At 36.7% G+C, this 268,669-nt stretch overlaps 5 protein-coding genes and 1 long non-coding RNA gene across 9 annotated transcripts; 2 read left to right on the forward strand and 4 right to left on the reverse strand.

The window, feature by feature from the left end:
• Positions 1-460: 460 nt before the first annotated feature.
• Positions 461-133,563, reverse strand: LOC129372795 (membrane-associated guanylate kinase, WW and PDZ domain-containing protein 3). 2 transcript variants are annotated; one of them, XM_055050303.1, is made up of 22 exons: positions 132,606-133,563; positions 48,183-48,299; positions 37,858-37,977; positions 29,803-30,009; positions 26,588-26,747; positions 25,566-25,645; positions 23,509-23,566; positions 22,381-22,487; positions 15,645-15,836; positions 13,662-14,309; positions 10,741-10,772; positions 9,902-10,067; positions 9,700-9,794; positions 8,561-8,768; positions 8,195-8,368; positions 7,805-7,990; positions 5,885-5,981; positions 5,316-5,421; positions 5,043-5,180; positions 4,265-4,403; positions 2,462-2,548; positions 2,215-2,309 (listed from the first exon to the last, which is right to left on the reverse strand). In XM_055050303.1, exons 1-21 carry the CDS (start codon positions 132,910-132,912, stop codon positions 2,502-2,504), a joined length of 3,384 nt encoding a protein of 1,127 aa, XP_054906278.1. In that variant the 5' UTR covers positions 132,913-133,563; the 3' UTR covers positions 2,215-2,309; positions 2,462-2,501. The 2 variants fall into 2 exon arrangements, with proteins under 2 accessions (XP_054906276.1, XP_054906278.1); XM_055050301.1 differs by lacking the exon at positions 2,462-2,548 and having other exon boundaries at positions 461-2,309; positions 132,606-133,562.
• On the forward strand, positions 89,910-91,032 carry LOC129372800 (uncharacterized). The gene is made up of 3 exons (XR_008607291.1): positions 89,910-89,986; positions 90,211-90,354; positions 90,846-91,032. It is a non-coding gene; the product is annotated as an uncharacterized LOC129372800 (long non-coding RNA).
• A 1,474-nt stretch (positions 133,564-135,037) lies between the features above and the next one.
• Positions 135,038-160,104, reverse strand: lrig2 (leucine-rich repeats and immunoglobulin-like domains 2). Its single transcript, XM_055050304.1, has 18 exons — positions 159,442-160,104; positions 158,929-159,003; positions 157,238-157,372; positions 156,719-156,862; positions 156,370-156,513; positions 155,757-155,900; positions 155,376-155,519; positions 153,429-153,509; positions 152,057-152,128; positions 151,802-151,870; positions 151,253-151,416; positions 150,714-151,025; positions 149,755-150,036; positions 148,075-148,512; positions 147,182-147,334; positions 146,138-146,278; positions 139,022-139,246; positions 135,038-138,163 (listed from the first exon to the last, which is right to left on the reverse strand). The coding sequence occupies exons 1-18, from the start codon at positions 159,624-159,626 to the stop codon at positions 137,931-137,933; spliced, it is 3,141 nt and encodes a 1,046-aa protein (XP_054906279.1). The 5' UTR covers positions 159,627-160,104; the 3' UTR covers positions 135,038-137,930.
• Positions 142,242-144,559, reverse strand: LOC129372799 (GRAM domain-containing protein 4-like). The gene has a single exon (XM_055050310.1). It carries the CDS (start codon positions 144,047-144,049, stop codon positions 142,787-142,789), a length of 1,263 nt encoding a protein of 420 aa, XP_054906285.1. The 5' UTR covers positions 144,050-144,559; the 3' UTR covers positions 142,242-142,786.
• A 1,406-nt stretch (positions 160,105-161,510) lies between the features above and the next one.
• Positions 161,511-175,909, forward strand: padi2 (peptidyl arginine deiminase, type II). 2 transcript variants are annotated; one of them, XM_055050308.1, is made up of 16 exons: positions 161,511-161,801; positions 164,489-164,660; positions 164,835-164,910; positions 165,925-165,986; positions 167,012-167,129; positions 167,987-168,139; positions 168,282-168,469; positions 169,152-169,255; positions 169,495-169,606; positions 169,842-169,949; positions 170,363-170,514; positions 171,544-171,691; positions 172,067-172,160; positions 172,250-172,329; positions 173,378-173,512; positions 174,137-175,909. In XM_055050308.1, exons 1-16 carry the CDS (start codon positions 161,650-161,652, stop codon positions 174,368-174,370), a joined length of 2,088 nt encoding a protein of 695 aa, XP_054906283.1. In that variant the 5' UTR covers positions 161,511-161,649; the 3' UTR covers positions 174,371-175,909. The 2 variants fall into 2 exon arrangements, with proteins under 2 accessions (XP_054906283.1, XP_054906284.1); XM_055050309.1 differs by lacking the exon at positions 161,511-161,801 and adding an exon at positions 162,198-162,413.
• Positions 175,399-200,875, reverse strand: rap1gapb (RAP1 GTPase activating protein b). Of its 2 annotated transcripts, XM_055050305.1 has the most exons (24): positions 200,622-200,875; positions 199,071-199,106; positions 197,558-197,605; positions 195,120-195,158; positions 194,809-194,994; positions 193,689-193,792; positions 192,363-192,441; positions 192,225-192,278; positions 192,049-192,132; positions 191,857-191,957; positions 191,380-191,509; positions 186,274-186,429; positions 186,128-186,199; positions 185,960-186,046; positions 185,628-185,777; positions 183,601-183,732; positions 182,464-182,541; positions 181,608-181,717; positions 180,536-180,652; positions 180,304-180,433; positions 179,818-179,911; positions 179,335-179,441; positions 178,799-178,846; positions 175,399-178,146 (listed from the first exon to the last, which is right to left on the reverse strand). In XM_055050305.1, exons 1-23 carry the CDS (start codon positions 200,718-200,720, stop codon positions 178,838-178,840), a joined length of 2,202 nt encoding a protein of 733 aa, XP_054906280.1. In that variant the 5' UTR covers positions 200,721-200,875; the 3' UTR covers positions 175,399-178,146; positions 178,799-178,837. The 2 variants fall into 2 exon arrangements, with proteins under 2 accessions (XP_054906280.1, XP_054906281.1); XM_055050306.1 differs by lacking the exon at positions 182,464-182,541.
• Between the last annotated feature and the right edge of the window lie 67,794 nt (positions 200,876-268,669).

Consider the following 268,669-nt stretch of genomic DNA (forward strand, 5'->3'; position numbering starts at 1 on the left):
AGATACCATTTGTAAATTATGACACATTCAAATATGTATATATATATATGTATATATATATGTATCTATAATATAACATATTTCACAATGACACATATTTTGAGAGATTGCAAACATTTGGTACAGCAGTTGTAGTGTCTATACATTTCATGAAAGTCTATGATAATTTCTAACAATGAAGTACAATAGGAATCAGATGAAAGATCTGATAACTTTAACTTTAGTAACTGGGGCATTTTAGTCTATATCAAAACATGGAATGGTTTGGTATATCTATATCTATATATATATATAGATAGATATATATATATCTATCTATATATATATATATAGATAGATATATATATCTATCTATATATATATATAAATATATCTATATCTATATATATATATATATATATATATATATATATATATATATATATATATATATATATATATATATATATATATACATCTGTCATCTCAATAAATTACACGCTCTGTTATTATACACATGGTAAACAAGATATCAAACCACAAGTTTCTGGTCTTTTTTAATGATGCTGAAAGAGTGCCATAATGAAACCCTCAGAACAGTCAGAAGTAACCATTAAAGTAAACACTTTTACACCAGTATTTCAAATCAGCCCAGTGCTAAGAATGAGAATTATAAACAAGGAAGCGGTTCATCCCGGGTGATATGTAGAAAACGTGCAGTAAAATAAATTTAGGAATTAACAACATGCACTTAAACAAGCCTGTAAGTAAAAACAAACAAAAAAATAAAGGTAGAAATGTCCACCAATGAGGCAAAATTAAACCCTACAATAGCCATAATGGGTGTTTACTACAAATCAAAGGCAGGGCCTTGCTCCTTTCTTTGCATATGGGTCATTGCATTGTTATGTGTGGGAATGGTCGTTATTATTCCACAGGAGTTTGGCAGGATTGGCACATTTTCACATTTTAAGTTGTCTTTTCTGACAAGGCCCCAAGCGTGCCGCATGTGCTGAAGTCCCACACTGAAGATGCTGAAGCAGCGAACAAGGCAGAGGAAAGTGCTACATGTCACGTGATATCAAACTACTCCCAAAATATAAATTTGACCACAATCTAAGGATAATGACTACGGGTCAGCATGTTGCACATCTCTGTTTCATGGAAGATCTCTGACAAAGAACCCACTAATATGATGAAATTGTAAAGATTTAGTAGCAGTTTATGTCGGGGTGATTTAATGTTCTGTCACTGAGGGTCACGGAGGACTTCTGCTTTGGTGAGGATTTTGGCAGAACTTGGTACTTTCCAAGGCCCAGGGCCAACAGTTCCCTTTTGACTGTGAGTGGTCCCTGGAATGCTGTCTGTAGAGGCCGCTAAGTCCTCTTTATTACGGTGTTCTTTGAAGTTAGATGATTTACCATCTTTTCCTTTTGTCACCTGTGGTGAAGTTTTAGAGTCCTTTCTGCTCCAAATGTCTTTAAAAAATGACAAAGAGTCTCTTTTGTTACCAGTGTCTTTGCTGTTAGTCTTGTTTTCTGCAGGGTTGCCATTAACTTCTCTGAGCTCTGAGTCTTTGCTTCTACTTGTTTGGCTCTCCTTCACTGTAACAGACTGCGTCCTGTGACGAAGAAACTCTCCCTCACTTCTTTTAAAGCTTTCTTGCTCCAGGCCAGGCCTTGTTCTTTTCTCATTTCCTAGTGTGTATCTTCTGATCTTAGGAGTTCCCTTCTCATCATTTTTATTTTCATTACATAAGCTCTCTCTACTGAAAGGATCCTTTGTTCTCCAGTGATGCCCTTGTTGATTCTCCATCTGCTGCAGGTTTGATACTGATTGAGGCCTAAATCGAACCATCTCGTGGTTAACGGTTTGTATTTTTGTATTACTCATCTGAGGCATTTTGCTCCTGCTTGGCGTTGCCTCCTCTGACTGGCTCACAGTCATTTTGGGACTCTGATGTTGCTCTTTGGCTTTAGGAAATGTCTCCCCTGTTTTCTTTGGGCTGCTTAGCTCTCTGGAGTCTGTTATGGACCTGGTTCTCTTGGAGAACTTCAATTCATCATGAAGAAGGGGAGAGAGCCTGTTGATCTTCTTTTCTGCCCACTCATCACTCTCTTCCAATGAGCCCAAACCCCTGCTGTGACGGGGCTCATGGCCTTGCAGGGATTTAGTGCTCCCGCTGCGAGAATGTTTCAGTTTGCCTGATAAAGTTGAAGAAAAAAAAGCGGAAGCCCCAGTGGGATATGGAGAGGACTGAGGTGATGTGTCAGAAAGAAACACCTCCTCAGAATATCTTGTGGGTGAAATGGATTTTTGATAACGTCGATCTGAAAGAGAGACAAATGTTTTTCTTTTTTACATGTCAGAATCAGAATACCTCCATGGGGCATACAAGAATTTTATTTTGAGTATGTAACAGAGAGAACTTCAGTCACTCAGGTTAGTTGAAGTAGGAAAATGTGAGTAAAAAAAGAATTACCAAGGTTAAAGAGAAGAGACCAGCTTAAGCAGAGATGGTGTTAGTGTTGGTGCTCAGTGTAATAGCACGCAGTAGAAGCTGTGTTACCTGCAACAGGAGCAATGAAAGACCCAGAAGAAGCAAGTGATTATAAAAACAACAATACATTTTTCTTTCACTCAACCTTCTATTAATGTGCTTGTATTCGATTCTCTGTGAATAACCAGCTTCCCTAGTTTTGACCTTTTGTGACCGATCACCTTTGCAGCAGGTATAAACAAAAGTAATAGTGTGTGAGCTATAAACCATAATGTTTAAAATAATACACTTGAAATATAAATCTGACATCTGTGTATCATGTATAATGTAACTGAACTGCTAAAATAAATGAACATATTTTTATTAGCATTCTAACATGGAGGTGCACCTGCAGTGTCACACAGGGCTAAACCTTGAACCTGTTTGTGTTCTACATAGTTAATCTGTGAATCATCTGTGTTTTTAGCTGGCATGACACACACTTACTTGCATCTCAAATCATATGTTGTGTGGTGCTACAAGACATTAAGTCTTCAAGCAATTGTGATAGTCTTTGATATATAACAATTATCATTTATGATTAATCTACTTGTTTTTCAATCAAGTTCTACTATATTTAATTAAATGACACAGACCAAAACCATCACAATGTAATTTCTATTCAGTTTATTGAATTAGCAAGACCAGTGCATATCTGGTAACATTTGTGTCATTAGAATGCTTCATACACTCTCTGTGACCTTTATCTTGTATCTAAAGCCCAGATATCTCAGGGCGTAAGCCTCTGCAGCAAGATTCTCTCCAACAGACTGAAAATACCATCGGTATGCAAAATGTAAAATCATGACACTGACATCTGAAATATACCAGCCAACATGTCACATTCTAAACAGTTTTTGTGATTTTAATATTTTGCTGACAATGTGATGGTAAATGAATTTCTTTTTACCACTTGCGTAAAATTTAGATTGTTATCTGTGAAGAAACACTTGAGTTTCGATTTAATGTTACAGTTTGTTTAAAAATAAAGACAAAGACTATCTGAATGGATGATAGGAAGTGAATCCTCATAGAAAGAGGGTTAAACAAATCACAAAAAAATGTTTATATGACTGTTAAACAGAATAAACCCTCATTCCTCTTTGTGTATCCTCCAGGTTAAAGTCCAGGAGAGAATCAACATTTATTACTGCGAGTTTTGCTCTTGGCAAAATTTGAAAAATGGAACAGCCTCTAATATAAATCCAACACTAGTGCAAAGATCATCGCCATGTTTGGATACCTCTGTCACCTGATCTCTTCCCTCTGGTCTTGTTTGAAATAAGTTCAATTACAGAGTCTAAACTAAGAAGACTCTCAATGCACAACTGCTCTGGGAATGTTTTCAAACTGCACAGGGAGAGATTATAGAAAGCTTTCCCTAAATAACTCAGTGCTGGCAAGGTGGAAATTGCAAAGCTGTAATTTAAGCCTATCGTGACAATTTAGAAGAAGATGGAACATTAAACATTTATGCTGACTTGAATGATGGCATTTGGAACTAGTGCTTTAATGTTCACTGACATTTTTATAAGAATCAAATTAAATGAATTTGAGTTTTCATGGAAAACCTTGCACATTTTTATAAACATTGTCATTTATTAATTCAATTCAACCGAGAGAATAAATACCAAAAGTTCCCAACTCTCTGTTAATGCTTTTTCACCCAACATGGTATTAAATGGCACAATAGAGTTCTTCTAGGCACAAAGCCTGTCCAAGAGGAAAACTGAATATATTACTCACTTCCGTCCTGGGCCAGGCCTGCACCAGGTCGCAGCAGCAGCACCACTTTGTTTCCTCCAGCCTGAATCAGATCAATTGCCCGTGTATGGGAAATGCCACGAGCCGGCTCCCCATTAATCTCCACTATCTCATCTCCAACCTGTCAGCAATGCAGAAACACACCAATGAACAGCTAACATACTCTGCAGAGTGTTTGTGCACACTGAGTCTCATTATCAGCGGATCTAAATTTATGCTGCATGCAGATCCAGATACACCCTATAGCCACTTTCTTTTAGTGAAGATGACAAAATAACTCTGGATAAAGCCTGTAAACATGTCAGGCTGCTTGGCTTTAATCAACACTGACATTCTTCACCATCCTTTGAAAGGCAAAGTCATAACCAGGGATCACAGTCTGGCAGGCTGTAAGACAGCTTCACACAAAGAGGTTCTTAGTTTTTTTGCACATTTTAGAGTCTTATCCAAATTTTGATAATCTAATAATTTCTTTCTTAATTGTAAATTAGATAATGAGAGAAAATATATAGTGCTACCTTTCTGGAAATAAATTTAGTTAGTTGCATCCCTTATGCATTATGACCTTTCTTCTCATAAGGTTTAATTTAAATTGATTTATGCAGTTTTTCTCTTCCAGCTCTGTGTCGTGTCATATTTCACCCTTGAGAAGATGACTGTGCTAATCAGATAAAAAATCCACATGAACTATAATTTCATGTTGAAACCAGTAAAACTTGCTCATATTTAATGTGAAGACTAAGATTCTTAGAGCACTTACATGGATTCTTCCGTCCAGCTGTGCTGGTCCATCTTCTGCAAGCCTTAGGATATACAGGCCCATATTGTACTCCGTGCCCCCGCGCAAACTAAAACCAAAGCCTCTGGGGCCTCTTTCTAGCTCCACAGTCAGACAACCCTCCAATAAAGAAGAAAACTCTCAGACTGCACTTAAATACAACATACAAATGCAGTCCAAATATCGTGCATGCATTCATTACACATTGTTGTGCAATTTGTGGAATTTCAATGCACTCAAGATATTGATGGTTACCTGGTTGGGTCCTGTCACACACAGTGTTCCCTGCTCACCAGGTGGAAGAGTTTTATGGTCAGACCAGTTGAGTCCATCCCTTTTGTCCTCCATGTCCAGGTTATAACTAAAAAAATATTGTTATTTATGTTATTTACTTCAAATGGAATGCATCACGAGACCAACTCAAAAAGCCATTATGTAAATTATAAAAGTGAATTTACTCCTAGATGCTTGCTGGAAGGAACAATTATAATGGGTATAGTGTTTTTTGTTAGTTCTTTTATAAATGTATAATAATTATGTCTCTTTGCTGACAATCTTCAGCTTATTGGACGTGTACTTAGATTTTTGCCTTTTTTTGTAATGGGGTTTTGTTCAGATTAATATCTCACAAGTTATTGGAACAGTATTTCAGTGAAATTATAAAACCTCAAATGTATTTTTATTTAACAAAGTAAAGTTCTTTTCTGTTTTATTAATATTCATAACTGGACAGTCTTCTTTGCATGAACAGTGAATAACAACCTTTGCTGCAATAGGATATTTTGTGAGTTTTTTTTTTATATATCTTTCCTTCTGTACCTTACCGTTCATCATGAAGAGCTGGCCTTTGTCCAATGGGCCTGTGTTGAAGAGCTGGACTCTGTTTCGCTGAACTTGCTCCCGATGGAGGGCCCTTGTATTCTGAAATACATTTTATGTATACTGATCAATGCCTAATATTTAGAAAAGTTGAAAGTCATTTCAGGCATGAATATCAATAACTTTAGTTGTAGAGATTTAATTTATACCCATATCAACCAAACACTAAAGACTACATGTTGCCAGTTACAAAAAAGCAAACTAAGTCTATAAAAGCTGCATGCAAGTTGAAATTATTTCAGGGTAACATATATGAGAGCAGCGAGATTGAATAGTGTGAAATAAATGTCATGTGACAAAGTTAAAAATGGTCTTAAATTTAAAATGAAATTAAGAACTTGAAAATTAGAGTCAAAATTTAATTTATCAGCAGCTTTGATGGAATGATGCTATGAATGATGCTATGAATGACTGGTATGTAGTCAGTGTTATTGCAGCCTTCCGCACTATATTCTGAAAGGTCCTTGGGCAAAATGCTAGCCACTCACATCGCTCCTATTCTGCAAATCAGTGTAAAAGGTTGTGTGTGGATGGTTGAATGAAGCTTCTAGTGAAAAAGCCTTTTGAGTGGAGGGCGAGGTTAGCAAAGCGTTGCATAATGAGCGTCCATTCAGTGTCCATCACCTGCCTATGTTGAACATCTTAAAAGGCACCATTATTTTTAATGTTTTAAAATAAAATAACTTCTCACATCTAAACAAGATCTTTCTTTCAAAAGCCTATCCACGTTTCAACAACACAAATAAAATTCTAAAACTATTACAACAGCATCATTATCGTAAACATCCTGAATAACTGCATGTCATAGATTTCTTTGATCTGCTGGAAATATTCAGCTCCTTATTAAATAAAGATGCCAATAAAAAACAAATCTCCACCTAAGGTTATAAAAAAATTACATCAGCCAAGAACAACCATTAAAACTATTTTCAGTTCCACAACATTTCCACAGTATTGCTTGAGGTGATGCAACAGAGTGTTAACATTATCTTTTCAAAGCCACACTGCTGACCTCAGATTTAAATTGAGCTTTTAAATACAAAAGTAGAACTTTAGATCCAACATTTAATTTTATTTTGCTTTATCCTTTTCACCTGTTTATTATCCCAAGATGACATAGACTCCAGGTCATTTATTATTATACTTTTGTATTACATGGACACACAATTACAATTTGCTTATTTGTTAAGATTCTTTTACAGGTGAGGTAAAGGTTAATTTTTAATTTTCTAAGTATTTTAGTTTGAAATAACCTTAGAACACGATGTTAATGTATTTCGATATTCTGATTTGGTCAAAACCTGATTACCTTAATTCCCTTATGAACCTGGGATAACAAAATTTTAACTTCCAAATTTTTATATTTAGGAGCCAACTTTAACAAAAGGCAGGGATTATTTTATATATATATATATATATATATATATATATATATATATATATATATATATATATATATACATATATATATATATATATATATATACATATATATATATATATATATATATATATATATATATATACATATATATATATATATATATATATATATATATATATATATATATATATATATATATATATATATAACAAAATTTTAACTTCCAAACATCAGACATCTCAGTCCAGAAATGTGCAGTCCTTGGCACAGCCAAGATACTGCGCAGAACCCTCAAGCTCCCAGGCCTATGGTAGAGGACCCGAGCTCAGAGGATAAGAACCCGCGGTGGGTGAGAAGGGAATTTATATATATATATATATATATATATATATATATATATATATATATATATATATATATATATATATATATATATATATATATATATTTTTTTTTTTTTCTGTGCTTCAAAGATATTCACCGTCTTCAGGAACCACAGTGAGAGTGACGACAGTGCCAGCTTCCTTGATAAGCTGAACAATGTCATTGTGAGAGAGCTCAATGATGGAGCGGCCATTGACTGCCGAGATACGATCCCCAACGTGAAGCAGGCCGCAGCGGTCAGTCGGACTGCCTTCAATGATACGTCCGATTTTGTGAGGGATAACTGAAATGACGGATATGAAAAGTAATGAGACATTCAGATTAAACTCAGGTAGCCACATAAGATTTATCTAGTATATAACACTATTGTTGTTTGATACTGATGGTTACAACTTCTACATTTATAAAACGTATTTTTGTAAACATCCAGGTTTCAGATTTTAATAGATTTCTCTAAAAAAAATAAAGTTTGAAGTTTGATCCTCACCACCATATGGGGGTTTGCTCTTTGATGTGAGGATAACAAAGCCAAAGCCCTCGTTCTCTTTGCGGTGAAGTGTGATATCGAAAGACTCGTGGTCCAGAGCGCTAGGCATTGGTAGGCGAGGTAGCTTTGGAGAACCATTTACCAGCACAGGCGTCATGTCTTCATCTGTTGCTTCTGAGTGGAAAATAACAGATTTTAAAGCATTTGTATAGTATGCAAAAAAAAAAAAAGTTTTAGAATGTTTTAGGTTCTATTTTACAAGATTGAGTACTGCAGAAAAATGTTGAATAAGAAAGATAGTTGAGGTAAAAGCCAAATCATGATGTCGATACAACCTCTCAAGTAAATTTGTGTCTTTATACTAACCTCTGTAGATGACTTTCCGACGAACAGTCAGCATGACTTGACCGTTACGGGCTGCATTGGTCATCAGGTCCAAAACTTGCTTGTGAGACCGACCTTTGACCATCACTCCGTCGATGCCAATGAGCTCATCTCCTGCTCTGAGACGACCATCCTTCTCTGCAGCTCCACTGGGCACGATGGCCCCAATGTAAACCTGGGGAAACACATTCTGATATTGGGTTAGGAAGGAACCAATGAGAAGGCAGAAAATGTTGCAGCTGTAAATGCTATGAAACAACAATTAGCATTTAATTTGAGTGCAGTGCACTGCACTCAAATTCTGACAAAGCATAAAGATCTCAATTTAATCAATTCAATTTGACTGAGTTGAGATCTTTTTGCTTTGTAGAAAAATGCATTATCCTGCTGAAACAGGCCACAGCTATCTGGGAACTGCACTCAATGTGAAATAAAATAAGACTCATGAGACAAAGCTTTCTTCCATTGCTCCACATGCTCCAGTTGTGGTTCTCATGCTCTCTTTTAATGGTGAATAGTGGTCCTGTACACAACAAACAACGTTGTGTACCACCTTCACACCTCCCTATCAGAAACAACATTAAGTTCTTCAGTTATTTGAGCAACAGTCTCTGTTGGACTGGACCACACAGTACACACCAGAAGCACCATAAAATAACAGCAGTTTTTCAGAAGTCATCTAGCCATCACAATGTGATACTGGTCAAAGTCGCTATAGTGCATAAACTTGTCTATTTTTAATGTTTGTAACACAACAGCTTTGAGAACATTTGCTCTCCAACTCAGCTAATACAGAAACAGCTTCCTCCATAAAGTCAGAGCCTCATATGTCACAATTTTATGTTTTATCATTGTAGAGCAAGGTCTTTTGAACAGATAAAGGAGCACAATCAAAACGCTGTCCAGTGCTCCCCCCTCAGAAGAGAGTAGGAAATATGTAATTGGAAGCACATAAGCAATGCCACCAAGAATTAAAAGTACTATATTTGTTTTGAATTAGTTAATTGTTACAATTCAAACAATGAAATAACTTAAGAAAAACAGAAAAAACAGGAGATGTAAATATTTGTAACAACTTTCCATTATTTTTTTTCCCAAAGTAAGCTGGATTTAAAACTTACTGGCTGTTGTGGGCCTTCTCCTCCCAGAACTCGGAAGCCAAAGCCTGTTTCAATGTCTCTCTTCAGAAAAACATCTATGTCTTTGGTGTGAGGCTCTGTGAATGAGAAGAATTTCACCATCACTTAGTTTCAGTGTAGGATCACAGAAAAAAAATTTTATAAAATAGACAAATAAAAGCAGCTAATATCAGTCCACACTTACGCCTGCTTTCCAGCAGGGCTTTGGACTTCAGGTACATCTCTGTGGCATCTCGCTTGGGGGAGTCAGATGAGCGTAGGGTGCTCGTGTTGGAATGGTACGGCAAGGCCTGGGGAGTTGCGTCTGCGATGGTGTCCAAGGTTTCTGTGCTTGCAGTCATGTCTTGTCTCTGATGACATACACAGAAGGCATCATGACCACATGCTGCTTTATGATTAATTATTACAGAAAAGGACAAGCTTTGTGTGTAACTTTTTGTTGTATTGTTGAATTCTATTATATCACAAAATTTTAATGAAAGTCTGAGCACCTCATTATCTTTGACAAGTGTCTGGGCATCAAACAACGTTAGATAACAAAAGCTGGAAAGGTCATTTTTAATAACGTAGACCAGTTTTACCTCCATATTTCTTCTATTGTTTTGAGGGTTAGGCACTGGGATCTGAGTGTAATATAAAATCCAACAGAGAAAGTAAAGATTTCCCCAAGGCTGGGATAGGCCCTCTCCGCATGAAAAGGGCACCCTCTTTATCTAAAACTGTTGTATTAATACCACCAAATCTAAAGAGGCTCATCCAATCCTCATTACCACTGCAATCCCCAGACAATAGCTCAAAGAATATGAAAAGCGAAGGGAGGTAATTAAGACTGTTTTTGAGAACAAACAAAAGAAGGCGGGCTGAGAGATAATCAATATTCAAATTTATTGCTATCATTTAATTTGATGCAACAGAGGCTTAGTGGTTAAGCTGAAGGACAAAATGTTTTGAAATCAAATTGAAGGATATGTCTCCATGGGGAAACAATGGGTAAGAAAGAGGGAATAATGCATTTATACTCACAGGCTTCAGAGACTTTACAGGGGATGTCTGACCTGTAGTAACAAAAAGACAAAACGAAAAGAGTTCAAATTAATTATGTTCATATTTGGAACAGCAGCTCACACCAAAGCTCCAGCAGATGTCACTGTCTCTCTGACTAAGAGACAGCAGCAGGAAGTATAAAAATAAACCAGTGAGCCTCTCAAAACTCAAGAGGTGTGCTGGCTAAAGAATTCTCCATTAGCGAATATTTAGCCATCCATGAGATTAAAGATACATATAGCATATAGTGTTGGTTCATCACATTCTGAGCTGAGAACATACAGCACCCCAACCGTGGAGCTGAGAAAGCAGGTAAAGACTTTCGCGTTTCATGCATATAATTCCACAGCTGATAATTGTTCTTTTTGCTTTACAGTACACCCACATGTTTCTTCTAACGCACTCAGATACTTCCCTATAGACCATCTCGCACAGCCCTGCTCCCATCCTCCTCAACTCTCTGCATTAATTGAATTAACAGATACTCCTCTGAAGCTTGCAGCCCTCAGGGCAAGGGTGAAAACTTGGCCTCATCTGAGGTTAATGGAGCCTGATGCACTGTATAGAAGAAGATATTTTTATGCAACACTGTAAAAATCCCTCATCCAACACCATTGTTATCAAAATCTGAAAATGCAACGTTTGCTGCACACCCAGAACACACCCTACTGCACCCTGCTTTTACCTCCACCCAGCTGCCTGATCTTTTTGTCTTCAGTGAAACTCACCTCTAATAAAAAAAAACTCTCCAATTGTGAGCCACCTCTAAGCTACAGGCCATTGTCTAATGAGTGCTAAAGAGGACATTAGCTGTTCAGTTTAGCAGGCTGGGTGAAGCCAAGCCCATATATACTTCAACAGTGGGAATCATGCAGTGGAGCAGGACATGATGATGGTGGCACAGCAGTTAGTGCAAGTAGCATGGGTGTTTGGGCAATGAGGGAAGGCGGTTCAGGCGTGGCTTGGGGCAAGGAGGACCCAGCAGACCTCCCCTTCTTAGCAGTTTAGCCATGGATCTTTTAGAGGCCACAGATAAAGAGGCATGCAGAAATCCCCTGCGCTCTGTTGACGATCAAAGCCAATCTAGGGTTCACTGACTCGCGCAGTGAGTCCTTTCGGCAGCCATGGAGAGATGTAGGAGACATTTGAAGGGTGCCTTCCCTCCTCCCTCAACGATGTGGAGTCAAGCACATCCCCACACTTATGTAATTCCCTCTCTCAGACTTGTAACAGAGGCATTAAGCCCCTTTACAAGTTGTCATAAACAGTGGTAGATTGAATTGAGGTGCAGAGGATGATTATTGGAGAAATACTTGGGATGTGCAGTCTGTATATGGAAGTGGTGATAAGAAACAAAACTCTTAGGAACTGGCTTTAAACTGCGCCTGCAGTAGTCACAGTGGAGAAGTTGGAAATATTTAGCAAAAAGAGGACACAGCTTAAAGCTTTAAAACACACTGGAGACACAGTGGAACACTATTACAGTGCAAATATGTGTTATCATTCAGTGCCCCTAAACTAACCACAACACCACCTCACCTCCCATTAGTATCAGCACTCTGACCTCACCCCCAAGCAGCACTGCAGAAGTAGTATCAACAATATCAACAAATTATATTAGATAAAAATTGTGAGAGGAGAAAACAAAATGAAGGCACAAAAGTGATGAAAACAGCCCAGAAACAGAATAACAGCAATCCAACATCTTTAATCCAATCAGTCATGATTTCTTGTAAAGATTAAAATTTAGAATTTCGTAAATACTTTACTAGTATGTAGTAGAGTAATAGCATACCAACAGATTGTGGAGCTCACTCCCTTGAGGAACACCTGTGAGGTGTTTCTAAGGTTTCTAGTGCCCCCCATTTTAAATCAAGGGAGCAAATGTTTTATACATGCCGGTTTTTGTGCTTTCCTGCCCAAGAATTGGACTAATTTGATTGTTTTAGAAAATAATACAAAACAACCAACACTGTGAGTGTTGGAGTACTCACAGCAACCTGTGAGTTCACCAAAAATTAGATAATGTGTGAGTGAAGATTAAGCTGTTGGCAAGAAGCCCTCTAAGAGTCTCATTTAAAAATTAGATGAACTTGAAGTTAAATTTTGCCACAGAGTACAAAGAGAAAAAGCATATAATTTTGTTCACACATCACACTGTGAAGCATCGTTTTTCAAGCATCATGGTATGGAGATTTGTCTTACACTACGGTGTCAGGCCTGTTTATTACATGTGAGGGATCATATGAATGAATACATTAAAAAGAGGCAGCAATGCATTAAAATGTGCTTCAAAAAGACAAATGGGTTTCTAAGGGAAAACTGAGAAAAACAGAAGAATAGTGCCAGAAGTTAATCTACTATGTCCACACAGAAACTTGGGTTATACAACTAAATATTGGTTGAGGGCTATTGTAAAATATTTGACCTTTACTGACCTTTGCAAACACAATGCTATTACTTTTAGCACATTAGTCTATACTGGGCAGTATGGCGCAAAACTTTTAACCACGACTCGATAGAAGTTTTTCTTTTAACTGAGGAGTATTCACCCATTTTTTGTCCAGTCCATGAACACTTGACCATGAAATACATGCCGACACTTTGTCTGTGAAATGAGGAAATTGGAGAAGTGGAGAATAAAAATAAGAAGCATAAAAACCAGCTACAGCTACATGAAGTCTTTTTTTAAGAGAAGAAGTCAGGTAATGGTCTGAATTGAAACAAGTTAAATTCTGTTCAGGTTGTTTCTCAGGATCACTTTGAAAGATTAAAGGAAGGTCTAGCTGCATGGAAATAAATGAGGAATGACTCAAAATTTCTGGATAGGACAGTATACTACCTAAACATCCAGATGGACAAATCAGATACAGAAACACCTGAACGCTTTAGTCTCTCACCTCCTCTCAGTACCAGCACGCTGACCTCACTGCCCACAGGAAAGTCTTTCAGGATGTCCACCACTTGTGCATGACTAAGACTTTGAACATTTTGCCTGTTGATCTCCTTGATTACGTCTCCTTTTTGCAGCCCACGGCACCATTGGGCATCCAGAATCATTTTCACCTTCTGGCCCAGAGGACAGTCAGCAATGGCGAACCCAAATCCTCCAGGCCCCTTTACCAGTGGTACGCTCACCAGTTCTGGTTGCAGCATTCCTGTGGCCCCCTCTCCCTGGTCAGGCTGTCGCCCATTGGGCAAGGCAGCAACAACAGGCCGACCGCTTGCATCGGTGGTAACATAATGCAGTTCCTGTGAAGAGCCATGCAGGACATCGCCTTTGACTAGCAGTGGTTGTCCATTAATGAGCGGCACAGCTGTCACTACCTCCCCACCGTGGAGAGGCTGCTGTGACTGAGTAGCTGGTGGAGGGGGTGGTGGAGGAAGGGGGTCGTCGTTGTTCAGGTCTACATCCGGAGGAAGAGGGTACCCGCGACAAAGAACCATGTCTACGTATTGGTTGATGGGGATGGACTGGAACATCTGCACCACCTCTGGATGGGTCTTTCCCAGAACACATGTCCCGTTAATTTCAACAATCACATCCCCTGTGGCAAATGAAAAAAGAAAACAATTAAAAGGAGGTCATTTTTTTCCCTCATTTTCCATCTAAGAATTATTTCTCCACATCACTTTGAAAAGCACTTTGCATTTTCTTTGTCAGATATGTGGTTCCCAAATCTCCTCATCTCTTACCTTTTTTCCCATTTTGGCAACTCCCTTTACTGCTTTAATTTCTTTTTATCTCATTCACTCATTTTTATCCCACCTACACTTACTACAAAAGAGCTACGAGAGAAATAGATTTCTGTCACATAACACTATTCAAATGAATACACACACACCTTATCAACTTGACAGTTCCTGGTGTCACAGGAACCAGTCAGAATGCCTGCTGATATAGTCCCTATGCGTTTGACAGACAAATTGATGTTTTTTATTGTACTACTGAACCCATGGGACGATGTTAGCTTAAAGAAATATGAAAGAAGCAAAACTAATTCAATTAAATTGTATTCATGCAGTATTTAAAAAAATAAAATAAAAAAATCAAAATGTGGGATTTTTAAGCCGCTTTTTGAAAGGGATCATTAAATCAACTGTCAAAAGCATTTAAGAGAACCAAGAATAAAAACAAATACTAATAATTTTGCCCTGTATTTTTTTGGATAATATAACAATTAATTTATATTGGAGGATCCTTAAGCTTGACTTACCTATTTGTCAGTCAAATGTACCATTTGAACATAACTACAAATGTACGGTACATTATCTCAATTCAATTTAAAGTGAACACTTTGACTCGGTCACTCCAAAAGCATCAGGCTTTGCTCTTCAGGTAAAGCCACAATGATGACTGGGCATTTTCCTCCTGGACCTTCTGGCACAATGCAGACTTAAAGGTTGTATCCATTACTGCAATTCATGCAGGTCAAGAAGCAAAGCAGCTCCAACCAGGCATACTACCACCACCTCCACGTTTGACTGTCAGTATGATTTTTCTAAAATGCTGCTGTTTTACATCAGCTATGACAAGAAGCACAAAATGTTACATTTAGTCTCATCAATCTAAAGAATATTATTCTTAAAGCTTTTTTACCAGTCTCTTTACAATTACAAAAATGTGAACTCTTGACATGAAGACAAGTGAGAGCCTTAGTGCTTTAGGTGTTGTTTTGGATTATTTTGTGACCTCATTCACATTTTGTGAACACACTCTTGCTGTAGTTTTGGTGTACTCCTAGAAGAATACACCAGTATTCCCCTTTTGCTTTATTTATACACTATGTGGCAACAAATTTGTTTTACAATTTGTTTATATGACTTCATTTCTTCATAACTTATGAGATTTTAATGTGCATCATTTTGCTGGATTTTCTCACCAGACGCCATCTTGTTGTCCTGGGCAGCAGGGCCATCGCTGAGAACATTTTTCACCTGCAGGAACTCGTCTGTGCGGTCGCCTCCGATGATAGTAAATCCAAAGCCCTGGGAGCTTTTCTTCAGAGCTGTGTGGTACATCTCCCCCTTCAAGTGGCTGGGGTCTGCTGTAAATCCAAACATACTTCCCTTACCTGTGTAGAAATTGGAAATGTAAAACCGTTGGTGACACGTTTTTAAGAACAAGAACTGATGCACAGTAAAAAGAAAGTGTGAAGAACTGCAACCTCTGCACAGTGCAACACATCAGTTACACTGTGCAGACCAAAACATGAAAATATTGACATTCCTTTTGAATGACTGCGAAATCCAACCATGTGTGCTGAATCTTAATTATACACACTACACTATGTGGCAACAAAATCAACACATTAATCAGTCATTATCCAAATAATAGACATGATGTGTTTAAGTACAACAAACCCATCAAAACGTTTTTGTGTGGCCCTGTTGAGAAAGAAGCCCACACACAGATGAAGTGATAAAATTATAGCTTTTGAAGTTAATTTACTTGCCTCCTTTCATTATAAAACTATAGAGCAGAACATGCATACAGTACCTCTGACACTATCTAATTTAGCGTATTGTCCTTTTATCCCCTGCTCTATTTAATAAGTGGCTGAGGAAAAATAAAGCTCTGAGACTGTTGTGATTGCAGGCTTTATATAAGTTGAGTAAGGAACACGTAAAGGTCAGCAGCGACATCAATAAGAACCAGCAGCTCTGTTGTGGCATAAGCAATACATTACACATCCAACTCTCAGGGTTGCACTAAGCTGATGATCTTCCTTATTTAGCAGTACTGTAGTATCAGCACTTTAGATCTTGGATCATTTTTTTTTTCTCTCTGGCTTGTGGTCTGCAGCTTTGGTGCATCACTGCTGTTGCTCAAAAAGAGTAAAACAATAAAGGAACCCAGTGATTTTTTTTTTTTTTTTATCCAGCTGGATTCTGCAGTAAAAGACAGTATTGAAGATGTCAGTTCCTATGTCTGGGAATGGTATTCATACATTTTGAACTTTCTCTGTCATGTTACAACCACAAACTTCAAATTATTCTATGATAGTCCAACACAGAAAAGCGCATAATTATCTGGTGGAAGATAAATGATACATGTTTTTCCATTTTTTATATAAATAAAACCCTCAATAGTCCAGTGTACATTTGTATTCAACTGCTGTGATTCAAAACCACCTTTTGCTTTTACTCCACCTGCAAGCCTTTTGAGTGATGTCTTTTCAAGCTCTGCACCTTTAGAGACTGACATTTTTAAATTTCTTCTTTGCAAATCAGCTCAACCTCAGTCACACTAGATAAAGAAGATACATTTTCAAATCCTGACACATTTTGATTCACAAGTGAATTTGTGCTGAACTTTGAGAGATTTTAACACATAAATTTGCGTTGATCTAAACCATTTTATCATAGCTGTTGATATATTTTTAGTATGTAAGTCATGATGGAAGGTGAACCTTTTCCGGGCTTCAATATTATTGTAGTTTCTTACAGGTTTCATTCCAAAGTGGCTATTTATTTAGCTCTATATGTATGTCTTAGAACCAGTTTTGTATGGTGACCAAAATGTAAATTCAGTCTAATTAGGTCAGAGCACATTCTTCAACATATTTGTTTTGTCTCCTACATATATTATAGCAAAGTGAAAACAAAACTTTTTATTGTTTTCTTTCAGCAATGGCCTTCTTGCCAACCTTCCATAAAGACTGGATTTGTGGGATGCACTAGTAATAATTGTCAACAAATTCTACCATATGAGCTGATGATCTAAAATGGAGAAGTGGAAACTCTACCAGAGTGACCATTAATGTGCCCGGGTCCTTCACACAAGAACTTTTCTATATAGAGATTAAATTACATACATGAAATTATATTGTGTATGTGATATCATACATACATGCCATTCGATTACAGATATCTCCTTGAGATGTACTCAAGGAGATTAACTGGTGATGTCTGAGGCAAGTGGTTGCACTCAAATCTTAGGAATATCAAAGAAAAAGACTGAAAACATATGCATGCTATACTTTTTACTGAACATAAAATGTGTCTACTTCAAAATTATGAATTGCTTTGTACTTATAAATCAGAATAACATACACTGAAATTTGTGGTTTTAAAATATAATGTGTAATGTGCAAAGCACCATGTGTAACATCCAATGGGAATAAATACTTTTGCAAATTACACATTAGCTAACAATAAATACAAAAACAAAATTTAATTAGTTTAAAAATGTAATAATTCCATCTAAAGCTTTCTTCTAAGACTAGTGTCTCAGGTAGTTTTACATATTCATGCACAAACATTATAGGATAATATGCCACTCCTCCCTCTTTTAACAAAGCCAGCATTAGATTCTCCTAAGCCCCATCACTTGTACTGAACATGTAAGCTTGTGTATACATGTCACAAATACAAGGACTACAAGGCTGAAGCATTAACTTGAATAAATCTGCATCATTCCTTGCTTTAAATGTCAGTAAATAAGGAAATCCATTACATTTTTAGGTTCCTTACTGTTGGGGGACCCCACAAATTTGTGGTTTAAGTAAAATTTCAGAATATATGCTTCAACTACTACCATACTGGAGGTGATAGCTCCATATTTGTGCTGTTTGGTTTGGTATATCTGTTTCCCTGTCCTGAACTTGCTTCAAATTAATACGAGCTTTTCCACATTTAGTTCCCAACTTCCTGTTCTGGCTGGTCTAAATAACAACTCCACACCTCCTGCTCACTTCCCTCAGCTTTTATAAATACTTCATAACTTTCAGAGTGTGAGAGCAATTTAAATGCAGACACTCAAACTCTCATGCAGTTCACCAGGCTAAAAACATCCAGAGCCGACAACTGCAAGTGTAAATTATAACAGCCAGTGAGGACTCCAGATGTTCGCTGCTGTTATATGGATCATGCAAAGCTTATTTACATAATTATATTGAACCGGCTTGATGAACTCTTTTTATCACTTCTCACAAGAAGTCCAGAAATATATTTCTGAAAGGACATATTTGTATGAACAAAAAAGGCAGATGTAAAAAAGGGTGACAGAGAAGCAATTTAAGGAATTTAATTTAAGGAAAAAGGAAGTCAGTGTGACTTGTGCAAGCCTGGACTTGTGTAGGATGGTTCACAGAAAGTATCTTGGTTGAAATATGGAGATTATAAACAGAAGGCAAACAAAACAGTATTTCCACTTTGTCAAGCAGCCAAGCAGATTGACTGCTTACATGTGAGAAAGCCAGGGAGTAGACCACCATCTTCATTTATCATATGTGGGAAAATATCCACTGACAATTTTCTTAGAAACGCTTATTCAATTCCTTGTTATCACATGGTAAATAAGTCAATCAAACTATAGGAATTCAATGCATTTAGACATCTAGATGTAAAGATTTGCTTAAGTTCAAACCAAGCAACAGAAAAAAAAAAGAAAGATTTAGGTCACTTTGAATATGGCATAGCTGTTCCAGATGGGTTACTCTGATAATGTCAGCAGTTGCTAATCAACAGGGATTTTATTTGCTTTATTAACTGAAACACAGCCAACCAACTCCCCAGTCTGCAGGTCCACTCTTTTTCATTTTACAATATAATAAAATCAATTCAATTTCAGAAATTGAAAAATAATTTGTCTTCTGCTTACAGAATAATAATAATAAAAAACAACCATTTTCATTTATTTTACTTTGAAGAGTTTTTTGTGTGCTACGCCATAATGATGCTGTACATTTTACATAAAACGTGTATTTATATTAACCAGCTGTCAGCCAATGAATATTACCTATGTAAACAAACCTATACTTAAAAAAAAAAAAAAAAAAAAAAAAAAAACACAGAAAAGTTTCTTGGTGTGAGTTGCCTTAGGTGTAACCGCTGACTGCCAATGTCTTGGTTTTATCATAGCAACCGTCTGACGGCTCAGCAGGTTGCGTAATCAGTAATCAGCAGTGAGATGGCGGTTTACTCAGTCCCAACACACCTGAGCAGAGAGACGCCTGATTATGCTCGGCCTCTTTAACGGGATGTTCCACCAGCTGTTGACACATGCACCGCTAAAAGGCGCCCTCCTCCCCTCGCATTCCTTCTTTTACGGCTCTGAAACCCTGCCAGCACGATGAGCTCGTCTCACTCAGCACTGATCAGCAGTTTGATCTTCCATAACATGTCTATTGTAACGGAAAGGTTTTCTCATGTTTATCAGGTGAAAAATAAGTTTAAAGAAGTGTCATAACTGGAGTCCTTACAAAAAAAAATAAAAAATAAAAACAAAACATTTTCTTCATATGTGAGGTTTCCAGAAGGCTGCTCTTCATTGTTTCTGGGAAGTATATTCATCACAGATGGCTGGCACAGTGCAAGCAGATAAAATCAAATTGTTTTTATATTTTAACAAATTGAGCTAATTCCAGAATCCACAATGATAAAAGTGAAAACAGAAAAGTGAAAGGAGCGAAAAATGACCATAATGAGACCAAAATTATTGATCAGTAAATTATTTTTACTGGTTGAAACAGTAGAGATAAAAAGAGGTTATGCTTATTCATAAAGACATTTTAAAACTCTCATAAAAAAACAGCATGAAGTTGTCTTAAATGAGTCAAGAATAACAGGATTTTCCAGATTTAAAAAAAGACAGACAATGGTTGTACATGTTAGAACTTGTGCTGAACTAATTATGAGTAGACATGAATGTGCAAGTCTTAAAAACCTGAAGGTGTTGTCGAGGCTTAACAGGTACATTACAAAAGTGCAATATCTTATAGTACTTTTACAGACTGTTGTCACACCCTATTCTACTGTAGAAATGAAAGGACAAACTTTGGGGGGGAAAAAATGAAAGCTTAAAGAAGTATTTATTTAATTTCCAGATTATCTCAATGTAGGGTGGGGGGACTGGAGCATTACAGCAAGTTCTCAAAACAGAAAAAGCTAAGAGATTATCTGCGTCAGGCTCTACAATTATAGAAAGCTGAAAGAATTTTTTTTTTTTCAAATGTTTAAAGTATATTGCCATGGTTTATTTGTGACAGGTGCTTAAGAGAGGAATAGTCTCATAGTATTCCAGCCACTGCTAAATGGCTGGAATACTGCTAAATGCAGGCTAAAGGTAGTGAGTTACACAAGTCAGTATCAAAGTGACGCTAGAAGATTCAGTTATGGAATAATGATACTACAGTGTTGCTGAATTTTGTTTACTGCAACGAGGGAGACAGCAGCTGGAGACTGCCTATTAATACCAGTTCATGCCAAATTCAAACAAAAAAAATCTCATGGAGCTAGAGTCGCATCAAAACGTAATCCTCTTTAATTTGTGTCATACTCCACCTCCAGAACTATCCAAATAAGTCTATCTGTTGCTTTTTAAAGGATGTCTGCTGACAGACATGCAGACAAGAAACTGGAACAAGCTCAAAACCCAACTGGGAATGAATATAAAATTCATGTTAATGAACTGAACAACAATGTCTTTACTGCTACCCTTTATTACAAGCAGAGTTATTTGGAGCACTTAGTCTGTTAACAAGCAAAGTGAATAAACATTTTTAGAGAATAAATTATATAGGGAATGTATGCAGCAAGCTCTAAGTTCTTTTATGGTGTAAATTACATTTAGATAGTTTTATTCTTATTTTAGAACCTTGCTGGAACAAAACTTAATATATATGTCCTATTATTTTCTAATAATTACTTAAAGTAATGATTTGGACATATTTTGGCTCTGACATAGTATGTTTCTTCAATTTGTATTGTTGAGAAAGAAACAAAAACTGTAATTTCAGTGAATGTGTGCTCATCTCAGGCAGTTGTGCATTTTATAGATTGGAACAACACCGTTTTCTTTTTTTATGCAGATGTGGAACATGTTTCTACTTTTCCACATTTCTACTCCTATGGGATGTAACATACTATAGAGGGGATCATCCTGCAGGATTATTTTAACATAAACATTATCTGCATTGTTGGCTCTGCCATCTCTAGTTTTCCTCAGGATACTACTCCATCTCTCTGATGATCAGGTCAAGGGAGACCTGATTCTGATGTAGTCTCTGATTTAGGAGCAGTTTAACACAGGTAATGAAAAGCACAGCCCACGTCCAGAATACATATGGAAGATCTTGCAGAAAAGGCTCCAGTTGCAGCTCACACTTCACCAAATCTGTCCCAAATTTCTGAGTGTGACTTGTTTCATAATGGTACAGCTATCATTGTTGATTGTGCACATTTTTCTACAACAGGTTTTTCTTCCACTCAACTATACAATAATATGCTTGTAGCACAACATCATATAATAATATTTTTAGCCATGAAAAACTTAATTATATGATGCTCTGCCTTCTTGATAATAACTGCCTGGTAGACAACTATCTTTCCTGAATATAATAAATAATATTACACAAAACAAGTTGTATTGTTTTGTGTAATATTAAAATTTTCTGAAAAACAGAATTTTTGATTTTCTTTAGTTGAAAACCATATCAAAGCTAACAATTTGTTTCACTCAAATTCAAAGTGAAACATATCAATTTGAATTTTAATTTTACTTTTCAAACTGAATTTCTGAAATAAATCAACTTTTTGTTACCTGATTTGCCTACCAGTTTTTGTAGGTATAGAAAATAGAAAATGTAGCTAGATGAACAGATCTGATGTTGCTACCTTGAGAAGATGCAGTAGCAGCTTGCTGAATCGAACCAGTGTCCTTGCTTAGCTTCTTCTTTGCCTCCAGAACTGGGTTCTCAAACTGGGTCCTCTGATTGATGTGGCTGAAACAAACATGTTCAGTGTTGAATGCATCAGTTTCTTGTGGAGGGATGCTGAAGCAACACCCACACCTTTTACAACTGAAACATATGTAGAAAACGACTGGACTGTGTCACATTGTTTACTGTGGAATGGCTTTTAGCCACCTAATATTCCAGGAAATGAAACTCAGACTGTGAGAAACATCCTGTTCCTCAATAAGAAGGTAAACAGCTTGTTCCCCTCCTGGCATACAAACCAGAATCACTGTTTCAAAGGGAACTCATTTCAAACTAAACACTGGCAGCTACAAGCTCCATCAATACGGCATTGACTTTCCATGTCCAAACACTGCAAGTTTCTTCCTCTTGTCATTTCTACCTTGAAGGTTTTCATCTGCTACCTGAGCAATAAAACAACACGAGCTTTTCTCTTCCCTGTTTCATCACTGCAGCGAACAGGCTCATCCTTCAGCCCTCATTCTGCTATTTCAATGTGTTCTGGTTAAGAATCTCTCCATTTCATTTCCCTCCGTTGAAATGCTAAACTTAATGGCTTCTTCACTCAATTCCAACTGTGATGCTGAGTGCAAAAACATATAACACACATTCAACCATCATGGAATAATATACTCTCCAAGTATTGCTCCATGTACACAAACTGACTGACACATAACGCAGCGAGAGTTCAATCAATGTTGTGCTTACAGGCAGGTCACAGCACAGAGTTTCACTTTGCCACCCACTGATAAACAAGAGGAAAATCCTTATCAAACTCTTTCAGGTAAATGCTTCCTCTCTTCATGTTACATAACTCAACGTTTTCTCACCCAAGATGACACTACAGCCATTTGTTTTATTTATAGACGGAACAGATTCCTGCCAGTTTGCTCTTCATAAACACAAAGCAGTACAATTATTGCACATGCTCTCATCCTTTATGTTCACCTGAGTGTGATAGGATATAAACAAACAAAAAAAAAAAAGAATATGGCAAAAAAAATAAATAAAATGAATTACAAAACCCAGGATTAATTAAACTTACTCAACGTAGTATGTGCCATATTGTGGGTCATCAATTTCCTCCCAGCCATACGGTAGCTCTGGAAAAAGAAAACAGTGTGTCATTATTTTGTGAGAAATGGTGGTTACAATCGAGAAGGATGAACTGAATAAATAGATGGAATATTAATGACATGCTGGGAATTGCAACCAGTTCAGCATAGTGATCAGGCACAATTTTACACTGTCAGATAAAATGTTGATTATTTTCATCCCCTATTGGTTTAGTCACACACTTTTTGAAATAAAAATACATATTAATTTGGAAAAGATAGTCCTACCTTCCCTTATTGGCTTTGTATGCGCATTTTCCAAATATATAAAACTTTTTCTCAAAGACTCAACTTTTTTTTTTAAATTTCTGTCAGGATTTCCAAAATTGTAATATAATGTAAATTTCAAGCTTCAACTTCCTGGCCTTCAAACTTTCTTTGCTTATGAATAACAACAGTCCCTTTAACAGCTTGAACAAGCATCTTTACCAGGGCTTTTGCTTTTGTTCCAGTGGACATTTCACATCAAAACACAGTGGAACACAAAACCCGCCTGTTTCCTGAACTGTATGATGTCTGGACTTTCCCATGCTGTTTCCACTTGACTTGATATAATATTTGTATACCTTTTTTTTAACAAACTGTGTACACTTCAGATGATTTTTGCCTTAAAATAGATCCACAGATTCATTGTCAGATAACTAGAAGCCTGTAAGGAAGACTTTATGCAATTGTTTACAGGTAAGCACTCTTAGACTACATACACTTCTGATTTTGAAGAATGCAATAAATAAAAGTATCTGAAAAAAATGTTCTCCTTATTCTGACTTTTAGCAGAAATAAATGAAATTGGGAGATCTAAATATCTTTAAAAAAGGAAATGTCTTCTTTCTTGATAAAAAAGAATAAAATCTTGTCTTTTCATACACTGCATGTAAATATCTGATTTCAGTTCTTATTTTTATAAAAAACTTGTCTGGACTTACATTACACATGATTTAGAATCAAGTGTTTTAAAAGTTAATTTCATTTCATTTAAATGAAATTAAAATTTTCTGTTCCTAATTAATTATTCATATAGTGTCCAAACTGCAGGAAAAAATGTCCACCAACACAAAAGAGACTTTTTTTTATTTATAGAAAATAAAACCATTTTGTACTCCACTGTAGGTTCACTTCGATTTATCTCAGAAACATAACAAACACATCAGAGCGTGTGCCAATGACTTGTGGTACTCGCTGGTGGAAAACTGTGTCATTAGGGAACAGTTTTTCTGAAAATAGCTGCTAGATAAAATGTTACACTTAACCTCACCATGGCAACCTGAACTCGTAGCAGATGGACAGTTGATAATCATCAGCGTTTCTCATCTATGTTCTGTTTACACAGAATTTAATCGCTACAGATTAAACTTTTCAGCGTTGAGGAAGAGAAATATGAAGTTTCTCAATTCTCCAGGAATGACATCTCCAGTTGTATAACTATGTAGCAGTTAAAGTTTGCGTTAAGCCTTTTTGCAATTTGCAGAGCACATTTCTATAGTTTGTAATAAACAAGTAGACTGGAATGAATGATGCATGTAATTTCCTGTTGAAAATATAAGCCAGAAAGAGAGAAAAAAGAGAGAAAGGACAAGAGCTCTTAAGGCAACAGAAAGCTTGGAGTTGCCTTTCAGAAGAGTCATGTAGGTTTTTCTTGTAAAAATCCATTAAAAACTTGCTTAAGGGTTCAACTCTTTCAGAAGAGGCCTCTGTTCATTTCTGTCTGCACTTAAACCAACACAATCATCCTGGGGATACAAAAAGAACCTCATGTCTGATATTTCTTTAAGCCCTGTCTCCAAATTTTAAGATATTTAGGCCACGTTCCTGAGGATAATTTTAAGTGGTCAAAACATTTCAAAATTAAAAATGTTAGGTTGAAATGTTAGGCATAAATTTTATAAGACATATAAATAGATATTGGCTACTACATTTTTCTGAATGTATGTGTAGAGGTTAACAGAACTAGTTATGCTTGAGTAAACTAGAAAAGCACAATACGTACCGCCGTCCTCACATTTCTCTGGGGGCTTCGCCTTTTTCGCCAAGCGGGGGTCCAACCATGTGGTTGTCTTTGTATTGTGACTGTGTACCACAAAAACAGCCGACAGAAAATATCAACAACAATATTACCAGAAGGAAAAAAAGAATCTGAAGCAAGATAACTGACTGACAGTCTCCAAGCTGCCTGCATAATATGCTCTTCCGGACAAGTCTATTGGTTTCTGTTCGCCTGCTGCTGTGTTTATGTCAAGGTGGCCTTTTCTTGGAGAAGGACTAAATCCTCTGAATGTGAAACATGTCTTGTTTATTCTCAAATGGATTAAATATCTGGAGTGTGTAATCAACAGAAAAAAATCACAAGAGTCTTCTAATATCTCCAGAGATAAGCGGCTTATAACCAAATATGAATGAAAGACAACACTAATAACTAGGACTTAGAAATGTATGTTTTCTTTTCAATAAGATGAAAAGAAAAGAAGCTGGTTTTGTACTCAGAGCTAAAATATCTTCATAGAAAGTCCAAAACCTATGTTGTGCTGAACTGAACAAGAACAAAAAAATAACACTGCAAGGTCTGTTTTTTTTTTTTTTTTTGCTATTTTCTTTTAGAATCTGTGAAATTCTGAGACATTCCTTTGCTATCAAGAACAAAAGAAAGTGAATTTACCAAAGCAACAGCTCTATTGTTGCCAACCTAGTGATAACACAAAAGCACAATTGTGCAGTGGCAATCAAACCTAATATCTCATGGCTTCTATGACATGTCAAAAAGTATGTTTGTACTGATACGTTTGATGTAATGCTTATCAAATTGTGAAAAGGTTAAAATAAATCAAATACTAAATTAGATTAAGTACAGAAACTAACAAGTTTATATTAGTTTCTCTCTTGTTATATGAAAAGCAAGATAAATCAAGCATGTACACTTTTAAAATAGCTCTTTTTTATTGACTCTAATCAGTCTGTTAGATGACTAAAGTGTCCCTCAGCAGGCTATCCTCACATCAGTGCTGTCTCACTTACTCTATGAAGTAGACCATGCCAGTTTCGGTGTAAGCCATCTCCCAGTTAAAAGGCAGGGGTTCCAGGCTGTCATCGCGGGGGAGAGAGCTCCATGTACGGAAGTCCATGGTGCTGCTGGACTGATTGTAGCTCGGCACCGTTTTCCTCCAGTCCTTGTGCTCTGGAGAGAGTGGATGGACATGATAAAAAGGGGGAACAAAAATAGAAAAAGACAGTTAAAGGTTAGCCCGCAGAAACACAGAGGCCAGCTACTTTATATTACCTGCTGCAGGGGAGTAAAAGAAGAGGATATTCAGCTCATAAGATTTGCATGGAAGTGATGACGTGTGCGTGTGTGTGTGTGTGTGGGTCTGCCAAAGGGTTGTTTTGCATTTTCCACCGCTTGCTGTTAGTTATTTTGCCTATGTATATACATTTGTATATTTCCCACAGTTCAGAGTGATAGAGGTGAGAGTTCACACAGGTAGACCCATTTCAATTACTATTTTATAATTCTTCCATGCTGTTTACACTGTAGCATACTCCATTTTTTCACTAAGAAACTACATCATAATGAACACGAAACATGCAACAAAGGCCCAGCTAATTCACTTTGCACTCAGTCCTTTTCCTCAGAAGATGGTTATAAAAGATGAAAGACAAGAGCTTTTTATCCTTTCCTTTTTATGTAGAGCCAGCCTCCCAACAATAAAAAATAATGTCAAAAGATGTAATGTCCAGCACACACCAAAAGCATTTCAAAGCATTCATGTTTGCGAAATAAATTGTCCCGCGTGAACAGTAGAATTAGCTTTAATAATCTGAACACACTGTTCTACAGCAGCACTCTGGTAATGAGGCACTGTTTTAACTGGTCTCCTTTTGCCTCTCAGATCAAAAACACACACTTGTGCTTCATCTTTACAGATACAAAATGCACATGGCATGTTTGAAGATGTGCGCTTGTCATGTAGACACTTAGAGAACCAGCCTGAGGGAATGGCCCACGGGAAAACTGAGTTCATCAGCAAGGTTCAAAGCAAGGTGAGGGACCACTTGACAGTAGGACTGTAGTTGATAATGACAGTTTGAGCTCTGATGAAGAGCTTAGAAACACAGAGCTCACATTTTCCATTAACCTTCCTTTTTCATTCCACCATGCATGTTCTGTCCATCTATGGCTGGTCTGAGATCGCTCTGCAGCAGTGCTTCAGCAGGGCAGTCATTTGTGACCAGCTTTCTTCCATAAAAAGAACTCCTGGATCATTTAGTGTTTGATTTCAATATGACAGAGCCGTTGGGTAAACAGACATTGGATCTCTGTGAATCCTTTGTGCAGCTGAGCAAGCAGCGTTGGAGCAGTTTCTGTCAAAACAATGTTTCATTCTTATTTTCAGCTTGGACTTGATTCAATGTTCACCCCAATTCTCTCACAAAAAAAGGCCAGGTATGTTACAAAGCATGTAACCTATTTCTGTCACAGGAGTTTTCTCCTTGAAAGCTTTAAGGGGAGATTTACTCTCTGGAGAGACGAGGAGCTGAGCTGATTGAACTCCAAGTCTCTGTCAAGGTGACCTATGAAAAAGTGAACTGGCTGGACACAGCAACAGCTTTGTTAGGTGTAGAGATGCACAAATCATATTTTTCCCAAAGAATATTTATTTCTTGTTTATTTAGAGATCTGACTTTCTAATTGAGCTTTTGCTGTTGTCGCTGAAACCAATTAACAAATAAAACTGAAAAATTCAACAAGTTCTTTGTTAGAGGAACGTTTTAATCAAGTTTAATCAATGTGTAAATTTGAGTTTCCACTGAACCCAGCCTGTCCTTTTGTGTTTTACTATTTGAATTAATATTTTATAAACATCAAACTGTGTTTTAGAGAACCTGTAGAATTATACAGTTAATGTTTGAAGAGTAAGTATCTTAGAGTTGCTGTCTGTCTGAGAGCAATTTTGTTTGTTGTTCACTTTTACCAGTTCCCCAAGCTGTTCCTACTTTCCGCTAGACAAGTCAGGCTCACTCCGACTGAGCAGTGCTTTGCCAGAGGGCCTTTAGAGTTACCGTCACAGTTTGATGTTGGGAGATCTCGTGAAATGCCTTTTCACCACATCTTTTCAACAAAATGAAAGAGGCACACAATTTTGATAAAGAAACCTAAATTCTATTTTTTCTCGCATCTGTTTTAACTTAATCCAAGTCCACAAAACATGTATATTTTTTGACAAAACAACAATGAAGTTAAACAAGAATCCCAAACATTGTCCACTGAGCTTTTTTTTTTTTTTTCCCCACCAGGGGGCTTTTTGCGGGCTCTAGTGTCCCTTACATGACAGTATGCTGACAGGAAGGTGGTAAGAAGAGGGGGGATGATATGCAAAGAATATCGTCAGGTCTGGGAGTCGAACCAGTAACGGCCGTGAAGAGGATTCAAGGCCTCGAAATGTGGGTAGTGCTATCCCCCATGCCACCACAGCACGCCCCCACTGAGTTTTATAAAGTTAATCTATTTTCCTGACTTTCTTTTATGGTAGTCCTTCAACTTGTACTCAGGTGCGATCTTACAACACACCTTGTGAAATATTAATTCACACTGACGGACAAGAGCCAAGGAATAAAGTATAAACATTACCATTTACAGGCACTTTCCTTAACAAGTTGAAAAGAAGATGTGCTTCTGGAAGAGCCAAGAGTTATGCCTGGAAGTTGCCAAGGGATGAATAGAAATGTCTTTGCAGGTGAATCTACTTGGTGTTGCCACTTTAATCAATGCGTAAAGCAGTATCACTCTGGATTTACAATGCATGCATCCCTGTTCCTCCCCAACAGCAAATTGCAGAGTGGAGACATGACTGACCACACTGACTTAGAGAAAGGACATCAGTGTGTCAGAAACTGCCAGCAGACCTCCAAGCTTTGGTTGACAGTTTCCATAAGTTCATTGAAAAGCTGGTACCTGAACCCAACATGTCACCAAATTACCAATGTTGTAAACTTTCCAAATAAATGCAATTTATATGTTTTTTTTCCTCTTCACGATGCATTTTTTGAAAAAGGCAACTTACAGTCCAATGTGAATTGATGATGATACTGAACCGAGTTCAGTCGAACACACAGCAGACATTTAAAAATGTGAAAGAAAAATAGTTACAAAAACCTATCTTTGTAACAATAAGAAGACAATGGTGGAATAACTGCTGTTTAATATAACATGCTGTGCTTTGAAATGAACTGACCAGGCAATCCATTAACCAGCGGGGGCCTCTCATCATCATCCTCCTCCTCAGGTACGGCGCTATCCTTCCTATCCATCTTACTGACTGAGGTGGTGCGCTTCCTGGGAACCTCGCCGCTGAAGTCCTCATCAAACAGCACCTGATCCACCAGGTCAGGCTGCACCAGGTTGGGCTCTGCTGGAGGCTTGGGGGTCCCATAGTAGTTACCTTATGAATGAATAAAGAAAGAAAGATGAAACAATAAAAATACAGAATTTGGAGCTCTAATCAACAAAAAAGCAAATGCTAAAAAAAATATTTGTGGTATATTTACTTGTCAATGACAGGTGAGATATAAACCAGTACATCTAACATTAATCAAATAAGCTGATTATATTTTCAAAATGTCACACAGCAGTACCTCAGACTCCCAAGTTCCTTATTCCTTATACTTCCTCCTCTGCATGATTTTCACGTCTCTTAACCTTCTGCTTTGTTTCCCTCAATAACTGCACCACAGGGCGGTCATGACTCATGTAACATTAAAATCACTTCACTTGGAATTTGCCAGCAACTAATTACACTGATCATTGAATACAGCAATTATCTATCTCTCACTTCATGTTTTTTCCTTGATGAAGAAAGACCTTGTGTATACTGAGCATAAATATCCAAAGAGATCACAGCACCCTTAAAGAGAAGGGGATGAAGTGCAAAACTTTGTTAAATTATTTTCTCATTTAACTCGTGGGCTGATCCATCTATCTATGGGCTGGTGAGCAGTGTGTGGAATGCAATTTCGGCACAGAATAAGTAATTATTCCACCTCCATTAAGATTATAAATAATGTGCCCACTAATTTATACTCAGACCATTTATTATGATTATTTGTTTTTTTTAAGCATTGCTCTGTCAGATGTGTTTACTCTAAAACCACCAGATTATTTTCTGGCAATCCATTTGGAAGATAAAATATTTACATAGTTCTTACAATAAGCAATCTCGGCTAAAACAAGGAACATAATTGGATTAATTAAAATATGTAGAGAAATACCACAGGGAAATGGGAATCTCTGGCAATTTAATTAGTTGCCATCAACTTGATCATACTTTAAGTTACTCCCAGTTGTGAAGGAGCTGTGATACGCTGTACTTTTGATGTACTTAAGTTTTAACGCAGCAACATAACAAATGCTGTTTTTGTGGAAGCAGCATTTATCAACTCTAGATCTTTTTATAGCATGAGGGAAAAGAAAAGAAAGCTGGCATCAGCATAAAGTGCAAAGAACAGAGAGCTCTGAGGACAACATCACAATCATTCCAGCAGCTTTATAGCACTAACACCGACACCACAACTGCTTTTCTGATAAGTAAGCTCATCTTGAACCCGGCCTCATCTCGGCAGGCATGCTAACGACAATACAAAGCGAACTAGGTTAATGCAACGATTGCCGATCTCCCTTCAAAGCAGGAGGAAGATTGAGGAGGAGAGAGAGGCTGGATGAAAGCCAGCCCCTCCTCTGTTGACATGCAACTCTGTGTTTACTAAATGACACTCATCCGCATTTGTCAAAGATGGCTTCATTAACAGGAGTTGCATAACGATAGTGGGTAGAGATTGGGTGTGCTGTCTAATCCCTGCCTGTCTGCCACTGCACGCTGACATTCATCAGCCAGACGCTACCTCTGTGATTAATTACTTACAAACATGTGTCTTGGCCCCTGATAAATGTGGGCTGCATATAGAGAAGTGTGTGAAAGCAGTGTGTCAGTGAAGATTTGTGGCACCATTTCCCTTTACAAATGATGCCAAGCCTCATAAGCAGATGAGCCCAGGAAGCTTGTCCGGCGGTACTTGTGAACCTCGTGTCACAAGGTTGATGAGCCGGGGGAAGAGTGAGCCGACTCTTTCAAAGAGTGTGCAAGCCATTTCATGGTCGTGGGCTCAGCTAGTGGAATTGAAAAGATTCCTGGCGTCATTGACACTCTGTAGAGGCTGCACAAGGTCATGAGATCCTTCATCTTGCTACAATCAGACAGACTATACAAATACACAGTCAAACAACCATGCAACTATGACCTAATGCTCTATTCACATTCAAATCCAATTTAATCTCCTTTCCTTTATTCTGTCTCATAAAAGTGTGACTCATTAACGCCACAGGGGCTCCAAAGCAACTCGATTGGAATAGACGTCCATTTGGGAAAATGTTTGGATTTCTTTGCAGCAAATTACACAGTAAAACCCGATTAGTTCTCCTTACTTAAAAAATATATCTATATATTTTTTGCGATATCATTGCCCCAAAATGTTTTAGGTTTCATTAATTTCACTAATTGAGCAATGTAACTCGTACAGTTTTAGTCAGCATTAACTTAACTTAATAAATCAGTGTAGAGATCAGTGAATGAATGAATGTCAGTTTTCCCTGTCAGCTGTGCCGTTAGTCTTCATCAGGACTAGCAGGACTAGTCAGTTATGGTCCACTGGCTTAGTTCAGAGGGACCGTCAGAAAGTCCCGCTGTGAGTCCCTGGCACAGATGGCTTCCAATTCTCCTTGCCAGAAAGTATGAGAGCCTTCAGCTCAACTAGCCTTTCCAAAGTTAGCAACTTATCCATAACTGCATGGACATAAAAGTAGATCTTTTGAATATTTATGCAAAGGTACAAAGCTGTATAATAAGATGAATGTGTGGTGCAGTAAATGTTATTTTCACAATTTTAGACAATAAAATCCCAATGTTATGTTTTCCTCGATTATTAATGATGATGATGTTACCATTTTACATTCAAAATGTAGAACAGCTTTCAACAGACAATTTGTTTGGGTCAAGGAAAATAGGGAAAATGTCACATTAGTGAAATTTTCAAGTCTGTTCTGTTCATTCTTTTGCTCGTTGGCTGTTTGATGTCAAATTCATTTTACTTCACCTTAAAACCTGCCCATTGGTCTACACTTTGCTCTGCACAGAGGATCTTGCCTCTCATGTATTGACAAACAATTGCTTTCTGGAGGAATGGTCTCTGTTCAAGGAATAAATTTTACCCAATCGCTAATGTTTGGCTGTAATGTATGCAAGACATATGAACCACACCAGAAATTGCCTATGCTGTGAACAATCATCCTCCACTGCAAAGAGAGAAGTGTCACTACCATTGCTAAATCTACATGTATAAAAAGATTCTAAAACAATTCAGAGAATCAACGTTATTGTTCACAACTCCTTCTGTTCGCTGATTGACTCAGTAGAAATTCTACCAGAGAAATTGATATAAATCGGAGAAAGCCCGGACGAGTCGTTAAGGCAGATTTGAATTGAGTGGATTTGCATACTCACCTCAGCTTGTTTGACATGAGAAGGTTTCTTTGCTGAGCACAAAAACAAATTTCAAAATAGCAAGAAGCCAAAGCAACCATACTGACACACGTCTCTGGGAATTTTCACATCTTTAGTATTTTCTTTACTTCATTCAGTAATGTACGCAAACATTACTGAATGAAGTAATGTTCAGACATTACTTTGCATTAACACTCTCATTTCACATGAAGAGTGAAGAACCTCCAGATATTCCAATCCGAAGCAAACAAAACCAGTGATGCTTTCCTTTCTGAAAGTGACCTCTGTTGGCCCCCAGAAGCAGTGCTGTCATCTGTGGCCAGACATGTCTCAGGCAAAGGGATGGTCGACAAGGAAGCTGCCTGTTTTTTGGGATCCTGCCAGTTCCTTGGGCAATTGATACTACAGCCTGTGTTGGACCTAAAGAACATTTTGCCTTTTGCTTTAAGCAGATGCTGATGAGATTATGGATGGATTCTTTGTGTCTCTTCTCTTTCCCATATTATCTTTTCACATATTATAACTATGTCATCATTTCTGAATCAGCCCCTTAGACAGAGCCTTCTTCTTGACATCTAAATATTAGTCAGCTTAAGTCTTGACTAGAAAAAGAGCCTATGCGGCATTTTCATGCATTTTAAGGGAACTATTAAATCTTTATGTTCTATTATTTAATATTAGACTTAAATTTGTACAAAATATCATCTTTTATCTTTTAAAGTGAAACAGTAAAGGTCAAGAATCTATCTTCACCTGAAATGTCTGTTAAAGATAAATCAAGAGACAGATCTGTTGTTTGATCACCAGTGATATTGTTTGGGTTATTTACATTAAAATCACTTAAACTAGCAGACTTGAAATGTAATGGCTTATCAAACGCTTCATCCAAGCGTGCTTGTGAAATTACACACATTAATTTTGTGAAGATTACTGTGTTTCACAGAAAAGGTAGAGTTAATAGGACCATTTATGAAAGGATCATTGACAAAGAAGGATGAAAATCACATGTGACATGACTGCAATAAAATATTTTAAAATGGAGAAAAAAAATCTGTGCAAGATCCATTAACATAATCAGCATTCAGGCAAGCCATTTGGGACTATTAGTGGAAGCATTATGATTAGCTAAGAATCCCATTAGCTCAGTACCTTGAGCACAACTCACTTACTGTACACTAATAAACTGAAGGTAATTCATGAGCTCTTCAATGAAGGACTGAAGCCCATGTGAGCCATAAAAAGGAACAAATGTCCTTGTTTATTCCTCCCTTTTCACAGAAAAATGGGCCACACTTCAAGCACTGCTAAATGGAATAAATCCCATTCCCCGGTCCGATTACTTCCAGCTCCTCTTTAAGTTCCCTGTGCAGCTGGGAGATCAACACTGTCTTCCACAGAAGCTGGGCAGTGCCTTCTGCTGACTGGGCTTATGAGTAAGGGTAGAGAAAGGGGTAACTGCTACCAGAGTATTCCCTCACAGGGATACTGTACCAAAATCTCCTCACTTTTCAGGGCTAATCCACACGTCTCCTCACAACCAGCCAGTCCTGCTTGCTCTGCTTTCACTGGAGTTAGAGAAGCTCAGCATCCTTTCAATTCAGCTACTGTATGCTTGTCTGCTGTTTGCTCTCAATGTCTCTGCCTCTGCCTAATGTCAACATTTTACAAAGGTGGAAACCCTCCTGGCTCCAGTTAGAGTAACATCTTCTTGCTGGACTGTCAGCTGCTGATATTTGAATTTTTAGATGATTTACTCAAATGTAAACATGGATTTATGATTATGTTATAATGTTTGATAAATGTAATGTGTTTTAGTCACTGAATGTAATGTGGTTACTTAATTGTACTATAAAATGACTACGCGGCTGGAAAACACATTATACTCCCTTTTAAAATTGGCCGATCGCCCCACTGGTCATTTTATCTTTATATATAAACTGGTAGAGATTCAGAAATACACAGAAGAAGAAATGCAGCTATTCACATCAAGCACCTAACTGATTTTATCTGTGAAGCTCCTTCACTTTGGAAAAGGATTAAACTTTATCTTTTAATTTCATAACTTATAAGCAGCAAAAGATAGGATATGATAGAACAGTGCAGTAAAAGTACATTTTGATGCAACCGGAGGTTTCCCCCCACAGACTTCTGGAAAAATCCTCTCCCATTTCACAGCAGCTTGGATTTGCCTCCAAGAAGAATGAGCTTAAAGAGAATGGGAAGATTATTGTGTCATTGCCATAATCATTGTGCAATGAGATAAATCCTCCTTTCCAGTTCCTTTATGAAAGAAATACAGTGAGACCATCTGACTTTCCAAGACATTTGAATCCTGAGAAAAAGCACATGTTCAATTCTATTAAAATAAAAGATTATGAACGAGACAGTGTAACATAAAATATCCCTGGTTTTGTACTCTTTACTGTAAATACCTCAATGAATGTTGTTAACTTTTAAGATACAATGCCTTAAATTGAATACACTGAATACAGAATGTAATACAGAGTACTTCGAATTAACAGTTTAAGTGGTAGTTTTATTAATACATTCTGCCACAGCAGGCCTAGAGGACATACATGAGCATCATTTTTATAGGCCTACAATGAAAATGAGTTTAACACCTCTGGTTTAGACCAAATCATACTAATGTGTTAGAATGACTCAGCCAAAATTTGAACCTAACTCCAATTGAGAATCTGTGCCAAGAATTTAAAGTAGAAATTCAAAGAAGCTCAACATCCAATCACTTTCTAGATGTTTATTTTTAAAAGAAAAAAAAAAAAAAAAAAAAAAAAAAAAGAAAAACTTTGTGTTGGTATATCATGAGAAATAGATTTAACTTGGTGGTTGTTTTCTGAAAAAAAAAAAAAAAGGATATGAATACTTTCACACAAAACTGTATATTGTGTTTACCTCATCAAAGTGCTGCCTTATAAACATGTATAAACAGCTTAAGGTGAAAAATATGGGGTACCGCTCTGAGAGCTGATGTTTTGGACGTCTGATGATGAACTAAGCATACTGGTTGTGTTTGTCAGCGAGGGAGAAAAATAAGGCTGCTGATTTACCCCATGAATAAAGCATGACTTGAAAGTAAGAACGCAAGTGTGTCCTGATGTGTGCCTGTGTAAACAGCCGGTGGGATCAAGAGGTTGGCTGGTTTACAGAAGGTCACCAGCAGGTGCTACATCTGCTTGCATATCCACACCTTGTCGACTGAATGTTAATAGTTTATGGATCAAATTTTCACTTGAACATGCTGACACAGATAATAAATATAAAGATAAGGGCTTAAAACAATATATGAGCATGTGGGTCACAGGCCTGTTAGGATACTGTGGAAATAGAAGCAGGTGTGCATGATGTTACATCCAAAAAAAATGAAATAACTTTTCCATTTGCACCTCTTTGATTCCATTTTACCTTCATTAGATAGTTTTGATTAACATGCAACAAACATCTTCTTATGCTGTTGGCAGAAATTATTGTTCCACCAGCACAACACTTTCATCATATTAAAATATTTCACCCGCGCTGTCGCAGAGATTTTACAGAGGTCATGCAGTGCTGTTGACAACTATCGTGTTTGCCTTGGGGTTATGACTGGAAGGGGAGAAAGGGTGAAAACAACTGAGAGAAGAAGACTTGTTTACTCTCGCACTGTGTCATCATCTGTGAATGTGGGGTTGTGAGAAAGCCACAGAGAACCTGAGAAATGGAGAGAAAAAAAATGTCTGATAACAGAGTGATGCTCAGAAAGAAAGATCATTGCTTTATGGGATGCCATTTCCAATTATTTTAATTATAATAAAGTTGCAGCTGTTTTATCTTCTCCTACATATATATCAGTAGTTTTAGCAGCAGAAGTGACTGCAACACCTAATTTGGAAAAGACTAGATAGCTTCCTAGCTATTAGATGAGGCCCTTTATCATCCTTTGATTTAGCAAAGGATTCGATTCGCTGACAGACACAGTCTCTGCTCAGTGTCAATGCCCAAAGTCCTGTTCACAAAATACTTCCAGGTGTCTCTGTCCTTCTCCAAGCAATTACTGAAAGAACTGGGACAGGACTGAGGGTTGTAGCAAACACCTTTAGACAGCCAACTAAGGTGGTATACTTTCCACTTATTTCAGTGGTTAAGACTGATTTCATGACTTAAAAGTATAGTGTAGCTTTGATGTACCTTTTGTGTAATCTGTGCATAATTACTTTAAGAAAAATAATTATCAACACATTAAATTCAAAGAAAAAGAGAAAAAAGAAAAAGTAATTCACTGACAGCCAAAAAAAGAACTGCAGCTGAGTCGATCTGACTTCACTCAAATCAACTAATTGTTGCTCCAAATTGGGACTGAAAATTGGTCACTACTTAAAAATTCTTGAATTTAATTGAATAGTTCTGTTGTCAGGATACAAAAGTTTAGTCCCACTTTTATTACACTATAAATTCTGAAATAGAGCCGCTCAAACGCAATGCAAATTTCTTAAAACCAGAGTAGCCTTTTCTTCAATTACAAATTGGAAAGCAATTTAATGGATAGATGTCCACATATTTTATGAACCATGCTCCATGTCAACATAATGCATCATCATCTTGGGGATGTGGGTGTCTGGACTGCTAATTCATAGTTTTTAAAACGTCTGCCACATTTAACCATGTTGAATTACATAAAATGTATAAATCTATGCCATAACTTAAATTAGAAGGTTTCTCACACCGAACATATATACATACCATCATAGGTCCCACTCTCCAGAAGGAGCCCACTTTCCTCCAGGATCCTGAAGTCTCCAACACTGATGAAGTTGTAGTCCACTCCAGGCACTTCCCCCTCTCGAGGAAGCCGTGTGGTGCCTGGAAAAGCATAAAGATGAGACACAGATAAACATGCAGTTCTTGACATGTTTTCATATAAGAAATGGAAGTGCAGACAAGAGACCATTCAATAATGCAGCTGTAAGATGCAGAGATTGTGCTATTTTCATAAAACCAGTCACTCAGATCCAAACACTTTTAACAGCCAAAAATTCCAGAAAATCAAACACTTATATATTCTTGTACTTCGTCTCTGCAGAGATAAGACTTGCGTTTTCGTTGTTGTTCTGCATGCACAGTAAATACAAGGTCACATCTTGTTTTGCAGATCAGTGGTGTCCAAATCTCTAGTGGATGGACTCAGCGTTTCATTTTAGACAGACATTCTTGGAGTTTGATGGCATATTGTAAAAAAACTGACAGCTCATAAAGCCCTGTGGAACACCAACAGACCTGGATTTTTTCATCTCCTGTGAGTGACTGTCGTTTTTACAAATTATTGATCTCGATATACTGTATGTCGCAACAGCTAAAATCAGAAAACAGTTGTGTTAATTATAGATGAGAAGTGTGATGAAGTAATGATTTGTGTAACCTCCTGGTGTGATTGAGGTTCATTCAGTATCATAAAGAGTAACCTGAATACAAATGACATGAAGGTATTCTGCGAGCAGCTTTTGTTCCCCGGTGAAGCCACAGATTACATTACTGTTGATGGGAGGAATCAACACCATTCAGATGTTGTCAGATTTTTTTGTTGTTGTTTTTTGCAAGGGAAGCAGAACAGTGCACACAGAAATAAACAATTTCTCTATGCTTTGTTTAAACCCTTCATTTGAGCTTCTTTACTTCATTTAGCTTGAATTATTAAGAAATGCAAGCATGTCACTTCCTTTGCAGAGGCTTCCTCTTGATGTCACTAAATTCAGCATAGCTGTATTTATTTTGGCTCAAATTAATTTTGCAGACAATATTTTGCACAATGGAGTAAGTAAGCAATATTGCTACGGCCTTGATTTTTACTCCATTTTTTTTTCTTTTTTCATTAGAAACAACAACAAACACTTGATTGAGCCAAAAGTTTCAGTGTTCCCTTGTGTAGTCATTCATTTTAAATTCTGTTGACATTGAACAATGAGTTTGCTCAAGCCTGGAAATAAACAAACCTTTATATTTTTGTTTTTAAATGCTTGAACAATGAAATTGTGATCTTCCCCTTTCCATCTTGCTGTGTTTAAGCCTCCTGTCACACAAAATGATACAGAACATCAGCCAGAACATGGATGGTTCAAAGGGGTCTTCCATAAGACCATAAAAACCCCAAATGTATTAAAATGTAGTAAGACCAATGAGGTTCATTACATCAGCATATTTAGGGAAGCAGGATGGAGTCTGCAGCAGTGGTAGCTAATCCATAATTTGTGACTCAGGTCCTAAGCCATTGTTGGGTCAACTTACCATCAAAAGCAGATCTGATAACATTGCTTCTACCCACACTGGGAAAGCGGCACTCCAAGACCATTATACACACTGAGTTGCTCGTGGATCTCACTAAGCATTAGAAAAATTAACATCCATTGCCTGTATGCCAATAAATATAGATTGAAAAAAAAGGAGAATGATGACAGGAAAAAAAACAAAACAATAGGTTTATAACATTTGCTAAAGTTGGAATGTTGATGACAATGTGGCCTTGGTGTGATCAGCTCACATTAATCAGGATGAAATTATGAAGTTTGGATTTTGGCAACTGACCTGTTTTCAATCTCATAAACAGATGCACCTTGGGATGCCACAGTTATTGCACAAGATGACTGAGACATTGATTATCATTTGCCTTGAGGAAGAATTTCCAAACTTGGTGCAGGCCAGTGAGGACAAAATAGTCACTTGGCCCTTGGAGATCACCAGTCAGTCTTGATCCGGTGTGAATAGGCTCTTATCTAAATTTTAAAAGCTCATCCTTCAGTGATTTCATGGCACAAAGGCTTGCAAAACATTGATTGTCATCCGAGTGTGGTGAATTCAGAAAAATATGAGTTATAGCTTATCTTTTTTTCACTTATCAACATATTTACTGCTGTCTAGATAAGGCGCATATTCTGGTAAATATATAAATGCAACAACTGGTCTGTGGAACTGAAAACATGAAAGGAAACCAGAGCTGATCAGTCAAAATCTCTATTCTTATTATGAATTTCTGGTATATGAAAGAATTTTATCTAGTCTGAATATTCTCTTATGTTCATTTCTAAAACATGTTAAGAACATGTAGGTGGCAATAAGCTGCAATTTTATATTCTCCTCATGCAACAAAGATTTTTTTTGATAACACTTTTTTATTGATATAACCTTAAGTGGCATTCAAGGCTTATGATGCAACTATTTTGAAATCTCACTGAAAGAAGCAGCAGCATCTCTAAAGTTGATTTTTTGGAAAAGTATAGAGTTTGTGCCAATTAGCAGTGAACAGACTTCTGGAGGCTCGATGGCCTATTAACCAACTTTATGTTGCTGCTTTCTTTTATTTTTTTCCTCTTACATTTTGTCCCTAATTGGACTGTGACAGCTCCTCTGCTCAGGTACAGAGCAGCAGAAAAAAAACAAAAAAAAAAAAAACAAAAACCACACAGGCATACAAAATCCCTAACACTTTCGTTCAAAGTTTATCTTAGTAAAAGCAGGTAATTTTACTTTGTGTGAAAGAATGCCTCTCATTAACAACTTGTTTTTCTTCTGGTGATAACTAAGGTACCTCAAAATGCCTCTAATAGGCCAATTACTTGTCAAGCAGTTATGTATCTGTCAAAAATCTACCCCAGAAATCTTCCTAAATGTCAAACTGATATTTACCATAAGCTTCTCTTTGTAGAGTTGTTGGTGAGGGCAACATAAAAGTAGCACACTTTGAAATGGCATTTTAAACATGCTGTCATACTTTCACCTTAGTACAATTGGATTTTGAGGCAAAATATTCCAGAGTGTTTCTTTAAATCACAAAAAACTCAATTTATGTGTCAATAGAGTGTTACTGCGAGACAAAGGGAGCCGAATGTGCAGGTGGGACATCAAAAAGAAGAAATATTTTCATTATGCATGGTGGTGGACTCATCGGGTAATGTTTCAGTGTAGCTCCTCTTGAGTTAATCAAGATCAGTGAAATTCATGTCTGGAGATCACTGTTATGTGTGGAAACTTACCTGTTTTCATCTGCATAAACACTGGAAACAGATGGGCAAAGCTAACTTGTCTTTTCAAAGAACCTGCTAAAGAAATGTTATGTTTCATGTTTTATTTTTGAGGTATCCAAACTGGTTGGATACCTCAAAATCCAGTGGTTTTGAAGTAAAACAGTGGTTGGCAGTTATCCGTACAATAATGATGAGGCTTGGAAATAAATTTAAACTCTGATCGGAAGTTTTCCAGCTCGCAGATCTCCTGGGTACTAGAAAGAAAAAAATATTTTTTTTCAAAAACTGCACTCTAATTACATATTTGACATATTTGTGATTTTCATGATTGTTTGGATTCAGGCCTTGGCTACATTTTCATGGTGGTAAGGAGTTATTGAGAAATCAGGCACTTAACAAACTAAAAGAAAATGAAGCATGGGTGAACAACAAAAAATCAAGGGCAAACTAAGTGATTACACTGCAGAAATGCAAAATCTTACCAAGTATTTATGTTCTAGTTTTCAGCTTAAATAATAAACTTGAAATAAGACAAAACTAACCTACAAGTACCTTTTCAGCACGATATAGGAGCTTGTTTTAAGTCATTAATTCCTTAATATCGATGAAAATGAAGTGAATTAATCTGCCAAAGGAACAGGACATTATTTCCATATTGTAAGTTAAAATGTTTTGTTCCACTGGCAGGTTACTTCACTTATAACTAGTACTTTTTCATCAATATTAAGGATAATTCATACTTAAGCTCACTTATTGTGCTGAAAAGTTTTCTGTAAGTTAGTTATGTTTGTATAAGAAACTAGACCAAAAATATTTGGTAAGATTCAGAATTTTTGCAGTGTAAATAATGACGAGGAGTGATTACTGGAATAGCTTACAGATCAGGTAATAAGCAGAATGGTTTTGAGCAGAGGAATACTAAAGCTCAGGAGATCTGACTGATGATAATGATGTGTGAAAACAATACAAGCCAACATGGGGGATTATCAGAAAAACATGAACTAACATGAACTTTAGTAGAAATACAACTGAAACCAAGTTGGCAGTCCACAAAATCAAGACACCATTTCATTCTATCAAACCCACCATCACTTATGAACATAAAAGAAAATACTTGAACTTATTCATGAAAAACATACCAATGATTTCAAAATATATGTCACTTTGGCCCTGAAAGGTTTCACTGCAATCTTTTATAACTATCTGCACTGAGAGAATGTCAAAACAGGAACATCAGAGCCAGTCAGTCAGAAGAGGCAGGCAATAAATTTAACATGTGGGATTTGTGCACAGTTTCATGATGGTACTTCAGAAATAGAGACTCAGGACTTTGATGCTGAAAAAATTAGAAAGAAGTTCAGATGGTCTTTTTTAAACGACTTTTTCTGAAAAAACAAGAAAGCCATTGTCAAGACATTCAACATCTCAATGTTGTCCTGTAGATTAGATTCCTTTTATTTTTAACCAGAAATGTGATTTATTTGACATATATACCATATACAATAGTCTTCTTTCATGATAGGCTGCAATAATTATCAAATAAGAAAGGGAAGACAAGAAATAAAGGAGATGAGGAAATTATACTGTATATGCAGCTCTCCATTTCATCAGGAGAGTGATCTTAGCATAAAGATGTATGACTGTTTGATGTGATTTTCCCAGTACTGCTGAGCAGTTGCACTAGTGCAGTTTGTTTAAGTGAATGAGTTATTTTGAGGTTAAACTCTTCACACCAATCTCTTATCACAGTGGGCAGCCAAACGACTGCATGTGACCTTGTGTGCTCCCAGTTTCTAAATAATCCTCCTCTTTTTGCCCTCTTCTGGTCGGAATACATGAATCTGATCCCATTCGCATCAAGCTAACAATTTGCCACATATGGACAGTATTACACTGCAAAAACACTAAATCTTACCATTTTTTTTAATTAGACAAAACTAAGTTACAAGTAACGTTTCATTCACATACAAGAACTTGTTTTAAGTCAATAATTGCTTGACAATAAATAGCACTAGTTCCACTGACATATTATTCCACATATAACAAGCTATTTTCCATTATACAAGTGAAAAAATCTGACAAGAATTGAAACAATGTTCAAGAATTTTTTACTGAAAATAAGCTCCTATATTGCAGAAAAGTTACTTGTAAGCTAGTTTTATCTTATTTCAAGTGCATTAAGATATTTGAACTAGAAACTAGACAAAAATCCTTGATAATGTTTTGTGTTTTTGCAGAGTAGACTTCTTCTTTATCACTGACTCACTGAATGCACAATGTTGCTTCTTACTGAATAGTCTTATTTAGTGTTTCAATCTTGATGTAAAAGCCAGAAAGACATTAACTAGGACTTTGGTTCAGCAGAACTGACCCTATGGTGTCGGTAGAACACCAACACAGACAGAGATATGTTACAGTGATATGAGAGGACGACAGTGTGTAAAGTGGACCACTGGCACAGCGACACACACCAACCCTGCTAATCCTCTTGCTGTCTGCATGATTGTCACAAACATTTGAGGTTAAATCCATCTTCACATCGGCTTGTTTATTATCAGTTTTCATTTTCGACAAACTGTGTGAATTGCTTTGGCTAGGACTTTGCAATATAACGGCAGTCCATGACTCCCTGAACCTGCCTTTAATACCTCTAAAGAAGACAGACAGGTATTGATTTGTCACAACGAGAAAATGACCACTCGAGCTTCAGCACACGAAAGATGTGAAGTTGGGCCTTTTTCCTGCAAGAGCAAAATGACTGCCAAGCATGAGAGGGATTGAGTTTTGAGAGTTGAATGTAGCAACCAACACCCCCATTTTCCAAAGAGTGACTTGTCTTGAGGCTGTATTAGTCCACTCCACTGCTGCCAGCTCGTCACTCACGGATACTTGTTACTGTTTCATTCGATTTTTTTCTTTTCTACAGTCAACACAGCCATGAGCATTAATTCTCAATGAACTGGAAAGTCTGACAGATTTGAACTCAAACCTCTCAAAGCCATAAAATTGCAAACATTTTCTGCAATTAGTCTGCTTTAGAACTCTTCAATATGGTAAACGGATTAATGGAGAAGCTGTCATGTGGTTACACATGTCAAAATGTATTGTTACATAAACTACTGAGTTTCACATTTAGATTCAAAATGTAATGTGAATATTTAACCAAACAACAGCTAAAACTCATAGGTCAAAATCAACCAAATATCACTCTGTCAGAATAGAATCAGTAGCCAGGGCTGGCACCATCTGTTCAAATTTAAGCATTGGTCACTTTCTATACACGCTTCTGAAATATTCAAAAACCAGATGTCTGCATAAGACTAATGAGAGTTGGGTTTGCTCAGTCTGTTCCCAAGTGTAAAGTTTGAAGAACGCACAGCAAGCGTTTTAGTGACAAGAGCTGGTAATTGTCCAGAGATTTTACGGCATGCAAGTGTGTCTGCTTCCCACTAGTGTTGATATGGCAGGTGTGCCTTTATAAATGCCCTATATGATTAAGCAAATTTAAACAATGTCATCCAACAACCTTTAAGGGGTCGTCCATTAGAACACTTTTGCTATAAAACCCATCCATTTATGTGCTGTACATTAAAATATTGAGAGTAAATTTAGCTTTTTGAAATATTCTTAAGAGACTTGATGTTAAAATATGTACTTGAGGGATTACTAAGTGGGTTTGAATGTGATCCTGAGGACTCCTGACAGTGCATGGCCAATGTCACTTTCAGGTGCAGATGAGAATACTCTGATAATAAACCTCACTTCAAAGATACAGTAGATGACATAAAAGCCTAATTTGCATTTCTGCATAAGCAAAGTGATACACTTACAATGAAAAGGAAATATTTTCAATGTCATGTTGAGAATTTCAAATATCAGAACATGATAAACATGATATAACTTGTTGTCAGTTTCTAAAATAACTTAGGCCTCAACTTCACAAGAACAAAACAGCTTAGTTTGGAATATGTTTACAAAAATCTGGATGTAAAAAAATAAATACATCTTTAATTTAGTAACTTGAAGAACCACTGTTAGCCATGATAACCTGAAAGAGTTGTGACTTTTTCTGTCTTTCACATTTTTGCTTCACTACCAGACGTTAGCTTATACACAACGTCTGTGTATAGTCAAAGCCTGCCTAGCCTTTAACTAGGCAGGCTATCATAACGCTTCAGTCCTATTTCAGTTTTTAAAGGTTTTATTTTGCTTGCATAATTAGGATTTAGTTGATAGCAGTGCCAACCTTTGATCAAAGAACAATTTGATTTATTTATATTTAATGTTCCAAATCTCAGTCATGCCATCATCCTTTCTAGGTATCAGATTTTGTTATTTTTCTGGCAAAGGCTGAGCACTAGTTCAGCCTTTCTCTATCTCTTCTACGATTAACTTTAATATTTTATGTGGTAACTGAAGCCTATAGAGTCTGGGAGGAAGCCCTTGTCCTGTTTTATCTTGTGTTGAGTTTTTCTGACCATTGCACATCTGATGTCCACTCTGGGGCAAGTTCGGCAAATGGTTTCCTCCTGTAAATAAATACTCTCTCTTTGGAATGATTGAATTCCAGTTGTGTGGAAATCCTAGCTTGAAGGGCACTCACAAGTATTAATTTAGGGAAGTTACTAATTTCCTTTCAGCCTTGTTTTTGAACAGATCTCCATGTTTTAGAGCAGTAAATTTATTTTTGAGGTGATCAAGATGATCAATCAAGTAAATCTGATCAGCAGAACCTGGTGGTGGCCTTTCAGGATTAACTTTTCACACCCTTTTCTATTTCTGCTTTCCTTTTGTTTAATACATAATTTAGAGATGTAATTCATTTTAGAACCAATTAATTGACAATATGAAGAGATCATTCCATTAAGCTTGTGACATAAAAGCCAATAAATGAGGGTATTCTATCTTTTTACCAAGTATGCAGTTGTATAGTGTGTTTATGTGATTGTAAGTAGGATGCAATATCAGGCCACATCAGTTGTGGAGGAGGTGATGCTTCTGATATCGCCACATAATGACTTTGGAAGGTGGAATACACTCAACCTTAAAATATGTCTACAATCTCATTCGTGTAATCTTTTGTCTCTTTAAACAGTTATTAGTGCTTTATGCAAATAAAAGCACCATATTTTTCTAGTTACTTGTATTTAATATATAATTCAGAGGTAGAAGTCACAGAAAGAAACAGTGAAACTGAAACAGAGATGTATGGAAGATTGAAAGCGGGGAGTACAATGATGGAGGTGCCGTCACTGTGCAAGTCCCCTTCTCTTGCTCATTAAGACAATAATTGAAGCAGGGGATTAGAGAGCCAGACTTGTGGAGTTAGCCCACTGAAGGCTGCTGATGAATAGTGGTTAGAGGCCACAATTGCAATGAACAGCCATGTTAGAAGTAGGAGATACATGAGCAACAGAAGGCAGTATGTGCAGGTGTGTTTAAACTAAAGAGGTGAGAATGACAGGCAGCAGCAGTGGCAGAGAAATCCCTCTGTAATCATGTTGTGTCCAACCACTGTAACTGGTCCAAAAATACTCCCTGTGCAACTGAGCTTTAAGAGGAAAAAATCCAATAACTATTCAGTTTAAAGCCAACACCCCAGGAAACAACACAACTCAGAACACGACTCACAGGTATACGAAGGCAAAGGGGACAGACAGGAAAACAACAAAAAGGTAAGGAGAGAAAGCAAGGATGGGGAAGAAAGTGACCAGTGTTTGCAGAAACAATTCTCTATTAGGAAAATAAAAGAGAAAAAAAATATATAAATGGAACATAATAAGATTGTTTTGTCAACAGATCTCACACTTGTACATACAAGTTATAAATATAGCATCTTAATGTCCAGAAAAGGCATGAGTTACAGTAACAGTACTGTGTACAAAAGATGGCCCACCTTCCCTAAAACCTTGGAAATATGTGGGGTGTGCAAAATACTTGTGGAAGTCTTTTTTCTATGAAAAGGACTTGTCCAGGTTTGACTGGACAAATCCTTAGAATTTAGAATTTAGAAACAGAAAGTAGATTATTTTCTTTCTTTACTCTTATAACGGGAATCAAATTTAAAATTGAGTTTAAAATCTTATTAAAAATATTTGAAATGTGGAGCAGTTAATGGGCATGTATCATACCCTATAACTTTCATTGTTTCAGCCAGTGGAACTGTTCATTTGGACTTCAATGTTACACTTTATGCTGATGATTTCTATGACTCATTTTCTTTTAAAATATTGCATCCCTAAAGCCTGGAAAAATAACATGATCAGTATTTTTGATGAAAGTAATACATTTTCCATCCATTTGCGGTGTTCTACTGATAAAATTTTCTTCCCTAAGAAAAAGGGAATTGTATATATTGTTAGACCCTCCAAACACTGTGCCATCAAGCAGTATTTCTATGTACTGTGATGAGAAAAGGAAAGTTTCATTTCAAAAAAATTGGAACCCCATGGTTGCTTTGCAACACCTTTAGCAAATGGAAACTACAAACACATTTTCATTAGGCATAAATTACAGCCAACAACACAGCTGCCATTCTTTGCAGCGCTTCTGTCGGTTCCCAATTTCAACCTTATTTAGCCCTCTCATTATTGATCTCAAATAAGAAAAAATGGCGTTGACCGCACAGAATACAGAGTCAGCAAAGAAAATGACAGCCAGGCATAAAAAAAAGAAGTGCTATTTATGGGTAAAATGTGACTTTGATCACTGTGATGATACCTTATAGAAATAAATAAGTTGCATGGGGGTTCAAGAGGCTGCGTTGCTATAGTGATGTGTAAGTGTGTGCTTTTTAGTGTGCGTCATAAGGAGCTGTGGATAACAATGCAGGGTGACGTGTGTGTGTTAGTGGTTGTGATTTTGCGTATGTGTGGAACTATTTAATGGAAAATGAGTGCCAATACAGATTCTTGTTTCCCACAGCATCTTCAATATTCCCAGAAGGTGCTTTACGTAAAAGCATACATATGCTGAAAGTGGGTTAGGATGCACATGCCTGGTCTGCAGCTGCGTTTCAAGAGCCTTGTGTAGGAGCGTGCTTGGGGTACTTACAGGGTATGGTGCGTAGGTAGAGGTTGTCTCGTATGATCTGCTGGAGTTTGTGGTCGAGCGAGCCCTTCTGAAACTGCAGACTGAGGTAGTGGCGCAGGTCTGTGTTCAACACTTTGCCTGCAATAAGCAAGAGAAGGGCAGGAAAAATCAGCCAAAACCTAAAAACATTTCAGGTGGCACATAGCAACATCTATAAAACACAATTCTGTTTTAAATTTGAGCAAGTTTACACAGGAAACTTGTTGAAGGATACCGGAAATATTTAATCCAAGCCAGAAAGTTTAATAGGTGATTCCACAAAATGCCACTAAGATGAAGGTCACTTCTTAGTTTGAAGAACAAATCTCTAAGACACTTCAATAGTTTTCCTTCATTTTGTTTGTCATATATTAGTAATTTAGACACTCTAAAACACAAAATGAGCTTTGTGACTATTTTTTTTTTATTGTGAATGTAAATATCTGGTTTTAACTGCAACTTTTTTGGGGAATTATCAAGAATTTTGCACAACTATTTCATAATATAAGGAAAGTTTCATCATATAAAACAGACATTTCAAAATAAAGTTATATGATCTGCATGTCCTTATAAAAATGACCACATTTAGATATCTCAGGAGTTCAGTCCGAAATGCTTCACTTTGGGCTCTTTTTGTCAGATTTTAGAGGGTTGTTAGCAGGCAACTACTCGATTAAATGAGGTCTGAATGATAAAATAACCTCAGATGATTTAGATAAACTCCCACTTCCCCAGTAAGTGTCCTCTCCAGTCTGATTTTAGTCTTTTCACCTTTAGAGTTTTATTTTATGGCTTTCAAAAAATTTTGAAATATGAAATGGGATTCAAATTCAAAAGAATAATAAAAAAATGCTGTCCAACTAAGTGCTAAGTGCTCCAAAAAGACATTGAAGATTGTTTTTCTCTCTGACTGCTTGCACGTTGGAAAAAAAAGAATAAGCTCGTCTGAGCTGAATTTATTTCGTTTCTGCCTTCTTATGGCACAAAGTGAATCTAAAGCTGCTAAGTAGCCATTGATAAATGCTGAGTTCATACACAATGAACTCAGCATCCACCTTGCACAAGACAACAAAAACAGCTTTCACAGACATGTGCAATAACACAGCCTGTTAAGCAAAACACCACAGATTTTCATGCAGAAACAAAAAAAGATATCTGAAGAGGATTTGCATCTGGTTTTAACTCCCAGATGTCTTTGTAAAAACAAAGGAAGATCATGCAAAGCTTGATGCAGAGGGAGATTCTCAGAGCTGTCAAACACAAGTGGGAAAAAAAGTTCATGTATTGAAGAATATGATGAGGAGTTTGGAAAACATGGCTTCATTGTCAGCTTCCTTATCTCTTGAGTGAAGGGAAGAGGAAGCTTTGAGAAAGATTGACGACGGACAAAGAATTTTTCTTTTATCATTTCTCTTCTTCGTTTCTCCCTCATCTTTTTTGCACTGAGACAAAACTCTACCAAACAGATTTCTCCTCTTCTTAAAGAGGAGAAATATACTGGATTAACTGATCCCTGAAAACTGAAAAAATTGAGTAAAAAAAAAAAAAAAAAAGAAAATGAAACATTTTCATACGCCTCCCGAGTCTTTAAGGTTTGAAATATTTTTTTTTTCTTTTCCACTCATGACATGTTGGTATATTTTATTTAGTTATCCTCGACCTCTATGTTCGGTTATTGTTGCTTATCTTTGGAGCTCTGCAGATGCATCATTTATAACTATAGGCATCATTCTTTACATAAGACACAGAGGACAAATCCTGTACCTAGCAGCTTTACAGAAATAATCACCTGTGTCTGAAGATACTTTTATTTGCTGAAGCTGTGAATGGTTGAAACATTAATTATAGTAACTCAAGTAATTCCTGTTTTGCCTTGTTCTGTCTTGAATCGCATATTTGTAAAAACTCGAACAAGTTATTCAAAGTGGACTTGTGTAAAAAATGCTAAAATAACAGTAAGAAGTCAGGACATGCACTGACACTTTGAAAGTATATTCTCAATCTTTTCGTTAGGTTTTTGGTAATGTCTTCTGATTTCTTGTCACTCAGATTTTTTAAGTCTTGTTCCTGAGTTGAATCACATTCTTAAGTGAAAAGAGCTATTATGTAGCAATTTAGTTTGACTTCTTTGACAGATATGGGCTTGCAAAGCTTTTTGAAGACTTTTTCACAATATGTTAAAGTTTAAAATCTGCCTGACTTGATTTTTTCAGTTTTTCTGAATTTATTTGTTAAGGCACTGGAATGGTTTTTGGAATACTGTAGGTATGGAAATTCAGCCCACCAGTCCTAAATACCACAATTTCTCTTACACAGCATATCTAACTCCAGAATAGAGAAGTAAATTTAAAAATGTATGCATGCAATGTGACATAAACACACTGCAGTGCAACACAGTGAGGTCTTTGTAGTTTCCTGGGTCCTGTCAGAGACGGTTAGTGAGACCGTCACATCAGAGAAGTTTCTCATTCCTCCTATCCACAGATAACACTGCTGCTGAAATAGGACTCATTTTTCTGTGACAGTGCCAATTTTAGCTCCTCATCTATCCACTTAGTTATTGCTTTTTGTTTTTTTAACACCCAGCTCAGAAGAAGGCAATGAGGAATATAATTTGGTTAATTTGATACTTTTTGTTTATTCTATGCTCCATATTAAAAATACTCTTTAGAAAGCAAATAATTAAAAAAAAAATATTAATTATACATTTTTTGTCTTTTTATTCTACCTTGACATTTTTGCAGCAAGTAATGACAGGGAAAGTGTCAGAAAGGAACAAGGTCACCCATGGGAATCCCTTAGCAACATGTTGCTATTTCACTGTGTATTAGCAGCACTCTTCCTCCCTAAAACTGGAAGCTCAGAGAAAATAGCTGCACTCACTCTGCAGTGATGGAGGCTTTGCCTGGCACCCTTTTGTGAAGCGACAGACTGTTAACATAGTCACTTAGACCAACACCTCACTCCAGAGCCACAGAATTAGACTAACACTCGAAGCTGTGGATTTAACTCCTTCTCGCATGCATGTATTATTGATCTATTTTGAGACATCTCAGCAGAAAGCAGCCACCAATTTACACAAAGGAATCATTATGTAACACTGAAAAAAACTTGATGTAAGGTATAGCTGAGATGCTACCACAAGTTACAACAAAAGAAAAAAAAAAACTTATTCAGTCTACCTATAATCATTGCTTTATTTGCAGATGAAAGTGTTGTTATTGCAATGAGAATGTTCATGCTGAAAAGGAAAGTAATTTGTTTGGATCAGAATTACACATTTTAACTTTTTTTTCTGAAGAAATTAAATATGATTTTAAGTTGTTCTCTCCAAAATACAATGACACAAAGAACAAATAAGTTATTTTGTAAATGGAAGACAGAAGGAAGGTTGCTTCATTTATTTTATCACCAACAATAACAACTGCTGGTTGTAAAGGGCTTGTATGCCAGACTGTTTCTTGGACCATGTAACTGTGATTTTTCTCACTTTCCACAATGAACAGGTGCACAGAATTACTTGTCTCTCTGAACTTTTTGGCATGAAACAAATTAGCACTGATGCCAGCAATCTCTGTGAATGTATTTTGTGTGCATGGTTATGCACAGCAACTCTTTCTCTCCTCTTTTTGCTGCTTTCTTCAAACAGTGAAATTGGAGCAAACGCCTTGTGTCAATTTTGACATTTTATTCAGAGACATTCTCCCTCAGGCAGGTGGACATCCACCGGGAGGTCATTATCTCTGTTGTCTGACAGTCAATTAACAGTCCTCTGAATAAGGAATCTGTCTGGTCTGGATATGTTCCCTGATATTTCTCTCAGTGCACTGAACTACAGCATAGTCAGATTGATTTCAACAAATAATGTCTGATATAGTGGGGATGCACCATCCATAAATATAAATGTTTATGCAAAAGACCAATGTACAGCTTCCTTTTTCTCCCTAATAAACACGCACAAGGGACTTTGTTGCAGCCGCTGTGGTTTAACAGTCATGGTGTCATTTTTAGGTTATTGGTTTTGAGTGGAGAAACAGATTATCACCCTTGACTTTATTGAAGGAATGTGACACAAGGTTCAGCAGAAAATATGTCAATTTTCACTAGTATGAAATCTGTCAGACTGGTTTGTGGAAAATGTATTAAAATATTCACAACATGCTTTAATTTTAATGAAATGCTTCTGCAATAAAGGATGAGCTAAATCACCACTGGCAGCTTCAGTATGAGATCTGGACACTGTCATTGGTGGACAGCCGTTTTAAACAGCCAATCTCGTTAATGATTTACTTTCAACTGAATGTGTTTTCCAGATGGCAAAGTCATAAATCTTGTCAATATTTACAATGTGCAGGGCACATTGCACATGAAGCATATGCAATAATTTTTTTTTAAATTTTTTATATATATATATATATATATATATATATATATATATATATATATATATATATATATATATATATATATATATATATAATTAGTACTCTTCTAATTTATGATATGCACTCATATATGCACATGGATAAAAGTGTCATAAGATGGATAACACATTGAACAGCTGAAATAAGCTTCTGGCATTGACTGGCAAGCCTTAAATAAATGAGGAGCTCAGTCATCTACAACCTCTTCCCCCACATCTCACCCTTGGCTGCCTCCAAGGATGAGACCAACCTATGCTTTTCAAGAAGTCATTGCAAGCCTTTAATTTCCTCTGGAGCTCTCAGGAGCTATGGTCTGCCTGTTTCAGTCTCATCTGCAGGAAAAGCCTGGAGAACATTCCCATCCCAAGACAACTTCAGCTAAGGAGTGGACTAAGAAAAACAGGGTGACCACACCAAGTTAATGCCGAGGTTACCTCAAAAAGAAAGATTTCTTCTTCACAAAGATGACCAACTAAGGACATGCATACAGGGCAGGGAGTATTATTAGTTCTTTTTCATTCAAAAGTCACATTCTCTTCCAAATATCCATTGTTCTCTATACCAGGTGTATTAAAACATCAATGGATAGAACACAAGGTCTTTAATGCAAAACATGGTTCACCTTTTGTTCTGGTTCAGGTCAGTGACAAAGAAAATTAACTTTGCTCATTTTTATAGGTTTAAGTTCGTGGCTAAGAAAAATTTACTTTGCTCACAGAATTAAATGCAGTTTGGCTCAGGAGGTGTTGGTGCTAAAAGAAGCAGGTTTACCAAACAGGCTGTGTGAAACTGGAAATGCTTTTGGAATCGTGTGTATTTGATTAATTCAGCACCAGATATTGTTTCAAACTATTTCTTCTCACGCACATGTTCTTCAAAAGTTACCACAACAGTAATTATGAATGCCTGAATGCACTCCAAGTTCACGTTTTCAGTTACCAAGCAACATGTTTACTCAGAATCAATACTCAAGGCAAAATATCTTTAAAAATAATATTCTGATCTGACTGCAACTATTCAATTAAAAATACAAATAATGCACGCTTAAGCAGCATCTGCTGTTGGAGGTTAAAGTCAGTCAACCTTAAATTTGTTTTGTGTTTCTTGGTTTTCATGCTTTATGATTCATAAGAGACGCTACCTGTCTACGTCACAGCCCCTATAGCAGGTCTCTGGGACTTGCCCTGACCACCTGCTGTCCTCATTTTATCATGTTTATTCATGCATCCTTTCTTTGTTCCCATATAAAATTTAGCAGCAGGAGAAATTTTTCCAATCATGTAACAAACCAATGCATCAAATGCTCTCTTACCCCCTCATTTAAGCAGTCCCCAAAGTTTTTGCATTGAGATTCAGCTTCAGCCCAAGCAAAAATGTTTTCAAATTGTTTCATACTAAATAAAATAGATGTTCTTCTCACTGACAGTGGAAAACAGGCAGAAACAGCAAGTCGGGATATCATAAATTATTTTTTAACTCTACCAGTTGTCACACATCCAGAAATGGCTGTATCTGGGACATGTTTTGTTTTTTTATATATTCAAATTACTCTAATGAGGGTTGAAAAGCATGGGACTTTATTTAAGTGTTTATTCCATAGTTGTGTAAACTGCTCTTGTCTGTATTTTCAAACTGAAAATCCAATCTAAACCAATTAGACATGCTGAGAATGCTCCTTTTTTGCTCTTACAAAGACCTCCAATCAGTCAGGGGGCGGATGCCTCACTGTAGAGATGTCTGGGTCCTTTGTGTCTGGAGGTGTGACTGGTTCTAGGCAAATCCAGGGATCCAGGATTTTTCTAGCAAAACTTCCATTGTAAGAAGTAAAACAGAATATCAAATATGTAGGTTGTGCTGTTCTGGCTGTTCATTATGTATAGAAATGCACCAATCAGATTCTAAAATCTGTATTGGTCATGATATTGAATATATATATATATATATATATATATATATATATATATATATATATATATATATATATATATATATTCTAATTCATGATATGCACATATCATAAATTATATATGATATATATAGAGAGAGAGATCAGGGATATTGTAACAATATCCCTGATCTATAAGGCCAGATCTTTTAAGTCTAATTCTATGCTTTATGCTCTGAGCAACATCATATCTGTTGTTTCTGTTATATTTAGAATTCCTAATTGAACATCTTTACCATTTGAAGGAAGGTTTGTTCCAGTTAATTTTTACATGTTTAACAAATTTAGTCATTCTATTGTTTATGTCAGTTTCAGTTTCTTTATTATTTATTTTATATTGGCTGTTATGCTCCTTATTGCACTGACTGAACAAATTAAAGTTTGACCAAGCTTGTGAAACTATTGGTTTATTTCAATGTGATGTACTGGTGCAGATAATCCAGTACATTCTGTCCGTGTTTAAACAAAAAACCAAAAATATTTTAAGTCAATTTAGATGTTTTTCTGTATCAGATTGGAACTGACCAATGCTAAGCCTCAGATATCTGTATCGTACTGGAAGTGAAAAGAGTCGATCAGTGATTCCATTTTATAAAGCTTAGATATAACCAGAGAATTTTCAAGTCTCACCCAGACAGATTTATTTTCTTATTTTTCTTAGCTTTAAATATCTCCTGTGCCCATGCTGCAGTGAGGCAGACAGATGCTGCTTGCACCTCAATCTTGTCCTCCATCGACATTCATCATGGAGTATAATGACAGGTCACAAACATCGCCTTTGTCAGGGACTGCTCCTCCCCTGTGGCGCTCAGTCAAGCCAGGCACCAACACCTCTAAGACCTCCGCTTTGACTCCTTTCATCGTTCTCCTCGAGTGACAGCATACCACCTTCCTCTTTCCATCCTCCTCTAACCTTTAAGCTTCATGTGGACATTTTAAGGGGACAAAACCGCTGCAGGGTGGACACCTTTGCATGAGAAGTTTACCAAAGGCTCTCTGTTCACATTTTCAGACAGCTGAACATGAAACTGGGATCAAGGAACACGTTGCTGACTTCGTCGAGAAAAAGCAGAGTGGTGTGCAATAAGCCTGGTTTATAATCTCACACCTCACACAGCGCCGTCAGATGAATTCTCTTCACTTATATAACTGGCATGTGGAGTGTTACTGTGGCTGGAGGCTTCTGCAACAGAGGAGTGTGATGGGCCGATGTTGTGTTTTTCAGTCTGTTTGTTCGGCTGGGTGGACACAGAGCCATGCAAACTTAAACAAGCAGTGGCCTAACATGCCTGAACCGCTCACTGCATACTTCATTTCCTCTCATTTCAGCAGCAAGTCCACACTGGGATATAAGTCTGGTGAAACCATCTTGGATGACCAAATAGAGATGCTTGAAATTCAAGATAAAAACAGATTATTTTTTTTAAAAGGACAGGGGGAGTATTTGAGTGCAACATAAATGCATGACCATTGGTTCATGTTTTATCAACCTTTCATTAAGGCTGAGCAACATGGCTTCCAAATAAAACACGCTTGTTAACCAAGATGGGGGCCCCTGAGCCATGGAAATCAAAGGAATGCGTTTGTGGAAAAATATCCAGATTTTCCGAAAATCTGGATATTCAAGTGCCAAAATTCAATTAATTGACAAAATCAATTAATGTAGCTGTACCTTTAGTGCATGATTAAATTAAACATAACATATAAGTTGATGAGATATTAATCTAACTTTATCCTCATTGTAAGCCACAAATGCACAGGTCAGAGCCACAGCCCCCTTGACATTATAGACTGTAGATATGTCCTGGCATGATCATAGCATAACACGTTTCCAGCCCACTGATCTCTAAAGAACCGAGACATCTGCCCTTGCGTTGAAAGTTAACTAACCATATGTTCTTTTCTCCTCTGCCTGCAACCCCTCCCCTCTGTCCATCACTGCTCTGGAGATGAAGGATTGACCTTCTTCCTTTAAAGTGGAGCTGGATCTGCTCAAGTCAGCAAAACGGAAGCTGTGATGCAGACAGAGCAGCATCAACTGCAGTGACACCAGCACTGCTGTGACAACCAAAGCTATGTCCACGAGCCACAAAGACCTGAAATGTAAGAATCACCTTCAGGTGCTGAGTCACGTCTTGGTTCATTGTTTTTAAATCATTTTGTTTGTCAAATGTGCAGATCGCATCTTTGTTGTTGTTTTTTTGTCTTTTATTTTAACTTTTTATGGTTCCCTTATTTATTTATTTATTCTTCTTAAAAGCAACACATAAATATCACTGCCATTCTAGAATTTATGTTCAGCTAAAATAAATTAACTTGATAACAGAAGCAACCACCTTCACATCCCAGTTCACTTCATACTTAACATCTGGTTCTGAGAATGTGCGTCACTACCAGAGTATTTATCCAGCCACAAAAAGGTGAAGTGAACAGTTAAGTAGTACATGTATAGCTAGAGACAACTTCTTAATTTGGTGTTAGTAAATAAACTTAATTTTTATTTTCAACAGCATGAGATTTGTGCACAAAAATATTAATTAAAATTAGTTCTGACTGGTAATTGACAAGTAAAATCCTGAAAAACTGATTTTTTTTCTCTGGAATAAGCACTAAATTACAAAGGAGCACCAACTTTTTGGTCTACAGCTGCACAAACAGCACAATATGTAATGTCATTTGTTTTGAAATCAAATAAATAATAAGCCACTACTCTTTGATGCATGAATGAGAAAAATAATTAATGGACATAATCTATTAATTCTGCTGGATTTAATACATTCTCTAGCAATTTTTTATTCTCTTATGATCAATGTTTGTTACTTTTAAGTTTAATACTGAATTGTCCTCAAGCATCAAAAACTAACCTTTGAGTTATTTTGCTGTAGCTTAGCTAAGTAAAATTTAAACAATAGGTAAATTTAATTCAGACCTTTTAATTCATATCAATCTGTTACAATTGAGTCATTTTGACAGATTTAATTTCAACTGCGTACATTCCAGTTGGATTTTAGTTATAATAATACCTGTGCCTCTCAAATAGAAAACACAAAATTCAGAAAACCAAGAAAGTCAACATCCGAAAAGTTTTCTTCACAAATTCAGTCATTTTCTTCCCAAAATAATAATAAAAGAATGTCTTCTCCAGAGAGTTTTCTATGACAAAAGAACTGTATGTGCCAAGTTGTGTTCAGGTTGTCTTGAAAAAAATAAAACTCGATGGCCTTGCAAACATTGCAGCAGTTTTAGTTATTTATTTTCCCTGAATGATTCACATGCTTTTAGACTCCTTTTTTATGCAATCTACATGTTTTGCTGTGCATCTTCTCGGCTGTAGACCTTTCAGTTTAGAAATAACTCTTGCGACCGCTGAGCATTTCTTATTTACTCCCACTCCTCACTTTCACCTGTTTCACAGCCAACAACATGTTTCACGTGGAAAAGAAATGCCGCAAATGCATCCAAACTGTTTCTGCGAGGGAAAGAAACAACTTTTCAGGTCATATTTAAAGAACAAGTGTGACTCAGTCGGGCTGCGTTGTTCTCAGCTTGCAAAATGGTCGGCTTAATCCCAAGCTTGTTGTCAAATCATGTCTCCATAAAAGTGAAGTCATGTTTTTTTGGGGAGGAGTGAGAATCCAACCAGAAGTATTCAATTATTCAAAGTGAGAGAAAAGTGTTAAGGAGGGGAATGTATTAGGAGCTGAAAATAGGTGGAAGTGAACTGCCATGCTCATGCCATGCTTTTCTTTTAAAGTGGGAGAAAGATGTATTTTCCAGGCACACAGTGCCATTTCAAAATCAGTTAAACAAAATCAGTAAGCGAAACAAAAAACAAGTACATTTTCTTTATAAAAGTAAAAGCTCTGTGCACACAGAGCCTCAATTGGGCCTCTGTCTGTTTAGAAACTCCTGCTCTGTCTGAAACTTTGCCTTCAGGGTACAGGAGGAGGAGAATTTCTGAAATAATCAAGGCAACACTCCAGGTATGATTTTGATGAGGGAATAACATTATGACATGATGCAAAGCTCAAAAAGGTCAATTTTATTTAATATTATCCCTGTAGCCAAACCCTAACTGTCCCATCTGGAACAGGTGACTCAAAATGTTTTAATGGGAGGGAAAATAAAGCCACTTAGTTGATGGCTTGAAACAGAAAGACTTTGGGTTCTATTGTAACAACTAAGTTCATCAGACAACCTTTTAGATATTTAATAAGTCTCCAATGAGCAAAAGGAGCAGAGTCATCCTCCACCTAAGATGGCTGGCAAGTGTCGTAGTCTGCAGCTCCGCCATTAATCACACCATCCACTGGAGAGAGATGAAGAAAAATAGGCTATTGCAGTTATCTACCTCAATTGCAACTGATGGGCATGAACCTACAAAGTGCTCATTAGTGCCTACAATCACACAGCAGAGGCAGAGAACATCTCTGGCTCGCAGTTTATCTGTGAGGCATTTAACCGATTGATAGATTGATGCTGGGACATGATATTAACAATTCAACCAAATACAGCATTAGGCAAAGATAACCTTGGAAAACAACCATAATTGTTGCTGTGGGGCTAACACGTGCTAGCCTAGTTGTTTTCAGACAGCAGCTGCTTGGCCAGATTTTGCACAGAAATAAAATGAAAAGGGCTGCATGCGCCAGAACACACGAGCAGCCCTATGGAGAGTGTGAATTTCTGTGTCACTCAGCTCTCTTAGCTCCTCTATTTTGCAAAAGATCTCTGTCGGATGTCATTAAAAGTTATTTTACTAGGTCTGCCATTGTATATACACTGAACAAAAGGTGCAAATCACTTCAAATTTTACTCTCCAGAAAAAAAAAGCTCCAATTCTGTTTGTCTCTTTTATTACCATGGTCTCTCGGATGTCTTTTCTGCACAGCTCAAAAGCAAAGCCAGTCCATTGCTCCCAATATGATGCAGTTTATTGTTGAGTGAGCAAAGAGCATCCTGAGGGCAATAGGGCATTTTATAAAAGTGCACAGTGCTAAGGGAACACAAAGCAGATATACATTTCACCCAATATACACAAATGCACATGCTGAAAACTTTGCCCTGGACTGTGATCAGGAAGAATATGTGAAATCATAAACGTACCACTCTGTCTGCTGTGATGAGGAGATACAGAAAAAATGTGCTGCCTCTGCCTCATAAATTTACATTTCATTAAATTATGATGAGCTGAAGAGAGTCCATTTTGAAATAAATAAGAAAGGCACTGCCATGACTGTGTTCTTCTGATATTATGACCAGATATTCAAAGACAAGGGATTCCCTGAGCATTGGTTTCTGACAATGGTAGCTCTTTACAACTGCAGCCTTTAAAAACAGTAAACTGCAAGAAAGTGTAGTTTAATTACGCATTAAATATTTAAAATGTAGAAATAATTTAAAAAGAAATTTACCCTAGATATGAGAAACAACCCCCCACAAAGAAACTCAAGAAAACAAATCAACACAAAGCAATCTGTATATAAAGTTACTCATAATAAAGATAAATTACATTTGGAACAAATATTGAACACAGAAAGAAAAAGATGCAAAAAGGCATAAAAAGCTAAGAATTCCTCCAAACCATATAGCAATTTAGAAAGCTTCCCTTACCTCTAGTTTAAACTGAGGTATTGGTCAATTCAAATGCTTGTCATTACCAAGGAATCACAAAACAAGCACTAAATATTGTGCTAAATCTCAATGTTTCAGCGAGGACTATCATCATCATAATACAGCCAGAAACAGGCAGTCCGCACAAGATGTCTGACAAAGGAGTCAAAAGAATAATTAGAATGTAAAAAAATTAAGACAATAAGCAATGCATTCAAACATGGACCAATCCTGACAACTTATTTATCCACACAATATTTATTCCCTGCCTCATGCCACTTTATTGCACCCAAATTTATAGACGGATTACTTTATTATGATTACATCATATGTATGGATTACTTAACATCATGTTAATCAGCCTTTTAGAAATTTAGTGAGAAAATGATGATATTTTAATTACAATATTTTTTCTGCTTTAAATAGAAGTATTAAGCAAATAAATTGCAATATTGCTTTTGAATATCAAATATGCAAAAGCATCATAACAAACACATCAGCAAAAATGTCTTTTTATATTTTTATGTCAGATTAATTACAAAGTCATGTGGAAAGAGATTCAGAAAGACTTTGGCCAATTTTTGTGTTTCTTTCAATCTGTAATGTTGTTGAACGCTGTTTCAGAGAACAAATAAAGCTCTTTTCTTTCGCAAAATTGTCAAAAGATACATAACACACGCAACATCTTCCTAAAGCATATGATTACAGCAGGCTTATTCCAGCTCAGATAATAACCCATCATTATGCTTTGCAAACTGCAAGAAAACATCAAAGTAAGTTTAGAAATGAAGATGGGCAGAGCTGCAAAGGTTCAGACAGCCTATTTTAAAGAGTGACACCTCCTGTACAGCAGTGCTTTTAATGGTTCGCAGTCGCGTGCATTCGGCAACTGCTGCGTGCAGAGCTGCTGAGGGAGCTTGGAGGTGATAAGGTCATGATGGGAGATCCAGAGGATAATGATGGCAATTCCAATAACTCTTCTTGCTTGCTGCGCGCCCACTCGCTCATGAAGCAGAATCTTAATCCTGGGCTATAATCCTGCTGACTGAGAGGTCCCACAGAGCCATTTATAACAATGAAAGTAATAAAAAAGGAAGCCCAACATCCATCCACCCTGTGTTTATGACAGGACACTGAGATTAAATCAGCTCTGAAAGCGGAAATATCCAAAGAGGAACACAGATGAATCCCCGACCTTGTTAAGTTCATGTTATAACCTGCCAAGATTATGTTTCTTACACAGAAAGAGGAATGTGGTAATCTTTCCACATTGTGTTGTGTTTCAAACGAATCATACAGTGGAGGCAGCTTTTCTGATGTCATCAATCTGCACATAACATTCAAAATCATTAGCAACGTTAGCAGAATTGACTGCCTTGGGGTTTTTTATGGGAATGCAGAAACATTTGTGTTCTTGTGTTTATGATGTAAAGCACTTTGAAATGCCTTTCTGAAATGTGCTATACAAATAAAATTTGATTGATTGATTGATTTCACCTAAAATGAACGGTATAAAGTCATTTTTACATTTTCTGAAACACTCATTGGGTTCCAGACTGAGGAGGAATCACATAGAGCTTTTGAAGCTTGTGTTTTTTTGAGTGTTTTGGAGTACTCTGGTGAAAATGTGACACTTCACCTCAGCTTCAAATCTAACAAGTTCTGGAAAGGCTTTTGTTTGATGATTTCTTTGCATTTTCCTGCATATTCTTTGGCATTTTCCGCAAAGATATCCCTGACAGAAAAATAAAACAACATAAAATGATTTGCAAGCTTCAAGTTTAAGAGCAGAAGTTACATTAGTAGGACGTTTTCTCTGCACACACACTGGTAACTTTGTTGTAATTGTTAAATTTGTCATAACCTACCCTACAAAATTTCCTTCTTGTGGTCTGGAGGCTTGTATATGTTTTCACTTGTGCTTCGGTCTTCAATAGAACTTTTGACTTCCAGCATAATAACCATTAAATTGGAGTTTCTCCATGTGGATGTGTGGGTTTTTCTCTCAGTATTCCACTTTCCTCCCACAGTCGAGAAATACACATGTAGGTTTATTGGAGTTTCTAAATTTTCTTAAGCTATGAATGTCTGAGAAAACGGTTGTCTTTTGTGGTTCGTTCTGACACTGGATGCAGTTGGGTGTATGGAGGGTAAAATCTATCAATCTGTTCTCATAAAGTCCAACAAAATGCGACTTTCTAAAATAAAGCCTTCGAGAGCACAGTTTGAATGCTCTATATCATACTTTTCCATAAAATTTTTTTCTAAATCTTGACCTGATTATTGTCCCACCAGGTTGGCATCATACAACCACTTTACCCAGACAGCAAGTAATGAAGAAATTTAACACAAAAATCCAGCTGGTTTTCATTAGACATTGGAGTGTGCTTGCTGATCTGTAGCCTGGGATTAGCCATTTCCACCAATTATAAGTCTTTATAGTTACAGGTCAGTGTGTGGGAAATTGTAGAAAAGAGGCTTGGAAAAAAAAGTGCTTCAATCCTAATTGGTAAAAGTAATTTGTAAAACAAAGATGCTAAATGACAGAAGTTCTGCCAGTAGCTTTGCAAAAAAGAAGAAAAAATGAAGAAAGATCCCAGTTACCTAGCTTAGGCCACTGTGAAGTTTTAGGTCCTCAGGAAGAGTAATAAATGAGCAAGTTGTTCATTGGCAATTGTTTTAAAAAGAATAGTAACAAATCCATGCTGCTCTAAAACACACTGAAATTTCATTAAAATTTACTCACAAACGTGTAAACAGGAATTAAATAGTGTTCATCCCACTTATACTCACAATGGGAAACAGCTTCAGTGAGACCTGACTCATAGAGCACCAGACACAGTTGTGTTCACCAACTTGGCAAGAGGGCTGACATTTTTTGCGGCCAAGAACACAGCTCCGCTGTTAGTTTTATGCTTAGCTTGATTTGTTGACTGTATTTACTTTGGGGTTTGGAGCATATGGCAATCTATTTTTTTCTACTATTAGAGTCATAAAAATGTTGTTGGTACATTTGTGGCAATTTCATTAATGGACTATAGATCATAATCAAATAATACAAACACTCAAAATAATGGGATCACATTTGTAAGGATGTCAACTTTGACAACACAAATTCATGCATAAATTTATGCAATCGCAGTAAGCCTCTATTTTCAAGTGGCTTAGTTTCATTTCATCTTTGGCTTAGGTAGCATATAAATTCAAACCAGTGAGCTGAATTAAATGTAATTTAATACTTTTAGAAAGTACGGATAAAGAGAACTGCAGTTTGCAATGAGTACAATCTTTTGTGTTATGGTCCATCAAGCCAGCCTGCATAATGTTTAGAAGCCTGGCAGCGTGCTTACATAATTTACACATTAAGCAGTACATAATAAGCCCCACAGAATAAACCTTCATAGAGGCAAATTAGCAAAAGGTGTCTTTGTTTAACTTCAGTGCAGAATAAAATAATTCACAACAGAAAAAAATGCTTCCAGAAATAATTTTTTTGTGAGGGAAGATTTTTCCTTAGCCAAAGAAATTTCTTGTTGAATTAAAGGAGAAAATGACAGTTTAGATAAATGAGCTCACAACATCACACTGACATAATATGCTTAGTTGGACCAAAATTTTGACAATTTCTTGAAAAATGTAGAAACAAATATCTGAGTTTCAATAAATTAAACTCGACACAACTTACATCTTGTAACAAAACTTTATGTATTTTTTTAGAATTTTTTTCTTTGTTTTTGACATCCTTTAAGGTATTTAACATTCTTACATGTGATACTTTGTTAATCTGGAAAGTATTCCAGATGTACTGGAAATAACAATCTTTTTCCAAACAGTGTTATTTTAATCTTATTTCTCATTATTCCATACACAAATACCCCAAAATGACAAGCTGGAATAAATCCTTTGAGATTTCTGCAAGTTTATAAAAGACAGAAAACCAAAAAATCACCTGTAGCCTTATTCCTGGGTACTTGTCAACAGGAATAAGACTATAATATAACAAAACATGGAAAAAAGTTAATCATTGTAAATATGTTGTGCTGTATTCAGTGCACTGATATGAATTTAGCACCCACTTTAGTTGCAATTACAGCAGTAGTACTTTTAACATTTGTCTCCAGCAGCTATACATCTAGAAACAGAAAATGTTTGTCTTTGAGTAGCAATTTTCTGTTTTTTCAAAAAAATATTTCCAAAAAATAAATTTAGATCTATGAACATGACTTCAAGCCATTACATTGTAGTTCTGGCTCTATGTATAGTGCTATTCTCCTGGAAGGTGCATTTCTTTCAGGCTTAATTCTCTTCCAACTTCTAAGATATTTTTGCACAGGATTCCATTTTGTCCAGCTTTATGCATCTTCCAGCAACTTGACCACAGAATGCATAAATTTGCTTTAAATCTGAAAATTAAAAACTTACTGGATGAGGTACTGCTGCTGGCCAGTTGGCAGATTTTCTTGAGCAATTTATTTGAATTCAACCTTGAAACTTTTTTAATCAATAAGAGGCAGCACAGTTGACACAGATTCAGTTAACCTGTAACAGTGAAAAAAAATATCAAGGATGCACCAAGGATTCTGGGGTTTCATTCCCAACCTGCATAACAAGAGGAAATACTTCAGTGCTACAAGAGGGGCTGAGCACAGAAAGGACAGGAGGGTATAAATGGATAAGGAAGGAGAAATCCACAGAAGAGGCCAAGAATTCGCTGTCAGTTGCATTTTGAAACTTATTAGGCAAGAAGTCAACGTCGATAAGCATAGAGGGTAGGCTTTGACATGTCTGTGGCTTCGAGAAAAGTTCATTTTCATACTCTCTGTCTGTCAGGAAAGAGGGGCATATGAGTCAGCAGAGCCTGGAAATAAACTGAAGATGAAATAACATGTGAAAAGAGGAAAAGCTCTTAGAGGTGGCTGGGGATGTGAGGAGTACCCATGACATTCCAGCGACAATCTGGCTCAGGTGTGTGCTTTGACCTGTTAATAATCACACATGGGCTCGTTGTGAAAAATGGGAGAACCTAAACATGAGCTTTTGGCAGCATGAATGCAAAAAAAGTCACATGAAAGAACATGAATGTTCTTAAAAAGCTTCCATATTTTACAAAGAAATGTGAACAGAGCAGAAAAGTCATGTAGGGTTTTGGGATTTTTAGTCGCTAAATTATCATTTAGATTTTCTGTTACAGTTTATAATTTTGTTAGCATATCAATCTTTGGTGAATATATATTTTACTATAATGGTGAATATAAATTTTTTTGTGAATATGGTGAATATAATTTGCTGAGTAGTTACTCAGCAAATTATTGAACAATACAATTTTGAAGGGAAGGGTCTGAAAATGTTTGCATCCATGTAAAGGACAAGAGCACTGACTCACTACACACACCTCAAATAAAGCTGCTAACAGCAGTGATCTCTGAAGTAGAAACAATGTGTTTTCATAACCTCACTAAACCAGCAGCTCTGCAGCTCTTTTTCCTCCCCTATTTGCACATGGCCCACTTCAAAGCACATGCAAATCTACTGCAATCTGAGTGCCTTCTCTGTAGTTAACTGTGAAATCTGCAACAGATACATTGATACTATAAGACAGACAACCTCAGGTAAGTGAGCAGAGTTAAAAGTAGAAAGAGAGAAGAAAAAAAAAGGAGGCCATGTATTTCCTGCAGACAAATTATGTAACCGTCAGATCACCGTATCCAGACCTGAGAAGCCAAACCTAAAAGGCATTTCAGGCAGGATGTCTGCTCAGCAAGTGGATCATGATGTAATGTGATGAATCTCTGGAGACGTGGAGTACGGATGGTATAGAGGCTGCCATTTTTCACAGAGTAAACTGCACTGCAGCAGGGATGCATGAGTGCACAAAACTTTATATTCACCATTATAGTAAAATATATATCACCAAAGATTGATATGCTAACAAAATGTTCACATGTTGTTTTCTTAATATTAGCTGGGAAAAAAAGCAAGCAGTATTTCATGCACACAAAGAAACAAATTAGTCCAAAAATAATATGGAATAAAGTGGAATGACATATGCAGTTGCTGAACTTAAATTATTTAATACCAATTAGACAATGCTCTTTGGGTAATACTTTAAGATTATTCTTGTACTAAAACCCTAGTTGCATATATTGACAAGATGTGATTTTGATCAGTGTTTCAGAAAAACTTTTAAATCTTGGATGTTTTCTGACAGATTCCTCTATACATTATTAAGTTGTTTTTTCTCCACAGATTTTCAATTGGATTCATGTCAGGTCATTGGCTGTTCTAGCAGCTTCATTCTCTTTATCTGAAACCATCTGAGTTTCCATCTATGCATTCGGAGTGATTCTCTATCCAACCTCCATTCAATTACATGAAGAGTGGCAGTACTATATGCTGAAAAAGCAACCGTCACCATTAAGCTTCCACCTCTGACCTTCACTGGTGTTATAGTGTATTAAGACGGATATGCACTGCAATTACTGGGGTGTGCAATCATACCTATAGAAATCAAAATTGGTCTAATCATATCAGGTTATATTGTATTTCAATAGCTTTTCTTAAATGGTCAGCAGGATATCTTCAATCCTTTCAACTTGTTTTTTTTTTTATCATGTTGACATTGTGTGTTCCTGCTATACAAAACCTCTTGTATAGCTCTTTAATTGTGCATTTGACCTTGTCAGAAATCTTTTGAAAACCACCTTCTCTGAAGATTTCATGAATTTATCATGAAATCTTTCCATGTCTAGATCATGGTTCCAAGGTTGCAATTCTGAAACAACTTTGTAAAAATAATAATAAAAAAAAAAAAGAAAACCTTTACATGGTTTAAGATTATGTTAGTTGATGATGACTTGCTTTTTAAATACAGGCCGATTTCAACTGTCTTTTTGGCTTTCCATTAATTTCTTGCTACTTAGTGTGCTTAATTATTGCTCCGTGTGTTATTCTGCTTTATTACACATTATTAATGAACTACTTTGTTTTAATTTCTTTGCATGTGTGGATTGCTGTGTGAGCTGTAAATCAGCCTTCCATTTAGAAATCAGTCTGAGAAAGCATCAACATGTTCAATATTTAATGTTAAAAAGTTTCATTGAGCTTTTTTCTAATTTTTATGAACTAAAGCATTATAAAGCAAACATAATATTCCCACATTTCCTTTTTCCAAAACTTATATAAATATTTTACCACCTCTTGATTAATTGAAAATTTCAGACGCTTCCAATAATCACACTCAAGATGATCACAATTCTAATCCCCGAACTAGTGGGGATGATGTAACCAATTGTTTCAGTAAAGTAGTTTCTCTGCATACTAATCACACACCATAAACACTATGGTGGGTACCCCCACTGAAATGACTGTAATTATTTTCGTTGAGAGGAAATTCATTGAAATTCACTCAGCAGATGGTAACTTTTAAGATTCTGCCGTTGCATAAAAACAGGACACATTCAGTGCGCATCGCTTTCAAAGAATGGTCCTGGCTTGAGAGAAATGGAGATGGACGAATGGCTGTAGGCAAGGAAGTGGGAAGTTTATTGTCTTCCCAAGGTTATGCTGTATCCTATTCACCTGTGAAGCTTCATTGACCACACTGCTCTTCATGGACTATAAGCAACAAAGTAACAACTGCCTGTTGGCAACACACTCACTCACTCACACACACGCAGGCACTCGCTTACACACTAATTCCCCACTCTAATGTGTTCTGCAGTGGAGGCATGACGCATGCTGACACCTCTGTATGAATTATAAAAGCATGGACCAAATCAGGCATTAGTCTCTGTCAGGCTGAACAAAAGGAAACATGGCCACCTCCAAGCAATGCAACGGTGAATAATATGCAGAGGCTAAATTCAGCCGTCAAAAACTCTGCTGCCACCTGAAAACCGTCAGATTTCCGCTGTGCCCACTAAAGCTCTGCCAATGGTCTCACAACCCACCTCTGCATCCTAAAAAGCAACTACAGCATACTAAATCAATTACAGCAGAACTATGAAATTTGAGGACATTTATTTATCTCCAACAATATCCACAAGGAAAGTCCATAAGGGGTTTTGGAGGACAATGATTAATTTAATCAAGTGTGAGTGAACTTTCTCCAAAAATCATGCTGCTCCGAAAGATAATCCGCTTTCCCTGAAACGTTTCCAACAGGATTAGCCCCTGAGGGAAGCTTGGATGCATTTTACAGGGAAAGAAAGGGAGCAACAGCAAGAGAGAACGAAAGTAGAAACAGAAAAGGAAACAGAGTGATGGAGATGTGAAGGGAAAGGTAGACAGCTGGACAACAATGGAAGAAAAGAAAACAAATGGAAGAAAAGGAATAGTGGGTAGAGAGCTACCAAAGACTGATTGTGTCTAAATTGTGACAGGTTGCATAATTTCATAATTTAATGTGATTTTTTTTTTTTTAATTCAGCTCAACTTAAAGTAACAGTGGCCCTCGCTGAAGCAAAAGAAGTTAGTTTTTTGAGCATTAGTTGTTAGCAAAATGTGAATATCCATATTTTGTACTAATAAGCACTGCCTTTATGGACATAATTTTCCTTTTTATTTCTAAAAGACCTATGGACTAAATACATTTGACAAAACTGTAGAGTTGAACTCTGTGTTCATGTACCTAAAATTTAGCACATGAAGCAACAAATTAGACTTAAAGGAAGCCCCAATAATTAAAGACTCTTCTTTGGGAATAACAGTGAAACAGTAACAACAGTAAAAATAAAAAAGAGATATGGATAAAAAAAAAAAAACAGCCTTATCATTCAATACTGAAAATGTATTGAATGATACTTTATCAGTATCACACTTAAACAGCATCATATGAATGAAAGCAGAACTGATATGAAACGATAAAATGAGATGAAGTACAAACCCAGTTGTGTGGGGTACTGACAATAACCCATCACTAAAAATTCAGAAATTCCCTTTCAACAGCATTTTGGCCAGAAATTATGCCAGTTTTATATGAACAAGTACATCTAACAATCCTCTATTAAAAAAATTTTTTTTTTTGTTTCCCTAAATATAATCATACCAAACTGTGGAATTTGTTGGATCATAATTTCAGTGAAATGTTAAAACACTGTGCACCAAGTGTCAACTTCAGATGCTACTTAAAATTGGTTTATAGTCCAAATATTTGCGTGCACTTGAAAATCGTGCAATACCTTTGTTAATTTTAGTCTGGCACATGCAGACATTTTCCACGACGCTTTCACTTTTCTTCTTGCATGTAACACATGACTGATTCATCTTTATCATCTGCAATCTGAATTAATTAGTTCCTGACATTTAAAATTGTCTAACCAGGCACTCTGACAGTACTACGCAGACCCTCTGAGATGTTGGCACGTTATTTTCACAAATTTTTGTCTGTGAAAAACTGATATTTTAAAAAGACAAATAACAAATTTGCTGTATGGTCAAGAACGTGGATGAAATGAAGCATGTGGCAAATTCATAGTACAGTAAACAGATTGTCCAATTATTCCACTAAAAGGGGTCTGTCTTTGTTAGACAATACATCTTCCATTAAAAAACAGTATAAGAAAAATTCAATCTGATTCAGAGTTAAAAGTTGCTTTTTTTTCCTTTCAGCGTCAGTGTGTACAGAACATTATGTTCTTATTATTAAAAGGGTGTTTTGTCTGAATTGAACTTCAGTCAGAAGAGTCTGTCAAACTTTAAAAAGCTCTCTGAAATCTGCCTCTCGCCTGATTGTTCAACCTTCGATTTAAGATCTCCGTTGTGCCAAACTTGAGGTTACAACTGCCAGTGGGTTGGTGCTTAGCTGCTGCCTTTGATTAAGTTCTGCTTTTCCAACCCTAATGCCCTGGCTGTGAATTATTCACCAAGTTGGAGAAGAGGGGTTTGTGCATACTCCAAGCTTGCTAAGTGTGTTAGACAAAGAAAAAAAAAGAACATAATGCACTAAAGCTCATCCATACATAATGGTTCAACGACCGAAGCGGGGCACTCTCTGTCATAAGACGGCAGAATTAAAGAGAGAGGGGATCAGGGAGGCAGATGATGATGCCAAATTGCCGTCCTCCAAAGCCAAAACCCCTCCTCTGCTTTCTGTTTCCGTCCATCCAGCAGAGCTTTGAAAGAAGTAGCACTTCTTCCAATTTCCAGGGAAATGACAAGTGTAGGACATTCCTAAACAAAGAACCATAGAGTCACCAGAGGTCACAGTGGAGTAAGCGCAACAAAAAATGGATAATATTCAGGATTTTGTGGGTTTAGTAATTTGGCAACCTCAAGCAGGATCATAGAACATTTTGCTGGTTGTAATTAATTCTAATACATGGATAATCATCTCTGTGTCACATGACTGCATGCGGCGCATTGTGTAATCAACATGTCTCTGGTTTTAGCATGCCAACACAGCTCTTCATATTTACAATTAAAGAACTGATTATCCCTGGGGTACTGCGTGTCATGCACGCTCATGTGAGGCTTCCCAGTGTGGCATCACTCTGAAAGTGCAATTTACACTTTCAGCATCCATCACGAGAAGTCTGCAGATGCTTATGATGTTCAAGGTTAAACAGTCACTAGGCAGAGTCCTGATGATTAACTTGAATTAAGCCTCAGAATCGTGAGTGTTCTTGCAAGAGATTCAAGGATGTCATCTTTTCTTCAAAAATGATGAAGCATACCAGATTATAATTCTCAAAGCAAAGTAATTTAAGAGACTTTAATGTCAAAGAAGAGTCTAAACAACCTATTACCTAAGCCTCAAAATACAAGAACTTAAAAGTGACCTATTTTTTCACAATAGGTACCCTTTATTATATTCTAAACCTTTAATTATTCTTATCATTTGGGGGGAAACTATATGCTTTTTTTTGTTTGTTTTACATAGCAACATCAACACACCATGCAGAAAAATGGATCCACCTTGTTTTATTTAAAGGTTTTCAAGTTTTAATTTGTTTTAAAATAAATTTGCTGTCCTTTAAACATAATACATTTCCGACAGTAAATAATTATCAAAACTTAGACTTTTCTCAAAACTTGCAGCTCTAAGCAAGTTTTATTTAGCTGGACTGGGGGCAAAAATGGATTTTTGGATTTTTGAGGTCACAGATCCCTAATCTAGCACATAAAGTCTTCATTAAATACATTGAGAATTGTGACTACAATGTGACAAATTATGGGAAGCTTAAATATTACAACAATGGAGTGCATAAAAGTAACCCTGATGAATCAGCTGTTGAGTGCTGAAGAACAGGATGGACAACAGGGCTAATTGTACTTTGATGTTCTCAGTGAACACTTTGTTGAAATCCAACAAAAACACAGTAGAGAGAATCTATGATTTCCATTTTGATTTGTTGAGCTCAGGGCAGAAATCTTTCAGGAAGCAGAACGCCCCTAAATGTGCCGTTTAGTGGCTTTGTTTGACAAGTAAATGTTTGACAGCACTTACTGCATTGGAAGAGTCATTGCTGTGTCTCAACAGGGAGACGCTCACAAAAAGAAGAACCATTTTCATTTCCACTTTCATGCCTGTGTCCTTGAGCACAACACTTAACTTCACCGCCAATCTCACATTGTATAAATTTAAAATGTAATTACCCTTTTTCTGCCTCTTTTCTGCACCAATAAATGTCCTGAAACCAATATAAAATGGTTTTGAGAATATTTTTGTCTGAGTCAAAACTGGTTTCGATTTGCGGTCTGAGGTCGGTGTGGAACAGAAAGAGAGCATTATGCACACAGATACAGTGTGTAAATAAACTACTAAAACCAAGCAGAGTGCTGTTAAGCATGCATAAGCCTTTTGAATTAGTCTTCCTGATCTGCCTTGGATGACAGCCGCTCATGCCGGCAGAATACAATATGAGAGCATATCACCACAACACAGACTGCTCTCTTATGTCTACTCTTCCGCTCCACACAGAAAACCATCTTTGGCATTAATCACTCATTATTCCACGCTGCAGCAAACATGCAAACTCAGACAAGGCTGTGAATTTTTTTCTTTTAAATCACCGTGGTTGGACTGTGGCTGAGTGATTTGAAAAGGAGGAGTGATGAACTGCTCTTATCGAGACACACTGTCCCTTCAGGGTTTGTCTCCGATGCCGTAACAGTAAATTTCCTATCAGACACTTTAAAGCTCTTTTTCTCTATGCGCTCTGTTCACTACTAGACAGCATGTAAATGGCTTCAGGATTCATTAGACATTGCGTCTCATAAACCAGACCTCTGTCTTTTTACAGTTGATTTACTACTGATGGGAAAGTTTTAAAGCCTTATCTACATCCCTTAGAGTCCCTTATGAAAAAGGGGAGGGTAAATCTCCATTAAAAACTAAACAAAAGTGCTACAATTAAATATTCAGATAATTTTCTTTTGCATAAATGAATAATAGATTATTTCCACTTGAGGTTTTGTTACTTTGCTGTGATTCAAAATAAAAAATGACAAAAAGGTCCACAAAGGTTAAAAATAGTTAAGAGTCAAGGTTTATTTGAAATGCACTATAATGCACTTGTAATACACTTCTATTCAGCTGGCTGAAAGACGGCAACTATACTTTTGTCTTGCTTCCAAAAAAATAAATATTCATGTGTAAATATTACCAGTGGTGAAATTATTTACACAGAGGTCACAGATTTGGTACAAAAAAGACAAGTGGTTAACCTGAACAAGTCGACAAAGTTCATGTCTTCTTCAACCTTATAAACATTTCCTTTGGACTTTGCAAATGGAATACCAACCATGGGTCGATAAAAGAATGAAGGTTTTATTCTAGTTAAAATGTTAATATGAACAGTTCTGATAGTTTCTCATGTTACTCTCACGACAAGAAGAGATCCCACTCGGGAAATTTTCTGCATGGGACAGAAGAGGAGGTTTTCCTTTAATGGAACAATAAACCTTTAGGTTGTGCAGCATGTCCCATGGAGGCTCACTACTTAGAGATGAGGCAAACCTACAGACTAAGTGCCCTCATTTGTGCAATGAAAATGGCTTTCAACGGGAAAACATGGCAGTTTGCATCCCATTTAATATACTTAGAGGTCAATCAGAAGGGAGGCTTACAGAAACAGGTCTCAGCTTCAGACTGTGATTGTCAACCAGTCTACTGGAAACAATTTGATTGAGGTTGTCTAAGTCGATGTTTGAAGTAATCAACAATAACAGAAAGTCTACTCACTTCTGAATCAGTTTTCCTTTGACGGATCTCAAACTTTTGAAAGATAGATTTGTTTAAGGGGAATTTTGTCTCATGCTTCTGAGCATCTAATACCAATCCGTTGTCAGGACATCATAATTTGTTGGACTGAAGTGTCTCATAAAGGAGAAAAGGGAGGAGGAACAGATAAAATGAGCTCATAGCGAAAGACCTATATTTCCTGTGCTGTGGTGGTGATGTTGTCAGACAAATGTGGTTGCCAGGCTGCCCAGTATTTGTCACTTGTGGATGTGTGCAGTGGGGAGAGCTGGTGTGTGACATTGTATTACGCCCAAAGGGGAGGAGGGACACACAAGGATTTAAAAAGTCGTTATCTTTGATTGACTGCGCATATTTCCGCCACTGCAAGTCATTATGGCTGTTTATGCTAATGTTTTGTATAGAGTGGGTGAGTTTTCCACATTTGCCCTTTGCATGTTTGCGCCTCCGTGAGTATGTGTAAATCATGGCCTGCTATGGGGCCGTGACACAGCATGTCATTTTGTCACAGCGAGAGCCCGGCTGTTCCGAAAGAATAGCCCCAAGAGAGGAAACAAGATGTCATGGCCTGTCAAATGTTTAATCCTCGTCCTACTGGCCAGATTCACTTTTCCAGAAGAATGGGAAGAAAATCCATCTGTTTACCTTATTGCTTATCTTACAATTTTCCCACTTGCAACGGCAGCAGTTCTTGCGTATTGAGTTATAGTTATTAAGTTTCATGATGGATAATCCATATAAATAAAAGAAAAAAACAATATCACAGCTGGTACAGGTGATATGCTGCAAACAACTGACCTTAGATTGCTAAAGTGTGATGGAGCAAGAGGCTGACAGCCTGTGGGAGAAAGTATAGGTCCCCAGAAGGGACAGGTTGTCATCATGCTTGTGTTTACCATCTTCATTATGAAAAATCTAAAAAAAATAAAAATCTCCCTTCTCTTCACAGCCAGTTGGTGATATAATGGCACAGAATGAGTGCAATGGACGGGTTGGCCAGGACAAAGACAGAGTGAAAACAACTGTAAGAATAAGACTTATTTATTCTTGCACTGTCATCATCTGGCTGCATGGTTATAAAACAAAACATGGAGACAGATGTTGAGAAAAAGACAGTGTGAACCGAGGAGCGGCTGATAATTAGTTTCCATTTGATACGCATTGTCTTCAGACAATCAAATGTTGGAAATAATGTTTTATGTTCCGGGATGTATTTGTAAAAAAATACCTGAAATCTTTAAAAGGAGAAGAAATTAAATAACAAGACTGGTAGTAATTTATAAAACATGCACAAGTCTTGAAAATGTATGAATTCTATTCATTTTAATTTTCTATGAAAAACATTTATGAAAACACATCAGTGGGAAAAAATTGAAAGAGAAAAAGAAAGCAAAACAGTTGATGAGTAAAGTCATTCAACTGAGATAAAAACAAATGCAGTTTAATTCCGTTTTATTTGAAGGAGATTTTAGCATTAGTTTAAACTAGAGAATAATCAAGGTTCAAATTCTTTTAGATGCCTTCGATATGAGCTAATAATTAGTATGTCTGCAGGTTGTTTTTATGCAACTGTTAGAGAAAATCAAATTAAGCTTTTCAACTTCCCTTCAAAATACAATGTGCAGAGGAAAACTAACATCACCCAATCTAGTTTTCATGCAAGAGTGGCAACATTGTTTAATTGCTAGGAAAGAGCTAAAGTGTTCTGGTCAGATAAAAGAAAAGAAAAAAAAAACTTTTTGGGTACATTTAAAAGGCCATTTGCTGAACACACCATCCTCACCATAGACCATGGTGGTAGCGTCATGTGAGAATATCTTCGATTAACAGAAGCAGGGAGGCGCTTGTGCCATCTTACAAGGAGCAAGGAAGAAAGAAAGCAAACATCTGCCCTTAGGAAGTTGCAGATGAAATTATAGCAGAAGGTGGTTCTTTGAACACTTTTAATTGAGGTGGCTGAAAAAAATGCACATCTCATATATTTTCAATTTTTTTGTATAAATTTGATAAATTATCTGGGTAGTTTGGGTTCATCTCTGTACTGAAGAAACTGACAGAGTTTAAGGGTTATTCTAATTTCCTGACTATAAGTCGCTACTTTTTTCACACATTTCTAACACTGAGATCCGGCTAATTTAAAGATTTATACCGATGGGTTTTTGAAAAACTGGGCTGCTGTGTGATGAAGAGGACAGCACAAGCTCAAGAGCAAATTTACCTCGAGTCAAATGTGATATTGAAAGTGACAATGAAAGAGAAACTAAGGAAGTAAGGCTGTTGAATTTTGACATTGAAGAAGATGACTAGTGGTTTTCATGTGGAGGAGGAAGATGGATTTTCTCAATGACTTTTCCCAGAATGCTATTGTATTTTCTTTAAAGGAGGCACTGTTTGGAAGATAGCATTTAAGGTATGTATTTTGTTTGCTGCCAGTATTTTATTAAAAGTTAATAATAATAAATAATAATGATAATAATGATAACAACAATAATTCTCTGTAAAATCTTTTAGACACCTGCTTCCTATAGACAAATGTAGCCTATGCTTATAGTCAGGTGCGCTCAATAGTCCAGAAATTACAGTAGAAGATTTGGAAGTCACTGTGTGTGCAGTTCTTTCCTCTCCAAACACAGAAAGATAAACTGCTGAGTGGATTTTAATGGATTTCAGGATTGACCATAGAATAAAGAGTGTTAAATCCCTTTAAGTATCTACATGCTCCAGCAGTAAATTGTAAAAAAGTCATAAAGCAGGGGAGGTCAGCCTCGTCACATGTTAGAAAAGATTACTTCATCTTTTCTGTCACTTGCTTGAGGGCAGAAAGAATCAAATTTAGAATCTTATTCACTTTATCTTTTTAAACAAAGTAAACTTTAAATTTCATCTCTGTATTTTGTGCTGTTATCAACATGGATCAAACGGAGTACCACACTTATGCTACCGGTATATCAATAATTATTTTATCTGGGTAGTTTGGTACCCTTGTTTCACTGATGTCATCAAGGGTCTATGATATTGCCTTGGTGTTACACATAGGGAGCCTTGCTACTGACCTATATTAGTTCTTTTAAAATACATTTTCTCTAAATTTGAACATGTCAAAGCAGCCAATATTAAAGAAGCCAAAATCAACAAACCGTCAGTGTCCATGCTAGATCTCAACAGAAACGTGTTCAAGTATTTTCTAAAATCAATCAAATTTCTGTCTGCTACAGAAGCTCTCCCCGTTTGAGACGTACAATAAATCATTACACGTGAGGCATGCAGCACAACAAAGGACTGCAGTGCTGCACTTTAACCCAACCCCATCACACAAAGCAGTTGGCATCGCTGCAGCTGGCCTCCTCCCTCACGCTTCCGCTCCCTCATCTTGATTAGTAGCAGCGAACCTTACGTGCTTGTGCTTCATCATCATCTGCAATGGCCAGACATCCCTCCTCCACTCCTCCTTTTTCATTCTCTCCTCCATCCCTTCCACCTTTAAAGCCCTTTACTCCCCTCCATTACACTAATAAGGCTAATCACCCCTCCAGCTGGTGAAGCCATGGGCCTGGGAGAACATGTCAGCAAGGAGAGATCAATGGAGTACATCAAAGGGCCCGAGCAACACACAAACCACCCCAGCACAGGGCCCTGAGAGATAAGACTGCTGCTCCCCTACATTTTTCATGAGATTATCCACTATTGCTCTGTTCTTGCCTGTGGTTTGAGCGTAGGGCGCTTTTAATGAGCGGGGCTGCAGCAGATACTACCCCCGATGGTTATATGCAACAGCTTGGAACCGCATGCGTATAGACATGATGACGCACTTGTGCATTGGATGTGGGCATCCGCATGGAGATAGTACTGCATGCATGGCTGATGCAGCCTGATTCACTCAGTATCTGCGCACAAACCCACCCACACCCACACAGGGACGGACATGTAGTTAGTTCCACAAATCCATTAGAAGTTCATCTATAATACATCACTTGCTAATTAGGGGATAGTTTGCTGGTGCTAAAGTAATGTTGTGGGCAGCAAGAGGAGTAAGAGTAGATGATGTTGCCAACAAGCTCAGCATCCCACTTTCAGCTCCACTTTACACTTCACGAAGGCCGAACAGGCATTTTATGATCCTCTGAGGCTGCAGATTCAATCTACTTGAAGGAGCTAGCAGGCTGAGATGAGAACAGAACCTGAACCAGAGGCTGGTTTCCTTCTGTTAAGGGCTAGAAATGAGGGGATACAAGCAATGCTTAAGCTTTTCCTCAGAAAAATCACAAAGAGAAGCAGGGATGAATATGTATTAGGGGATTTGTTATGGACGTGACCTTTAAGTCTGACTAAGGTGTTAACTGGCTGATACTGGCTCAAATGGGCTGGGACCCACACACTGCATGTTTTATGTGACATTTTCTTTTCCAGCAGACAAAATAACATCTATTAGATATAAGATGTAAAAGGGTGCATGCAGCTTAAAATGCAAAAATGTTATTTTTATGCATTTTTTTATGTCAAAGAACTGCTACTTACAAAATTGTGACTATGCTCTGTCTAAACAGCATTTTACTTCAAAATGATGTACCAAACTGTTTAAAGTAGCATACAGAGCACTGTACATGCGGTCTGTATCTCAATCAATTACTCCTGTCTGCCCCAAGATGCTGAGGAAACAACAGATAAAAAGCTGTGAGGAAAATCCTGTGCTCCACCAAAAATAATCCAGCACAAATAAATATGTCTCACAGCAGCGGTATCGACTCCCTCAAAACAACATTTATCATTAACTCTAGAGGGTGAAGTTTGAACAAAGAGAGGCAGAAACACAGTTTGATTTTCTTTGGAAATAAATTGAGTCATGCAGACATAAATGTGATATGCAAGATGAATCTCCAATATTCTGGCAACTTTGCCTAAACATACCTCTATCAAGAGAACACAGACAAACAGGTTGCAGAAAAATAAATGAAATTTCACAAAACAAGCATGATAAAGAGGTGAAAATTTGTCAGAAAAAAATGTATCACTTCTGTTATTTTGTTTTGTTTTTATTTTAAATGTGCTACATTTAGCACATTTGTATATATAGATATTCAACTAGGTGACTAACTATTGGCATCTGTAGCAGCAGAGCCTAATTCTTTCCACATGAAATCACAATTATTTGTTTTTCACTGGCATAGCTACTGTACATCTCTGAAAACACTCATTTACAGAAATAATTACTCAGTAAGTGTAATATGTTCCCCTTTTTAATCTTTTCTCTGAGATTTACTTGTTCCTTCTCTTCACATGATGAGGAGCTCTTGTGGTTTTTGTAAATTTTCTCTTGACTTCTTCAGCATTTTGGTTCAAAGTTACTTCTCTTTGCTGCTACAGATTAAAGAAAATAATGTGAACACTTTCTTTCTCTCTGTAGTACTACACAAGCATCAATATACGCATCCCAAATAAACAGCTCTAAAGCAAAAAGTGAGCTATGCCTGTAGAGTGAAAAAACTGCTGCAGTAAGCAGGTGAAAATCTTGTTTGGAGTCTTTATCTTGTTGCCTTGCAGAAGTGTACTCAGGGGTGTGCGCCAGTATGATGTGTACACTTGTTGGGCACAATTACAGGTGCAGTAGAACATACAATTTACAATAACCTGCAATCATGCTGAAAAATAGGCAATACAGTGCTGGTTAGTTTTGGGGATTTTATTAAAATCTTGGCTGGACATTAGAACACATCTATGTGAACTTTAACTTCATATTGTTGGTGTTTTGTGTAAATCTGCAAATATGTTAATTATTTTTATGGGATGCATTGTGCTCCTTTCTTGATAATATTTAGAAAACAAAATGTCCCTTTATAAAATATATAAACTTACCATGGCAAATGCAAGTTCATAACACTTGCTATATATTAGCCAAGAATTATTGCAATATGAATATTTGGTAACACTTTATTTGATATTGTGATTGTTTAAAACCTTTGCATATCTTCTAAATGGTCAGGAATGAATTCAGTCTTCTTTCATCTTCTCTCAAATCCCAAAATCTGCAGTCCACATTTTCACTGTGGTGCTTTTATAGGTAATACTTTGTATATGGTATACCATCTCCTCAGTCCAGTCTCTATCTGGTTTTCAGCAACTCATCTACTTTGAAAATACAGCTTCATATTCGCTCATCTTTACAACACTGCAGAATTGAAAATTGGGCCTAACCACAAGCTCTACTGACCAAAGCAGTCCACTTATTTAATGGTATTCATAAAGGCAACAAAATAACAAAGAAACACACAGGTACACACACACACAAAACAGAAAGTGTCTAAAAACACTAAAACATACCCTTAAAGCATTGAGCCATAACGCTCGCTTTTTGTGGTAATTGGAAAACATTTTTCTGTACCGAGGATCGAACCAAACTCATTTTTTGTGACTTAAGTTGAATCTGAATTTATTATTTTCTCACTCTCGATGCATGACCTACTTTCTCTCTTTCTCTCTCTCTCACACACACACCGTTCAAACACCCATACGTAGACATCTGCCATTACAGCAAGGTGCGGCATTTCTCAGCGTGTGTGCGTCACCTGTAGACGAAGGCTTTCCCATTTGTGAAAAGAGAGAACAAGTACATGCACGCCGCCCTCGTTTTTCTGTGCTACCAGGGAAAGTAGCTGTGTATCTCCCGCAAGGCCTCTCCTGGGACTCAACTACATGCTCATATACACACCCATGCGCCCACACAACACACACACACACAGACAAACAACTGGGAAAAGCAGTACTTAATATTGCCTTCAAAGCTTCCTTATTTGCCTGTCACCCACATTTTTCTTCAGTTGCTAACAATAATTGTGGCAAAGTCAGGGTTTCTGAGAGACAGAACAGGATAAAAAAAAGAAACCGAAATGAAATATGCTATTTGATGTCAGAATCAAACTGTGCATTAAAACAAGAGCATTAAAAAGTCTGAACTGTTTAATTAAAGGTAGATGTGTAATTGAAACAGAATGACATTGAAGGTAAAAGGATTTTTGTCCTTGATTTCAAAACGGCATTCATGGGCACTAACGTTAAAAAAGAATTATATGAATGGGTTTGCATATGGCTGACAGTTCAGTCCAAGAGAGAGTGTATTAATGTATAGTATCTACATAAACTGCTACAATACTGAACATTCAGTTTTGATGTTGCTACACAAAATGCTCAACGCAGGTCTTATTTTTTTGTGCTCCTTGTACCACATCCGCTCATATCTCCCACCATCCTCTCTTCAAGAAGTGGACCATGACATTATCCATCTGTGACATTATCAAAAAAAAAAAAAACACAGAAATGCACACGCACCCACCACCAACCTATCACCATCAGGAAAGCCATATTGGCTGCCGCTCCCTATAGGGACTCAATTTCTTTTCGTTTTTTTCAGTCTTCTACAAATGGAGAAATGACAAGAACAAAATGTGTGGTATCTATTTGCACTGGTCAGAACAAAGAAGAGAAGACGAAAAGAGATGTCATGGTTGAGTAAATTGAAAAAAAAGCTCACCTCATAACTAAGAAGCAGTGACCCCTGCAGTTCACAAATTTGCTGGCAAACAGTTGGAGCTTTTTGAGCCGTTCTATTGTTTTGGAAGAACGACCACAGGGAATGGCAAAGCCTGCATGAAGAGGCTAAGGTCAGCTGGCATGTACCAAGAGGTTCCTACTACTGATCTGACCTATGAGATGTAATATTTATGAAGACAAGTAATGTCATTCCATTTTTGCAGTCAGAACAAGACATCTGCGCCTTTTACGCAGCTAGATCAAGGCGGAACTTTTACACCTTTATTAGGTGGGGAAATGTAACAAAACCAAGTCATCAAAATATTTAATAGTAACTCTTACACCACAATAAACAGTTCTGGGTTCAGAGACAATGTTCCCACATTTAACTAGACCAGTAAAACTTTTTGCCAAAAGTTTGTGGACAAAAATGTCAAGTTGAAAATACAAATAATTAACATAAAAAAAAATCTATTATTCCGTTCAGTAACAAATAATTTTTAGCAAAATCACCAAAAGCAAATCAGAAAACTATATCATAGATATAAAACATTAAAAGGCTCTTGCATTATAGTGTTAATATGATAAAAATGGCAGTTTTTAAAATTTGTAAGTTCCTTTTTTGTATTTGTTTTAAAACGAATGTTTCACTCCAAAATGAATATAAATTTGGTGAACAAAATATATATATTTTTTTTCCCTGTCTGATATTTCATTTATCTGTGGAATATGAAAAAGTGTCCATTTGCATCAGCTGCCTGTGCTTGCTGTCCAGATATGCTCCAATCTATCCTTAAGGGGAACACAGAATCATTCAGAATGCCACATGTGTCCCCGAGACTACGTTGCACATCCCTGCATTTGAGACTTGATGAATTATATCAGTTAGTGTGTGTATGTATGTACACAAAACAATAATTTGCCATACAGACAAAATGTATCTGAGTCATTAACACAAACAATATCAGTATTTCTATTTGTAATTTCAGTAATGGTAATAGTTGCTGCAACAACTGCTACAGAAATGGGTGCCATCTCCGAACAGAACAATTTGTTCAGTGAAAACTAAAAAATACTTAACAAGGTTGAGGTGGAGCTCATGGAGACCATCAATCTTTTAAAAATATTGTGAAAACTGGACTCCAAATTTAGGTTGCAGCCTGCTTAGATTAGGACAGGAAAATAAAAACACTGAAATAAAACATTATTAGAAATGTGGAATGACACTCGAATGACTCGTTTCTGATTGTTATGTCAGAAAGAATCACAGAGTAAATGTAGGTCAAAGAACAGCATGGTACTGCAGTCATTGCTGTTATAAGCTGAGTCTGTGAATGGAATATAGAGCTAGATCTATGATGAGTTTTCAGGTCCATTAACATTAATAGCTGTAGTTTATAAACATCTGTAAGAGACAGAGATACAAGACATCTGATTAACAAAGATAATATGACTCATTCTCTGCGTAGATAACTCCCTCCGTGCTCTGCAGTACTCTACAGAAACCAAGAATAAAATACAGGGAGGATCAAAGATTGACCATAAAGACATAGTGATGTGGCTCCAATGTGACTGTCTTTGTTACTATCTGTTGAACTATGTTTTATTCTTTTTGTTTGCTTGTATTTTGTTGGGGGTTCTATACATTAATTCTGTTTAAAGTTTAGGCCTGGTTAAAGATTTTAGCTCCTTTTTTTACTTTGGTGATGTGACTAATTCTAGTTTTGAACTAGAACTTTTTAAGAAGAAAAGCCCAATTACTAACCCAGATTAATTCCCTCACTAATAAATACTATAGTAGCCAGACAAATATTCAAATACTGAGTTTTTATAGCAGTCTACCATATTGTCTTTATAGCAGTCTACCATATTGCCACCATGGAGTATGTTTTACATGAGTCACAGTGGCTCAGACAGCTCTTACTAGCCTAACCACTCAAAACACATATTCTGCTCAGGTGGAGAGTAGAGCAAGAAGTTGTTCAATCAATGAAAGGAAGTCATTGACAATGTTCCCACTTCGAAGTCACAGAGGACATCTTCATCAGTAAGCATGTGTTGAGCAGCTGTGAGGGTCGAGAGCGTACTCATTTTTCCTCTGTACTCTCAGCCTCTCACTGGCGCAAACAGAGGAGGCAGGGTCCTTGACGAACAGACTTTTCTGCTCACAAATAATCTTCCTATATTCTCCCAGGACTACGCTTTTGCTTTGTGGAATCCTATGTTTTTCCAAGGATGATGTTGCACTTTTAAGGATTAGGAAAGATTTTATTTTTCATTTCAAAAATATCCAAGATGCCTAGATTCTCCATACGTTTCCTTTTTCACGTGTGCATGCAATGCATACACCAATGTTTGCAGTTATTTTATGTAAACTTCCTTAATATATCAGTATTTTCATGGGAAATAACTACTTGGCTATGTACTTTAAAGAAACAAGTCAAGCTCATCCTTTCGCATTCACGTCAACTTCAGAGGAAAATCTTTTGTTTTATGTTGCACTCCGACTTACTCAGATTTTAACTTCTGGGGTGTCCTGTCACCATTAGAACCTAAAATATATCCTTACAGGATTGGTTCCTTTGGTTTGTAAAAACCAAACCAAACAAGCCAGATATAAGGCAAGCCGACAGTCTGCAAGCTTCAAAAAAGTATTTCTTGTAATATTTTTCTGAAAACCGGGCAAGAAAATAATGACACATTTGGACACAAACAGACAAGCAAGCATGATATCACCTACGCTACTGTATCCACACATCATACCTCAGCTTGTAAAACACTGGCATGCTGTTTGAAAACACAGACTGGAGCAGAGATATGCAGCTATGTTTGGTTATTGTAAACGAGCCAAGGTGAGCTTCGACAGGATATCATATTGAGCGGGTTATTTTAGCTTGCTTATTGTGCAGTCTTTGTTTTAAAAGTGCTATAAAAAGTGATGGATTGAATCAGACCAGAAAACTAGGAGGATGGGTAAGTGTGGGCTCCCTATGGAGATGGCACAAGCCTGAGTTGATAATGTGTGGGTAGAGAAGAGGCCGAGAGATTTTCTTAGGAAGTATTTACAGCCAGATTTGGATTCACAGTTCCCCCATGTAAGTCCAGGAAAATCCAAATTTGTGCAAAAGCCAGGAAGACTTGGCAGAATCGAGGAGGAAGAAGCAGAGCAACACAACACAAGTTAATGTGACTAGCCGTGAAACACATCAAAAAAGATTTCAAATAACCTCCTTCTCCTTTTGCCTTTTTAAAACCCACAAGTCTCAGCTCCACAAACACCCTAAAATAATTTTGGCCACAATACAGGATATGACAAGGCATCAGATTTTTTTTTTTCCTGGTTTGCATTGTCATTTATTTCCAGAGTGGTAAGACAAGCAGATACTGAAATTAAAAATGAGATATTAACCAGTATCAGTAATTGAAATTTAGTACAGACTTCATACATCTTGTAGTTGAGCAAATATGGAGTGACTCCATTAGTTTGAGACAATCATTTGTGAACAAAAAAACAGTAAAAATATCAGAAAATCTCTGGAAAATACAACATTTCACGTGTGATTTAACTTTGATACATGCTGGGCTGTTATTCCAGTGTGACTAAAACCCCTGAGGCACATCTTTTAGTTTATCCACGTATGAAATTTTAATTTGGCTAGGCTAATCTGGAAATTGGTTTGCAGTGTATATTTTTAATTTTGACCTTTTCCCTTTTTCTTATATTTTTTTCTGTTTAAGTAATTCAAACAAGGACATTATACGTGCTGGATGTTGCAATTACTGACAAATTTAGGTGGAAAAAGTTTTAAATGTCAAACTGACCACTGATACATTATGGGCTGCAAACAACGTGGGAACATAACCAGTGAAGAGATTCAACCTGAAATCCTCTTTGCCAAGATAAAAATCATCAATAGATAGAATTCAGAAAAAAAGGACAGTGTTTCTCAACAATAGCCCTTTTTTTCCCTGTGAACCATCATTAGGTGAATGAGGCAGTCTGCTTTTGTAGTTGAAGTGAAACACAGACTGATGGCTCACTGTCCCTGTGGTGGTTGTGATTCAAAGCAGTTAATACCAGCTGTCTCAGCTGACCAACACATTCTTCACTGTCTGATTCATCACAATCAGAAAATGTATTAGGCTTCGTCCAGCACATGCACTACTTCCCAATAGCAGATGTCTATTCAGACTGTGAGATTTATTCCATCTGCCATTTTAAACGAGTGTAATGGAGTGATTAATGATTTTTTTTAAGCTTGTGGTTTTATGAATCAGACATTTTTAGGCCATTTTACTTTAGAAAACCAATTTATAAGACCATGTGTATGGGAATGGCTACAGTGCACATAATACATGTCAAATTTTGAATGTTCATTTTCTCCCCTCGCCTTCTTTCTTTTATTATAAGCTCATTTTTCATCAAATGATCTGGTTTGCTACAGACAGTACTGTTTGTCATGCTGTGGTGTGTCCCAGCAATAAAGCAGATTGCGATCTATAGGGTGCTTCAGTCACCTGCTTGCAGATGCTACACATTTGCATCGCATACATCAAACTCAACAATCCAGGAAAACAATTCTGATACAATTTAATCCCCATGATAGTTTTTTGTTAAAAATATAGTAACAGATGGAGCACAAACTAAATGTCCCTTTCCTACTCCTGCAAGAAGAAATGTATACTGAATGATTTTTGCAGATGCCGGTTGCTGAACTCTGTCTGTATATCCCAGGAAAAAAAAAAAACAACTTAAATTTAACTTTAGTATGACTTCTAAAAATTGAAAGCAATGGATTTGAAAAAAAATGACATAGTGAAGATGATGTTAACCGTGCTTATTGATAATCTCTTTGGATCTCTCTGAATTGAACTCGTATTGATCTCTCAAGCTCATATGTTTTATGCAGTTCAGACTTCAGACGCACCAAAAAGATGAGAACGTTCTCAGCAACTTATGTTTTTTGATCTACAACATAAAAAGCTCTATAGCTGAGAAAGAATTCCTCCGAGCACCAAGGAGAAACTTCTCACATTATATTATGTGGAAAACAGCACAGGATTTGGCTAAAAACCATCGTCTCTAAACAAAATAAAAAGATGATGTGTGAAATTAGAGCTATACGTTTCATTTACGACTTCACAGCAGTAGGTGACCTCTCTCTGACCTTTTCCTTGTCGCATCTGTGATTCAGTATGGCTACAACAGATGTAAGTGATGTAGAGTGACAGTTATCGGCCTGGACACATAACGCATTAAGGGCAAAAAGGTCACTGGCATCTAGAGAAGCAACGTCTGCACTATGTAGCCTGAAGGAGGGGCTGCAACTGATATAAGTATGATGCCTTAAAATCTGGTAGAGAATAACGTTAACTGTATTTTTAACTGGAAGCAAAAACAGAAATACCTTCTGACTTAAAACTTAACCCATTAAGACCTGAGAAAAAGGTAAGCTTTTTCCAAGCTTACCTGATATTTGCAGTTTCTGTTACACCTGAATTTTCCACTTACGTGACAAAAGGCTGTTTCTATTCTATTAAATTTCATGTTTTTTCTGATGAGGTCAAACAAATGCAAAGGCATAATTGAGTGCTTAGGCCATAATCTATTTATCAGGCAAGTCAAAAATTTAGGTACAAATCACAAGGGGAAGCGGGGAACTGCAGGATGGATGCAAACCTATTAAACATTAAGACAATGACACTCAAAGGACGGCAGACTTTTCATGATGTTCCAATCCAATCTAAGGCTGAAGATCACTACAGAACGTTTTACACCTCATTTATTTTATAGGCTTTTACTGCATAGGACTGGGATTATTGTATTGGTACCACTGATGAATGGCACGAATGGACTGCAAACATTAATGGGCCCCAATAAGTGTAATCTGTTTTTTTTTTTTTTTTGCGATATATTGAACTGAGAACACAAATGGATATTAAACAAATCTTTATGGTGTATGCTAATGATGTAAAATATACAAGTAATTATGTCTGCTTTTCCCAGACAGTAAAAGCAGTGCAGAGTAACTGTGAGAGCTTCAGTCCTCAGTGGACACAGCCCTGGACGTTCAAGGAAGTACTGCTCACTTTTCTCCCCAATCTCAACTCATAAAGTGTAATTACCTCTCTTTAGTTTTTATAATTATTCATGCTGGTGCAATAATTAAGAATAGTTCAGTGGGACACTCTCAGCTCTGTTCTCCCTTTATCACACTTTATTCCATGTTGAAATGGTCCTGGAAATCTTGCACTGAAGGCTTTCCTTTACTGTGTAATTTTAGAGGCTGCTGCATTTTTTTAAACACCTTGGATGTGAACGTTAACCTACATAGTCTCCTTTCTTCATAATTAGTTTTGCTACTGTTCACTTTTATCCGCATGTCTGATATAAGACCTAAAAGCTTTGCTTGGGGCTGAGCAAAGGAGTTCTAAGGTGTCCACTCACAATTTAAATAATAAATGACATTTAAACTTAAAGGACATCAGAATTTCAAGATTACTAAATGTTTGATAGCCATTCAACTTTTGAGAAAATAATCTACTGTTAACATTTAGACTTTAAATCTGACCGATAAATACATTCAAAACGAGAAGAAAATGTGTTTTGTTTGGCTTAAGTTATCAGTGTATATATTCTACCTTTTCTACTTATTACAGTTTTCTCCAACAAGTCGCATAAGATGTGGCTCATTAATCAAAACTTACTTAAATGTACAAACGCACATGTTTTCAATAAAATCTTGAAAGTCATTACAATCCACTATAGATTTTTGTTGTTTTACTTTTTGGGAAGAGGGCATGGAGCCTAAATGTCTGCCTTTGACTCATCAGTACGGTCAGAACTTGGAAAAAAAAAACTTTTTCTTACTTTCCTCCATCAATATGGAACTTTGCCGCAGGATCTGAAGCTTTCCACTTTGATTCCTTTTGGATGATTCAATTTCAACCCTCTTATGAAACTTGCTCTTGAGTTTAGCTTTATTAATTGAGTAAAATTTGTTAATCGCTTGTTTTGTTGCTGTGTTTGTAATTTTGTTGGTTTTAATCAAAACAGGTTTGTCTTGAAAATGAAATCTTGGATCTCAATGACTCAGCCTGTAAAGTCAAAAGTCAAATAAAAAAATAAAAGTAGGCACCATTCCAATCTGTTAGGATATTAAGGGTTTTGAAATCTCATAGATGACATATAAAATATCTGCATCAAAGTGCATTATGTCCAACACGCGTGGAGATAATCATTGCTTAGTTTCAAGTCACTGAATCAGTTTTCTTTAGAGTACCAGACGCTATAAGACATAGCAATGGCCACCTGCTCAGTAACTAGGAATTACATCCACTGATATCTAAATGTTTTGAAATGTGGCTTCTTGTCTGAACTCTCTTTGCAAATTACATTCAGTCTCCTGAAAGCTTCAAAATGATTAGATTGAGCATGCAAATGTAAAATACCACAGGAACATACGGCCTCGGTAAACCTACATGCCAGTGTGTGTGCGTGTGCGTATGTGTGCATTTTTCTTCAATCATTCATCCTATCTACTTCAAACTTGGCAGGTGTTTTGTTTAGACCTGAGGAAGTGCAGTGGTGACTCCAAAGCTGCGTGAGATGTTCAAATATTTTGGCTTCGAGTTGTTTTCTGGCACACTTTCTCAGACACCACTTCCTTGCCTGAGAAATAGCTTCATAGTGCTTGTGATCTCTCCCATAATCAGAAAAATCTTAACCTGAAGGAGAAACATTTCAGTAAAATTCAAGTTGCAATAAGTCACCAATGCAAATTTTGGTTCCTAATGTCGTTTTGGATATTTCTGTTAAAGCCTGAAGAAAATTGCCACATTTTTGAAGAGAAGTCACACAAAATCTGCAATTTCTTCATTTTTTCTTGAACATTTCTATCTCACCACCCTGTTACACCATAGAAAAGTTTAACTATTGATTGTCACTGAAGTTAGTATGCGAGTGGGAGTGAAAGGACGAATGAGCATCGGAGTCAGACAGGGGTGGAATGAGAAGAGCAGGCAGAAAGATGCAAGAGACACAGCTAATGGGAAACAGCAGCGCAAGCGCCTGCTGCTCAGAACTCAGTCCATTGAAAAAGATATATTGTTCTCGCAGAGGAAAGCTGCAGGATGCCTGCCTTGTTAGCCAGACTGGCAGCAGGCTGCATCCCAGCAGCCTCTATTGCATATTCATTCAGTCTGATTAATAGATCTAGATTCTGGGGGTGTTGTGTTTCTCTATATGTTCTTAGTCTTTCTTAATTCTCCACAGAGAGAAAGGGATGTGCATCTGGTTTATTCAATGAGCCAGGAGGGGAGCTAAACTCGCATTCTACACTTGCAGCTAATCACAAAATCAATGTTTTTCTCTCCCTCTGCTCACTTGCTTCAAGAGCATTCTGCAATTCAAATTGAGATCATTTATAATTCTAATATCGTTACAGCTTGGATTGTTTTCCTTCTATACACAACTTTAAATCTTGCGACAGCAAGTTGCTCTCTGCTTCCGGCTCCAAATCAATGTGAATGTTTTATTCGCACCACACTTTGATTATTTGTAACGACAGCCCATGGTTTTCTTTTGGATAACATTTCCACATCAGCTAACAATGAAAAAAGCCCTAACACATTTTAACAACCTGAAGTTTGGGGGATAACAGAATGAAATAGGCCTCCAAATAGGTTACTTATTTGATTTAAATATTTTTCAGAAATCTTGCTGGAATTATTTTCACGGAGAAGCTTGCATTTACCCGCACTACTACATCCATGACATCATTCCCAGGAAAAAAAAAAAAAAAAGAGAGAACATTTAGTCACAGACGAATGAGCCAGAATAACAAATCCATTCTCAAAACAATAAGTCTGCAGTGTCTTTGTATATGAGGCCCCGCAACATCTCCAGTCACAACAAGCACCAAGGGTTTTAAATTATTCTTAGAATTTTTTATTTATTTATTTTCAAATACGAAGCTTACAAACAGCTTAAAACTCTTTATGCTAAACCAAAGCATCAACTCTAATTAATGAAATCAAGCTCTTCGGTTGGGGAGGACCCAGGCCAGACAGACTCCTTAAGGTAACAAACTCTTCTCAGTTCATCTCTTAGCTCCAGTAGCAACAGTTGACCTTTAGACACAGAGCTCCTTTCTTTGACGTCTTGTCCCAGCTGTGATATCGCCAGCAACATCTAATTAGTCTTAAAAAGCTGTTTTATCACAGATGTGCCCTTAGTTTCCCCAACACTGTCTGTAACCTTTCATATTCTCCTGTGTTCCTCAAAGTCTGTTGTTTGTGTCTCAGGAAACATGTTGCCCAAGTGACCCTGTGACACACACAAAGAGTCTTCTGGGCATCCAACCAAGTCTCCGTGTGTTTTGCCTCTGTGGATCACCAGGTGTGCTCCTGGTCTCTGAGGATCTGCCAAGGTTTTGCTTTAGTCAAAGAGTAAGCGGGAGCAACTATGAATTTAAAAGCCAGAAATAATTTTTTGTAACAGTGCCCAGCATAACTTGGCACATCCACAAACTACAGGGCGCTTGCCGGGTTCCGCAACAGGAACTTGAATGTTGCAGATGTGTCAGAAAGGCTGAATCTGGTGGGTCTCATCCTGCGACTCTGACAGTCTTTTGGGCTTTGTACTTCATAAGCATCAGCACTTTTAAAACAGAAATATTTAAGCCTTTCCTTTGAGACTCCCCACAGTGGCAACATAGTGGGTACATTTGCTCTTCCACTAAGCGCCAGTTTTCCATTTGTAAAGGTAAACAATTGCTGTGCAACAGTAGGGGCTTGCAGGGAGAAAATAAAATGAAGGAAATAAATGCAGTACGAAAGGATAAGCCACAAAGAGAACGAACACATAAGAGAGAGAAGAACAGGACACAGGATGAGTGACAAAACCTTATTGGATTTATTTGTCTTGCTCGATTTCTCAGATGAATCTCATTTATTATGGCTGACAGCGAGGGGAGCATGCATCAAACAAGAACACAGTAGAGGCAATCGTCTTTTTCTTCATAATGAACAAGATACAGATCCTCGAGTCTTGTAGTAAAAGCCAGAAAGATTGCATACATAACAATAAAGTTGTATTGCAATAAAACATAAATGCCCATCGAAAAAAAATCTCAAAACTTTTCATGCTCACATTTCCTTTGTGGAAGTAACGTAAGCCACAGCCTGGAGCAATGCATTTTCAGAACACTAACTCAGTTAATGAAACTTAATTAAAGAGCTACATCAAACATCTGTCAATGAACTGATGCAGAGAACACAATGTAGATTTTTTAACACTTTTTAGCACTGGCATACTGTTTGCTATCTTTTTCAAAGTTATTAAAGGGGCTCCATAATGCAAAATTTATATTTTGCGTTATAGGTTCCATCTACTCTTAACCAGTAATGTCAGCATGTGTTACTTATTGTTCTTTTAAATTCTTTTTGTAAGGTCTTACTTTTTACTAGCTCATTTCTCAAATGATGATACTTCACAAGCATTTCACAAAATTACAGAGCTGGCTAGAGATAATTTCATAGAACTCAAGGACTTTCCAACACTGTTTCATAAGGTTTGATGAAAAACAATGGCATGTTTTAAATAAAATAAATAAAACCATTCCAGCCACTTCAATCAGAAGGTAAATGAAAATGTCCTTCCCTAAATTCCTTTGAAACATTTGTGAGAAAAAAAGACATAATGTTCCTAACAGCAACCAGATACTCAATTGTTGGTAACAACACCTCTTTCAGCAAAGTCTCTTAAAATGAGACTATGAACCCAGAACTGCTGGCAATGAACCAGCATTTATTTTCTCCCATGCACTGTTGCAAAAGAAACAGACTGTCCTTCACGATTCAACGTGAATCAACATTCAGCAGAAGCAGGCAGCCAGCCTTTGGGTCTGCCAAGGAAAGCATAAACTTAATTAAGACCCATCTTACAAGGTGTGTGTGCGTAGGGAGGCCGGTAATGAAAGCCTAATGCAAGTCACAAATTGGTCCAACAAGCAGCTAAAACAGATGCCTGTGAAGAGTGCCGTATAGCCCCGCAGGGGAGAGTACGGGATTTCACTGCTAATATAAAGAGATAGCACATTAACCAAGTAGCATGCTCACAGACATCCTCTAAAGTACAATCCTGGGGTAAGTAGCGCACCAAAACAATAGCTTGTTTTTGGCATGCAAAACCAAATTGCAGACTTTATAGTTGGAGAATGATCACTCAATACATTACCACTGCCTCCCTAAAAAGGTTAGTGTGCTAATAGATTAAATGACCAAGAATTGCAAAATACTTACAGATACAGTCTCACAGAAAGGCTTAAAATCTTTACTTTAAAGCCCCATAGGTCAACATTACTAGCAGCTTGAGGACAAGGCCAATATAGAGTGTGAAAGTACAGGAAATAACAGTTCAACCCACAGTCGCCATGGAAACATCACGTCAACATTTGCTTCCTCACAGCACCCGACAACAAGCCCGGCAAATAATGAAGCTGATGTCAATTTTGATTGTATTACGTTTCAGGGGAATTCATCTACTAATAACAGTGAGGGATGTGGGTGTAAACAAGTTAATGCCAGATCCCAAGAATGTAGTCTTGCAACATTCAGTCACAAATACCAGTATCCAGGATTACAGCTCATGTTAGACACAAACTTACAACAAAGTACTGAGTAAATTAGAAAGGACAAACATCTAATTTGTAGACAAGCAAAAAACAATTCTCCAGTTCATTCATCTTTGCTTTTTTCTCCCTAAAATATTGCACCTATAAACACCAATTATGTTCTGAACTTTACCTTATAAGAAAAACAGACAAACTCAGAGGACATTAGAGTTCTCACAGCTTTCAGTTTTTCTGGCCCACTGGCTAAACTAAGCAACATGAGAAATTAAACAAACCTGTTCAGTACCAATCACAATATAACACAATAACTTAGTGTAGATCCACACCCCAAAGTATAGACAAGATGATTAAAAAAACATGCTCAGAGCATGTGTAACTGTCCATGCAAAGGCCAACAAAATATTCCTTACTTTCAATGGTTTGCATAAAGCATGTATATTTGTAGATTTTGCATTATGATTCCTGTAATACTATCTGAAGGCCAGCAAAATTTATACATTAAATTATATTCTAGCTCAGGACAATAACTGCAGTAAAACCCCTTTCACCTGTTTGACATTTAAACGGCAGACATTTGTTGTGCATTATATATAAAACAAAGGACTGCTAAGGCATTTTTGCTGTATAAAATAACTCTGTCTTAAATGTTAAGCTGCTTCACTTGCGTTACAGGAGTAGAAAAAACTAGTATGCAGTACTTTAGGTCTTAGCACTGTTGTTTTGGAAGAAAAATGCTGCAGAAATACCAACTTGATATGAAATTATGCATATTATAGTCATTAAAACAGCTATAACAATAACAGTTTGACAATGTCGAAAAGGAAGTTGTTAATTGTTGTATTTTCCATCTATCTATCCATCTGTCCATTTAGCAGATGAATCAGGGATTAAGACAGGAAAGTAGAATAAATAGACTAGAGAATGAGTAAGCAACAACAATATTCAGAATTTAACTTAATCCAGGCCAACACATCCCTTTTGTATTGTTTTTACACCAACAAGATTGTATAATATTTGTTTAACAAACAACTCGAAAGTCCTTTTATAAAAAAGGCATGCTGTGTAGAGCAGAGTTTTATCCAAAATTTGTTGCATTTCCAAGCATGTAAGGAGGTTTGAAATGTTGCTGGTTTTGTCATCATAATTAAATCTGATTATTGTCATGGTGTTTACAACCAAGTTAAAGCAATGAGAATTAAGTCTAAATTATTAAACAGTTTGACCCCTAAATAACAAAATACATTCAAGAAACAGCTACCATCACCACTATATGTAATTAAGTTGCATATAGTGGTAATATTTGGATCATGTTTGGACAAGTTTTCACTCACAGAGCTTGAAAATGATGAATTTACACAGAAGGGTGGTAAAGTCCAGTTCAACACTAAGAAGAGCTGGGAATCAACCCTTAAAACTTTAAGCGAGAAGACAACCACTTAACCTCTCAGCCACAGCTGCTCCACTAAGTCATTTTGATTAACAAGCACAGTGTCACATCTTTATGGAGAGCCCTGGGTGAGCTTGTCAGGGAGGTTCAATTTGTTGGAGCAAAGTTTATTGATGTCCTCTAAAATAGAATTAACTATTTCTTTGACTTTTTTGTCCAACAGATTTCTGTTGGTTTAAAGCTTGTGTGCTCATGTTAGATTTCATGGCCGATCTACCGATCTATGACATTATGAGAATTTAAGAACTAATGAGTCTTACTGACATATCTTGTGATATTACATATGTTTAGGAGATATGTCTTGTTCTGGACATAACCTAAATAAGTTGTGTTTTATTTTGGCACATGTTTGTTTTGAGTATTAAAACCAATGTTCTTCAAAACAATCACAACTTCCTTAGGAATTAAATAGAGCATTAGAAAATAAAATGACTAAAAGATGAGATGATGTCAATCGTGAATTATGTCAAAGCAAGTATGTGAATATAGTGGCACAACATTTGTCGCAGACTGTAATGCATTGGACCGTAACATTTACATAACAGTGATTATACTTTATAGATAACATTGTTGTAAGTATTATAATAAATCTAGTATGCTGTTTGTAAAACAATTTCTTGTTAATAATGTGGTACCATGAAACCATAGCAATATTAGTCAAGGTCATGCCACCACGAGATTCTCATACTTCTCCTGCCTGCTTGAATTTAATAAAAGGATCTTATCGTAAGCAAACCACATCTGTGGCCAAATTTTTAATTATTAGTGGCTTCCTAACCACTAATTTCTTCTCAAATATAGTTTCACTTCTCTTTTTTTTCTTTTTTTTTTTTTTGCAGCAAACACTGTCAGCCTAAATTTAAAATGCTCTTATAAGTGTGATAAGGCTGTGGTTTCCATGGCAACAGCACACTCCTTCAGATGTGGAACGGAAGAAAGGGAGACATCCCAGTGCGTGATTGTAGCCTCTTATGGTAAATGTAGTGCATCTGATTTAGAGGTTTAATAATAATCAGGCGTTGATTATGGTGCGTGTGCATAATGAAAAGAGGGAATATTAAATAAATCTCTGCTTGAAAGGTTCAATAAACTAGTGCTTTAGTAATGGTGATGAACTACGCAAGTGGATTTCCTGTAACAAATCTGTCCCAATTATCATTGCATTTTTCTTGTGAGACATTTCTATGCATGTGTACATCAAATTGAAGAAACCACGAGTTTCTTCAAAACTAGTTTTCTGTAACAAAACAAAATAAGGAAGCTGAGTGGCTATGTTTTGGTATGCAGCTGAGTGGTCAGCATTAGCAGCAAACAGGGTTGCAGCTTTCTCCATTTCATAAATATTACAAGAAGTGTTTCAGCTTTTTTTTTTTTACCCAACAGAATAAATTCATGGCTATCCTGTGTCCAATCTAACCAGGGTCAACAAATGAGTTTGATTTCTGCAAGACAGACAAGAAATCTTAACTCTCAAAAACAATGTTTAAAAATAACCAGCTACATTGCAGGTGCAACAGCTAATAACAGAAAAGTGAAGTACTTCCAAGGTTATTGTTTGCTGAGCGGCTAATAAAGCCCATTAAGGTACCACTGTTTTGGCAGGAGCTGTGAGTTAAGGCCAAGCAACAAACACTGCAGAAAAAGGTTGTTTGTAACCTGATGCTGGTTGCCTTTTCATCTCAGCTGAAAGAGAGCACATCTTTCTGTCCATCCTTCCTGTCAAGCAGCAAGAAGTCTAATTAGGTAGATGACTCACTGGCACAGTCCTTTGCGTACTATAATGAAGCCAAAAATCTAGAGCTCTTTAGCGCTGGAACAACACAGGCTGCAAGTTATTAACACCTCCTCGTATAAGAGCTCAATCAATTAAAAACAAGATATAAAAAAAGAAAGAAAAAAATATGTGAGCTTCAGGCCTAATTGAGCAGGTAGGTGACAAACAGACATTTAATGCCCTCATATGATGAGCTAGAGGTGAAGAGGAGATATCTTGTGAAGTGTCAGTAGGCTCCTATCAGGGCTGATTAGATTGAAAGCCAAAGGCTGCACACTCAAAGTGCTGTTGACAAGTACCCTAATAGCTTCAAATGATAGTCAGACCTGCTGGCTGAGAGAGTGATTAGTGATGTTGATGATGATGGTCTTCTTTCACTGAATTCACACTGACCTGGATGAACAACATGAAGAGGAGCTTCATTAGAAGCAAGAGCTGCAGATCAAGCTGTACCTCTGAGTTACTGTTTTATCACAAGGAGCAGAGCTGGAAACCAAGTCTCACTAAAGCACATTAAATAATAATAATCATCATCATCATCATGATGATGGAAACGTTCATAAAAGTGATCTCTTGACAAATGAAGTAAAGACAAAGAGAATTAGTATTTTTTACACTGTTTGTTAAAGTGCTGTCTAAATGGTTCATTCATGCTAGCTCTGTTCAGTCCAATTTAATGGAATACCAGAAGTTCCAGTTCGTTTGTGGTGTTAATGTACATTTGAACTCTGATGTGGACCAAAAAAGCAAACTTTGGACCACTTACAAATCTACATTTGAAGTGAACTTTGGGATGTTCCAAAGCAAATGTGAATGCCAAGTGGACCGGAGAGCACTTGGAAAGCACAAAATGACATTCTGGGTAAATACAGCCAATATAAATGCAAGAGTCTAATCCTAACGTTTTTCTACCAAAGACAAAAAAGAAATCCTACAGTTGCTAAAGTTATTTTTGTGTACCTTTTGTTAAGAAAGAAGTGGTGCTCAGAGCTTTCTTCAGAAGTTTTTATGTCATTTTCTTCAGTGGTTCTTTGTGCAGCACCACCACACGCAAGGGGGTGAACCGATTTTTCAAAGGGTTTAGTTCACAGTGCAAAGCAAACCTCAGTAGTTGAAAATGTAACAAGTGTTGCAATTTTGGTCTTGTATCAAACCACGTCTACTGGACTATGAGGTGTGAGAACGCCCTACTTCTTATTAAAACAGTTGCTTTCCTGTCAGATGTCTCAGAAGGAAAGACATTCACTGCTTGAATCTGGTGTGCCTACATAGTTTAATAAAATCAGCAAACCCACTTATGGTGGAAGAACTGTCCTTCTAATCCATGTTTTTATTTTTATTTTTATTTTTTTTTTTGCGCTAGGGGCCCCTTTTCATTACCAGCTTGAATGGAAGAAGTGCAGAGAGAAGGGGAGGACATACAATAAGTTTCTGGCTAGGGTCAACCAGCTTGAAAAATACAGAGAAGAATAGAATATTTAACCCTTTACCTGAGGCTTGAATGGGTCAGTTACTGATATCTTTAGAAAGTTATGGTTTAACGACAAAAATTGTAAAGATTTTCATCGTTTAAAGAAATGTCTCAGACATCAGAGATATCTGAGAACTTTTTCACAATTAATTAAATAGCATGTGTGTTACACAAGCATGGAAGTGATATGGATAGTGAGTGCAAGGGATCCTTTCTATTGAAGGTAACACTACAATTAATCCAATGGTTTTGCTTATACTTTGGTTAAAGAATAGATGGGGACAAATTCACTCGACTTCACCAGTTTTTGGGAGAATTGTACTGCATCAGAAAAAATTGGAAGATATTTTAACTTTTCAAGAAAGTACTGAAATCTAGAAAAACTGAGATTGTCAAGGATTGTTAAGGGCATGCAGGGGATTCCATTAAATATGTGACAGTGGCACCTAGAAAACAACTACATATGATATTTTTCATTTTCACTTTAATGCTTAAATTTACTTTCGTATTTAGTTATGCTCTTTGGGTTTCACAAAGAATTAAACTTTTCAGGGCAACCTAAGCGCTACCCCAACTCGAATAAACTCCAGCTGAGTTTTTATTTGCCCTTTCAGCAGGTTATTCTATGTCACAACAATTTCACAGATTTAAGTGCATTACCCAGTGTACTGGCATCTGTAGTTTTAGAGGGAATTATAAATGGATGAGAGCAAAACTAGTAACTGTGGCAACAGCACACCTCAGTTTCATTTGTGTTGCTCCAAAGAAACACGCTTTTTTTTCCTCCCCAGAAAGAATAGCAATATTGTTTCAAGATTTTGCATTCAGATCTACAGAGATTCCTACAATTAAAAACACACACAGGAGATGTCAGGTTGTCAATTCCTACTAACAAAAGTTTCTATATCCCCAGCAGCAGCTTCCATAGGAGGTTTTTCTTCATCATAAAGCTGGGTCAGTATGGACAGGGAGATGCTCTTTTCCTCCCAACACAGCCAAGCAGTTGCTGCTCATCTAATGAGATTAAGCCAAGTCGTGGAACATCGACTCAAGAGTGGATGGGACCAATTAGTCTGCTGTCTTCCCCTAAGAGACAATTACCACTTCTCAAATGTGTCAAACTAGAAGGTAATAACAAACATGCTGTTTAAAAAATGAGAACACTTTTTATGATGCAACTTTTTCACCAGATATCATGCCTCAGCAGTGTGGTTGGAGTTACTCGGGAGAATGCTCACACTTAAGGCAAAGATCCAACGATAGGCTCTGTTTACTCTGTATATGGGGGTATTTACAATGCTCAGATTGGCCAAGCAAATAACGCAAATACAAAGAAAATATTCCTTCCTCAGATGTGTAAATGGCTACATTCTGAGGACTGCAATATTTTAATCTCAAGGTTGAAAACTTAATACTTGAATGGGCTAGCATAGCTAACAAAGATACAATCAGTAACAGATCACACAAAAATTCACAAATCAAATCTGTAAAAGGTCCTCATTTAATCAAAAGCCAAAATATAATAACAGAATACTGCTTTCCTGCTCTAAACAAGCTTTACCTGAGGCTATAAATAAAGAATGAGATATACTGTAATACGTTTTTATGCAGCAGATGGCCAAAAAAAAATTATTATAAAAAGAATTAGAGCAGACAGATAGCTAAGTTAAAGGGAAAAAACTATAGAACAAAAACAATCAGGATGTGTTAGACAAAAAATGTCCTTCAGTTCATAGAAACTACAAAAGCTGAATGCTGTTGCATGACTCCTTTATGCCCCAGAGACTCCATCAAAATGCTGTCCCACTTTAACAACTCTGTCAAACTGAATCACAAACTTGTGATCAATACCCACAGGTCTAATGCATGTGCGTTATTTTGAATAAAGAGCTGCTTTTTAGGACGTTTGTGGCATCAATAATCCGTTGTAAGTATTTGTGTCATGCAGAGCATCGATCACATTGAACAAGCCAGGTCTCAACGTGTTAAGAAATATTTATTCTCCTAATTGATCGATCAGTCTTTGTTGTTGTCAGAACACCTGTGGTGTTGCGCTTTGGTGCTGCAGACTCCAGCAGTGCTTCGAACTCATACCTTTGCCTCCAGAGCAAAACTCTGCGTGGACACCAAATCGAAAAACTCAGATCTAAAGCAAGATGGTGTTTCTTGGTAAACACAGGTCTATGATAAATATATGCTGGGGATGTGTTTTTTCTAAGTGTTGCTCTGATGTTTTTAATAATGTGATGATGCAACTGTGTCTGAAACTTGATCCAGAGAGAAAAGTCAGTCACACCTTTTTCATCCCTTTTCTTGGAGTCTCTGTGTGTATCTCTGCTCCTCTGCTGCCCTCCCACTGCTCACAGGCCTGGCTTTGCTGAATAGCAGATACAGGCTCTCAGCAGGGCTGTGTGTGGTTTCAGTTTAACCAGGCATATCTCTGCCAGCACTTCTTTGACTGTGGACATCACTCACCGCCTCAGTCTAAGAGCCAAACCCAGCTGCTCTATTCTGAGCCGCATGCATGGCTAGTCTGTCTGGAAGAGTCTGATAGCCTGACACATTGCCGTCACTGCTGTGTGACGTACCATAGGAGAGACCTGACGGATTTATGAATAAAGTTGAGATCCATTTGTTGGAAGGAAGATTCCTTCTGTTTCATAGCCAAGCAGTCCTTGTTTATTGGGATGGCTGCGCATACATCACTGCTTTGGCTTTACAGTACATGCATGTAAGCAATCAGTTACATTTTGTAAAAAGTTCTTGGGGTCCAAATACGTTTTCAATGCATTTTATTAGGCTGCCCATTTTCAGAAGATGGATCAAACAGTTACAACATAAGAATTTCAGCTCAGAATCTTTGAAGAAAAAAAAAACTTTGAAGTTAGTGGTCATGACACGACAATATGAGAAAGGGCATTCATACTTCTGCATGCTACTGTATCTCACAAATGTTAGAAATGAAAGATGTGCACTTATGGTACAGGAAAATTATCTGACTTTGAAAAAGGTAAGATGCTCAGTGTCTTGATTTACACAGTCAGCTTCTGTGTTTGTTTATGCAGCAGATCCAAGAAACCCTCGGATAAATTAGGCCTCAGGAATTTTCTCTGAAGCAGGAGCTTGCTTTAGTTTCCATCTGTCTATAGCTTTGCAAGCACCCTTGTAGCATTAAAATGCATCTTTGTTTCCTGCACAGCATAAACTTACAAAAGACACAGCATTTCTTTTTTTTTTTTTTCATACACACTTACAATTGTCAGTTGTGGTACCTCTGCCAACCCAAACGCTAATCTAACACCTATTCTGTCCTGTGTAGTAAGTGCCATAAAGCCCCTGCATACAGGAAACATTTTCAAACTACTATTTTCCTTCAGCATTGTAATGCAAAATAGGATTACTGTTTGGTGAGCTGATATCTCTGCTCCTCACTGCTTCTTTAGTCCTTTCCCAGTTTTTTTTTTGTTGTTGTTGTTTTGTTGTTTATTGAGTTGTTATTCAGACCTTTTTGGAAGTGGCCTGGTGTCTAAAAATTTCTGTCACTGTTGTCTCCATCCTGTAGGGCACACTTGGTATCTATGGCAACCGCAGAAGGGATAAGAACAGACCATTTTCTGCTATATTTAAGAGCATGATTAAAAGAGATAGATTATTTAAAAACAGAAAAAAACACTTATATATAATACACTTGCAGAGATTCAATTAATTATGGCTTCACATGGTTGTAAAAGGTTTGTGATTCTGTTTATTTTGGATTGCTTCTCGCCTATTTTGAATGCGAAAAATGACTTTTCAGAATTCAGAAACTTTTTCAAATTTTCTTAATTTTACCAAAGACACTTAACAACATATTGGCACAACCACAAGGATGTATTTTGCTCTCCTTTTGAATTGCACCCCAGGACCCCACAGTCTGGGTAAAGAGATTTTCATACCAAAAGCTGGTCACTGTAACAGAGACCAGCAAATCTCTTCTTATGGTATTAAGACATTAAGTTAGCAGCCAGATGCACTAGAATGTTATCATTGGATAAGCAGATTATAGCCCTGAATATCCTTGTGAACACATAAGTAGCAACCTTACAAGGTAATAATTTATGTGATGCATTTTTAAAGCTAAATCTATCCTTCAAGCAACCACTTACTGCTGAGTGCAATTTATTATTTACTCCAATGCATTTAAATTTGTTTACCAATAAGAAAGAAGCAGAATCAAAAAAGAAAAAAGAAAAATAAGTGTTACTGTTTGAATCAATGAATCCAAAATACTGGAAAGCTCTTGGACAGTGCTGGTCATAACTCACCAACTGCATCATTCTTCATGCAAAAGCCAGTAAAAATCTCAACTCCTCACCTTGATCTACAACTAGGATCATCATGAGCTGCTACCATGCTGCTGGTGTAAATGGGAGGGAGGTCAGAGCTGTGAAGTGACAAATGTTTAGCTTGAACTAGTAAGACTTTAAAGTCACTAAGAACCCTCGACAAGTACAGACCATCTCGACAACTGAAGTGCTGACACTGGAATAATGAGAGAAGCTAACTTCAGAGACAATGTTTGAAACGGTAAAGATCAAAGGGTGGTATTGATTAAGAAACAAGAAAAAAAAGGCTCCTTCCTTACAAGCTTCAGTCTATAGCACTAAAGAAAAGAGTTATTTTTCCCCAGAGCATGAAAAATAACTCTAACATGGAATGAGCTGCAGTTTGCAGCTCATTCCATGTTACATTAGGTCTACAGTTTTCTAGAACGTACTAAGCCTAACCCACCAAGAGCTTGCTTTTGATATATAATGTAAAGACCAACACTAGTGATTCAGTGCATAGCAGCAAGTTTGAAAGAATAAAATAATCACTGATGGAGTTTCAAGTACAATTTCTGGATGGATGAATGACTGGCTAGAGGGTTAGATGTATGAATGTAATCTATAGAAATAATTATAACATCAGTCAGTTGCAATATAATATTTGCAATAAGTTGCAATTTAAGTCATCACTATTTTATAAAGGTGTAAAGAAGCTGAACTGCAACAAAGCTTCAGTATATTTGTATTTTACTTCCATATAAACCTAGAAAAAAACAAAAACAAAAAAAACAAACTGAAAATTAGTCAAATAATTTATTCAGCCACAGAAAGGTTAAAAAAAAATTAATTGCACACAGGACAAAACAGTAAAAAAAAAAGTATTTTCTGGTGCAGCATAAATAGCAAGTTTGTTAAAGTTTGTAGAGACTGCCTGCCTGTAGCCAGTGACTTGCCAACAATCAATCAAAATAATACTCAGTTTAAAATAGAGATAAAAACTCGGAAAAAATAAAAAAAAAACAATATAAAGAGTTCTGACTGACAGTTGGGGGCACATGCGCATCGACAGTTCTACTGTATCTTGTTAAATTGACTTCCAGTCATTTCCTGGAGACTTGTGTGAAGAATAGCAGCAATTTCTGCCCCGCATCTTAGCTACAAGCTAAATTTTCTGCTATTTTAAAAAGGCTTACTTTCTGCCAGAAAAAAGGAAGTCCCCACAACAACATAGCTGCGTCAACAGATGTATGCCCCCACAGCATGTGCAAAACAAGTAGACGCACACACCTCCAGGGCTCCCACAGAGCCAGCAGAGCCACCTCTGATCCCTTTCCTCCAGTACTGACTAATGAGCTCATGATGAGAGATTTGCCAAATCTCAGCTTGTCTTTTGCAGCATCCAAATCAGAGTGGCACACACAACTGGGGGTTTTACATTCTCCTCAGGAACCTGAAGGAATAAGTGCAGGTGAGGGAAAGAAATATGATGCTCTAGTGATGTTAGCGTGGAAAATAAAAGCTATTGTCTAGCAAAGACATTTTTCACAAGCCAGTAGGATTTAATTCTCCTTAAAATAGCCAAAAAGTGTTTTTTAAGCAGTGCTGGGAATACAGCTGGTGTAACTGCCATTGTTATTCCCAGTAAGTTTAAAGAGGGTCTTACTTAGGCAGACTGAAAAAGCTCCAACATGTTATTCTACCAAAAAAGCAGTTTTACCATATCGGTTTGTGCAACGCTTCACACATACACTGTACACATGCACAAACTGCACAACACACCCTCCTTCCATTCATTCCTTTTGCATCATTTCTCTTCATGGATCTTTTCCTCACGTCGCCCGCAGGTCTACAGGATCTGTATAATCTGATCTTCCATCACTCTGTGGCTGGTCTGTGCACCAGGAGGTGGTGCAGCTTGATTGATTGGAATTGCCTTACAGTTTTGTACTTAAAAACTGCTTTGCTGACATGGACAAACAAGCCACATCCTTGCGGTGGGGAAATATTCAAGATGTGACAGCTGCACAATAAGAAACTGGCTAAATCCGTTTCAGCTTTCTGTGTGGGGAAGGAAGCAGGTCAACAAAGGACAAGGGAGTACGTTTTGTGTTACTTTGTAGTAAATACATGCAGAATGAATTCAGACTCTAATTTGGAGGTCCTTGTACAGTGCAGATAGATTCTGGTTAGAAATACAAAAAAACAAAAAATAACTTTCTATTGAACAGTTCAGATCAGGAATTGATCTGAACTATTACAGGAGGCAATAAATGCATCAAAATTAAGAACCAACTTGTACTTTGATGCATTTTATTTAAGTTTAAGAAATGTCTGAAATATTAGTAATATTTTGCTGTCTACATGTATGTAATCTTGGAATTGTTTCATTTTCAGCCAGATCTAAACCTCTTTCAAAGGATCCCAACCCATTGCTTTCCCTTTTCTGTTTTATAGTCCATGGAAAGGAGCCCGATTCATGCAGCTCTAGATTTGGGGAATAATTATTCAATAAATTAAAATATTTTAAATTACCCTCAACAAATGTATTTAAGTTTACTAGAACAATAAACTGAAAACAAAATGAATTTCAAAAGAAATAAAGGCAAAAATGAGGCCCCTCAACAGTTTTCTGGTATCTAAGCTTCACACAAAGAGAGTTAATTTAGCAATTTTTTACATTAATTTATTAAATTAAATCAGCATTCACAATTATTTTGCCTGCTTTGTCTTGATGGGTCTGAAAATAATTGGCAGAATTGTTCATCAGCGACCACACTGAGCAGACTCTGCAGAGCGTATAAACATCTGCACCAAGCTGCATGCTGTGCAGATGTTCATACGCTATAAGAAAAAGAAAATGCAGATGCTTTTGTGAAGAAACAAAAAAAAAAAAAAAACAGGCCTATGATGATTATCACAAAAAGGCAAATTATCAGCCTGATTTAGCTGGAGGGCAGTTAATGGTACAAGTGCAGCAAATAAACACATAGGCACACAGTCCCAACACCACATCTACATGTTTATTTTGGTAATAACTGACTAAATAATGACATCACCACTTTAATATGTAATCCAAAAAAAATATTTCCCTATGTTATGTTGCTCTTCTTGAAATGATGTGTATAAAATACTAATCTAACATATCTATTCTGTCACAAACATATCTATTCTGTCATGAATCATGTTGAATGGTTAATTAGAAAATGAGGAACAAAACTTACAAAAAAAAAAAAAAACACAGGTAACAGCGCAGGAAGCCAGAGCCAAAACAAAAACACGACTGCAGGAGAAAAATGGCAGAGAATCAACAGGGAGATGACAAGATTTAACAGGATGATCCAGCAAGGAGGATGAGCAGGGGAAAGGTTTAAATACTGTGAGAGTGAATGCTGGAACAAAAGACCTGGGCTGATGAGCTAACGGGTTGCAGGTGTGAGGGGAGAGAGAGCGAAAAACAGAGACAGAGAATGGCAGGGGCGAGGGCGAGTACACAAGGGATGAGGAAATTCATGTAACACTGAATAACTATAAGACGAGTAACATGGAATAACTAGAGACAAGAACTAAACATAACTAGAAATAGTTAGAAGGATGGATTTAAAGTAAAAACAGAAACAAGACAGATCAATCAAAGAAATAGACTAAGAAACGCACTCAATCAAACTATAATGAAATAATCAAAACAACCAAAGATCCTGATATATTCATTATCTGTAATCATTCCTTTCAAAAGTATTCATACCCTTTCACTTGTTCACATTTTGCAACATTACAATTACAAAGTTTAATCTAAAAATTTATTTAGATTTTATGAAGTAGACAACACACAGTTTTTCATATTTTTATGCATGAGAATCTCAAAAGTAAAGTTTGTTACACAAATGCACTGTAAAACTACCTGTTGTTGAAATGATAAAGTAAGTGTCTTGAGAGCTTTGCATATTCAGAAAATAACTCTTGTGCAGAGCCTGCTTTGTAAATTTCAGCCTTTAGCACAAATTCCCAATAGGATGTAAATGTAAATTGAATATCTTGCTGTATTTTTAGAGTTACTGTTCTACTGGAAGATAAAATTCATCCCCAGATTAAAGTCCATTTTAACCTGTTAGGTTTCGTCTATATTTAGCTCCATCTATTTTTACATCAACTTGACCCCATTTCATGGTTTCTTCTAAAAAGTAATGAAAATCCATAGCATGATGCTGCCACCACAATTTTGGACCATGGTATTTTCAGGGTAATGTGCATTTTCTGTCACACATAGTGTTTTGAATTAATAAATTTTGGTCTTATTTAACCAGAACCACATGTTTGCTGCATCCCCTGCATAACGTATGGCAAAATGCAAATGTAAATGGCTTTTGTTTAACAGTAGCTTCTTGGCCATAATACATAGAGGAAGATGCATGAAGAGAACATGTGAACTCCACACAAAAAAGGAAAGAGCAAAAATTTAGACAAACCATGCAAAACATGTTGAATTTTTAATCTCTAAACAATAAAATAAAGATGAACTGAAAATAATAAAACATAACGGTGATCTACAAAACTGTTAGGCTATAAAGTGCATTAAAGAGATGTAAAAACACAATTATAAAAAAGCAGAAAATGTCAATCGCTGAATCCCAATGAGACCTTTCAGTGATCTTTTGCCATTCTCTGTGACAGCTCGGGACAAGACGCTGCATGTTGCTCTAGTCTAGCGCGGGACCCCTCCCTCCTTCTTCTCACATACAAAAAGAACAGGTACACACAGAGCAAAAAGGGAAGGTTTGGCAGCTGGGGTCCTAGCAGTCTTTTCAGGCATTCATTATTTAGTCTGTCTAAAAATACATCAGAGACTGCCTCCCTTCCTGCACATGGTGAATCTGAATTTCACAGCATCAAACTCAAAGCTGCTCAGTCTGAAGTGAGGAGCTGCTTCATCTACTGTACATCAAGGTACCGTGAATGTGCACACGCACCTGCACCTCAAATCTCACAGATGCCATAAAAGAAGGGGAAAAAACTGACGGGGATACTTTGAATCAAATCAAGAATTGAAGAAACAGACGTCTAAAATCTTACTTTTATATCACCCCATAGGCAAATGTAAAAATACTCCTTGACACTCTGAGCTGAATTTCATAAACATTTTCAGTCACTTGTGTAAACCAGTTAAACTATGGGAACAGCCCCGCATTGTGACAGCAACTTGTACACAAGAAGGAATGATCACAACACCAGAAAAAAAAAACAGGTAAGTGAATCAGATCCATCTCAGAGGCAAAATCCTCTTAACACCTGATAAGTTTTTCATATTGCCTCCTGTCGGAAGGTGCGTCGCATCTTGAGCATGAAATCAAACATCTAACAGGTCACAGATTGGACAGCACTCCCTGCTAATTGCATTGGGGACAGAAAGTCAACTTAATTATTTCAGCCGTAACTGGAAATGATGCCTTGAAAATCTATTAGACACATATGCTATGCGAGTCATGTTCAGATTCTCACAAGTCAATAAGCACAGCATGCAGGGGCACAACAGACCAACCTTCATTTAGACATCTACAGCACCGTGGTGAAACATTAAATCCAGTGAGGTTTGGGAGGGTACGGCACATACATTTTCTGAACAAATCTCCAGGGCATCTCAGTTCCGCACAAAGGAGCTGCAACTCATTTTCACTACTGATTAATTTTTTCATCGCCATGTTGTTTCCCTCAGCCAAAAATAATAAAACACAGGTATTAAATACAGAAAAGTGTGCAATCTGTTGCTGATTATTCATTGGATGTTCTTTTTGAGATTAAGCAAATAACTACCAATTTCAATAAATAAATCAAATCTCAAAGATTGCATTGTTTTGCCTGAAGTTTAAAAATAGCTCACACAGACATAAATAATCTGAATTTAATAAATATTTGCACACCCAAAAAAAATAAATAAATCATCTGTAGCAAACATTTTAGAAGATTATAGTTATTTTCTAATCACACACTAGGCATTTTTTGACGTGGTTTTATTGAAAAACATATAGCTATTTTGGCAAGGAAACCACCTAGTTGCATTGCCGTAAAAATAATATGACAGTTTCTTAAAGAAAACACCTTTGCATAAAATAACAAGCATTATGTAAAAAAATATTGCAGATAATTAAAATATGTGATAGTTTTCATCTAAATTTTTTTTCTCTGATTATATGAAATAGTGAAATGTGACAAAAAAGGAAAAACACTGAAATCATTTTTCAGACCACTGTTTATTTTTTGTCATATGGAGCTTCCATTAACACATTTTAATAGGACTTTTAAGGAGTTAATGGAAACTCACAACTGAAATTAAGTGACTAAGTGACTTTTTACTTCTGAATAAACAACAGAAAATCCATTAATTTTATTTATTGCTATGTTGAAGTTGGGCCTTTTTACATTTGGGGTATTTAGCATAGGGAACTTGAGTGTTTCTTATTATTATTTTACTTTAGTTTTTGATATTCGATAAATGCCAAATTTGCCAAGAAAAACTAATAATAATCATAATAAAAATAAGACTAAGTTGCCCCCCAAGCATTAATGCTAATTTATGGACAATGTGAACTTAAATAAACCTTATGATCATTAAGACGTTTTCACAGGATGATGTAAACAGATGAGTTCTTTCAAAAAGAACATGAGTATCAAACTAAGACTATAAGCCAATTCACATCAACACAAACTATCACAGACTGTATGTCAGTTCTTGCCCGATGCAATGCAAATCAGCATCTAACATGTTTCTGTGAGGAGCTGGGGTAATTGGATTATTCTCAGATTCGGCCCACATTTATGCAGAGACGATGTGTTGAGGCTAAAAACTGCGAGCATAAGAGGAAATCCTGTTGTATGTGCTTACAACAAAACTCAGCATTATTCCACATAAAGTGCAGCACAACAATTGCAGTCATGCCCCAGTTTTAAGCGGGAACTGATGGAAACTAAGCTTTGAGGGAGGTTAAAAAAGAAATCAGCATGGGAGAAGGGACTCGGGAATAGAAAAGCAGACTACTTCAAAGTGTGCATGTGAGCCAGTGGCTCAAAGTGTGCTGATTGTACGTGATGTGAAAACTACAACAGCATCACCCTGACAGAGAAGATGGAGGTGAGGTTTTTTTCCCCACTTAGCTGAGAGAAATATTTAATAAACATCCAACTTTATGAAGAATGTGCACAATAAAATGTATATATACATTATATATATATATATATATATATATATATTATATATATATATATATATAATATATATATACATATATATATATATATATAATGTATATATACTTATTGTGCACATATACATTGAGGTATATGTTTCAAAATATAAATTGATTTATTATTTCGAATCTCACAAAAACTTTAAAATTAAAAAGCTTTTAATTAATAGAAGAATAAATTTGATGTTATCGATATTGCACTTATCAAAGATGTTTTCTGACCTCTCAGTGAAAGGGGGTTTACATTCTAGTAAAGTATGACAGAGATATATGAAACTGCAACTTTCAAAATCAAACTGAGATCTGGCCCATGCCAAGTAGTAGATCAGGTTAATTGTACAGAACATGCAGCAGTAAAACCAGCTATCAAACACAATTACTTCGGTTATTAGGTAACAAGGCTGGACTTGGTTGGGGGTGCTAGGAAATCCAACCAGGGAACCGCCATTTGTGACTTAACAATTAGAAAGGTTTGGAAATGTCTCATTCTCCAGACACCAAAAAACATGAACAATTACTAAAAATAATTTACTTATGTTGAAAAAAAAAGATGGTAGTTTCACAGTAGAAAGGAGGGACATCTTCAAACATGTCAACCTCTTGTCAATTGCATTTTTTTAGTTTAGTTTTTTTTTAACCAAAATAAAAGCTGGAATGTACATTTTGTAAATGTACATTTTCTGCTTTCTCTTCAAGGCTAACATATATTGGCTTCATTTTTCTGGTTATCTTGAAGATGCATCAACTCCTCAATTCTCAATATGCACTACTCCATGCAGCAGCTTGCAAGATCTGAATTAAGCTTCTCTCAAGTCTCCAGTTGGGTGGGCACACTCTTTTGATTCACCTTAACTTTCAACTCTATGCACAAGCTGTGCTCTCACATTTAGCTCTGTAGCAGACAATACACATTCTTCCCCCAGCCTTTTGCTGACTACCTCCCAGGCCAGATGTGAGTCTGCTCATTCACCCACCTCCAAATAAGTTTGCATGCAAAACTGACTCCATCTTTGTCAGCACACTCCAAGCATTTAGTAGAGGCTACAAATAAACACACAAATGTCATTTTCCTTTTCATAAGAAACTCTTGGGGCATTTTTGACTCAAGGGCAGACATGCACCTTCATAGAGTTATCTGTGGCATTGTGAGAGAGGATATTTACACATTTATCACACGCAGTTGGGTCATCTGTTTATGTAGAGTGTTTGTCTTTGCACTGTGTAAATCATTAATATGTAAATCAATAATAACTGAAGTAAAGCTTAGGTCGAAGCCATGGTAATGTCAAGGATGTGTTGCTTTGATGTTATGGTGAGGTATTAGTGAAACAGAAATTTATGTAAGACACTCTTCTTTGAAGTGATTGAAGAACAGCTGTGTGAATACAATTCAGCCAAGTGCAATGTGTATGTCTGTCTGCTCGTTAGAGGCCAGATGGGCGAAAAAGACAAATGGGGCCAAATAAAAAAGGATAATAGAAACGAAAAGAAGAAAAAAGAAAGAATTAAGGAAAGAGGGAACTTGAAGCGGAAATGTTTCCGTGCCTCTGCAGCCTGCCACCTCACATCACGTAGCATCCACTGACAAATGAATGCAGGAGGACCCAATAATAGAAATGCTCAGAAATAAATGCCTTGATAAAGGGGAGGGATTCCATCCTGCAAACTGATGCGTAAGGATGGCAAAGCAGAAGGAAGTGGGGGTAAGGGTCGGCACTCTCGACAATCCACAACCATTTCAGCGCCTGACACAAAACCCTGAGGTAAAAACAGGATAAAGTCTGATTTCTCTGTGGAAGGTTAACCTTTCTGTTCAATGGAGCACACCTCAGCAGTGTTACTATGGAAACCCAGACTTGTTATCTCAGGTAGCATATTGTATCACTTAGCCTGCTACTTTTACTTTGCTTCGACTTTGATCCTCTGCCAAGAAAAGACCTGAGGTGGAGGTTTGAGATGGATGTCATCTGTTAGTCATCACATAATGCAATAAAGAACAAGCAGAATTTCATGAGAGTGAAGAATCAGACAAAAGATGGCGTATCAATGGATCTGCAGCTTTAAGGAAAAAGGAAAATAAAGGATTGATTTTTGTTTAATCCAAATAAATTGTAAAAAGAAATTCAGATTTTGCAGTTTAATTCTTATAAGTTTGGCTGGATTTAGACAAAAAAATAATTGGTTATGCTTAGAATTTTGAAATCCTTGGTTAGAGTTAATGATATACAAACAGTGTGGTTTCACAAAATCTGAAATAAATCCAGCTCTCCTCTAAGCTGATTAATTTATTACCTTTCTTCCAAGCATCAGAAGAATTGTATTCTTTAAACCAGTCAAGCTCTTCTAAAAGAAACACGTGACTGGGGTTTTTACAAAACGTCTGTTGTCTGTAAAAGAGAAGGTAGAGTTCTGTGGCATACCAAATTTTACATAATTGCAGAATTTTGGAAGTTATTTGGTGTATGGGAAAAGAACAAATGAATCACTAAAAAAATTGTTTATGTCCATAAGTATATGTAAACGAATTACATAACCTCAAAAAAGTATTTGTTAATGTGTCACGACTTTCCTTCAGGAGTTCTGTCTTCTGCCATTGTTTCATTCCCACAATCCATCTGAAAAAAGTGGTGCCAAATAATGTGTTGCAGGATGGCAGGATTGTGTTAGTATTTCAGGCTGGGCTTGCGTAAATTGAAAGCAGGTAGGGGTAATAGGCTGCTGAGACTCTTCCTATGTCTGTGCAAAGCTATTATAAAGGCGTCAAAGTGAAAGAAGTGATAAGAGGGCATTTGGCTGCTATTGGAAAATGAAAACCACCTCTATCACAGCTAGAACTGGTTTTTAGGCATAAACAGGAAGCCCCAGTGAGTGAAATCCATTACCACAACATTAGCTTTAGAAATGTTCATGTCGTGGAACAATCCTACAAATAGATCTAAATTTTGGATGTATCATTAAGTGGCTTTTAACATGTTGACTTTAAAAAGGAATGTGACCTAGAGAGAACTTTTGGACAATTTTGTTCAAATATGACACTCCAGAACATTATTGGTGTAGCAGAGTGGTTGTGAATACCAATGCCTTAATCGCAGGTTTTACATAATAGAATGATTCAATCCAATCTCTAAACAGATGCCAACTGGGACCTTGTGGTGGCAGCTTGTTCCTCTGCACACCTGTGATGCAGAATTTCTGCTCTTTATTCACACCTGCTTCTCAGTTTTGTAAAATAGAAAATAGGCTTATTTTTGCTTACATATGAATAAATTATTCATCTATAATCCTAAACATTAAAATCTTACGCTTTGGTCCTTATTTACTTTAGGATATTTTTGTTAGCTGCTGTTTTAGGTTTAACTTTATTATGATTTTGACTGTTTGGATGCTGGATGAGCTCTTTTCTCAAGTTATGTTATGCCTCTTGTTTCCATGATGAAGGATGCATGATGTAAAGAGAAAAAACACATCATTAAACGGCTGCTGATCAACTCAAATTTAGTTAAAAATGAAAGGTGGCTCTTCCTCCTTTCCCTGTGGCATGCATTAAAAATGAGCACAAAGTGTCCGCACACATATGAACATTAGAATTGACAAGTAACCCATGGCTAACAGTGTTATGAGTTATTTGGAATGTCAGGTTGGAGTTCAAATCCCAGAGGGGGAACATGAAAAGCAGTGTGATTATTCATCCATGATCAAATCAAAAACTCTTCAAATACTTCATGTTGACATGATTTTAACAGAGTGCTATGTTTTATCAACACCTTGGATTCCTGTGTTGAATTGTCAGGTGGATCTGAATAAATGTGAAAAAAAAAAATAACTTAAACATGTAAAACTATTATGTTTAAGTTAGTACACTTGAAATAAGAAAAAAACTAAGATACTAAGATAACGAAGAAACTGGTATTTAAAAAATACTTGGTAAGATTTTGCAGTGCGGCTAGCATCTGCAGTAGTCACCAGAGTTTTATGTTATATTCAACTTCTATATAATTGTAAGCCATAATCATCTAAAATATCAAAATAAACACTTAAAGTATGTCAATCTATGAGTGATGAGTCAATATGACATATGCTTACATCTTTTCAACTGATTGTCTGAAATACTTGCATAAAAGTGGTTTATAAATGAGTTCTGTTTGAAATTAGGCTGCCTTTTGTTGTGCTGTATAGCTTAACTTATTATATAAAGTTTTGGTAATTAATGTACAACATTATTAATAAGAACATTTTTGTGAATTTATGCTCTAGTATTATCTTCGCTCCACTTCAAACAAAGCAGCTCCACAATAAAATTCATTAATATAACAGCCTTTTCTTTCACGTTTAAAGGTCAGTAAAGCAATTAAATCAACTCACATCCATCTACCTTTCTCTCCTGAACGACGCAGATAAGTAAAAAGGTTGCCAACAGCAACCTTGCATGTCCAAAAGTGTTACTGGTTCAACTGGTTTTATCGAAACGCTTTGCTCCGTCGAGACGCAGCCGAATGGATTCCATGCGTGCCGCCGAGGTGTGTTCAGCCTGTTGACAGCATGTATGCCTTACTTTCCACATCAGCCTGACAAGCACTCATGTCGTTCTCCTCTCCCACAATCCCGAGCTTCTCTCTGGCCTGTCAATGAGTCTGTCACAGTGAGCAACATCCCTGTCAGGAAAACCAATGGCTGGCTGGCTGAATGGGCAGATGGATGGACGGACAGATGGATAAGTAGATATATTTGTCTGTGCTCCTCTGCGGGGGCGCAGCAGTACCACAGTAATCTGGTCTACTTAAACTAATCAATTTTTGTTACAGCGTTTGAGTGAAACAAAAGGCTGGTGTTGATGTGTGCGGCTGTCAGCCTGAGATGCTTGGCAAATGGACTGTTTTTCTGGTTTGAATTATTTGTGGGTTTTTTCAGTCTTTTATCCTTTAAAAATCTCAGAATTCAAACAGCTGAGGGTTTTGCAGAGTAGCCAGGTTACAAAAAGGAATATAAATCTGCTGTGCTTCAGTCTGAGGAACTGGAGTTTTGCTATTTCTAATTCCGACAATCAAAAGAGGGTCCCCTCTTGCGTTCAGAATTATTTTCTGAAAATGTTAATAGGAACATTTTTGTTCTTTTTAACAAAAAGAACAAAAGAACAAGTAAGTCTTGATGTTGTGCATCAAGACTTACTTGATGCACAACAATAATGTAAAAATTAACAATCATGTCACTCTCCATAATAGATCTAACACTGCAATTTGTAATCATTTATATTTTGGATTAGTAATGTGAGAAACTGACTTTTACTGTCTTCCTCATCGGTCTTTTATTACAGAAGCTTTTTTTCTGTTTTATCAACTGTTCAAATGTCTCCAGACAGCCACATAATAAAATGGGTAAAGATAATTTCTCAATTTAGATTATAATTGCAAAATGAATATTAATTCTAACATCCTACAGAAATGAGGTGGCTTGATAGAGCAGAAACTTTCATCTTCGCCATGTTCAACCAAACGTGAACAAATGTTTTTGAGGACGTCTTTTTGGATTTGTTTGAAGGTAATTTTATGTGTGGGGGAATGCCAATGGCAGTGCTGTTCAGCCAGGTATAAAAACAGCATTGCGGACAAATAGAGGCTGAGGGTCAGAGTCAGCCATGTCAAAACACAAACTGGCTCAGTCTGTAATGAATCAGAGGGGAGATCATAATGCCATGTTGCATCATCTGTTCTGGAACATTAAATGCACAGCCCCAGCAGCCCATGATTTAAAAGAATAGTAACTCTAAGGGATTACAAAGACTGTCTTTGTTTGGTCAAATACAAAATCAGTTGTGAAAACCAAATTTCAGCTCAAGGAAGACAGAAATTCAGATTTTTTTTTTTTTTACAATAACTGACAAAATCATGACTATTATTATGGCCTCTGCAGTGCAGAAGAGGTAATTTAGATTCTAATTGCAAAATGAATATTGATTCTAACATTAATATTAATTATTAACAATGTGTCTCTGCAGTGCAGCAGACCGTACACTGAGTTTAAGTTGCAACATTTCAAATCATAAACCTGTTCTTCTGCTTTGAATGACTGTGGGTTCTTAGGTCAAGCAGAGTTGGAGGAGGAGGCTGCCAGGGTTAGAACTAAGTAGGCTACAGCAAGACATTTTATTACTTCAATTTTAACTAGGGCTTGTCAATGCATCTGTTGACATGAACAATAAGAGGCAAATGTAAAAACAGTAGTTGTTTGAGTCTATGTCAAATTCATGCAATGGAATCAGCATGCCAAACTTTACAACTATACTCAGCTGACGTAATTCAGGCTTAGTGATTTGTGCATCAAAAGATTAGATAACATATATAAAACAAATCGATGTTAAACCACCTTGGCAACAAAATTGACACGTAACCTTGAGACCAAGCATCATGAAAGCTATCACACAAGCTCATGGATTTCCAGTATTAGTCATAACCACTCAAAGTTGATGGCAAAGCTTCCAAACTGGAACTATTTGCAGTCATGTAACCAACAGAGAAAAGCTCTCAAATCATCATTGTATCTCTAATCCAGTGTTGCTCAAGAAGGAAATTCTTATGTCTAGACGTGTTTGAAGTGCTGCTGTCACAACTTGCCAGTTAATCTCATTAAGTAACAGACTCAACAATTTCACTGCATTTTAGAAAATTGTTACCTGCTCATATTTTCCCAAAAAATGTGGCACAAGGAAAATCTGTTGAAGAGATGTAAATGTAATTCTTGAAAAGATTTCCTTGAAAGGAACAACTAAGCTTAATTCCAAACTGACAATCAAAAATTTATGTCAGTTCAAATTTTTGTCCATTTTTTCCTTTAAAAGGATGTTTGAACCATACGTACACACTTAACATTGACATTTTCTGTTTTTATTTAACACTGTTAAAAAACTTAGAGTTAAGGGAATTTAAAAACATATCCTTGTCTTTCTTTATTTTCTTTGTGAGTATCAAATTGTCAGACATTATAACTATTAAAAAACTGAGGATAAAGCCATCAAGAAAATGAGAAGCCTATGCATGAAGGTCTTTTGGTGTTTAAATTCAGCTCAGATGTTCAAATGCCTACCATAGCATCTCATTACATGTTTCTGGTTATACAAATTGAGAGGTGAGACATGGAGGTGTAGAACAATGTCAGGGACAGAGCAAATGTATGAAAATTTCAAGAGTGAAATCGCAATCTATCTTGCATCTGCAATGCTTTTTCTGCAAGAAATGTCACACAGACCAAAGCGCAGCTTTAAAAATATATAAAAAAATAAAAATATATCAGCCAAACTTCTAACAATAGAGGTTTTCAAATTTGCTTCCTAGAAAGAATAAAAACTACTCTTCAAAACTGCCATGTTTGTTTACACGAATATGTTTTATAATAAAGCCTCTCATTTCTGCTTCCTCTGTCCTCTCACTAAATGCATAAAGCCATCTGAAATATAATATTAGCACAACAGCAACAACATTAAGGTTGCTTGAAATATTGATCAATAAAATAAGCTGTAATCCAAGGTGAAGAATACATCTTTACAGTTCTCCCATATTGCAAGAGAAGAACCAGCAGTCAGGTGACAAAACAGGCTTTGATTAATGACCAACTATTTAATCCATATCATATAGACTTTTTTATATGCTTATCATATTATTTTAATCAAAGCCAAATACTTCTTTGTGCTGAATATGTTAGCAAAAATAATACTAGCAATAATAATCATAATGATAATGATGGGTGTTGTTTATCAAATTAAAAGTGAAGTTGAAAATAACCTTTAAATATTAAATATTCTTTTCATTAAGCACACATTTCTGGTTTAAAAATGTGTTTTAAGTTTGAGTGCAATTAAAATGTATAAAGTGCTTTACTTTGTGAAATGAGTTACTAAAAAAATAAAAAATATTTTAATTTACTCAATATGACTGTGTACTGCCAAAGGTATTTGGTCACCAATCCAAATCATTGAAGTCAGATATAATAATCACTCCCATATCCACAGACAGAGAAAATTCAACCACTTGGCATGCAGACCTTTTCAATAAACATGTGAAAGTATGAGTTACTTGCAGGAGGACAGTCAATTCCAGTGTGGTGGTACCATGACAGTAAGTCAACTATGTAATAAGTCCAGTTATTTGATCTTTCTTATGACTAAATATTCCACAGGCAACTGTTAGAGATATCACAATAACGTGAAAGGGATTGAAAATGACAGCAACTCCACAGAGTAAGATGCATAAAATCCCACACCTGGTAAGATTCAGAGTGCACACTGGTCGCCAACTTTCTGAGGAGTCAGTAATCATAGATCTCCAAACTTCTTATTGTTTTCAGATTAGCTCTAGATTGGTGTGTACTGAGTTTCATGAAATAGTCTCCTATGCCAATCACCATCCTTGTACGGAGTACTGCAAAGTCCCTTCTCCATTGTTAAGTATCATTCTATCAGGTTAATGTCTGGTTTGGTTGCAGCTAAGCTGTGTGTGTCTCCATTGGCATGATTTACTCAGGATTGTGGGCGGTAATGTAAAATCTCTATTTGTTAGCATTCACCAGGTTTCCACTGTATGCAAAAGCTAGTGCTAGTGCCAACGAATGAATACATTCACAGGCATTCATTGATTGGAATTCACTGTCCAATTGATGTAATCACTTTAGCTACCAATCAAATTGTTAGAACATAATACCCAGCTAGGACCACCACCGCTGAGGTGGTTACAAAAAATAAAAAATAAATAAAATACAGGTCGGAACTGTGCAAGATCTACAAATGGAGATGAATCTGGCCTGGGTTGATCGCAAATGTGGTTCAACGCTGGACTCTAGAGCTGTGGAGACGTTTGCTCTGGTGGAACAAATCCCGTCTCTCTGTTTGGAAATCCAATAGCTGAGTTTGGGTTTGGTGTTTATCAGGAGAATAGCATTTGCTTCACTGCACTGTGTTAAGTGCAATGTTTGGTGCAGTGGGGATTATGGTGTGGCTTAATGGACTAGGACCTTCAGTTTCAGGGAAATAAACTCTTCATGTGTCATGATACCAAGACATTTTGGACAATTTTACTCACCAAATTTTGTGGGAACAATCTGGGGATACCTTCTTCCTTTTCCAATATCCATAAAAACATGGATGAGAGAGTTTGGTATCGAAGATCTCCAAAATCCTGCACCGAATCTTGACCTATACCACATCAAGTACCAATTGGATAAATTGCAAAGGAGACTGCAAGCCAGTCCTTCTCAACCAACATTAGTTTCTGATCTCATAGAGACTTCAAAGATTCTCATTTGTTCACAACTGTAAACATTATGAACAGCTTTCTTCAAAGAGTTGTAGCTGTTCTTCAAAACAAGGGCCTCATCTGATTGAATGAGTTAATTTTACATGTGTGAAGGAAGCTGAGCGAATACCTTTGGCAAAAGAGTGCATGTAGTTGTACTAATGACTTTACCTGGTTCACTTCATTCTAAATCCTTTTGGATGTCAGACATTGTTTATTTTTGATACGTTGAGATTCAGTTTTCTGATTCATCATTGTATGCTGCATTCTAATATTGGACTATTTAGTCATTTTGCTGGCTTAGTCACTACTGTGTTGATGTTAAACTTTGAAAAAGAAAACATTTTAAAAGATTTTTTTCACTGCTTTTGAATTTAAATTGGATTTCCAAGATTCACTGTGGCTATCTTTAAATATTCAGCACAAAAAAAAAATCACAATAAACTGAAAACACTGTAATTAACTCATCCAATAAGGAAAGAATTGTTATATTTTAATTTCAACTATACTGTCTCTAATTCTGTGCACTACACACACTATTCAGGGCTGTGATTAATTTGTAGCATTTTTGTTTTTACATCTTACTCTAGGTTTCAGTAAACAGCTACGGTCTCAAAGTGATTTAGAAAATAAGCAGCCCATAAAGCTTCATTGCAACATGACCCCCGCATCAACCCAGCAGCTTGATTAGGAGAAATTGTTCCCACTCCAATAACTACAGTAAACAAAGTTTAAGAAAGCGCATCATCATAATGCAGAATAAAGGCTTCATACATAAGAAATGAATCACAATTTAACTTTGCATTTTAAAAACAGACTGCAGGGGATTGACCCAAACACTTCAAACTGCAATCAGTGAAGAAAAAGGTCTGCTTCATCACAGTAAGTGATGTTATTGTCTAAACTTCTTTAGCAAGCTGCTGCAGAGATTTAACTCTGATCCCAAAACATAAATCAACATGAACAACAACCAGGGAAGGAATCTGCTGAAGAACAAATTCAGTATTTAACATTCACACAATTCCATCACACGAAATTAACTCAATGAAAGCATCATAATGTGCATGTTGACTGACAAAAGTAAAATATAATCTGTTAGAAAAAAGCCAAAAGCAGCAGGGAAAGGTGGGAGATGAGAAAACAGCAACAGCATCATTATCAAGACTTGCAAGAGAGTGATTTAACAGCCAAACTCATATTGTTAGCAAGCTGAGAGTGAACAAAATCAAGACATCAGCTCATGTTAGGCATATTAGGAGTCACGTAGGTTTTCAACTTGATTTGAAAAGTGGTTGTTGATCCTCGAACTACCTCTCAAGGAAATGAACTCATTGGAAGACAAGTTACTGAACTATGCTGCCAAGAGCCTGACAGGAAGCTGCAACCTGCTACCTCTGCCTTTAGAGTTAAGTGTGAGGCAAAAACTCTGAAGTACAGCTCTTATCCTGATTACATTAAAATAAAAAGAAAAGAACATTGTATCAGTGTTTTATGATGCATTTTTATGGCACTGTAAACAAACGAGTAGGGAAAACAGAATCAGGTTGCATCATTGACTTTCATTCTGAGGATATAACAAAGGTTGTACAATAAAATTATTTTTCTATGTTATGACTGAAATTTAATAAAGTAAAGCTTTCTTCCATATTGCATTTTCCGAAAGCTCCTGACATGCAAATTTGACAGCAATGCTCTCCGAGCACCAGCTGCCAGCACTCATCTCTGCTTGCTGCTGCTTCAAACTGCTGTAAAGTCATTTTTTTGACAGGAGGTGACTAAAGAGGCAGGAAAGCATATGGAAGAGGGTGTCAATCAGCATAAGTCAATGTAAGTTTTCATTTTTTTTCCTAATTATTTAACAATGAATCAAATACAAGCGCAATCTTCTGGAAATACTTGATTCATTCAAATAGACAATCGTAAAAGTGACATTTAAGACCATATTAGATGAGCTCGAAGTGGAAATAAGCTTGACTGACAAACTCAAATATTTAATATTAATAAACCGTGTGAAATGAGTTTATTGACTGAGCATGACTAAAAAAGGTCGAGAACCATGGTCTAAAGAGAAAGTCTGATGCCAAACTGAAAGATAAAAAAGGTAAGAATGAATTTTAGAGTTTTTGCTCATAAATAAATTAGTGTAAAAGCTGTCTGAATCAATCTGGATGATAAATTCTTTATGTTAGTGATGTCAATTCATCATGAAGAAAGAATCTGGAGATTTCTACACATTTCACATAATTAGAAGTTTTGTAAGATGAACCCAGACAGCAATGTACACATATAAGGCAAAGACTGATAGGAACTAATAGAATCAGAATTTCAATGTATTGTTTTTTATTGCTATTTTACAAATACAAAACACTGCCTAATGATTGACTAAGCTAAAAAAACACAAACATTAAAACAACATTAACTGATTTGGGGCATTTCAAAGATTTTTGGGCCTCTAAATTAATCAAAATCTGACAACCTTGATCAAGTATTTCTTATCTTAGAAATAACTTTTCACTTCTGCTGGCAATTTTCCCATCAATAAACACAACAATAAGAATGGGCAAAGTTGTGAAACCACTTATTGGTTAAAAGTAAAGTCCAGAAACCATTCAAAGTGATCTGGATAAAGATAGCTCTTGCTGACGTCAAATCCAATGTGTGTGTGCCCAACTCAAAAGGGCAATGCCGAAAAGGCCTAATGACATGGTACCTTTACAAGAAAATGAAGTAGAAAGTCATTGCATGCTCTCTTCTTCTTGACCCCCCACTGTACATTACACAACACAGACAACCACAGCTGTTAACAACCAAGGCTCGCCCATCTGTCCCTTTCCCAATGCCTGCCCTTCAACAGTCTGCATGAAGCCGTCTGTAATCAGATTAGGCAATGACTGGGTAACTGGGCCTTCTGCATCCTCCCATCTTTCCATCCCACCGCTAACAACATCTGCATCATGTGGAGACCCACGTGCATGCTGCGAAAGAGACAGATTAACATGACAGAGTGTTTGTGAGTGTGTGAGAGAGAGAGAGCGAGAGAGATTCTGCTTGTCCAAGAAAACCAAAAAACTACAGTTGTCCATTTACAGTCTATTAGAAAGTCCTGTTTTATCAATTTGCAAAATAAGTGATCTGTTGATTTTTTTTTTTATTAAGGTGATGAGGTTTAAACAACATTTTGTGTTTATTTTTGCTCAGTGGTTTATACAATAAGACAAGAATAACATCCATTATGATGGATTTTTACGTATTCAGGTATTTTCTATAGAATAATGGAAAGATGAAGAAACTATAATAAAGAGGAGAGGAGAGGAGAGGAGAGGAGAGGAGAGGAGAGGAGAGGAGAGGAGAGGAGAGGAGGGAGAGGAGAGGAGAGGAGAGGAGAGGAGAGGAGAGGAGAGGAGAGGAGAGAGAGGAGAGGAGAGGAGAGGAGAGGAGAGGAGAGGAGAGGAGAGGAGGAGTTTGTCAGGAGAGGAGTTTATCAGTGTATCATTACTGAATCAAGATCTTTCAGGTTTAATCTAATATCCCTCTTTCCCAGGGTCAGTTTGTTATACACAAAGAGTTTGGCATCAAAGCAGAACAGAATGCACTTAGATTATCTCCCTCTTGACAGAGAAGCACGAGAGAGGGCACGCGCTGGCGATGAGGTGTGCTGAGATAACCCTGAGACAGAGAGTGCCTCACGCTGCGCCGCCTCTGGGAGCCGACATGCACACTTCTCACTCCGCAAAGGGCTCTCCAGCCACCGAGATCCCGCCTGCCACGGCCTGATCCGATCCATCCCGCTTCAACCCTAATGTCTCATTGGCATTCAGCTGCACGCCCAAAGCAAGCGGCGAATGGAAAGCTTGGCACCAGCTCGCCGTTATTAAAATTCCACAAAGCCAGCCGTTCCCCCGCCGCCACAAGCACACAGCGAATCACACAACCAAAGAATAATAAAGAAGCCGGAGTGGGGATGAGCATAACAGCTGGCCCAGCCGCTCACACAGCCAGGACACTGAGAGACAGAAAAATGAAATAGTTTAAAGTCTCAGCCCTGCGTTGTCTACAATGTTTATGGTGCTGGTAGCTTAATTTGCTGTAGTGACAGCTGTATCTAAAGAGCAAACACATAAGCACAGCAGCCCCATCGCCCTCCAACGTTTCTTCCATCATCTGTAAATCCTTACTGCAACCAGTTTGAGGTCGATTATATTTCTGGGAAGCATCTCATCATGACCACTGCAATAGCACCCCTCAGACTCATCACTGCCACTGCTGTTTATGTCCACTTGTGAGCATCACCTTCAGCCTCCAAAGCTCCTACGAAATGTCTATTGGTGGGGCAGACTAATTCAGATGTCAAGGCCCATTACCTGTGAACTGTCTAGAGGTGACCTGAGAGCATTCCTTGCAATGATAAACACCCGCTGAAGCATAAAGCACATCTGGATAACAGAAAGCTGGGGAAGCGACAAGAGTTGTATCACCAAATGCAGCTGAATGTGAGGTGCTGAGATTTTATCGTTTGCAGCGGTCGCTGTAGAATAAAAATAACGCTATTAATGTTCCAGGTCAGTCAGCTGCCATACGTCTGCTGAGCCTCTGGTAAAAACAAACAGTCCCAGAAAGAGGAGTCGAGCCAGTTCAGTCATCTCCTCCAGTGTGCTCCCAGAGACGGACAAAAATATACTCATGTTGTTTACCTCCCCCCAAAAAATTAGGTTTCACACTTCCAGAACATGACTGATGCAGTTAGAAAAAAGAAGCAATAAACACAAAAGGGACGCACAGATGTGTGACACACAGATCTTTGAATTGTCCATCTATAAAATACAAACATCTTAAGGGGATTGCAGAGCTAGTTATGATATTATTTTGCTACTTTATTGTGTCTTTGTGTTCCAAGCAGAGATCATATTTGCTCAGAGTCCAATGCAAGCCTTAAGACTGTAATATCTGAAATTGGCATTTAGCTGTGGATAAACATCATCTAGTCTTCCTTGGACACTGAACTGCTCTGAGGTTTTGAATTCAGAAAATTTAATATCTCCATCTTTTTCAGAATATTCAATTCAACGTGTAAACAACTGTTGTTAACTGGTGTTCATGATTTTAAAAGTGAAAAACGTAAAAATATAAATATGCATGTTCAAAGTAATACCAGAAATTGGTTAACATAAGCTAATCTTGGATTTATAAATTAACCAAAATGAAGTGGTTTTAATTTGAAAAATCAAGCGTGATGTTATGACTTTAGCTTGACAGCTAGACGATAACATCAGAGTCAAGATAGAGAAAATACTGCAGGGTCATTATTATGATGCTGCAATTAATATAAAGAGATATTTATGTACTGTTGTGGAAGTCCATGCACCTTTTAACAGGGCAGCAGTCTGGAGCTTACTGACTGTTGAGACTCGCTCAGTGGTAGCATTAAACAGAAAGAAAAGAAAAAATCTGGGGCCATCAGTTAACTCCATTTACTGGCAAATACTACTGAGAGTATTACAGAGAAGGCATGCATACTGTACTTAATGTCACCATGGCAACCATTAATCTGCATACAGTACAGTGTATCAGACTGAACATCATTAGTCATTTACTAAAATGTTCCAAAGTTAGCAGCTTACATTAACCCAGGATTATAGGAGATAATTATTTATAAGACTTGAGTCCCAGATGTCCAAGTCCAATCTCGAGTTTTTGTTTCTGCAAATTAAGTACAACTTGAGTCAAAGGTGCTTATTTTAGTCCCCATTTCTGGTGGCAAGAAAATACTGATCTCACTAGGGCCAAACTATTTTGTGTTACTAAGTAGAATGTTTTGTTTATTTATTTTTTAATAAGTGGTGTAGGCAAAATTGAAAAATAAAGGAGCATTAAGTAATATATTTTTGTGTCATTTTGACATTAAGGCTCAGACATGCAGACAAAATAAGAAAACAAAAAAAAGTGGAAAAAAGTGGGTAGCAAAAGAAAATTAAATGCAAAGCAAAAAATAGTTACTTTCAGTACCCATTATTTGTCATCTGCCTGTTTAGCAATGAAAGCCCCATCTTCTAATGTTTCACAATCAAAACAAACACTACTAAAACAGAACTAAATAATTTCTAACCACCTAATAAACACTTGTTTAAAAGTGATTATTATATTATATTGTCATTTACACACTATCGCATGTTAAGATAAGACGAGTGTTTAATTGGAACAGGGACTCAGGGCACACAGGAAGATAAATCCACCAGAGCCCCCACTGATAAAAAGAGATATATCCCTGAGGAAACAGAGTAAACACCCAAATGCTATTTGTATGCTTTATGGTTTCATGGCCACTGCTATTATGAGCGGCTGTAGAAAATGCAATTAAAGAGACAAATCTCTAACACTGAAGATGCAATGTCCCATAATGAGCTTTTTTCTCCATGTAGTTTAGATATGAGTTGCAGAGATTATGTTGTTTGCTTGTGCTGATCCCCCACACACTTATTGTTCATTAAGCTCAAACTATATAACCAGTGTCCACTGTTCCCTGTTTCTACTGGGACCAAGTGTCAATGGAATAACTGTAGTATTGAGCTAAAAAAAAAAAACTGTTTATGCAATTATTTTTCAACATGTTACAAATTTTCCTCATTATTCTTTATTAAAATCCATGTGAGAAAAGCTATACGTCACCAGGAGAGGAATGTTCTACAATAACTGTATCATTCCACCTGGAAATAGCCATTTTAAAAGGGTTTTGATAGATGTTGTAAAAATGCATTATTCCTTATTTCAAACTAAATAAATAAAATAAAAAACTATTATAGTAACTGTGCAGCACTAATTTCAGACTGATGTTGTTTGCGACATCCTCAACCTCCCAAGTCCCAGGAGCACAAACTTAACCACATAGATTTCTACGTTTATTTTCACACTCACAAGGCAATCACAATAAAACGCTCTTCATCATCAATCTCAAAACACCCAGTGCCAGCTCCAAGCCACCTCATCAAGCGTGCTGTTTACGTTGAGATTGTTGCAGGTTCTGGTGGAGTGTGTGACAAGAGCAGCGCCAATTTGGTTAAAGTGGGAATAATGAACGAGGGTTGGGAACTGGGAGTCACGCTGTGCTTTTTCACTCTAGCCCACCGCTTTACTCTAATTCCAACAGTTATCAGACACATACACATGCACATTAATGGAGTATCCAGCTCTGAAACAAAAGAAAACTCAAGTATTGAGTACTTGGAGTGAGGGAGGGAAAAACTTTCAACTCGTTTTGTAGTTGCATCACAACACAATCTGCCTTCCAACATCAGACTCCCCACCTCCTCCACCCTGACATCTCTTCTGGAAGTTCTCTCAGCTAGGATGCAAAGCAATTTTGAAAAATTGGTATTTCCAGTAAGGGAGCACTATTGTAAGAATGTTACTAGAAGCATATCTAAAATAAGTGGAAAATCAAATAAATCTAAACCTATAACTCTTTTCATGCTTTTTCCTCATTTCAAATTGAAAATGCCTTGAAACACAGAATTTAAATAATTTTGTTCAACTCACTGTTGCATTTGTATTTATGGGCTTTCTGAGAAACTGGGTAGCGTTTTGAGATTTTGGAACACTATTTTAATTTTAGATAGACAGATATGATTTAAGCGTGGTATATTCAGTGAGGACTCCAGCTTTCTTATATTCCAATAGGTTGCCATATATAAACAGATTTGTTGGTGGTCTTGGTAAAAATGTGTAGAAAGGCTTGACAAAGCTAGCTTCTAGTTTGATAAAAATATTAAACTAAAAAAGTAAATATTTAAATTGTTGTTTACAATAAAAACACAGTTGGTACAATTGGTACACATGCTGTCAATACAACCCCATTTATGGCAGTTGGACAGGATCTTTGACCGTTCTCCTTTGCACAGTCCATTGTCGGTCCAGAGTCCTGGGTCCTCTCTTATACTTTTTTGTCTTCATCTCATTGCTCAGGGTATTGAAAGGATTTAGGTGTGGAGTCTGAGCTGGCAATAGAGGAAAACAGATTTTGTGTCCGTTGAACCATTGCTTTGTTGATTTGTTCAAATGTTTTGGATCATTACACTGCTGAAAGACCCACTGATGGGCCAGTTCTCTGGGCCTTTAGAAGAGAAGCAGCCCAACAGCAGCAGAGACTCTACTGGTAAGTATCCAGAGATTACTTACTTATACTTATCAAGCGACCCAGAAGTCCAGAGGATATTTACTTACTCTTATTTAGAACTTGGAGTCCAGAAAAGATACCTATATCAACTACATTTTAGACTCCTATTCTGTTCAAACCAGAAAAGGGATTAGAGAATACTTACTTATATTTATCTACCAACCCTGAACAGGCATATCTTGTTTATTTACTTTGGATCAACATAATAAGCTTTTTCTTCTTTTCCTCTTTCCTTTGGTTGTTATTTTGTTTGTATTTCCTTTTAATTCCTGTAAAGCACTTTGTATTGCCTTGTTGCTGAAAATGTGCTATATAAATAAAATTAGCTTTACCTTTACTATACCAAACATTAGATAAAAGATTTTCTACATCCTTTTTGTTGTTGTTTTATGTCAAAACTCAATCTTGGCCTCATCTGCCCAAACATCCAGCAAAGTAAAGATTTACAGTTCTCACACCCATCATGTGTGGTGGCAAAGTCACATTGTACTTATGCCCCAAGAGAGAGCAAAGTTATACATTACTTTTACATTATTAACTTTATTTTTTACAGCTCTTTACCAGATATGCCAACAAAATTATGCTGCCGGCTGTATGCTAACATATGCACACGAGTTTCCAATTTGTTTTGGGGATATGTTAAGTTTAGATTAAACTTGTGCACTCTGTTTTGACACGTAAGGTTGGAGTAAGAGGCTAAAGCATCCGGTAAACCCCACTGGGATGCAGTGTGTTTTAGTGTGAGTCCGTGTACATGTGTGTGAGAAGAAGGACTGCAGCACTTCACCACTTGCCTGACAACCGCCTCAGGCACATTCTGGAGATGCTTGATGAGAGACAAAAAGGACAAACAAGCTGTACATCAACAAAATGTTTTGTAGGATGATATACTGAGAACCAAACAGACAGAAATGTTACAAGGACATTAAAGAAACAACAAAAACAAAGGGAAAACATACCATGTTGTTTATTCCACCATGTTACATAGTATGTGCAGCATCAAAAAGCAAAAGCTTACGACAGTTTGGTATTTTAATTAGAACAATTTGTTCAGGAAGTATTTGCTAATGCTTTAGTTATTCCTTTGAGCTCAGAAGAAATGTTTCAAATGTTTACTCCAACCCTATTATTTTAAGCTGATGCTATCTGTCCATCATCTGCCAATAGAAACATGTTATGATAGCATTTAGTCCTCATTTGTTCCAGTTCTAGTTGTCCCTACTAATTAATTTTTGGTCTTCAGCCTCCCGTCGATGAAAAATCTAAATCTTCAAACTGTCTTTTAGACCAATATGGACCCCATCAATTCATCTACAACAGCTCCATTGGCTTCCCATCTATTGACTGTTTGCCACACTTCAAGCTCAAACTCAAAACCCTTCTGTTTCTAGTAGGTTAAGGTCTTTGATTGCAATTGCATTGTCTTTTTAAATATTATTATGTACTTACTATAGATTTCAATTTTGTGTTTTTTATGTTAAATTATGTAAGGTGACCTTGAGTGTCCAGAAAGGCACCTACAAATAAAATGTATTATCATTAATTATTACTTTATTATTAATGTAATAACAGAGATAATTTTAATTGAGGATGAATGCAAGCGAGACCCAAAAGCATAATTATAGCTATTATGTTGGTTGTTTAAAGACATTTTAACAGTTGGTTTTACCTGACCATCAACAAATACTTTACTTCTGTTTCAAAATATATTGGATGCAATTATTGTTTATTGTGTTGCAGAATATTTTTACTTTCTATGTAACTGGTGTAATAAAGAATTATTAGTAATTCACTTTAAGTTGTATCTTTAAAACAATATTTGTATTTCTGACTGACTGCATGTTCATCAAAATTGAAACCCATCCTTCATTGACGATTTCAGGACGAAGAATAATTTTCCAGACTTTGACTTTGAGTTATTTTAACTTCAGCACTCACCAAACATCAAAACACGCATCAGTTAATTTCAGAGTAGATTGGGAATCAATTCCACTTCAGCTAACTAATCTTCAACATCAGATCTGCTTTTTGTGTTGTCAAGGTGCCATTGAAAGAAAGCTCACTCTCTCCACCACACATTTGTTTCTTTTACAAGACTAAGAGCACACAAGGAATCCCGTATGATGTATAGCCTGTAAGTGAAAGCCTCTGTGGTTTTCCCTAATTTTATTACAGCTAAATGAACTGAAAACATGGAAACCCTGGAAGCCAGGAGAAACCCTCTAAAACTTTAAACACTCAACTTTGCAGCAGTCGTCGAGTAAACACATTTGCATCTGTTGGGTTGAAACATGCAAACTAGTAGGATGGTTGTCTGTCCATGAAAGCAACCCAGAGCATTTGCTTTCGGGTACACAGAAGGAAGGCGCAAACTGATGCAATATTTTGAAAGAATTCTGCAGAGCATCAATATGTTCTATATTTCAGTCAACTGTATTGCCTCTTTTTTTTATGCAAAATTTATTTCACTGTAATAGTGTAGAAGACCATCTAAATCCACCATATATTGCATCAACATCCAGGTTACAAGAAAAATGTGTTCAAAACAATCAGTAACACAGACAAAATAGCTCAAAGAGGAATGTCTTGGTAAATCTAGGGAGGAAAAAAATACATAATCGCTTTAAAGTCAATAAAACAAAGGTCCTGTAGCTTTAAATTACTTTCTTATGAGTGCCAGAGGAGCAGTATATAAAATGGCTGTGCTTATTTTCTCAGATCACTGCAAGAAACATCTGAGGCAAGAACATGTCTTCACCGATTTGACCACGGATCCTTGAGTCTGTATTCCCACTCTTACTCTCATCCCTTTTTTTTTTTTTTATTAAACAGCCGACTGCAAATCTCTTCTATGTGACAAAGCATAGCCTGTCAAGAGCGTGATTCCAATGAGAGGCACTTTGTGATATGAGCGGTGCATTAATGTGATTAACCCACACTCTCTATTGCTGTTTGATACATTGGCTTAGAGTCTCATGTCAGTCTGTATTCTTCTTTATTGGCATGATCAACAGGTAATGGAAAACGCACTGCTATGTGTAAGCAGAGGCAGGTAAATACAGCTGTAATCAAGAGTAGGGAACAAACTGTTGTACGTAACAGAATTAGTGCAGACTTAAATTAACTAATCCTGCAATTTTACTTTGGAATTAAAGACAATTAACTGTAAAATTAGCCAATGAAACTAATATGCTCCAAGGAATTAGCAAGCTTGCTGAGCAATATTTTAAAGATACAGTACCTACTTTATTGGTTTCACTTGATCAATTGCTTGTTAAATAGCAAAACAAACTCCATAGTAAATCCAACTCAGCGTATTAAAGCATATCTGTCTTTTCATGACGACTTCCAGCAGGGTATTGCACCATGTCACAAAACATCTCAGAATGCCTTCTTGAACATGACATTGACTTTTCTGCCTCCCGAAAAGTCACTGTCTTAATGACGAGCTTTTGGGTGTGGTATACTAAAAGTAGATTTACAATAAGATTGTAGTGCAGAAAAGTTGTCAGCAGCTGGCTACATCACGCCATCAAGTCAATTTGGATCAAAACTTGTGAAGAATATTTCCAACACATTGTTTAATTGAGGTAACGCACACAAAAGAAAACTCTTAAGACAACAGAGGATCTAACGTGGTAGTAGCAGTATCTACCTAATAAAGTAGTCGGTGAGTATATTTGTACATGTATAGCACTCTGTCTGGAACCACAAAAAAGGCAGAACGCATCAGTACAAATAAGACATCTTGTTTACATGTGTTTCATGTATTCACATAGCTAATATTAGCCTACCAAAAGACAAAAGAAGCCTTGTTGCCCCAGCTCCACCATGCACTGCAATGTGAAATTATTTATTTGCTGTCAGAATCATCATCCTTTCAGCTGCTCAAAAATGACTTCAGGTTGTGCCTACGTTCAGCTGCACAGTGATTGCAGCTGTGCAGACATATACGAGGCAAAACAGAGTATACATGTGGGAAAAAAGACATTTTGGGATTTCAATTACGAAGACATTCATTTCAATCTTTAGCTAGGTATGCAAGCAGAAAAAGATATCTCTACTCTGTACAAAGCTTTTAATCGAGGTGCGTTTAAAGACAGCAAGGAAATTGGCATGTCCACAGCTTTGTCAACAATGAAGTCTTGAGACTGAATCAGTTTGAACATTTTTATTTTAGAAAAGGAAAAGACTTGTCGAGGGAATGTTCTTTATAACAACAAATCTCTTAATTTCTTCAAGGTTTTAGGGACAATGTAGGTGCTACATCTTGAATAACTGCTGCATGACCCACTGGAGCTGCTGCATGACCCACTGATCCACATCTGCCCCACATGGAAGTAAAGAGGAACCTTTTAGCAACCACTAGAGAATATGATATACACCAGGAAGCTATAGAAAACTAGAGGAAAGACCGTGTGCAACTCTTTCACTTCGCACTCCTCTCCGATCAATAACTGAGAGAGATAACAGCCCATGTAGTGACTTGCACCGTGCATCCTGTCTCTTTATCCTTGCCCCAAATCCCAATTTCAGCCTTTACATCCACACACCCTCTCCATCCTCTTCCAAGCTCCACCCCAGCAGTCAGCGCCACTGGCAGCAACAGCACAGGAAGCATACCATCTCCAGAGGTTGATTCAGACAGAGCACAAGAGGATACTGGGAAGAGCAAGGCAGAACATCTGGTGGATCAAGGGACTCTTTCTCCGGTTGCTGTCAGCACCGCCGTGTTATCGGCAGCTCTCCGGGGTTCCTGGTAACAGCTGATCCCCCAGGCCCCCAGCCGCCAACTGAGTGGAGAAAATCCACTCACTGACTCAATTATGGAAGAGATGTGAATTAAACATGAGGTTACCACACAATAATGTATACTCATAATGCAGATGTGCAAAATGTGTAGTAAGGCTATGTAGCAGCCCCACCTCTGCACTGATGCTGGGGTTTGGAGGGGGATTTTTTTCAGCAAACTTATCATTAAGCCCACTGAGATTAAACAACAGTATGTTTATGCTAAGGATGACAGTGAAAAATAAAGTGATGGGGGATTTCACTGTTTTCTCACTATTACTTCTCTGTGAGGTCTAAAAAGGAAAAACAGCCTTGTGTGGGAGTCCAGCCTAGAGCCAAAGGCTGGACGGATTTTTCTCCCAGTCTCTCTGTTGCTTTGTGTCTTTCTCCCCCTTTGCTGGCTCATTCCTCCATGCCCTTTATTAATCATCCTTGGTTAGTCGGGCAGAGAGCATGGTGTTAGTAGCTCTGAGGAGTGCAGAGCCATGAAAGACGCACACATTCATGTGCATGCACAACTTCTTTATTTATTTAAGCATTTTTCTTTTCCTTTCTGCTTAGAAAAGATGTAAAAAAAAATCAATACATTATTAAATAAATTACAGTACAGTAGAGCTGCTGGTAAACACACATTCTGATGTGTGTCCACCCATGCAGCTAATATTCAGGGATTCTGGCCTGAGGTTTAGAGACTCAGCTGCTGCCGCCGATGATGCTGATGTAACCTTTTGAACGATCTCAGTTGGTGTTCAGACATTCTAGCATTAGCACATATTTAAAGAAAAGTATATCCAGCTTATGACCCAAAGCAGCCCTATTAAACGTAAAGGGGTTTGTATTCAAACCAGAGGGGGGCTGCATCATCATTCCTAAGAAATTCCACAGATTCCAGCCAACACTTAAGATACAGAGGCCTGATTTTTGGCAAAACTGATTCAGGCAGTCCATCATTCCCACAAACCAGTATGCATCTGTGACCAATTGGCAAAAGTCTGGATGAATAATGAAAGTGTTAGACTGACCCTGATATGTATGCTTGTAAGTGCACTTAGCTGAGATGGCTCCAACTGGGCTACATGCCATTATGGTCATTATCACTCTTCGATCTTTCTGAGAAAGTGCTGAGAGAACTGGTCATTAGACTTTATGAGACAGAAGGCAGTTACAGAAGTCTGGGTAATCCTGCAAAAAGGAAGCGCTGGGTGGTCCCACTTAAACTATGTTAACTTTTGGTTGTACTTTTTAACAGAAATTATGGATTTCAATTGATATATTAGTCTGTCTCTGTGTTGCCCTGCGACAGACTGGTGACCTGTCCAGGGTGTACCCTGGCACCAGCCCCCGTCCCTGTTAGGGACAAGGGTGTTAGAAAATGGGTGGATGGACGGTATTGATATATTGTGCTTTTTTTTTTTTTTTTTTGAAAGGGAAAACATTGCCAGACTATGTCTTGAGCCAATACAGACAGTTACAGGTAGTCGTCATGTGGGTTTGTTGTGCTTTGTGGATGGCAAATATCACAACGCTCATCTTACAAGCAAGAGCTCAGGTGACAGGCCAGCAGCAACGCTGGGAACAGAGGGCAGAGGACGCACCTGGTTTGACGGTCTTCAAACGAATCGGCTCCCGAAAGTGGCGGATGACAGCCAGAGTGTCACGGTTCGTAAGCCCGCTGACGGGCGTGCCGTTCACCTCCAGCAGGACGTCCCCGTAGTACGGCAGCTTTCCGACGTGACACACCAGCACGTCCAGCTTCATCTGGCCAATGTAGGGGAACTGTCCGAGCTCCGCTCCTCCCAGGATCTCCACCACGGAGCCGAAGTCTCCCAGGCTCCCCCATGACACGGCGCACTCCACCACTTTGGTGGACCAGTGTTTCTTCTTCTTCAGCGTTCTGGACATGATCTGTCTCCTTTTATTATGAAAGAATTAATCAAAGTGACGAGAGGAGCCTTAGTTTGTGCTTGTTAAATAAGCGTGAACTGACGCAACCCGATGAACCCCCAGGAGTTATTCTGTCGACCTGCGGGGGATTTCATCCTCTTGACATTTATGACGGTCACCTGCTGAGTCTGATGCTGAGGTATGGCGCGTCAAAGGTTCACGCTCCTGTCAGTCCTTGTAATTGTGGCGATTCCGAGCGCTTCTTGTGCGTAAAGCAAGAGAGTTGACACCGTCGAGGTGGTTACAAACAAGACCATAAAGCTTATGTGCTCCTGTTCTTCACAACCGCGTCCACAATTTGTATCCGGATGAGCCTTCCGGGTAACAATGAATCGAAGAAACACGCAGCGGGCTTAAAATCACTCACTTTGCAGCGGATTGCGGAGCGTCTGTCGCTGAAGCGTCGCGCAGTTTGCGAGAATCCCTCATACCTGTGGGCAGGCTGAGAGCAGACGGGCGGGAGCGTTCACCGGTTTGGGTGTTTACGCGGCTGAGATCCACCCCGTAGTGACTGAGTGGAGAGACATCTGCTGAGCGTTTGTCTGCTACAGGTTTGAACACACCTGGTGCGGCCGAGAGCGACGTTGTTCAGCTCGGAACCAGCCCCTTTACGCTCAGCAGCAGAGTTTCCCAGATTCTCATGCTGGCTCCATCCTTCGGCGTGTCGCGGTATTAAATGATGGTGAAAATAACTCACACACACACATTAACGGTGCAATATTGTTCAGTCTTATTTTATGTCATTTAATTTCTTATGTAAAATCAATTTCATCGATGTCTACTTGTATATTTTTGCTCAATTTCAATGGATCCGTCTTGGATATTAGAAAGACATGCGCGTTACATATGAGATTATCTAAAAATATCCGCGCCTTTAATCCTCATATTAAGCGTGCAGAACAAATCACGCCTAATTAGGAACCCACATTTGAAACATTTATTATTATTTAAAATTGAGTATGGGGAGAAATTTTCAGGTGAATACAATCAATGTTTACACAGCGCCACCTGCTGATAAAATCAAATAACTGATAGGATTAGTTCGTCTCATGATAATTGATTCAGGTGTTGACTTTACTTTATTGCAACTCCCTGATTCAATGTTTATTTGCATTTTATGTGGTGGCCCAGAGTGCAAGATACATGACTGTAAGGACTGACGTCAATACTTGCTGTTTTTTTTTTTTGTTTGTTTGTTTGTTTTGCATTAATATGATTCAAACTGAACCATTCATTTGTAACTGCGTGTTGGAGATCATTTTCTCCACTCGGAAGGTTAATGCAGGCTCTAAAAGTCTTTCAGGATTGACCAGCATTACCTATATATTTTCCCATAATTTTTATTTTTTGAGTGTGTGCTAGAAATTTGAAAATGTTTAATATTGTTTTTTGAAAAGTCAAATGTTTTACCAGCATTTGATTTTTCATTGAAACTATCGATAACGCCACATAAACCTTAATGAGGAAGACAGAAATCTTGCTTTCAGGAATGTGACCCATTCCACGTCCTTGACTTAATAAGCACCTTGGACTTCGGTTGCATAATCCACAAGTTTGTATGGGCTGATTAACGCAGCCGCCATGTCTTTGATGGGAAGAAGGAATTGCAGCTGAGATACCAATTGTACATTTTTTAAGTTTGAACACCATCTGATTTATCTGCTGTAGCGTGGATTTATATAAGAGACTTTACTGAATCTTTTTGTTCCTAGACTAGGCCCCATGCAGGCAAACTTTGTACAAGATTGATGCAATTAAGCCCACATTTAATCTGTTTGCCCTTTAAAAATTGCTCTGTGATGTGACCAGAATTTGTCTGCAAAATATCTGCAACTCAAAATTAAATTGTGGAAACAGAATGGTTTTCTCAAGTTGGCACCAGCAAAAACAACAAAGAGCTGCATTAGGTTTTATATTTAAGCTAATAAACTTTCAAAAATCTTTCTGCTTGAGACTGTTCAATCTTCCCTTTCTTTCTTCTCCTTTACTGGGCCTTTATTGAACTATGTACTGTTCAATACAAGCCCCTGGAGCTGAAAATATGTTCCTGTTTTGTAAAAATATTGTCAAAAATCAACAGAAGTTATGAGAACTAATGTTTAATGTTGGAATATTTGCTGTGTAACAAAAAGACTCTTTAGACATGCTTTACAGAATGTACAATTAAAGAAGGCCCAACATACAATACAAATAAACATTTTACAAAAAGAAATGTCAAGATTTAACAAAGCAAACAGAGCAGCATTGGATAGTGCCAGAGCAATCACTGTTAAACTTTGGTATAAGGTCAGGATGGATGTTTTAGAGAACTAAAAGCACATTTTGTCATTGGCAGCACTGGTCTAAAAATTTTAAACACCCAACAAATAAATCATTTTTGATCATGTATGACTGCAAGTTTTTCACTGACAATTTTGCATCATTTATGGAGTTTTAAAACACCAAAAACAGAAAAATCATTTAGTGCCACTGAAACAAGGAGTGTGACAGAATAACAAGACCACAAAGTTATGCCAAGGCTTTATTCCTCGCTTGGATACCAGTTGGTCATTAGCTTTGTTGCTGATACCAAGTTCAGAAAATAAAATCAGGCTGAGAAAGTGCTAGGAACACATTAAGAGTTATGAAAACAAGTTGGAATAAAAAAAAAAAGGTAGATCAGAAGAGGAACTTTCAGTTCATGCCTGCACATCACTGAGGATTTCTTAATACCACTTGCTGTTTAAGGCAATTGAAAGTACAGCTGATATAAAAAAATAAGTTTTTTTCCCATGATATAAATTGTGACAAAAGAAAATCAGCATGAGGAAACATAATTACACACTTTAAAATTAATTTAAGCATTTCTGAGTTTAGTACCATTTAACTCAATGGATCTCAACAATAATGCAATGAGATCAAATACTCTGAATTATTATATGATTGAGATGTTAATATATCCAAACTCTCACATATGAGGATGAATCTAATAATGGACAATTAGAAAAATGGGGAAAATAACTAAACAGTCACACACCCAGCTAAAAATTTATTAGGTAAACTTTTCCTAAACAGAAGAAATGTCATAACTGTTTTGTAATAAAACCTACGTTAATAATTAGTACTGGTGAAATTGTTTTGAAGATGTTTCAACTCAATATTATTATTATGAAATGCGCATTAGAGGTTATGTTGAAATGCTCTCTAATCCAAACAGTTATATCAGTGAAGACGCAAAGCCGGCCTTCTTCTGGACAGCTCATGATCAAATGATCTTTATCAAATTCAACCACAACAAAGCAGCTGATGAAACTGAATGGTGGAGTTGTACAATTAGTGTCTTTCATCTAGGATTGCACCGATAGCAGTATTCTGGCCAATCACCAATCTTTAACAAGCCTGACCTACTGATAATTTTTTTTTTCTCTCTGAAAAGTTGCTGAATATAGCCACAAAGTTGCTAACTTGGCAACAGTGGGGTGACTATTGTTCATTGCGCATGTGCAGATTTGACCTGGTGGGTGAATTAGGCAGTCAGTCCTTTCTTATGGCAGAGTGAAAGTGGATAGTGGCCGATTTTCTAATCTTTACGGATCTGAAAATCAGATTCGCAAAGATTTGTTTTGCATGATCAGTTTCTCATGCAAGGATCAGCTGCTCGCAGATTTCCCAAAACTAAGAAAATCTGAGCCGATTTATTAATGTACCGCAACTTTCAACTTTTCAAAAAACACAAAATAATTAAAAACCATCCAGAAATAAAGTCTGATTATTTCTGTCAAAAACAAGAATGTAAAATTTGGGCATACTGCTCACACTTTGTGGACATTTAAGTTGCTTTGTACAAGTAGCTGCTGTAATTCTCACCTCAAATGCACAGAGCATGTAATTCATTAGATAACATTATTTACATACACATACACGTAAAAGAACATAATACATTCCTTTTTTCACAGTCCAGAGTGAAATCATAGGCTTCATTACTACTTATGTAAGATCATTAATTTTCTGACTGAACTGAAATTTAAAAAAAAACAAGCTCTTTATAACCTGAAACAGCAAGTAAACAGCACAATAAAGTTTGCCAACATGAAGTGCCTGTAACAAAGGAAACAAAAGGGCTAATGAATCAGTGCATACTGTAGAAAGAAGTCACTGAGAAGGCTTGATATAAAAACGAGGCCATCTGTTGGACAACCATCAGAAAATACCCAGCAAAACTGTGATTGTCTCATGTGCAAAACAAATGGTTTTCTTCCCAAACTGCTCTTTATTCTAAACAAAAGTGTAAAATTAACATGATTTAAAAACCCAAAACAACAAATAAGGCTAATACATGAAAAATGTACCTATATATGTGTATACTCATAATACACACCACGTTTTGGTGTTACTGTCTCTGGAATTTGCATAAGAGTCGGTCAGAATGGCTGCAGAAACATGAGAGGTAAGCCTTTAAGAGTCTTTCCAATGTTATCAACTGAATACTGCTGGTCAGGGAACTACATCTTTCTCTTTAATTACCCTCTTCTCCTTCACTTGCAAAGGAGGGCTTAGTGTTTTCTTCTTAAGACGTAGAGTACTCTGCAACTGGTACCAGAAATGCTGAGGCACAGCTGCCTCAGAGAAGTGGTCCTGCCTGGCAGCGTCCGACTTGGTTCCACTAAGCATACATTCATTCTTTTTTTTGTTGGACAGAAGAATAGCTAGAATGAAGAGATGAGGCGGCCTCCTCCTGAGGTGAGGATGTCTGGAAAGAGGTTATTTTAATTAATCCTGTCTGAGAAATCAGTCCTTCTGAAGTACAGAACATTAGCTTGTCCTCTTGAGTTGAGCTGAGGAATGTGAGTTGAGCTGGGGAATGTAAACATACAAGAGAGCATCTTTGGCAGAAAGTAAGGAATCTCTTTGGAGGTAGTGGGTAAAGGTAAGGATGGAAAAGGTAAGGAGGTGCAGAAACAAGTCTGAGGCAAAAACATTGCCTGAATTTAAAGAGCCTATGTGGGAGCCCTATGGTCCTGTGGGTTAGTCCTATTATAGGCACTTCTGTGGTCCTGGGTGGGCTGCCTGGGGAAGTAGCTAGCCACTGCTTCATTCTGCTCTACTGCCCTGTCAGCAGCAGAGGTCAGAGTAGGTGTCCTGTGTAATGTTACTGAGAGACGGGAAGCTCCAGGTAGAGATACTGATGATGGATCTTCACCTTCTCTCCATGAAGTTCTGCTGAGCGAATCTACAAATAGCCAAAAACCAGAAAATTTTTTATCTCATCACCAAAATGATTCTCTTTCCCAGATGTTTCAAGGACAAAACAATCTTAAGTATTTTTGCTTAGTTTCTACTGCAAATACTTTAGAGTTGAAATAGGACAAAACTTACTCGCAAGTATTCAGCAAGATATACTAGCCTGCTTTAAGTAAATATATTTTAAATTGATTGTAGATTTATAATGTACTAGTTCTACTGGCAGATTATGTCACTTAGAACATGGAAAAAATGTTTTGACATAAGTTAAATAATCAGTATAACAAGTAATTTTTATGAATATTCAAGAACTATTGACTCAAAACAAGCTCTTATATCTTTGTGAAAAAGTATTTGTAAGTTAGTTTTGTTATGTTTTAAGTTTAATTAGAAATGTGCTCTAGAGACTGCACAAAAATACTTTCTAAGATTTTGTGTTTTTTTAGCAATTTGTAATATTTTGGCTCAAAATCTCTTAAGAAAGCAGAGAAAAACATTTATATGCATAAATAGTCTTCTTTATCTGTGTACTGTACTTGTGAAACTGAAAAGAAAATATCCAGAAAATCAATATAATATCTACGAGCAGTATTGTGGCTTCACCTTTGGGTTTAGCAGGTCAATGGAAAATATCCTCTGCAGATTTGTGAAATCAATGACCACAATATTCTTACAGCATATAAACACAAGCTTGGTGCAGTCTAATCTGTCTAAACCTGTTTCTGCAGGGTTGTTAATAGCCACTTTCCTTAAAAACTACTTTGTATTTGTAAATTATACGCAGGTGTTGGTAATTAAATTTTTTTGTGCAAGTATAAAAAACTTCAGCTTTTGTTTGATGCCTTACCTTTAACATATTGCTTTGCAGAAGTGTGGTTGTTGTGCATGAGGCTGTCCAGTGCTGTGTCCTCAGGGTGGGCAGTATCTCCAAGGCCGTCCTTTACGCCTGGTAGCGCCCTGTCCAGTGGATCGTCCTCCCCGAGATATGCATATTGGCAATACTCTCGCGTTCGAGAGTAGATGTTGGCGTTGTCGTAGCAATCGGAGCAGATGACAAGAGGACCTGCACCACCTAGTAAGACAAAACAATCATTTTTATTGTTGCACTTAACTTTTCTTTATTACCTTGGTTACCTTTTTTAAGTTCATGAGTAAAATTGGACATTTGATTTGATTCTGATTTTCCAGGAAGTCACAAGTACACAATTCTTAATACTTTAATGTTCACATTTCTGCAAGAAATAAAAATAAAAAATGTACAAACTGATGTTAGCTAAGAATGTTTTTAATATTTATAATTTTGCTTAATTTAATTACGTGTTTGTTATGTTAGGCCTTTTAATCATAGAAAAGCTAAAAATGTTTTAAGGACACAAAAGTAACACCTCAATGTGCAAGCAAGAACATGAAGGAAGTTCACAATAGGGCTGGTTGATTTGGTCACAATATTTGGTGGCACTACTTCAATATCAATAAAAATGATTAAAATCTATTAAGTCTCTTTTTGGTAACTGAGTGGCTGTAAATGCATACCACAGTATTCATCAGGTACGTGTAGAGGGGGTGAAGGGAGTAGGGGGGAAAGGGATCTTGAGCCCCTGCTTGATGCCCCGAGTGCCGTTTTTGAGTTCTTTTTTTAATTTATATTTTTTTTATCTGTATGTCAGAAGGCCTAACCATAACCCTCACCCTTTTGCAATAATATTTAGCTAAATATAGTAATTTAGCAAAATAGACTAGTCTGGCTGCCCTCAGTCTAATAATGACTCAGTTTCTCTGCCTCCATGTTGTAAGACAAAACAATCATTTCCGCCTGGCAGTGGCACAGGGCCATTATTCAGACTCTGGCTCCATGGTGAGGAGAAGGGCAGATCTGTGCCCTCTAACTATCAAATTATGGGAAACAATATTTTTTAATACACTGGTTTGTGAATAAAAACGTAGATCTGACGTTAGAAAAACTGATTCCATTTATATTCTCAGAATTGTCCTCACAATAGTGGGGAAAAAACCCGCCTCGGCCGAAACACAGAAATGCTTCGGCAGCAGAGAAAACTTCTGACTTTAACTCAATCAGGCTGCTAAATGCCCAGTTCGCTGCAGTCTGTAGCGAGTCGGTCCCAACGAGAGATACATGTCTGTCTTTATATCAGACATCCTGATATGTTTACATCAGGATGTCTGATACACACACACACACACACACACACGCACATATACATATATATACAGTTAGGGCCAGAAATATTTGGACAGTGACACAGGTTTTGTTATTTTAGCTGTTGACAAAAATATGTTCAGAAATACAATTTATATATAATATGGGCTGAAAGTGCACACTCCCAGCTGCAATATGAGAGTTTCCACATCCAAATCGGAGAAAGGGTTTAGGAATCATAGCTCTGTAATGCAGAGCCTCCTCTTTTTTCAAGGGACCAAAAGTAATTGGACAATGGACTCCAAAGGCTGCAAGTAACTCAAAAGGCCTTTCCCTCGTTAACCTGTAATCAAGTAAGTAGTTAAAAGGTCTGGGGTTGTTTCCAGGTGTGTGGATTTGCATTTGGAAGCTGTTGCTGTGACCAGACAACATGCGGTCAAAGGAGCTCTCAATTGAGGTGAAGCAGAACATCCTGAGGCTGAAAAAAAAGGAAAAAATCCATCAGAGAGATGGCAGACATGCTTGGAGTAGCAAAATCAACAGTCGGTACATTCTGAGGAAAAAGGAATTGACTGGTGAGCTTGGGAACTCAAAAAGGCCTGGGCGTCCACGGAAGACAACAGTGGTGGATTATCACCGCATACTTTCTTTGGTGAAGAAGGACCCGTTCACAACATCAACTGAGGTCCAGAACACTCTCAGGGAAGTAGGTGTATCTGTCTCTAAGTCAACAGTAAAGAGAAGACTCCATGAAAGCAAATACAAAGGGTTCACATGTAGATGCAAACCATTCATCAATTCCAAAAATAGACAGGCCAGAGTTAAATTTGCCCAAAAACACCTCAAGAAGCCAGCCCAGTTCTGGAAAAGTATTCTATGGACAGATGAGACAAAGATCAACCTGTACCAGAATGATGGGAGGAAAAAAGTTTGGAGAAGAAAGGGAACGGCACATGATCCAAGGCACACCACATCCTCTGTAAAACATGGTGGAGGTAACGTGATGGCATGGGCATGCATGGCTATCAATGGCACTGGGTGACTTGTGTTTATTGATGACATAACAGCAGACAAGAGTAGCCGGATGAATTCTGAAGTGTACCGGGATATACTGTCAGCCCAGATTCAGCCAAATGCTGCAAAGTTGATCGGACGGCGCTTTACGGTACAGATGGATAATGACCCCAAGCATACAGCCAAAGCTACCCAGGAGTTCATGAGAGCAAAAAGGTGGAATATTCTGCAATGGCCAAGTCAATCACCAGATCTTAACCCAATTGAGCATGCATTTCACTTGCTCAAATCCAGACTTCAGACGGAAAGACCCACTAACAAGCAAGACCTGAAGGCTGCGGCTGTAAAGGCCTGGCAAAGCATTAAGAAGGAGGAAACCCAGTGTTTGGTGATGTCCATGGGTTCCAGACTTAAGGCAGTGATTGCCTCCAAAGGATTCGCAACAAAATATTGAGAAACAACTTTTTTGTTTGGGTTATGTTTATATGTCCAATTACTTTTGAGCTCCTAAAATGTGGAGTGTTTGTAAACAAATGTGTACAATTCCTACATTTTCTATCACATATTTTTGTTCAACCCTTTAAATTAAACGTTACAATCTGCACTTGAATTCTGTTGTAGAGGTTTCATTTCAAATCCAATGCGGTGGCATGCAGAGCCCAACTCACAAATATTGTGTTACTGTCCAAATATTTCTGGCCCTAACTGTATATATATATATATATATATATATATATATATATATATATATATATATATATATATATATATATATATACAGTTAGGACTTACAGTTAGGACTTACAGTTAGTCTGTGATTAAATTTCACAAATATATATATATATATATATATATATTTGTGAAATTTAATCACAAATTTTTTTTTGACATTTGGTTAAAGTGGCCAAAACTATAAGCAAAAGAGAGGGAAAAAGACACGGGGCTAAGGTCAACCAGAAAAGGCAATTAAACTAACATTAATCTTTTTGAACTCTGGGAGGAAGCCCAAGAAGCCGGAGAGAACCCACCAATGTACTTGGAGAACATGCAAACCCTATGAACACAGAAGAACCCAGGCAGGGATTCAGACCCAGGCAAAGGTTTTATTCAAAACAACGAAATGTTTTAATCACACTAACAGAATTTAGAGACCAATTAACTAAACAGTCGTGATTTCAGACTGTGGCAGGAAGTCGGAGTGCCCGGAGAGAAACCTGACACTACTTTTTGATATTTATGAAATTTAATCAGAAAAATGTGTGTCTGACATTTGCTAAAAGTAGTGTTGGCCTAAACTACTTTAAGCAAAAGAGAAAACATAGGGCAAAGGTAAATTAGAAAAGCCAAATAAACCAACAGACATCTTTTTGGACTCTGGAAGGAAGCCGGAGTACCCTTAACTTGGAAATGTGCACTTGGAGAAATGCACTTGGAGAACTTTCAGACCACATGAAGACAAACGCTCTCTTGGGTCTCTGTTGTGGCAACCTGTCTGCTGCGGGTAGTGTTGCTGCTTTCCTTCAGCTGCAGGTCAGTGGGTAAGTTGGTCCAGATGATGAAGGAGGTGTCAAAGCGCTGTTGTAGCTCGGGGAAACTTTTGAAGATGACGTCAAATATGAAGAACTTGAAACCTACATAAGCAGCTGTGATGAAGCCCAGCACTTGGCAAGGTAACAGGCATGAGGAGATAAAAATCACCCACAGCGCCAGGTAGAGCTTTAGAGTCAATTCTGGCTGGATCCACATGAACAGATTTTTTATCTTCTCCAGGATGTCGGCAATCTTTCCAATAAGATTCTGAGCTTTCTGAGCAACATCAAAAAACAACTGGCACTTCTCAGATATAGTCAAGTTCTCCTTTGGGGGTTCCAATGGCTCACACACTTCAGGTACGATTATCCAGCCTCTAAAAATGAGATAATTGAAGGTAAGGCGGACAATTGCGTGGAACAGGAATATCGAGATGATCCACCCATGCCACGCTGCACACATGTACACAACGAAGGCAATGGCAGACGTGGACCCAGAGTACCAGCTGGTTAAGGCAGACAGGTTATCCATGAAGTCTGTCACAGGTCTGACATCTCTTTTGAGGCGTCTCATATTTTCAGCCAACCTCCTAGCCCTTAGTGGCTCCTCTGTTTCCACAATTGTCTCTGGCTGGAAGCCAAAGTCTTCGATATCAACTGCAAAACGATTGTAAAGCCATTCCAGAAAGCTGTTGCAAAGAGGCTCTTTATGTTTTTCTGTTGGTTGAGAGGATGGTGGTTTTGGTGACTGTGATGGAGAATCCTCAACTCCTAATTTTATGGCATCATTGACCTTCTGTTCCAACTCAATGCATTTGCATCGTTCTTCCTCCAGTTTCTGTTTAATTGAATTTATGTCGGAGTCATCTCTCAGTTTCTTCAACTCCTCCTGTAAGAAGAGATTTTCTAACAAAGAGATTTCTAGAAGCTTTTTCGTTTCATTCAAATCAGTCTTTGGCTCTTCTTGGAGATCTGCCAGAAATGATCCAGGACCAGCCTGGGCTTCCATCTGCTCTTCTAGCTCAGGTTCCCTCAGCTCTTCTAGCTGTCTCAGCAATAACCACATTTTCATCATATCGCCGTTCCTGCATTCTATGTCTGATCCATTGGGCGAGTCAAGCAAGTTGTCCCGTCTTTGGCTCCGAGACTGGATTTTGCTGGAACGCCTCCTCATGTTGGGTGCTGCAGATTCTGGTTTCTATTGGAACTTTGTGTCCTCAATGTTGGCGTGCAAATCGTGCAAGGTTTAGAACTTCTTTGATCTATTGTGATATACATTATGTCATCTATGACCTCATCAGTGAGCTCACTGGACTTTTGTATTTAGCAAAGTCTTGCTCTTCTGATCGTTGCTATGGAAACGATCAGAAGGAATAGTCATGCAAAACTGATCAGATCAGTTCTGCAAGAGTCAAGCTGAAATAATGACTAAGTAATTATATAATAAGTAATGTTTTTCTTAATTTAACATGAAGAAATTAACAATAGATTTCTACATGATAGAATTTTTGCATTTGTGGCTTTCTGTACCTGGTGTGGTATAAATAGTCTTAAGCCATTTATCCACTGTTATTTTTTAACACAATCCTTTGGTAAGCTAACTGTAGCGTTGCACTTTGAGCTCACGTCACATTTTAAATATTTATACACAATATATTCATATATATATTATATATTTACAATATTTCTACATTTTAATTACTCGTCTGTTTTCAATTTGAAAGTGAAACACAACAAAACTTCTCTGAAAAGGTTCAGAAAGTCTAATTATTCTAAATATTGTAAAAATAAATAATAAACCACAAATTATAGAATTAGACTGAATAGATCTGCCCTTATGGATTGGAATTTTTTTTTGTATTGCGGCCGATATAGATGTAAATACAAACTATTTTGAATAAAGCAGACTCTTTAATAGCCAACTTTAACATTTTTGATTTGTTGAAACTAAATTAGTTTTGTTTTAGCTCAAATTTTGCCTCACAACTGCGCAAAATTTTTACATATTTTAAAACAATATAGCATTTGTTATTCATCAGCAGTCATTGTTTAACAACAATGTCAGTAACTCGCCAGTAGGAGTCAGTACTACTCCACCAAAGACAAAGAGACCAACTGAGAAATGGAGTTTTCAGAGAAATAACTTGCATCAAAAAATACTGTCTGATGCAATTTGACACAAAGATGATGAATAACGACATCAGTATTTCGCCAGTAGGGGTCAGTATTACTCCACCAGTGACAAAGAGTTTCATTGAGAAATTGAGTTCTCAGAGAAATAGCACCTCATCAGACAGAAAGGTCCCACTGGACACTGGTGCGGGAAGTGCGCGAGAGCGTCGGCATTGGCAAGTGGGCGACTGTGCAGGAATCCTCGCGCCAATAGGCCGGAATGGCTCTGAGCTGCAAGGGGCAGTTCGAGGCTGCTTGCAGCTTTAATTCTATTTGCTTTCGTTTACTACCTTTTAGCTAATTTAATTTACTACTGTGCGGAAACCCTGCAAGATGTTCTAGAGGTTAAATAGATATTATTAGGTCTTAATTAGTAAAATGGCAGCAAATTTGCTTATTTCATAACTTCATAACCAGCAACCTTCTCTTCTATGGTCTGTTCAACAACTACAGTCTCAGATCAACACAGGCCTCCAGGACTGTCAGAAGCAGAAACAGCAACATTATAACTGTTGGGGAAAATATACTACATTTGCTTTGCATTGTCCCCACATGATAGTAATGATATAGTGGGATCCAATTAGATTCTTGATTAATATGGGTTGTTGCTATGTTATTGTACGGTGTTTTAAGATTTTCTTCAATGTGCTCCATTTTAACTTTGAACCCCTGTCCCTGCAAAGGTCTCTGCATGGCCCTGGAATTCCTAGTGCCACAAATACTGCTCTTGAAAAGCATTCCCATTATAAATTGGTTTCCTCAGGACAACAGTTACTTAAATATGTGATTTATATCACTAAACTACACAAGGTAAGTGAACTTAATAATACTATTTTAGATTTTATTGATACTCTCATGGAACACTGGGGAAAATACTAAAGATAACATTTTTGTCATACTTTTTGTGAAACATCAGGAAATGGAATTCAAGCTAAAGATAAATCAAATTTCTTATGTCTATTATGTCAAGAATATTTTCACCATAACTGATAACAATATGATAAATGCTGATCCCTAATTCAAAGGTTTTTCAGAGTGGAAACATGACAATAAAAAAAAAAAAAATAGAAGTGATAAAATAATGACAGACCAGAGGAGACTCCCGCTAATCCCTCACGAGATTCGCCAGGATGGAAGCTGCTACGGCCGGTGAACAGAGCGCCTATCTTGCAGTGCAACATCCCGTTTCCTTCAGTTTCCACCTCACTGCCTGTGTCTCCATAGCACACTCCTGGGACAAACATAATAATTAGTTACAGTTTCATTCTGCAGGGGATATGATCCAAAACACAACAACAGACACAAGTCTCTGACAGGTATGAGAGTATCTCAAATCACATTAAGAAGGCACATCTGAGAAGCTGTGTTCTTTTTTTTAAAAAGCCTCTAAAATTTTATTTTGTTTTGCCAGGAGGGTTTCTTTAGAATACCTTTTGTTTACTTATGTATTATTTATCATGTCAACATGTTTTCTTGAGATGAAAATGTTCATTGAGCCCAAACAAAAACTAGACAGAGCTATTATTTCTCATCTACTCATGCAGTACTTAAGTCAGATCTTGGGAGATTTAGTCACAAGTTATGGTAAACAACTTGCAAAAGTATTTAACCTTGAACTTTTTCAATTTATGTTGTAGGAAAGAAAACCCAGAAAATCGAATGTGCCTGATTGGCATTTTCGTGATGAACAAACACTTTATACTTCCTTATTTTATTATGTTGATAAACAAAGAAATAGTTCACGGTTTAAGGTGTGAAAATTCTTTTGCATAATTTCTGAAATATTTTCAATGTGTTGAGTATTTGCATTCAACCCCTTTTACACCTAAACTCCTAATTTCAGTGGAACCAGCTGTTTTATGTCAACTAACAAGTAAATGAATTCTGTCTGCAATTTATTCCAAATTGTGTCAACAAATGATAAAGCTCTTAAGAATTTCCAAGCAACTTACATTAACAAAACATGTCTAAGGAACATCATAGGAGTTCAACTGCATTTACTCCAAGAATCATGCATACAAATATGATGTTTGTATGTTTGTAATGTCAACATCACAAACCTACAAAACAAACGTCAGCAATTGAGAAAAAAGGTTTGACTGTATCCTGCTGTGATTTAAAATGGAGTACATACCATCAGTGCCCTTATGAATGTATCCATTGGAGAGTGGAGGCATGAGCTGCTGGTGGCTACCTGCCTCAGAGTTACTGTAGCCTTCTTGCGGCTCTGACAAAGTACCCTGAGAGGACAGGTAGCTTGGGATATCTGCTGGCAAATTCATCTCATCTGTAACAAAGACATGTGTTCAAACAAAATGTTAAGTGGTGTCCAAGCAGGTAAATATTAGTTTAATGGCAGAACATCTGATTTGCTGGCTGAGTAAAGCTTTAAAGGTGACCTCCTATGTATCCCTTAAGAGATTAGGATGGGTTTATGGACTTTACAAAACATGTTCATTAAATTTTTTTTGCACAGTCATTTTTGGATGAGATTTTAGTCTGGTCAGTTCTGCTTCAGGGCCTCTTGTCACTTTAAATTTAAATAAACTTCTACTGACCACACCCCATCACTTAACGTTTACATTTCAAGTTAAAAGGGAGCCAATAAACGCACAATTATACAACCATATATCTTTGAAAAGCATTAGTAGACCCTCCTGCACAACCAACAAGAAGCAACAACAAAACACACCCATTGTACAGTAGTTCAGTTTGGGTTGCTAGGTACCAGGCTAGACTTATCAGGAATTTGTAAGTCCAGCTTTCCCAGCTCATGCTTGCAAGTACACGCAGATGAGGGGCAGGGCCAGATGATTTCTGACGTTACATTCCCAAAGTTTTTGAAACAGTTAACCTATTGCCAAAAATGACTGAGTGGTTTTTATTTTTTTAAATCCTTTGGTTGTTTTTAAAAGCAGTTGAGATCAAAACAGAAGTACAAAAACATGCAAAATGTGGATGTTGCATAATAGGTCCCCTTTAATCCTGTATCTGCCTTCATTTAACAGCATTTCTAAAATGACTAACCAGTGTTGGTGATGCTGTAGTCCTCATTCTTCCTGCGCATGTGATAAATGACAATGACCCAGACGAGTGACGTCCCGACCACACAGCACACAACAACAATTACCACGATCCCCACAGTGTTCCAGTTGTCGTGGTCGATCCCTACTGGTGGGTCACAGGGCAACAGTGAGACGCTGAGGTAGATGTGGCCGCGTTCGGTACCCAGGGTGTTAGACATGATGCAGGTGTACTTCCCAGCATCAGCTGGCCCAGCATCAACTATGACGAGGAGTTGATTGGCTGCAGCAAAAAAGTGACGCTCTGTGAGCATGAGAGGCCCGTCGTCTTTGGTCCAGTTGAGTCGGGGAGCGGGACTGCCTCCAGCTATGCACTGAAGCACTGCAGTTTCACCACGTGCTACTGTTCGGTCTTCTAATAGCCGCACAAAGTATGGAGTTTCTGGAAAAGAGGAGGACTGATTAAGTTTTGGAATTGATTGGTATGAAAAGTGAAGTTTGTAATTGACAACTAATTTGCATAGAAAAGTCTATCAAGTTCAGTCATTAAAATAGTGATTCATAGAGATTCTGTAGTCCGGAGGATCTGAATACAAGCCTCACACACTTTTCCCACAGTAAAATTCAAGCACTTTTCAAGCATTTCTAAGGAAGGTTTACAAGCCTTTCCACATTTTGGACATTAAATAAAAGCAATACAAATGAACTAAAACAAAGACAGTTTCTATTCGCTATGACATAATTTATGATTTGTTAATGTTCTGCAGCAGGGACAATGTAAACTAAAATACAACAAAAGTTTATGTTTTAAAATGTCTCTCTCTCACACACACACAAACACACACTACGTACCTAACTGCTCAGGGAACAAAACACTAATTCAACATAAAAAATTTGTGTTAGTGTTAATTTACATAATGTATAAATTATAAGCTAGCCCTTATTACTTAAATCAATAAGTCTGTAAGCCATTGGGAATAATAAATATTCATTACATTGAAAAAATCCAAACAACCATCAGTTGTGACCTTCCTGCTCAAATTAAATGCTAAATATATAAAGAAAGTTATACAAAAAACATGTAAAAAATGTTCTTGCTAGCTATTATGGCATTCAGCAATTTGAAATAATTAAGGTGATTCTCTAAATTGCCTAAATTTAGATAATTTTGGTACATCTTTGTACCTAGAAAAGTTAGCAAAGCTTATCTTGTTTAAACAGCATTTCTTGTAATCTAAACAAGAAAAGTTTACACTGATTTAACTTCTGACAGTGAGAAAACATGTTTCTCTTATTAGGTGAAGATATCTGGGTTCAACTTTAATTAATGTTCACTAAATTCATCAAACTTTAATCAAACATTTGATTGCACTTTGTTACAAAACTGCAGTTTGAATATCTAGCACGTAACAAAGACTTTATACGCAAATCAAGCACTTGAAAACATCATATTGAAATTCAAGCATTTTCAAAAATTTCAACCACCCTTAACCCATGAAACTTGCGAATAATAAACATGTTAAGGTTTTCTCTTACGGCATCACTCTCTCAATCTAGCAAGGTAGTAACAAATAAGAGCTTCTAGTAAGTGACATATATATACAAGCATCCAATTTGAGGGGAAATGACCAACCAGAAAATAAAGGAACAGCTACTCTCTCTGCTGATAAGGAGCATGACTCACCCAGAACGGTCAGAGTGGCGTTAGCTGAGAGACTGCCAGCTGCATTTTGAGCCGTACAGCTGTACACTCCCATGTCTTCTGTCTTCACGTTAGCAATGAAGAAGATGTCATCATCTGGCATCACGTGCATCCTGCGCTCTCTGGCAGCAGGGAAGTCAGTGCCTCCATCCTTCTGCCAAGCTATCTGGGGAGAAGGGTGACCTTCTGCTGCACACTCAAGCCGAGCCATCGTCCCAGTGCGAATTGTCAGATCCATGGGAGTCTTGAGAAAGGAGGGCATCTCTGAAAAGCAGAGGGCAATCTGGGGTTAGGGTCTATTATCAAGAAATCTTTTGGCTGATACTTCTCCTAAAATCTTTTAAGTAATCATTTTAATTGCATCTCAGTTAAATCACAGTAGCACAATCCTTACTAAGGTTGTGCAGACTAAGTTTCTAAGACTAATACTTTTTCTAGAAAACTGCAGAACAGATAGGGATGCACCAACCCACTTTCTCCACTTCTGATACCAATACAGATATCTGAAGTTTAGAATTGGCCTATACAATTCGATACATAAAACCTGTGCTGAATTGACTTGAAAAGTTTTTTTTTTTTTTAAACAGACATAAATGTGCTGAATAACTAGTTTATTTGATTACTGTGGACCAGTACAGCACCCTTAAAGACATCAAAAGCTTCACAAGCTTGGGTCAAACCTGAAAAAAAACTCAACTTTAATTTGTTCAGTCAGTGCAATAAGAAGCATAAAAGCCAATGTACAATAAGTAATAAAGCTCAGAGGATAAAGCATAGAATTACTTTAAACAGATCTGCCCTAATGGGCCAGGCACATTGCCACCAATACTAAATCTAGAATTTGTTTCTTCAATATCAAGACCAATACAGATATTAATATCAGATCAGTACTCTAAAAACAGATGTTAAAAGTATTCATGAAAAAGCAGACAAGGTCTCACCATTGATTGTCAGCATAGCCCTGTTTGAGTAGTTGGAGCCAAAGTGATTGGAGACAACACACTGGTAAAGCCCTTCATCAGTGAAGTTGACATTAAGGAGATGAAGCACTGTGGTGTAGATGAGTTGTCCATCCTGATACCGGGCGTAGTTTTCCACTTCTGCATCGTAGAGAACCTCCCCGTCCTTCCGCCACGCCGTGGTCATCGGCGAGTCGCTGCTACTGGATGCAACGCAGCTCAGAGTCATGTTGTTGCCCCTCAAAGCCACAGAGGTCTCCGGATGGGTAGTGATCTGAGGCTTGGGGAAATCATCTATAGTGGAGAAAGAGGAAAATGGGAAATATTTTCTATATTAACAATATTCCCATAGAACTCTTGAATAACATACCTCTCAGAATAAAATACCACACTGTATTAATTGGCTTTTAATTTTAAATATTCCAAATACCTCAACAAAACACCAAACCTAGACAAGGATCTCTTTGCAACATTTGTATAATTCATTGTGTATTTCTGAGAATTTAAATATTCAAACTGACCACAAACAAACTCCTCTGGGCTGATTGAAAGGATGCTGCGACCAAGTAGACTAGCAGGATGGGCGCAGACAGCAGAGACAGGCTGAAGGAACTGGCTTTCGGTCAGCCAAGGACCCAGCCACTGCATATGACAGTCACACAGCAGGCTGCTGGAGTTCAGGACACTGGAAAAGCAAACAGAAAAATTGTCAAATTTTATACATTTAAAAAAACTATCATCTTACTTTTATTGCTGTCATCATAGCATCTAAGGTACTTTATGCAAAGTCTTAGAGACTCCAAAAAGATGCTGATCAAAACCTCCAAAAAGGTAGAAATATTTCTGCAGTATTTTCGAAAAGAGGATGTGGCTGTTAACAGGGAGCTAAGTCAGCTCAAGATGTACCTGAAAATAAATAAACACATCTCTAACTTCAAAACTAAAGTAAATTTGTGTTTTATAAGTAATCTAATTTAATTTTTAAAATCAGTTTAAGAAACAACATAAAACAAAACGTTGTTGTATGTAAGCTTAACAAAACCTAAGACTTGAGCTTTCAGCGTACGTACAATACTTCAAGTTCTAAATGGGAAAGTGCCTCAGGGTGTATGGACATGATGCCGTTCTTGCCAAGGTCCCTGCAGACAAGACAGAATTATGGATTAGAGCCTTAAACTAGAGATTTGATCTCAGTTATGTCGGGATTTACTAAAATTACATAATTCTAAAACAGACTTACTGATAAATATAATCTGTCATCAACAACATATTTGTAGGAATTATCAGTACTGCACACAAAGACAAAGTTTAATTATTTAACTTACAGCTCCTTCAGCTCAACCAGCCCCTCAAATGCCTTCTGAGTGATTGATTTGATTTTGTTCCGCTGCAAATTTCTGCAAAATAAAGTAATTTCATGTTATACTTTTTTAACAGTTTATTAAGTTGTCATACACATTGGTAAACCTAGCCTGCAACTTTTGTGAAGGTTAGTTTAAAAAACCTGAACAGCATTTCATGGTCAGTCAACTTGTTCGGGCTATAAAATGGCTATAAATTAAAAATTTATTATAGACATATAGTAAATTGTGCTGTTAAAAGTGTTGGTACCTGACAGAGATTTTATTTATTTTGCCACATTTAAGTTTTTAAGATAAACAAATTGTAATATCAGAGTTAATTAAAAAAACAGTTTGCCAAACCAACCAGCCCTTTGTACAAAAATAGTGTGATTATTGGCTGACTTGCAATAATTATGGTATTACTAAAATAGAACCTAGCTCACAACAAGGAGTAGGTTGAAAGATCTCAAATAGCAATACATCATCTTAAACTAAAAGAAGCAATATATCATGTTCAACTAAAAGATATAAAAAGAGGAAGTGTGTGTCTAGACAAGATTACGAAACCATTTCTAAGGTTGTGAATGTCATTAACCACAAATGGAGAAAAAATTAAACAGGAATGAATCTTCCAAGAAGTGATTGTCCTACCAAAATTACTCCAAGAGAATGTCAAATACACATCCATAAGGTTAACAAACAACCCAAAATACCATTAATCATCAGTAGCCTCACTTAGCTCAGATGATGCTTACAATTAAAAAAATAAAAAATAAAAGACTAGAAAAAATGGCATCCACACGAGAGTTCAAGAGTTATTTGCTGCTGACCAAATAAAAGCCAAAGCTCTACCACGTATTTGGCTAAACAAACTACTTTCCACTTGAAAATCCTAAAGATTATCCAGCCAGCATTAGTTTGGGACATTAATCTAAACACGTTAGCTACACTCCAGAACTCTAACAAACTACTTTTTCACATAGTATCAGATTGGTCTGAATGGTCTTATCCGATAATAAAAAAAAAAAAAAAAAACACAATCCATTTCCATTTACTTTGCCTGTCTTTCTCTTATAATAATATTAGTTTTTATGATCAGAATCCTTTCACTGAGATACAATCAGCTAAAACAAAACAAATTTGTGAAGGGCAAACCCTTTTTTACAGTATTGTAAATAAACAACTATGTGTTAGATTGATAACATCCATCACTACAACGCTAATGAAAGGCCTGAAGCACTAAAAAATAACATGCAAGAAGGTCATTTGTCTAAATGAAAGGCATTCCAACAATATGCATGCATGCAAGCAGTAGATTACAATTTCACACAGCCATATTTATATCCATTCTCACAGTGTGTTCAGCTTCTTCATTCCATCAAATACAGCAATGGAGTCTTCAATGGCCCATGAGATTTCATTATTGCGAATATCTCTGAAAAACAAAGAGTCATATCACACATTATAGGTCAAATGTGCTAAACAGTTAAAACATTTTTTTATGATAATACATCATAAATTAGTCTTTCCAACCCAAGAGTTGCCAGTAATAGCAACTCTAGGCAACGGTTACACAGCAGATTTAATAACTTCATTGCAATCTTTTCAAACTTCAACATCTGCAAAAAAATAAACAAATAAATAAATCAAATAGGTGTCACTAATATAATACCAAATAAGATACATTTCCAGTAGTTTGGAAAGTGTCTGCAGTCTAAATGGTGAAGTGACATTTTATCCAACTTTTACGTCTTTGACGTGAGACATGCATCACTGCCAGACAGACTAAAACTGGACATAAACAACAATTAAATCTATGACAAATCTGGACTTATGAAATATCATAATTGCAATTCGACCACTCCAGGTGCCTTCAACTCATACAAAAATACATCTTTACACAAATTCCAGTCAATGTTTCACAAAATGCCATTGGTAATAGTTATGGTTTCTTGTGGCAGCTCCCACTGGAATAACTTTAAAATAAATCCATAGATGGTGGTATCCATTATTGTTCCCGTAATCAGTTTGCTGCTGTGTGACATTCTTCTGTGCATGAGGGTCACTTTGGGGTTGTAAACTGTTCACACAGAAGTCTGATTATACTTATCAGAAGTCTGATATGTATAATTGGACTGATTTTAATCAGGAGTATGTATGACCACACACACACATGCACGCACACACGCAAACAATCGGATTTCAGCAAAAACATCTATGAAAATTGAGCATTCAGGCCTGCTATGTGAATGTAGCCAAAGTTGCAAACCTAACAATTTGAGACACTGAGCTTCTAAGCTGTGTCAAAGTTTGGTGGCCCTGCTTCTGATGAGAGGAAATAATTGGCTCCGTTTATCACTATTTATCACAGTTCATGGGTCTCCTGGAAACCCAGAGAGGCTTTGTGTTTGCAGGATGGTTCACAGGCTCTTTTGTTTTACTTCCCTCATGCATGGCCACCTCTGAAAGAAGCTTGGCTTTGTAAAATACCCCTCTTCAATGAAAGCTTTTTGGATAATAAACATACCAAAACATAAACTCTTCACATTTCATTTCAGCACCTTATATTTGCATCAAATAAGGAGTTCTTCTACACTTCATAAGTTACAGAATAGTACTTAAATACAAATTGCATATTTGTTTAATTAGGCTAGCATATTATTGTACAGGATTTCCAAAACTTTTGTTGTAATGCTGTTGTTGATATTGTGATTGTCCCATTAAATCTGCCACTCGTACAACCGAAGTTCAGAACCCTCTCACATTCCACATGTATGACACGTACCGGGCCCTCACAAGGCAATACAAATATTCCATTAGAAAGACTGATTATGATTGCATTTGCAGTTTTAATCCATCAGAGTCTACTTAGGAGAAACCCACATTCATTAAATGTTAATTCATGCTAATCATTAAAGCACCTCTTCAGGCTGTCAAAAACACTTTCTTCTCCACTTGGAAGACAGATAATACAGAACTAAAGTGGAATTCTTGGAAAAATTACACACTGAGTCATTTGATTTAGAATGCAAATGAAATGGCTAACGCAGGATTACCACACAAAGGAAACTAAAGCAGTGTATAAAGAGAGAGTAGCTTCTATGGTTTTTCTAATTTGTAAGGAAAAGCTTTATTGATGACAGGACTACAAGTACAGATAAGGAATGAAAACAAGCACACAGACCTACTGTAGTCAGCAATCTGTCGGAATGCAGGTCAAGAACAAGCCAAGACTTGATTTTAATAGGCAAACTTCATTTTATTTCTTAGAAGCGACACTGCTACAGGGCATTGTACTTACAAGGTGCGCAGATGTCCCAAGCTGCTAAACACGCCTTCTCCCAAATGGCTGATAGAGTTTTCCCCCAGGTTCAGAGTCTCCAGGAATCCTAATCCAACAAAAGCAGTCTCCTCAAGTCTTGTCAGGTGATTGTGGGACAAGTCTCTGCAAAGATAAACACCAATTTTATAAAATACAATTCCCATCCATTTAAATTTTGCATCATTTGGTTGTGTAAGAGATATGATCATAAATTAGACAATTTCAGAACCTAACCTTTGCTAAATGAACTACGAAAAAAAGGCAGTAAACATTAAATAAATCATACAACAGTGGCTAATGAAACCATGTGGGACTGCTCATCTGCACAGAGTTTTCAGTTTTTAAGAGCAACACACTCACAGTTCCTCCAGTTTTTGGCAAAACTCCCAGGCGTCAGGACGAATAACACCTATAGCGTTGTGGCTGATCTGCAGGTTGCGCAACATCCTAAGGCCATACAGCCAAACTTTATTAACCTCCGTTAGGTTGTTGTGTTCCAGTTCTCTAAAAGATGGGAAAACAACAAAAAAACAAAGAAAAAATATTTATTTTTATGTGAGAAACTCCAGACTGATAATTTATAAACCATGAGAAAAGTATTTTCTGCACAGGGTTGCACAGTGGAGCAGTTGGTAGCACTGTTGCCCTGCAGCAAGAAGGTGTTGGGTTCGATTGCTGGCCAGGGGTCTTTCTGCATTGAGTTTGCATGTTCTCCCTTTGCATGGTGGGTTCTCTCCAGATACTCCGGCTTCCTCCCACAGTCCAAAAACATGACTGTCAGGTTAATTGCTCTCTCACCAAATTCCCCTTTGGTGTGAGTGTGTGTGCATGGTTGTTTGTCCTGTCTGTCTCTGTGTTGCCCGGACGGATGGACGGACGGCGAAAAGTATTTCCCATCAAAACCAATCAGCTACTTCTAAAACAAATAGTAATTAAACTGTTTTGAAATTTAAATAAACAGCATTATACTCACAGTTCTTCAATGTTGTTTAGCCCAAAAAATGCTCCATCCATAAGCTTTGTGATGCCATTTCTTTGCATCTTTAAAGACTTTAGCGAGTCCAGCCCCTTGAAGGTCAGACTATCCACTATCTTGATCTTATTACGCTTCATTTCTCTGTTGGGAAAGTAAATTAAAGCTTTATTTAGCCAAGCAGAAATAAAACAATCAAGTAAACTCATTAAATGACTGGAATACTGAAAGTAGCATTATCAGCTTGATTCATTGGCCGAAATAAAAGTTGATCAAACCAAAATAAAAAATAAAAATCACTCTGAAGGTGCCGATTTCAGGTTTGAACTAAAAATTGTTTAATACTTACAGTAGCTGAAGCTGAGAAAGTTTGAAGACTTTTGTTGGCAGCGTAACTAATCTGTTCCTGTTCAGCCGAAGTACCAGCAGTGAGCTGGAGATGTTCTCAAAGCAGCCAGGCTCTAGGAGGCTGATTTTATTGTTACTCAAATTCCTAAAATATGAAACAAAAGCAGAAACACTGAAGCAAAAAATTAAAGGGGATAAATATGCCTAACCTATTTTAGGTCTGCTCAGGAGTAAAATGAGCTTCATGCATTGCTGATTTCTTTAATAACAAAAGCATTAGTGCATCCAGTTTTTTCATTAAGATATTTAAAATGCTTTACATTCCCAAAAGAACTGTTACTATTAAACCTAAACTCATCCGCAGAAGTGTTTTCTTATATTTTATACTACTGATTACACAACTATTGTCATCCACAGAAATTGAGGAGGAAGTAAAAGTTGTTGTTAATGTTTAATGATGACTCCAAGTCCTGAGGGGAAAAGTATAAACTGCTCATTTCAGTGATGCATTATTACTTACAGATATTTGAGCTGGATGGATGGAAAAGCTCCCACTTTGAGCTCAGAGATAGAGTTAGACGTTAGGTCCAGTGTTTCCAGGGAAATGTATGGTTGCAGCTGATGCATCAACAGTTCTGAGATCCGATTGTGGACTCTGAATTATATTAAAAACAAAAACATGTCAGTTTTCTGCAATGACATTGACATTACAAGTCACAATCAATTCAAAGTTATCATGAAGCTTGACTAAACTGCAATACTAAACTCAATGAGTAATGATAACTAATGATGCCTAAAAAATATCTGTATTTTTCAGATGTTTGATGTAATAGCTAATTTTTTCTAACTTCTGAGAAATCAGAAAGAAAAATCTTTAATATTTATGAAACTCTTCAAGTTGTTTTATGTGAACTTCCACAGAACAATTCTTTCAAGCTTTTTTAAAAGATATTTTATTGCCCAGCCACTTAAAAGTTATATAAAAATCATTCAAATATAAAAGGCAGCTAGATTTAAGCATAACTTCATACTGACAGATAAGAACCATATAACAAACAGTCAGTTCCGTACTTTGTCCTTTCTTTCACAGAGGAAGTTTGCTCCCGTTTATTTTCTAAATCAGTGAAAGATTTTTTTGTGACCATAATTCTTTGAAAGCTGGACAAGTAGAATGGTATAGAGATGCAGCAAATTGCCCAGGCCCAGGAATCAAACCAGGGCCAACTGTATTGAAAATTGTGCCCTTTGTATATGGTGAGCCTGCTCTATAGTGAGGGATGTGGTGGCCCCATTGACTGACATCATGTCAATTATTTGGCTCAACAAAGTGACACTAAAATATTCTTGAACAAGTCTTCCATACAGTGGGTAAATGGGTCAACTTTAACAGTACAAATCAAACTTTTGAGACCATATCCAGAAATTCAGTAGATTATACTTTTCATTTTTACTACATTAAACAAAATAAATTATAGCATGTTAGGATTGCAGGATTTAAGGTAATAGAAAAAAAAACTAAATTGCAATACAATATGTCAAGTACTGCAGAGACATTATCATTTACAATTAGCCCATATTTCCTTTCCATGAGCTTTAGAATTCTATATTGTGGGCATAATACACAGTTAGTCAAACCAAAAGACCAAATGCATTAGCAGCAACAGGTACCTAAAATATTATTACCTGCCAAATACTGCATCCCAGCAGACTTTCTAATTGCAATATTGTGCACATTGAAATTCAAATACAATTTAAAATTCTATTTTAGACTTTGCAGGTCAAAAAGCAAGATTAGATGTTTTTCTGTTTACATTTATTAATGGATAAGACAACTTTTTAAGACAAAATGACTTAGAAGATTTGGTAAGATCCAAATAAAAAAAGAAAAAGAAAGGGCAATAACAGTTTTCTCACTATTCTCTCAGCAATCAACGAAAACACAAGTGGAAATGACTACTTGTGTTGATTAGCAACTGCTCACTATGATTATGAATGTATTACAGATCATTTATTTTTTCTCAGGAATAAAATATAATAGGCTTTTTGCAGTGGCAAAGCATGTGATAGCACTGTATGGTACATTACATCAAATGTGTACTTAAATAGGTCTTAGATGGAGAATGGTAGTGCTACACGTTCATGGCAGAAAATTAATTAAAATCTGTATGTCAAGGAAGAGGGAAGAACACACAATAGGAGTTCTATACTCACAATAAAAGTGAGGTAATGTTTGATGAAACATTTCCAAAAAACGGAAAAACAGCCAGGTCGTTGTGGTTCATGGTGCTGAAATGAAATTACACACAATATTGAAATCATAATGGTCAAAGTGAACTGACCTCTCTAATAGGAATGAAAAAAAAACAATAAGGACAACCTCTAAATCCTTACATCACTTTAATTCAAGATAACCAAGGATAAACACAAAATTTAAACTGAAGAGTTTGACAACAAAGTTAACATAATTTAAAAGCAGTAACAGTAATAAAGAAGCTAAAATGTTTTTTTTTTTAAATAGACAACATTAATTATCGGTTAGTTTAGAGGGAAATTAATTCAAACTGAAAAAACTAAAAACATATTTGTATACAACAGCCCTTGAGAGGGTTCTTTCAATTAAAATGCATTTACATCTTCATGATCAATTATGAAGGTTTTTGTATCAAAACAGAGCAGAGGATTTAGTTGAAACACGCTTCTGACAAAATCTGCTTGTGTACTTACACTTGAGTTATCCCATCTGGCACGTCCAGGGGGGCAGCGGTCAGTCTTTTCCTGTTGCAATCCAAAATATGGACCTCATCTTGTCCTTTCGCGCAGGAGCAGGCAGCAGGACAAGAGTCTGTGACCCAGGCACTGAAACTCAGTAGCAGGACAAGAGATGGAAGAATGGGCCAACCTTCCGCCATTTTAAATGTCCTCCTACTGAGAGGTAGCTACGTGGCTAACAGACCGTTTCAAATGGCACTTTCAAGAGCTACAAAAGCAACAAACTATCCGAGGCGTTCTATTTCAGTCTAATTAACACATAATTCAGCTTCACAGCGTCATAAACCCAGCATAAATTGTGTAATCCAATTTTATCCAACTTGCGTGAAGCATAGTAGCTGAGATTTGTTCCCTTCTTCGAATAGCCTGGAATTCGTCCTGCTCCAATCAGGACAGCCTCACCGCCAGGCTAACCAGCTAACTGCTAAACTGGTTTGACCCCAAAAATACAACACTTCCCGAAAAACGAAATAACCTAAAATAAATGCTCTGACGGCTTCTGGTTGCAGACAACAACGGAAACGTTAAAAGCATATTTTTTTCTATAAATTATAATAATGTTTTTGGAACCCTGTCCCAAAAGAAAAACAATGCGCCGCAAACTGATGACAAAGGATAGCAAAGATCCCGCCCCATTCCAGCATGTTGACAAACACGCTATTGGTCAATGGTCAAGTACGTCAAAGAATTTCAACGATTTGATTGGGTGAAGTCTAACTGAGTTAAAGTGGCGACCTTCCCAGTTCTATGAGGAAAAAAGTTTGGCAATAGAGCGTTAGCAAAAACAGTAATATTTTTTGACGGTATTACATGTAGCATCTCTAACCTGCAATTTTTTTATATTTATATTTTCAGAAACAAATCTTTACAATTATAGTATAGTTTTCTCGCTATTACATAATAATAATAATAATAATAATAATAATAATAATAATAATAATAATAATAATAATAATAATAACAATAATAATCATCGTCATCATCTTAATTGTAATTATAATAATGTAATGTTTAAAAAGGTTGTACTTGCACATGTTTAGTTTTGTTTATAGGATAAAGAAACAAGGTTTTACACAGCACATCAAAAATAACTACAGTGAAATAAGACAATGCAAAAATCCAAAATAAACCAAGGTCAGCAATTACTTGAAGAAATAAAAACATGACAATTTTATGCAGCAATTGTATAGGGCATATTTAACCCTATCTGTTGCATGTTTCATTGCTGCTTCTGTTTCACAAAGATAAAATAAAAGATTAGGATGGGTTTCCATGCTATTATGACTTCTGTTGGTATTAAAATATTGACTGTAGTCACTTTTAAACAGCTGTTGGTCTGGCAGCATTTTTCCATCATGCATAATTGTTCCTGAAAGTTTTAAAACAAAACGAGACAAAAAGCCAAACCTTAATTTTCAAAAGGGAGAGAAGCTATTATTATTTCGTCCTCAACCCTTTAATGCAAGCACATTCTTGATCTCACAAATGACTTTAACTTTTGTCCAAGTCTATTATTGTTTGTTTGCTCAAAACAAGTTGGATGTATTTTTATCCATCAGTAATCTGTGATCAGAATCATTGTGTTAGAACGGGAGCTGGGTGTGATTATTTAAACCTGACTGCTCCTCTTCAGCATAGCTTGGTGTTTGTGAGCCCAGCCGCACTGATGAAGCTTGGTAAAGCCCTGCTGTCTACTTTCATCATGTTTTGTCAATTCTGCTTCATTGAAAGGGGCCCAATACGTGTAACTCTTTATAGTGAAAGAGAGTATAGTGAGGGGAGTATCTATGAATTAAATGAAACCCAAATAAGGGCAAATGTTTGATTTTTAAATAAATTCTGTTTATAGAGATTTATGCTGAGTCGGCATGTGTAGATATTTTACATGTTTGTGTTATTCAGGGTGTGCTTTGAACTAGCCTACGCCTTAAAAATGAGGTGTGGGCTGAACACTCACAAACCAATAGGCAGTCAGTCTCACCTTTACTTTTGGAAGAGTAGCATATTCTAAGAATTGTAGTCCATTGCCAATTACAATGAATATTTAATAGGCTTCAAACACAGTTGGTACCTCCTCTCTCTTATATATCCACTTCCCATAAGCAGAGCAGCCAGTTCTTTCATCACTGCATTCCTTTGAGCCAGAGAACTTGGTAGCCAAACATGTTCCAAACTGATTCAGCGTCCAGTTTTCCAGCTTTTGTCCACAAGAGAAGAGGAGAAGCGGAATATCACCGAACATGCCGTCTGGACACAAACAATCCACAGAGCGTCCTGCATGTCGTTGGCACATCTTTAAAGGCGAATTTGAACAGGTAAACCGACTTGATGTTAATTAGCGAAATAGATTAATTAACTGTGGGAATAAGAACTATGTGCTTCACATCTAGGTGCCTGTGTTAATTTGCATATAACTCCGCCAGTTTGCTTCAAAGTGCAACACTTGTTAGCGCGTGTTTTATCCGACCGAAAGAGAGCCTGAACTGAAAGGCGAGACAACAGAGCTTAGTCCGGTTACTTGTTATAAAAGGTGTCAATATGACACCTTTTATAACAACAAAGTTCATCCAGCTTTTTTCTAGCTGGATGAACTTCATTGCGACTTTTAAAGGTTTTTTTTTTTTTTTTTTTTATCAGCGCAACATACTGGTAAGCGATAAAGAGTTTGGACTTAGAGAAGGGCAGGGGTGACTATATTCTGACCAATCACCAGTTGTAACTCCAGTTGTAACTGCTGACTTAGTCGAGCTTTCCTCTCCGCAACCTGCTGACCCGTTTGCGCTTTCTTGTACCCGAGCTGTATCAGCGCCTTTGAGAGCCGAGAGGGTTGCACACATGGGTCATCGACGGACTCTCCGAGTAGATTATGATAAATCGACAAACGTAGTGTGCGTTGTCGGCTCGGAACTCAACGTAAACTTAGACAGGTAGGCTTCTCTCTGCAGCCAACCATTCGCCTGCAAGGTGTGCACCGTTTGTTAAAGATCCAGCATTTGATACAGGCTCACACTTTCCGTCTCTCTTGTTTGACTCATTATTGCAGCTGCTACAGGAAATAATGTTAGGCAATGAAACGATGTGTTTTTTTTAAGTCCGGCCACCTTGTAGGTTCTTTATTGTGTTCCAAGCTGTTCTGATGGGTATTTTCTTGCAACACATTTGGTACAGTGATATAATATTGTACTTACCAAAATACTTTCAGATTTAAGCCTCAGATGAAACCCTTTCTCAAAAGCAAAGATAAGGGTTTAAGATAGAAAACATGTCTGATAGCTCCCTGATAATTCTTTTCACATTTTGGGTTGTGATATTTTTTAACAAAAGTATCTTAAAACATATTTTTATGTTTTGAAAACATAAAATTGTTTTTAAAACATTTACACTGACTGAAGTATTGTCATTTCAGTCAGTGTAAATGACTAAGCCATTTCGGTACAGTTACACCAAAATAAGGAACTCATTGTTAATTCACAGAAAAAAACATTTGTCTATGCACATGTTACAGGCAGAAATTGTGGGGTTTTCCTTTATTTTGGACAATACATAGACACAACAATTCTCTTTTGTTGCTTTGTACAGAAAACACTTTGTCTTTCTCCATAGAAAAGGGCCTACGCTCTGACAAATGTCAGCCTGCTGTGCATAACAGAACCAGGCTCTAACACGTGGTGTAATATGTCCAGGGCTCTTAGGGGGTTTCAAATTGGACTCAACACAATCTTTTGCATATCTTGTGACAGGACACCTGTTGAGTTGATTACTGGATACTGATTCATCATGATATTTGCAAGTAATTCTATTCATAGTTTGGATAAATTCCATGTTTCCAAGGCATATTTTATTTTTATCTATTAATAAAAAACATTGCTGTAATTTGGATGACTGATGTGCTGAATGTATACACACATTCATCTTTGTGGTTGTTGTTCTTAGAACCTACTACCCCCCATTTTGCTGACTTAACTGCACACACCTACTCACAAGGTGTAAATAGCTTCAGCTGGCAAATCCATCACAGAGCACAGATGAGTGTAGGCGTGGTCTGAGTGGCTTTGACTTTGGCTCACAAAATTTTGTTGTGATCTTAAACTGAAGCTAACATGAAAAGTCTATATAACAATAGTGAGTCTTTTATTGTTAAAAACAACTCAGATTGACACGTCAACATTTTTAAAACCTCATTTGAGTTAAGTGAAACAGTAAATGCTAATATAGTCATAGGTGCTATGATATGTAGACATGTAAAAATATTCAGTTGTTCATTGTAACAGTTGCTTCTTGTTATTTTACTTTTTACACAAAGACTGATCTACTTCTTAGACTAATGAAAGTTCAAAATAAGCACATTATTACCTCTGCTGTCAGTTTGGTTTGTCATCTATTGAAACATGAGCAGGCTAAACATACACCAGTGTTCATCCTAAGTTGTGTTTACTCTATGACGTCAGTGGTGTTGGAAGCACTTTATTGTGCAAACTCAACATAATTATTTGCACAACCTTGTAATAGGGTCCTTACCACTCAAACTTTGCACATGTTATCAAGTTACAACCCCACAGAAAGCCATAAAGCAGTCTTGTATACAGTGAAACAAACCATGTGAGGGATAATTAAATTTGGCATTTGCTACTTAAAGCTAAAGAAAACATAACATTTGAAATTAAAATATTACATCAGATAAAAAAAAACTTTTTGAAAATGGAAATATGGATTTAATAAAAAATTTGTTTAATACCTGCTTAAAGGTGATATTTCCAAACTGTGAAACAAGACTCATCAAGACATATATTTTAATTTATTGAATGTGAAAGTAATTGCTTTTCAGGTTTCCTCTCCTGCGCACAATAATGCACAACATTGTATTTTCTACCATGTAAGGTACAATTGAGGTTGTGATTGTAACTTGACAAAATGGTTGAAAACTCAAGAAGTATCATTACTTTTGAAAAGCAATGTATTAGGCAAAACACCTGATGTTAAAATCTGCCATTCTGCCTTTCAGGAGCGCCCCTCCTGGCTCCAACTTCTTCTCAGTGAAGTGCACTGCCAATGTTAAATTCGAACTCAGCCCTCCACCTGGGGAGTCATCCCATCGGGCCCTGGTACCCCTCTGTGGAAACTCAGTCATACTCATCAGCATGAGCCATGCCAGCCAATCTGAAAAAGATGATAAGGTAAACTGGATAGTCATAAAAATACAGCCTTTAATCACAGCCTTTAATCCAACACAAGTTTTTTAATACTGATAGATCTCATCAATGCAACATTGTCAAATATTCCTGCAGCTTTTGCTAGTAAACTCTTTACATTTGTCTTCCATAAGTAAACATTTGTTCATTTATATAAAGCTGTCTGTCCGCTATTATGGAAGTGGAAGTACCAGGAAGGTTTTGGGGACAGCAGTTCTGCATCTTACTGCCATTGGTAAGTTTTATTTGACTGAATAACACACTTTTGTCATGATGCTGATGATGTCTCCGCATATAGACTCTGCATATGTATAGGAGGCAGCAAGTTTGATGCAAAATTAAGATTTAAGAAATGGAAGATTAACTTACAAAACAAGAACAAAGGCAACAGAGTGCGACGGAAGAAACCAGTGGTGAATACTGAGTCTGTGAAGGAATAATTGGGAAAACTAACCATAGGTGGAAATTCTAAATTTTCTCCATCAGCCACAGTGGCTGTAATTATGTAATTAGTAATTATGGCATTTCCATTAAATAACAACCAAAATTAAAATCACACAAGAATAAGTTTGTTCACCCATTGAATCATTAAAAATCATGCTGCACCATGATCCTAAAGCTACTTCCTGTCATCTTCTTCTTCGTGGGTTGTGCCGGTAGTAACTTCCAGTTTTTGATCATGTGACTTGTGTAACAGAAAAAAAGTGTTCTGGTTGCATTTTGCAAAATAAACCAAGCTTGATAGGGCTAAAAATCCTCTCATCCAAGCAGTTTAATGCTTAATCAAAAAACATGTTTTTTTGGGGGGAATTGCTGTCTTTCCATTATGGAAATTTATTTCTGAAATTATATAGTCAACTGACAGAGTTGAAACTAATAGAGAACTTAATAACAGAAATGAATACTAGCGCTAACAAATCCAATGTTGAACAAAGGTAATTGCACTAACAGAGGGAATAAACTAGAACAAGGAAAAATAATATTAAGAAATGAATACAAGGAAATAACTGAAGATTAGAGTCCAAAACAAGGGATCATGGCAACCACTTATCAATGTTCAGCCAATTGATTTGTTAGTTTAATTTTATCAGATCGTCAGTGATTAAAAGTAGGATCAAAGTCTAAACATTATTTTGCACTGGAAAAGGGACCACTGAAGCAATACATGCACTGTGCTTGAGCCTTTGCATGAAACATGCAAGCCTATGCAAAAGCACTATGCGATAAGCAAGATGTGTTTGTCTCCCAGAGATCTCTCTTGACGTGGATGCTGACAGAGATGGCATTGTGGAGAAAAACAACCCGCACAAGGTAAAACATAAAATGTTATTGATTACAATAAAAATATTACTCACTTATCATCAAGAAGAGCTTTAGTCAAGAAATAAAATGTATGACTCATGTGACAATGCTGATGTCACCATGTGTCACATGAGTCATACATAAAGTTTTGCATGCTGGCAGTTTGATCAGTTTAGGGTGTTAATGTACTGTGCATGATATTTATGCATAGTACAAGCTTGAACATGCTGCAGCAGAGACACTTGTTTTTCTTCTTCTATTTTGCACATTTTTTTTTATAAATAGAGGCAAGCTGAATGAATGCTGTCTAAACATGTTTTCCACATTCCACACTGTATTAGTCCAATTCACCCTCAAGTAGTGATCCTAAGTTTAGTTCTCACTGTGAAAATTTTTATGAATTCCTGTGGATATATTTTCACAAATTGAACAAAGACAACACAACTAAAAATAAAGCAGTTATCAGTTATTTATTAATCTTTTTTAATATGAAATCCCTTTTCCAGCTCCTTGTGTCATGTGTAAGGATCATCTGGCATTTGCAGCATGTAAATGAGCTTGGTTTGCTCATTTACATCTCTTTAATTTTCTCCTTTAATCTGTGTTTGCAGAAATTCAATTTTAATCTAGCCAAATTCTCATTATTGTTTTTGTCAGAATGCAAAGCAACGGCAAGTTCATATCCCATTAGCCAGAACTATGCATGGACTCACCTTCATACATACACAAAAGCAGAACAGTGATCAGACTCAATGGCTCATGACTCTCTTTCTGCATAATCAAGCTTAAGCTTGTCTTGAAAGTCTTTAGTTTAAATCTTTGATCAGTCCCAGATGGAACATTGTTTAACAACACAAGGGCAAGCAGCACACAGTAAATATTCTCCATAATAAATGTTACTTTTGAACACATGTTCTTGCATAACTTAAATCCCTGTATTAAAAAGTAAAAATTCTTTACAGAACTTGCTTTATAGAGATTTTAGACTTTTAATGTCTGCATTGGACATTTTTGGTTTGTTGAAAATCTCTTAGGAATCATGGGCATGGGGTCCCAATGGGCATGGAGCTATCCTGCTGGTCAACTGTGATTCAGAAAAGACATACAACAAGTCACTAGACAGTGAGGATCCCCGCATAGTCAAAGTGGCAGGTAAAACCGTATTGGTCCAGAGGAGTATTTACTATGAACATGTTTTCATTCTGTTGTTTCCCCGCTGTATGAAAAGTGCTCTCCTGTGTGCAAATGTTATAAATCTGTGTATTTGAAAGAACTTATCAAGTTTTAGAAGATGAACTAAAAATTGTTACAAATTTTGTGCTTTGCATTGTGTCTAAATTCAGTCTTTACTAATGATTCAAACTTTATAGCTTTGAAAGTAATTGTTAAAATTTCCAGGAGAGCACTATGTTGTGCATTCTGGTCTGAACTTCTCCAAATTGGATCAGATGGACTACAATTTTTTCGTCTTTGTCCATGCTTTCTCAATAGCAACTTTAAATTAAAGCACATGGAATGTTTAAACTCCCATGATATTTATCCACAAACATTTTACTATTAATTAAATATTACAAAAAGGTTTCAATTTAACAATAAATTACCATAGGTTGTCTTATACCCCAGATGTTGTCCTTTTAAAAAATTTTCTCAGCCAGAATTGATCAGTTCTCATTTATATTTATTAAATGCACCATTATTAGAAGTGACTCTGAGAATACATTTGAGGAGTTTCTATTGTTTGATTCTATTTTTTGGAAAACAGCAGCTTTGTTGAGTTTGATGGTTCATGTTGAGGTATGTGAGGGAGAATTCTTGTAACGCAAGAATTGGAAAAAGATTGTCTAAAAGGAGATTACATGCCATTGAATCCGAGAAGACAAAAATCTAAAATTAAAAGTTGTTGTCCTTACAGTTAAACTTCTTTACTATTAGTCCATTACTGAAAGTTTTCCTCACCACTAGAAAGAGACAAGTTGAATGTGTTAATGGGACTTCTTGTATATGTATAGATCTTAAGGACATGTCACTCATGGTGCTGCGGACCAGAGGACCTCCTGAACTCCCAGAAGGCTACAAACTCACCATGCACATCTCTCAGGGAGACGCAGAGAGTGTTCGAGTCTTCAGAGCTGCATCCCATGAAGTGGTTAAGAACAGCCTGCGTGAGTAAAACTGAAGATATAAAGGGCAACAGATGATGTAATAAAAATGCAATTCAGCTACTGTTTTATGACTGTACACTGTTAAGCATTTTACTTAAATCACTTATTATACAATTTATAATTATAATATGTTTTTCTGCAGACAAAATTTTTAGTTCTTTTGTAAAGGACTATCCATTGGTGCTAAGCAGTGAGGTGCTGTCCCAGGAAGTGCCTTATCTTGGAGGCTCAGCGGAAATGAACTTCTATGTGGAGGGTCTGAGGTTTCCTGACAAGGACTTTGATGGGCTCATCACCATCAACCTTAGCTTACTGCAGCCAGTGAAAGAGGTAAGATCAGCAAAGTAGCACCTTAATTTTACACCTTTACATTGATTTCCATGTTAAAACAACAAACAACAATATTTTTCTATCGAATTACAATACCCTCGGTAGACATTGAGAGGCTATTATGCTATTGTGAAGTGGAATGAAATGAAAATCACATCTGTCAATCACTCAAGCAGTTTGAGACATACTTTTATACTAATTTAAAAAAAAAGCGCTTTAGATTGTATGGGGCGCATCTATGAGAATTAGATTTCCAGCTGTGCTATGGACTCAAGTGGAATTTGGACTGTTTGACTGGGTCATTCTAACACATGAATATGTTTAATTTTAAACTATTTATTTGTAATTCTTTGTATGTATGGCTACTGTCTTGTTAGATAGGTAATCTTAGTCATCAACCAAAGAACTTTTTGTGGAGTCATCCATCTTCCTTTTTAGCTCTGACCAACTTAACTTCTACGGAAAGATGAGTCCACAATGCTGATGCCACCATGTGTCACATGAGTCATACATAAAGTTTTGCATGCTGGACAGAAAGTACATCTTCCTAGAACATGGTTTTCCTCATGTTTGCTCTTTCTCACTACTTGGTTCAAGTCAAAATTGTAATTTGCAGTAAAAGCAGACCATGGTGGGAGTTAAAACATTATATATTCATCAGCTTGTTTTTTTTCTTTTAAAGGGCATTCCTGAGACACCCATTTTCACAGACAAAGTGGTGTTCAGAGTGTCACCATGGATCATGACACCCAACACCCTCCAGCCTGTGGAGGTGTTTGTCTGCAGGTAAAAGGGAGCTAATGAATAATCAATATGTTTCTGAAGTTATTTATCTTGCACTTTCTCATGCTGTGCAAAGTCATCTTTGTAATTTCTGACAACTGTTTTATGGCTTTCTGCAATCATCTATTTTTATATCAAACAATCAACTGTTTAACATTTCAAAAGTTACCCTTTCATAATGGAAAAATATTTCCATTATGAAGACGTGATTGACAAGAAAACACGTCTGTCTGTGGTTTCAGTACGTCTGATAACTACCAGTTCCTCAAAGGAATGAAGACTCTTGTTGCACGTTGTGGGTACAAGCTGAAGATCTGCCATGAATACCTGAACAGAGGAGATCGCTGGATGCAAGTAACGAAACTTCTTTGACATATGCCAAACATTTTTTTACTTGATTTTCAGGGAAGGTTTTCTTTACTTATGCTGCTCGTTTAATCATGTCAATGTGCTTGAAGACTTTTTGTCAAAAATATAGTTTTAATATCAAAAGGATTTAGACAAATAGTCAAACAACTTTCTTTGACTATTGTCTTTCTGAGACCCACAAAGATAAATAGTTTTTTTTTTGTTTGTTTTTGTTTTTCAGGATGAACTGGAATTTGGTTACATTGATTCACCCCATCACTCTTTTCCTGTGGTTTTGGATTCCCCCAGAGATGGAGATCTTGATGACTTTCCTTATGATGAACTACTGGTAGGAGTATCTGTTTTCTCTTAAGAATAAAGTTCTTTTGAAAATATTTAACATCCTATCACATCCTGAGCCACTCATCAAGATAACGTGTTTTCTGTTGTGAATATCAAATGTTAAATACAGTTTTACTTGTGTAAAACTTAACTCTGTAAATAACTTCCAAAAATAAAATCAAAATGTTTACAAATTAATTATTTCTAACATATCCTAAAACAGAGATGGAAGCCCTAGTGTACATGTTTATCACCTTGTAGAACAGGTTACAGTAAAGTACGTTTAAGATGTTCAGAAGGTTGCTCTTTTCTAAACTACTGAGGAACAATGAAAGGCATGTCTAAATCTAAATTCAACAAATTTTTAGGAAAGCTGTTGTACATTTGTAGCGCAGAACATTCATACAGTTTCATCCTCAGGGCCCTGACTTTGGGTATGTGACCAGAGTGGCTTGCAGAAAAGATGTGAGCAGCCTGGACTCGTTCGGTAATCTGGAGGTCAGCCCTCCCGTCACAGTGAATGGAAAAAAATACCCTCTGGGCAGAATCCTCATTGGGGTTGCCTTCCCAACGTAAGTAACAATTACAAACCTAAAGAGTTTATCAATCAAATTATAAATGATCAAGGGCCTCATGTATAAACATGTGCAACTTCAGTGAATGTTTGTACGTGGGAGAAGTTCTGAAACTTGTGGTGCAAAAAAAAAAAAAATCAAATAATTTTTGAAAGCGTGTGTGGACAAGTCACAGCAGACATTGCCTCCATGAATTCAATTTGCATTGTATTGGATGCAACTGCGTTGTGACATTTCTCATGTATAAACACGTACAACTTCAGTGAAGTTTTGTATGTGGGAAAAGCTCTGAAACTTGTGGTGCAAAAAAAACAAACAAAAAATGAAATACATAAAAACGTGTGTGGACAAGTCACAGCAGACGTTGCCTCTATGAATTCAATTTTTATTGTATTGGGATGCAGCTGCGCTAGTGACATTTCTCTGCACCTGAATATGTTTACAAATTAGTATAGATCAAGATCTGTGGTCTCCCAACACATGTCTGAATGACCATGACAACAGCTTTGGATTCAGTTTGTTACCAACTACAACCAATAATAATAATATTCTTTATTTAAAAGGCACATAGTTACATCTACATATGACAAGAGAAATGACTAGTAACATTTGAAGTGATGTTTTCCAATAATTTTATTCTTATTTATTTGCATAATTGTGTGTTATCTCTTTGAAGATACTGTGGTTCAGTATCATCATTTAAGTTTAAACTATGAAAGTTTCAAATTAAGAACACATTGGGATTCTCCTTGGATTAAATAACACTGAATGTAGTCACATATCAGTGTACATTGTTGAGTTTTGGTGGGAGGTAGTTTATTATTGTCCACTGAAAGAGTTTATGTGGCTACTGCACATTTCACAGCAGGTAAACAGTTTGCAAATATATTAATGCACATTTATTTTTATACATCCCAATTTGTGTGTAAAATATTGTGCTGCATCTTTTTTGTGCATACACTGCATTTATACATGAGGCCTAATAAGAATTTATGTCAAGACTTGTTGTTTTCTTTTTTTCTACAGGGCAACAAAGGGAAGAAACATGACCAAAGTGGTTCAAGACTTTTTGTGGGCTCAGAAGGTTCAGGAGCCTGTTGCCTTGTTTTCTGACTGGCTCTGTGTTGGTCACATCGATGAATTCATGACCTTTGTTCCGGCTCCCGACAGAAAGGTAGTCGTTAGTTAAGCTCAAATCCAATAAGACAAGAAAAGTATAAATTGTGATTATACTGTACTCTGGTATCAATTCTGGGAAGATAAAAAAAACATATTATTTTCCACCTGTAGATGTGTTGATGATGACGGTTGTATAAATGCTGCTGTGTAACATCTCTAGTCAAGCTTCATGGTGGAAGAAATACATGGTAGCAAAATGCTTCCACTCCGTACAGATATACAGCCTATTGGCTTCAAGGATTCAGATTCTTCCTTTACTTCGTCACTATCACTGGTTGACTCTGCCAAGCTCTTTTTTTCCAGTATTGTGTAATCTCTTTGGATATGAGAGCTCCAGTGTTATCTTTGTCTTTTGTGTTCATGTTGACAGGGCTTTCGCCTGCTGCTGGCCAGCCCAGACGCAGGCTACAAATTATTCAGAGGACTTCATAATGATGGGCATGGACAAGCCAAGATGTTTGATGGTATAGTTGGCGAGTTATTAGCAGATATATAGAAAACTGATAGGTAAAATGTAGAGTAACAGAACTAAAAATTGTAATTATTTCATAAGGTGTGAAAAATGAGGTGCATGTGACAGTGGATGATATCTTGAGGGATGAAAATCTACGAGATGAAAATAACTACGTCCAGGTGAGTGGGTTTCCTAAATGCAGGAAAGTTTTTTGTGACAGGTAAGTTTTTAAACCATTTCAAAGGATTTTTCTAATGGAACAATTATTTTTTTAAAATCACAGTGGAAAGATTACATGTTCATTTATGTGCTTTAAGCTAAGGCTATAGTTTGCAGAGAGATTATAGAAAATTAAATGCAGGCCTCTGTATGATGATGTCAGTCTGGAAAAGTGTACAAAATGTCCAGAGCATTTTATGTACACCTTGACAAAGAACAAGCAGGCATCAACAACTGAAAAGATAGATCAATGATTTAACTAAATTGGTCAGGATTAGATTGTTTGATAAAAATCAAAGACATTTTTATTTTTCAGCATCAAAGTCAGTCTAAGCATGTCACCTTCAAATCATTAAAAAATACTTTTAGAACTAAATCTAAATATATTGCCCATCTGTAGAGGACTGTGGAGGGAAAGTCAAGATAATGGCTATTAATATACTCCTACCAGAGAATTTGGATGCTGAAATTTAATTAAATTTTCTGACAAAGGGATAGATTGAAGTCTTAACACTTATGTAATGAGATTTCTTTTCATTGTCTATATAAATTTAGTTGATGAAGAAAATTAACTAAGTTTGTGGCTTCCGGTAAATTCTCCCTCTGCTTTTAATAAATTACATTGGCCACCATCTGTTCTGTCCCCACGTGGTCTTTGTTGATCAAGACCTGAGAAACAGATCTCATAACTTTCAGTTTAATCTTATCCACCTCAAAGTTTCTTGCGTGTTGTTAAATTAATGTTCACATGTAAATGTTTATAGCTCTGTACAATTCAGACATTTATCAAAATAGCATCATTAAAACTTGGTAACCTATAACTGAGCATCACAGATGACAAAGATAAGATTGTTTTTTATGATAAATTCATATTTGTATGTCTTCTGATGGGGTTTGCCATGTGCTTAAAGGATTAATAATTTTTCACATCTGCTCATTATGCCCCGTAGTGAGCATCAAATAATACTGCATGGTTATTGTCTTTTCTTTGCAACCTGCTTTTAACAGAGCTGCATTGACTGGAACAGGGATGTTCTGAAAAGAGAGCTGGGCCTGGATGACGATGACATTATTGACCTCCCAATTCTTTTTAAGCTGGATGACGAGGATGGCTCCAGAGCAGTGGCTTACTACCCTGATATGGTTTGTTTTAATAATTTCTTTTGATTTAAGATGAACAAAAAAATTGAAATTGATTTTATAATAACTACCCTTCAACAGATTGCTTCCTTTTGGCAAATTATGTTTTTGTTGCAGATGAAATTAAATGTATCCAAACCAACACTGACTCCTAACCCCTGAAATGGTCAATCTGATAACTTGCTTGGACTATTTTTCTTATCTGATCTTAGATTATCTTTGGATTATGATGTGTTGGATTTTAAGATATTTTAATTTGTTTTATGTTGTCATGTTCTATTTACATTTTTTTTTCTACAACTCTCGGTGTAAGGCTTGGGGTTTAGCAACAGTTTGCTACATTAAAAAAACTATTCTAGTAAGTTTATGATCTAACAAAAAGTAGCATTTAAAGTTTATTTTATAAAAGGTCAGGTTGGTTTGGATATCTTTACTTTTTAAAAAATGAAGTCATCATTTGAAAATTGCCTTTGTTATGTATTCAGGTTATCTTAATGCAAGTGTGGACAACATTTTTCATTTTGAAACATGCAGAAACAGAGGACACTTGCTGAGGGCCTACATACTTTTTCACTACACTATAATTATGAGCTAATTTCAGGGCTTCATGTTGATATCAATTTCCAGGTCAACATGATCGTTTTGGGGAAAAACCTCGGCATTCCAAAGCCGTTTGGCCCCAAGGTGAATGGACGCTGTGCCCTGGAGACCGAGATGTGCTCCCTGATGGAGGGTCTGGGCCTCAACTGCACCTTCATTGACGACTTCGCCTCCTACCACAAACTGCTGGGAGAGGTGCACTGTGGCTCCAATGTCCTCAGAAAGCCTTTTGACTTCAAATGGTGGAACCTTGAGCTGTGAATTAAAACCTAAAAAAGGTCAAAGCTACAATCCTTAAGGATTCAGTTCAGCAAATATTCTACAATATCACAGGTTAGACTTCTTTAAATGACAATTATTCTTCTTATAACACCATTTTGATCAAATTTCAACAATCAAATTAAAAGCAATTCCTTGTTTCAACACTTGAATCAGTCATGCATTTATGTCAATCTGCATTTAAGAGATAAATCTGACACAGTGTATAAAGAGTGAATAGTAATCAGCAAAGCTACACACCATGCACACCGCTTTTCCTGTGAATTATTTTAAGAGAAAAATCTTTTTTTTTTCCTGTCAGTCATAGTGTGCGTGGAAGCAATTACTTAATAAGCTCCAACATGTACATGGAGCCAATGAAGGTGCCAAATTTTCAAGTGGCATAAAATGGCTTTGTCTGTAGAATTATTACCTAAAACACATGGGGTTCAAAAAGTTCCACAAATCAGTAAATTAAATTTGTCGGTAAACATATACATAATGTGATAAATTAAATACATGCAATTTATTGAATGCACCAATGATTTAAAAAGAACAAAATGTACTTTTAATTTGCTCATCTTAAAGCATTTAGAATTATCTCAGTGGTTTATTGGATTTCATTGTCTAATAATTGCCATCATGAATTAATTTTATCTGTCAAATTTACATTTTATAGACTGCTCTACCCAAGTTGTCAGTTTAAATTATTTCACGATGTACTGCAGCTTATATGACACACAAAATAAAGTTAAACTAAAATGATTGTAGATGATTTTATCACAGGCTTACAGTAACATTTATATACGCCTCTGATGTTAGTTTTATTTAAATTATCACATTTGGTGTACATTTATTTGACAAATTTATTTGGACTTTATCATTTTTGAACAATAGGAAGTATACTGTTTGTTATCTGTTTAGAACATCTGCTGCCAGGTTGCTAAATAACTTTCTTCTCTTACCAGATAGTTTCATAATAGTATCTCACTATCGTAACAATCAGCACTGAGAATAAATTACTCTGGGGCTCGTGGTGTTCATTTTTATTAAACCTTCTTGATTCCATTTACAAAAAAAGATGAAAAGCAATATTTACAAACAAGTTGTTTTTTTTTTAACAAGGGTTTAAGCCAACAGTTGATGAGAACAGAAATAGAATAATTTGAATTAAGCACAGCAAATTTCTTTCTATGTTTTTGTGGCCGATATACACTGGTATACAGTGCAAACACGTACACTCGAATGATGGTACCACATATAATATGCAATAACAATATCGAGCCACAAGAGGGCAGGCGTTACCTACTCCAGTCTTTTCAATATCCAAGTTTTTTTTCTTAAAGATCTGCTTAAAGGATATTTTTGCATTATATTTACTAGTTTTTATCATTTATTTTTCTATGCCACTTTATTTTTGTCACTATAAAGAGCCTTAATGAATACATTATATGCTTTGCTTCTGTCTTAAAATTCTTTTTTCTTTGTATGCAATATAAATGCTTCCATCTAACTACATAATAAATATATTCTGAAAATTTACTGAAATAAATTGTCTCAACTGTCTCTCCCTTTTTAATTAAACTAATTTCTAGTTAGTTTTACATTCATCTGGCAACATAGTGCCTTTAAATATGACCTTCCCACAGAGCAGCTCTTGTGACACAATTAAAAAGGCAACTTCAAGACAAATCACAGTGTGATCAATTCTCAGCAACCAACCAAGGCTTTTCAAAAAGGTCAGCATTTTAAAAACAACTGAAATGTAGTGCTTACAGTAGGTCACAGTTATTTATATATATTACACTTTACAAATAAGGATGGGTACAGTGACATTTGGCTTACTGTCAGCATTGTGCATTGCATCTGGAGATGTTGGCTGGTTCAGGATAAAACACAAATTACAAGGATAATCCCTTTGTGTGAATTGTGTCGGTTTGCAGAGAAAAAGAAGGGGGCTTTGGCAAGCAGACTTTCACCATGCACAGTAGCGTTGAATACACCTGTACACAGACATCAACAGTTGGTGTTTAACAAAGAGCATCTGGAGAGATTTTGCAACATATCTTGAAAATATTTTCCTATTTTTCTGACAATTTCACCATAGGTCTAACTTCACCCATAGTTTACAAAACAAGGGCAAGGAGACTTACAGAGCCACTAGTAATAGCATCAACCTCCTGCAGAAAACAAATATGCCAAGATTGTTGTACAGCACAACAAATAACAGCAGAAAACCTACAAAAGTAATGTCATTAAAACAGAACTTGGCCTGACATAAAGCCACAGTCACTTAGTACATTAAAGTTAAACTTATGTACATTGTCACAGTGGGATGTAAGTTAGACATCAATAAAAAGAAAAATGTAGTGCCCTCCTTACATATTTGTCACATTTAAATATTTTGAATCAAACGTATTTTAACAAAAGACAAAGATAACCCGAGTAAACACATAAAGTAATATTCAAATTATGATTTCAGTTAAGGGGAAAAGTGCCATCCAAACCAATGTGACTCTCAGTGAAAATAATATAATTGAGTCCCCCACAGTCTAAATCACAATCCAACTGCAACTGTCATATTTTTGGTTCAGGTTTCCTAACCACAATTAGACTCCATTACTGCCCAACTCTTGGAATTATCTTTCATGGAACCTATCTGACAACATGAAGTAGGCCAAAAGGCCTCAAACCAAATAAAACAAGTTGAAGAACATAATAGGCATGGATAGATGTCAAGTTATTAACATCTATCCATCTGGAAATGGCTACAGAACTAATTTAAATGCTTTTGGAATTCCAGCAAAACACAGTGAGAATTGTTCTCCGCAGCTTAAGAAAACACGAAACAATGAGATCAACACTTCTGAATGGCAAAAAAAAAAAAAAAAAAAAAAACCTTATTCAGATTTTACAGTGGTCTAGTCAAAGTCTAAACTAAAATTAATTTCAGATGTGACACCTAACTGGTCGCTCAAATTTAAAAACACCCCAATGTGGCTGAATTAAAGAAATTCAGAGTGGGACAAAATTCATCCACAGTAATGTAAAAGGCTGATTAAGTTGTTGGAAATACTTGATAGTGGTTGTTACTGCCATGGATTGCAAAACCAGTTATTAGTTTTAGGGGTAAATTATCTTTACATAGAGCCTAATTGGTTTGGATAAGATGAGATGTATTTTATACTTCAATAACTGAAATTATTTAAAAATTGTGATTTGCATCAAACCAGGGTAAATTTATTTGATCTAATATGTTTCAAATGATCTGAAATACAAATGACAAAAAAAATTTAAAAAGAGAGAAATTTGTAAGGAGGAAACTGCTTACAGTACTCTATACAAGCTTGACAAACCCAATCTGTTGGATTGTTGTGAATTTTCTCATTCTATCTTATTCACAAAAAAGACAGGTCTTTGATAGAAGAGCCACAATGTCTGAGAGTTTGTTTACAGTAACAATCAATGCTTACTGGCCTAAAGAATGGACAGGTGAGCAGATTTACTGTGCTGAGCCAGCTGCCAAAGGACAGTCAGTGTCACTGCTGCTTTCACTTGAGCACAAGGTTTTCCACATGGAGGACGGAATGAGGTCTAGAGGTCGATACATGTCCAGGCAGCTGGATGTCTGTCCTGATAAACAGCAGATCCGTGTAGAACAATCAAGGGAGGATCTGTCCATCGCTTGCTCAGCCCCTACATCATCTCTACATCAGCTTCGGACATCTCTTGCCCTTCTTCGGTTGTCTTTATCTCTTCTTTTATATGAAATAAGATCTCTAAGAAGAAAAGGGTGAAGGTGTAGAAAAAAAGGTGTAAGATAAATGAAACCAGGGTAAATTAGACATCAAAATGAATAATTTTGTATTCAAAGAAACTTTCTGAAGTGACAATTCCTCAGGCTTTCTGAAGGTCTTTAAATATTCCACTTTGCCAGCCTTTTCAGTTCTCTACCCCTTTCATTTTTTTCTGTTTATTTGTTAAGCCAATTAAATCTAATGAATGCATAATTTAAGCTTATGAAGGGAGCTAAGCATAAAGGATGGAACAGCATTCCATCTACAAATTAGATCAATTATAAAGAAACAGTATTAATGCGACCGTCAGATTGTCACAAAACACACTGCTTGTTCCCATATTTTAAATAAATCCATCAGAATATAATACAGAAATCTAGAACTTCCAAAGGTTTAACATAAAATATAGCATTCTAGAACCTGACAGGTGATTCCCAAAGTGTAATTAAAGAAAAACTTGGCAGACAAGAAGTAAGAAGAAATTATTGAAACTGCAGTCAAAATGATAATAATAAGAAAAATATGTCAAGAAGCCCAGGCAAGCAGGTTTTTAACAAAGTCTGACTGAAATAAACTGTAAAGACAGTTATTGTTCAGTACATTAAGACAAGCAATAAATATCAATGTGTCCAACCTTTAAATGGATGCCAACATGGTGATCAGAAGACAGCAGCTAACAGTTCTGCAAATCAACACAAAATGTTGATGAAGCTACATGGATCTCATGCTAGAATGTAGATATTTTAAAATCTACTCTATCTGGTTGATTTAAAAAGAAACCAGCAATATTCTGCAAGTGGAAGTTAACAATAACAATAACAGTAGCACTGGTTGGGAATATGTATCATTTGGATAAATGGTCATGAGATTTGAAAGTTCACATGGAAGCATAATCTCTTTAAACTTTAAAATATTGGACCTAACAAAATAGTTGCCAAAGACAAATATTGGCTGTAATGTAACAATATGAAGATGACCTTATTGGACAGCATATGAGCTTAATATCTGCATTTCTTCTGCATGTGACTTTCTGAAGCTTAAGCTGGGAGTTTAGGGTGTATCTAATGGAAATAATGACTTAAACAATATATGACTGTGCACATTAATTTCCCTGATGTGTGAAGCCATTACAATCTCATTTAGTGACTGATGTTCAGTAATTTCTCTCACCGACGACAGCTTCTGCTCCTGCTGGGGGCGCTCTGTCTTGGGCTGGCTGTCTGTCCCTTTTGGCTCCGACGTCTTCACCTCGTCTGCTTGCTGCTGAAGACGGGAAGCTGCTTGGAGGAAGGGGACAGATGTGTGGCTGTCATGAGTAATAAACTCAACCATACAATGCTGCCAGCTGTTCAGGCTGGAGACAAAGAGAGATTTGAGAAAATGCAAAGGATTGATAGGACAGAGTTAGCCATTAAAATATGTGGAGTGGAATCCTGACTAGTTTTGTGCTGCTAAACCTAAGTCATGTAAGCAGCCCACGAAGTTACATCAGATGAAGAAAACGTCTGTGCTCAAGTGCGCTTTGACAGAGAGCGTTCTTCTTTCTTTTGCCCAATGTTGATTCTCCCCTGATACATGACACAGTCTGTCTGCTTCTTACACCTGCAGGTTATCTCTGGCCTGATAGTATGAGCCAACATCTCGCAAACTCACCTGAAAAACGTCCTTGGCTGCAAGAACTGTCCTCCACGGCAGACCCATAAACAAACGAATCTTTTTTTACTGGAGTAACACAAGACACACTTTCCTGTGAAAAGATGTACAATTAGATTTTTATACTTTTTTTTAAGTAAACAGTAAATTTAATATGTAGCTTCATCCAAACTATAGGTTAACACCAGGTTTACATTTGCGTTAAAGCCTTTCCTAAGGCAGTCCATTGCAGTCCATTTTCAGGCCCGTCATTACTGGGATGTGATAAAATCTATTGAGCCTTTTCATGCTTTTTGTTTTTACTGTCCAGGTAATAGCTGCCGATTTAAAACTCTTGTTATTTCCCCCACAGCAAATATTAAACAAAAGTTAATGGAGTGAGTATAATCAGGGGAGAGATTCAAGTGTCTTTCTTTTCCCAAAGTGATTTTAATAATGTATGCACTTTCATAATGTGTTTATCAGTGTGCCAGCGTCTATACCCACCAGTCCAGTTTCATATTCCTCTTCGGCCTCATGCTCCTCCACAACGCTGGCGAAGCTGCTGGCGTTGGAGGAGGAGCGAGACAAGTCCTGAGCCTCGGGGATGGAAGGCGCTCTGCAACACATCGCCAGACTACACACCTGGGTTACTTTGATCATATTAACACCTGTCTCTTTTCACATATTTCACAAGCCTTCCTGTGTGTGTAACCTTAGCACGAAAGGAGATGGTTACCTGTTCTTTGAGGCTGCAAACTCTGGAGAACTGTGGGCGGAGGAGTTGCCTGATTTGTTTTCTTGTGACAAGTGGCTGCAGTCTGGAGTTTTCTGTGTGTTGGGAGAGACCTCTCGGCTGATGCAAAGAAGGGAAAATCAGGCCATGAAAACAAGGAATATAAGGAATGGTGTATTTTTGTAAATATATAGCTTTTAAGGCCTCTTACTACAACTGAAAAACTATGCACATAAAAATCTACAAATGAATTGCTACATTAAACTTTATTTGATCACAAAATGTAGCTTTGTTCAAATTTGCTTGTGGAATAGCAACAAATGCAGAGCCTTGCAAAGAAAATTTCCCTCCTGAATTTTTTCACATTTTCAAAATGCCTAAAAGCCAAGATTTGAAAAAGTGTGGAGTGAATTTGTATTCAGCTCTTGTTACTTTCCCACCTCTAAATAAAATCCAGAACCAACAACAGCCATCAGAAGTCACTTAATTAGGTGACCTCCAATGATGACCTAATTAGGTGTCCAGTGTGTGTCATGTACTCTCAGTCGAAAAGCAACAGTATTCTGAAGGCCTCGGAAGTTTGTTAGAAAGCATCAATGAGAAAATAGCATCAGGAAGACCAATGATCTCAAAAGACAGAGACACAGTTGTGGAAAAGTTGAAAGTGAGGTAAAGTGATAAAACAATATTTCAACAGTTTTACAAAAAATGTAGGTGTTAAGAGAATTAGAGAATTATGTCAAAAATTAAAGTATTTTACAACCAAAAGTCAAAAGAATTGACTCAGGGAAACTGAATACAAATGCACACCATCCTTTTCAGATTTTTATTTGTAAGACTTGTGAAAACCATGTATTACCATCTTTCACTTCAAACTTATACACTAAGGTTGTGATTGTAATGTAAGAAGATATATGAAAAAATTGTGGGTCTAACAACCATTTTGTAAGGTACAACAAACCATTGAGTGTCGAGCAAAAATTTGAATCTGAAAAATGAATTAATTAGTGTTCCTGCCTTCCATCTGTTGCAACAATGTTCTGTCCTCACTACCCACTCCCTGCTGTACTCTCACCTCCTTTCTTGGACCTCCTGGATGTTCTCGATGCCAATGGCACTGCTGCGGCGCGAGCTAAAAGGTCCAGACTTTTTTCTGGTTGGGCTTTTCCCAGGAATAATCAATGACTAACAGGGTGCAAAAGAAACAAAATAGTAAGAGACACATTTTGGAGGAAGTCATTGGTGCAAAGAACTCAACATACTGTGTGTACTGCAGCGTATATTGCAATGCTGTACTGTCGTGCAATTGAAGCAAATAAAATGCATCTACATGTATAAATATCCTGCTGACTATTTATGATCTGATGGTGATAAATGTTCATAGAGTATTGTTTAAAAAAACACACCAGGATTCAGACAACTGTGTTTAAAAGAAGTATTTCTTTCTAATTTGTTGAAAATCTACATAAGTGCATAAGAATATTGTCTTGTTTAGATGTCAATTTCATAAATATTAAAGTACAATATCCAAGCAAAACACCCCAAAAGCAGGAACAAAATTGTATATTTGTTCTATCTGAGTTCAGACACAAAGTTACAAATAAGGAAATTTAAGGACATTCAGGCTTCAAGCTTTGAGATAAAGCATCAAAGGGCAAAAACAAAATTTCCTTTCCTCGTGTCATTATTCATACATTTCTATCAGTCAAATTATGAAACACATCTGTTTTTACTACATGAATGAATGACTTAAATGAAATTGAAACATGTGGTTGCAAATCATTAAATGTAATATTAACAGGACCTCCCACAGTAACATAAAATAAAACACATTCTAATCTAAGTAACAAAAATATCTAATTGTTCCATGAAGATAACACACTAGAAATGCAAACAAATATGATAAACAGTAAGAGAGAAAATGCATGAACCTCTTCTATTGTTCCTATCCCTATGGCACTGCCTCGGCGTCCATATTTACTGGGACTTTTTCCCGCGACAAGCAATGACTGAGCCACACAAGATGGGGCAAAGGGAAGCAGAGAGGGAGAAAAAAGGGGAGATAAAAGATGGAAGCAAGAGAGAAAGAAAAGAAAGAACACATCATAAGATCTCATGCACAGAGCACAAAGAATTTCAACAGCAGGGAGCAAAACAACTTTAAAAGGAGCTTGCAGCATAACTTAAAAAACAAACCCGAGGAAAAGAAAATAGTGAAAAGCTTCACAGGGTTAAGGAAGTTTGAGGTCAAACATAGAAGTGCACAACAGGACGATCAGCACAGCAGGCATGCTGGCAGGTACTGCCCTAAAGGATCCAAGTTTGTTTACTGACGCATTAAGAGGAGGAGAAGGGGACAACTAGGGCTGACATTCCAAACAGGTACTATAACATCAAAAAGCTTCTCATAAATGGGGCAAAATTTGGAACATACAACATTGAAAGGAAACACAAACAGGGAAAGGTGTTCTTGAGTTTTATAAGTGCCATGCATATTCTCTAGCCACACATCCACAAAGTTGCATCAAGTGTTTGCAATGAAGAGACACTCATAATGAAAGCATTGCAACAAGGGAGGGAGTCTGGGTAGTCATACAGCTGCTAGTCTAAGTTCACTTCAAACCCTGAAAGAGGGACTCAAAAACAATCACTTCCTTTATCCCAAACTAGGCACTGTTTTATCCTAGCTAAAAGCCTGCCAATTTATGCTGCAACAACACTTTTTTGAAAAGAGGACAATGAATGCATAAAATCTTGTTTTATGTATTTTTCCTCTCCCCTAAACAGAAAAACAGGATAAACACAAACACCATGAGTCATAAATGGAAAGAGTCAATTACTGAAAGATGAGTACAAACCAAAAGTGATTATAAAATGTCAGAAATAAAAGTAAGTGCTTTGGTGTTAAGAACATACAGATGAGGTGCCAGTAAAGTACTTCAACACGCTGCTTTTGAGTTGAGACCCTTCTGAACTCGTGTTTATCCACTGTGCTGTGAAAACACCATGTCCTGAATGTGAGGTGCGTGTTCAGATGAGCGGCATGTCAACCAAAACGAGCTACTTACAATCCCTGGAGTTTTGGGGCTCTCTGCGGGATTATGGGTAAAGCTGCCACTGTGACTAGTGGAGACTGTGTGTGACTTCTTGTTACTGAGACCCATGGCGTCCATTGACTGGCTTCTGCTGCGGATGACCCGCTGCAGAGAGAATGAGGAGATATCCATAGTCAGTGGATCCACCTTCATGTCTCTATAAAGGGAATTTATACCGTATTGGTATCCCTTCTAAATATGTGTAAAAGCCTTAACAGATTTTTTTTTTTTTTTTTATGTTTGAAAATCTCATTCTGGAAAAATTAAGTATCTTCGAATACAAGACGGTCAGATTGTCTTGGAGTTTTAAATTTATAGCTTTCTGTTTTTCTTGGGTGTCCATATGATATGACAGAGATCAATTTCTCTTAGTCTTCAAAATGGGGAGGACGAGCAAACATGCTATTCAAATAGAGCAGAAGAATCAGCTGATGTTCAAAAATCCGTAACAGGACTTATGACACATGAAGTCATAAGTCAGTTCAGGCAAAGCTTGAACGCGCCCAAATCTTAAATCATTGTGATATTACAAAACAAAGCAAAGCAAAAAAAAAAAGTTAAAAATAAATAAAAAAATCTAGAGCTGCAACCACCAGTGGTTTCCTGGTACCAGAGCTGCAAACCAGTTGTTTGGAGCTTGCTAAACAACTGGGACTTAACTGGAATGATCTGGAGGAAGACGTATCATGATGTGGGGCAATTTCTCTTCTTTCTCAAAGGCAAGGAGAACATTTCAATAAAAACCTGATGACTTCTGGCAGAAAACTGAAAATGGACCATCACCAGATTGGTGCAGGAAGAATATTGATCAAAAACCTAATTCCATTAGAAAATCTCACATAAATGGTTGAATTTTTCCTATATTAATAATATTAAATATATAATATAAAATAATATTTTTATTTTAGTTTTTGGCAAATTAATTAATTAATTATAATTTATTCATGTCAGTTTGTTCAATTATTAACAAAACAGAGTTTATTAGATGTATTGCTAGATGTGATTAAATATAAATGTAATGAGGTGATTAAGAAAATGTAGTTTAAAGAACAAGTGTGTTAATATGTGTGTGGCAGGTGTGTTGTGTATGCAAGATTGCTTCTTAACTTTCATTGTTAGTGTAGATCAATGGACAATAGGAAGAACGCAAACTAAGGGTATGCTGCTTAAGAAAATGTTGCTTAAAAAGAAGATATATCTTCATTAAAATGATCTATTACCAGCTGAACATAGATGAGTCTGAAACATGAAGACGACTAAAACAAGGACTGCAAAAATTAAGAGAGAACAGGACAATGCAATCTACCCAGCTGTACGACAACAGAGACGAAGAAGAGTGGAAAATCTTTACAGATGTAACTTGCAAGGGTGGCAAAGACAAAGAGACAGCAAGTTAGTATTTGGCTACTTGGAAATAGAAAGGCAAGAGCACATTTTTAAGGAAGTCTATTGAAGAAAAACTGGTCGACAGAAATACTGAAAGCAGCTGAGACTGAAGTTGAAAAAAAAAAAGGTTAACGGAAGAAAAAGATTGATGGAATGCTGCCCATGGGGAGATGTGCAAATTGCACAATAAGCTGCGTAATGAAGGGTCATTAAATTGCTCATCAGCTATCACAATTCTTGCTGCCATGCCTCAGTAGCTGGGTGTTGCTTCACCACGGTCAGTGATGGAGAACTCTCGGTCAGAGCAAAGTGCCTTTTATACACAAGAGGACACTCCGCAGCCTCCAAAGCCACAATGCCATGTGAAAACCCACTGAGTTTAGCAGTCACAGCCAAGTGAGGACAGCAAAGGACTGGTCCTTTGAGATACTGCACATTTTGTATGCTTTGTTTCCTCATGTGTGAATACCCAGAATCCCAGCCAAGAGAAAGGACAGGACAAAAAGAAAAAGAAAAACATCCGAAAAGTTTTTCCACTCATCACCACTCTTGCCCATGCATGTGCAGTTGCAGATAGGCAGCACACCTAATCAATAAAAAACATAACACTGTACCTTAAAGGACTCGAAGAAGCCGCCCCCTCCACCACCACCTCCCCCTCCGTTCTCCAGCTTATCTTCGTCCCCACCCAGACCCATCATGGACTGGCTGTTAATGTGCAGCTCCTCATACAATGTTTCCAGCAGGGCTGAACGTGTTCGCTCCTGTCAACAAACAAATCCACTATCTTTTTAGTGACAGTACATCTACAAATTCACTTTGCAAGGCCGATGAAGCCAGTAGGTTGCAGATAGAAGCAGTTGGATGCTAGATTGCAGTCACGTGAATAAACACATTAAAATAAATGGAAAAAAAATGACAATGTTTTCTTAAATATTCCTCTCACCTCAAGCTTTGCAAACTTCTCAGCCTTGTAGCAGGCGTACTCCGCATTGATAAGCTTTGTGAAGAGGAACTCATGGAATTCAGGGCCCTGAGGATGAAAAATACAGAACATTTGGAGAAGAATAAAGGCAGTCATATGGGAAACAGATGTGTTTGTTTGGTTGCTGACCTTTCTGAAGATGGCAGGGTCAGGTAGAGCAGGTCCAAAGAAAGGTACATCATCTCTAGCTGTGACTGATACCTGAGCAAAAAACCGTGTTTATCAGATAACCACGAACATTTCATAATAGAAAATTGTCAATCTGTGAAACAAACCTTGTATGTAACATTATCTGAACATGCGTTCTCCACCTGCACCACAACATACGCATGCAAGAAGTTGGATTGGATCATGTCCGGTACAAAGGGAGTGTTTTCCTCCTGGAACACAATGGCTACAATATCGTTGCCTATGTGCCTCTTCCTCTGCAGCTGAAGTAGGGAGACATAAACACAGAAAGTTACCAACTTAAAAATATGCGATAACCAGTCCTAGTACTAAAAATAAAATTGTGCTAGAGAATCCTTCCCAGAACCTGCACTCAAATATTGTGTGAAGAAGAATTTGTCCAGGTCCCAAAAGAGTTGAGTGTCACATTAGTACTTGTTCCAGATATTTTTTTTCTACATCAGATAGCATAATACAGGTTATGATTGTAGATCAGAATGTATATATGTACCATCATAACATTCGTATCAAGAATATTGCTACCCAAATCAATCAGATGCATGTAAGTCAGAAAGAAGTGTCAGCAGATTTTTCTAACAGATACAGAAAGATGGAAATTCAAAAATATTCTTCCTTCCAGCAGATTAAGATGCCAGTGGCGTAATGGTGGTGAGAATATTTTCTTGGCCTGCTTTGGGCCCATTAGTACCAATTGAAAAGAGCATTGTTGAAAATTTATAGCCTGGTGTATCCATACATCTCAATTCAAATGGCCTCCTCAGTTACCAGATCTTAATCTAATAAACCACCTTGGGGATTGTTAAAATGGGACATTCACAACACGGATGAACTTCTGACAATCTTTTACAACTGTATCAGGCTGTCAAGGCAATTTGTTACAACAAAATCTCAGAGGAATGTTTCTGACTCCTTGCTGAATCAATACCACAAGGAATTGATAGTTTTAAAATATAGTGACGTGGAGCTTGTCAATTCAGATTAAAAAGAGTCTCTAATGTTAATGTGTCCTTGAAAATTGTCTCACAAGATCAGTTGTATATTCAGTCCCACAGAGCCAATATTTACTCTGTAATTAAGGGATGATGATGATGGCATTTGCTTTTCCAGAAACAGTTCACTTGCTTTATAGCCTCTTCGTGTTATAGTCAGCCTGTTTGTCATGCTGTGAACAATCAGCCATCTGGCTCTAAACCTGGGAGGTTTCCACAATGTGCTGGAGCCATAGCAGACATGCATACGCCAGAAATTAATTCTCACTAAGCGTGTCTTAGAACTAAATAAAATGGTCAGACTAAATATTTGGTAAAAAAAAAAATAAGCCTGGTTGAATTTTTCTCAGGTATTTTCAAAAATGGTTTAAAGCTATTTTTTTTAAATAAATCCATAAAATATTAAAAAAAATTATTTCTTAATGTTCAGAAAATATAAAGATTATTAAGTAATAAACTTTAATGATAGACACATATTACAGAACCTCACTCTCTGGCAGTAGAAGTCATAACAGTTTCAACCGTTTTAATTATTTATTGATAGATAATTCCTAAGACAATATTAAAGGCTGAATATTAGAGAACACATTATATGTAAATTCAGGCAGCCAAGTTGCTGCAGCTTCATCCTTTTATAGATGACATTTTAGTAGTTCCTCTCACATACTTTCCAAACCTGGACAGCTTAACAACGTTCAGCTTATTCTCTCCTAGCAGATTTACTGCCAGGCCAGATCGTCACTTTGGATAAATTCAGCCTATTTTCCTTCCAGAATAAAGGCTTTGGTTTTAAGTGTGCTCGCTGCCTCCTATTTCCTGTTCCCTGATGAATCATCCCATGTGGGCGGTGTTTATGTCCTCTGTTTGTCTCCATGTCTTGGCTTTATGAACCAACTGCACAGGGTTACTCTGGTAACAAAGTTCAAACCACTCATGGCACTAAAGAGCTTCTGAGAACAAATGCAGCACTTTACAAAAACAATAGCATAGAGATGAGAGTGTGCAGCCAGAAACCAACAGAGCAAGTATTTCAATGCAGGAAGGAGGAATTGCAGTATAATTTATCAACAACAGAAACAGGAAAAACTAAAAACAATCCCATTGCAATTTATTAAGCAACTTTAGCACCTATAAGATTTTTGTAATTTTCTTAAAATTTTCAGGCAAAACTTGGGAAGATAAAAGTCTCTGCTACTTTTTTAAATGTATGTGTGTATCTAGTTGCAATACAGAATGAATAAATTAGATACATTGTTAATGATTAGGGAAACTTAACACATGGCATGATTTAGCTGCATCTGTGTACAGAACCTTCTCAGTTCTTAAAATAACTGAGAAGATGGATAACATAGCAAACTGTTTACTTGATATGAGTAAGAACTGAGTAAGAGCTGTTGACATTTCATGGTTACAACTTCCATATCCAGAGAAAAGTGTCTGAGACATTATAGTTATGAGCACAGTTTTTCTGTAAAAAAACAAACAAACTCATTTTAGGTGTGGTTTGTCAACTACAGAACAACGTGTTCAGATAGTTCTTTTTTTTTTTAGTTCAACTTTTGGATGCATCCTTGCTGCAACACATCTGGATCAAAAGGCTGAATTACCAGGTTTTGGAAAGGCCTGGACATTAACCATGTCTTTGATCCAGGTGCCTTGGAGCAGGGATGCATTCAAAAGTTGCAGGACTGTCTCACTGAAGAAGGAGAGTTGCTTATAGCATATATAGGTGCAAAAAAAAAAAAGGTGCAACTGTAGCAAATTTTAAAGGGATTTTGCAAACTCATGCAAACTCACTATTTCTTCTCTCAGAAAAGAGAAGAAATAGTTCTGGTCAAGATTAAAAGTCACTGTTCCAGTGATAATTTCACTGTGACTACACTGTGATGGTGTATTATAATAACTTCAGAGTCATAGGAAGTTTGAAATATTTAATGAATAAAGTGTGAGTGTCACAAAAAAAGGACACAAAAACAGCAACAGATTCAGAGGCTGTGGTTCTTTTTAATTGCGCCTCGGAATATAAATTGGTTAAAACTATAAATTAATGAGTTGAATGAAGGATTTACTTTCACTTTTACCAAAGACAGCTAGAAACAATGCTGATAATTTAAATAGAAAGTGAAAAATGAACAGAAAGTTTCCGGAAACTATTTTTAAACTGATACAGCTGAACCACAGTGGGAAATGTTGTAAACAGATTTATAAAACAAAACTTTTCCTCCACACCACTCCATCCTGAAAGTCCTGGTAAATGACGAAGTATTACCATATTACAAGAGCCTTTTCCTGGGGTAATTTTTAGTTTCTTTTAACCCCAGGAAATTCAAGAAAAATGTACCGGGGAAACTACACAACTACAGAAAGTGGTTCACAAAGTTCAGAAAGTGGAAACTCTTCATGAACCACAGTCACACTAGGGTGTTTGCACTTCCTCCTTCCTTAATAACAGTTTTTTTTTTTAACTACCGCATGACCAAATTATAAGTCAAGTATTAAGATATTCAAGCATTTGGTGCAAGTGCTGAGGTGAAATACTGGAAAACATTCAAATCAGGAAGAATATGTCTATTTTGGCACTATTTGGAGAGTTTTCAACCTTTAGCGATGATGATGATGTGCAGACCACAGTGGCTGTGGGAGTCCTTCTAAAGTAGGGCACAGTTTCTTTTTCAGTTGCTTTCTTGAATCCCTTTTTTATTCATCTACGATTTGGGGCTCTGCAATTATGTTTGTCACTACTGTAGCTCTGAAGGGGGTTGTTCACAAACTGGAAGGTTAGTGGTTCTGTCAACAGCAGCAACAATTTGCCTTGTCCAAGTGCTAAGATAACATACTGAACACGAAATAAACCCTCATCTACAACCAGAAAAAAACAGCTCAGTTTATTTTCATTTTTCTTTTAAGGGTCTGAAATTTCCCTATTGCAGCCCCCGTCTAGTATGTGTGTGAAGTACACTCCTAGTGATTCTTTGAAAATTAACTGGGTAATTGGCAGCCAGGTGCTGCTAATCAAAGGCACTCAGTCAAGTAATTAGCAGTAAGTGTGAGCACATCTATAAGGCAGAAGCCTGTGTAGTGTGCTGATAAGAAGTACTTAAGTTTCTGTTTACAAAATGCCAGAAAGGGAAGACACCAGCAATGATATGAGAAATATTGCTATTGTTGCTTAACTGGAATGATCTGGAGGAAGACTGGAAAGACTAGAAGATCTGGAAAGACTAGAAGGCTCTCTAAAAATGACCACAGTTCAGCATTATATGACAGAAATGCCCATCAGTTCCTGGCTGGTACAATCCCTGAGGTCATATCTACAAAATGCTGAGAATAAAATACACACTTAAACTAAATATGTAGTCTTAGTTAGGATGATTAAGGTTAAAGGTCACAAAGCTACAAAGGACAATGACGGCCTGCTTGGAAAGGGTAGTCCCTCCTTAGTCTCATTAACACTTTACCACACCGAACCATAAAGCAGGGCTGCTTGATTATAGAAAATAATGTCAATTATTTTGGTCAGTAATGAAGTCTTTGAAATAATATAACATGATTAATTATTGAGTCTGGAAATCTTTTACAATTATTGCATATGAAACTAAATTAGACCATTCTTGGAAAAGGGAACGTGGCAAATAATATAATATATGGCAAGTTTTTTCTTGATGACATTCTTTTTTATACTGTTTGGAGGAAAATTTAAATAGAAATGTGTTTAATTGAGCAGCCCTGACATGGCAAGGAGAACATTTCAACAATATGGTGTTTTTAGACATCTGCCTTAGAAAATGCCCTTAAAGTCAATCAATATCAAGTGTGAAGTCGATTTACCTTACTTTTTATTTTTACTATACAGGACTTATTTTGTTTTGTAGCAGATTTGATCTTGGTTTCACGCTTCTTCAAAAAAAGTAAAAGAAATCTGAAATCTCTAAAATGGTTTCAAAACTTTTCCAGCAAAACTTTAATGTAATTTTCTTTCTCAATTTCTCACAAACTTTCTAAAATGGTAGACCTGTCAATATTTTTACTCTTTTTTTCTAGTAATTAAAAGCACAGAATAAACACAAAAAAAGAGATCAATCTTATTTACATTAGTTGAAACTAAACCCGCAACCCAGACCAGATCAACAGGAAAACTTCACAAATCAAAACCATAAAGACTTAACACTACAAAACTCATGAGTAACTGGAATTTGTCTATACCTGCTGTGAGTCTCCTTCCGTATAAGGCAGTTTGGTGGACACATGAAACATAATCTCCTTATTATGGAAATTTGTGTAAACTGATTCCATCCCCGTCTGTCCGTGAGTGACATCAAGCCCACCTCGAAAACTGGAGAAGCAAAATAGAAGTACGGGAATTAAATATAATAGAGAAAAAGATAGAGCAGAAAGAAAATTTGGAGTAAAAGGATAAAAATGTTGAGGGGACATATGATGCTGTCAGTAGAATGTAATTTATCATAGCTCTTGATCTATGATGATCACTCAATTAATGAAGGGAACTCCATCTTCCTACTTAACTTACAATCTAAGCAACTCAATCTTTGATTTTTTTTTTTCTCTAGAAATCTTTGATAAGCTACTGGGTGACTGATAGTCTCCCTTTTACAGACATTAGGTAGAGTACTCTACTAAAAATTTTAAGTATTTCAAGGAATTAACTGAAAAATGTCAAACCCTTTAAAGTCATGAAGCTCAATCTTTGTCCCCAAAAACTCCAGAAACTCAATGAAGGCTGGACTTTCTTTCATGTTCCCAAACAACTCCTCCTCTGATGTCTGCAAACAGCAGGCAGAAAGCATTTTCCAGGAGTTTGACACATGAGTCTGAAAGCAAAGATTAGCTGAAGTATCTCTGAAATGCACTCACCTGGCCAAACTTTTGATAAATGACTCCAAACTTGAAGTTGTTGCTGATTACATGCTCATCAAAGGTGACAATGAGTCTTGAAGCCTGGGGATGAAAAAATGGGGAGTTCTTCATGTCACGTCATGATGATTAAGTGTTGATGGATGACATGGAAAAGGAGGAAAAAATACAGCTACCTTTGGATAGAGGACAGGGTAAAACCTATCCACATTTACCTCTTCACAAACAAGCTGCAAAATAATAGAAACAACAATGTGCTTCATCCATGTTGAATACAACTTAATTACTATTTCAGTATGACTGTGATAACCTACCTTTGCCATCTGAACCACATTGGGAAACTCAGTAAGGCAGGAAATGGGGATCACATCATGGTGTGTTTTGTATTTTGTGCTGAAAGGTAAATAGCAATGCAGGCGTTTAGGAAAATGGAAGGAGATAAGCAAACAACAAAGAAACTATTACAGGCAAATATCAAGATATTAGGCGAGAAGCTTTAGGATCAATACTTTGTAAAACGTGGTTCGTTTCTTCTTTTTTAGTAGTTGTAACAAATTAAAATCTAACTCTTACATTGGGGAAAAAAAGGAAAAATATATTCAAAATGCTGAAGGCAGTAACAAACAATATTTTTTGCAGATAATCTGTAAAAAGAAAAAAAAAACAGGGTCGTCCCAGCATTGCTATTGCAATACACAGCTCTTGGACAGAAACAACCAATCAGAAATATCGTAGCACTGTCAACCAAGCCTGTGTACGTGCTGCTCACACCCTTCCCTTGGTCACCGTGTATCATCTTTCAAGCTCCAGATAAACCCTTTTTATCTGCTCTCATGATTTAAACAAGGTTACTTGAATCATATAATCAGCCAGTGAAGATATTGTTGAATAACAGAATTGAGCATTTTCAGTAAAACAGAAATACAACATCAGTTACTCTGCTGGTCTTTCAGGTCTGTTAAATATGACCATTTTCCACTGCCTGTGATTACATACAGTTGAAGGGGTGACTGTGGGTGGTGTTCACCTACCAGAAAACAGGACAACATGAAAAACATCGTGGGCTGTGCTATTGCTACCACACCGAACAGTCATCCACTCTGAAGATCCATTAACAAGCAAGGAGCGCTGCTATTAAAATCTTAAGAGGAATCTCTTGGGTGCTAAATTTAATTCACAGGTTACACTACACTGAGTGCTGCCTCTCACCCGCTCCTCTCTCTCAGTAAGTGTGATGAAGTGGAGGATTTTAGTGAATAAACATGACTTTGGGCAATAGTGGGTGGAAGGCCTTACACTTTTTCAGCAGAGGTGGATGCTGGGTTGATTGCTGGATATTTTGTCACCACTCTTTAAAAAAAAGCAAGCAGCAAATTACCCCTACTTCTCTCTTGTTGATTCAGCTTTTTTGTGTGTTTGAGAGGCCCCTCAAAGAAGAAAAAAAGAAATATACCAACACCACATTCTGCATATAAAAAGAAGAACAAGTACAGGGCAAAATGTTAAAACACTTGGCGGGAAAACAGAAAGGAAGGGTGCTGTTATTGTGATGAACAGAGGGAAGACGAAAAAAAAAAAAAAACATTAAAAGCAGACAAAACGAGTCAGAGTTGGAGGGAAATAATGGAGCATAATGGTACCGTAGCATCAAGCGCAGATGCTCTTGATCCCCAATGACTTCATACTTCATTGAGAAGACCAAGTGGCCGAGGGCAGCATCCATCGTGTAGTAATTAAAGTGTTCCTGGGGGCAGATAAGTGAAGAAAATGTTACTGTGATGTAATTCCACAAAGAACTGACAATAGGTGACACAATAACAAAAAGATACTGCTGTGATGAATTCACAATTAGGAGTATAGCCGGAAGTAACAACCCTATTATCATTGTACAAAAAGTTTTATTGCACAGACTACTGAACACTAAGACAATCTAACGATAGCTCCACAAAAACTCGACCATTCTTTAAATAAGCACATGACGCGGTTTTCAAACTTTTCACTTTTGAAACAGGCTTTGTAGCGCAGAAATGATCTGTACGATTTTCCTAGTTGTTTCATTGACTTGCTTTTTTATATGAAAAGTTCCTTGAAAAAAACTAAAGTAGATAACGTTTATAAAAAAAAATAAAAAATAAAAAAAAATGTTTTTTTTACATATTTGTTAAAGATATCATTACTTTCTGACAGTATATGAGACAGATTGTGGAAAAATCAAGCTCTTCTACCTTCCCTTTGTGGTTCTATTGCCACCTGCAGAAATACACTATTCTGTCAGAAACAACCAATCCGAGCCAGTAAGAGGTTCTTAGAGCTGTCAATGATTCTTGTGTATAGACACTCATGTCCTCCCTCTTGCTCTCTGTTGTGCTACTGCTCCTTTTCCACAGTATTTACAAGGCATGCACCGGCTTGTAAGCCACCAATCCTGTAACAAGTGAATGGTTTCTCCACAACACCTGCAGCAAATCACAATCTTGAGCAGCGTGTACATGAGGATCATTGACGCTGCTTAGACTCCGTTCCTAGCTCTGATTGGTTGTTTCTGATCTAGCAGTGTATTTCTGTGGATAACATCAGAAAGAGGCGAAGGGAGGTGATTTTCTCACAAATTATTTGTCATACTGTCAAAACTTTGTGAACACTTTTAACAAATATGTAGAATAAATATTTTTTTTATAAAAGTTACATATCCGCGCTTTAACCAACACATTTCCACAGTTTTATTTCAGTGAAAAGTATATACAGAGCCACCATTCTCACCTTGCCCATGAAGTTCTTCCTGTAGATCTTGGCAGTGCTGTTTGTCTCCAGTTTAATGTGGGAGGCTGGACAGGGAGGGAGATCAGCATCTGGCGGGTCTTTGGGCTCATGATTGGTTCCTTCAATCCAGTAGCCTCCAAACTGGGGCAGCAGGATGAGGGGAAAAGGGCTACTGCGACCCAGAACCTGAGGGCACAGGAGAAAGAAAAAGATAACACAGCTCTTTTGAGGTTTCAAGTTGAATTATTTAACCAATAACTCATGTATAGAGGGGAAATTATATGCAGTCATAGATATGAATAGAAATGTACCTCATGAACACTTGGATAAGGAATGTAGTCCTCTTCTGTCTGTAGGGAGAAAAACAAACCACATAAGACATATTTTTAATCAAGAACACAAAGTAGATTCTGTGGGCCAATATTCATTCCACACACAACTCTGCAAGGACAAGTGGGTATAGACAATGGATGGAATTGTCACTGAAAGTACAAAAAAAAGCTCCTAAATTTTGATTTCACTGCATGATTTCACAAAATTCCAAGATTTTCCTTTAAAATTTTACTGATAAAGAGACTGCTAATTCTACTTCATGTGTATATAAGGTGATAACAACTCAAGAAATAGAAGAATGAAGCTGGTCAGCTAGCATTAGCAAGCATAACCTAATTATCCGCCTTGAAAGTGGGAATTTCAGTTTAAAAAGCAAACAACATAAATCCATGAAGGTACTCATGTGCTTGTCACAATAACCAATAATTCAACTTGAAACAAGCTAAAAAAGTTTCTAGTTGCATAATTTCCAGTTTTTTGTTGTCTTTTTTTCCTTCTCTTTGTTCCAAAAACTAGATGACAAAAGTCTTCAGTCTGGTGTTTTTTTGAAAGACATTTTTGAATACAAAAAGATTTCATAACTCATTGTATTAGTTGTTTCTGTTTTGTTTTTTCCTTTTTAAAATTTTAAATGTGTTTCGGTTCCCTTGTTACATGTTCATTAGGATTTAAAGTGTATTGACCTTGGAGAATGTGTTCTCGTTATGTCATTTCTGTTATATTATTTATGTTTATTGCAATAATATCTGAGGAATTTATCGTCCACCAACATTTGTTTTCTTAACAGGCTGAGGTTCTCCAAAGCCTCGTGGATTATGTGATGTCATCATATGCATGTAATTTTTGGGATATTCCCTCTTTCATTACATCTTATGGCAAAATTACATTACAAACCAAATCTAACAGGAATAATTAAATTTTACAGAAACGTCTAGAGCTAAACAACAAAAATGTGTCCTACTGATGATGGGTTTGAGATTCTTTTTTGATCTTGGAATGGATTTGGTGGAAGTTTGAATCCTGTATTTTGTAACCTCTAGTGACAGGGTGCTAAAACCTTTCCATGTGAGAAAAGGCCAAGAGCCTCTCAGGGAGAAAAGTAAGATAATATTCCGGCAGAGTGTGTGCACTGGAGGTTTAATTTCTTTTACTTTGCAGGTAATGCATGACATGCTAAGACCATTTTCTCTCCCTTTGGCTTGTGGAGATTGCTCCCAGTTTGTGTAGTATTAATTTAATTGAACTCTACAAACATTGACATGTTGCAGTTTCTCTTCATGCAGTGTTTCCCATTCTCAAAAGAAGACTTTTACACAGCCCTCCCAAAGTAGAAATACTCAATTTAAAGCTGTAGCCTATATACAGGCAAAACTGTCACCATTTAGCACTTCACAAAGAAAAAGTGAAGCTCACAGTTTCTTACACTATCACAAACTGAGAGAAGAAGTAGAAGACGAAGTAGGAGTTTTAAGATTCATCTTTGGTGAGGATTGCATAATTACAGTCAAATTGGACAACATTGGGGCTCAAAACTTCTTATGAAGCAAATTTAGTATACTTAATGAGTCTTGTGTTGTCTGTAATGTAGTTCCACAATATTGGACAGAATTGTATCTCAACAAACAGGCAAAGCAAAATTATGACCTAGTTTGAGATACACATTAAATATCTCATTTGGTCTTGGATGTTATAGCTGCTGTAAGCTCTCTAGAACTAATTTATACAAATATGACGCCTATAGAGCATAATAACAAAAATATACACAATAAAAAAATAGACTAGATAGTTTCCTCAAAAACTGATCTAACTTTATACTCAAAGTGTAAAACTTGGCTGTTGTGTATGTAGTTCTCCCAATTTCATTGCATATTCTACAGACTCACCACAGCCTATTCATGCGATTGTGGTTGGTTCCTTAGAACAGAATAACTCAAGCTTCTAATTGTGTTTTAGAATACCTACCAAGAAACTCTAAGCTGTCCCAGCATCTTATAAGGGTCAGTTGTAATATGATGTTCATACATGGCAAGTGATCATAAGCTGGATTTAATAATTGCAACATTGTTGTGTTTCCTTTTGCTGTTAAATTTACCAGAAAAGGAACTGAAAGGTATTATTTTTTAATTCTAAATCCCATTTTAGCCAAATTCTCCATAAGTTACTGAACATTTGGTCTTTCTGACATGACCCCAGACCTCTTGCTGAGTCCAGACTTCAGCAAGGACTTCATCAGTCAGTCTAGATAATAAGGCAGCAGAAAATTTTGCTGCCCATGTCGCTCCTTAGCTCATAACTCAAGTCGGGGAGCGCCCTAAAGCCTGCCCGACAGCTGATAAGGAAAGGTTTTATAACACTGCCATTCCTGATGCTTTACCAGACTGTGCACTATGAGGAGATTTGTGAATTTGTGACTCACTTTGAGGGGAGGAGGGAAGGGGCATCTTTGCTCATCCATTCTGTACCCCTGTTGAGAAAAAGGAGAAAAAAGATAATGTAGTTATGGAAAAGGTCCAATATCTCTGAAAGGTGTTCACACAACTGTAGACACAAAAAAAAAAAAAAAAAAAAAAAAAATGATGAGAGTACAACCGATTCTCACCAGCAAATACATTTATTGTGTGGCAGTGTATTTCATGATCATTGTTACAATAGCTCATGTTCAAAGATGCAAGCTCAAAAGTCAGATGTGTTAGAAAGAGGAAGTGAAAAAGTGTGACATCTTACATGTTATAATGGGTAAAAAAAAGATAAGTAGGGGATGTTCATGAGAACAGCCTTAATGCAGATACCATGATCTCAAATTTTTCACAATAATTCCATCGACATCACACTCTGCTGAGCTGATAAGTGCTGACAGTTTCCAGTGTGCATAGAAAGATAAATGATGGATGAAATGATCTCTGCAGCCATTTTTTTGGTTTCGGTTGAATAGCCTCCAGCAAGATTAGAAATGTATCAAATTTAGCAAGGATGTGTATGCAGCAAGATTAGAAATGTATCAAATTTACTGAATGTATCAAATTCAGCAGATTTGTATCATACAGTGTGTGAATGAGTATGTGAATGGAAATGACTTCATGTAAAGTGTCATTGAGTGTTCCAATGACGTGCTATATATAATTCTGACGTAATTTCATTTCAAATTTGGACTATGGAAAGTAAAAAAGCTGAAATATGAACATAGTACATATAATATTTAAACAAAAAACTTTTGATCATTTGCATAAGCAAATTAAGGTGTTCAAAAATAAGATTTAAAATGAATAGCCAGTTGTTCTTTATTGAAGCACTACATACCCAACAAAATACTACCGCTATAGTCTCTGCTGGATTACTGAAAGTCTAAAAAATGTTTAGACAGACTAGATAGTCACAGCTGAAAGAAAACAGGTGAATTATGCAAGACTATAGCTCAAAGGAAAGCCACATGAATGCTTGTGACATCAAAGATGTTGACTGATCAAACACCAACTGTGGTTCTTCCTTCAATATCAAATATATTTCAGACACGTCTGTGTTGCTGCTGCACTGACAAGACAAACTAGATGCATAAGAATCCACCTCAGCAAAATGAAAATCGTTACATTTCACACATCTGATGACAGACAAAACTACCCATCTGTGAAGAGAAAACACAAAGGAAGCTCTGTTGAGCACATTCAGAAGCAGAAGGTTTCTGTAGACATCCCGAAGCTGCCGATATAACAGACAGATGCAAGGACAAATACATACAAGAGCTGAACTGGCTGGGCTGCAGGGCGAAGTAATATAGGGGAAAGCGAAAGAAAAAAAGAGGGGTCAGAACACTAAATTAGCAAATAAAAAGTATGTCCTAAGTGAGTGAAATTCTTAGTTTGCCGTTTGATTAAAGCTTATGAGAAGGAGAAGCATACAGTTTAATAGGTGAGCCAGGAGACTTGTTACTGTACCTGCATCCGCTCAATCATAGCAAATAGGTCTGAGGTCTGGGGGAGAGAGTTGACACCAAAAAGGCACATAGGTTTTACATTTTGTAGAGATGTTACCATACCTTCTAGACTCATCTTACATTTCTCTGCTTAATGAATAGCCTGATGGTACATTTTCAACAGATAAAAAATGGAAAGTTTCATCACCTCAAATTAAATTTTTTCTCTCTCTGCACTCCCTGCCCCACTTGACACAGCTCTCTAAATTCACTGCCAACATTACCCTTGAAATTGCTCCTTTACGCTTTAAGACAAACATGCTGTAAACAAGCAACTCCCGGGGAGGAAAAATGAGCCTCAAAGCACCAGGGTGCTTCTCTGTGTTGCTAAAGCCAATTGCTCCTCTGACTGTTTGCAACTGCCAAATTAGCAAATTAGCTGCTGCACATCCTGGTTCTGCCATCTGAAGCACAAAGTCACATTAATGTGTGACTGAGACACACTCTGTGCTGCTTATCATGTAGCAAACAGAAAGGAGGCAAAAATTACCTGACACTGAAAATTACGTTTTCAGTCATGACATCATTCGTATTTAAGTTAACGAGATCTGATTCTACTCATAAGATGGAAAGATTTCAATCCAGCTAAAGACTTTTAACTACACTTTAACCTTTCACTGTTACTGATCTTATGTGTTTTGCTCTGTGTTTTGTCCAATTAGCTGAAGCACTAGTGGAAGCTGGAGTCAAAGAAAATATCCCGAGGCATGAACCTTTCATCTGCAGAGTCCACATTAAAGGCTTCTACCAGGTCCGACTTGTGCAGAAGGAGCACTGCAAAGAGCACTCGCAGTAAAGGCTGCACTGTCAGTTCACCATGTAACACAACTGGACTGCAGTGGCAAGCTGACGTTTCCACATGACAGCTTAAATTTACTGAGGGGTGCTGCAGGCCCTCCAAAACACATATGCACATGGAGGCATTGGGGAGAACATCTATCTTTTTACATGAACATGTACTGAAATGTACTCTTTTGAATCATGCACGCACCTGTCACTGCCTGCAACCAGGAATGCATCCGCTCATCCGGTTCTGACCTCATAAAGCCAAAGGTGCAGCCTTAAACTATTGTTGCATGTAAAAACAAACACTACCATATGATGTTCAGGGAGACCCTGCTTCCCGCATGATAAACACAGGCATCAACAAATATTCTCCTTTGCTCTGTCAAGATTATTAGTAAACTACTCTGACTCCACAGTAAAGTGATTAGAGTTGATCTCTCTCATAGATGGTAAGCCAAACAATTCACTGGTGCAGAATGCAGCAACTCTGAAGTTAAATGCCCCTCAGAAATTTGCATTATTTGTTACAGATTTCCATCAGAGCAATCCATGTACATATGCAAACAAATTAAATTAAGAGTCTTTTCTTAGGTAAAAATACAAGATAAACTAATCTACTTCATTTTTGTCTGAGAAAAAAAAGTGAAACTGAAATCAATTTCAAATGTTACTATATCTACAGAAAAAAAGAGTCTAAATTTTACAAGCAAATGTTTACATTACTCACGTCACTGAGGCATCGTCTCTTGAGAAAAGGCTTACTATAGGGACTGTTCAGAAGTCCTTCTAATACGACACCCTTTCCTATCCTGAGCTCAGCCATCATTCCACAAGTACAGATGCAGGCGAGCTGACAAGAGTGCGGGTGTTAATGTCACCTTCAGCCAATGGAAAAAAAGGCAAGATTGACAGTGACACTTGACACTGACGGTCTCTCAGCAAGTAAACTTGGAGAGAAAACTCGATCGCTGTCCATCAGAAAACATATATATATGTTTGAGTCAAGAGCTTGTGCTGTAATGTGAGAATATTATTTCTCCTTCCTTCCTCTTTTCAAATAACCCCCGGTGCCACCGCCCTCCCTGTGAAACAGACACACAGCTGTTCTTTAGGGAGTAGGACAGAGGAGGAACAATGTTGCTCCCCTCCCTGTCTTCTCTGCAAATATCTTCTCTTTTTTTCATGCAATCTCACACACAAACTTACATGTGAACTGAAAGAAACTTCTTAGTTCTCTTTTTCTTATATTACAAGATGTGACTTATTCTGTTCCTCTTTTCCTTCATTTTAGATTTCTCAAGCCATCTCATTTGGACATTTTTTCTTTTCAATGTAACATTGCTATAGATATAAATATTTGTTTTATTTATTTCCTCAATTATGTCCTTTCTGATTTAAAAACGTTAACAGGTGGATGTCACCCTAACCCCCTCTGGTCCTTCCAGGTAAAACACTATTATCTGCAAAGTATTTTTAAGAATGTGCTTTGAAGTCTCTGAATTGAAACATTTATCTATTTGTGTGGATATCATGTTTTTTTGCTCCCTCATAGCATGTAACCTTTGAATGTATATCATCCACCCACATTTCTATGATGTAAAGACATAATGATAATAAAGTATCTTATTTTCTCTTCATACTGGTTTTGGTGTTATATGTCCCCATCTGGCCATTTCTTTCTAGAATTACTACCATCTCAGTCTTGCTACAGATCTTACATTTATAACTAATATTATGTCTTGAGTGCCTTTCTGCTCTTTCTAAGTAATATTGGGAGTCTGACAAGTTGAGTTTATGTGTTAATTATCCAGGATTTCTTCTCAGCCTTCAGTGGGCTGTCTATTTTACTCACAGACACACCAACCAACACAGCTTTATGCCAAACTTCTGTTTACAATCATTATTTTTTAAAACGGGATGGGTCAATGCTCTTCACAGTAGCTGACCCATGATTGTCTGCATTTCTGCTCTTTCCAAACTACAATTTTGTCTTTTTTCTTTAAGGAAGAGGAATGTTTAGATTTTTCTCCCATGTCATAACAACCATGCCCTTCTTTCTGTCTGTGTGGTAACAGGTGATGAAAGGAAGCTTACATTATGTTGCAAATAACTGAACAAACACTGCAGAGTCTCTGGCTAAGAAAATACGAAGCTTAGAGGCTTGGAGATCATGACTTTAACATTTGAAGCTGTATATACAAGATACTGTATTTCAGAGCATGATGAAGCCCAATCTTAACCAGAGGCACAACAGCTGTGACTATCATTTGCACATAGTCAAGACTGAGTCTGACACAAAGAAGTGGGAGTCAGCCAAGGAAATACAATGTGAAACACACAAGGGAAGAAATAAAAGACAGGTTGTTGTTCTATGAAAGTAGGGCATTTTCTGTGAAAATCTTTCCATCAGACATTTCTCAAATATCCAATATCAACACTGGCCTACTTCTAAAAAAAGAAAGTTGAGATCTCTTTGAGATAGCTTCTTCCTATGCTGGATGGATCTAACCAAGATGATAATAATGTTTTCAGTTTGCAAAGTAAGAAGGACAAAATTGTGTATTTTTCCGTACAGCAGAAATGATGGGAAGTTTCAATAAAACTCATCATAGGGGGGAAAAAAGAGAAAGCAACTGACAACATGAAACTTTTAAATGGAGTCTTTTAGCAAACAGGTTAGCTGAAAGTCACACTGAAATCCTCACGGAAACATTTACGGATAAAAACTGAACACTAATTGCATACTTATTTAAGTATAGCTGTAACAAGGAGGCAAATGAGTGGGAGACGCTAATTACTGTTCAGATCTGCACAGTGAACTCTGGCATTGTTTCACTTGTAAAGCATACTGATTGTTGGATTGTACTGCTGAGAACAACACTTGAGCTCTCAAGTGTTGTCGAAAAACAACCTCCAAGCTGTTGGTGCAATCCTATTTTTTGATGTGATCCAACGAAGTGAAATGTGCAAGAAAAGACAAAAACGTACAAAAAGCAAGAGAGGAGAATCGCGATCAACTTGACTCAACTTTGGGACCTCAAGACCTTCTGTCTGGCAAGGTGCTCAAATTTTTGTCTAAAGAGCCTGTAAGAGATAATAGAGAGGCTCTGTTCTGAAAGCACTATCACCTTGTATGCCCAAGGGGTTAATGTATGCACATATCTTTTAGTTTAAGATTATTACTGGCCTTTATGAAGTTTGCATCTGCATGCTTGCCAAAGAAAGAGACACAAAGTGCAAACAAAAGAGAGTGAGCCACTGTTTCTGGGTGATATCAAATGGCTCATTGATTGCCTGAGTAAGTGAAAGTTCTGCACATGCTATATCTGTTTGAGTGCCTATAGAAGTTATTAATATCCACGACTAAACTTTCAGTCTGCAAGCTGAGCACTAAAGCTTTGACTCCAGTAGGTTTCACAGCCAGATCTCCATTTTAAATTCTACTCAACAATGAGATGTTACTAAATCAATCTTCCGCCACCTCTCTTTCCCTCAGATAAAAGTGTGTGGGTTACGAAGGCAAACTTCTGTGTAAAATAGAAAAATGTACTTCAAAGAACATCATTCAATTGGCTTAGAAGCCTCAGTTTCAGCCAGAAAAATCCATTTATTCTGCTGGCAGACCAGACTACCCTGACCTCGCTGTGGCCACTGTAGTCTGGGGAACAACCACCGGAGTTACAACAATAGGAGTTTGCACAAATGACCCTCTTCAACTAATAAACACCTGAAGCAAGACTGCTGAATGTCACAGATAAGTACTCTGTAAGCTGAAGCAGGATAGTTCCTTCCAAAATGGCAAGTTTAGGTCAAAAAACAGTGTTCAACAGTGTTCAATTCCCCATCACACAGCAACATTCAGTAGAATGTTGCTGTTCAAAAAAATGACTGAAATAATTGAGACAAAGTATTTTGTGAAAATTATTCATTTTTAAATAAGAGTGATGCTGAACAAGTAGCAGTGTAGAATTTTTCAAGTGTGAAATGAACAACAATGAGAAACTACTGCACAGATCGAATTTTAAATGTAAGATGTTCTTCCTTTGTCCTGTTTTTCATGTTTCAAGTCTGCTGTCTAGTTTGTTCAAAATAAGGAAGGCACTGTCTTCTATGGTTATCTTTCTAAAAAAATGCACAGAAGTAGGTCTCAGTGTGTTAGATACTTGTCCTGTTGTTCAAACTGTCTGATTCAGGAATCTCAAACTCTGAACCTCAATAGTCGGTGTCTTGCAAATTTTAGATGCATCCCTGATGCTCCTGGATCTATAAATTTGAGGTCTAGCTGTGCAGGAAAGTCAAACAATTTGACTTTCTACAGCAGCTCTATATTTACATCAATTGGTGCAATGAAACCATATTTGTAGAAATACAACAGCTTGACAGCTGTTAAAGTTACTTAGGTTTGAAAGCTTCACCTTGACTACTGTAAACATTCTTGCCATTGTGAAGTTCAAGTTTTGTCTCATCTAATCATAAAACCTTTTGGCTTTGCCTTGGCCATCTGGGTAGCTACAAAATCCAGTAAATTAAAAGTGTTGATTGTGGTAGGTATTACTTTCCTAGGTGACGCTGTATAAAATCCTAGTAAACATGAATAATAACACTTGTGCATCTCTATTTGTTCACTTTATGGTAGATGTGATTAAGCCTTGGTGGTTCCAGCCAGGGTTGTCCTTGAGCATCCCAAGTAATTCTCTTTCATTTGACAGACAGCTGAAACATGACTGGGTGATTCAACATGACAGTAATTACAAAAAAACCTCAAAAACTTTTGGCAATAAATACAGAGGGTGAACATAAGTGCTTAGGAAATCCTAAATTTATTAATTTAATCTTGTAAGTATTTTTTGTCTGTTATAAATTGAGATAAATCTACAAAAAATTCAAACCTTTGCACCCAATTTTGCTTTTTGTGTTATTACGTAAGTTACAGTAGTTATCACACCATGGAAAGGCAAGCTTCAAATAATAAATTAAAAGTTCAAAATTAGTGTGGCATTAATGCCTATGTAAGAGTTTTAAACTTTGCATAAGATCTGTATAAAATATGATTACTTTAACTTTAAAATAAAATTTAAGTTATTTGTATATCCAACATGTGTATAGCAAATGCGAGTTATTTTAAGCCAGTGCAAAGTAAATTTCAAGTGAGAGACGAAAATAATGAGATGTCTCTATTGGTATGTTTGAGGTAGGAAAAACTGCTGCACATCTATATTTGTCCCATGAGCCTGTGACAGAGGGCACAGACTCTTCTGTCAGGCGCCACACCAGCCTGCCAATGAGAGTTACTGCATCACTGATACTGATGCACTGGGGGCATCGGAGGCCTTTTACCTGGGGCCAACATTTGAAGGATATGATGAGCCAAAAACATGGAGGAAAGCAGTGGGGAATCAAAATGCAGAGATGGAAAGAGTATAAGATAGGTTAATTCCATTTTAATGCAACTATTGCTTTTGAGACTGGAGTTATTTGGGTTTCTTAATAAAAACATGCAAACATTCAAAAAGTCATTGTCAGAATTTTTCTTAATTTTTCAAAATGCCCATATACACTTTATATGTGTATAAAACCTATTTTTCAGAGATTGAAAAATAATACTCAGGTATAAGCAGTGGTTTTATGCAGCACATAATTATCCATGTGGTTTCCACATGTTTGAGATTGCTAACTTGAAATAAAGGTTAGGCAGGTCAGTTCAGCATAATCATGGTCATTCAAACAGGTATTTCAAAAGCTGGCCTCAAGGGAAGTTTCCAAATCCTGTTTGAAAGTGACATTAGCATCTCCACTGTCAGCAGAGGAAGTAAGAAGTGCTGTAAAGTTTCCTGGTAAATTTCTGTGACCTGAAACACAGCAGATTACCATATATCACTGAAAGCTTTGCAGTGGACATCAAACAACTTGGGTTCTGTACCTCTCCATTCTTTTTGTATGTTTGGATTTATATCTTATTAGTTTAAGTAAGTTGCTTCTGATGCTGTCTGAGGCTCACAAAAGGCTTAACTCAGAGGATGAGTTAAGCCATAAGCCCATAAAATATCTATGTGGTGACTTTGATGAGGCCCTAACATGGAAAAATACACTTCAAAAGATGACTCAACACCTAATGAATCTCATCTGGATTATTGAATGAACTATTATCCATCATTCTCTCAAAGCTGTAGCCTTTCCTGGTGCTTGTGCACCTTTATCTACCACATTTTCCCTCCACTAAACTTTCCATTATTACATGTAGATTAATGGCCTCTGTGAGCAAGCAACTTCTTTAATACTGACATTTGGTGGATCATCTTTCTTGTGGAAGGCAACAACGACAAGTCTAACACTCAGTCTCCTCATGATTTTGAAGGTAATTATATGAACAAAACAAAAACATTTTGGGTGTAAACTCTTGGTCTTATGTCTAGTTTCCTGAGAAATTTGGTGTTTTAATTACCTGTGATCCACCATAGAAATTTCTAAAAATAAAATTAATGTATCACCAATTACAGATGGAATCAAAGATATTCTATTTTATATTGAAATGTGCCTGTTTAAAAGCTGGTTTGAAGTTTTGCACAATTTTGTTCAGCACTTTCACATAAGTCTGTTATGTAACACTGTCTTGATGCACTGCCGTTTATTCAAAAATACTTCCTCTTTGATGGCCTTAACTCTTTGCAGTTTGGGCAATCACAGAATGTTATAACTACTGAGAGCCAATCAGCTTAATTGCTGTCAAACTTGAAAGCTGTCCACTGCTGTCAGCTGTCACTGCCATGTCAGAAAAATGCAGGCAGCTCCACCTTGTCCATCTCTGTTGTCATCAGAGCCAGCTGTCCTTTCACGAGGCAACAGGGTTCACGCACCCTGCTTCACATTTTAACCATCTTCCCTCAACCTGATGTATCTCTGACTCATCCAGCAAAATGATGAATTAATGTCAGCTTTACAGTCCTTGTTTTTTGGTGGCTTAATGCGACAAGGCAAGATGTTCCAGGAATGAAGGATGTAAAGAAAAGACAACAGAGAGTTGCAGTCGTGTGTTACCTTTACTGATGAGAAACGAGGAAACAGAGGGTGGGACTGTGGCAGTAAGGGATTTATTTCATCAGATATTCGGGGAATCCTTCCATCTTGTTTCCTGTGAGTCAGAGAGGATTGAGGGGCAGGATGAAAAAAGGGACAGAGACATTACGGAAACATTTCATTTATGCAATAAGAGGATAGGGAAGACAGACAATGAAACCCAAATGAGTCATGACACCTAGTGTAGACCTTCCGAAGTCTGAATAGAGTCGGTGTTGTGCCACAATACTTCTTTCCTCAAAGCTTTCACAAAGCATCATTCCTGTTTTACATAGTTTTTGCTTTTGCTGCATCTTGACCTAAGTTTTTTTTTTTCTTTTTTGAACAAAAATGTACAGAACAAACACGTTTTGCAGTGAAGAACAGTACATCATAAGCTATTACAAGATATAATGCATAAAGAATCCATTGTGAGAAAAGCACAGGATAAATTTAAGATAAGTAGAAATATATATTTTAAGAAAATGAAATAAAATCATACAAAATATGTGAATATTGGGAAAAATACACAGACAAAATAAATGACTAAAAGAGGAAAAAAAATTATTTGGTAAATTATTGTTTGTAATTGAAAAGGAACACATTGCTCTTTTTATTATTAATCAATTTGAGGAATTCAATCAGATTTCAGTTCTGACAAAAAATGAGGAATATTAGGTATCAATTTTGCAAACCTTTGTTTGGGAATAAAAAGAAATGGCATAGATGACGATAAAATTACGCTTATTTTCAGAGTTATTGTAAAAGCAGACAGAACCCATTCAGTCACAATTTGCATTCAATTTCTGTTGAAGAAAAAATGAGATTCAAGGTCACTCAAAATATTTTGGGAGATGTCACAACTTGGAAATCAAATGTGACGTCCTGACCGAAGGTTAAAAGAATGATTAAGAACAAATGTTGTGAAACTGCTACAATAGAGAGGAATGCGATAAATTGCAGACACCAGAAAGAACAGGGAAAATTGGTAGAAGAGAGGACCCTCAGCTCTCCTCTCCTCACCTGCAGCTCTCTCCACTTTTCCTCTGCTCTTTCAGCCCGTACTCTGCTTCGTTTTGTTGGACTGAATTACCAGTGTGACTAGAATTCTGGTCGCATTACACGACTTCGCGCTTCGTCTCACACAACAGTCAGTCACTGGAGGTGGCAGCCCTTCTGTGCATACATCCTGTTCACAAACCTGTAGCAGCGGGGACCTCTAAACAAAAGTATAACGATGCAATCTGATTTCTTGGTGAGAATGGAGTGAGAATTGATGGGGGAGAAGTGTGCTCTCACCACCACATATTTCCCTCACTGTGCCATTTCAGTTGAAACCATTGTGGTTCAAAGGCAGCAAAGCTGAAATAAGATCCATGACACACAATCTCTTGTCTGCAACACAGTCCATTAATAGATATCAGACATCCCTCCATTACACTTGAGGAGAATCTATAAGTCTGAGTAAACAGAGCTCCACTCCCCTGACATCAGACCTTTGAACTGGACAGAGGTTAGAAAATCTATTCCAAAAAAAGCTCTTTGTTACCATTAATTTCTACTGAATGACTGAACACAGTTAGACTGCTAGACTCAAAACATAAATTTAAAGTTTTTCCTTTGTTTCTCATATTATGCAGAGAAAAAAAAATTCAAATACCACATACCGACACTGACTATGCATTGTGTTGTGTAGCACACATCAGCAGATGTAATAAGAAATAAAGGCAACAGATCTGATTTGACTGGACCTTTTACAACTTTCTAATGGGAAGACTCATTTATCAACATAGTGTCTGTCAGGCAGCCTTCCTGTAACTATTTCTTTAAATCATAGTTGATTTATGAATTTAAGCCTTGCCTTTGTTGTTGAAAATTGAAACTAATTCAGTGAATTAGGCCTCACTGTCTCTCTTGGTCACAATGGCATTTCTGGGATTCAATATCTGAATATTTTGGAGACTATATGACATTCTGTGATTGTAGTTCAAGACTTTTGTCTAACTCTTGTTTTCTATTTGTCTTGTGATCTGTGCTTACTGTCTGTGTATAGATTAGAAATGTGAGGACTGCGAGTAGTTAAATTTGGAACTGCTTCTGTTTCTAAAAATGTTTAAGGGTTGATGTTTCTGATTGTTATAACTAACTTAGTTGACAAATAATTGTGTAGACTGTAACCTGTCACAGCATAAAGAAGATACATATTTTGCTAGTTTGTTACTGTGCGCCTTTAAAGTCTTTCAAATAGGCATGGGCATGTGGGCAGAATAGAATAGAATAGAAAATCTTTTATAGTCCGTTGGTGTACTATCAGCCAAGTGAGATAAATGGGAGGGAGCAGATTCACTCAAGTATAAAAACAAATGTTGAGAATAAGAGACTGTAAAATAAGTGCATGTTTACCATATAATGCAGCTGAGTTAAAGAATAAGAGTTGCCTCGTCCATTACCACGCTGCTTGCTCTTTATTTAAGGTGAAAAGTGTCCTTGCCAATTACACTTAATTTATTCTTTGCTGACTTGAGCATTAAGAGTAAACTCAGTGCTAAAACCTACAAAACAAGTTTTTTTTTCTGCCAAATGAAAAGGATGTTATATTCTAACTAATAAAGAGCGTAGTTCTCCACTGAATGGTCTGAGTGCATCATTTCTACCAATACAGTTTGTTCTACTTCTACATTTATCTTCCAAACAGACACTTGTTTTTTTTCTATTCTACACACACGATTTGAAGCTTTTTTTTCCTCCTCACTTATTTTTCCCTTTTTACAGCTGCAGTTGTGTTAATGTGTTTGTCTCCTAGCAACATGATGAGAAGTAATCCCAAAATCACAAATTGCAGCATGACTGCTTGTATGGAATTAGACAAAAAACCAAAATCATTGTACAACTTGTGAGTCATGTTAAAGTTAAATTAGATTTTTGGGATAACAATCTTCTTTATATTAATATATAGGGTGAAAAATTAATGATTTTAATTCTAACTACAACTTGCACTCTGACCTAAAATGGAGCTTTATGCAAGATGAGCCAAGAATGTTACAAAATATGAACTATTTTCCTATTCAGTGCCTTGCAAAAGTATTCACATTCATTTAACTTTTCACATTTTGTTAAGTTTCAACTATAAACTTCACTATTTCATTGGGATTTTAGGAAAGTTGCCCTCTACAGCAGTGGTTCAGAGCTGCAAGTTGCTATTAATAATTTGGCTAAAGTAGTGCAGAATCAAAAGTTAAAAACATATACAGACCACAAAAAATGTTTTTCTTCCTTGTTCTTGCATAAAATGAAAGACAAAATTATCAGTAATATCCATGATTTGTTTTCTTATCATGTTGTAAAGTAAGAGGTTTTTTTGTTTAAATTATCTCCCACAAATATTGACATCTCATAGAAGAAAATTTATTATATAGTATTTTTCTTAGTTTTTAAACCTAAAAACAGAGACCTTGAAGTATTTTATTTTGATAGCTTTTTGTTTGCAATGTTTTTTTTTTTCAGGTAATTTCCTGATTTTCTGCTCATTCATGGCAGCTAGAACGTTTCTCAAATGGACACAAAGCAGTCTGAAACTAAATCCTCCATTAATCCTGTGTTTACCAGCAGCAGTCTCTGTGGAGTATGTGGCTCATGAAGTCTGAGAAGAACTTCTGCAATCCAATCATGTTGTAAAATGTTGTAAAATAAATGTTCTCTGAGGCTATGCAATACATAAAACCTTTGGACTGAAAACTAAATAAAACCTTCCACATCCATAGACAAACTAATGTATTGACTGAAGCTCATCTGAAATATACTGAGCAAGCGCCAATGTGCAAAACAATTTGTTTAGCATTGTGTTGTCTCTTATGCAATCAGACGAGCATTAGGATTGATCACATGCATAGCCCATATTGTAGGAAATGTTTCAGTATTTCATATTGATAAAAAAATTGAAATTGTTCAAATTAATGCTAAGAATAAATCTGGCAGGCTCTTTGGCAGTTAGATAATGGCTGTTCCAAAATCCTTCTGACCTCAAGCTTAATGTTGGCTGTGTGTCCAGCTAAATAAAGCATTGGTTACTTTGGCAATGAAAGTTAGCCAAAAACCCTGTTGGCAGAGTCAGACATCATCTTGTCAAATGTTGCTATTATGGGCTTTCCAAAAAACAGATAACACAGTCTATTAAAGCTGATCTATTGGGTTGATATACATTTCCACATTGGCATGAAGAATTTTTGACATAGATTAACAAAGACATTTTAAAAAAACACAACCTTTCTGATGCCTTACATAATGTTTGATGCTTTCCACATTTAGTTATATTGCATCTACAAATTTCCTGAGTGGGTTTTTAGAAAATAAACCAACATAGAGAACAACATAATTGTAAGGGGAAAGAAAAATGACACATGCATCTTAAAAGGTGCTACAAAAAAACAAAAAACTAAAAGATATAGCATGCATTTGTACTAAGTACAAACAAAACTCTTTTGAAGAGCGAGAATTCTTATGTTTGACCGTCTCAAACATCCATCCATTATCTATGCCTGTGTAATGCTTGCAAGGTCGTAGGAAGGATAGTTCATATCTCCAGAAATCAACCGGAGAGAGGCGGGGTACACCCAGGACGGGTCAGTAGTTTATCAAGCGGCTGCCAGAACATGCCATAATTTATGCATGCAATCAGTGGACATGCAGATTGTAAATGTGTCTAAGATAACAAGCATTAAGATTATGTTCAGTTAATTGTTGAAAGGTGTGGTAGATCTGCCACAACTTGAAAACCACCTGCCTCATATCATGGTGGCCTTCTTAGTTTTTGTCTTGTTGTTCAGTGAAAACTGAATCTCTGGAGATGTTTGATGAAGGCGAGCAGGATCACACTTGCTTTAGTCGTGCTAGTTAAACTGTGACTGTTTTATAAAATGAGGAGAATAAACCTTCTGTGAAGAAAGGTACTCGAGAAGTTCAACTTCGAAGGCAATAACTGCAATCATTTTGTTTGTGTGTGATCTCTTTCACTTCCAGAAAACAACATAAATTTTTGATGCAAGTTCAAAGATTTTGTTTTCAATATTCCAATACAAAAATGGACTTTCAGTGATGGAGTGTACAACTTGTTCTGAAGGAAAAGCTGCAAGACAATGTACTGAGAACCAACCAAGCTGACTAAAGTGTGGATGCATGGTCTGCTCTGTTCCTTCATATAGATTGATTCACTGTTGTGTCTCCAGTCCAGCCTGTTGTCCAGCTGAACAATTTCATATTCCTCCACCACCTCCATTTCTTCTCCCATGATGGAGCCAGTCTTTTTCTCTGGAAATCTACAATATTCTCCATTGCTTTGTTCACATTTCAGATAAAACAAGTTTTCCCAATCTACAAAGCGTCCACAAAACACTACACCAGCTGCTATCAGCTTTTTCTCCATTTCCCATACATTTAACTCGACTGCAGATGTTGCATATTATTTCCTTTAAGACTGCTGTGAACAGTACTGGAGATAATGGGGCAACAAAGGATTCTTCATAAAATCAAGAAAATTATGGACAACCGGAGCATCCAGATAGCTTTACAACAAAAGAGTGTCTGCAGTCGGAGGCTTCTTCAGAGCCGCTTTGATACAAGCTTCTACAGGAGGGCCTTCTCACCCACACCCATCACAATCTATCACAACTCTTTGAAGAAAGTTGGATTAATATGAGTACAATGTTTAATTTATCTTATGTATCAAGAAAGTATTTTTTTTTAACTTGAATTGAAATTAATTTACATTTCCTACTAGATGAATACATCTGCAAGAAAACAGCACTTGTGTGTCCTTTTTACCAGCTCCAAAGGAGAATCTCTGTCTTCAGACCTCTATTCTGATGTGGAGGTCAATGTCTAATTTAAAGTCTGATGCACTAATGTAAGCAAAGATGGTTGCAAGGATCTTCTTGTTGCTTGGGTGTCAAAGAATGCAACAAATGCTGCTCACCCTCTGTGTTGTTTGACATCTTATACAAAGAAATACCCTACATCATTTAGTAGCTTTGAAACTGATACCAATGCAGAAAAAATTTGACCGGCTGTGTACGACATGTAACAACAATTTTCTGTCTTCCTCACTATCAGTGGACTAAGGAGATTCTTCCAACTCATTATGAGGAAATGTTTTGTATCCTCATGAACCACAAACTGATGTTTTAGGTCATACTTCAAATATGTAGGTTTGGCAAAAAACAATGAGCATGAGCCAAGCACATAAACCAGACCACAGAGATAGTAAAACAAGAAAAATTCTCTGGAGGAAAACCTAATGGTTTATGATGGATGAAAATGTGAATTGATTTAGGTGTCTACTGGAAAGATGAATGAGGAATTTATGCTTAGCATCACACAGAGAAGCAAGAAAAAAAAAAGGTTTTGGAAATGTTCAATGCAAAATCAACAAGTAAACATGACTAAATGCATATGCATATGATGTTTTCACTATCCAACAGCTTCCAAGAATTTATGTGATGTGACATGCAGAAATTAGTCTTAGTTTGGATACGCATATTTTCACTAACAGGTTACAGTAGATCCCCAATATTTGCAGGGGTTACATACTATAAACGCTTGACATAAAAATGTGCAAAAATTCAAATATTTGAGAGCTCCTATAAAACTGCCTAGAACTGCCTATTTTAATAGTTCAAACATCAAATATACCTTAATATACATCATTACTAACACTAGAAAATATTTTGGCACTGTTGATGTAAACATCCCTGCTCTTTCTTATCTTTGCCCTTTGGATACAGTGAATCAGTGACAGAAAAATAAGCGCCGCTCCAAGATTGGCTGCTTTACAAATGCCTGCCAGTAGTGTGTCAAGTAGGATTGTCCATTAGTATTTGTTTCCCAAGCTGTATTTTCTGTCAAATATTTCAGATATGTTCAACAATAAAATCTCAAAATAAGCAAATTTTTCAATAATTTTTCAAGGATATTTCTACAGAAACATTCCCAAATAGGTGAATCCTTCAACACCAAACACTAAATAAGTCAGATTCACTTTATCTCCGTTTTCATACTCTTTTTTTTTTTTTCCTTCTAACAGATTTCTTTGCTTTTCTGTTGAGTTGCACAGGATAAAAGTCACACTATCCTGGGAAATTCTCAAAAAAATTTTTTGTTGCAGTAGTTTTAGAATCTTCTTTTGTGGTCTCGTTTTTTTTAAATCACAAAAACTGAAATGTTAACGGGTCACTACACATTTTCGGCTTACTAATCATTGATTTATGAGGCAAATGAGGCTCAATTAAATTCAAGTGCTCACAAGAAAGTATGCGTATCTCCATTTCATTCTCTTCGTAACAATGCAGGTTTCACTGCATTGTTATGACATTCTTGCCCTGGGCTTGCATATCTTGGATTCATTATGTATACTGAGCACAAATAATAATTAGTTCACAGTTTTGCTTTAGGAAGAATATTTTGCCCTGATGCATCATTTTCTTCTCCTAGTCCAACAAAGACGTGGGGACTATGTGGTACACACACACACGCACCAGACAGACGCACACAGACATTGTTTGATTGTTCGCAACTACACACATAAACCTCTATGCTTTGCAGGTCCACTTAGTACACAGCAACTAATCTAATCAAGTCCAGCAGCTAATGCACAATGAAAGCAGAGTCAGTTACTCGAGATAAAAGACGTCTACTTCCTGTGTGGACAATAGCAGTGGGCTAGAAAGAAAGTTCAGCATTCAGAGTGGCACCCGGTGGGATGAAGAGATCTGAGCTGATCAGCAGAGTTGTACAAGAGGCACAATCTTTTGAGCTGCATCTATCCCGTCAGTTCCTCCTCTATCTGTCAAGTCTTGTCATGAGTTAAGCTCAATTCATCCATTTTCCATCATCAGCAGTTTATCCCTACAAAGCCAGTGCACTCTTTCATATATCTCTCCATGCTCACCTGTCTTTGGTGCTCCCTCACTCACAGCTCAGGCATCCCTCTTCAATAACTTGGATGCTCTTCCACGTATCGCTCACTCCATGCGTCTGGCTCAGCCTCTCTATCCTCCAACACCTGCTGTCGAGATCAGCCTCTCGCCTGTCAGATGATGCTGAGAGCAGCCCTCCCTTCTTCATCTTCCCCTCCCTGTTTTCCTCTCTCCCTCTCTCAGCCTCTCCTCAAATGCTTGCGTTCACGCTGCTGCTTTTTTTTTTAATCTAAGGCGGTCACAAGCGCTTTCTTCTCTCTGTCTCTCTTTTGTTTCCATCTGCACATCCTTCTTTTCTCTTGATCTGTTTGTGACAGAGAGATGCACATCCAAGCTCTAGCTGTTCCTTTGCATCAGTGAGCCTGCTTGTTAATTGCAGAATTTGCTCATTCAGTAAGACAAAACTGCAGAGAAATCCATGTTTGGAAGTAAAGTTTAGAAAAAAAAACCAACAAAAAACAGAACACAACCTCATTTGCAGGGAGGATGCAGAGACATCAGATTTCTGTGTCATCATCTGCCTCTCTCTGACAACTTGTTTCAACATCATAAAACCCCTTCTACTGAAATGAGCCTAAACACCCCATTGTCCATTTGACACATTAGTGGCAGGCAGCGAGCTGAGAAGCTCTCAAATGTTGCAGATTTTGTAGCAGCTTCGCACATAATGGAGAAAATGACTTGCTCAGCTCACAGAGGAATGAGCATAGGTCGGAGTTGTGCAGTGTATTACAGAGTAATCACATTTTCCTCTTCGGCGAAAAGCCTGATCTTTGTGCATGAACATAGAAGAGTCAAATGCATTACTAGGCATTATGCACACAATCACAAAAGAGTTGAATAACAAGCATTGCTGGAATCTACTACAAACACAACAGTACTCACTGATAAAGGATTGTATTTCAAATTTACTTATTTATCAAGATCCAGTATAATTTAGTGCTAACATACAAATGGAAAACATAAACAGACGAATTTTAGTTTCGAGAGGTGACTTGACATTCCCAGATGAAGTGATTATTCAGAATGTGTCATCCATGTTGAAAATCTGACTCAACTTCATACAAAAGGTGTTTTAACTCTGTGCCTCAACTGCTTTGTTCAAAACAAACATTTAAACAACAACATCTAATCGCATACAGATTTAAACAACGGTGACAGAGGGATTATGTTTTTAGTCAAGTCATATATTTCCACCTCCAATGTCTGTTTCTTAAACAGTTAGCCTGTCCTGTAACGATGATAAGCTTTGTAGGATTCTGCAGTGAGCATTTTTACAAATTTGTAGTAAGTAAAAGGCATACATGCAATGAGAATATGTTACTGTTAGTAATTTTTGAAATGCTCTTGTTGGCTGAATGTAAATCTTTCCACAGTAGAGGGTTTTTGAGCATGTCACAGCAGCTCAATCTGATTAAGTATGGACTTTGACTAGTCCACTCCAAGACCTTAATCACTGTGGGCAATGAAGGTGTGGATGAAACCTTCAAACTCTTGAAGGTTTGAAGGCTTTGTCAATTATGGCAAGTTGTCCACGTCTTACCGCAAAGCAAGCCCAGACTGTTATACAATCATCGCCGTGTTTTGGTATGATGTTATTTCTCTAAAATACTGTGTTGTTTTAATGCAAAATGTAATGGAATCCACACATTTCAATAAGTTCCGTCTTTATCTTCTCCCGGATTTACCCAGTCTCTCTCTTTTTGTAAATCATGACCACTGGCCTGAACTGAGGTAAAAGAGTCATGTGGTTATTTATTGTAAATGTTGAATTAGGTTTTCTGGGACCTCTTGGATGAGTTGTTAAAGAACTGCTGAAGTAATTTTTAGGTTGGCCAGTCATGGTAAGATTCACAACAGTTCATTGTTGTCTCGATTTGTAAACAATGGCTCTTACTTTGGATCGATGGAATCCCAGAGTCTTAGGAATGGCCTTGTATCTCTTTCCTCACTACAAATCAATGAAGTTATTACTCTATGCTTATTGAATAACAAGAAACCAAACCGTGAATGTGAGCCAACATATTCAGATATTTGTTGGCAATCAACACAAATTTGTGTATGAAGCAAATCAAATCACAAGAATATAATCACACACTTGCGACAGTGAAAGAAACACAGAGAGCCTGCTATCCTTTCATTTGCTTCTTCAGTGGCTGCAAGAGTTAATCCACCCTGTGTCTCCCAGCACACAGGTCTCAGGTAAGCCGCTCAATCAGTCACCACAGAAAGATATCCCGTGTGTACTGGGATAACCTGGACACAGTTGAACAGCGGAGAGGGAGAACATGGCACAGGCAGGTTACGTACAGTCAACACCTTTCTCTGGCTGTTTCAGTTCTCTTCCTTGCCAATAGGAAGGATCAGATGATGAAAGAGCGAACCTTGGTTATCATGGGGAGAGCAAATGTTTGTCAAACCAGGACAGAAGAAGGGTGATATCTCTGTCGATTATCTGTCTTTTTTTTTTTTTAGATTGTTCTGCAGAAAATCATAATTGCCATGTTAAACATTTTGTAATTGGAGGAGCAAATATACTTGGGTTAAGATTAGCTTTACTCTCCTGTTTGTCCCCCTCTTTCACCATGACTGCTTTCTTTTCTATTCACACAACTTTCCTTAGAAGTTTAATGTTTACAGAGTTAAAATAAAATATCAGGACCAATGCAGACGTGAAAGAAGTAACAATCAAAGAAAAACAGGATGAGGGTATGACAATAACACCATGAGAAATAAATTAAACATTAACAACTGAAATCAAGTGGAAAACAAAAACAAGAAGGCAAAAATAAGCCAAAAGCCTTTGGAACAATTCTTCTGAAATATGCCAGGATGGAAAGAAGTGAGTCAACACCAGCAGAAGCTTCCAAAGACAAAATGTACAAGCAAACCAACTGATGGCCCATCTAAAATTAAAACTGAGAAAATTCCAAGTTTTGGAACTTAAGAAAACGAAATCGCAAAGAATGCAACAGAGTGGGGGACTTTTTACTGTTCAGTCTACTTATCTCCAAAGAGTTGGTAAAAATGTTATGTGTAGGATGTAGAGTATATAGAAGCACAAAATGCTAAAACCACCCACACCCAAACTAAGCAGCATACAGAACATGTAAAAGCCTAGCATCAAAGCTGATTTTTTTAAAGCGTTTGTCCTCTTTAGCCAGCCAGAATAAAGGAGAAAAAACTTACAGAGACTGCAAACATCTCACATTTCTGAGGTCTCATTTTTACATTACAGCCATAATGGATGTCAATAAGACGCTCCCCTGGGGTCTCTGAAGACCCCTGTAAAATCCTGGTAATTTAGACCCTAAATAAGTAACAACTGTAGTTAAAAACTCCTGGTACATTTTAAGTTTTTAACCAGATTTTAGTATTTTGAATGTTATTCTTGTTTAAGTTTCTTACACAATGCAAGCACTCTACCAACTAAACCACTAAGTGCTCATGAACTTCATTCTTGAAGTTTATGGGTTACTGCTGCTAATAGGTCTTCATAATTAATAATTTATTAACTGTTCATTCAAAAATAAATTGCAATGCTAAGTCTATACAGATATATTGTGGTTCTTCTTTCAGAATGTAATAGAGATCACTCAATGGGAAGGAAGACGATTTATCCTTTAGGCTGTTCTTTTTCAGGAGTTATTAAAAAAGTTGATTTATGAACATTATAATTATTTAATTTGGCTTAATATTCTTACATCATAACCACAGCAATCAAATAGTTATAATATTGCACTTCCAGCAGGCTCAATGCCATACTAGAGCTTTGAAATAAGAATGGAATGGTACTCTTAAAACTTTATAAGCTTTTTGGATGCATTTTTTCTGATATTCAGATGACCATGTTTTTTACACATCCAAATATATTGAAATGTTTCCTTTTATTTTGTTTATGTTTTATATAAGTTCCCAATAAAATAACTTCTAAAACTAGCAAGATGAGCTTTTCCCATGATTAAATGGTCCTGTGTGTTATACACTAAAAATATTGGCTATGATAAGCAACCACATAAGTCTTGTGTGGTAGCACATTAATTTTTTTAAAGCAAAATTAATTCAGCAATACATAAATTAAGCTTTCGGGTGATAAACAATAAAAATATGCAAGCACTGATGTGTCTCACAGAAGATTCTGTCAAGACAGACAAAAAAAGAGTCGTAAGCAATCAGATGACTCTCTCCATCCAGCAAGGACTAATTAACATAAGTAGCCTTCTTGAGGAGGACTTGGTCTTTCACTCCAATCATTGCCTTAAAAGATGCCTACAGGGTTTTTTTTCCCAATAAAGCTTTGTCAGCAGACACAGAATCTCATTTGATGAGATCTATCTTTACTTGGAGTTCTTAGAGCCTGGAACTGTTTTTTAGAAGACTAGATCTGATCCTAGACTCTCCATCTGGATGGCTCATTGATGACAGCATGTTGCTCATTCATAATTCTATTTAATCTGTTATTAAACAGTGATTGTAACTATCTTTAAAAATAAAAAGTGATGTTTCAGATTTACAGTAAGCATAATCTTTAACTGTTAGGCTAAATAAGAAATGAGCAGCAATTATTACAAGAAAATAACTGTTTGAATGTCAGCAGGAAATTATTTTGGTTCATTGTCATTGTATTATATTTAATGGAAGTAAGTAAATTATGAAGGGTCAAGACCCTTCATAATTTAATGAGCCAGTTATAGCAAATAAGCTGTCAGTGTATTTTTTAAGTTTTGAACCAACCAAAGGTTTACTGTGAAAACTTGACCCCAGTTAGAAACACTGCTAATGTGTTTTATGCCTTTCTCTGTGACAATAGGGACACAAAAACTGGATTGATAACCTGGTGCTTATAACTGTATTTTATGGACTATAAGTCAATTAGTTGATCCTGCTACATCTTTTTCTCTTTATGGTTTTCATTCGTACTGATTGATGTGAACCAAAGAGTTACCATCTGCAGCCAAGAAGAAGCTAATCACAAATGATGCTATGTCTTCACGCTTTGGTAGTTGCTGAACAGAATATTAATGACTTTGTAGACAAGCCTTTTTGGTGTTGCCGCTTCATGCAACCCAGCTGTCTCTATTGCCTTGTATTTACACTGCATGTGTCTCTGCTCCACTGTAAGCACATTGCTGGCAGAGCAGACCACCCTGAAACTATCAGAAACTGACCACAGACTTCCAAGACAAGATCGAAAGTTTCTGTGAATTCACTGAAAATGAGATAGCTGAAAATAACATATCACCAGTGATTTTTCTTTTTTATGATATTTTTTGACTGATAAAACTCTTGCTCCAGAGCAACCTTTAATCTGGGAAATGTCCCATCTTGCTTTACTTGGGTTCTCTTTTCTTTTATTCAATGTAGGCAAACTAGCAGAATATCTTTGATTGGAGTTCAACAGCTTAAATGAGCTAAACACACCATGAATGTAGGTGTGCGCAATCTGTTGCAGAAATTTTAACATTAGTTTCTGTAAAAATTATTTACTGAGCTCAAGTTTGCAAAAGAGAACAAACATGTTTATATTTTTATATAGTCATTATTTGAGGATTCTTGCTAGATCTACTTTAGGAAGGGATAGGTAGAAATGTAAAAATTTCCTTCTGTTATAGAAATGCTTTAGCTTTCTTAAAATACTATACAAGCTTACTTTTTATTTGGTAAATAAAGACAAGCTTTGTGACTCATTACTAGGTTGATTAAATGAAACCCGTCTGTGCTGCATTTCTGAGAGTCCCTGTGACTATTTAGCTGATTAAAGTTATTACGTGGCTTGATATAGTGAGGTTTCCTGCTGTTCCAAGTGGAAACAGTCACCAAGAAATAACGGTGAGCAAGAAAGGCTTATGCATGCAGTAAACAAGGGCTAAAGACAAAATTTTAAAGGTGACCAACATTTGTAAGATAAAAATACTCAAAATATTTATCTTATAAATAGAAACATTTAGCGAATGCAATAACCATTAGACTTGTTTGCAGAAGTTGGCAAGTCTTATCACATACAAAACAATTATAAACTTACATTCTTATGCTGGTTATATTTAATGAAGACAGAATATTAGCCACAAATGAAATTGTTACGCGTCATAAATAAACTCAGAAAAGCCTGTAGATACTTGATGATATAAAGAACAATTTGGTTAGAAGTTGTCATAAATGACAATGGACAAGTGAGACTGAGGAAAAACCTAAGTTTGATGATATGTCATTAACACGACTATTTTCTTTTGCTCTTGGTTTAATGGTTTAATTTCTTTTTAGCTCGGAAGTAATGAGGCTTTATGACAGTGAGGCTTATCATAATTACAATAGCCATGTTTAGCTACGTCATAAAGTTTTATTGGAATTGCCAGACAGATAATTGTAGAGAATAAGTGTCTGTGTAGAATCAAAATCAGTATTTTCAAAAATGTCTGTATCACAAAGTGCATCACAATGTTTTCTATTGTTGTTGATTCTTTTTCTTCTTTTTCTTTAACCAATCTAATCTTTTAATTATATGTTTATTTTGTATTTAACTGAGCAGGTGAAGCGAGCAGCAGAATATCTCCATCTGCTTTAGACCAGGTTGGCCAGAAGGGCCTTTTTAACTCTGCGGCTCTGACCTTAGTGCCAGCCACAAGAGCAAATCCAAATGCAGACCGATTTCCAGGCTGAACACACTAAAAGTGGGACACACTCCAAGGGCTTGCAGCCAGGTTTCTTTCCTTGTTCAGAATAGCATACAGATCTCCTCCAAGCAAAATGAAAAGACAAAAAGTCTAATTCATTTTTTTACTGGAAAGAAACTGCAATCTTGTCAACAATTCTATTTTGAAAAAGGATTATACTATATTTATAATGTTCTCATCAGATGCATTTCAAACATATACTTTGGCACAGGTTAAAAACAGATCTTTACATCACTTTTTCTTTCTTCTTTCTCTGACATTTATTCAAATAAAACTTATCCAGTTTTGTTAGCTGATTTCAACTAATATTTATTTTATTACTTTCTTAAAAGTTAGGTGTTTAAATACATTTTATTAATACTTAATATAAAAAAGTGCCTTTATTTTCTTGGGCCAAAACAGGACAATGGCATTCAGAAATGCAACTCAAGGTGACATTCCCGCTGCAATAAAAACATAAGTTGCCCTATGAGTCACACATTGCACTGTGGAAAAATTAGAGTCAATAGCTACTTAATAATATTAGAGCATATTGAAAAAGACTTTTTGAGACAAGCACTGCTGTCAAAATGTATTTGAGAAGAGATTTTGGGCTTCCCTCTGTAAGCTTCACATTTTCTCTGGAGCTATTAATTTAAAGAAGTGACCAGCTAAGACACCAACATGCTTTCAGGAACACCTCTGTTTACAGCATAAGCAACATATCAAGTTGGCACTACTTTTTCCAAAAAACAATCTGTTAGAGAGACAGGATCTTTCTGCAGGCCATCTCTCTGATGAACACAACAAACACCTTTCACTCACATGTGAAAAAAATAAGCATATTTGCAGTTTATGTATGTAAACTTTACATCTGTACACTGTGAACACTCAAAACCAAGGTAAAATAACTTCTGTACACTGTCTTAGCCATTGAAGATGATTTTTATTCTGAATAGTTGTATTTTTACTTGGTACTAAGTTCCCTTTTCACTGCTGAAACTAACACACTGAATAATTGGATGGTGCTGCATGGACTGTATGCACTGCATAGCCGCAAATAAAAATGATGCTCTAGATAATCTGCAGCAAAGTGGAAACTGTGGTTTGAGGCAAGTTGATCTATGAATATACCATTAATATTAATTTAGTTAGATTTAGTGGTCTGCCAAGTCACAAGATATTCATCCAAGTAACATCTCTGAGGCAACAACTATATTATCCAGACAGAAAGAGTCTGATACAGCAGACCACACTGATTGTCTTTTTAGTTTGCAATCATATCATTTATGAAACATGTTGGGTCATGGTTGGTATCACAGATGCAAAAAGTGTATCCCAATTACAACAAAGCCAAGAAACCTCACACACAATTATCTGATCCATCCACTAAGCAACAGGTGGCTCTGGTTTATCCATTTACTTTCTACTCATGACACTGACTCCCTTCCATTAAGATGGAAATGATCATTAACAGCCAATTGAAGTAGCACACATGCCTAATTAGATGCCTCTCCAGCTAACTCTCTCTTCTTTAAAAGGCAGAGGACCACTTCATTAACACTCAGGTTCTCAAGTCTGTCAAAATGCTGACTCAGGCTTGTGTTACTGGCTGCAAAGCAACAGATGTAACTTCCAGCTGCGCCCCTGCATGTCACCAAAGCCTAAAACGTTGCCTCTTGGAAGTCAACGTCTCTGTCAATCTAAACCCCAAAAAATTAGATGACCTCTAACTCTCTGACAGCATCTTTCACCATAATAAATTATGGTTATGCTTATTCTCTCTCATGCTGATGTCTTTTAGGAGAATATTGCATAAATGTCAAGGTCTTTATCCAGCTGCAGCTTAAGAGTTAGAAAGATAAGCTCCACTATTAGTGGAAGAAATTAAGGCAATTACCTTTTAATTGGCAGCACTGTGCTCTGAGCAGTTTAGCACAGTCAAAGATGTGTTTTCTCACCTTTTACAAACAGCATCTCTTTAATCAAATGAGTCAAGGGAACTGAAGTTACATCAGCACAAACCAAATGTTCAAACATGGTGATGGAGGGAGCTCAGGCTGTGCTTAAAATCACAGAACAAAACTCAATAAAGTTGTTGCATTCAGCAAAGCAACTTTTAATGACAACCTGTGGTGTGAAGCTGCTACCATAAATGTCCATAGCTCAATAGATATGAGATAAAAAAGTAACTGTTTTGGAGAGATCTAAAACAAAAACAACTTTTTTCCAGAGAGCTGCAGCTAAAGGAGTTGCTCTGAATTGAAGATGAATTATATACTAAAAAATAAACAATTGAACTGGAGGAGCTTTGGTTGGCTCACCTTTTTTTATTTCGATGAAGCCTACAACTGCTGCAGTACACGACTGGCATCATGACTCGGTGATTATAATCTGCAATGATTGCAATCTGTGCTGTGGATTGATAGCAATGGCACAACTCTGCTCTGAGATACTGTTAACATCTGCTGCAGACCTGTTTGAAATATGGAGCAACCGAAATCCTCATAATAAAATTCAGCTAGTGTGCGAGGGTGTATTCTCCTGATGAACATGAATCATCCTTAAATCTCCAATTTCCTCTTTCCAATAAACCCTCCCATTGTCGTTTTCAAACTCATTAGGAGTCCATTTTTGTCTAATTTTATGGCCCATTTGATGTATAACATCAGCAAAGCATATAATTTTCCAGCTGCTGGCAAGCTAGATGACAGACTTGTAAACAAAAAGGCAAAAATCCTTCAGTAGACTACTGTGCTTTACATCCGGCCAAGTAACAATAAGCTAGAGAAATGTATCATATCCATCTCAAGTACGAGCTGTAGACAGTTCAGCTTATGAGTTTGATTTTATCAGTGTGTGGGAGCTAACAAATGTTCAACAGTTGGTAAGAGAGTAGAGGAGATGGTGTACAAAACCACCCAACTGATCTACATATGGGTAAACATTCAAAAACACATTTAACGAAGATAGCTGTTTTGAAATATGTCTCATTTGCACAAGACCTTATTTCAAATATAGTTAACACATTAAATAATATGAAATTACTTTATAATTTGATTTACAAAACAATTAGCAATGTTGAAATGTTACAAAACAGAACCCCTGACACTGGGTCAGTGCTCATTCAATATAGTCCTGAAAAACAGCAACATTAAAATAAAAATGCATCATAAAAATTCAAGCAAGTGTTCTTATGACTTTTTGGAAAAGTAACTTCTTCTTGCCATTAGTAGTTTCCTAAAGGTCACTGTAGCAAACTGCATAACTTTGTGTCCTGTCAACAGATTCTGTCACCTGAGCTGTGGCTCTCCGCTGCTCTTCAATTATCACTTTGGACTTGTTGGATGTTTCTCCGATCAATACTCCCCTTGCTTTGCCTTAGCTGTACTCTAATTAATTATTTGACTTTTTAAGGCATTTAGTTGCACTTCATTGTGCTTAGGGATATCAAATTCAAATACATACACCCGTTTTCAGATTTTGAAACCCATTATTGGTCTATTACATAAAATCTCAAAATTTCCAAAAGTCTTGGTCAGAATGTGTCCACATGTAAAATAAAAACAGGTTGTAAGGCCTGAATAGTTTGGTAAAACTCTGTAATATTGAACATAAGGCCCAGTGTGTTTGAAGAGTTGAACTGACCTGAGTTATTCCCTTTTCTGCAACCTCTGGTAAACACTTTTTTTCACTTTGTCAGACAGTGCACACTCTGTGGATGATAATTTGAGTAATTTCTGTATTGGACATTTATGCTGTCAACTGCTGACAGAAATTTCTTGGACATCCACGAAAAGACATAATTCCATCCACAGTTGTTTATGATGATGACAATTTACATTACTAAACATATTTTCAGAAAATATGTTTAATGATACTTGCAAATGAATTAGCACTTTAACATCAGTTGGCTATCCCACGCTAACAGTACAAATAAATATAAATAGCATTGGATTAATCCAGTGTTGTGAATTCACGTGAAGATTGAGATTTCAGAGGTTTGTAATTTACATGACCAGCTGGCATCACACACATTCTTCTGCACCCTGTCTCGATCCATCTGTTTCTGCACCTGCACAGGCTTTCCATGCTGGTAGACTACCTGCTGAGTAAGGAATATTACTAGCTTCTCTTTCTCTCTCCTTTTTCTAATAACATATTGCAAAGAGGTCAAGTCATCAGAGTACAAAGTTTTTCAAACATACATTCATTTTTTCTCAAGTGGAAATCTTATTAAAAGTCTTCTTGAAATAAAAAGTTGGTCGTTTAGGGTCTTACAATGGAAAAAGGAAAACTTTCTTATCCACTTTTGCAGTAGCTACACCGAGGTCATCAATTGATCATTGTGACGAAGCCTATTTTAGATTACAATTAGACGTCTCAACCCTAAGGGAACTGACATTTAACAGATGGACAACTTAAAGTCTTATTCCAGTGCTCCTTTTGCTTCGTCAAACAGTGCTAATGGATATCACTTCATTTTATTTTTGCTCAGAAACCTCTTCAGTAAATTCTCAGCTAATTACAAATACAAAAAGTATTTAGATGCCCTAAAATGAGATAAAAACATCAGACCACTGGGAATGTATTACTTATGACTATAAAAATCGACATCGCTGCATGTGTGCTAAGCATCACTTTCTTGCTTTGTTCAAGAGAATTTTGTCTGAATCCACTTTAGGGGATTCACTAAAGCCTCCAAAAGACCTGTTTTAGTCCCAGCAGCCTTTAGTCTCAGGGCAATCTCCGGTCAAGGTAGCAGAGTTTTGTGCTGAGATTTTCAAACCCACCCATACAAGACTTTAGTCTTCTATGGGATTCCTTGGAATCCACATCCCGAGTCGGTGTAAATAGGTCCAATCCCTATTCCAGCATTCCCAGTATAGGGATAAGGAAAAAAATGCTATGATATTATGTTTTTTTGTTGTTGTTTTTCTGGCTAAATTACAAGACATCACAATTAAAATACTCAATTTAATAAATATTTTATTTTGCTTTGCTACTGTGAAGTGAAAAGTAAGCAAAATCAAGGTGAAAAAAAAGTAAAGCAGGATGCGGCATCAATGTAAAATTTGTGATGGCTTCATCTCATTTTAAGATGGCCACATGAAAGTAAATGACACTGATGAATACGACATTGCAAGAAAACATTTGTAGCCACTGAAGCATAAAACCCAATTCTGTTATGTATATTAGTTTTAAGAGAGATGACTCACCATGTGCTTCTGGTCCTGGAGAAGCTCTTGTCAACTCTAGACAGAAAGAAAGAAATTAAAAATTTTTCTCATAGTTAGATATCTCCTATCATCAAACTCTAGGTCTTGTTTTTTAGTCGTATTTCACATTCTGTAGGAAAACTCCAGGGCAATAGAGCAAAATTACTATAAAGGAAGCTTTCTGCAAACGTATCAATCAAATGTGAGCATTTAAACATAAGGACTCATTTTTTGTCCCACACAATTTTGCATAAATCCTGATGATGTTAAAGCCAGTATATATTTTTCACCAGTAGATTGCAATACATGTTGTACACTAGGAATGTGACGAAGCCAGAGGAATACGCTTTCCATATATCCTATTTCCTCTCTCCACCACGCCTCTGCCTGCCAGCTACAGGCTCAGTAGAGCCAGAGCTGGACTGTTTCAAACACGGTAAGTGGTGCCTGGCAGCTGCAGGGAGGCAGACTGTTGGAGTGGAGATATGATTAAGTGGAAGGAAACACAGCAGTTTTAATCGAAATATCATCAAGATTAGAAAATAAAAGCAGAAGATGCATGAAAATGTAATCTACATCTCAATTTGACAGATGTGATGGAATCAATTACAGAAATAGTGCAACATTGTTATGTTGTAAGATAAACTGATATGTGTAATGAATAAAAGAAATATTAAAATTAAAAGCGGGAAATAAAGTCAATAGAAATGATGCCAGAGTATTTTTCCTCCACCACACTTGCTCAACATGTCTGCGTTTTGGAGGGATGTCACTCTCTTACAATAATGCCTCCTCTGGTAGAACTGATCTTTAAAATTGCCCAAAAACAGACACTGGCTGTGGATAATTAAGTTCTGGCTGTGCCATCCTCCCCAGGGGTAACAATTCAAATAATTATAAACGTCATGCAGAGTAGAGGCTTACAAAGGCACGCAAGCCATTTATTGACAAAATAGTAAAATGAAAATACCATCTGGATAATTAGCTCAACTCTCATTATTTTAGACTTGTGCAAATGAACTGATTTTGTTTGCTTCCTAAATAACAAAAATCTCTATGTGGCACATAGCATGTGACACAAAAAAATGTGACACATGCTTAACAGCATACCAATCATTAATCTTAGCTAGGAATCTTTTGATATTTATTCTTTAAACAGCAATACTGCTATCTAAAATTCACCTTCCTAAAAACTCATTGGAAAGTAATTTCTGTGAATGCTGACTGGTTACATCACACACAGAAGAGATGTGTCTACAGCATGTTCAAAGCGCAGGTCCTGCCACCCAGAACACCTGCAGATGTTTCTCTTTGGTCATAATAATCTTCAGAAATAAATTAAAGTGATTTTAAAATCACTGTCAAACAAAACTTCACTTGGTGTGACATTATGCTGCCTGGAGGACAAAAAGGAGCTTTAACATGTTTAGTAAATGTGCCTGCAGGCAGGAATAATTACTATCTTTGACTGCAGCAGTCTCCTGCCGGTTTACATATACTTATGCACCAAAACAGCTGACAGAAATGGTCCAAATGGTCCTCAGCATGTCATAATGAGCTGTAGAGCCTGGCTAGAAAACTATCATTTGAGTCAGGTGTGTTGATCAGGGAAGGAACTAAAACCTGCAGTTTGGGAGCCCTTAAGGACTGTCTTTAGACACCTCTGCATTAGAACTATTTAGGCCAGGGGTGCAAACTCAAGTCCTCCAGGCCCGGTGTCCTGCAACTTTTAGATATGCCTCTACTGCACCACACCTGAATAGAATAATTAGGTCATTAGCAAGACTATGGAGAATTTATCTACACAAGGAGGAGATAATTAAGCCATTTTATTCCAGTGTTTGGACCTGTGGCACATCTAAAAACTGCAGGACAGCCACCCTTGTGGACTGGAGTTTGACACCTGTGATTTAGGCAAAATGCCTTGAATAAGCTCTTAGCTGAACTTGTTGTACGAAGACATGTTGCCTGCTTTCTTGGACAATCTGTGCTACCTTTCCAGTCTTGATGAGCAGGGCTAATCAGCCCAACTGGGAGCAATTGTCAGATACCATCAAGAGTGTTTAATTTGAAACAGCTAATGCATTTTGTCCTGCTGCTTTGTTTTCACATGTTTCTGCTGGCATCATGTGTTTGTCACATTGTATTCACTATAAGGTGGACTAAATAGGGGTAGATGTTTGTTTTTGCATTTCAGGAGTTCAGCTGTACTTCAAAAATACACATCAAGTATTCACTGCTATGTGTTGCATAAATGACAATTGGAAAAAGCAAACAGAAATCCTGTTATTGTCTGATTGTATTAGGCTGAGAACATACCACAGATTTTAGGCATTGACACATCTCTATCTAAATAGACAAATGAAAGCAACTGAAATTGTAACAGTGGGAGCATCTCAAATTGGCATATTAAAACATCTTACTAATTTGATCAAATAAGAAGAGAAACCTATTATATAAAGTTATGTTATAGAAGGTCATGCACGCTAAGCCTTAATGTTTAGTCTTCACAATATCTGTATACATTTTTCCCTCTGAAATAATTCAGCTCACGCAGAATAGGAAAATCGTTACTCAACTGTTGGAATGTGGACAGAATGTAATCAACCATTCCCAATGTCAAACAACTCACAGATTGTGGTCCATTTCAAATGGAGCAGTTGACATATTCAGAACTTTACTTCCACTGCAACAGAACAAATTTCTACTTTAACCCTAAACTGGAATGGATTTCACTTCATTGCTTTCTGTGGCAAATGTTTTAAGCAAAAATTGATTTGAATCAGGTGTGCAAAAGTGAGAATAATATTGAATTATTGAAGCTTGTAGTTTTAAGTTTGAGTTTATGCTTACCAGACTCTAAAATTAAAGCTTGTGGTGATTACATTCTTCCATGGTCCAGTCATTAAATTATGTATTCTAGCTTGCCAAGGGGAAATTCTAAAAATTGTACATATTTAGGTGTTTTTCATAAAAATTTGCACATTGTATATGATTAGTTTGATGATATTAGACGTATGGTATGTATTTTGTTAAGTCTTAAATAATAATTAAATGGTAGAATCCCAGTTTGTCTCAAATGAAGTTTTATTTTATTGAACTTTTCAGTGTGTTTCAAACACTGTTGAATCAACCTTGACCCAGTTTTCTAACTGACTAATATTTATTTGATATGAAAACAGCCATGTCAGGAGCTGCTGAGGGCTGCTTTTTTTTTTTTTTCTTACTGTTTGTTGCACCTTGTTATCAGTGGAAATATTAGTTTGCCAGTCAGCATTAGGTGTGCTGTTTGTCCCCCCTGCTGACACAGACAGCACTCTGTTTTGATGTTAACAGAAATAGGCCACTGCATAAACAACCACACCTCCCTCTGCTAATGGATGACATGACACCTCCAAAATGTGACACAGCATGAACCATAATAAACTAAATTTTGCAACTAATTACATTGGCAAACAAGTATTTCCAAAAGTTTTAATTGGAGAGGAATGTCATAAAAATACATTAACTTTACTGTGAAGCCTACTTGCTTTTGATTCTGACTACAATGCGGATCAACTACAATCTGTGGTATTGCAGAGCTGAGACAAAACTTTTATCACCACATTTTTATTCTCTATCACTAGTATGCAAACAGCCGATAGAAAAAAATAAAAAATCTGTTCGTTTCTGTGAAAATGGATGAAATGTTTTTTGTCAGATTTTCAACCACACTAGCAAGCTTTTCCAGTTTAAACATTTACAGAGATTGAAGCAAAATACAATTCACAGCGACATTGATTTTTTTTATAGCCGTAAAACCTTTGGGAATATTTAAACTAGAGTGAAATCTAAGAACAGTAGTAAGCAAAGTCTGTAGGGAAAGACTGATGCTGAGAAGACATGTAACAATAGAATTTGCATATTTAAAAAAGTCAAAATTTTATGCTTTAAAAAAAATGCGCATAGATGAGTACATGCATGTTACATAATCTTGATCTAATAAGAAATGCAAGAGAGCAACAACAATAATTTTTTGTATAGTATTGTAAGCTACACCTCAAACATTGCTTTGTTGAGTAACATGGAAAAAAACAAATAAGGCAAGGTATCAGAAAGGGAATGTGCATCTACAAAAATCTTGTTTATCCAAGGCTATAATTTCCTGCTTGAAGGTGATATATAAACACCACATTGATGTCCAGTAATTCTACAGCTGAGGAAAGAAATAAGTTTCATGAATGTGCTTCAATGAGAAATGAGTATCAGCTCCAGAAATAAACAAAGTATCTTGTGAAGATGGTGACAGATTCTCATAAGTGTAATTTTCCATATTAAAACATTATGGCTGAAAGGCTTGACAGTGTGGAAGAAGCAATTACACTAAAAGAAAAATAAAAAGTCAGATTAAAGTTTGAAAATACACTCACACAAAAGCTTTCGGTTTCTTTTATTCTGATGAAACATTTGTTTTACATTTAAGGGAAAAGGGACGCTTGAAAGCCTGTGAACACTATCCCAACTGTGAAGTACAGAGGTGGCAGCGTCATGATGTGTGAGCGTTTTGTTGTGGAAAATGGATAGGATGATGAGGAAAGAACATTGTGAGGAAAGATTCAAGCTACATCTCAATACATCAGCAAGAAAGTAAAACTTAGGTGAAAATGGGCTTTCCAAATGTGCCATGTCCTTAAGCTTTCTGCTATTCTAAAGGGCTTAAAGGCAAGAGACCAAATGTTTTGAAGTGGCCATCACAATGCCAAAACCTAAATACCATAGATATAATAATCGGGTAGAATTGAATAGGTATGTATGTAAACAGAGCCACCATCAAACATGGCAAAGTCACATCACTTCTTCCAGTAGGAACAGGATAAAATTTCAGCAAACTATATGAGTTACATAGATGCCCTTTAACTAGAAATCAGTAAATGTGTTTTCTTCAACCAGTAAACCTTGCATGAGGCATGCAAGGTTTTTATCAGGTAAATTAGTTGTATTGTCATTAAAAAGAAGAAGCATAAATGCAAACAATCACAATTATATAAGAAACTGTGAAAAAAATCACATGTGATCTTTCAACATTTTGTTGTTTTCTAACTAGTTTAACAAATCAAAACAAAATAAAACCAAATCTATTGATTGTTATTGGAATGTTTTATTATCCTTAGTCATTATTTATAGTATCACAATAAGTTCTGAAGATTAAACTAGTATCCTAAATTCTAATTCCAATATATCAAAAGATGCTCAAATAGAAAACACAAAAATACAAACTATTTAGCAACAAGTTGTGTATCTTTTGCATGTTTTCTTTGCTTTCTACAAACTTGCTTCTTTTACAAGAGCAAATCTTCCAGTGATCGAATTAATTCAACTATTGCATCATTATTAATAGACATATCAAAATCTCTATTATATGTAATTTAGAAAAAACATAAGATGTATTTTTTTATGTGCAATTCTGAGAATTCTACAAAAAATCTCCTGGTGCCCATATGTCACACTTTCAAAATAAAGTGGAGACTCAGCTTGCACAAGACAGATAAAAAAATGTTTGTCTGGCACAACACTCAAAAAGTCATTTAATGTATTTCTGTTATACTCACATTCTCTGCTTATAGAGTACAAATGTAATTTTATCCCACTTGACGTCATAGGGTGATCAAGGCTGAGCACAGCAAATGCTAAGTGACTAAAGTAAACATCAATGGGCAGAGCAATGATATTGGGCTGCAGTAGAGCAAAAGGCGTTGGGGAGATGACATTTATTAGTGCCACAAGAAATGTGTCTGAAAATTCAAAATACTTTGCAGAAATGACTCCAGCCCTCCAGGAGTTTTACTAAATATAGCAGGTTCAGCCATCTCTAGTCAACTAAAATCACGCTGCTCAAATCACACAGGTTTCTAGGAAGAAAGTTAAAAACAAATTCCTACTCGTATACGTTGCCTGATTTTAAAATGCCTTTTTTTTAAAGGAAGAATTAAGATGAAAACATGCTTAAGTTCAAATTCTAGTTATCAGGTTTTATTGAAACTCTTACCTCTGACATTGCTCTTCTTAGCATTACAGATGAGACTTTGATGCATAGTGTGATAGAAATTTGTACTGTTGTACTTCTGCCAGATTAATCCTTCATCTTTGGTGCAGTCAACTTTTGGTTCATAAACCAGCAGACTAAGGAATTGATTAGGCTTTGAAGTAGTTTATATCACTTTGAAGCTCTGCCAAATTACAGGTTGTTCATTCCTCCTATTGTTTTCGATGTCTACCATGCCTTTTGGGCACATTTTGAGCATTTTTTGATATACATTTCCTTATCACCGCAATGAAGTCAATGTAGAATTTCACTTAAACCCCACCAAGTTTTTAGGTTGCTGCCTGAAAAAAAAGTTGGATGGCTAATATCTTTCTTCTATGACACATGAAAAGACTCAAATCTTTGTGTGTGCTCCAAACAAGACAAATTATCTTGATTTGGAAATTCTCAGTCCTTTAGCCATCTATGGTAAATCCACAATCAGGATCCTTGGGATATATTTTGACCAAGGTCAAACACTAGGTACGTATATGTGGAATGTATTTACTATATAAAAAGACAATAAAGTAACCCAAAGGTAGATGTCGAACTTCTGTAATAGTAAGCACAGAGAGTCTTATCAGATTATATACATAACCTGGAACGAAAATTCATGACTGAATTATCTTTTTTTTTTTTTTTTTCCCCTGTATGTCCTTTAATAAAGAAGAGTGAAGCAACAAAAAACCTTTCTGAAATATTTTTAGACCCAGCTGTTATCTTGGCCACTTCCAGTATGTCCCTGAGTTTTTTAAGCCTAAAAAAGAGCTGCCCAAAGCAGAAATGAGCAACCTCTGCTCTTTCCAATATATACAGTTCTACGCCCCATATCCTTTAGTAATTGTATGGCTGCCTAGAACTGCAAGGTGGGTTTGCCTCAAAATCAATCAGAAACAGAGATGATTTAAAAACTGTTCACCTTTGAATGTTTTGTTACTTTATTTATGTTTAAATTTATTGCTTATGCCAAAACCTAAACATCAAAGTTAAGAAAAAATGCAGGTCATCTTGGAAAAACTGTAAAATAAGAAAAAAAAAAAAGAAAACATGCATCAACAAGAAGTGTCTTTACACTATCACACCAAGCTCCTCAATGCAATCATAAGGTGGTAGCAACACCTGGAAGGGTAACTGTAATAGAGCACAGCTTATGTGTACAGCTTATGATCTCACATGGGTGAACTCTTCCTTTTGTCTTGAGGCTGAAAGCTGACTCACTGTTACAAAGCCTTTAAGGTGAGTCTTTTTTATCTACAAAATGTTAAAATTACAAGCACAAAAATGTACACCGCTACTAATATTGGTTACTAAACACTGCAGAAACGACACATTTTTTGTAGACATCAACAATCCTTCAACACGACACTGCATGGCTGTTTATTCATCCTTATCAGAAAGTTAATTTAAATTGATTGGTTTCTTGACTTTCAATCACAGCCCATGAATTTTCATTTGACATTTTCCAGATGTCTAATGTAATGAAAGCCACCTTTACCCATTCTAAAACCAGTTTGAAGCATCTGAGATCATTATCCTACTGGAAAGGTAAAATATTATTCTGGTTATGTACATAATCAAAATCCGAGACAAAAACTGAGCTATCTGGACATTGGTATGTTTGTGGAGCACTTCTAAGAACAGTGCATCTACTGTTGAGCATTGTTTCTTAGTCTTGCAACAATTCCTTATAATATCCTGTTATATTAAATATTTAAAATCCTTGATGCAAAGTTTGCCATTATTCTCCATTTATTAAGTTCATCTTGTGCAACTGCCAAGTTTTTTCTTTCTGTGATGGTCATGTGTTTCACCAGGTAAAGCTATTGTAGTTTAAGTATCTTCTTGTTGCACTAACTGTTATGGACAGACAGGACTATATGAGCAGAAAACCTGTGGGAAACGTCCCAATACGGTATAAACTTGGGGGTGATTAAAGAAAAAAATCTGAAGCAAAAAAAGCAAGCTGAATTATTTTAGCATAACAGCATGATACAGCAGTAACGCTGCAGATGGATACATTTCTGAGTAATAAAACAGCTTTACCTGCAGATATAATCAAGCTTCAGTCAGATAAATCGCCCAGATAGAACAGTGGGAACTCATCATCTCTAAGCACATATTTTCAACAACCCTGAGGTTAAAAGTAAGCGCAACTGTGATGATGGTGAGATATTTCTATAAAGGAATCATGTTTTTGTGGATGTCCACATTTCCAGCTTTGAATATCTGGCAGGAGCTCATCTGAACATTGATGGAGAAAAAAAAAACCTTGTATAATCTTTAAGGACACTTTTGCCACCTTTGAATTAATCAACTCTTCATAAAATCAACAACTAGACAAGTTTTTGGGATGAATAAGTTGGGTTAATATTAAGTTTTTTTTAAACTTGTCTGTACGGAATAAATTAAGTAACATTTAAATGTGTCCATCCATTTCTTTGTTTGTTGTCCAGTGGCTTCTGTCAACAACAGAACTGGCAGATATAGGATGCAATTGTCAGTTGTTGTTTTGTACATCCGTTCTCCTTGCTCCAACAACTTCATCTTCCAACAGCAATTAGAATTCAATTTCACACGGAAATTATCCTGTCACCAAATAACATCTCCAAAGACAGTGTAACAAGTCTGAAGCTTCAAGCCTGAGCTCAATTCATTTTTGTTTGACAATTATTTTCCAGTTATTCATTAAGCAATTATTTCCTCACAGGGACTCATTTCCAGCAACAGGAATTTTAGCAGCAGAGGAAAATTCTCTCCATTGTGGAACCAAACTAAATTACCAAGATATATTAAAATGCAAAGTACAAAAAGGTATTTATTTCTTACATTAAACAAATACATTTGTACCTAACAGTCGCTTACAGGTCACAAGATATTTTCAACTCAGGTCTCAATGGAAATATCCTTTAGTGTGGAAGCTGTTACTGCAAGAGGAAACCACGATGTACCAGTGAGGTGTTTAAAAATGAAGCCAGAAAAAAACAGACGTAAGCCAGTATTTTAAAAGGAAATTGAGATTTTTATCTCATGTCAAGACATGTCTTCTGGCATTTTACAGGAAGGATGAACATATTAAACTAAACTTGCCTCAATTTATATTTCAGAGCTTTTAACCTGCCATTCTTGGAGCATTCTGGATTTAGAAGATCATCAGGAATCTCTGAGTAAAGGATAGGATCCATACCCAAAGATAAGACTATCAAGCCATCTTAAAATGTCAATTCTGATGCTGAAACTCTGCTGTACAGTGGCTGCTGCTCTGCCACACACATACATCCGTTGTGTGTGGATGTATGTGTATGGCACACATACATCCACACAGATGAGACATTATTAGTGTCTCATCTGCCACTAATAATTAATGTCCTCGTTGAATAAAGGTCAATAAAAACTTCATAAAGGTCGTTCTTATATTCTCCTACATTATAGCTCTTAAAGAGAAATCTGAATAATCTAAAATCAGAATCGGCAGCTTTATAAAAAAATGGAGATTGAAAACTTTAAATAATTCTGATTGGTGAGACCAAAAAAACCCTCCAAATACTGTAAAACAATTAACCTTATATAATTGTAGCATAGCTAAAACAAATTATAGCATCTGATGTTTTAATTAAATTTTTTCTTCCAATTTTCTTTCAACATTAAGATTTGTGAGCATGCACTTCATTCAGTGTTGCCTCCGGTATTGGACCTTATTAGTTTCTTGTGTGGGGGCTGAACTATATACTGGGAAGAGTAAGACTTGTATGCAAGCTTTTAGTCCCAGAATGCACTGCAGCAACCCACTTTCATTTTCTAGGAGGAGTGCAAACGTTATGGTCTGATCACATGACATGGTTAACAAAACTCGGCCTGATTGCCTAGAACGCCAACTTTACTGCAGGAAACTGCAAAGGTGAGACAGACAAGGGGAGGGAAGGGAAGACGCCATTTTCAAAATGAAATGGGATTCATGTAAATATTCAATCATTTCTGTAACCAGCGGCTGCAATCCAGCAAAGGAATAAGCCACACCTGGTAAACCTGGTAAAAATAATACTAATAACAATTTGATGTTTAATTTTTAAAAACAAGTTTTTGCAACTATTGGTTGGAGTAAAATAAATAATTTCTTTTACATGTTTGAAAATTTATTAATAATTTGCTGAGTGAAAAATAGATTTTGCATCTTTAATACCTAATAATAATTCCAACATAAAATACATATTTTACATTCAGAGCTGATTCTGGAGATTCTAGTGGAGAGAAATGTCCTCTAAGTTTTTGTTTCCTTAAAATATATTTCTGCTTTTCTTAGGCCTGCAGAAGTCGGAAAACTTTCAACTTTACCTCTCTTCACAGCCTAGAAGAACTCATTCGTTTTATTTAATACCATATGAATTCTTGTACACTGCTTAGAAACCAAACTACTTGTCTCTGAGTCATTGAAAGAGTGACTCAATTTTGATGACTATCTTTTCTGCGTTCAATGGGACAAAATGAACACTTCAAGACACCCTTTGTAATTATGTTATTGAATATAATTTATTTAATCTATGTAACTCTTGATTTCACAAGTTAAAAAAACTCCCATTTCAGTGCTTAAATTTACACAACATTTTATTATTCATGAAAGCACACGTCTGTTCAATACTTTTAAAAAATCTGTACAAGTCACAGTGACCGAGCAAACAAACTGCCTTCCTAATAAGGTATCTGAAGAATCCCTCTCAAATCACCCTTTGTTGGCTTTGCACATAAATAAAATTCATCTAATTAGTTTAGCACAGTGTTTTGCAATGAATGGTTAAAGCTGTTAATTAGAAGGACCCGTTGCTGACTGTGAATGACCTTGTTATCTGACTCTGCGGTTGCTGAGCAGGTGCAGAACAGCTCCCTGAGCAGTCGTCTTACACCTTCCCCTCAGTTCTCCTGAGATGGCAATCAGACATAACAGGTTCTCTATTGTGTCACACACTATTGTCGTTGTAGAGCGAAGCAAATGATAAAACATCCCAAATCAAATGGCCATTACACAGATTAGGCCTGTATTATCTTACCCTCCATAAGCTCCAAACGTAAAACTCCTTTTCCTTTGGGACATCCTGCTGAGCGGCTGATGAGGCTTCACAGAGGATATCAGCGCAGATTAGCACATGGAGCTACGGACAGTCACTCAAAACTGCTTGTTTCTCTCCGCTTAACCGCATTCCCCAACACCTTTAACTTTCACCTCCTCGCTCCGTCTTTGATTCAGCCCCTATTATGTGGGCGTGTGTTTCTTTTTTTCTCTATGTGTATTTTGTGTGCACTCTTGCCAACCCACCCTTTTTGATTATAAGCAGGTTTCATCTCTGGCCGACAAAAGTGGAGAGTGTCTGTTATGTTGTGTTGTCATCCCGAAAACACAAATAATGATTTCTTAAAATCAGTTGAACTGTTTACCTTTTTACCTTTTGTTCCAAGAAGAGGATATAAAATTGATATTTTCTCTGTTTTTCAATTTTATCAAGCAATTGCTCCAGTGTGAATGGAAAGTGCTCTCCGTCCATGAGTGTTCCTGGCGAAAAATAGAAAGATGGCCATGCAAGCAGCACAAATGGACTTCAAGGTTAAAAACAGGGTTTGTCAGATTTTCTGACACTGAAATTTATTTTTATTTCCTTTGTTGAAGAGCTCTCTATTAATTGCTATACTTACACGTCTTAAGAAAGAGTTTTACTACAGTTAATATTTGTGAGGGAGACATTGTTTAGTTCAATCTGAAAGAAAAGTGTATAATTATAATTTCCCACTGATGAACTGGAATGATTCACTTTAGAAAAAGAAAAATTTCACATAATTTCAAATATGAACTATGAATAACAGCCTTTGTACTTTTTTTTTATATTTACTTTTGTTTTTGCTGACACAATTAGCCTTTATTTACAAAGTTCTTAGAGGAGGGTAGAGAGAGGTCAGGTCAGGGTCAGCTGAGCTAACTGCAACAAAGACCTACAGATCTCTGCAGATTCTATACCGGCTTAACCAGTTGAGTTACCCAGCACTCCTCTACCAGACTTTATTAAACATTTCAAACCTTTATAGAAAGAAAATATCAATTTAGATTTAAGCTTGAAACTCTGAAATGACAGAGTTGGCAGCTTGGAGTTGCAGTATTTCTGATGAAATATGCTCATTTATGCATATCATCATGTAACTTTACATTCCTTATACTGAATTTTGCCATTCATCTGTATATTTTTCCACATATTTTGATGAGTGTGTAATCTAGGAACAAAAACAAAAAACTCCCCTTCTGACTGTGATGCAAACAAAACCCTTGTGACTGTGATGCAAGGCATGTCTTCTGGATGGTTGTTTAGAAACGGGTTTAAACAAATTAGTAGACACATTTTCTAATTGCAAAATTATGTAAATTGGCCTGTTGTGTCAGTCACGTCTTAATTATAAATCCTTCAATAGAAAACTTTCTGGTTGACTTTACTTTTTTGGTATTAGTAACCAGTATTTTATCAGTTCATTGCCCTCTTTGATGAGTTCTGTTAGATTTTGAGATTTTTCTCTTCAAAATTTATAAAGAAAATGGAAAACACTGTAATGTGATTGTTACTGCACTGTAACAATCTCTTTCTTACCAGATTGTTTACAGTAAATTTTGTTCCTTCTCCTGTTCAGTCCGGCTGTTTTCCATCTAATTGTTATCAATGAAACATCAACACCATTTTTTTAAGTTGTTTCTGTGACGCATAGCAGAATTCTCTACGACAACCTCAGATGCCAGATAGAGATATCTGAACAACTCGTTTAAAACAACAGACTATGAACACAGTGTTTTTGTCAATGTGGTCCTTTACAATTTGAATGCATCAATTAAAATGACAAGAATATTAATTATATAAGTTAATTGTCACAACACTTGGCAAATTGTAATTTCACTCTCAACTCTGGGGTGACAGCAATCCCATTTCTGACATCAGAGGTGAATTATGCACAACTCTACTCCCTGAAATATGACTCTCTTCATGCAAAAGTGTGACTCTCAACCCCACACAGTTCTATTAGAATATGGTATGGAGTTTGCATATTTATGGAGAAATTTACATGTCAGCATTGCTGAAGGGGCTATGAATGTTTTATCTGACATTAGCATGTCAGAGGAACAATTTCCAGTTGCACCGTTTGAAGACAAATTAAGAAAGCTAAAGTTTAAACAGTTTGTTCATATGCAGAGGAGGATTAGTGGATGCGTCTCTTTAGGAAGTTAGTGTACTTTTATGAATATGAAAATCTGAAAAAAAGATGTTTGTCCTGAGACAATTAAACATTTTCTTCAACATTTCTTGAAAATGTGGAATTCCATTTCTTCCAACTGAAAATAGTTTTACGCTCAAGGCAATTTCGAGTAATTTTTGTTGTTGTTTTTTGACTGAATAAATAAAAAAACGCATGTCAGAAACGTCTAAATAATGATAAAGAGAAAATAAACATCTACAAACGATTTTTGGGAAAGATCACGGTTCATTATAATCAGCTGAGACAGAATAAATCCCATATTTCAGTTTTCTCTTCCTTATTTGTCACCTGGATCTAATGGTTCACCACTGCATCTCATACTTCCTCATCCTTTCTCATCTTTTCTTTCATCCGTCTGCCTGCCTCTTGCTGCCATCACTGCTGTGTGTCTTATTTGTTGTTTATCTTTATAAAGGGATAGTTTTCTCTTCATGATGAGGCCTTATTTACCCTTCCTTGCCTTGTCATATTCAAGTACAATCATCATCCTGTACCCAAATCACCCCCAAAGCACACAACCCATGTAATATTGCAAATGATTGAAAAAGCTGGGGTGCCTTGACAACTCACCGGTCAACCTTTTTGGATTCGATTAAGTCTGACTGGACAATGGCAAAGACGTGAATCATAAATCAAATCTGTAGCTTGAAGGACAAGGCGAAAGACTGTGCAACTTAAATCTACTGTGTCCCCATCAAGGTCTCTCAGCTTCTTTATGAATTATGTTTTAGACTAATTGTCCTTTAATAATGCTTGCAATAGAGATATTCTTGAATACACAGAAAGGAGAAAACAAACAATCATCTGATACGAAAGAGAACACAATCCGGTCTGGGAGAGGCCTGAAGCAAATTCAGCTCCTTACACTGAGCAAATATTTATTTATTTTTGTATAAAATTTAAGGCCTAAGGGTTGATGTCACATATATTTTAGTCTGGATGCAGAAGCCATTTTTATCAGTTTAGTCTATCAGGATTTATTTGTTTTGAATAGATAGCTTTAGGACACCTGGGCACAAACAGGATTACTTTTTTATTTTTCAAAGCTCAGATGTCACGTCCTGTTTTTGGCTTTCTGCATATTAATCACACCATTTCATTTTGTTTGCTTTCACAGAAAGATGAGGGTAAGGGGTTGCTGCTCCCCTTTTAGAATAAGATTTCCTTGATTTACCTGAAATCAAAACTAACACCTCGTGTCGGCACCAAGCTAATTCTCCAGAGATCGACATCTACTGACAAATGGGTTTTTGTCTCCACTCTGGCGTACTTTGAGGAGCTTTGTTTGCTGTTATTTTTTTCCCTCGTATCTTTCAAAAGAGGTTCTTCTATTGACTGTGAAAACAGGAGAGAGAGAGAAAAAAAAGCCATTTACTTGGAGATATCACTTTGAAGGAAGTCAAACTGAAAGGGCAGTTTGATGTAATTAGTGAATGTCTGCGGGATCCAGGAGACGTGGCGGCCATGCTGAAATGCCCATCTAATGTAAGTCGGCCTTGACTTTGAGAGCTTGACTGTCAACAGGCTGTAGGAGACGGTAATGAAAGGTTGCCCTCTGTGATATGCTCTGTTAAAGCAGTGGATAAATACTAAACTGCTAAATCAAGTCCAGGAAAGAGCATGAAACAGACAGTGACTACTTATAAAGTCAGTTACACCTGCCCATTTTTGGAGCATAATTTACAAAGTGGATTTCACAAAAACAAGATGTATGACTTTTTCCACTCTTTAAATTCAGGTGTATTAATAACGACAGAAAGCATTTATGTGCTCAAAACTACTCAAAGTCTTTTGTCCTGAAAGAAAAATTAAAATAAGAAATTAGGATGTGTCTTACAAAACCAAACAATGTAATCAATAGAGTTTTCTACCGACACTCGAATAAACATTTTATCAAGGCATACAAGCAGATTTGTACATAATCTAAAGACCCCTAAAGCACAGTGGTGTAATGTTATTCGGAAATTATGAAAGGTTAGAACCGCTATGTGATGCCTTCTCAGCCAGAATGACCTGAGGCTCAGGGTGGTGTGAAAGGTTGCGTTTCAACAGCATAACAATTCATAACATACAAGCAAAAAAAAAAAAAAAGTACAGTTGGCTCTGGGGAAAACTCATTGCAGGCCCAAGGACAAATGCTTAAAAATCTGAGGTTTTATAACTCAATGATGTGCAAAGAAAAAGGCAGGAATATACACACTTTATCCTTTCAGTTTACCAAGCCATGTAAATGATTCACCCTGCTGAACCAAGGCAACAGAGAATATTTATGCATGTGCACAAATTATTCCCATCCATAACCATTAACTGGCACTTGAATCTCAACACATCTACATAAAATTGCTGTATTCACTGCAAAAAAGGAAAAAGTATAGTTTTTTTTAACCCAAGTCTTACATCCTATTTCCCTTTTTTGTTACAGATATGCATCTTTTATCTTTCAATAGTCGTTAAAAGCCTCAAACATTGCAAAGACAAAGTTACATTTAGAGACTCAGATGCATAGAAAATCTTTGGTGAGACCCGGAAGCAGATGTAAAACTGACATCTCAGCTGAGTTTGGAAAAATGGGGAAAACCACTGAGGAATAGAAAAAAAAAAAAAAAAAAAAAAAAAAAAAAACTTACCTACTACAATTTTTATCCCTACTGTTGCTTCACAGCAGAACGAATGTGTAACTACAACTGTCACAATAATAAAAATGTGACATTATCCAATTTACAGATGAGGTTTAAATAATAAAAAAAGTTTTAAAAACAGTAAGTCTGAAGATGTGAAAGTAATTTTCTTATTGATAAAAATTGTTAGCTCAAACTATAACTCTCCTCTCTACACTGCAGCTTAATATCCAGATGACAAAAACATTGTTCCATAAAAAAGCTGTCCAAACATCCAGATTCCCCCCAGGCAATGGTCAGCAAACCTTCAAGTGGAAGAAAGGCTGTTATATGTTGTCCTGAGGGAATAAGGAACTATTACACACTTATAGAGTTCATCTCAACTGGGAGCAGCAAAGCAGGACACAGAAACATTAAATATTTACCATCTGTGCACCTAACAACATCCCTGACAACACTGCCAGGACAGCACACTCAGTCTCTGTGGCGTGAAATGATAAGAAATGTCGAATTTTCATATATTTTTTGGGTTTACAGCTAAATAAATCAATGCCAAGTTTTGCTCTCTTATGTATTTAATGAAGAGGCAATGATTAAAAAAAATAACAATTTTGGGGAAGCTTTGACACTTGTTTTTAACCTGAATATTCAATGTAGGATTAAATGTCATTATGGCACAGAGGAAAAAAAATAGAGTAAAATAAATAAAATCCCAAACACTAATGAATTTGTAGCACAATATTGCTTTCTGTTCTCCAGAGGAAAGACTTTTTATGCTATCAAGCTGCTTCATAACAAACATAGCTTGACAATTTAACAAAACAGAGTTGAGTTTTTTCTCAGCAAGGGCAGCAAGGTGTACAAGTTCAAAGACAAAGTTTCTAGTTTCATTTCCTTTTATCATTATGAAACTGTTCGATATCCAGTTGAAGGTGAAGCTCACGTTATTACAAAGGGAGGGCCATCTTGCAGAGGTAGCTCTTCTGCTACCAGAAGAAACAGATGAAAATCCTCTGTCTTTACCACAAATTGCGAAGGAAAGACCACAGAGGACGCTGACTTTGTGTAACTCGCTCATCAAACAGAGGCGGATTCTAGCAGGAACTCTGGAGACTATTCCCGTCTACCATCACCCAGACCCTGCAGATCTGAAATGTCATAAATTTCACAACTCTTCTCCAGGCAATGATAACAGAGGAATGTAAAGGAGTGCGGAGAAAAAATAGACAAGCAGACAGAACAGAAAGACCTGGGCAAACAATTTGCTTGCTGCTGCAGGCAGACATACATATTCATATAAAATATTAATCAGAGTTGCAACAATGAGCTAATTTAGTAATCAATTATCCTATTGATTTTATGGACAATGAATCTATTATTCTAATAAAAAATTGGCATATATTGTAGATTTTCTTTTAAGTGTTTTCATTGAAAATATTAAACATGTATTAATGATGCAAACATTTTTTTTTCTACATAAAAAAATAAACATGTTATTGTCTAAAATGCAATAACAGCACTACCTTAGTCATTAGTTTAGTGTTGGATTGTGGATAAGGATGAAATATGAAGTCACAAATCACAGCATAAGAGAGGGAGATTTTGTGAATGTGCCCTCAGAGAAATGTGAAGTAAGGGCATAATGCATTAATTTTAACTCACTACGTTACTGAAGAAGCCCAGCAGGACGCACGAGTCATCCTCAGAGTGAAAGCCAAGAGCGGGAGCCCATTAGAACAAAGAAAAGATAGATACAAAGGGAGAGGAAAAACCAAGCTTATTTTTCATGTAACAACCATTGAGTCTAACGGGAGGAGAGCAGCCTGCCTGTGGGCCACATCCTGGATTTAATGACTTTCCACACACAAACGCAACAGATACTCAGTAAGGGTTTGACTTTGATTTATCTACTCCAGGGGGTCAGAAATAAACAGAACGATGTTTAATTTTTCATCAAAATAAACCTTCACTGAGCATGTTGTCTGGAAGTCCAGCTTCTGTTGTGTTGCGATTCAATTCAAGTATGATCAAACAGTTGGTGCACAAGGTTAAATGGTGATCTGGGGGCGATGTATTGTGAGGTTACTAATTATTATTAGTAACAATATATATTACTTTAGTATTACTAATAGTGAGCGCAGTGAGCTTCCCTACTGGTCCACTAGTCACTCTGCGTACTGTAGCAAAACTCCAAGTTAGCCTTTGAACATAACCACCAATACTACTCGGGGGGGGGGGGTAATGAGGTAATAGGGGGGGGGGGGTGTAAAGGGGTAGAGTGAGGGGGGTTCACGGGGCTAGAGCCCCTGCCCCTTTTATCCTTGATGCCCCTATGATGCCCCTAGTGCCCCTTTTTCAAAAAAATGTTTTTTAAATTTTTTATTTTTTTATTTTTAATCTATGTGCCAGGAGGCCTGCTTGTGCCTCCTGGCACAATATTTAGCTAAATATAATAATTTAGCAAAATAAACTAGTCTGGCTGCCCCCCAGTCTAATAATGACTCAGTTTCTCTGCCTCCATGTTGCTCAGACACCTGGTATATCGATTCTATGTTCAAATGGTAAATTTACCATTTTCTATGTTCAAGACTTCAAAATCCCAGCAGCAGGATTCAAACATTTTTTGGCCATTGCTGCACAACATGATTTGGATGCATGCCAAGTCTTCAAGGACCTACAAATGCATTCAATGCTGGAACACACACTATCACAACTTAGGGCTTTGATATTGTCTTCAAGCATCATTAAAGCTTCTTGTCTCCTCCGCTTGGATTGTGTTATACGGACAATTTGGAGGCCAGGACATCTTAAAATAATCAATGCAAGAAAAAAATTCACAAGAAATTGTGGAAATGAAGCCATTGAGCTTGTCACTTGACAAAACATCCTATCACAGATGTGACAAAAGAGATGATTCTGCCGTCTCCAAAGCAACACTGAATGGGTAAATTGTACTCAGGGTTGCTGTCCATGGTTCTGAGGGCAGCAATAACAGGCTCCGATGGGAAATTTCTGCAATTTTTGCTAGAAACACATTTCTGGCAATGCAGCTTTGTAAAACAAATACTGTCAAAAATGTAGACAAGACGGTTGCAATGAAAATTACATGCAATGCTTTTGAATTCATTCCAAATAATCTAAAATTATATGTATAACATAATAGTGTTATTAGATAAAAAATATGCATCAACTGATTAGCTACCCTTATCTTTTTCTATGTCAACAACAAACTAAAGTGCAATTATAAAAAAACAGAATTGGTTGGTCCAGTTTAAAAGAAAGTTTCACAACATTTTATTAGTGTCTTAATTTCTAAAACACGAGCACAAACATCCATCTCCATATTATGTTTAAACTGCTGACAAATAGCAAGAATTGCTCTTTTTTCACAGCAGACTTTCCACAACACAGTCATTTCAAACCATGTGTTATAAGGCCTATAACAGTGTCTGTAAACTGACTAAAAGGTTTGTGCTCTATCACACTCATGCAGAAACATGGTTATAACAATTACTGTGAAGTGAACAAAAAAATGGAACTGCTGGTTTGAAACCATACCTGAAAGAAAATGTGTGTTTGTATCACACTGTCTGCAGCAGAAGTGTGATCACTGTCACACTGATTTCTACTCCTTCCTCAACTTCAGGTGTGACATCAAAGGGCAAAGCCACTCTTTCTTTTGCCTTTGTTCTCCATGTGGCATTTTGCTAAATCTGATGGTGCAGCCAATGTCCAATCAGTGCTCGCTTTGACCCTTTGAGGCTCTCTACAATCCAAACGGGAATTCATATACCTGATGCTTTAAGGAGACAGCACCTAGGAGATTTAACCAAAGAAAACATATCTGTTGCTAAAGTTCTAAGTCTCAGACTTACTGATGATTTTAGGACAAAAAGAAAAAAGGGATAGACTAACTGATGTCTAGAAAGTTTTTGGTCATTTTATTTTTTTTTCCCCAATACCATATTTCCATTTGAGAGCAAAACCTATCAAATGTGAATGTATATCAGGATGATGGACGAGAGGGAAACACAAGGTCACATCTGAGATGAGGAGGCAGAAGAGAATCTATCATTGCTGAACTTCTGAATAAAAGAGAAGATATTTCATCCTCAAGACAAAGGATGAAATATAACTTTGATCAAAAATGTACTTCATGAAATGTCAACAACTCAGCCTGAAATGTTTCTATGCAAATAATTTGCCTCAGTTCAGTATTTCCATATGTGACTTGATATCTTGAGTTTGATATTAAGATGACTATGATTATTGGTTATTTTTCTAACTGTTGTGGCACTATGCATTATTTTGTTGTTTTGTTTTCCTGACAAATTATAGCCAAGAAGGTCGAGGAACATATGCAATAAATGAGCTGGAGCAGTTGTCACTCCCAGGACATGTGAAGCTTTTTCTGGCAGGGAAGAAGTTTAGCTTTCTTTTCAGCTAGTTCTAGTTGAGTGCAGGTTTTTGGTAGTAACCTGCTTCACTTGGTTGGTCCAACTGAAGCACAATCACAAAGCAATAGCTATTGTCAGTCACTGACCATTAGAATGTTCTCTACACATCTAAACCACTTACACTATTGTTAAGTGCAGAGTCCTGATGTTGAACTTTTTCCCTCATGAAGAATGACTCCCCTAACAGCGCTTGGAAGAACTATTTTTAATTTTCTTAAGGAGCAAGAGACTCAATATATGCCCTTTAGGGAATGTGATCATTCTGCTTTGGATCAACATTATTAATTTGTTCTTCTTTAGTTCTTTCCTTTGGTTTGTTTTGTTTGTATTTCCTTTTAATTCACGTAAAGCACTTTGTTTTTCCTTGTTGATGAAAATGTTCTATATTAAGAATAAATAAAATGACTTTTAATGCTATACCTCATAACAAATATCAGAAGATAAGACTTAGCTGTTTACTATTCAAGCAGTAATCAGCTCACAGCCAGAAACATTTTTTTTCCAACTGATGTATTATTAACACCATTTTTGGAATAAAACTACATCTTCAATTCATACTGCATGGTTCACTACTGCCCAGGAGATAATACCAGTGTTAAGACTTTTCCCAAATTCCTATAAGATAATTTAGGATCTGAAGCGAAGCGACTGTTATGTTTATACATACTACCAATTATTCAGCCAAGAGGAGCAGTTATTTGTTTCAGATAATTTTACATTGTCCGCTAGCTGTGAATCAACAATAGAGCTCTTGTAGTACTATGAGAAAATCAGCATTGTATCAAAAGTGTTCTTAGCTTAGACACCATATTGCCCTGGCTACATTTGTATGAGACTGCTGAGAAAAGACCTGCACTTAAACAGAAAAATATCTAACAACTGCTGTGTGCTGCATTTGAAACTACCTCTGTAGAACCCAGATAAGATGAAAATGTGATATCAGAATGTGGACCATGGATATTTATTTTTTATTTATTTATACCCAGACAGTCTGGCTGTGAGATGATGTAAGGTTCTGCAACTTGCCAATATGGAAAGCACTCAAAGAGGGCAATCCATTAAACAATGGAATGAGCAGGATATTTTGGAGAGACCAATATTCCCCAGAGAAGCCACGATATTAAATATTGAAGCCTGTAATGAGTTTAACGGAGAACCACGGAGGAGCCCTGGGCTACCAGCATTGCTATAAAATACCAGATTGATCCCATTCATGGATACAAGGAAATTTAAGCATTGACTGCTTAAAGGAACGTCATCTTTTCATGGGAACAATGATGATAAAATGTCTATAAAATTATAAGAAAAAAGAAAAAAGAAAGTCATCAAGTATAGCAGATTTTTTCTGTTATGATTTTATCATGGTAACCTTATTTATTAAACTGCTGGTAAAACATCAACAAAAGTGGTTGTTTAAAAGCTGCTGAAAAACTATTCAATCAGAGCGGAGACTTGGACAAGCAATTTATTTTGCACTACTTTAATCTGAGTCATACAGCGACAGGTATATTTCCACCATTTTATTGTGTTGTATTTACAAGTAAGCGTGAACAATATTTTCTACAAGAAAAAATATCATGTAGGTTGGAAATGCATTTTTTAATTATGATTATTAGCTAGGCATGGGCAACATGAACTTAAAAGTTTATTTTAAGATTTTGTAGGATGTATTGCAATGATGATAAAAGTCATCACAAAATGATTACAAAATATGTACCTGTTTTTGTTTTTTTTCGCTATAAATTTATCACGTCATACAGCTTGTGCACAACAAACACAAATGTTCCTCTAAAAATAAACCTGCACATCATCAAACAGTCCACTTCACTACACCAATTACACTAAGTAGTACATCTGCACTGCTTAACAGTAGACTTTTAAACTGAAATGTAGCATGTGCTTGTGGTCACATGGAATAAGGAAAAAATGAAAGTAACAATTAATTCAAGAATAAAATCTAATTAAAAGCCCTATGTCACCACAATAAATCCTAGTTATTTAAATTTTGTTTTTTATTAGCTACTTTACAACGTAGCCTACCCAGCTTACAGCTTAGATCTCATAAAGATTTTTTAATTGCAGCGACACATCTTAAAAATAATCTTTTTTTTGTTTTATTTTTTACAGAAGAAAAGAACTGATACTGGTGTGTCACGGCAGCATGGTTATTAAACCCAGATACAGTATGATAAAACATCTGTCACATCTTTCCGTTCTGGAGATTAAAATAAAGCAATGTCCTTGGAAATTGTGGGGTTTTTTTTCAACCTGCAGATAAAATGTACCATATCTTCAGCTGTTCTATCTGCTGCAAACTGCTGCATGCCTGAACCGTACAAGAATTAACACAGCATGACACTGAAAGATGTTGCCCTGACTATGCAACATGCCTTTCATGACAGGCTCATCTGTCATAACTAGCTATATGCTGGACATTCCCTGCTACATTTGTCTTCTTCTTTTTGTTTCCCTTGACCCAAGGTTGAGAGCATATGGTTTCCTGACAGCAGAGGTTGGAAATAAAAACAGAACACATCAAGGTTCACATTAAATGTGCAAAAAGGTTCTTTGTTCAAGCAGTGATTAGGTGAGCATGTGATGTTGCTAACTCTTTTCGTTAACTTTTCATTCCCATGCAGACACACCTGCAGTAAGATGTAAAGATAAAATATAAATCAGAAAAATATGCTATATTTCTGCACAAGCATATGCAACCACAATAGAGCTTAAATTCTCTGTTGTTGGCAGTAACATGGTCAGGTTTCAGTTGTGTAAATTCCCTGAATACTAATTTATCTGCAGGCTGCAAAATGTCCTTTTGTTTCAGCTGTTCCATAGGAAACAATATATGCCGTCTTTACAAATCAAATGCATAAAAGCTTCCACTATATGCTATTCTTTTAGGAGCACTGTTCATCAGAGCGGTGCATCACTAAGAAATAAGCATGCCATCTGTTAGAGGAAGGATGTCTTCTCCAAGTGTCACCTGTTAATTGGCTGAAATGTCTAATTTTGAAATATTTATTGACTCTATGTTTCTACAGTGAATATCATATTGTGCATTTAACATAGAATACTAGTGTGCAGTGTTTGGCTGTGGACTGATTTGTTCAATGTGGCACATATCTCCAAGCAAATTAAAACACCCACAACCTCTGAGTCTGTTTATATTGAATTCAACTGGAAGCTGGAAGAATACACATCATGAATATCAATTATTGCCAAAGTGGAGCTGTGAAAATTAGCAGACAGTCCTATTGTGGAGGTTAATGGAAACTCAGAAGGCGTTTCACTGTGGGGTTAATACCAGTGCTAAGCCTCTGTCATTGAGTTTCAATAACAAATGAAAAAGCGTGTGTGTCCTCATGATTGGTTGGGAACAATATTAAGTCATAGCATTTATTAACAGAAGATATAAAAAACATATAAAATAACAGTTTTCTCAAAACCATAAAATTTTCTCTTGAAGAAGTTATTTTCTGTGAAAAGTCTTGACTATATACATGAGTAAACAATCTATACTATGAATTGTTTTGTTAGTAAGAAACTATTAGAATATGCCTGCAAAATTCAAATGGGACACATACACTATATGCTTAATAACTGCAGTTCAATCTAAATATGGATTGATTTGTTGCATTTTTCCACTGCGTGATGTGGTCTATAATGAATCTGTTTAATATGATGAGAAATGAGGAGGTCAGTAGTCACAGTAGAAGCTTGCGATTTAGCCTTACTTAAAATATATTTATTTCTGGTTTCCTTCTGAGTTTCCAATGAAGACTAAAAAGAAAATGTCAACATTTTTCTGAGAATATGCTAAATCACAGCATATAACATGTAGAATTTTATTTATTCATGTTAATTCCATAATTATGTATCAATCGATAACTGAATACATACATCTGTAAGTAAACAAGTTAAATAAGTACCTTTAATTTATAAACTTAGAATCAGACCCTCAGGACTGCGGGTCCCTGAAGCAATACTCTGCCTGAAAAAGAGACAGACGGTGCGATGGGGTCAGGTGAGAAGGAATGCTTGGTCAACATTTACATTTCAAAATAAATGTAAAATAATCCTGCTTACTGTAAAACAGACAATCAACAACACCCAGCTGTGTAGTAAAAGTGCACCTTCCTGTCAATCAAACAGCTTCTGCTAAATTTACAGTTAACCTTCAGACAGCTGCAGCTTAGTGAGCAATAAAATCAGAACAGGAGCAAATCACTCCAGTGTTTCAATCTCTAGAGGTGAAACTCTCTCCTTCAGAAGCTGGTGTGCAAGATGGAGCAGTAAACACGATGCATGTGAGTCCCCTGGTGGTGTCTTCACCACCAGATCACTGGAGGCACAAAGGATGTTAACCTGGGATATAAACTGTCTTATATAGCATGTGAAACAGAACACAAATCAGTGTACCACTCTCCTCACCAATGTGTCATTACCAAAGAGGAATTATTTCCTAAGTAGTGTTAATTCAGTTATGTATACTTGCTGTTTACAGTAAACTACTGTTCTGTATACTTGTAAACAACAATACTGTTATCAATACTTCCTGACTTTCTTAGTTTATTGTCTGCTCCTCCTGTTTCTGACCTGATTACTGCTTGTTTTCTTTGAGTTATCATTTAGTTTTGTCATCTTGTATTGTGGAGTTCGTAAATTTAAATTACTAAATTAAGTTTGATTCTCCCCAATTTATTGCTAGCATCTTTTCCAAACACAATTAGTTTAATTTGATAGTTTTATGGTTATTTTTGAAGTCTTCCCACAAAATAAACACACAGTTCTATTATTTTTAGTGTCATAAAAGTGTGTTGCTTTCCTTCACTGTTTGTCTGCAGCAGGGTCTTCGCCAATAAAGCTGTCCTGAACTTAAATTCCTGGAAATGTTGTCTAATGTTGAATTTTGTGCAATTTCCAATCTCACAGAACAAATATTAGCCTGTTCACCACCATCATGTCTGTATCTGCTTGGCACACTAATTCTAATTAACAGGGACCAAGAATGATTACCTTCTCTAGTTATCTTGATTTAACTATTCTTCTGAGAAGCAAACATAAATGGAAAACAAAATTGAGTCCACAACTGCTGTGGTTATACCGTTACAGAGAAAAAACACAGAATTATATCTGAATCAACATTAACTTAGAGCAAAATAAACTTTTTAAACCTAATGTTTCTAGATACTGCAAGGAAATGAATTTTGAGATTGAGCAGCATAATAAACAAATATTTATTAAAAACAAAACTGCTTCCAGGTAAAGTCTATAAACAGGTGTTGTAGTTGCACTATCACCAAGGTATGACAAGCCTTGTGTACCAAACATAAACAAAGTTGAAGGTGCATACAAGCAGGTAATGACAAAACTAGGTTGATATCTTTGAATAAAAACCTGTTGAGTTTCAGGGAAAATGAACAAAATAGGAAAAGAAATGTGAAGGATATTCCATCTACCAGAAAAATGCACTACATATAATAGCAAATAAAAACTATACCATGGAGTTTAGATCTATAGCCTAAATGATATACTTGATGGTCGGGTAGGGTGAGGTTCAGGACTCTGACCTCTTTTTAACAAGCCTACAATACGGAAAATTAAGCGAGGATGCTAGGAAGGTAAAATAACTTATAGTTTAAGTAGAGGAGAAGATAGTTTACCATTTGAAGAAATAAGGAAAGTAAGGTGGAGACGTTCATTAGACACCACAACAAATACCCATGTGTCACCATCCTGCTGTCTTATACTCCTATCAGTCAGACATCCCAGAAGATTTGCATTTGACACATCCTGCAGTTTCAACAAGTGACAAAATGCACAGAAAATGGAAAGTAAGCCACAAATTTTTAATAGAAGTTAGCTTTGAAACATGATGTTAAAAAAACATATCCTGTGGTGAAGAGGCAGAAAAAAGCGCACAAGCTTCCTGAAATATAAATTCCTCTCTCCTAAATAGTTATCATACTTGGATTTTAATTGCTCAGCGAGCAAATGAAAAAGACAAACTGGATTGATTAAATAAAATAAAAAACATCTGCCTCCTGTCTATATCTCAGAGAGTGCCTCAGGGTGCATAAACAGTCCACCTCCAGCGTTTGCCAAAATAACTTTGTACTGAATTTCACCCTCGGCAATTACATAAGAAAAACACAAACATGCCAAAGACATCCCTTCTCTCTAATCACCTGAGCTTGTTATTTAGCATTTACTAAGAACATTTTCTTCCTGTAAACATTGCTTCCTTCTTGCAAACGTTCTTCTACTGTTACCAGCGACAGGTTAGATAGGAATATTAAAACTGTGAGTTATTTTCTTCTGTATTTAAAAGTCAGTCAGGGAGAATGTGTGGGAAGGTTCACAATGAAAGAAAGTCATTCTCACAGGGAGCTCACTGCCCATAAAATATATTCTGCCACTTAAGCCTTAGGAATTAGGAAATAAATCAGGATGGAGACACTATGCGACTGTCAGGAGTTGAAGGAAACCATCTGATTCTGAGATTATCTTTGGTTTTATCCTCTGCAAGAACTTATAGGTATGAGAGAGCAAAAATGGTGGAGGCCATTTCATTCAGCCCTATTGCTTATAATAAAAAATAACTTACCATTCCTGCAGCGACTAGCAACTGAGGTCAATACAGTAAAGTTATGCCACAAATAAAAAGCCTCTTCATAAAAGTACCTCCTACACTAAAGCACAAAGAGCAACACTTGCAAAGTCTCGCTTTGCCTAAGGCGCCTTTCATCTCTTTTAAACCAAAACATCAACACAGATCGAATCTGGGCGGAGGATGAGGATCAGGAGATCATCACAAAAAACTCCAACATGAGCCAAAATTAAACATTAAACGGTTTCTGTGTACAGCTTTTGGTTATACAAAGCTAGAAACAAAATGACAAACATGCATTAATGTGTGAATGAACTTTGGATTTCTGAACATATAATATAGATGTTCTATTAAAAAAAAAGTTTGCCAATGAAATTATAATGGCATGCCCTGTGTAGCACCCCATAAGAATGGATAGAACAAAGCAATATAAGAAAGAAAACATGATGATGCAGTTAGCAAGGACAGATGTCTCTGAGAGCTTCAGGGATTGAAAAAAATTGGAAGATGAGTCGAAGAAACAATTAGCAGCCAGAGAGCAGAAAATTAAAACACAGCACATGCTAAAGTACACAGAATCCTTAAAATGAGGCTTCATAATCACAAAATTCGTGAAAGGAAGGAAACCATAGAAAATATGACATGACATGGTATAGAACAGAGAACTTTTCAGCTTAAGTTATAAACATTTACACTGACGTGAGCTGTTTCTTTTTCTTCATGTCGCTCATATCTTGTGATAACTTGCATTCTATTACTTATTAATTCAGACATGTAATAAAGATTTGATCATCAACCTGCATTGCATGTTGTTGCTGCACAAGCTATGTTGGCACAAAGGGAGACCAAGAGGTGAAGCTTCTGTGCATCAATGCCTGTGCAGTAAGAAGGTGATTGGATCAACTTAAATAAAACCACAATTCTGATTAAATACTCTAACTAATGAAAATGCTCCACACATTTGGTTTATTTTTCTATTATAAAGCAAGCAATACTGTAAAGAGTTAAAGAGGAACAAATATTTCAATCAGTATTCATCCGTCAGACTCTAAATTTAGCAAAAACATCACGCCCTGCATTCTAGCCACAGGCAATGATTAAATGGATTGTGTCTTTTTGACCTCCATGTCCTACTGCTCCCACTGAAGGCTATGATTATTCTAATCTCTAATACAAACGAAGGAAACTGGTAAGAGATGGCCACCAGACAACTAGTATAGCATACCAGTGTGTGCCTCAGAGAAAGTCTCAAAGACTTCTTCAAAAATTACTGCTCTTACTCTCAAACCTGAGATTTGTCTGGCTTCAGTATGCTGCAGGTAAAATTCTGAAAGGAGCAAATAATCCTTGCATTAATCCAGGATCAATAACCAGCCATTGTCAAACAAATGTTAAACTTTATCTCTGATGTGATATACACAGCAGCATTTCAGACTGTGATGGCAGAGCTGCATACAGAATCAAACACATTGCTTTCTTTATGTTGTACAAAAATTAAATATATGCTTTTTTCTAGAAGTTAATGCATAATGAAAACAAAACACGTTTTCTATCTAATATTGATCTAGCTTCTTCCTGCAGTCAATTAAATGTTGAAATTTCACCATAATTACATATATCTTTCTTGCTTAACAAAAAAATAGACTTCAGATAAATCAAAGTTGTGTTATTTAATATCCTAACAACACTCCAGAGATTGTGCATGAGTTTTAGGTCAAGTGGTTTTGTAGTCCTATCAAACAATGATAATTGTCATTAGTTATCCATACTTTTGAGTCTGAATGGAAAACCCTCTGCTGAAAATTGAAAGACAACCTGGGTTCTGTGCCTTTCCTCTCTTCAATCAACCCTTGAGTTAGAAATAAAATATACATTTTGCAACCTTTTCCATCACACTTTTCCTTTCACTCAACTTTCCATTTATATCAGTGTATAAAGCACAGTGTAGAGAGCAAGCTTGTTTAGCAATGGCCTTTTGTGGCCTGCCTTTCATGCAGAGGCTTTTAGTGACCAACAGCTGGACAACTGCCAAGTCAGCAGACCTGCTAAAATGATTGTGGGGTTACATTCTTTGTTAAAAAAGTGCATCTTTTATCTTTTGGTCTTATCTGAATTTTGGTTTTTAAAGTAATTGCTGATTGTAACAAGTCTCATTTTTTGAAATTAATAAAAAAATATACGCTTTGATTATATTCTAATAAATTCAGAAGAACTGGACTGAAACCCATTTTCATATTCTGATATGTTTAAGCATGACCGCTTGCAACTAAAACACACAATTGCCTAAGAAATCCATCACAGCTTCAGGGATAACCTGTTGCTGTCATTGTAGAAAGTGCAATGAAACAAACTTTGCAGGTGTTGCTGTGGTCTCTTAACTGGCTTCCTCTTGATGTAAATTCTACATAATAAGTAAAGATTTACCTTCTGCAGTAAATTTACATCTCAGAATGGCTTCATTTTTTTCTCATGGTAGCTGTGTTTTCCTCCTCTCTTTCCTTTCTGGGGAGCAAGGCAGTGTTGCTTACTGCATCTTACTGACATTTCACAGCAGCAAGCTCTCTGCATGACGCGTGTTAGGGAGTATACAACTGTCTGAATGTGTGGAGAGTCAGAAATTAGAACGCTGCATGAGGCATTACAGTCCTGTTACAATTGAATGAAGGATTATGCTACTTTTCTGAGGTGTGCACAGATGATAAAAAGAGCAAGGCGTCCAGCTGACTAATAAAAAATGCAATATAACTGATAAACTATGAAAAATCATAGAGAACAGAAATGCAAAAAAATAAATGCAAGCAGTTTGAATTCATTTCCATTTCAAACTGCCTTAGCCATGTGTTAACATAGCTAAAGATTCATAAAGTACTGCAAAAAGTATTGTTAAACAACAATTCTTACAATTGTATTAGATTTTTGATTTAGTCTGACACAAAACAATAACAGAATAATAATCGGCTTTAATAGAAAAGTATATGTGCAGAAACCACAAATTTATTGACTACAACAGGCATAGAAAGACTTGACAATTTTGAAAACAGATTTCTAAAATGTGCAGCTATTAGAAATAGCTGCATATTTCCAGCTATTAGAAGAAGGGGAGATTAAAGAGTTGGAAATATTTGTGGCAATGAAGCAAAATGCAGGCAAGCAGGTCATCACAGTCGTGGATTCTGACTCATGTCTCCTGCAGGCTTGTATGCGATGTACTGAGGTTGAGACTCCCCCATCCCAGAATTTCTCTCATTATGCCATCATAATTCAGCTTCACTTCACTATTATGACCCTGGCCTGGATTTAGTATCAGTTAATTTCATTACAACTGACAGAAGGGGGTGTTCACATGGGTTGCATGGTAAACCACTGGCTCTATTGTCATTATTGTAAATCACTCAAAGGTGGAGGCCAGAGTACACCAGCTTTCTAAAGACCTCAAAGGTTGAAGGATCATTTGGTTCATGCAATTTTGTATCAGACCTATGAGATCATCTCACTTGTTGTTGCCCTTTCAGTTTACAAAAAAATCCTATTAGGTTCATGGAAACCAAGCTAAACCAATTTAAAAAGCCAATACTGGCATTTTCAAGTTGTTATTGCATGATGTCATGGATATGATGAATTCAAAGTTGTACATCTGTATACTTAATTTTGAAAGTAGTGGCGATAACTTGTGTTTCTGTGTCTTATTTGCATTGTTTAATGTACACTAACGTGTTAAAATTCAATGTCTGTATATTTCTAATAACTGTTAGAAATAGTAAATGATGTGCAACATTATGATGATGGAGAAAAAGATATTTTATTGACATCATGAGGATACCAGTGTCCTTATTCTAAGTGTTTTTGGGCTAACAGTTAAGGGGTTCGAGTGTATTTAACTCCCATGAGAAAGCAAAACGCCACCCTTAGCAAATTTTGAAAGATTCCAGCAAAGTGGGCGGAGCTAAGAGACAGTCAAGCACTTTGATCACATTTTTAAAAGTGCTGTCAATCAATTTAAAAAATGATCAGATTAAGAAAGAGCTGTGATGCCACTGAGCACACCAGGTAAGCCAATTAAGCTTTTTTATGCTATATCAATGCATTGAACTTTTTAGATTAATCGCATACTTTAAAGCATCAATGTTAACAGCTATAATGTAAAAAAAATAAAAAATTGTTTAACATTTATAGAAGTAAAAGAAATGGGACTGAATAACTGAGTGTGCTTCAGCAGAAACTTAATGTTTTTCTCTCTCTGCATGTGTGGAATTGGAGGTGACTCTCATTATAGCACTTAATTACAATTGGGAGAAAGCCAGGGTCTTTATGCTGCATGAGTAAAGCGAGGAACCATGCTGCCAGCATTGCCGAGCTGCCCCAGAGTCTGATGACTCTTATCAGTGAGTTCTTTCCAGCCTTCTGACCTTTCAACGGTTCCCAGAGCCATCCATTACTGCTTCTCCTCTTCCAAGAAAACACAACACAAGAAACCAGTGTCTGTTCTTTCCTTTACAACAGGTAAAAACTCCAAAGGATTTCCGCTATTAGGTCCTGCCAAACTGATAAACAATTCTAAGCAAGACACAGGAGATCGATAGAGAAGTGATGAGAATAACCATCAAATTCTCTTACAGTTTTGAAGAGTATTTCTAAAGATTTATGCAATATTTAAATTAATTCTTAACATCACCTTTAGGTGCACTGCTTGCTCATCACCATACAGTCAAGGGAGGGCAGTTTAGCAACCATCTGTCAGGACTACCATAAGAAGAAGTAGATAGATAGAAAAAAGCTAGAACTGAAATAAAAAAAGAGGTGCTTTGACCTAAAATAAACCTTAAGAAACATATAAATACTTATTGTTTTAAATATATAAGTTTAATTTTAGTGTTGTAGCAGCTGGAACTTTTATGTAGAATTTATTTGCGCAGATATTGTGCTTATAACTAAGTTCATAGTCATTCAGTTTCTGATGCTGTTGTGGGGGTTTGCACATATTCAAGGAGATGGCATTAGGAAAAGTTAATCCTAGAATAAAACTTTTTTTCTAAGGCAGACCAAATATTAAACGAACTTTTTTAAGCTAATATATTATCAACAAATATGCAGAAGCTGAAAAATGTACAGACCTTTTACACATTTTTAAAGTGTAGTTTAAAGTGAATGTCAATGTCATCATATGCTAAAGCAGATTTTTTTTTTTTTTTTTACATCCTAACTTCTGGTAATATTTGAGTTTGAATTGGTTGAATTATTATTCTTTTAAGTTTGTTCCATGCTTTAACATTGCTCACGTAACTTTGCTTCACTCACAATCCTGGGTTTGTTTGTGGTAGCATTTTGTCGCAGTTTACATCTATGTAAATGTAGTTAAAGCTAACACTTCTGGACTATTGGATGAATATGAATGTTTATTTTGCTTCAAGGAACATTTATGGTAAATTATTTGTTTTTCTTTCTTACTCACTATTGTTGGTCCTTTTCTTAGATGCTGTATGGGAGGGGCCGGCACAGCATTTCCTGCTTAATTGGCTGTTTGATGTCACTAATTGCATCACTGGGTTCAAAACCATAGAGGGTTTTCTGTTTTGTTTTGTTTGTTTTTTCACTTTAAAATAAGCTTTTGAATTGTTTTTATTCATGTTTTATTTTGTAATGTAGACAAGTTAATTTATAATCTTATTCTTATTCTTTGTTTGAGTTGTCACTGATTTATGACCACTAATATAACCTGACCGAGTTTTAATTTTAACACAAATATTGAGATTAAAAATTTTATGTCAATATGGAAAAACAAATCATGACGCTTGCTGTTGCTGTATGAAAGAAGTTTTAGCCACAATAAACAATGAAAATGTGCCTATAGTTAAGGAAGTTTCTGTCACGATAAACACTTATTGGAAAAAAAACTTGAATGCTGTAATCATACATAGCTGTTATCAAGCAACACATAAAACATCCAACTTTAAAAAAAATAATAATAATGAAAAATAAAAAAAAACAACTGCGTTATTACGAATCAATTTCAGACAACCTTATAATCAACTATGGTTTGGAGCAGCATATGAATTAGGCTTTATAAATTTGAGCATAAAGAATGTTCCTGGCTCAGCACAAACTCACAAACCCACAGGGTTGCAAATGTGTTATTTTCTCCTATTTGCAGTTTTTCAATTCCTTGTAAATAATCTGTTGTTTCTATTGTACTGAGTTGTACATATTTCTTATTCTGAATATTGTATATTTCATATGATATTATTATACTTTTATGATATTATTTTTCTTATCCTGTAAATTTACCTGACTACAGTCTCTTAAGTTTATGTGAATCTGGATGCTTCCATGTGCCTGTCGATTTTTAACCGTAATTAACAATGGACAGCCTCTCACATAAGTGGACGTGTAAAACGCACATCTCATTATTGCATTTGCACATTCCCATTAGGTCTCCAGCATCTGATTTGGCTGAATCTTAATGTTCCTCAAGAACATTAAGATTTTGATTATTAGGTAAACCAAAGTTTAGCTAATAAACTTTGGTTTATTAGCTAAACCACCATGACTACAACCATGCCTAAGGCAAATGTGTGTCCTTACTACAGCTTTAAAACAACTGCTGTTTAATAGATTGCAGCAATCCTGCAATAAAACTATTCCATATTGCAACAATTTGCCTACCCTGATGAAAATCAACTCACTTCGGGATGCTGGATGCTTAAAGCTGAAAGCAAAACTGATGACATGACATGGTTTCATATAAATTCAGCCAATAATTAACTGATCTCTTGGCAATCATTGAGAACTAAAATTTCAGTATTAGATGCTCAGTTGATCCTTACACATAAACACAAACTATAACACGACAGTGAAAGGATGGTAGCAGTATCATATGTCCTGATTTGGCTAAACATAGTAAATTCCACGTTTGATGCCAATGCATGTGCACTATTCAAACAAGGTGCTTATTAAAAACGACACACTTACTCCAAGAACTTGATGTTTATTTCCTCAGTTTTTGTCCTGCATAACAACCATTTTTCCAGATGCCCACATACACTATGAGATTGGAAATGGCAGCTTTAGGTAAATAGGTCAAATAGCAGGCATTCCTTCTTAGAACTCCTTAATATTCTTAGAGGTGGTAATTATTTGTCACCAAATTACTTGCTATCAAATCCTAAATTTCTGTTAAACTACCTTCTTTGGTTTTGAGAAAATTTATATCTTCCCTAGACTCCTTTATGTCATGCAATCTTAACCTAATCTATACACAGTAATGAGACATTTGGCATTTTGGTGTAAATTCCCATTATTTATTATGTAAGGAGTGAAGCATAGCGGGTCATCTTTGAACATTAGGAAGAACTGCCCTCATGTCATTAGCTGTGAGGTGTTCAAATTATTAATTATCACAGCTCATACTTTACAGACATTCATAGCTGTTCCTCTGTAACTCTTCACACAATGCCTCATTCAATTTTAAACCAGGTTATGTATTAAAGCTGCTGCTCCTCAAGAGGACACAGTATGGAAAAGAGTTATCTGCAAGTAATCAGAAACAGATGATATTCTCCAATCCATTTATTTTTTATCTGATAATGTTAATACAATGTGATTTGTTTTAGTCAGAAAAATGTCAAAGAGTGATAACATGCTGCATGAAGCACTGTACAAGCAAATGTTTGAGCTGAGGAAATAGAACACTATCTTTGCTCAAATGCTGATAACTTAGAAAATGAACTCCTGGTCATTGTGAACTTCACCAAACCTAATCAAAGAACTGTTATGTAGCAAAGAAACAGAAAGAAAGGAGGCTGGGAAGAATCACAAATCTGTTTTATAGAATTGTGTCTGGAAGGTATTTATTGTGTGTGCAATCTCTGAATCCTCCCCCATTACTCGATGATTTTAAAAGTCCCAATCGGTCTTCTGCTGCCATTTTTCTATAATGATATCTTCTGTCCTTTTTAAAATGGCAGCTTTAGACCAAATCAGCAAATTCTCCAAACATTGTTTACAGTTTGAGTGGGAAATCAGATCCAACAGGAATATTCTACTGTACCTCTGACATGATGAATTTTGTACATGATGCTGCAAATTATGGGCCGAAAAACCAGTCTGCCATCTTTAAATATTCAATACATGCAGGAGCGGGATTACCACTTTCAACTTTGAGGGAGTAATTTTACTGCCATTGTAAAAGTGTTAGACGGAGGCTTTGTTTTTGTACAGGTACTCTCTCACAACATAATGCCCATATGGTACGATAGCTATGCTAGCCAGTTTTCTTTTCAGCTTGCTGTGAGAAAATGGATGTCCTGTTAGTCAGTGGCATCGATTTTGCCTTAGTGCAGCAGCAGGAGGTTCTGACTATAGCCATGGGTGAACCATTTAGTCATTACTAAAAGACAAAATGGTAATTTTGTAAATTAGACAGCAATCCATCACATAGTTCAGTAATTTCATCATCCAAACCAAAACAGAGAACAGTTTTCAAACAGATATATATTTGTTTTACAGTTATTTGTTCACATCAAAGTGTCTTTAGTGATATGCTCAGAAACAAAAATGTCTTTTTGTTGCTTCATTTGTTGTGCAAATCAATGTCAGCTAAGTGTCTGAGACAGAGAGAGATTTGTTTGATTCGGTGTGGCATGAGTCAAACTGAGAATCAAATTGACACTTGTGAATTTGCAGGGAGGCACATGAGCACTATTTGTGTGTGGATGTGTGATTCGAGGTAGGTCACTTGTTGGTCATAAGAACAGACTCATGGTCAGAGATTTACTGCATCTGACAGGCTGTGCCTAACATGATAATGTGTTCAATGCCCCCAGACCACAAAGCATATGATTTTTACATTTAAATTGAAAATCTGCAGCTTTTGCTCTGCTTTAAATCAGGTAGAATAAAAATTGATTTACAAGCAATAATCCATTATAAAGTCATTGTTTTTAATGCATAAAATAAATAGGAACCAAAACTTAACAAGCTTGGGGAATTTTTTTCTTGTGATAACTGTTTAATCAGTAATTAAAATCAAATGTGCTTATGTAATTTGTAGGCAGGCTTTGACATGGCTCCTGGGTATGTTTACTGTGTCATCACAACAAATGCCATTGAAAAGCAAAAGACAAAAAAAAAGGCATTGCTCATGAATATTTCAGGAAGCTCTCCAGTCAGTCAGAAACAACTGGCACGCTTTCTCCCCAATTCATCAAAAATAATTTTCCAGGTTTGGCCCCATCAAACACATTCTTAAACTTCCAGTCTGTGGTGGTTTCAAGCATCAAAGCACAAAGAAATGTGTTATTTTAACAGTTTTGCTTTGACAAACTATTGTCCTTGAATGTAAAAGTGTCAAACCATTATCATTCAGCTCTCCACGTTTATCCAAAAAAAAAACAATTGTTTCTCATTTGCTGAGAATCAAGGCCTTCTGTATGAAGCAAAGCGTAGAACAAGGGGCTGGTTTTACCAGGTTAATTCTGATTGTATCTTTGACCAAAAATAATTTTAAATTAATAAAAGTTCCTTATTTACAATATCATGTAAATATCTGTCCATCGAGGGTATTTTAGTCACAAATATAGATAGATAGATAGATAGATAGATAGATAGATAGATAGATAGATAGATAGATAGATAGATAGATAGATAGATAGATAGATAGATAGATAGATAGATAGATAGATAGAGATAGATAGATAGATAGATAGATAGATAGATAGATAGATAGATAGATAGATAGATAGATATATAGATAGATAGATAGATAGATAGATAGATAGATAGATAGATAGATAGATAGATAGATAGATAGATAGATAGATAGATAGATAGATAGATAGATAGATAGATAGATAGATAGATATTCCAACCACACTCCACACTAAAGAAGAAGCAGCAGGTCCATGGCAAAGTGCATAAGTGTAACAATATGGGAGGATGGTTAAGAATAAAAATCTGTTTTTGCCTTATGGAAAGTTTTCAAGTTTTCATGCTGCAGACAGTGAATCACTTTTATCAGAATTGGTATGTTGGTTGAGGATTATTGTCATCACTGCTGTCTGTGACAGGCCTCAGTAAACTTGACAACTTAAGCTACATATTAAGCACATAATAAAAACTTCATCAAGCAGAATAATTGTCACTTCCGATGTCAAATTGCCAAAGACTTACCAAGAAAATCCATTTGATCTCCTCTATGTGAACAATGTTTATTGCATGAACACTCACTGTTTGTTACATACTTGTGTGGCTGACGTTTTTTTGAGGAGGGTGGCAGAACGTTTCATTGTGTTCCCTAAAGCACAACTAATAAATTAATTATTTTCTTAGATATGTAAAACCACAAACAAGGATGTTGTTAATTAAACCTCCACAAGAGTGGATGTAAACTCTTGTGGAGTCTCCATCAGTCTTTGAGATAAATTTTAATTTCTTTCATCAGCTGTTTATCTGGAAGCTTACTTAGCCAAAGAGCTGTCCTTCTGACTTCAGTTAGCGATGAAATTATGAAACTCTGTTTCTTCCAAGTCATGCAAATTTTTCAAAGTTGTGTTTCTGAAGAACACAACTTTCATAAAACAAAGATGAAATCTCATCTCTACTGTGTTCACCCACTTATTAGGGACCAGTATTTGCCGACTCACATATTGTGGAAAGTAACTCCAAATTATTTGTGGATTTGCTTCATAGAGCAAATCTAACTTACTTAAAAGAAAATGCAGATTAAAAAGCTTAAGTAACTAGGCACAATGTTACCTGACATGCTGTTGACTGGCATTCACAAAGCAGCCAATCCTGGGGTACCATTCATTTTCTTTGGCATTGACTGGCAGAATCCCCACGAGCAGAGATAAGACTTTGGATGTCACTTTCTTCTAACTTTGTGTAAATTAAAGCATCTAAAGGTATACTTGATGTTTAAACCAATAAAATAAGCTTTTAAAAGAGCTTTTAACACAGGTAGTTAGCTGATTTTAGTTAGCTTTGGTCCCTAAGCCTTGTAAATACTGGTTGACAAAAAAATAAAAGGCCGAATAATATGTTAAAAAAAAAAGTTGGAAAATACTTTTTTATAGCACTGACTGAAGCTACCAATACATTGGTTCTAAAATGTCTAATGTGTTTGACCTCTGCCTCATTATAATATGACCATACCAAATATCATTCATCAAGAAGGAAAATAATTCATTGGGTTGAAAATAAAAATGACATAATAAACAAAAAAATGTATAACCATCCACATTAACCAGTTCAAATACTCATGTCCTGCAAATACTTCCAGAGTGATTTCAGTATTTTCAGTCTCAAGAGAAATCTGTTGTCAGTTTTCACATAACCTAAACAAGAATAGTAGTGCATTGGTCAGCAACAAGTTCACAATGACAATGTTGCTTTGTTTTTAAAAGAAATAAGAAATGATAAAAAGATGTTTTAAAATCCTCTGCTATACGATCTGACTCATGGATTTCTGACTTCATCGTTCATACCTGAACAATAATTACAAAAATCATTTTTGGAAAAAAAAAAAAAAAAAGTTCAACTTAAGGAGGGAAATTTGCAAGTGAACTAAATAAAAACCAGCAGTTCCTTTTCTTCCTAGTTTCCCGTAATTTATCGCAAACGTCAACTTAGCCAACATAATATGTTTTTCATGCAGCATGTTGCACAGTTTAAAAGACAACAATTTCCTAATTGCACGCAATTATTTTCTGATTCCTCACAAGGCACGTTAATCTTACGTCTAGAAAGCAAAAGGAATTATATATCAAACACTGATATTTCAAATGCTGCTTCAGTAAAGGTAACTGGGTCGTACTAGTGAGTTAAAACACTCCTGATTCTGCACACTGTGGTATAATTTGTCTGAGCTTCCTAAACCAGCACACATTGAGCCACCGCACGCATGATATTAATATTTAAGAAGAATACTGTGTGAAATAGGTTGTTTCATAAATTCTTCACCACGACCTCAAATAATTCATTCGCAATTACAGAAAAACGCTAAATGTTCCGCAAACTAGCGGTAAAAAGTTAAAACCTCTTACCTTTTAAAAAGAGTGAATCTCTGATTGGACGCTCTGCCCCTCTATTGTGATCAAGACGAGCGCAGTGAAGGGCTGTTCCTTTAATCTGCAGAAACTGGATAGTTTAGTTATTTCAGCCGTGTTTGTGTAAAAAAATTAAATAAAATAAAATAATTAAAAACCAGATAAGAGCAACAGCATAGAAATGAGGCGCAGTTAGTTTGCAGATGTCGCCTCCGATCCTCGTCTGATGCCCAACTCTCTATTTTCCTTTCTTTTAAAGCGCCCATGCTGTCATTGTCATGTGACCGCCTCCCAACCGTCCAATCCGCTTCCTCCGACCTACGCTGCTCCATCCTCACTCTGCAACTGATGCTGCACCTCACTGTGCAGCTCAGCGTAGCTGGAGAAAAAAAGAAAAACACTTCTCATGCATACTTTCTAAATAAATAATTATTCACATCTGTGAATGCACTGCAAGTGAAAGCAACTGGGTAACATTTTGAAGCAGTTAAAAGGCATATTTTCCATTTCGAATGCATGCACTCTCATTTAGACGTGGTGCATGCCTCCATTGTGTGCATGCAGAGGTTGTCAAACTTGCCACACTGTCTGTCACAACCTGGCATTGCTAGTAAAGGGATAAATTTTACTTTTGGATCTCTTGAAAATGAAATCTTCAGGATTTTTTTCTTTATTGATGACAAAAACATCTCAAATGATAAAACAAGCTGGATTGAATCCTAACTTTTTTGGGTGAAGCAACTCAACTGCAGCAAGAGGAGGAAACCTCTTCTTTCCTACCAAACTCAGCTGAAATTCTCTGATAATAGATGACTAAAAAAGTTCCAATAGTCACCGAAACTGAGCGAATGCATTATAAAAACAAAATCACAAGCAAACACGGTTAGTAATGCTTATACTGTGAGTAAAATGTGTAATTCACATAGCAGGATTTGTAACTGTGTTTGATGCAGCAATTTTCAACAGATTCCTGGGGCAGTTCTGTGTGACCAAGACTCTATGTCTGCGATATAGGGATTAAAATTCAGATCAACACGTCGGTTTGATGTAACCCACCTGTCTTCAGCCACCATCTGCTTTCAAAGCCTCATCCATCTTTCCTGTCATTCTTTTTGTCTTGTGCTGACAATATTTTCAACTCAGAGTTGCCAGAGTCGGAGAATAAATGTCTTGAAGAGTGTGAAGCAGCAATAATCCTACAAAAGGAATAACACTGTTTTATGTCTATACCACCAAATTATTTTGATGCAGTTCGTTTTTCAGTAGGCTTTGGATCAAGTGTTTTGAAAGTTGCTGTGCAAGTTCAAATGTTCTTGGATTGCCTCACAAACTCCATTCTCCTAGAATAAAACTCTGAGGACACCCTGCATTCAAATCATTTCTAAGCTTTAATATTGTTTAATAAACATTTTGTCTTTTCTGCAATCCAGGCTCCCACACCCTTTGCAGACTCTCTGTGAGCAACAATGTATTCAGTCCACAACAAACCCACATTCTGCTCCCCAGCAGAATAATGATGTTACTCCTGGACATCTTGAGTAATTCATATATAAGACATTCTTTAAGGCTATTCATAAAAAAGGTTGCAGACACATTTATTACTAAGGAAATTAGATAATAAATATGTATTTTCACTCAGTATTTTTCTTTGCTTCTGCAGAAAATCCGACAGGCGCCCCGCTGTATGATGTTCCTAGCATTAGCACAAACTACATATATAGTATAAGGCTGAGATGTTAAAAAATTAAAATGAAATGGAAAATATTAACACTGACTGAAATAAATGTAGTGAAAACTTTTCCATTGAAAGTGAAACAAAATCATTTTAGTGAAAAAAAAGATTAATTGAATATAAGACTGAAGACTGAATCTCTCTAATTTTATTTTTTACATTCAGACATGGAACCAAACCAGTTTTGTTGACAACCACCGTGCTCCTTAAAACTATGTCACACTTTATTACATGTCCTGTTTGAATTAGTTCACAACAGCGTAAGCATCAATCACATCATTGATGTTTCGTTTTTCTGTCTTTCTGATTTGAACACATTTTCAAAATCCTATTTCATTAAATGAACTGGTGAATCCAGCATCATTGTATTAGGTTACACTCTTCTGGTGCATTCCACATTGTGAGGATAATTTTCATACAGAAGACATTTATTACACAACAGCATGTTTTTTAATTAATGAGCTGAATATGTCTACAACTTGGTATGCTGCAGGGAGTGCCTGTCTGATAAGCTATTTATTATGCATGTTAAAACCGTACCTCTTACTCTTACTCAATTTTTCTTTGATTTTGTCAGTGACCTATCTAGTTAGTTAGGTGAAAAAGAGATATGATTTCCATTTTAAAAAATTAAATGAAGGGTGAGTCTGCAGTAAAACAGTCAAGGACACAGCCAAAAATACCTGCTTTTATTTTTACCCAGTTGTTTTCATTTTTAACTATGAATTAAAATGCAGTTATGGAAATGTGAGTATCTGTCTTAAAGACTAAAAATGGGCAGGAAAGTATGCTGTGCATGTTTTGCATAACTGTGTTATTCTTATGTGTTTTAATGAAGAACTCTTTCCCTCAGTCATCAAACCTAAATGCTGTCATCTCATATATGTTGCCTTCATGCCTGAAGGCCTTCTTTACAAAATCCCAAAACATTTTTATGGAGGTGATTGTTTTGCTGCTCTGTGTGAATATGAAAGACTTTTGGCTGCATATTGTTGCCTTCACACTTCCAAAAAGTGAAAGGAATTGGATTTGGTCCATGTTGTAAAAGTCTGTGGAAAATGATTTTGATTAGCAGCCAAAATTTAATGA

This window comes from Poeciliopsis prolifica, unplaced genomic scaffold (assembly GCF_027474105.1).
Source record: "Poeciliopsis prolifica strain line A6 unplaced genomic scaffold, Auburn_PproV2 SCAFFOLD030, whole genome shotgun sequence".
NCBI lineage: Eukaryota > Metazoa > Chordata > Actinopteri > Cyprinodontiformes > Poeciliidae > Poeciliopsis > Poeciliopsis prolifica.

Bases quoted from the DNA above. Each gene is read 5' to 3' on its own strand.
- padi2 (XM_055050308.1), top strand. From the start codon at position 161,650: ATGTTCCAAACTGATTCAGCGTCCAGTTTTCCAGCTTTTGTCCACAAG. The intron at 171,692-172,066 runs GTAGTCGTTAGT...TCATGTTGACAG, and splicing joins TTCCGGCTCCCGACAGAAAG to GGCTTTCGCCTGCTGCTGGC. The intron at 172,161-172,249 runs GTATAGTTGGCG...TTATTTCATAAG, and splicing joins ACAAGCCAAGATGTTTGATG to GTGTGAAAAATGAGGTGCAT.
- rap1gapb (XM_055050305.1), bottom strand. From the start codon at position 200,720: ATGATGGCTGAGCTCAGGATAGGAAAGGGTGTCGTATTAGAAGGACTT. The intron at 193,793-194,808 runs GTGAGAATGGTG...ATCTGCCCCCAG, and splicing joins GGAAGAACTTCATGGGCAAG to GAACACTTTAATTACTACAC. The intron at 191,510-191,856 runs GTTTGACATTTT...TTGCTTCTCCAG, and splicing joins GAGCTTCATGACTTTAAAGG to TTTTCGAGGTGGGCTTGATG.
- lrig2 (XM_055050304.1), bottom strand. From the start codon at position 159,626: ATGGCGGAAGGTTGGCCCATTCTTCCATCTCTTGTCCTGCTACTGAGT. The intron at 155,520-155,756 runs GTGAGTGTGTTG...TTATCTTTGCAG, and splicing joins TGCCAAAAACTGGAGGAACT to AGACTTGTCCCACAATCACC. The intron at 151,417-151,801 runs GTACGTACGCTG...TTGCTTTTCCAG, and splicing joins CATTTAGAACTTGAAGTATT to TGTCCTGAACTCCAGCAGCC.
- LOC129372799 (XM_055050310.1), bottom strand. From the start codon at position 144,049: ATGAGGAGGCGTTCCAGCAAAATCCAGTCTCGGAGCCAAAGACGGGAC.
- LOC129372795 (XM_055050301.1), bottom strand. From the start codon at position 132,912: ATGTCCAGAACGCTGAAGAAGAAGAAACACTGGTCCACCAAAGTGGTG. The intron at 26,748-29,802 runs GTCAGTTCATTT...CACTCTCTCCAG, and splicing joins GCTGGTTAATGGATTGCCTG to AGCACAAGGACTGGAGGAAA. The intron at 8,769-9,699 runs GTAAGTTTTAAA...ACCCAATATCAG, and splicing joins GAGAAGGCCCACAACAGCCA to AATGTGTTTCCCCAGGTTTA.